The sequence below is a fragment of the Rhinolophus ferrumequinum genome, chromosome 6 (assembly GCF_004115265.2).
Source record: "Rhinolophus ferrumequinum isolate MPI-CBG mRhiFer1 chromosome 6, mRhiFer1_v1.p, whole genome shotgun sequence".
Lineage (NCBI taxonomy): Eukaryota > Metazoa > Chordata > Mammalia > Chiroptera > Rhinolophidae > Rhinolophus > Rhinolophus ferrumequinum.
In genome coordinates, this window is record NC_046289.1 from 74,027,217 (window position 1) to 74,271,009 (window position 243,793).

A 243,793-nucleotide genomic window follows, 5' to 3' on the forward strand; every position below is an offset into this window, starting at 1 on the left:
CTTTTGTTCAGTTGCATGAGAATGAGGCTTTCTGGAACAACTTCAAAGAAAACCATCAGCTGCAGAGGCAAGTGGCATTTGGTGCTTTGGTGGTCTGTGTACAGTTGTGGAAGGTCAGTTGAGTCTTACCCAAGATCAGACCCCTTTCTGTGTATCGGCCATTCCTTTTTCTGAATTCTGGGTTCCACACAGGCCCGGAGGGTGCAAGTCTCCACCCTGTCCCTCCCTGGAGCCCAGTCCCACCGGAGAGGCCTGTTAGCCCCAGCGCACAGAACCCGAATGTGAGATCACTGATGCTATGTTCTGTGCTCCTTCCATCCAGGATGGGGCAGCCTGAGGACTGTGCAGGCCTCGTGTCCTTCCTGTGCTCTCCAGATGCCAGCTACATCACCGGCGAGAATATCATGGTGGCTGGATTCTCTTCTCGGCTCTGACGGGGCTCGGGGGCTACAGAGCTGTGGGTCTGGGCCTCGGAGCCTGAGGGTGGGTATGCTAGGGGATCATTGCGGTCTGGGGACAGAATCCAAAGCTCTTCCAGTTTAGCAATGTGGAGGTTCGCTCATGCCAGGCTTGAGGAAGAACCTCCAATAGTCTCACCCTTGGGACCCTAAGTGTGACTTTACTAGTTTTGGCTGCTCTGATCCAACCAACATAGATGTTCTCGGTTTTGGGCTGTGGAGCTGAAGGAGATCATAGGACTGGAGCTTTGGAGGAACCATAAAGGGCAAGGCTAGAGGCTCAGGCCCCTGAAGGCTCCTTCTCTCTGTCCTCTGTGCTTTAAACGTTTTTTTTTTTATTATTTTTTTCTCTAAAATAAACTCCAATTTATTCTCAAGTCTGTGAAGTCCTGGTAAAGGTAGAGCCAAAGGCCACAAGGCTGAGGACAGGCCTCTGCCACCTCCTGCCTTCTGTGGCTGCCTGAGCCTGTCCAGACCCACGGTGGTGGAGTGAGTGTTCACAGCAGGCTCTGCTCTATTCTCTGAGATGGGGCTGGTGGAGGCTGAGCAAGGCTGGAGGGAGTGATGGTGGGGATTCTGGGGTTCCCCCTGGGTTCTCTGGATTAGTGGTTCTTAATGTTTTCTGGGCCGCACAGGCCTCTGAGCACTTGAAGAGTAAAGTCACACCAAGTCTCGTAATTCCAGGTTGAGAACATCTAATTTAGACGGAAACGAGTTGTCGGTACTGAAGTCCTCTTGGGGTTGGCTCCTCTTGGTGAAGGCCTTTCTATTGTCCTGAGTCATATTCAGAGGCACCACCGTTCTGTGTGGACATGTCTGAAGCTCAGCAGAGTGGTGGAGAAACAGTGGCATCCACGTCACCCAGGGCCCCGCGGACACCTCTCTCTTCTCCATGCCTTACCCTGAATCGGTCTCATGGGAGGGTCCGAGACAGGCTCCCAGCCTGATCAGGGCCTTCACCTCGCTGAGGCCGCTCGCCTGCACCCCGTCTCTAGACCTCCCAGCACGGGTCCTTGTCATGAGAATCATTCAATTACCAAAGCATTTGTTGCTCCCTATTGCAAACCATGTTTTCACTCGGGAGCCCTGGAGAACACAAATATAAATAAGACGTAACTTTCCTCAAGTTCCTTCATTGTGGTGGGAAAACAGCAGATAAAACAGTCAATAAAAGAGGCACAGTGTGTTCGTTCACTAAATTCATTGGTACCGGTCTGTGTGAGCCTCTAGGGCCTTAGGGTGTAATGGTGAACAGAACAAAGGTCACAGCCCCACAGAGCTTCCATTTCAGTGAGGGAGCCATGCGGCAAACAGTAAACACACCGAAAAAGTAAATCATACAGTGTGTCCTTCCTCTCATCCATCTGTCCACCCAACATCTGTTGTACCTGTGACGCCACAACATTGCTGTGAAGTTTCTCAGTCGATGCAATCGTAAAAGAGACTCCGAGTGTGTGACTATTTATCAATAAGTAAAGTCAGGGAAGAAAGGGTTCGGTGGCTGGTGGTGGTTTAAGCAGCGGCCAAAACTTTATTGACAGAGAGGCTTATTGGTTGCTTTTGGCTCTCTCTCCACTTATACTATAGATCAAAGCCATTGATACAGCAGTTGCAGCTTTTACAACCCTAAGGAGGCGGACAAAGGGGTATGGAACATGTCCTTTGGTCCAGCTTTCCACTAGCTTCAGGGTGAGGACCAAGTTCCTTTGTGTGGGGCGCAACCCCTGGGATCCGGACCTGTGACGCCTTTGTCATCCTCTCTTCTTCTTCTTCTTCTTCTTCTTCTTCTTCTTCTTCTTCTTCTTCTTCTTCTTCTTCTTCTTCTTCTTCTTCTTCTTCTTCTTCTTCTTCTTCTTCTTCTTCTTCTTCTTCTCCTCCTCCTCCTCCTCCTCCTCCTCCTCCTCCTCCTCCTCCTCCTCCTCCTCCTCCTCCTTCTTCTTCTTCTTCTTCTTCTTTTTATTGAGGGAGGGGAACAGGACTTTATTGGGGAACAGTGTGTACTTCCAGGACGTTTTTCCAAGTCAAGTTGTTGTCCTTTCAATCTTAGTTGTGGATGCCGTTCAGCTTCAAGTTGTCCTTTGAGTCTTAGTTGTGGAAGGCGCAGCTCAGCTCCAGGACTCCAGTTGCCTGTTGCTAGTCGCAGGGGGCGCTGCCCACCATCCCCTGTGGGAGTCGAGGAATTGAACTGGCAACCTTGTGGTTGAGAGCCCACTGGCCCATGTGGGAATCGAACCAGCAGCCTTCGGAGTTAGGAGCATGGAGCTCTAACCGCCTGAGCCACCTGCCGACCCAGCCTCTCTTCTTTTTTAACCCATCGCTTGCCCTCAGGAGCTTTGCTTCTGCTGGATGAAGGACTTGTAGCTCCGCACATGGCATGTGCTGTGCCTTCTCTTGCTGTGAGATCTTTGCACAAACTGCCGCCTTTGCCAGAACCCACCCTCCTGGGCAGCCACTATCATGGCACTCATCACAGTGCATGGGCATCGCTGTCGGATTTCTGCTTTCTCCTTTAGCTCAGGGAGAGTCTTTCATCTCAGAAGCCCCCTCCTCCGGCAGGGCCTTGGCACATAGAAACTTCTTGACGAAGGATGTTGAATGAATGAATGAATTGTGAATGAATAAATTCTTCCGAAGGGTCACTCTGGTGTGTTTAGTTCTTCCCGCTTCTGGGGAACCCCTACTTAGACCCTAAGTTCTAAATGGCAGTGACAAATACATAAGAAAATGGTTCTTTAAAAACAAAAAAGGAGAAGATTTGCCCCAGGGCCATCCGTAGCTACAGCCGTCTCTGTCTCACACTGCAGAAAGGTTTGTCTTTCCCAAGAAAATAAAGTAGAACTGCAGGCCAAGTTTTCTAGACCTGGAATTCAGGTTGATACCTTAGGATCCATCTCTTGCGTGACATCAGTCCCACCCAAACTGAGTCCTGCCAAAGAGATGGATGTGGGGTGCGGAATAGACTCTCAGGGCCTTTCAGTGCAGCAAAGGTGATCCCCGATGTCCCAACCAGAGGAAGGGACCAGCAGCAGCTTCCCTTGCAGAGCCTTTATTCCAGGTCAGGCACAGTGCTAAGTGCTTCTCAGAAATTCTCTCTTTTAAAGATCTTAACTGAGGCAGGGCAGTTCTTAGCCCCATTTTACCTGTGGAGAAGCTGAGATTCTAGAAAGTTTCAGTGACGGGCCTACGTGTGGCCACATCCCCTCAGCTCACCTCAGCTGTTGTCCGCAAGGCCGCTGGACAGCTCCCAGGGGGCTCAGACTCCTCAGACACACACCACAAAGTGTGTGCTTTTTGCCCTGTGGCTTGTTTGACTCTAGGAAGCCATTGTGGATTGTTTTGTCGCTCATGCCAGGTAGCCCCGGGTAAGACACAGGCTGCAGTAGAAACTGGCCTGCAGCATGGCCCCTCCCAGGAGGTCCTGGGGCTGGCATGCTCAGTGGCCAGCTTTTACCTGGCTGCCTCCAAGAATGATACACCCAAAGGGCAGACTGGGCAGGCACCAAAGCACTGCAAAGGAAATCATGCTCTGTAGGATCAGCTCCTGCACCACAACTACTCCACTGTAGTCACAACCAGTCCTCACAATCAATCAGCCCAAGGGCCAATCTCTTTTATTGACATGCAAACAGCAAGCAAGGCTCAACTACAATAGGAGGGCACACACAACACATACAAGGGACACACCTGGAGCACTAGCACAGGTGACCAGGGAGACTGTGCCACTGGGCCCCACAAAACACCTACTACATAAGGCTACTCTACTAAGACCAGGAGGCATAGCAGTGCTACCTGATACATAGAAACAAACACAGGGAGCTGGCCAAAATGGGGAGACAAAGAAACATGTCCCACATAAAAGAACAGAAGAAAGCTCCAGAAAATGAACTGAACAAAATGGACATAAGCAATCTTAACAGATGCAGAGTTTCAAACAATGGTTACAAGGATGCTCAGTGATGTCAGGGAGAACTTCAACAAAGAGATAGGAAGCATAAAAACATAGATAGAAAACATAAAAAAAGAACCAGTCAGAAATAAAGACTACAATAGCTGAAATGAAGAATGCATTAGAAGGCATCAACAGTAGATTAGATGAAACAGAGGACTGAAGAGCGATGTAGAACACAAGGTAGCAGAAAACACCCAATCAGAACAGTAAATAGAGAGACGAATCCAAAAAATGAGGACAATTTAAGGGGCCTCTGCTACAACATCAAGCGAACCAACATTCACATCATAGGGGTACCAGAAGGAGAAGAGAGAGAGCAAGGAGTTGAAAACCTATTTGAAGAAATAATGACTGAAAACTTTCCTGTCCTGGCAAAGGAAATAGACATACAAGCCCAGAAAGCTCAGAGACAAAGTTCACCTCCTAACTACTGTGCTAAATCGTCTCCCACACTGCTAGAGATGGACTTTAATCAGTGCTTGTCATTTTCTTTACAGACCAGTATATATCATTCATCCTCAGCAATCCCTTTCAAGTTGCTACACTCTCTATTCAGAAAAGGAAGCGTGATCTGAATTGACTCTCATTTTATGCATCATTCACATTTACTGCCCTGACCTCTACTAACACTGGGCTTGTTACTGTTAACTTGTTCCTGCAGGTCCTGGGGATGGTGTGGTTTCTAAAGGGGGTCATTCCCTGGGAGGTCACAGTTGAAGCCAAAAGAATAAATAAGCTTTCTATTATCAAACTCTCTGAGGCACTTTGTTTAAGGCATGTCTCTTCAAACAGCATTTAGCTGTATTTTTTTTTTAAAAGCTGATCTGAGACATCTCATGTTCAAATGGGTGAGTTTAGTTTGTTTGCAATTTTTTTTTTTTTTTTGCAATTACTGATGTATTTGGGCTTATTTTTTCTTTAGCCAGGTTTTCTCTCCCACTTCTTTTCTTCCTTTTCTCTTTTCGTGACTTTGTTGGATTAATGACATTTTCCTGGTTCTTCCATTGGTCAGGAGTAATACATTCTTTTTCTACATCTGTTTTTGTGGCTAAGTGAAACATTTAAAAAAATTAAAGTATAGGTGACATACAATATTATGTTAGTTTCAGATGTACAACATAGTGATTCTACACTTATATACCTTACAATGTGATCACCACAATATGTCTAATGATTCTTTGTCACTGTACAATGTTATTACAATATTATTGGCTTTATGCCCTGTGCTGTACATTACATCTCTGTGACTTATTTGTTTTATACCTGGAAGTTTGTTCCTCTTATTTCCCTGGTGAAACCTTTTTTTAAACATGCATACCTAACTATATTTTTCTATAAAAGTCAAAAGTTGATTAAAATGGTGAGCTTTCTCTCCACTAAAGACATAGAACGCCTTAATTTCCCTTTGCAGTATTCCCCCTAAATTCTACGTTATAGTTGTCTAGTGTTTTAATTCCCCTATGCTCTTAACCTCTCAATAGTTACGATTTACCATCAATCAAGGATTAGATCTGCCAACATGCTTTATCACTCTCTTGGCCCAATACTGCTTATTGCATCCCAGTCTTCCTTTCTGGTTCAGTTTCTCTTTTGGTGAAGTAATATTTTTGAAGTTCTTTCAAATTGTTTTCTTTGATGTTCTATAATTGCACTCTGATGTCTCCAGCCAAGGTGAGGATTTGTCTTTAATTATGTTGCTTTATATTTGGTGTATTCCTGAAATTGAAATATAGTTTCAATTCTGGAAACTCTCAGTCATTGTTTTGCAACAAGGCAATGTCACTGGGGTGGGGAAAAGATTACATAGGATGGTGAAAGACAGATCTCTAAGAAGGTGATGTGGGAGCTGAGATCTAAGTGATGAGAAAGAGCCAGCCCTGGTGAGAAGAGCATTCTAGGCCGAAGGAAGAGAAATTCAAGGGCTTGGTGGGATTCAGGAATTGAAGGTAGGCCCATGAGACTAGATTAGATCAGGGAGGGAGGCAGAAGCCAGCTTGTAAGGAAGGGTTCCTGGGCTCTTCAAAGAAGTTTCAGTTGAGAGACAAAGGAGTTCAGAAGATGAAGGAACTTGTGACAGAGATACCTAGCTAAATTCACTGATTATTTTGTAGGCTCCAAGCAATACCATCTGCCTTGCAATTAGATGTGGCCATGAGACTGAGTTCTAAACAATGGAATGAGAGCAGAACTGACGTGTCCTGTAGGACACCCCCACAAGTTCTCCTTCATGTTCTTTTTTTACCTCTGGTTGACTGAGATGGACATAACCATAACAATTGTGAAAGCCACATATCGAAGGTGGCAGAGTTGCTATCAGTTTGGGTACCAAAGTGACTTTAGGAAGCAGAACTCCCACACCCATCCTCAACTCCACTGTCTTGACCTGAAACTGCCCTGAGTGTTAAATGTGAAATCAATATCGTGTCTCCAAGCAATGGAATGTTTGTTACTGCAGCACAGCTTAACTGATGCCACCAAGAGAATCTTCGCAAGGAAACCCAAAGTCCTGAGGGTCACATAAGGACAGAATAGAATGTCCAGGGTAATATTAAATTATAGAGATTAATAATGTCAGAAATGGAATGGCTTGCTGAGGGACGATTGCTATTTCACAGATGAAGCAATCATGGCCCAGATAAATTAGCTGCTGTTCCCAAAGACATTCAATGGCAAAGACCAGGTTATAAACCAGAACTCCCAATTTCTAGTCCAGGGTTCTTTCCTTGGGACCGTAGGAAGGGAGGTGGGGACACTGGGAGGACAAGTCTCCACTTAGGTTTGTTGGCCACCTGCGGACTATGCTTTTCATTGGTATCTTTAGGGCACCTCAACAAGAATTTTAATTAGCTGCCCTTTAATGCTTTACACAAATTTGTTCTCCCTTCCTGTGGCTCAGTATACTTCAATCCTGGAAACAATGCTTTGGGCTTTGTATCAGTTTAGAGTCTCAGCAGGAAATGGGTAACAACTCATACTGGGTAATTGTAATAGTCCTTTTATTATACTCCCTTCAAATGTATGGTCGGTTTATGTAACCAACTAGGACGGTGCAGTGCCCTGGGGCCTGCAAATGGGAACAATTGTTACCTCTAAATCTGAAGGGGTCTATTAGTTTCCCATTGGTGCTGTAACAAAGAACCACAACTCTAGTGGCTTAAAACAACACAGATGTATTATCTTATGGTTCCAGGTGGTCAAAAGTCTGAAATGGATCTCACTGGACCTAAATCAAGGTGCCAGCAGTGCCACATTCTTTTCTGGAGGCTCTAGGAGAGAATAGTTCCTTTGCATTTTGCAGCCTCTAAAAGCGGCCTGCATTTTTGGCCCATGGCCCTCTTGCAGCTTCAAAGTCAGCAGTGGCTTGTCAACTCTTTACAATGATGCCATTTCTCCACTTCTGACTCTTCTGCTTCCCTCTTCCATACTTAAAGGACACTTGTGATTACATTGATGAGGTAACCTGGAAAATCCAGGATAGTCGTCTTATTTTAAAGTCAGATGATCAGTAACCCCAATCCCATCTGCAATCTTAATTCTCCCCTTGCCATATAACCAACCTAACATATGCCCAGGTTCTGGGAATGTGGACATGGGCATCCTTGAGAGCCATTATCCTGCCTACCACAAAAGGGCAAAGATATGGAACAGTTACTGGAACCCAGAGGAGGTACCGTGTTTCCCCGAAAATAAGACCTAACTGGAAAATAAACCCTCGCATGATTTTTCAGGATGACATTCCCTGAACATGAGCCCTAATGCGTCTTTTGGAGCACAGCTTAATATAAGACCCGGTCTTTATTTCAGCGAAACACGGTAGCTGTACAACATCATCTGACAGAGCTGTGAACTTTGGTAGAGAACTGAGTTCCTCAAATCGAGAGTGGTAGATATCATCTGGCCAGTTTTCAACTAGGCCACAGTGGATCAGAAAGCAAAGGAAGTACTTATTGTACTGACTGGATACAAACCTGACTAGCATGAGGATCTACGGTTACTTCTATTATGCGTAAGAGGGCAGTAAAGAGAATTTCCAGAACTCTCTTTAAGGTGTCTCTTAGTACTTTGAGGCGTCTCTTAGTACTTATAGGTCCTGTAATAACCGTGGGAATTACGGCAACCGCAGCCCACGAGGGGCAGGGAAATTGAGGCATCTGAAGTTCTGGGTTACTCTACCAGTAATCAAGCTGGACCAGCCTAAATGCAGTCAGGAGACAAGGGAAATTTAGAATGGTTCATGGAACAGAGAGAGGATGAATAATAGGTATGACTTGGGACCAGATGTAACAGAGAGGACTCTTGTTTCTGACCCTCATACCTGAATTCTTCCAGGAGGTTATAGTGGGCCACCATTTTAAAAGACTTTGGCTGATTAGACCTCCCTCTAGAGGAAGGAATAAGAGCATTTTGTACTCACAAAAAAATGGAATCCCTGGAATATAATTCGGGAGTCAAAATAATGGGAGATAACGTGAGGGTCGAAGATGTATGAGAAGTGTGCTATATTTCATTGAAATCTATGTTCATTCTCAGATTTCCTCAGCACTCCCAGCCTTCTGCACTCTGCTGACACTAGCAGGGGTAACCATCACTTTCTTTGGGAACAGTAGTTCCTTCACCTTGACTACCACCGTGCGGTTGGGCTGAACATCCATGAACCCAGAGTTTCTGACTCCTCCCAATGCTTCCAGACTCAAAGGAACAGCCACACGGATTCTAACTGCAGAAAGGGCCACATGACAACACCTGGATGTGTTGGGGAGTTAACTTCCTGTGGACTGAATCTTCACTAATGAAAAATAGGAGATGGCAGTGAGATTGGCTGATAAATTCCCCTTTCTCCTCCTTCCCGTGGCCTACTCCAAAGTACCATTTCTTATTTTTAAGAAGTGATATCATTGTATATCTAACAACTTAGAGATTGTACCCCCGAAAGAACACGAGCTAGGAGATAAACCAATACTACACACACACACACACACACACACACACAAATATATCAAAAAGTATAACAAAATTTGTATATTTTTAGTATCAGCAGTAGAAGAATTGTTTTTCTTGTGCCTATTCCATAATTGTTAAATTTGATTTATTGTTATATGGTCTGGTGGAGGATGAGGTTAGCCTATTTTCTCACGTGGCTTTATTTATTTATTTATTTATTTATTTATTTACTTATTTATTTATTTATTCCTTCATTCATTCAATGATCATTGACATTCAATATTATTTAATATTAGTTTCAGATGTACAGAATAGTGGTTAGACACTTGTATAATTTACAATACGATCCCCCTGATTAGTCTAGTACCCACATGACACTATTCTGTCATTTCTTTTTGAAGACTGTTTGGAGAAAAACCATATGCCAGTCAGACATGCTTGCTGAGTAACCTGCTGTGACCTTTGAGGCTTATCATGAAGTGTTAGCCAGAATGACAACATACAATTGCACATTTCCTTCTGCCTTCCTTTGCTTCACTTTTCCTTTTCTCATGCTTGATGCCCTCTGTTTATACTTCCCAAGTGTGATGGTTAATTTAATGTGTCAGCTTAGCTGGGTATGGTGCCCAGATATGTGATCAAACATTATTCTGGATGTTTCTGTGAGGCTAGTCTTTGGACTGAGATTAACACTGAAGTCAGTGGACATCAAAACAGTGGATTTGATCAGTAGACTATTCTCCATAATGTGGGCGAGCTTCATCCAACCAGTTGAAGGCCTGAACAGAGCAAATGGCCAATCCTCCAGCAAGAGAGAATTCTGCAGCAAATAGCCTTCAGATCTGAAATGCAGCATCAACTCTTCCTAGGACCTCCAGCCTGTTGGCCCACCCTACAGATTTTGGGCTTCTCAGCACCATAATTGCTGATCCATTTCCTTAAAATAAATCATTTTCTATATAAACACATATCCTATTGGTTGTGTTTCTCTGGAGAACTTTGACTAATACATCAAGTCAGTCATCAGTTCTGTCGTCCTTTCTTTAACCTCCATTTTAGAGGGAATTAATCTGATCAAAACTAGGTCCCTCCCTTTTACGGACCTGAGGTCTCATCTCCAACCCCACGTGGATATTAAAACCCCAGGTCCTAGACCCTAAGGGCTTATCTCCAGGTCTACATTCCACTGAGTGCCCTAGTTTCATCTTCCTTACAAGGCTGGCTTTGGGTTCCCTATTTTTTGTGTAATTTGAGAATTTCCTATTATTTATTATGTATCTATTATTTTATAATAAAACTTTATTTTATTAATTTCTTTTATTTCCTTATTCAACTATTTGTTTTTAATATTCTTATACATTTTTCAGTATTTCTATGTATTTGTAGCAGAAGGGTAACCGATCAATGTACAATATGTTGACTAGAATTCCTTATGTAATTTGTATGTTGTCCTTATACACATAATATTGTTTGCGTGTGAGGTCCATAATTTCCATTATATGGGTATTTCATTTTCCTAACCATTGATTCCACTAGTGTTGCATATTTAGATTGATTTTCATTTTCACTATTATAAATTATTTTATGGTGAATATATTTGTGGACAAATCTTCTTAAGTATTTAATATTATGTCCTTCCTAGGGATTTAGTATTATTTTCCCTAGTATAGATTCTAAAAAGTAGAATCAGCCCATCGGTAGATGATTGGATTAAGAAACTGTGGTACATTTATACAATGGAGTATTACGCAGCCATAAAGAAGAAAGAAATCTTACCATTTGCAACAACATGGATGGACCTAGAGAACATTATGTTAAGTGAAATAAGTCAGACAGAGAAAGATAAGTACCATATGATCTCACTTATATGTGGAATCTAAAGAAAAGAATAAGTGAATGAACTAATCAGAAATAGTTTTGGAGACAAAGAGGAAAAACTGAGGGATGCTAGATGGGCGGGGTGGGGTGGGGGTAAGGGGGAAGGTGAGGGGATTAGAAAACAATCAGTAACCACAAGATGGCCACGGAGTTTGAAAATTAATCTGGGGAACGTAATTTAATGGTTTCCAGAGGGTAAGGGGGTTGGGGGGTGGGAGATGAGGGTAAGGGGGATCAAATATATGGTGATGGAAGGAGAACTGACTCTGGGTGGTGAACACATAATGTAATTTATAGATGTTGTGATACAGAATTGCACACCTGAAATCTATGTAATTTTACTAACAATTGTCACCCCAATAAATAAATAAATAAATAAATAAATAAATAAATAAATAAATAAATAAAAATAATAAAATAAAATAAAAAGTAGAATCACTGCTTCAAACAATATAAACATCTTAAAATCTAAATCGTCCTCATCAATTATGTCTCCATGCGACTTCAGTTGAGACATGTTGATTGAAATTTGCCATCAATTTGTGTCTTACAACTTTGATCTGTTCCCTAAGGTGAGTTCTTTAGATAGATACTCTCATTCATTAAAGATTACTTTTTACTGGTTCAAGTCTCAGAGGGCAGGTGTCGGGGACGAAGAAATTTTCCTCTACCCCTATAGGTTCTTCTGGCTGGTCTAAAAATTAAATTGACAGGTCACAGATTAACAGAAGAAAATCCAATTTAATTTCATACATATGGGGAATCTATAAGAATATGGGGTCCCCAAGGACAAATTGGGCAGTTGAGGCTGATATGCTATCTGGAGCTAAGGAAAAGAGGGTAGTGTTTGGGACTTCAGAGGGGAGGAAGGCAGTTCACATTGAGATGGAGAAACACATGTTTGGTAAACCAATGTTTGCTGGCCATGCAGAGACAGTGCGGACTCTGTGTGACACAGAGTGGACTCTGATCTCTAGGCCCTGCCAGTCTCCCCCACCACTAACCCATATTCTTTGTAAATATCTCTGGTGATAGCTCTATTCTGGAACAGACCGTTTCTCTACACTCATTTGGGCAGTTAAGGAAGAGATAACAAGAAAAACTTTCTGAGTCTTCTGTTTCTTAAAAAGAATCAGTCTAAATTAATCCTTATGCCAAAGAGACACATTTTGGGGTGGCAAAGTTTGGTCCCCTACACAAGCATCTGAGAGTTTTATCGTTCAGGATATAAGGACACAATCATGTTAGTGAACAAATATCTCACAGACTCTGCACACAGCTATGGATTTGGATCACATCTAATGCCACGGTAAGTGTGTGAGGAGGTAACTTCAGTTTACTAGAAAACACACATTGCAGCAGTGGTTAAGAGTCTGAGTTCTAGGGTTGGACATAACTGGATACAAACCGTAGCTCTACTGATTACTAGCTTTATCACTTTGGCGAATTATTTACCCTCTCTGAGCTTTAGATTTTTCATCTGTCAAAGGGGAATACAAATAATACCTAATTCAAAAGGCTGCCATGAGAATTAAATGAGATAACATACCCCAAACCCTGGGTACACACAAAATAAGGCACACAATAAGTCCTCACAAGGGTAATTGTTTTTAATAAGCAGACTTCAGATTCCGACAGCCCTTCCCTGAGGCTCCTGTATCCTGTCAGCAGACAGTAGCCTTAAAGGGCGTGGCCCACCCCAGGCACAGTTTGTCAATCCCTCTTTTCTGCTTCTAAATCACTTTATAGATGAACTAAGAGTACCATAATTGCCTGTTTTATTCTGTTTTCATTCTACTCTTTTAAAATTTGTTTAATTAAAAAAAATAAAACATTTTAGGTGTCGGTAAGTATCTTTTTTCAATTTTTAATAACTGTGATATAATGCACATAACATAAAATTGACCATCGTAACCATTTGCAGCGTACAATTCAATGGCGATGAACACATTCATGTGCAACCATCAGCACCAAGCATCTCCATAGCTTTCTTCATCTTGTAAAACTGAAGGTCTATACGCTCCATTCAAAAACTCTCCGTTTCTCCCTCTCTTCAGCCCCTGACAATCTCAGTTCTACTTGCTGTCTCTATGAATCTGACTACTCTGGGTACCTCGTATAAGCAGAATCACACAGTATTTGTCTTTTTGTGACTGATTTATTTTACTTAGCATAATGTAATCCAGGTTCATCCATGTTGTAGCATGCGTCAGAATTTCCTTCTTTTTCAGGCTGAATAACATTCCATTATATGTATATACTGCATTTAGCTTCTCCATTTACACTAAAACCCCTTTGAAAACACTTCTATTCTCCATACCTTCTCCCTTGAGTTAACCATGCTCATGAATTATATACATAACATGGAAACACATACAGTGTTAAAACTTCCATGTTATGTATGTATTTCAGCTTTTATTTACCCATTTCCTTTGATCCCCAGAATTTGAGCTCAGTAAATTTTTTTTTTTAACTTTTATTTATTCAAGTGTGTTTTTCCAGGACCCATCAGCTCCAAGTCAAGTAGTTGATTTCAATCCAGTTATGGAGGGCGCAGCTCACAGTGACCCATGTGGGGATCGAAACGGCAACCTTGTTTTTAAGAGCACCGTGCTCTAGTCAACTGAGCTAACCGGCCGCCCCAAGCCCAATAACTTTGAAAGCGTTCTGATGCTTTCAAAACCATGAAAAATATTTTGTCTAATTCTTCTAGTTCTTAGAGGAACAGTTGGTCTTCGTTTGGTTTGCAGCTTTATTCTGTAAGCCAAATTCACAAGAATATGCACCATAGAATTTTTTCCAATACGAAGCCACAGAAATAAGTCAATAAATTTTCTGAGAGAGAAAGAGAAAATCAAATACATTCTCTGACTTTAATTAAGCACAATTAGATATAGAAATAAAAATAACTAACTTTATTAAGCACTTAATAAGTGCCTGGCATAAATCTAGATGCTTGAAACATATTAAGCCATTAAATTTCGCTTAATCAGCACAATAATCCTGAGATGTCAGAATACTATTAATACCTATACGAATGAGGAATCCGAGCTGAAATAATTTGCTCAAGTTCTCACAGGGTGTCATAGGTACCACAAGGATTCAAAACAGAACACGGAGTATCGGTCTGATTGCGTTGTACTTAATTACCGCATTATACTATTCTATTGGAGGCATAATTAGAAAAATGAATAAATACTTTCAAATTAAAAGTGCAAGACAGATAATTAAAAATATGTTTTTTTAAAAAAAGTGCAAGACAGAATAAGTGAATTGGAAGACAATACAGAAAATTCTGTAACAGAGAGGCAAAAAAAAAAAGAAAAGAAAAGAGAAGAAAAAAAGCAAAAAAGGATCGAAGGGCTCAAAATATGTCTACTGGAAAAATAACATTAAATTACTGAAGTGAGAGGTAAGATGTAGGAAGCAAGAAATAATGGTAATTGTTGAGTTTTATGAAATATTTGGTAAATGTTATTTTGAATTGACACTAAATTCGTTGTTAATACATTTTGTGTGTTGAAAATGAAATAAAATCTCCAAACAAGTGGTATCCAAAATGGAGTGCAGGTACCCCAGAGAGTTAGCAAATGATCTCTTCATGTTCAGAAAAAAAAATTACAATTTCATTCTTTGTTTATATATATATATTTTTGTTTATATATATATATATATTTTGTTTATATATATATATAATAGTTTGATAAGTGATGTGTATCTGTAATTAATAAATAAATGAATACACATATATTTTAGGTGGGTGCTCAAAGATTATTAATTGGGTATTTGAAATTTTTGGAGACCAACATTGTAGACAAAATAACACAAAAGACTGAGTTGGGAGTTATTCAATGGGAAATATAACAAAATTATGCTTTTTTTGTAAAAGAATGAAAATACTGAAAAAATAGATTTTATAAGAAAATTTTACCTGAAACTAAAAGAAAGAAAGAAATATTTAAAAATGGTTAAAAAAAAGAAAGTTTTATGGCTAAAAGTTATACATAGGTTAAAATTTAAGGGTGCCTGCTAAATTAATGTTTATCCATAGCTTCTGAAAAAGCAGAGGTTTTTGACTAATGTTCTGACATTAGTCAAGAAAGGAGAAAAAAAAGGGTAAGAATAAGGAAGCAGGATGGTGTGTAGTGGGTTGAATGATAGCCATCAAAACAATATGTCCACATACTAATCCCTGGAATCTGTGAACGTGACTTTATTTGGAGAAAAAAAGGTCTTTGCACATGTAAATAAATTATGAATCTCTAGGTGAGATCATCTTGGATTATCTGGGTGGGCCCTAAATCCAGTGACAAGTTTCAAGAGACACACAGTGAGAGCAGATGATGGTCATATGAAGACAGAGGCAGAAACTGGAGCAATGCAGCTACGGATCTAGAAATGCCAAACGCCACCAGAAGCTGGATGAGGCAAGGAACGGATTCTGCCATAGAGCTTCCAGAGGGAACCGACCCTACAAACACCTGATTTCAGACTTCTGGACTCCAGACTTTTAATCCTTTTAAATCTGTTGGGATTTGTTTTATGGCCCAGGAATAGTATGATCTATCACGATGACTATTCCGTGTGTGCTTGGGAAAAATTGTCTCTCCTGCTCTTGTTGAGTGCAGTATTCTATATCAGTTTGGTCACGTTGGTCAGCTCTTCCATATCCTCATTCATTTTGTTTACTTGCTCCATCAATTGCTGAGAGAGAAGTGTTGAAATCATAAACTTTAAGTGCATATTATTCTATTTCTCCTTTTAATTCCTTCAGTTTTACTTTATCTAGTTTGAAGCTTTGTTTTTAGATGCATGCACAGTTAGGATAGTTACATCTTCTTAATAATTTGATCCCTTTTTCATTCTGGAATGTTTCTCTTTATCCCTGGCATCTTCTTTGTTCTGAAGTCAACTTCTTGATACTAAAGTAGCTCTTGCAGTTTTCTTTTGATTAATGTTTGCATGATGTCTCTTTTTCCCATCTTTTTGCCTTGAAACTATTTATCTCTTTGTATTAAAGTGAGTTTCTTGTAGAAACATATTAATTGGGCCATGTTTTGTATCTGATCTGACAGTCTCTGCTTTTTAATTTGGGGTTCTCTCTGCCACCCATCTTTTTCATTAGCACTTGGTGGAGACCCATGAAAAAGAGCTTGTAAGTTCATATTTCCCTGGGTATGGCTTTCCATTGTTCTAAGGCAGTGGTCCTCAGTCAGGGCCAATTTGCTCCCCAAGGGACATTTGATAAAGTCCGGAGACATTTTTGGGTATCACAACTGGGTGCTACTGGCATCTAGTAGGGAGAAGCCAGGAATGCTGCTAAATATTCTACAATGCGTGGAACAGCCTTTCACAACAAATAGTTATCTTGTCCCAAATCTTAATAGACCAAAGATCTGTTCCAAACTTCATGCTATTTCATATTTGGCCTTAAAAAAATTCATTAAAATTTTAGCTGCTCCTTCCTACCCACTTTTATAGCAGCCACCTCTTTCTCCCCTGCTTTGACAAAAGTGAAACAGTTTGTGTGTCCCAGCTTTCTTCCAAAGGCCTTAAAGTCTTCAGAATTCAGTTCACATGGTTGCTTCAGCTCTCTGATGGAGTCAAGAAAACTTACGATTTAGTCGATTTTCTATATTTTCCATCACTACGTCTAAGTGGGAGTGATATTCCCTTGTGGTCTTACATATCCTAAGTGGAAGCTAAACCTCCATCTCGTTTTTGAGTAATCAATTGTAAACCAGGATTAGGACAATTATAGGCCAAGCTCAATGATGAACATAGATGCAATAATTACAAAGTTGTTGTAGTAGTATACGAGTATATACAAAATAAATAACGGTTGTGTAGAGTTTATCCCAAGGATACAAGGATAGTCACCAACAGAAAATGTGTCACTATAATCCAGTGATAAAATAGATCAAAGGAATAATCTATATAACCATCTCAATAGAAGCAACATTTTCTTCTAAGGAATTTAAAGTCTTAAAAACTCTTAGCAAACTAGAACTAGGAGGAAATTTTAATTCAATATAGAGTCCTATCCAACACCTATGATAAATAGCATTTAAGATGAATCTTAATTATATTCCCATTGAAGTCAGGAGTAAGACAAAGAACTAGTCAACTATTCAGCCTTATACCGGAGCTTCCAATCAATGTAATAAGATCAGAGAAGCCGGTAAGATATAAGAACTCATAAGGAGAGAAAAACTCAACATTTGCCGATGTATAGTTTATGCCAGGATACTAGAACTCACAATTCAGCAGTTTGCTTCCTACTACAAGATCAACATGTGAAAATTGAATGTTGCCATACAACATAGTAACCAGTTAAAAATGTTAGAGGAAATAAAATGGAGAGGATGAGATGAGTATAAATGACTTTTTTGAGGAGCTGTTCTGTAGAGGGTAGAAAGAACATGAGATAGTAGTTGAAGGGGGCTTGTATTAAGAGAGGTTTTTAAGGTGCGAGATAAACAGAGTGTACACTGAGAGAGGTGATCCAGCAGAGAACAATATCTTTGAGGAGATGAGAAGGAATGGGACCCAGAGCAAAAGTGGAAGCGTCGGCTTTGCCTGGGAGCACTAACAGGTTCACGCTTGAAACAGAAGGAAAGGCTGAGAGCTGGGAACATATACAGGGGTTGGTAATATTTTTCAGATTGCTTCTATATTCTCAGGACAAGCAGAAGGAAGGTCATCAGTGAAACGTGAGAAAATTGGAGCTGTTGGGAACTTGAGGAAAGGGGAGAAGTTATGAAATAATGATCTATAAGAATATGAGCGAGTGGATTAACTAGGGACGTGACGTGGGATTGTAGGATCACTAACCTGCTAAGGTTAGTAGCCATGAATTTAAAGAAAGACCCTTTACCATTGTTGGTCCATAAGAGACTATCACTCTCAAGTGTACCGTTATTCCTGACTTCAACTTTTTCTCTCACATCAATCATTTGCTGATGTGCTATTGGGAAGTGAATAGAGAGTTACAGTTATTCAGTGTCAACGTTTTTCCAGAAAAGTCCAAGAGAGGAGCAAGGGAATAATTATACATACAGAGAAGTGGCTGTAAGATAAAGTGTGGATTCTGAGCCAGATAAGGTAGGCAGTGAGAACCTGGAAGGCTAAGGGATATAAAAATTGGAAGGTCAATGGATAGCAGGTTCCATTAGGGCTGAAGAATGATTGAAGTCAGGCTATTGGAGGGAGTGTGCTTAAAGAGAAGCAACGAAAGAGTCGGGTGCCAGTCATCAAGATAATGGAGGAAATGTTATTATTTGTAATGCAAGGTCTCAGGCATGTCGCTGGGAGTGGGTGGGTTGGAGGAGGGGGAAGGAGCATCAGTGGGAGTGAGGGGATCAGGAACTAAGAAGACCACCCTTGTGGATATTGAAATCCCTAATAATTAAGACAGGGCTAATACTGAGAATAGAGGTAAAGAACCAGGTGCTAAAATCTTCAGAAATAAGGAGTGATGACCTAGCGGTCAGATGACTACCAATAGTGGAAGTAAAGCAAGTGGTCTACCAAAACGGATTAGCTTTTGGAAGATGCAAATAACCCCTAAAAGTCACTAAGAAACAGACAGACCACCCAATAGACACCAGGCAGAGCGTGAACAGGCAATTTACAGAAGAGGAACCCTGAATGGCCATCAAGCATGTAAAGAGAACCAACCTCACGGGCAATCAAGAAAATGCAGAATAAAACCAGATGCTTTTCACATGTATCAGAATGTCAAAAGCGGAAATGTCTGAGAGCACAAGCATTAGGAATGCTGTTAAAGGAACACGAGCTCTCATGCGAGTGTAAATTGGTACAAGAACTTTGGAAAACCAATGTGGCGATATATAGTATAGATCAAGATGGGTGTGCTCTTTGATCCAACCCCCCCTTCCACTACAAACTCTAGGGAAAAGCTCACACATATGTGGTGCAAAGAGATGTGCACGAGGGTATTTATGGCAGCATTATATGTAATAGATTAACAAACAACCTAAATGTCTATCAACAGGAAACAGACAAGTAAATTGTATATATTCATCCAATGCTCTGCTCTATGTGGTGAAAGTGAATGGACTAGAGATGCAGGGGTTGTGGTTCGACTTGAAAAACATAAAATTGATGAAAATGAGTAAGTTGCAGAATGATAGGTGCAGTGTGGTATTACCTTTTCTTCGTAAAGCTGAAAACCAAGCAAAACAATGTATTTTACTTATGAATGCATATATAGTAAAAATGTACAAACATGAATCAAAAGGATGCAGACAACTTTAGGACAATGGCCACCTTTGGGGAGGGTGGAGAGAAAGGAACAGGATCCTGGAGAAGCACAAAAGGGGGCTGCTTCTTTTTGATTTTTGATGTTTTCATTTTTTAAAACAAGTTGAAGCAAGCAGGAAGAATGTTAATCTTTGCGAAATATGGTGTTGGCTATATTACGCTATTCTTTCTTGTTTATTTGAAATATTTCACAATTGAAAAAGTCCATGGCATATATAAGATGACAGCACTTTCAGGGATCAGATAGACACATTTTTAAACTTCATGTAATTCCATTCCTCATGACCAGTCTGTCAATTTGTAAACATTTCCGGAACACCCCAAAACTGCATAACAATGCTCTCGGTGTCAGGACCCCTGTGTAGATTAAGCAGAATTTCCAAACAGATGTGACAAATATGAACATGCCACTCAAAGAAACATAATTCATTGTGACAAATCTTCATCAAAGTAGCCACAGATGGTACGGGTGGCTTGACCTAGAATGGGTGGAACTTAACAAAAACCTGCTGAAAAATTTCCCTATGGCCCATAGCTTTTCAGTACTTCAACCAGTGACTGCTTTTTCCCAGGCTCTCTCTAAGGAGGTACATGCCTGTCCCTTTTCTGTGTGATATATAAGCTGATGGATTCCTAAGTGTCAGGCAATGTGCACACACACAACCCATGTAGTGTGCCCTCCCCTCTCACTCTTACTGCTGTCATCACCCCCTCTGTCTGCATTGTCCCTGGGAATGTGAAGAGCCAAGATTGTTTGTTACCAGGACGTTGGGCACCTTTGGAGGCAGGATGCTGCTTTATGAGAGATAATTCAGGGACACTACAGGTGACTCTAAGGATGTCACATTTATCTTTGATGCATTCATGATTTAAAAAAAGGGCTTGGGAGTGTGGTGGGCAGGGAACAGGGTGGATTGAGGGGTGTGTCCCGAAAGACAAGAGGAAACAGGATGAAGCTCTTATATAGCAGAATACTCAGGCGATCAACTTCACAAGTGCTGCAGCCCTAGGCTTCTGTTCAAGGATCAGAGAAAAGCACTGAGTCCGTTGGTCCCAGGTAGGTGTCTATTTCCTTGAGGGGTCCCCTTGGGAACAGAGAGTACTAGAGACTGGAGGGGACAGAATCCTCTAGGAGACACATACTTCTCCTCAGCACAATCTCTACTCTTCAAGTCTTCACATTGGTTCTGGGGATGCCTAGTGGTCCGTGACCTACGCTGCTCACAGTATGCACACGGAGAGTTAAAATCGGGACTCCAGTCCTTATCGGGGGAAGTGCTAATTAACCTTCTTACTTTTGTGCTCAGAAGTATCAGGTGAAATCCCCTTTCCCTGCGGTGATAGCAAGTATTCACCACTCACCACAGGAAACATTGGGCCAACGGGTCCATCCTGAGAGACCCAGGCCAGGAGGGCTCCTGCAGGGCTAGGCACGGGAGGGAGGAGAGGGCTACATCTGAGCCCTCCTATGAATCCCGCTGCTGCAGAAATGTGTCCAGAAGTTTCCACAGTGAAATTGGAAATACTATTTTGGAAAATTTAGGAACAGCCCAATTTTCATACAAGTTAACTAACATCTCTAAATGTGCAGCTAATTTAAAGGTGTGAAAATTTTTAGAACAGATTTTACTATTCACAACTTGAATAATCATTGCCAAATTCTACCTTAAAATTTAAGAAACGGTCTCTCAAAATCCGCTAAGGTATGTAGGGTTAATTTAAAAACTAACTTTTGATTGAGGAATAAGTTTAGAGTTACTGAAAGGTGGCAACGATAGTACACAGGGTTCCTGTATCCCCTTCACACAGCTCCCGCTAATGTTAACGTCTTGTATGAAACGATGGCACATGCATCAAATCTAAGAAATTAACACTGGCACCATGTGACAACTAACCTACCTACTTTATTCATATCTCACCAATTTTTGTCCTCACTGACTTCCTTTCACTGTTCAGGATGCAATCTGGGATACCACACTGTATTTAATCCTCATGTCTCCTTAGTCTCCTCCTACCCGACATAGTTTCTGTCTTCTTTTCATGACCGTAACAGTTTCGAAGAGTATTGGTTTCGATGTTGTGGAATGAACCTTAATTTGGAATTGTCTGATGTTTTCCTTATATTTAGACCGAGATGATGAGTTTGGGAGAAGAAGAGCACAGAAGTGAGATGCCTTCTTATCATATCAGGGGGTACATGATAACGCCATGGCTTATGTGGGGATGTTAACATTCATCATGGTTAGGAAGTGTCTGCTGGGTTTCTCCACTGTGAATTCTCGTTGTTCCCTTTCTAAGCTCTTGATTCTTTGGAATCAAGACTCTGAGTCCAGCCCACACTCAAGGTGGGGCAGGAGGGATTCACCTCCTCCGCTTGAGAGGAAAAATATCTACACACGAGTCTGTTTCAGACTATGTCTTTGACAACTAAGATTTCAATCAGCTCTATGACAGGCATAGTCCAAGATGGGAATGTGAAAGGTCATATCACATGACTGTGTGTGGGTGAAGGCCAGCTGCTCCTTGTAGCATCATTCTTCCTGGGAGGGAGAGACACAACATATTGTGGACCAAAAATGGGAACACATATTTTGTTTTATGGTCTGTCTCTGAAGATCAGGGATGGAGTATGAAACCATACATATAGTTGTTTTTTTAACCTCCTCTTGCCATGAAACCGACTTTCTGATATCATTACCACACTGCACAAGCACAGTCTATTTCACTTGCATCATCAGAGGCTCCTTGAATATGAATCTGAGGCTCAGGATATCCTTTCTATTCTCTATTTCCTGGGACTCTTTCTGTTGGTCTGAAACCCTTAGCACACGTTTTCTGTTGAAAGGAAGGTTGAGGAAGATTAACAGGTAATAATGTAAACTGTTAAGAAATATCATTGAGGTTTCTTCTTGTATTCGTTTGCTAAAGCTGCCATAACAAAATACCACAGACTGGGTGGCTTAAACAACAGAAGTTTATTTCTCACCAATCTGGAACTCCAAGCTCAAGGTGTTGGCAGGTGTGGATTCTCTGAAGGTTTCTTTCCTTGGCTTGCTGATGTCCACCTTCCCACTGTGTCCTCACATGGCCTTATCTTTGTGTGCACTCATCACTGGCATCTGTCTACTTTGTGTGTCCCAATGTTCTCTTTATGAGAATGACAGTCAGATTGGACTAAGGCCTATTCCAACAGGCTTATTTGAATGTATTCATGTCCTTAAAGGTCCTATCTCCAATGAAAATCACTCTCTGAGGTGGTAGAGGTTAGGGCCTCAACATATGAATCCTTGCGCAGGCGGACACGATTCAGCCCATAACACTCCTTGAGATCAACAAGATTGAACTTGCTTTGAATCCCAAAGATTCAGGTGGTAAATCATGGTTGTTTTCAAGCTTTTATGTTGAGTGTAGATGTGAACCTGTCTATTTTCAGAGCCCTATGATTTTCTTCCCTGGGTAGCGTTACGTTAGCGTGTTTAGGGGCTCAATAGGGGTAGAAAGACTGGGGTAGACCACTCAGAAAGTGGAATAAGAATTAAGAGAAAAAAATGGGATCAAATATATGGTGATGGAAGGAGAACTGACTCCGGGTGGTAAACACACAATGGGATTTATAGATGATGTAATACAGAATTGTACACCTGAAATCTATGTAATTTTACTAACAATTGTCACCCCAATAAATTAAAAAAAAAATGAACACGAGAGCCCCAGTGATCAGGTATATTAGTCATTAGGGCCTAGAATGAAGTTTATGCCTCCCTGAGTGTGATCATCATGGATTTATGCAAAGTTTATCAACTTCTTAAAATCTCCACGAGCTTCTTTTTGTCCATAAGAGAAAGTCCAAAATCGAATGGACTTATGACACCGTCCCACCTTACCATGGTCCTCTGCTCTCTCTCTCTCTGCTGGTCACCTCCGTGTTCCACAGGATCAGTTCTCACCCAGTGATTGACAGGAGTAGGAAGTATGCCCTTATGAGGGTAACCAACTCTTCTGGTTTGCCTAGGACTGAGCACTTTCCTGGGATGTCGGTCTTTCAGTGCTAAAACTTGCAGTCCTGGAAAACAGGGATTGTTGGTCACTCTGAGTCCAGCGTCCTTGCCATTTGACAGGGATAACTCTGAATCTCAAACTATTGCTCACAGTTCCTCAGCAGGATTGACTTCAGTTTTCTGTAGAGATAACCCACTTGATAATTTACCTTGTATAAGTTATCTTCCCTTCTGTCCCACCCCTCCCACACCCCTAACATTGCTACCCGGGACCATCTCCAAAGAAAATACTTGCTTTTTGAGTGTGCTTGTGAAGTAGCCAACCTAAGACAGTTACTGTTCCTTGATCTTCCAATAAGAAGATGAGGGGCCTTGAGATAAAAGACATGGGTTGAGAGAAAGTTGTTGCATATAAGAGGTGCTGCTGATACAGTTACAATGACACAGCTGCCGTGGGATCGTTGCACAGGTGGGCCTGGACAATATGGCCTGGGGGGCAGAAGGGGTGAGGATAGAGGCCCTATGAAAGTTTTGGAACAAGCAGGTAGTGGCTGGACTTTTATCTACTGTTGGATGAGTCATTTGTGCTTAGGGGAAGCAACTTGCGTGTCAGAAATGCTGACAAGTTTAGTATCCCTGATGAAGGGGCAATGGCTGTTGCTTCAAGTGGGGAGCTTCAGAGGAGGGCACAGGGGGTTGCAGCAGATCAGGGAGATGACAAGAACTTGGGGCCAGGATGATTGCAACAGGCTGGGGAAAGTTGAGAAGAAAGTTCAATGCTGTTCCTCTGTGGAAGAATGGATGTGTGGAGGGAAGTACAAAGGTGACCCTCAGAATAATACAGTGATATTTCTTGTCTGGGATGGTGGAGGTGAGTCAGGCAAGTATCACTCGGTCATCTAGCAGGGCCCAGCAATGTGGCATCCACGTCTGCTGTGGTGGTGTGGTTCACGGTGACAGGGAAGCCCATAGGGACTAGGTCGTGCAAAGGATATGAGTAGCTCTATACTGTATACGTTTGAAGGTTAACGGGCATCTATCAGAGACTTCAGTGGAACCCTCCCATAAAGGATGCATGGAGACCCAGATCCTAACATGTTTCAAGATGTGATTGTCTTCCCAGGTTCTTCCCCAGCTTTGGGTCCAGGAGGAAAGAGACCAGACATGATTGCCACTCTCAGGGCTGCGTCGTGGGCATTTAGAGGTGTTCAGTGCTCGTCGGTCCCTCTCTCAGCAAGAATGAGCAGCCAAAGAGCATATGGGCGCTGTGCCCTGACTGAGAAAGTGGCTGTGATCACTGGGTCCACAAAAGGGTGAGTGAATGGGAGACCCTGCTGCCTCGTGACCAGGAGATGTTAGTGTCCCCATCCCAGAGCAGGGGAGGCCATTCTCACACATCCCTGCCTGACACCCCACCTCATTACACAGCTCTGGCATTTACAAAGAACTCCAAATTCTAGCATCTCTCTCTAACAAACCTGGTGTTTAAGTTCCAAGAATGATGTTGGAAAACCAGGTGCTTCTGAATTGGTCGGGTAGTGTTTGATCTAGTCTCTGCACTAACTGGCTGGGTAACCCCAAGCTATTTAACTTTATCACAAATTATTATTAAAATACAGCTAACATACAATAGTATATTAGTTTCAGGTTTATCCCATAGTTATTCAACATTAAGCTATTTAACTTGTTACCGTCATCAGGACAGCCCTCTTTCCCCATCCGTCATAGGCACTCGGCCATCAGTCTTTTAGGGTTCTGGTCCAATAGGGAGGAGAAGCCTGCGACCTATTTGTGCCTCAGACGCAGGGCTCTCGTTGACTGCACAGTGCCAATGGCACAAGGACGTGTCTCGAGACCAGCTCAGAGAGCTTTTATTGATGAACCTCTCCTGATCATATCTCTGCCTATGTCCCTTTAATTCCACTCACCCTCTAACTGCCACAATGGGTAAGGAGTGGTTACCGCAGGCTGGAGGAGGGGTGAATTCTGGGGTCCATTGCTTCAGGGGCTCTGTCTTCCTTTTGACATTTCATGATCTCTAACATCACCGATTTACACCCCTGTATTGTAGAACTGGTTAATCACTCCAGACTTCTGAGAGCCCCATGATGTTTGTTTGAAAACTTTGTGTGTATTCCCATATCCAGCCTTCACAGCAAATGAATACATTAAAAATTCCAAGTTGCCCAGATAGTTTATACAAGAGAGGGGAACTACGCCTTCTGTCCTTTATCACAGGGGCTCAACCTGCCCCAGTCAAGAGTGCCTCAGACCTGTTACACAAGGAGAGGGAGAGGGGGGCTGCACACGTTCTTTGGTATAACAGTTTTAAAGGGCCGAGCAGAAGAAAGCTGTTAGGCTTAGGGAAAGAGCAATGTACACCAGAGGCCTTTGGCTAGAACAACGGGAGAAAACGTTGGGCAGTGAACGAGTCTCCACAATTTAGGCTGTTTGCCCAGCGAGTTTACAAATGTTCTGACGGAACATTACTTTTTAAAAAATCCCTTTATCTAAATTGATATGAAAGTCTTCTTGTCTATAAAATATTATTCTTCTACCTGCAGTTGTGAGGATTCAATGGGGTAGTCTTGTGAAGGCCTGATGTATAGTAAGCGTTCAAGAGTTCCTCTTCCCCACTCCAAGGTTTTGGAGGCGGCTCTTGGGCCACACTCTGGAACTCACTTTGTGTCTCATGATCAAAGTCCTAGGAGGCGGGTGGGGATGGCAGAGCCATCACAGCCATCTCTGCCCACAGGATCGGCCTTGCCATCGCCAGGCGTCTGGCCCAGGACGGGGCCCACGTGGTGGTCAGCAGCCGATAGCAGCAGAATGTGGACCAGGCTGTGGCAGCACTGCAAGGGGAGGGGCTGAATGTGACAGGCACTGTGTGCCACGTGGAGAAAGCTGAGGACCGGGAGCGGCTGGTGGCCACGGTGAGGGGCCAAAGGGTGGAAGGACACAGGCAGGAGAACACACAGAACCTTTTCCTCACTGCTCAGCCCTGCAGGAGCAGGGACCGGGATGAGGGTCCAGAAGCCCTAGAACACATCCTGAGATCATGACTGCTCACCGTATCCCTGAGCAGACACTGGCTCTCTGGAAAGTGGCCAATTGATGAGAGGACCCTCACCCCTACACCCCCTCACCACACATCCTGAGAGAACTACGGTTGAGGAGGGGTCTAAAGGAATTTCCCCATCCCAAGTCCCCAGAGGGATTCCTGGAGAAGACCTTCCTCCCGTGAGGCCCTCAGCACAGAGAGCCTGCCCATGGCCTATCCAGGGCACTTACCTTCACTAAGAGTTTGGTTCTCACAGGAGCCTTGTGACTGACCATTCCTGGTGGAGACACTGATCAGCAAGCTCTGCCTCAGTGGCCCGTGCACCTGGGCTCTCTCCTCAGACCGTGTCCACGCTCACCTGGCCCTTCACGTCTCCCCTCCCCCAGGCCCTGGAGCACGCACAGTGGAGGTGTGGACTTCCTGGTGTGCAATGCTGCTGTCAACCCCCTGGTGGGGAGCATCATGGGGACCAGTGAGCAGGTGTGGGACAAGGTGAGGGGCTGCTGGGAGCTGGTGGGGGGCTGATGTGCTGGCTCTGCATGGGCTCCAGCAGGGCATGCCCCCGCCGAGCCTCTCCTCTCCCCTCCCCCATGTTATTGTAAACACGCGCACTGTGCCCTGATGCTCCTTTCTGGTTTGTGTGTTTTTAAGGCCAGTTCCTCACTTTTTCTGCGTTCTTTTCTCTTCCATTCCTTTCGCATTTATTCAGCAAATACTTATTGAGGGCTTGCTTTGTGCCAGGCACTGCTCCAGGCTGTAGAAACAGAACTGTGGGAGTAAGTCTCTGCTCTTGGCAGGACTCAAGAATCGTAAGGTCTCTGCTCTCTGTCAACAATTTATGTTCTTACCTCCATTTACGGGGTCATATGTTGTTGGTGGTGCTCGACTGTGGCGATCCGTACCTGCCGCTAAGACTCTCTGCCTTTCGTAGATGTGGGTTTCTCACTGTCCTCCGATGAACCTGCTGCCCCCATCAGGCCTGTACCCTCACATCAGCTCTCTGTGGGCTCGGAGGTTCCAACTCGTTATGAGTCCACTTAACCATCCTTCCAGCTGGTGTTCAAAGGTTCAGGGAGACTTTGTAAAATGCTTTGAGGTCCATCTCGGGCTTCATTACTCTCCTATGTCTCCTCTTCTGTTCACTCCTGTGTTTTGTTCCCTTGTCCTACTGATGGGCAAGGTGGATGGATGGAGTCACGTACTTCCTGTCATTGTTAGCACTTCCTTCTGCCCCAAGCACTGGGCTAGAGCATTTCGTTCTGCCCTGCCTAGTTCTCCTCGCTCTGCTCAGTGTCATCAGGGCTGCCGTTCTTGCTATGTACCCAGGCTGGCTGCCCTTCCAGCCCACCTGAGGGATGACCTGAAATCTGAGCTCGCTGCAGCTGCTGCCAGTAGACTCCAGATTCTCTACTTCCTTAATGCCTTTGAAGGATCATTAGCGATTAGGTAGCTGGGATTTCATTGCCGACAGTCTCCTAACCCTCCTGATTCATTTTCCCTGTTAGTGTCTCAGTTCATAGGATCCTGACTCTTTTTTGTCGGCGCTGTTTGAAATCTTCCCTCCTGAAGCTGGGCACACTTGCCAACAGCCAGCCTTACTTTCTCTGCTGCTCACCTATCCTCCAAGGACTTGCTATTCCATGTGCAGTTCTGCACCACTAGACAGAAATCATCCTCTAATTACATCTGCCACCACCTTGGAGGTGAAATACACGGTCAAGTCGAGTTCAGAATTTACTCGAAGCTCTGCTTTCACCTGAACCCAATGTTCGGTAGGTGTCCTGTGAGGGGAATTCTTCTCTCTCATCTTATCCTTGGGCCAGCCTGAGCACCTCTTCAGGGAGACCCCATTTTCCCCAGCAGGATGGGATCTCTCATCTACCGCCCCACCATGTCTCCTCCATCCCTTCTCCATGATTCCAGCACGCACCTGACTCAGGTTCACAGTCCCTATCCAGAACTTGTTGGCACTGAGCTGGTCTACCTTCTTTGCTAACATACGGCACATCTCCTGAACAAAGGACAGACTCTCTGTTTCTCCTTGGCTCACATTTGGCTCCTGAGTCTAGGAGGGGCCTTGTCACAGCCCATCGTCCGGGGAGCCAACACTCATGGAGCTTAGGGTAGGCATGTCATGGGCTAGCGGGCTCTGTCTGAGCAAAGAGTGATCAGGAAACCCTTAGCCTAACCTCAATTTCTTCTTCTTGGGGACCTCATGATGTTTCCCCCTTTAGAATCCGAGCCACTTCTAGCATTCCCAGGGGGCATCTCAACACTGGTTCCATGTCATCAGATGGGCCTCAGCAGAACTCATTGAAGCACTTCCCTGCCCACATCTAAGGGGATGAGTGGTGTGGGATGAGGACTGGGGAAAACAGTGGACAGTTACAGACATGTAACTTTAGCGACTCATTCTTTAGAGACGCAGAACATAGCTGACCTCACTAAGGACAGCACCCCTCACATCCCTGGTGTGACTTTAGTCCTGGCTGGCACTCGGTCCAATCCCTGGGCTCAGCGTCTGCATCTTTTATTGCCATTTCCTCCATACTTCTCCTCTGTCCCACACACCGGGCAGAGTCGCCGGACAGAGGGTCAGGGACCCTGATGTCAGAGCCCAGTTCCCGGTTTTAGTCACAGACAGGATCAGCCTGGGCACCTAGCACCCAGAATGGCAGTTCTCTGTTGTGCCTCCCTCTTCGTGTTGGCCCCAGGAAAGCTCAGAGCCAAGTTTGCAATAACCTGGCGCGTAGGTTGGCCCTGACAGCATGTGTTCTTGTGAACGCAGAATAGAATAATACTCAGTCCTTACCACGTGCTGTGAACCGTGGGCACCAATCTCACTCTAGCTTTTTCTGCACTTATTGTCCCTTGTCTCCATGCTTCACGCATAATGCCTTCTGATTTGCTTTATGCTCTTGCATTCTGAGTATGCCTTATATTCTATGGGGACAAAGCGAGAGCATCAACAATAAAAACAGAGAGACAAAGACAACTCTTCCGGAAATCTCCCCTGCTCTCAGCACCTAGTACTTTCCCTCCTTATGGTTCTTCAATATTTTACCAGTGTCTTCTGCTTATATAATTATTTCTATTGTCACGGCCAGTTTTTTCTAAACACGTCAACAAATCTTTCCTTCGCCCCAGTCCCGAACAGTTCACATATTCGGGGCTCTGCTCCCAGGCCTGTCCCTTAACCGAGCTGACTATTAAACCATGAGAAGTCAGAAACACCTCTTGCCCAGGTCAGAAGGGGGATTAGTCTGTCAGATCTGCACACATCTGGTTTTGCTGCACAAATTATAAGGACTTCAGGTGTCTTATGAAAACAAAGCTGGGCTGACGGTGTCTGTCTCCGCCCTCCACCTGCTCTGATTTCAGATCCTGAGCGTCAATGTGAAGTCCCCAGCCCTGCTGCTGAGCCAGCTGCTGCCCCACATGGAGAAGAGAGGGTAGGCTACAGGGCAGGGTGGGGACTGGTGGGAATGGGGAGACTGAGGAACAAGAATTGACTCTGGAGAGCTTGGGGCACACCCGGGAGTGGGCGTGGACAGCACAGTTCTTTCTGAAATCTCCACGTCCCTCCTCCCTCTGCCCTGCCTCACCCCGTGTGCAGCTATAGTTTCTCATTCTAGTGGCTGCGGGATGAGAGTGAGGTTCCAGGGGCCCAGGCACGTTCTCCTTGGCCTTGAAATCACCAGGCTTAGGAGGAGGTTGTGCTTTAGCTCCTTGACCTTGTGGTCTGTTCATCCACACCCTCACCTACTTTGGTTTTGTCAGAGCTGGACAATCCCTTTTCACCAACTTACAACCTATGACAGGGTTTGCCCCATTTCTGCCCACAGGGAGAAGCCACCCCAGGCCCTCCTCATTCGTTGCTTCTTAGTCTCTAGGGACTCTGCCTCTGTTCCAGATCCTGCATATCTGACCACCCTTTACACATGTTCCCAGCGGTCTCATGACAGGAACTTGGGCCACCACCTCCCTTGGGACCCATCTGCTCCTCTGACCCTTCACACAGGCATACCCTGTAGGAAGTAGCTGAGGACTGTCTGGAGAGAAGAGAAAGTTGCTATCATTTCTTGTCTCCTCCTGCCCCATCTGCTCTCAGAGGTGGCCCGTTGATAAGTATTCCCCTTCGGCCATGTTGCCTCTTCACCAAGCCCACTGTGCTTCTTTCCCCATCCCTGGGTTGGCTATTGTTCCCCCCTGGAGAAGCAGAAGAATACAGTGGTTCTGAGCATGGACATTGGGTCAGAGAGATAGGATTGGGATCCCAGCTCTGCCACTCATTGGCTGGGTTACTAAACCGCTCTGAGTCTCGGTGTCTTTAGCTGTGAAATGGGAATAAGAGTAGGACCGTGTGAGGATCGCATGCTTCACGACTGCATTATAGCCCTTCAATCAATGCTGACTTATGAGCTTTCTCTCTCCTTTTGTGTTTGTCTGTCTCCTCTCAGGAGGGGTGCTGTCATCCTGGTCTCTTCCATTTCAGCTTATATACCACATGTGCTGAGTGCTTGCTCCGTGTGTCCTGGTTGGGAAAGGGCGTGGTAGTTCCCCAAGCCTGGGGCAGACCCCCCTCTTAGTCCTGCTGCCCTGGGCAGAACTGGTGTCCATGTGGCTGCTGGGTCGCTCACACCGGCTTCTGTTCTCAGACCAGGCTGAGGAGTGTGTCTGAGCTCTGGCTGGGCCAGGTGTGATCCTCTGTAGGTGAGAAATCCAACTGACAGTTCCTTTCACCCCCATCACCTCCTAATCACTCTTAATCCCGTGCCAGGCGCTGGGTGCCTACAATGTCAGTAAGACAGCCCTGCTGGGCCTCACCCGGACGCTGGCGTTGGAGCTGGGCCCCAGGGGCATCCGGGTGAACTGCCTGGTTCCAGGAATAATCGAGACTGACTTCAGCATAGTGGTGAGCACTGGGTCATGTCCCCTGTTCCCTAGGCTGGCGCATGGAGACACTGCCCGAGGACTAAGCGGGAAAAGGGACACATCCTTATAGCTGAGGTCCTCACCATCCTCTGAACTCAGCCGTGGCCCAGTCCATCAACACTGAGAAGGGCAAAGCTGTCATGTGTGTTTTGTCACTACCTTGGGGGCCGTCCCTTTTCCTTGTTTAACAGCACTGACTCTTTCACCTCTTCCTTTTGCTCAGTTATATAAGAATGAACCTCTCTGGAACAAACTCAGGGAAAACCATCAGCTGCACAGGCAAGTGAGGTTTGGTCGCTGGTGGTCTGGGTACAATTGGGGAGGGTAGACTGAGTCTGACCCAAGAGCAGACCCCTTCCTGTGTATCGGCCATTCCTTTTTCTGAATTCTGGGTTCCACACAGGCCCAGAGGGTACAAGTAGTGCTGCTGTATCCACCCTGTCCCTCCCTGGAGCCCAGTCCCACCAGAGAGGCCTGATAGCCCCAGCGCACAGAACCCGAATGTGAGATTGCTGATGCTACGTTCTGTGTTCCTTCCATCCAGGATAGGGCAGCCTGAGGACTACGCAGGCCTCGTGTCCTTCCTGTGCTCTCCAGATGCCAGCTACATCACCAGCGAGAATATCGTGGTGGCTGGATTCTCTTCTCGGCTCTGACGGGGCTCGGGGGCTACAGAGCTGTGGGTCTGGGCCTTGGAGCCTGAGGGTGGGTGCGCTAGGGGATCATCGCGGTCTGGGGACAGAATCCAAAGCTCTTCCAGTCTAGCAATGTGGAGGTTCGCTCATGCCAGGCTTGAGGAAGAACCTCCAATAGTCTCATCCTTGGGACACTCTGCGTCTCCTCCATGTTGAACTATTAAATGTACAATCTTACTTTCTAGCCACAAATCCTGTTCTTCCATTTCTGTCTGTTCTGTTTCCTCTTATATGATAAACTCCTGTTCCCTGACCCTCCATTTTGTCCTAATATATCAATCCCCTCCTCTTTATTTCCTCCTATAAATAGTCTAGATTGCACAATATAGCACTTAAATCACTGTTTTATAAGTGCCTTTAGCTTTTTTCCTCACTGCTTTTCTGCTGTACCCCTTTGGGAGAACACTTGTGCTTAATCAATCCAAATGTCTTTTTTTTTTTAAACTATACTTCGGTTGTTGTGGAAAACTGGAGAAATTAAGGCGTCCAATGTAATTTTGGCTTTTAATATCACTTGGCAGTCTTTTCACATGGTCCTACTTGGGACCATCTACCTTTCCCCTAAACATGTATTTAAACGTTAACCAATTGTATTAGTGTGGTAACAAAGTACCACCGACTAAGTGGCTTAAACAACAGATACTTATTTCCTTACAGTTGTGGAGGTTAGACGTCCCAGAGCAAGGGGTCAGCAGGGTTGATTTCTCTTGAGGCCTCTTTCCTTGTCTTGAACATGGCTGCCTTTTTCCTCTGTCTTCACATGGTCTTTCCTCTGTGCACGTCTGTGTCTTAACCCCCCTTCTTATAAGGACACCAGACGTATTGGATTAGGCCCAACCCCAATGACATAATTTAACCTTAATCACCTCTTTAAAGACCCTATCTTAAAATACAATCACACTCTGAGGTACTAGGGGTTAGGAGTTCACCATATGAATTTGAGGGAGGGGACACAGTTCAGCCTGTAACATCGATCTTTTCAAGCCCACTTCCTCACCACCCCAACCTCCGTCTTCAAAGAGGGGCCAGGAACAATAATCTGATAACTCCAACTCCTTGCCTCTCCCACCACCTTATGAATCTGTGTGTGAGGGGTTCTCTTTTCCTGACTCTTTCACATCAGTGAAGGGAGTCCTTCCCCATCCCACCACAAGCCAAGGTGGTTCCCACCTCTGCTCTAACCGGACTTCTCAACTCTTTGGGTTCCTTGAGCTCAGTTATCCCTCATTTGTTTTTTCAATCCCTCCAGTGGCAAAGTGAAGCCAGAGTAATTGTTCTACCACATCTGGCCCCACAGATCTCAAACAGCCTGTGCAGCCAGGAGAGATCCCTTTTATGTTATTTTGTGTTTGGGATTCTGCTTTTGGATTTGGGCACCTTGCCTGGAGCAGGTGTTCCATGCAATTATTTCCTCCAGTGTCTGTGAGAGGAAGGAGGCTCACCTGATGGCTTCTCCCTCTTAGTGCCTATATTCCTCCATTCCCTTTGGAGATCGGAGCACGTAGGGAGGCCATGTGGGGCAGTTCTGTGCGTACTGTCTCAGTTTTGGTTTGGGAGGCTGTTGGCAGAATCACTTCTCTTCCTGAGTCAGGAAGAGGAGTTGGTGAGCTCTCGGGACTGTTTTCTGACTTTTTGGCACCCTGGTTTCCAGAGCCACGGGTACTCCCTGCTCCCTTACAAAATTGCTTTCACTTTATGTCAAAAAAAAAAAAAATCACTTGAAACTTGGAAGTAGGCAGAAGAGTTGGGAGAATATTTTCAGTGCATTGTTGCACTGTAGGGATTGACTTTCTATTATGTCTGAGCAAAGATTAATGTGTAGATTTTTATCTGTTAGAGATGCAAATAATTCTGTTAGAAGAGATTGTCCCAAAGATTATGGTTTATTGTCCTCTTGGACATTAACCAGTTTTGTGTCTCACCCTAAAATTTTATTCTAACATTTCTTATAAATACCTAGCTTCTTAAATGTTCATTGAATTGGTCATAACACCTGAGTGGTTCTCTCATTAATGAATAAGTTGAGTAAGATTTTGACACTTGTTCATTTTTTATTTGTACGACAGTCACAACATTATTTTTGAAAATTATATTTTAACACTGATTTATTGTGTGTAGGAGTAAACAGAAAGGAGAGGCTAATAGACTTTGTAGTAGAACCATTTTTATTAATTATGTTGCTGAACTTCTTTCTATTATTTATTTACCTTTCACGTAAAAATTATTTAAATTCTCTCATTTATAAAGAGAAAGCTCCCCAGTAATCCTTTATCATTCTGCAGCTGCCGTGTAATACTCTTTTTCTTTCACAAAATGTTTTTATAAGGTTGTCTAAAAAGTTGTCTCAGACCAAATGTCTAAGGCAATACATGAAAAATATCATTGAGTATGCAAAGTTAATGTTAAAAGGGTGTGAAAGTTTCATGCCTATTGGAGGTAATTACAAAGACAAGAAAGTTCTTTCTGCTTTCCTCCTGACTTCACTTTCCTCGAAGTTGTGACCTCTGCTGGGCACTTTCCAAATCTCCACTGACCCTTTACCTCAATCAGCTTTTCTAGCTCTCAAAGTGAAAGCTTCCAGTGCAACACCTCTACACAGACTTTCTCCTGCATCACCATAGAAACAAGAATCTCACTATGGAAAAAAATTCCATTATAGTGAGGAAGACCACTGTAAAATATAGACTAATGAGTTGAATAGCAAACAGAGTAGAACTTGTATTAGGAAGGGACTGAGTGACAGCAAGGGCAGTTGGAGGAAGGAGATAGGATATATTTCTGGCCTCAGATGGGAAGAGACAAAATGTAGAGTCTAATTCTTGTCCTATATGCCTGAGTTCTTACGTTCCACAGTGCCTGGCTGGAGGTTCCCACTGTGGTGAAGGAGCACCAATGATAACAAGCAGAGTACTCATGACCTTGAGTTTCTCCTACACATTATTTTGGGAGAAGCAGCAAAAATGACCTGTGAGATTTAATTAGTTTTATGGATTGAATGTTTGTGTTCCTCCAAAATTCATATTTTGAAATCTAAGCCCCAATGTGATCGTATTTGGAGGTGGGCCTTTGGGAGGTCATTAGGTCATGAGGGTGGAGCTCCCAAGATGGGATTAGTGCTGACTAAGAGAGACCTGAAAGCTCTCTTTCCACCCTGTGGGGACACAATGAGAAGTCAGTCTGCAACCCCCAAGAGGGTTTTCACCAGACCTTGCCCATGCTGTCACCCTGATCTCAGACTTTCAGCATCCAGAAATGTGAGAAATAAATTTCTGTTGTTTATTTATCAAACGACCAGTCTATGGTACTTTGTTAGAGCAGTCCAAACAAAGAGATTGTGCAAATTGATAAGAAAAATACTAATGCTTAAGTAGATAGATGGGCAAAGTTATGAAAAATAGTACATAACAAGGAAATCTAACTGGTTGATCACATATGAAAAAGTTCAACTTAATTAGTAACCAAGAAACTATAAATAAAAACAACAATGACTTACTGTTTTTGCCCATCAAAATGACAAAGATTTTAAAGGCACAATACTTACAATGGTGATGAGGGATGAGATGAGTGATGAGACAAGTAAAGAGTTAACAGGAGCAGGCTTGTGAGCTGGCAGGAGGGGACAGGCAAAGAGTTAACAGGAGCAAGTTTGTGAGTTAGCAGGAATGAGCTAAACCTCAACCGCTTGGCTCTGACTCCCCTGGCTAGCACTGCACCTGCAAGCTGACAAGCACCTACATCCATCATACGTGGGAAGAGAACAGTTCCCATTCGCAATGGCAACCCCCTGCACATCATAGGTGGGAACAGAATCGTTCCAGGAGAAGACAATTGTAACGGCAGCCCCCTGCAAGCTGATAAGTACTCTACATCCTGCATGGAAAAATATAAAACCCCAGCATTCTTTCTCACTGGTGCAGCTCACCCTATCAGGTTCTGCCCTGGCACAGCTCCGTTTGCCAGTATCTATCTTACCCCTCTGTCTAGTCAGCTGTTTCCATCAGACTCTGCCCTGGCAAACTTCTGCCAGTATCTCTCTCACCCCTCTGTCTTGGCAGCTGTCCAATCGGGCTCTGTCCTGGCAAAACTTCCCTTTGCCAGAACTCTCTCTCCCTCTCTCTCTCTCTCTCTCTCTCTCTCTCTCTCTCTCTGCCTGACTTTCAATAAAGCTTTCTTGCTCTCCCACTTTGTGAATTCTTTTCATGTATTGCGAACGACCAGGGGTTAATTCTATGCCAATACAACGAGTACATGCACACGTTTTTGGCGGAAATGGAAACTCTACAACTTTTCAGCAAATCAATTTGGCATTATGAATTAAGAACTTCATTTAACCCAAGATTTCCACTTATAAGGGTCTATATGAAAGAAACAATTTATGAAATTTTGAGTGACTGCAAAATTATTTATAAAATCAAAATATTAGAAATATAATAGCATGAATGCCCCCAAATAAGGAAATTGTTAATTTTGTGTATCCTACCAATCTCCTCTTGCTCACTTCACTTCAATCATACTGTCCTCTGCGCTGTGACCTGAGTGGGCCAGGCTTTCTTCTGCATTAGGATAATTGGACTTACGCTTTTCTCTCCTTGGAATACTCTCCCCCTAGATACCTGCATGGTTTGCAATCATACCTCATCCAAGTCTTTTTTCAAATGTCACCTTCTTAGTGACACCTTTTCAAAAATTGCACCCCTCTACAGTATTCCTTTTCCTGGCTACATTTTTCTTCCCAGCCCTGATCACTATTTAACGTTCTATGCAGGACCTCGACTACAAGTCAATCTATCTACAAAGTTCATCATTGTCTAGTTGCCTTGATAAAGGCTTTAAATTTTAAAGCCCAATTAAATTCTTCATTTCATTGCACTGCAAGTTATTGCGTGTTTCTAAAAATAAGACAGAAAGAAGGACTTTTAAGTCAAATCAAGATTTAAAACATTAGAGACTCCATGATGTGAAATTGGCTAAGTGAGAAGCCCTCTTTCCTTATTATGTGATAGTGACGTAGCTGGTTAAACTCTTCCTTCTGCAGCTTAGGTCTCTCAGACCAAATGTCTCTTGAAGCTGGAGCTTTAGGACATGTGGTAGAAAAATACCAGAATGTTGGAAGAAAAATATTGGAAGTTTCTTGAAGCTGTTGGTAAAGTCTTACAAAACAGAGACACCCTTCGATAAGCTGACCTGGCTGAAAGCAGAAAGGGGACAGTATACTGCATTTATAGGGGCCTTGAACACAATTCCATTCACCACGAGGACTAGGGATTGGCACTCCTACAGCCATGCAATGCACGACAGTGGCAGTGCTACAGGGGGAGGGGCCGAGTGTGACCGGCACTATGTGCCATGTGGAAGGACCTGGAGCGGCTGGTAGCTATGGTGAGGGGGCAGAGATGAGAACACACAGACCCAGGCCAGGGCAGGTGGGGCTCTAAGTCAGAATGCTCCTTTCCTTACCTATTTTTGGATATCGCCTATGTGCCAGACTTATGCTAATGTCCTCGCACATTACTAAGTGAGCCATTCAATGTTGTTATAACAACTTTATGGTGGGAAACAGACCTAGGGAGGTTAAGTGGCAGGGATGATTTTGAACTAAGGTCTGCCCAACTCCAAACCCATATTCTTAACCATTTAATTCTGGGCCTGTCAGGACCCTGCAGGAAACAGATGCCCCAAAGCTCGGCAAAGCTAGGACAATGCCCGTGGCAGGGGCAGCCCTATGGACTGGAGCAGGGGACATGCCAGGTTGGGGAGCTCATTATGGTCACTGTGGGAGTAAGCACTGTTCCAGGGGCTCTCTGGGAACAGGTCATTATTGGCAGGTTTGTTTGGGGTTTTTCTCTTTTTTTTCTTTTTTTAGGAGGGTGCAGCTCACAATGGCCCATCTGGGGATCAAAGAAGCAACCTTGGTGTTACTAGCACCACACTCTAACCAAGTGAGCTAACCAGCCGCCCCGGGAAACGGTCATTTTTGAAGAGAGTCTTGAAGGGGAGTGGGAATCTGCCAGATATGTTTTCCAGAGAAGAGACTCCCGGTGTACGGGCCTTAAGAGTGAAGACTCCCAGAAATGAGGGAGCACTAAGAAGGGGCTTCTGCCTGGAAGTTTCAGGGGAGAAAGAAGCAGCAAGCCCAGCAGGGCTGGAAGCTGTGAGTTGAGGTGAAGGGCAGGCTTGGCACAAGGCCGCTGTCCAGTTTTCTCCCAGTGTGTCTTAGGGTGAGAGAACCAAGCATGCGGCCCCAGTGAAGCCAGCAGGAAATGACACTCAGTGTTCCAGGACCCACATGGCAGGGATCTCTGATCAGCTAAGCACCCCCAGATGACTGTGAAGGGAGGGAGGATGTTTCTGGTCCACAGTTTCATCTCTTCCTCACTCTCTGTGCTGCCTCTATCTTCCCCCAGGCCCCGGGGCCTGGAGCATTGTAGGTACGTTCACTTCCTAATGAGCAACACTGTGGTCAACCCCCTGGCGGGAGCACCTTGGGGATCAATAGCAGGTGTAAGACAAGGTGAGGCCCCAGGAGTACGGAACTGTGGGGTTCTCTCAGTCCCCCGTCTCTACTCACACACCTGAGTGTGTTCCCAGCTGAGAGAAGGGAACTCCACCCAGGCTCACCATCCAGCTGGAATCCACCAGGCATTACAGGGGCTCCTGCGGCCACTGCTGTTCTGAGAGCCTCCCTGAGACAGGTCAGCACAATCCTGACCCTTCCCCTCTTCGCGGTGGGTCCTGTGATCAGTGTGAGCCATTCCTTCCTGATGGAGCTTTCTTCTGTTGACCATCCCCCAACCTCCTTCCCTCCTTGAAGACCCTGCCCCACTTTTGCTGTTCAGTTCTCACATTTCCTGGCCTTCCCAGCCCAGCGCTGCCAACTATGGCCCCTGCCCAGCCTCCAACTTTGATAGGACACTCAGATTTCAGCATCTGCCTCTGAACAGTGCCCCACGTAGCGCTGGTGTTTACAGTGCCATGCAAATTCTCACCTCTGCTCATTAACGCAGACACGAACACATCAGCTTTCCTAATGTCCTTTCCCGATACTATTTTCCCTGACCTGATTTTCTGGAGGGAAATGTGCCCTGCAGAGAGTCTGCGCGGCGAAGGACAGTAAGGGGCTTCTTAAGCCACGTGTTCCTGGCGGACAGGGTACATTCCTCAGACCTGTGTCCTCCACGACTCTGGGCCACACTCTGGGAGAAGAGCAGCGCAGACCCCCAGATTCTCCCCACAGCACTTCAGGCAAGCCAAGGACCTTGCAGCTCCCTTCCCCTCCTTGCTCTGATTTCAGATCCTGAACGTCAGTGTGAAGGTCCCAGCCCTGCTGCTGAGCCAGCTGCTGCCCCCCGTGGAGGAGAGGGTGGGTGAGGGCTGGGAGGGCTATGGATTTGGGGGTGACTCTGTTTTGTTCTCCTCTATGGCAATGGGACACTCAGGGAAGGGGCCTTGAAGTGGAATATCCCAAGGGGGTGCAGGTAGGAGTGTGCTCTGGACGCCAGGATCTCTCTCCTATTACTTCCTGAACCATATCTTCGGCCACTTGGTCCCCGGGGATGTAACCAACCCAGTGAAATGGAATTTGGAGGAAACGTGGCTAGCAGATTCCAAAACCACAGAGGAGCTTCGATCACCTCTGATGTGGTCTGTGCTCGAGAATGGCAAGGTAGCTACAAGGGATGAACCCATAGTAACCCAGAGTGCCTAACCCTCCAAAGAGGCCAGAGGATGCCCCCTAGGGGCCTCCCCTGCATGCCTCTGAAGTCTGGCATGACAAAGCTTCTCCCGCTTTGCTCTTATTCCTTCTGAGTCAGCAACCAGTTCCTGCTCCTGCTCTAGAGTTAGATTTGGAACTCTGGTGATTCTAAATGCATTTCCCTCCCAAGGGAATAGCCTTCCCTGGGGGCGGGTGACCTCTGCTTCACCTGCACACTGATTGCTCCACAGTCTGTTCTCCAGAGATCAAGCTGCTGGATTGGCCCTGCCTGTGTGACTGGTTCCAGGAGCTCCTGGGGTTTCCCAGCAGGGGAGGCTATATCAGCACCCTCCCAGAGGTCCAGCCTCCCCAAAGAATTCACTTCTCCCCAGAGACCCTGGCACCATCCCCACTTCCCCCTCCTTTCCTTATGGTTCAGTTCTGTCTCCTTGACAGAACTTGGAGAAGCCCATTTTCTGGAAGCACCTGGCTTCTGAGTTGTGCTCACTTTCCACCTCGTCGCACCTGTTGTCTCCTCACAGGTGAGACTCTGTCGTGCTGATTGCCACTGCTCAAACAGTGAGTGGGGAGCTTCAGAATGAGGCAGTGGAGTTGATGCCAGGGTGCAGGGAAGTGAATATTAATCCCATGTGATAATAAAATCCAAGTACACAACATTGTACACCTGGCCTGTCCACATTAATAATTACACTCGTTGCCATTGTCTCTCAGTCCCGACAACTCCAGGGCTGTTGCATACAGTTGTACAGGTTGTTCACTGAACCAGGTACCAAATCCAGGGACATTAGGAGCTGAAATCAGCCTATGCTCTGCTTGTCAAGTCATGCACCCTGGCGTGGTGCTAATACTCTCCTGAGAAAGGGGATGGCTCTAACATTTGCATTCGCCAAGCCGGACACCAGTGGGGCTGTATCAGCTCAGAGGGGAGTTCTTTTAAAAATTCACTCCAGGGGGCAGTACAGGCTATCAGCATCCCTACATGACATTCCTGTGACTATCCCCAGACAGAGCTTATAAAAACTCCATGTGGCAGATGAAGCAATCGAAACCTGGAGATCTTAACTGATTGGCCCAAGGTCAACTGGTTCACGGTACGGCAGGGATCTGGCCTTGAGTCTCGTCAGTCCAGTTCCCCAATCTTACACCTAAGCTCTTCTCTGTGAGTCAAACAGAGGGTAACATAACCTCTTCCTTCCTGACTTTTCTTTAAGCCCAGCTCCATCCTATTCCAACTCAACTCAGATGTTGTTCCTTGGTCATTCCCAGGGGTGGAGTGAGAGAAATGTCTGAAACGCTTAAGAGCAAGCATGTTCATCCTCCGCAGGCCTGGAGGTCTAGCCAGAGCCCCTCCTTTCACCTGCAGTGGACTTGTTCTCTTTCGTTTCCTTCTCCAATGCTGGGGGCCTCCACTACCAGCAAAACTGCCTGCTGGGACTTACCACGCCCTTGGCTGTGGAGCAGGCACTGAAGGACATCCGGGTGAACTGCCTGTGCCAGGACTCGTCAGGACTGACTTCAGGCAAGTGGTGAGGATTCAGCAGCTCCTGGCTGCTCCCATGCCAACCACCCTGTGCTTTCCGCAGCCCAACCAAGCCCCCCCTTAGACCTGCACGCTCAGGCCCCTCACTCTGAGGCCCAGGCCTGCAGCCTCTGACACCAGCAGCCTCTCATTTCTCTGCTGCAGAAGCAGGGCCCCGTCCTCTGGGGGGAGAGCCCAGTGGATCCCCAGCCCCGGCACTTAGCAGGGTCAACTTCCCACAAAGGCACACGTCTGCCAAGTGCAGCCTCTCTGCCTCTTCACAATCTTATCTAGCACTGACCTTCTGCATTTTTTCAGGTTGAAGATAATCTGGCTCTGCAAAATTTTCGTAAAATTTTCCATGGATGGCCGTGGTAGGTGGTGTTCCTGGTGGAGACAGGATTCTGACTGTATCCTCACTTATCAGCCCTTCCTCTCATCGAGTCTGGGTCGCATAGCTCAGGAGCTGGGATCTGGCGAGCAGGAGAAGCTCCATCACAACCCTTGAGGGACCTGGGAGGTAGCGTTCGGGGTGGAAGTGTGCTAGGCCCTCTGGCCAGGTCACCACGGCCAGAGGTCAGAGTTCACTAGTGCTGAGACCTCAGTTCTATCCTTGCCTCCATGCAGGGCAGGGAAGCCAGAGGACCGTGTGGGACTCAGGTCCTTTCTGTGCCCCCACATCCAGCTACCTCACGAGGACATCGTGGCAGCTGCTTTTCCTTGAAGCTCTGATGTCCGCCTCCAGGACTGGGGGCTGCCTCTGGGTGTAGATAGCACGTTTTACCCTGAGAACCAGATGGTGATGGGATAGGAGAACGAAGGCCAGGCCCTGCGGAGGTGTCACACGTTCCAGGCGCTAGTTGGCAGATAGAACTCTAAGACAGATCTAGTGCAGGGCATGACAGGCGATGGGACAGAGTTGTTGCTGAGCAGGTACTGAGCTGAAATTTGTGTCTGATCTGTTTTTACTGGCAATAAACTTTCTGTGAAACTCGTAACCGTGACTTCTTTGTGAAGAAGGCAAATACGAGTATGCGCTTTACATTATCAATGCACTTGCTGAGGTTTTATTTTTCTGCCTTTTGGGGTGTTTCAGAATTTAACATGCAGATCCCTGCTGCTCTCCACATACTCAAATACTCAGTTGCGTCTTCAAGAATTCTTTCCCAGTCACAGAGGTAAGCCTCTAAGCCAGGGGTGTCCAAACTTTTTTCAACGTTTTTCACCAAGGGCCATGTGCGGTAAAATACACAAACAGCCGGGCCACTCACTCCAGGTGAAGTACGTATCGCCTCACCTGGTTTATTTAAGTAAACTAAATATATTTTTGGAATTTGCTGCGGGCCAATTAACAATGGATTGTGGGCCGCAGTTTGGACACCCCTGCTCTAAGCCTATTCCAATCTTATTGTTTTATTTTTTTCTTTTTTGTCTTAGAAATTGGCCATTTCTGCACTACTTCTACAATGTGGCTGCCGTAATGGGCTTCATTACCTACCAGGCCTGCTCCAAGGACATTTTTTCTAGGTCCTTGGGGAGTAGGATGGGGGGTATCTGACATGGATTTTCTTTCAGTTTCTGGAAACAAGTTAGTGTCCACATGCCTTCCAAATGAGCTTCCAGGGCATATTCATAACCCTTCTCAAGAGAGTTTAAAGTGTCCTGCCCCCTTGGACACCTCACAAAGGAATTGGACAGGGTCTCACTGCCTGACAGTTTGGGACTTTGGTGGTCCATCCCAGGGCTCTAACCAGACAAAGAAGGTTCTCCCTCTTCCCTGGTTGGTATCTCTGTGAGGGTAAGGGGCAGAGATGCAAAACTGATGAAGCAGGAGAAGGAAACAGACTGCATGACCTAAGAAAGGCAGGGAACCACTAGAGGAATAAAATCAAATACATACAAGTTGGGAAAAGTTTCTGGGGGAAAGGAAGGGGAAAGAGAAAGAAAGAGAGTAACCGTAGGTTGTGTATATGTGAGAAAATACGGATATGTGGAACTTGAAGTTTACTGGGGACCAGAGAATGAGCAAATTTGCATAAGGAGCCCAAAAGCATTTTGAGAGGAGAAATAAGACCTACATCCCTTCTTGATGGACTTAAAAAATCAGGTTACTGGGGGTAACTTGACCAAGGACCAATAAAACTTCTAGCATATAATATAGGAGAATATATTCATGATCTCCTGTGGTAGAAAAAGATTTCTTTAACAAGATGCAAGAATACCGTCCATACAGAAAAGATTAATCCATTTGATTACATTAAAATTTAAAACGTCTTTTTATCAAAAGACACCAGTAAGAGGGTAAAAAAGTAAGCCACAATGTGGGAAAAAATACAACCAATGAACAAAAGAAAATAGGCAAGAAACTCCAACTGATACTTAATAAACTAGGATTTCCGAATGACCTTAACCATATAAAAAATGCTCAGCTACATTAGTAATCAGGGAAATTCAAATATAAAACACAATGAGGTACACAAGAAAATTAGAAGAAAAAAAACCTGACTATGTCAAATGTTGGTGAAGATGTGGAGCAACAGGAGTACAAATGCACTTCTAGAGAAGTTTAAATGGATGCCACCACTATGGATTGTCTATTAAAGTTGAACATTCATGGAACAGCAATTCTACTTCATGGAACAGCAATTCTTCATGGAACAGCAATTCTACTTCTAGATACATAAACAACAGAAATGGGTGGACTTGTGTTGCTTCATTTGTAATAAACTGACACAACCCAATGTCCATCAACGATAGACTGTATAAATAAATTGTGGTCTAGTTATATGATGGCATACTCTACAGATGTGAAAAGCAAAAAATGAACATGGACTGTTCCTGAACAAGGAATGAATGAACAGTAACACAGAATATATAATTTATATATATAATATTGAGTGAAATTAGCCAGTCACAAAAGAGTACTCATTTCATGATTCCATTTATGTGAATTTAAAAGAAAAGATGCAGAACTAAACCATAGTGTTTAGGGATACACTGAGTGCTTAGGTGGTAGAAATATAAAGAGAAGCAAGGCAGTGATTGCCATAACGGTCAGAATATTGAGGAAGAGGTAGTGGAGAGAAGGGGTGCATGGTGTTTGGGGAAGATGAAAGGTTTTGGGGGTGCTGGCAATGTCTGTTTGCTGGTCTGGTTGGAGTTTGTGTGGATATTTATCTTGAGATAATCCTTGTGTTTGTTGCACATTTTTGTTTGGGGCTCTCCTTTGTATGTGTGCTTACTTCACAATTTAAAAGTTAAAAAAACTACTTTAGTTTCATAGCAAAGAAGATACAGATGTTTGGAGTGGACCTGCTTGCAAAACTCTGGTAGTTGTAGTGTGTGTGTGTGTGTGTGTGTGTGTGTGTGTGTGTGTGTGTGTGTGTTGGTGGGACAAAGTGGTGGCACGTTGTATTGCAGTTGGAGACACTTTTTCCTCCTTTGTCTTTCTGTGGGGGTTCTTTAGCATCTGTTTGGCAGCTAATGCTGGGAAATTTGGCTATAAAAGACAATTTAAGGACCCGGTTATCCATCTAGGAAAAATCATCAAGTCTGATCAAGTTCAGAGTGTATATCAAGGATTCAGATTCTCTAGATGTGGCATTATAATCTGTAAATGCTGCTCCAAAGAGTCTGTAAAGAAATCAAAGCTGTCCTCGCAGAGCCCTAGAACAGCAGTGTGTAGACATGGAAGTTTTGGTGTTGCATCATGGCTGCAAATGTTGATTCAGTGGGTACAAATCATACCTGATTCAGCGCTCTGAGACAATTGACTTTGTAATCAAAATGACTAAAGATGAAGACAGTAAACCATTTTTAAAGATTGCATGTTTTAGGATTCTTGGAAGTAGGAGCTATCTTTCATGTTTGTCCTGCATAATGAATTTAAAAATTAGATATAAAAGAGAGTGAATTCATTGGGTATAATACTTACCATACATCATTAGGAACCACTGACCAAATGAAATTCCTTTATGTCTTTATTCTGGTCATGTCATGTTTATACACTGTTTCGGGGAAACTCCATAAGAGAGGACTGTGGTCAATTGTTTATACATTTTAACTAATGTCCTGGAATACTTCCTATATTTCAGTTTGCGAGAAAGTGATAAATAATAACTGTGAGTCCATGGGGGACAGATTAGACCAAGTAAGTTTATAAGCCATCATATTTTTGAGCTATTTTACAAAACCCTAAGATGTACTCATGGATTATTTAAAAACAAAATAGCCCACTTATACATAAGCAGTATATACAATTTTGTATGGTTCAATTTCTAACAGTTCTGTTGTGTTCTGTTAAAGACTTTACTATAAATGTTGAAGCAAGAGCAGGTTAGAAATAAGGTGTGATGTGGGTTGGCTGTCACCAGTGCTGTTATTGCTACCATAGACTTCTACTCATCTTGTTCCTTCGTCCTCGATCTCCCTCAGACCATCCTTTCCTATTAGAAAGAGGAAATGCCTCAAAATATGCCTCAAAAAAGCTGATGTAGTGTTAAAATAAATATTGTAACTGATCCATACATACCCAACTCACTACTTCTATCACTATCTGTTTTCACATCTATCTAGCTGTACATGTTTCTATTTGTTAGTTGTATCTATGTTTCTATCTATTTATCCATCTAGATAACTGGCAACTTCATATGGTCCAACTAAATATCTATCATTTCATCCACCTGCTGTCTGTTCGGGTAAGGACCTGTTCTTCTTATCACCTACCTGCTCCAAATGATCATCCTGAAAGGGATTGTGGAGGGTGGATGGTGAAGGCCCATCTGAGTTTAACTCCAGGGCTGCTCCACCCACCCAGCTTACATTTCTTAAGGTCTCCTCCTACCATTCTTGCTAAAAGTGAGGTCAAGGTTTCCCTTATGATTTTGGGTCAGAGGCAAAAGACTAGCCCAATTTGTGCCAAATTGGCCAAAATGCATAGCCCCTAATTCAAGGAAGGCATTTTATTCATCTTTACTAGTACAACTTTAATAATTGCAATCAAATCTTACATGTAATCAAATGGAGATATAGACTTAACAAATTTTTAGGTGCTGTAACATTTCTAATTTTTTTCATAAGGAATAAATTTTAAAAATGTTTTTAGGTCAGGTGTTTGGTTAAACATAAGGCTGCTTATCATGAACTTAACAGACTATTCAGGGTTGGAATTGGATATTTAACAACTATCTTATTTTCTTAAACAGAACAGAAACATATGGTCTGAAAAATGTATGCTATTTGTGGGGAAAATGGAACAAACATTTAAAGGGGAACTGTTTTGGAAAATCTGGGTCACATAGTTGTGTATTTCTTAAAGGATCCATTTGTCAACTGCAGAACCCAAACTGTTTAAGAATTGAGCTTTTCCACTTTGCTCTGTGGTGGGCAACTCAGAGTGCCGCTCCTCCTCTGGGCTGAGGTGCAACTGAGGATGGTTTGGCTGCAGAGGCAAAAGGAATGGTTGTTCTTTACCAGCTATTGGAAATGTAACTCTAATATAAATTATTATGCTATATATTATTTTCAGCTGGTAGTGTTTTTGAATGGAATATCTGTAAATGCTAAGACTAATACAACTCTTCAACATACATAATTGCCGCTGTACTCATTCGGCTTGGATTCTTATTAATTCACTGATTCATTCACCAGTTTCTATTGAGAACCAAATAAGGGCCAAGTACTGCCATAAGGTTTGGGGGTATGGAATACAGACTGGTCCCTGACATCAGGGTGCACCCAATCTAGTAGGTAACAGACATATTGACACGTCAGCATATGATAAGTGCTATAATTGTGTCCATATACAGGATAAGCACACAGGAGGAATACTGCCTCCTAGTCTAGGTGGGACAAGAAGAGTTGGAGGCTAAAATGACAGGGAAACAAGAAAGAGACTGGAATTCTTGACAGAGGAAATGGCATGTGTGAAATCACAATGTATTTAGGGAACTTGGTTTGGTATGCTTGGGGTTCAGACACAAAGAAGAAAGAGCAGTAGGTAATTAGGATGGAGATATGAGCAGAAGCCAGAACAAGAAATCCCTTGATGTCAAGCCAAAGATGTTGGACCCAGTCTTGAGGACAATGGGAAGCCAATGGAGGGAGTTTTTATTACCCTTGTGAGACAACCTTTTGTGGCTCCCAGCTTTATGCAAGCTTACATTGAGTTTCTGGTCAGGGTCAGGCCTGAGGCACGATCTACTGTTCCATACAGTTGTTAAAACTCCAGCCTCTTTGTTTCAAGGCTCTTCGTTCATTCATCATTAAGTCCCTACTCTACGCCCGGCATCATACTGGGTAATATTGATACAAGATTGAATAAGAAAAGAGAACTGATTCATGTAGTATTCTGCTGTAACTGATAAACTCCAAAATTGTAGTGGCTTAATACAGGGGTCAGCAAACTACCACTCATAGGCCGAATCCAGCCTGCTGTCTGTTTTTGTAAATAAAGTTTTATTGGAATACAGCTATGCATACTCATCTATGTATTATCTGTGGCTGCTTTCACATGACAATGGCAGAGTTGAGTAGTTGCAACAGAAACCATGTAGCCTGTAAAACCTGAATATTTACTATCTGGCCCTTTACAGAAAAAGTTTGCTGACCCTTGACTTAATATAGTAGAAGTTTATGTCTTTTTTGTGTAAAGTCCCATTGGGGGTGGACAGTAGTTCTGCTCCACAGAATCATTCAGAGATTCAGGTTAATGGAGGCTCTGCCACCTTCAACGTGTGGCTTCCAAGCTAAACCATGACACCAACACCTGGGAAGCCAAGAGGGGAGAGAGGGCACAGAGGATTACGTGTGAAGGTTTTATGGGTCAGGCTTGGAAGTGTCAATCAACAATTCTACTTACAGTCCATTGGCCAGAACTCAGTCACATGGTCCCATCCAGACACAAAGGACTCTAGGAAATGTTGACCTTGGCTAGGCAGCAGCCCTCTAAGCAATAACTCCACACTGTGTAAGGGGAATCTGAGTCTTTGGTGCAAAGCCTGTGCCTCCTCTAAGATGACCACAATCAGAGTATAATCTTTTCAGACGCTTAAATCATGACGACTTCATCAGTAGCCCAGTAACTACTGAGCTGGAGAGGATAATCATAATAAAATATGTAACTGTAGTGCAAAGACCAGGCATAGTCTCTCTTCTTATTACTGTCTAACAGAGGGGAAATATCAAATAGATACCTAATGAAAATAAATACAAATATCTATGAGCATCTGCCATATGCTGTTGTAGACCTTTTGAATACAAAATCTCTTCAAACACGTGTCATGGCCAGAGGAAGCCAACATCAGAGTCATTTGTGCTGGCTATGTGAGTGTTTTCCCACCTCTGCCTCTTGCTCCTGCTCACTTTAATTCTGGAGAAGCAGAGGCAGCCTAGAGGAGAAGCCCTAGTTGGGGGAGAGAGAGAAGAAGACAATTTCTCCTCTCCTGATAAGTACTTCTGGGGTGTAGCCGAATTAAACTGGAAAGGGAAGAAGCTTTCATATATTTTTTATTATTATATTGCAATGGACCAGTTAATTACCAAAGTGAGACTATTCTTGTGACTGAATGGCACTGGAGGGCTTTTATTGTCTAGGAAGAATTTCATCCAGCACAGCCCTCTGTCAGGAACCTAACCTGGAGACCACCAGAGCCTCCGAAAGTCAGTTGTCTCTGCAGCCACAGTAGCAGCAAAATGAAGAACATGGGCAGTATTTCATTTATTTCTGAATCAAAGTCTAGTATAAGGGTCCTCTGGCTGGTGCAGCCAATGTCTGTGTCCTGTGCAGAGGAAGAAGAGAAGTCGTTTTCTAGCTAGAGAGACTGGGGTGGGGGAGGGGACTCATTAGTCATAAATTCTCCAAACATTAAAAAAGTTCTCAAAAGATGCCAGACAGCTAGAAGACATTCAATGGTTCAAGTTTTAACATGGGTTTAAAAAATAAGTGTATATGTTGGAGGCAGTTGGTATAGCACAAAGATCAGTGGTTTACACTCAACAAGTAGTGACCTTGAGCTAGTTGTTGAACTTCTTTGTGCCTCCTTCTTTTACTCTATCAAATGAAAGACTAGGCTAAGTAATTTCTAAGGAAACAGTTACATTTGCACTTGTTAAAACTTTCAAGCCAGTTAGACACTGAAGACAGCTTATGCCCTTCCACAAATTTTGAGCATGGGCAGGTGACTTGGGGACAGATGCGGAAATGGGGACAACTTCATCAAAGAACAGTGTAATCTCAGATGATACCATAGAACACTGAATTATAAGGACTCACTGAATTCTGATTTGCATTTTGGGATGGCATTTCGTTTGCATTTGGGCATACTTTTGCTGTACTGTCTCTTCTATTCAATGCTGGTGAAGATGGCAGTCGCTGATACACTGAAAACAGAAGCAAATTGAGGCTTTCTGAGCTTGGTCTGCTCCTGTTTCATCCTCCGTCCCACTTCCCAGTTTCCCTTACCCTCACCCACTCCCCAGAAGACCTTCGTTACCTTGTTAATTTTAACTGTTGATTACTAGAAACTCACTTATATGACATAGTCACCTTCAAAGGTTATCTTAAAGTAGTACAGCAGAATTCCTCAGGAATAGGGGACAAGTGCTCCCATAAATGCCAGTGATATCTCAGGAAAAGCTAAAGTGTTGCTTTTGGTTTTGTTTTTAAAATTATCCTTCATCTTCCTGGTCCTAGGACAGTTCCTTTGGTCAACATAGGTGACACCTGATGATCTCTGAGTCTCTAGACAGAAAGGTCAAGCCTCGGACTGATGTGGTAAATGAGTTTCTAACGTGCAATCCCCATCTCTTGTGTCCTTTCAATTTCAAACTTTAACTATGAGTCTCGAGAAGAAAGTACAATGGGTATATAAGAGCAAGACCCAAATGACTAAGACCCACTTTTTGTGGTTAGAAGGAAATTAAATGTTCTAATTAAGGATAAGATGTCAAAATAATTTTCCCATCAAATCAGTTACCTAGCTGTTGTGGAAAGTAGAGGAAAAGTAATGACAGGATATATAAAAGCCTCTTAGGGAGTTGAAAGTCCATTTAAAAATAAGGGAATATGAATAACTTAGTGGCAAGTGAGGACCTCAGAATTAGAGAAGTACATGGAGAAAACTTAGCTAACTGTATTTCTTGATGAAAATACTTAAGTAACTTATGTTCAAAGTATTTTGAAGGGATAGAAATGTAGAAATACCACTTAAGAACATGTCCATAGGAAAAGTCGTAGGAACTAGAAATCCAGGCTCCATAATTAATTGAGTTCAAGTTATTTCACTTTTACTATGCTTCCAAGGAGAGGATCTTAAATAAGAAAGAGGAGATTAGTGGATTTGGGGTTTTGCGAAGAATGAACAGATTTATGTGTTGGGAGCATCAGTAAATGCAAGGTAAACAGGACCATAAAGGGCTGGTACATTCCCTGAAGGCATACTTTTCTTTGAAAGAATTTCTAATATGACTCTAACTAATGGAAAAGCATATATCATTGACAATGTCCTCAAGAAGATCCCTACAATAAATATAGTATCTGTTTTATAACCTCTAGTCTGCCAATTGATCATATAAGAAAAGCCAGATCTGAAGTCTAGACAAGGAAAAGACATATAATTACTAAAGACAATTGTCAAATAACTCTGATAGACAGACAAAATAGGGAAAAGGTATAATAGGCCCTTCCACACTCAGAAAAATGGTCACTGTTCTTCCAAAGTCTTCTCCAGCTCCTGGTGGCCAGGGCCACAGATTTCTTCTCTACAGTTTTTGTCCCACTTTTGTTTCTGTGTCAGTTTCCACTGAGGCAAGTGCTGCATTAATATCTCAGTCTCAATTCATCTTCCTAAGCCCAGCCTTGACCACTCCTATTTTATTTCCCACATCTTCGTCCTTACCAGTCCATGGGGGCACGTGGCCAGCCCTCCCATCACCCTTCCTCCCCTTCAGGTTGGCACAGCCCATCAGCCAGGGTCTCTGTTGGTTCCCAGGCCTAGGTTCTGAACGGATCACTGATCTAGGATGTAGATCTAGGGCTCACCCTGAATCCCAAATAGGTAGATGAAATTCTGCTGCATGTGGATAGAGAGCCTAGGTCACAATCATCTGCCCCAGGGAATCTCTGGTCTTGAAAATACCAATGAAGATAGTCTTCACGGATGAACCTCTCCCTCTCCCCAGATATGCCATTGCAAGCCATGGCCTGACTCACATCTTCATTTGCCATGTTTTTTATACACTTCACTTGCCACACTGAGCTGAACTTCCAGAGTCCTCTTTGGATGGTCTCCTTATATCAAGAACTTACCCACTGTTGTTTTCTAATTACATCTGACATACTCTGCAGGTTACATGAAGAATTCTTTGAAGACTCTAGAGAAGCGAGATCTGTAACAGATTCCGTCTCTTCTACGATTAGCTGTAGTTTCTCATCACCTTCACCAACAGGGAAACTGTATATCCTCTGCTGTGTTTGAAAATGGACAAAATGGTCCAGCTGCCCATGTAATTCCTGATTCAGCCAAACAGGTCTCAACTGGTAGTCTTTAAAATAAGGCCTCCTCGTTTGACAATTGTCATTCTGTGTGGTTTCTATATATTAAAAAAATCTGTCCACCCCCCCTTACTTCTTATTCATAATTACAATAAAATTAAAAAGGAATGTAAAAGGAAAATAATTCAAGATAAGTTGTTAAATTTGGAGATCTAATTTCCAAATAAAAAGGATTTCCAAAGGTGGAAAAACAGACAAAAGGATCAAAATCAATGCTCAATGAAAACAAGAGAAAATATACCATATGTGAAAAAAATTGCAAAAAGTATATACAAAGTCCCAGGCATATTCAATAATAAAAGCAACACCATGACATACTTTCATAAAACTGTAAAACTATAAGGGGGAAAAAAAAAGAATTCTGCTAGTTTCCAAGCAGAAAAAGTGGGTCATTTTCAAAGAAAAAATATCAGACTAGCTTTGGCTTTTTCTATTGCAATGAGCAATGCCAGATGACAATGTGATGACATCTTCTATGGAAGAGATAAGCTGCAACTCAGGAATAATGGACCATTTGTACAGGGAGGCAACAGAGGGACAGTCTCAGACATTCCCAATCTCAAAAACATACGGCAGCCTGGGGCCTCTTTTGAAAAGATTGCTCAAAGCTTATATATATATATAAGCTTATATATATATATATATATATATATATATATATATATATATATATATGAAATGAAATGCAAGGCTAAGATTAGAGAAAGAAATTTGAATGGGTAATGGCTACAAAATAAACCCATGACAATTATTGATACCAACTATTGTTAAAGAAGTAAGGATAACTGTGGAAGAGTTATTTCTGATACTAGTGTAATTATTTGAAGAAAAGTAAGGCACAGAAAGTATAAAAGAAACATGGAAGAGAAAAAAGTGAGAAATAGCAAATTGAATTATGAGTGCAGTATTACCATAGACAAAAAGAGTAGTATAATATCCTTTGTCTTCCTTAAAGGGGAGTAGAGCATATTTTTGATTAAGGAAAGAGGGAGTTAGAATGCTTACAGAGTGTTTTAAGATATTCACATGTGGCTTTAAAATAGTTTTGTTTTTTTTTTGTCTTCCAAAACATTTTAAAAGATAAAGGGGAAAATATAGCCCATATAACAAGAGAAAAAAATAAAGATGCCTACTATACATTGAAAGAATTAAGAACAAATATACCAAATACTAGATTTAATATCAATAATCTAAACCCACCATTAAAAAGCTGTTTCTGCCTAAAGTAATAAGCAAAATTTATTCCAAAAGGTTAAAGTTAGTAAGGTTAGTCTGAAATAGGTCATTTAAAACCTTAAAAAAATTAAGTTTATAAAAATTAATTTTGTTGGAAACAAAATTGATTAAGCATGATGTAAAGTTTCAATAATAAAACTACCAAAATTTGATTAAATGAAACAGTAAAATAGACATTAGAAATATAAGAAATTTTCCATTGCTATATTCTCTTTCATCTTACAGAGACCTAAACTAAGTACAAGATTATTTTTTATTCTCATTGATCTATCATAGACCTTTTTTGTGACTCTGTGGGCAGAAACTGATTATATAACAAGATGCACATTCTTAGCTATTCATATTTCTGCAAACTTGTATGTTTACTTAATACTACTGCAAGGGTCAGGAGGCAGACATATATAAAGCTTATAATTGGGTAACATTAATCAGAGATGGTTAATCTTGATATAAACTATTAAAATATCCTTGGATTATGCTCACCAGGCCTTTGGTGATCTTGATAAGTATTTCCATGAACTCTCGTTTAGTTTAGTGTAATAGTGAAGGTGAATATTAAGGCTGGAAATAGATCTTCCTTACGCATCCTTATTAGGTACTCATTTTCTCATTTGGATTAGTATTGATACTGGAAAAACAGTATCATTAATAATAATTTTTTTGACAGGAGACTAATATATCCTCATAGGAACAACCCCATTCCATTTATAACATTTATAGAACTTACCAGAGAATAGAGATTCTGCAAACGAACGTGACCTGGCTCCACAATAAGGTACTAGACTTATTGGGGTGATCGCTTCATAAGTTATATAAATGTCTAATCGCTATGTTGGACACCTAAAACTAATATAACATTATATGTCAACGGCAATTAAAAAATAGAAAAGATTTTTTAAAAGAGAAGCTTTAATTTGAAGGAGTAGTTGGCCCTGAAACTCATGCTGTATCAAGCCCTAAGGCATGTTCTGTAATAAGTGTGAACAAAGGAGTCATCCTGGGCTCTGCATGACAAAGGGCCAAGTCTGGGGGGTGGGAGGGCTGAGGTGCTGATGCTACAGTCAGGAAAACGTTTCTGCTTACGAATATTAATTTAGGCTCTAAAGTCTCTGAGATTCCATGTTTGTCTTTGGGAGGTGTGTGTGTATATGAGTGTGTGGTCAAAAGTTAGCCATCGAATGATTAGTATTAGTGAGAAGACATACAGTCCTCCAGGAGGCCCCAGGACTTGAATGCTCACCCAGACATTTCTACTAGACTTCCTGCTGAAGTCCTTGCGATTATTTAGGCGGTATAACCCATTCACTATGTCTCACTGATATGGGGAGAAAAGGAGGTAGACCTTAGAGCCAGCTTTCTAACTAAGATTCGAAATCTAGAGGTAGTAAAAGAAACCAATAAAACAAACCAGGGCTCCTAGGAGAAATGGTTGCTTCCAGGATTGGGATAGGGAAAGTATAAAATGTGCCTAGAATGTCTTTGGGGACAGTAAGTAGAAAGTACCCCATGTTAAGATATATTCTTCTTAAAATGCATAAGCTCAATCTAACCATGAGAAAGCATCAAACAAACCCAAATTGATAGGTATTCTACAAAATCACTGAAGTGCTCTTCAAAAATATCAGGGTGAAAGACCAAGAAAGACTGAGGAATTATTACAGATTGGATCTACAAAATGCAATGTGGGATCCTTGATTGGATCGTGGGTCAGAAAAATCAGGTGAAATTTGAATAAGCTATGCAATTTAGTTAATAGTATGGCATCAATATCTATGTCTTGGTCTTGATCATTATACTATGGCTCTGTAAGATGTTAACATCAGGGAAAGCTAGTGTAAACTCCGCACTATTTTTGCAATTTTTCTGAAAATTTAAAATAATTTTAAAACAAAAAGTTAAAAGAAAGCTAAAAAAATAAATTCTTCTTCTAATTGACTTCAAAAAACAACATTAAGGGGCGGCCGGGTGGCTCAGTTGGTTGGAGCGCGAGCTCTGAACATCAGGGTTGCCCTTTCGATTCCCACATGGGCCAATGAGCTATACTCTCCACTACTAGAATGAAGACAACCAGCTGCAGCTGAGCTTCCAGAGGGGTGGCCGGATGGCTCAGTTGGTTAGAGCGCGGGCTCTCAACAACAAGGTTGCGGGTTCAATCCCCCATGGGATGGTGGGCTGTGCCCCCTGCAACTAAAGACTGAAAACAGCGACTGGACTTGGAGCTGAGCTGTGCCCTCCACAACTAGATTGCAGGACAATGACTTGGAGCTGATGGTCCCTGTAGAAACACACCGTTCCCCAATATTCCCCAATAAAAGTTAAAAAAATATTTCTTAGAAAAAAAAAATTAGTGCCCTGGTTATAAGTCTTGGTTATTATGTTATAAGAAGTAAATGTCTTGTGAATAAATTTAAAGTTTTAATATTGGCTGTATAATAACACAAGAAAAGAGAGCATGTAATATTTATAATTACTAAGATGTCTCTTTAGACAAATACAAATTAAACTGACAACAATTTTAATTTAAAAGCAACTCTATAACCTCTCCCTGATTTCCACCATGTAAAAATATTTATATAACATTCCAGGTTATGAAAGTCTTGAGTATATTTTCTCATGAAATGCTTAATTAATTTGAATTTTCTAAATTTCTTCTACTGATTTTGTTGGTCAAATAAATTAATACCACTTTAAGTTTATAAAATGGTAAAATTAGGTGTTTAATTACATTAATTGATATGTAATGTCTTTATAAAAGATTAATTTTTATGATTCTATAAATGACATAATGTGTCGACTTAAGTTGTAGTTTCTAGATCCAGTTAGTTTTCATATCTTAGGCCAATATAAATTTGAGTTAACTAATAAATAATCTTTGAGCAACATAATTTTAATATCCCTATGCTCTTATTTAATTCTTTACACTATAGCATCAATTACCAGATTTAAAAGAGTGTACAAATATCCTTGCATTAAAAACAGATATTTATTTTTGTAATGGACATTTTATTCTCTCCAAGTTAGTTCTTGAGAGTAGACTTTCCCTACCTGGAATATAAAATAGTCTATGTAACTTGAGAATTTGATGTGTAAAAGCTGGGCTTTGGGAGGACACACGGGTATCTAAAATAGTATATGATGTCAGGAAGCCTGTACTAATTGATTGGAGATATTTGGGAACAAAATAAATTTTGTCCGTATTTTACTTCGTTAGAGTATCAAAGAAGAGAGAACGTAGGTGAACATCAAATGCCTCTCTTCCTGAGAGCAGGTACTGCACACCTTAGTGGTGAGGGAGGAGGTTGATATAGCCATTTAGGAGGAGACATTTGTCAACATTTATTCAAACTGGTTTATTGAATGTGCTGGTCTTAGTGGGGTGCGAGCTGCAGGGAAAGAACACAATATTTATTCATAGCACTACCATTCTTCCATGCTAAGCTGAACCTCCATTTTCTACACTCTGATGAAATCTTGGTTAGATCCAATAGCTTTCCTGGTCACTTCCAGTCATGAGTGAATAGTCTCATTTTCCAGGTATTAACAAGTTTAGTCCAGTTTCATATCAAAGTTTTAATCTCAATCAATTTAAACCTTCTCCCCAACCCATGGCTCAGTTGTGACTCAGGCTCAGAAACCTGAAGCCCAGAAAGGGGATTCTGGTTGGCTTTTCCCTATTTCCCCCTTGTTCTTTTCCTCTATCTCTCCCTTAGTCATTCTATGACCTGAGGCTCCCGGATGGCTGGCTCAGCAGGAGGTCAGGTGCAGAGTGGAAAAGTTCTTTGGGGACTGGGATAGTTGTAATCTGGCTTTGGTGCCTTCTGGGTGGGGCTGAGCTGGAAATACATTACACACAATGATTGAGAAACAAAACACCCAGGGCCACACCATCCCACTGTCACACTCAGGCTGCGCTGGGGTATTTAAGTGTGTCTGTTTCACAGTGTCCACAGCCCTTCTCTCCTACAGTGCACACACTCTGGGAAGGTGTCAGCTTCTGCTGAATCCCAGTGTCACCTGCTACTCTCTTCCCACACCCAGCCCTTGATCTGAGACACCAATACTGATCCTGGTTCTCTGAGCCAAACTCCGTCCCATACAGTGAGTTCTCTTCTGGGTTACTTGGTATCTGTCCCTGCAATCTGCCTCCTTCGAGGCTCCTCTAGTCATCAGATATTTCTCTACATGTCTGAATCAATACAGAACAGACAGAAGTGTCATTCATTCTCCCTCACCTGCAACATCAGAGCTCCAGGTGTTGCCAGGACAGGATTCTGTATGTATTCAGTATGACAATGCATTTTTCTAAGCCGAAGCCCTGCTTAAAACTTAGGAACTTCCAAAAGTATCATTCAAGACCCTCCACAGTCTGGCAAGGGTCTATCTTTACAACCTTTCATCCACTGCACACCCACCTGTTGTCCATCAACACCAAATCACATTCCCATCCCTAACGCGTCTCCCGCTCTCTTGTTGTGTCTTCAGTCATGGCCAGCATCGTTCTCCCATGTCTGTTCCTCCGAGTCTCAAACATGACAGCCATACATAGATTTAAAACTCAGCTATATATAGAATGAAAATTCTCTCATTCCATAGGCCTATAGCACTTTGCTTGAACTTTTGTGTAACTTTCTGTCATGCGGGGACTCATGCAGGGTCTCTTATCCTGCTCCCCACATAAGAACACAGGATATGGTGAGGCCAAAAAGGAACACCCATGGAGCCATAGGTAGGGGAGTCATACCACTATATTCTCGCTGGTGGCATGGAACGGCATGGGTGTTGTTTCGAACAAACTATCCCATCCAGGGTGGGTCCATACGTGGACTCAGGGACCCAAAACGGGGGTGGCACAGACCACCATCCTCGCCAAGTGGGGTGCTTACTTAGAGCAACATTGGAAGTGATGGAGGCCCAGATGGAGACGTGGCACCTGTTGGGTTCAGGCGGGCCTGGGCCCTGGGGCGGGGGTTGGTCTACTGCGGGCACCTCAGTGCGAAGAAGGCACAGGCGCGAACTGTCTCTGCTTTCCAGTTCAGATCATCCATTCTTAACACAGGATTATTTCCATAGCTCGTAGGTGGGGAAGGAGACAACTGGATGATTCTCCTCTTAGAGCCACTGGTCTTAGAAGGACTGGCTCTTGGCCGTGCTTCTGGGCGATTGGGCATGACATTTAATCACTACCTCCCTAACTCCCAAGGCAAAGACTTTCTCTTTTCCTGCCTCTCAGGATGCTCAAGTACTCGAGGCAAATGTGGAGGAAGGCTCTCCTGAAGACGGGGATAGTGGTAAGGGAATAGACCACGGATGGAGGGATGGTGTTTGTAGGCAAAGTGCATGCTCACATTTGCCTTCTTCACAAGGCAGCCAAGGTTATGAGTTTCACAGAAAGTTTATTGCCGGTAAAAACAGGTCAGACACAAATTTCAGCTCAGTACCTGCTCAGCAACAACTCTGTCCCATCGCCTGTCATGCCCTGCACTAGATCTGTCTTAGAGTTCTATCTGCCAACTAGCGCCTGGAACGTGTGACACCTCCGCAGGGCCTGGCCTTCGTTCTCCTATCCCATCACCTTCTGGTTCCCAGGGTAAAACGTGCTATCTACACCCAGAGGCAGCCCCCAGTCCTGGTGGCGGACATCAGAGCTTCGAGGAGAAGCAGCTGCCACGATGTCCTCGTGAGGTAGCTGGATGTGGGGGCACAGAAAGGACCTGAGTCCCACACGGTCCTCTGGCTTCCCTGCCCTGCACGGAGGCGAGGATAGAACTGAGGTCTCAGCACTAGTGAACTCTGACCTCTGGCCGTGGTGACCTGGCCAGAGGGCCTAGCACAGCTCCACCGCGAACGCTACCTCCCAGGCCCCTCAAGGGTTGTGATGGAGCTTCTCCTGCTCGCCAGATCCCAGCTCCTGAGCTATGCGACCCAGACTCGATGAGAGGAAGGGCTGATAAGTGAGGATACAGTCAGAATCCTGTCTCCCCCGGGAACACCACCTACCACTGCCATCCATGGAAAATTTTACGAGAATTTTGCAGGGCCAGATTATCTTCAACCTGAAAAAATGCAGAAGGTCAGTGCTAGATAAGATTGTGAAGAGGCAGAGAGGCTGCACTTGGCAGACGTGTGCCTTTGTGGGAAGTTGACCCTGCTAAGTGCCGGGGCTGGGGGATCCACTGGGCTCTCCCCCCAGAGGACGGGGCCCTGATTCTGCAGCAGAGAAATGAGAGGCTGCTGGTGTCAGAGGCTGCAGGCCTGGGCCTCAGAGTGAGGGGCCTGAGCGTGCAGGTCTAAGGGGGGGCTTGGTTGGGCTGCGGAAAGCACAGGGTGGTTGGCATGGGAGCAGCCAGGAGCTGCTGAATCCTCACCACTTGCCTGAAGTCAGTCCTGAAGGCACAGCCTGAAGGCACAGGCAGTTCACCTGGATGTCTATCAGTGCCTGCTCCACAGCCAAGGGCGTGGTAAGTCCCAGCAGGCAGTTTTGCTGGTAGTGGAGGCCCCCAGCATTGGAGAAGGAAACGAAAGAGAACAAGTCCACTGCAGGTGAAAGGAGGGGCTCTGGCTAGACCTCCAGGCCTGCGGAGGATGAACATGCTTGCTCTTAAGCGTTTCAGACATTTCTCTCACTCCACCCCTGGGAATGACCAAGGAACAACATCTGAGTTGGAATAGGATGGAGCCGGGCTTAAAGAAAAGCCAGGAAGGAAGAGGTTATGTTACCCTCTGTTTGACTCACAGAGAAGAGCTTAGGTGTAAGATTGGGGAACTGGACTGACGAGACTCAAGGCCAGATCCCTGCCGTACAGTGAACCAGTTGACCTTGGGCCAATCAGTTAAGATCTTCAGGTTTCGATTGCTTCATCTGCCACATGGAGTTTTTATAAGCTCTGTCTGGGGATAGTCACAGGAATGTCATGTAGGGATGCTGATAGCCTGTACTGCCCCCTGGAGTGAATTTTTAAAAGAACTCCCCTCTGAGCTGATACAGCCCCACTGGTGTCCGGCTTGGCGAATGCAAATGTTAGAGCCATCCCCTTTCTCAGGAGAGTATTAGCACCACGCCAGGGTGCATGACTTGACAAGCAGAGCATAGGCTGATTTCAGCTCCTAATGTCCCTGGACTTGGTACCTGGTTCAGTGAACAACCTGTACAACTGTATGCAACAGCCCTGGAGTTGTCGGGACTGAGAGACAATGGCAACGAGTGTAATTATTAATGTGGACACGCCAGGAGTACAATGCTGTGTACTTAGATTTTATTATCACATGGGATTAATATTCACTTCCCTGCACCCTGGCATCCACTCCACTGCCTCATTCTGAAGCTCCCCACTCACTGTTTGAGCAGTGGCAATCAGCACGACAGAGTCTCACCTGTGAGGAGACAACAGGTGCGACGAGGTGGAAAGTGAGCACAACCCAGAAGCCAGGTGCTTCCAGAAAATGGGCTTCTCCAAGTTCTGTCAAGGAGACAGAACTGAACCATAAGGAAAGGAGGGGGAAGTGGGGATGGTGCCAGGGTCTCTGGGGAGAAGTGAATTCTTTAGGGAGGCTGGACCTCTGGGAGGGTGCTGATATAGCCTCCCCTGCTGGGAAACCCCAGGAGCTCCTGGAACCAGTCACACGGGCAGGGCCAATCCAGCAGCTTGATCTCTGGAGAACAGACTGTGGAGCAATCAGTGTGCAGGTGAAGCAGCGGTCACCCGCCCCCAGGGAAGGCTATTCCCTTGGGAGGGAAATGCATTTAGAATCAATCACCAGAGTTCCAAATCTAACTCTAGAGCAGGAGCAGGAACTGGTTGCTGACTCAGAAGGAATAAGAGCAAAGCGGGAGAAGCTTTGTCATGCCAGACTTCAGAGGCATGCAGGGGAGGGCCCTAGGGGGCATCCTCTGGCCTCTTTGGAGGGTTAGGCACTCTGGGTTACAACACCATGGTTCATCCCTTGAGCACAGACCACATCAGAGGTGATCGAAGCTCCTCTGTGGTTTTGGAATCTGCTAGCCACGTTTCCTTCAAATTCCATTTCACTGGGTTGGTTACATCCCCGGGGACCAAGTGGCCGAAGATATGGTTCAGGAAGTAATAGGAGAGAGATCCTGGCGTCCAGAGCACACTCCTACCTGCACCCCCTTGGGATATTCCACTTCAAGGCCCCTTCCCTGAGTGTCCCATTGCCATAGAGGAGAACAAAGCAGAGTCACCCCCAAATCCATAGCCCTCCCAGCCCTCACCCACCCTCTCCTCCACGGGGGGCAGCAGCTGGCTCAGCAGCGGGGCTGGGGCCTTCACACTGACGTTCAGGATCTGAAATCAGAGCAAGGAGGGGAAGGGAGCTGCAAGGTCCTTGGCTTGCCTGAAGTGCTGTGGGGAGAATCTGGGGGTCTGCACTGCTCTTCTCCCAGAGTGTGGCCCAGAGTCGTGGAGGACACAGGTCTGAGGGATGTACCCTGTCCGCCAGGAACACGTGGCTTAAGAAGCCCCTTACTGTCCTTCGCCGCGCAGACTCTCTGCAGGGCACATTTCCCTCCAGAAAATCAGGTCAGGGAAAATAGTATCGGGAAAGGACATTAGGAAAGCTGATGTGTTCGTGTCTGCGTTAATGAGCAGAGGTGAGAATTTGCATGGCACTGTAAACACCAGCGCTACGTGGGGCACTGTTCAGAGGCAGATGCTGAAATCTGAGTGTCCTATCAAAGTTGGAGGCTGGGCAGGGGACCATAGTTGGCAGCGCTGGGCTGGGAAGGCCAGGAAATGTGAGAACTGAACAGCAAAAGTGGGGCAGGGTCTTCAAGGAGGGAAGGAGGTTGGGGGATGGTCAACAGAAGAAAGCTCCATCAGGAAGGAATGGCTCACACTGATCACAGGACCCACCGCGAAGAGGGGAAGGGTCAGGATTGTGCTGACCTGTCTCAGGGAGGCTCTCAGAACAGCAGTGGCCGCAGGAGCCCCTGTAATGCCTGGTGGATTCCAGCTGGATGGTGAGCCTGGGTGGAGTTCCCTTCTCTCAGCTGGGAACACACTCAGGTGTGTGAGTAGAGACGGGGGACTGAGAGAACCCCACAGTTCCGTACTCCTGGGGCCTCACCTTGTCTTACACCTGCTATTGATCCCCAAGGTGCTCCCGCCAGGGGGTTGACCACAGTGTTGCTCATTAGGAAGTGAACGTACCTACAATGCTCCAGGCCCCGGGGCCTGGGGGAAGATAGAGGCAGCACAGAGAGTGAGGAAGAGATGAAACTGTGGACCAGAAACATCCTCCCTCCCTTCACAGTCATCTGGGGGTGCTTAGCTGATCAGAGATCCCTGCCATGTGGGTCCTGGAACACTGAGTGTCATTTCCTGCTGGCTTCACTGGGGCCGCATGCTTGGTTCTCTCACCCTAAGACACACTGGGAGAAAACTGGACAGCGGCCTTGTGCCAAGCCTGCCCTTCACCTCAACTCACAGCTTCCAGCCCTGCTGGGCTTGCTGCTTCTTTCTCCCCTGAAACTTCCAGGCAGAAGCCCCTTCTTAGTGCTCCCTCATTTCTGGGAGTCTTCACTCTTAAGGCCCGTACACCGGGAGTCTCTTCTCTGGAAAACATATCTGGCAGATTCCCACTCCCCTTCAAGACTCTCTTCAAAAATGACCGTTTCCCGGGGCGGCTGGTTAGCTCAGTTGGTTAGAGTGTGGTGCTAGTAACACCAAGGTTGCTTGTTTGATCCCCACATGGGCCATTGTGAGCTGCACCCTCCTAAAAAAAGAAAAAAAAAGAGAAAAACCCCAAACAAACCTGCCAATAATGACCTGTTCCCAGAGAGCCCCTGGAACAGTGCTTACTCCCACAGTGACCATAATGAGGGGACTGGCTTACTCCCACAGTGACCATAATGAGGGGACTGGCATGTCCCCTGCTCCAGTCCATAGGGCTGCCCCTGCCACGGGCATTGTCCTAGCTTTGCCGAGCTTTGGGGCATCTGTTCCCTGCAGGGTCCTGACAGGCCCAGAATTAAATGGTTAAAAATATGGGTTTGGAGTTGGGCAGACCTTAGTTCAAAATCATCCCTGCCACTTAACCTCCCTAGGTCTGTTTCCCACCATAAAGTTGTTATAACAACATTGAATGGCTCACTTAGTAATGTGCGAGGACATTAGCATAAGTCTGGCACATAGACGATATCCAAAAATAGGTAAGGAAAGGAGCATTCTGACTTAGAGCCCCACCTGCCCTGGCCTGGGTCTGTGTGTTCTCATCTCTGCCCCCTCACCATAGCTACCAGCCGCTCCAGGTCCTTCCACATGGCACATAGTGCCGGTCACACTCGGCCCCTCCCCCTGAAGCACTGCCACTGTCGTGCATTGCATGGCTGTAGGAGTGCCAATCCCTAGTCCTCATGGTGAATGGAATTGTGTTCAAGGCCCCTATAAATGCAGTATACTGTCCCCTTTCTGCTTTCAGCCAGGTCAGCTTATCAAAGGGTGTCTCTGTTTTGTAAGACTTTACCAACAGCTTCAAGAAACAGCCAATATTTTTCTAACATTCTGGTATTTTTCTACCACATGTCGTAAAGCTCCAGCTTCAAGAGACATTTGGTCTGAGAGAGCTAAGCTGCAGAAGGAAGAGTTTAACCAGCTACGTCACTATCACATAATAAGGAAAGAGGGCTTCTCACTTAGCCAATTTCACATCATGGAGTCTCTAATGTTTTAAATCTTGATTTGACTTAAAAGTCCTTCTTTCTGTCTTATTTTTAGAAACACGCAATAACTTGCAGTGCAATGAAATGAAGAATTTAATTGGGCTTTAAAATTTAAAGCCTTTATCAAGGCAACTAGACAATGATGAACTTTGTAGATAGATTGACTTGTAGTCGAGGTCCTGCATAGAATGTTAGATGGTGATCAGGGCTAGGAAGAAAAATGTAGCTAGGAAAAGGAATACTGTAGAGGGGTGCAATTTTTGAAAAGGTGTCACTAAGAAGGTGACATTTGAAAAAAGGCTTGGATGAGGTATGATTGCAAACCATGCAGGTATCTAGGGGGAGAGTATTCCAAGGAGAGAAAAGCGTAAGTCCAATTATCCTAATGCAGAAGAAAGCCTGGCCCACTCAGGTCACAGCGCAGAGGACAGTATGATTGAAGTGAAGTGAGCAAGAGGAGATTGGTAGGATACACAAAATTAACAATTTCCTTATTTGGGGGCATTCATGCTATTATATTTCTAATATTTTGATTTTATAAATAATTTTGCAGTCACTCAAAATTTCATAAATTATTTCTTTCATATAGACCCTTATAAGTGGAAATCTTGGGTTAAATGAAGTTCTTAATTCATAATGCCAAATTGATTTCCTGAAAAGTTGTAGAGTTTCCATTTCCGCCAAAAACGTGTGCATGTACTCGTTGTATTGGCATAGAATTAACCCCTGGTCGTTCGCAATACATGAAAAGAATTCACAAAGTGGGAGAGCAAGAAAGCTTTATTGAAAGTCAGGCAGAGAGAGAGAGATTGAGAGAGAGAGAGAGAGAGAGAGAGAGAGAGAGAGAGAGAGAGAGAGAGCGAGAGAGAGGGAGAGAGAGTTCTGGCAAAGGGAAGTTTTGCCAGGACAGAGCCCGATTGGACAGCTGCCAAGACAGAGGGGTGAGAGAGATACTGGCAGAAGTTTGCCAGGGCAGAGTCTGATGGAAACAGCTGACTAGACAGAGGGGTAAGATAGATACTGGCAAACGGAGCTGTGCCAGGGCAGAACCTGATAGGGTGAGCTGCACCAGTGAGAAAGAATGCTGGGGTTTTATATTTTTCCATGCAGGATGTAGAGTACTTATCAGCTTGCAGGGGGCTGCCGTTACAATTGTCTTCTCCTGGAACGATTCTGTTCCCACCTATGATGTGCAGGGGGTTGCCATTGCGAATGGGAACTGTTCTCTTCCCACGTATGATGGATGTAAGGTGCTTGTCAGTTTGCAGGTGCAGTGCTAGCCAGGGGAGTCAGAGCCAAGCGGTTGAGGTTTAGCTCATTCCTGCTAACTCACAAACTTGCTCCTGTTAACTCTTTGCCTGTCCCCTCCTGCCAGCTCACAAGCCTGCTCCTGTTAACTCTTTACTTGTCTCATCACTCATCTCATCCCTCATCACCATTGTAAGTATTGTGCCTTTAAAATCTTTGTCATTTTGATGGGCAAAAACAGTAAGTCATTGTTGTTTTTATTTATAGTTTCTTGGTTACTAATTAAGTTGAACTTTTTCATATGTGATCAACCAGTTAGATTTCCTTGTTACGTACTATTTTTCATAACTTTGCCCATCTATCTACTTAAGCATTAGTATTTTTCTTATCAATTTGCACAATCTCTTTGTTTGGACTGCTCTAACAAAGTACCATAGACTGGTCGTTTGATAAATAAACAACAGAAATTTATTTCTCACATTTCTGGATGCTGAAAGTCTGAGATCAGGGTGACAGCATGGGCAAGGTCTGGTGAAAACCCTCTTGGGGGTTGCAGACTGACTTCTCATTGTGTCCCCACAGGGTGGAAAGAGAGCTTTCAGGTCTCTCTTAGCCAGCACTAATCCCATCTTGGGAGCTCCACCCTCATGACCTAATGACCTCCCAAAGGCCCACCTCCAAATACGATCACATTGGGGCTTAGATTTCAAAATATGAATTTTGGAGGAACACAAACATTCAATCCATAAAACTAATTAAATCTCACAGGTCATTTTTGCTGCTTCTCCCAAAATAATGTGTAGGAGAAACTCAAGGTCATGAGTACTCTGCTTGTTATCATTGGTGCTCCTTCACCACAGTGGGAACCTCCAGCCAGGCACTGTGGAACGTAAGAACTCAGGCATATAGGACAAGAATTAGACTCTACATTTTGTCTCTTCCCATCTGAGGCCAGAAATATATCCTATCTCCTTCCTCCAACTGCCCTTGCTGTCACTCAGTCCCTTCCTAATACAAGTTCTACTCTGTTTGCTATTCAACTCATTAGTCTATATTTTACAGTGGTCTTCCTCACTATAATGGAATTTTTTTCCATAGTGAGATTCTTGTTTCTATGGTGATGCAGGAGAAAGTCTGTGTAGAGGTGTTGCACTGGAAGCTTTCACTTTGAGAGCTAGAAAAGCTGATTGAGGTAAAGGGTCAGTGGAGATTTGGAAAGTGCCCAGCAGAGGTCACAACTTTGAGGAAAGTGAAGTCAGGAGGAAAGCAGAAAGAACTTTCTTGTCTTTGTAATTACCTCCAATAGGCATGAAACTTTCAAACCCTTTTAACATTAACTTTGCATACTCAATGATATTTTTCATGTATTGCCTTAGACATTTGGTCTGAGACAACTTTTTAGACAACCTTATAAAAACATTTGTGAAGGAAAAAGAGTATTACGTGGTAGTTGCAGAATGATAAAGGATTACTGGGGAGCTTTCTCTTTATAAATGAGAGAATTTAACTAACTTTTATGTGAAAGGTTAAAAAATAATACAAAGAAGTTCAGCAACATAATTAATAAAAATGGTTCTACTGCAAAGTCTAATAGCCTCTCCTTTCTGTTTACTCCTACACACAATAAATCAGTGTTAAAATATAATTTTCAAAAATAATGTTGTGACTGTCGTACAAATAAAAAATGAACAAGTGTCAAAATCTTACTCAACTCATTCATGAATGAGAGAACCACTCAGGTGTTATGACCAATTCAAAGAACAATTGAGAAGCTAGGTATTTATAAGAAATGTTAGAATAAAATTTTAGGGTGAGACACAAAACTGGTTAATGTCCAAGAGGACAATAAACCATAATCTTTGGGACAATTTCTTCTAACAGAATTATTTGCATCTCTAACAGATAAAAATCTACACATTAATCTTTGCTCAGACATAATAGAAAGTCAATCCCTACAGTGCAACAATGCACTGAAAATATTCTCCCAACTCTTCTGCCTACTTCCAAGTTTCAAGTGATTTTTTTTTTTTTTTGACATAAAGTGAAAGCAGTTTTGTAAGGGAGCAGGGAGTACCCGTGGCTCTGGAAACCAGGGTGCCAAAAAGTCAGAAAACAGTCCCGAGAGCTCACCAACTCCTCTTCCTGACTCAGGAAGAGAAGTGATTCTGCCAACAGCCTCCCAAACCAAAACTGAGACAGTACGCACAGAACTGCCCCACACGGCCTCCTTATGTGCTCCGATCTCCAAAGGGAATGGAGAAATATAGGCACTAAGAGGGAGAAGCCATCAGGTGAGCCTCCTTCCTCTCACAGACACTGGAGGAAATAATTGCATGGAACACCTGCTCCAGGCAAGGTGCCCAAATCCAAAAGCAGAATCCCAAACACAAAATAACATAAAAGGGATCTCTCCTGGCTGCACAGGCTGTTTGAGATCTGTGGGGCCAGATGTGGTAGAACAATTGCTCTGGCTTCACTTTGCCACTGGAGGGATTGAAAAAACAAATAAGGAATAACTGAGCTCAAGGACCCCAAAGAGTTGAGAAGTCCGGTTAGAGCAGAGGTGGGAACCACCTTGGCTTGTGGTGGGATGGGGAAGGACACCCTTCACTGATGTGAAAGAGTCAGGAAAAGAGAACCCCTCACACACAGATTCATAAGGTGGTGGGAGAGGCAAGGAGTTGGAGTTATCAGATTATTGTTCCTGGCCCCTCTTTGAAGACGGAGGTTGGGGTGGTGAGGAAGTGGGCTTGAAAAGATCGATGTTACAGGCTGAACTGTGTCCCCTCCCTCAAATTCATATGGTGAACTCCTAACCCCTAGTACCTCAGAGTGTGATTGTATTTTAAGATAGGGTCTTTAAAGAGGTGATTAAGGTTAAATTATGTCATTGGGGTTGGGCCTAATCCAATACGTCTGGTGTCCTTATAAGAAGGGGGGTTAAGACACAGACGTGCACAGAGGAAAGACCATGTGAAGACAGAGGAAAAGGCAGCCATCTTCAAGACAAGGAAAGAGGCCTCAGGAGAAATCAACCCTGCTGACCCCTTGCTCTGGGACGTCTAACCTCCACAACTGTAAGGAAATAAGTATCTGTTGTTTAAGCCACTTAGTCGGTGGTACTTTGTTACCACACTAATACAATTGGTTAACATTGAAATACATGTTTAGGGAAAGGTAGATGGTCCCAAGTAGGACCCTGTTAAAAGACTGCCAAGTGATATTAAAAGCCAAAATTTTACTGGAAGCCTTAATTTCTCCAGTTTTCCACAACAACCGAAGTATAGTTTAAAAAAAAAAAGACATTTGGATTGATTAAGCACAAGTGTTCTCCCAAAGGGGTACAGCAGAAAAGCAGTGAGGAAAAAAGCTAAAGGCACTTATAAAACAGTGATTTCAGTGCTATATTGTGCAATCTAGACTATTTATAGGAGGAAATAAAGAGGAGGGGATTGATATATTAGGACAAAATGGAGGGTCAGGGAACAGGAGTTTATCATATAAGAGGAAACAGAACAGACAGAAATGGAAGAACAGGATTTGTGGCTAGAAATTAAGATTGTACATTTAATAGTTCAACATGGAGGAGACGCAGAGGGTCCCAAGGATGAGACTATTGGAGGTTCTTCCTCAAGCCTGGCATGAGCGAACCTCCACATTGCTAGACTGGAAGAGCTTTGGATTCTGTCCCCAGACCGCGATGATCCCCTAGTGCACCCACCCTCAGGCTCCAAGGCCCAGACCCACAGCTCTGTAGCCCCCGAGCCCCGTCAGAGCCGAGAAGAGAATCCAGCCACCACGATATTCTCGCCGGTGATGTAGCTGGCATCTGGAGAGCACAGGAAGGACACGAGGCCTGCGCAGTCCTCAGGCTGCCCTATCCTGGATGGAAGGAACACAGAACATAGCATCAGCAATCTCACATTCGGGTTCTGTGCGCTGGGGCTATCAGGCCTCTCCGGTGGGACTGGGCTCCAGGGAGGGACAGGGTGGATACAGCAGCACTACTTGTACCCTCTGGGCCTGTGTGGAACCCAGAATTCAGAAAAAGGAATGGCCGATACACAGGAAGGGGTCTGCTCTTGGGTCAGACTCAGTCTACCCTCCCCAATTGTACCCAGATCACCAGCGACCAAACCTCACTTGCCTGTGCAGCTGATGGTTTTCCCTGAGTTTGTTCCAGAGAGGTTCATTCTTATATAACTGAGCAAAAGGAAGAGGTGAAAGAGTCAGTGCTGTTAAACAAGGAAAAGGGAGGGTCCCCAAGGTAGTGACAAAACACGCATGACAGCTTTGCCCTTCTCAGTGTTGATGGACTGGGCCACGGCTGAGTTCAGAGGATGGTGAGGACCTCAGCTATAAGGATGTGTCCCCTTTCCCCCTTAGTCTTCGGGCAGTGTCTCCATGCGCCAGCTTAGGGAACAGGGGACATGACCCAGTGCTCACCACTTTGCTGAAGTCAGTCTCGATTATTCCTGGAACCAGGCAGTTCACCCGGATGCCCCTGGGGGCCAGCTCCAACGCCAGAGTCCGGGTGAGGCCCAGCAGGGCTGTCTTACTGACATTGTAGGCACCCAGCGCCTGGCACGGGATTAAGAGTGATTAGGAGGTGATGGGGGTGAAAGGAACTGTCAGTTGGATTTCTCACCTACAGAGGATCACACCTGGCCCAGCCAGAGCTCAGACACACTCCTCAGCCTGGTCTGAGAACAGAAGCCGGTGTGAGCGACCCAGCAGCCACATGGGCACCAGTTCTGCCCAGGGCAGCAGGACTAAGAGGGGGGTCTGCCCCAGGCTTGGGGAACCACCACGCCCTTTCCCAACCAGGACACATGGAGCAAGCACTCACCACATGTGGTATATAAGCTGAAATGGAAGAGACCAGGATGACAGCACCCCTCCTGAGAGGAGACAGACAAACACAAAAGGAGAGAGAAAGCTCATAAGTCAGCATTGATTGAAGGGCTATAATGCAGTCGTGAAGCATGCGATCCTCACACGGTCCTACTCTTATTCCCATTTCACAGCTAAAGACACCGAGACTCAGAGCGGTTTAGTAACCCAGCCAATGAGTGGCAGAGCTGGGATCCCAACCCTATCTCTCTGACCCAATGTCCATGCTCAGAACCACTGTATTCTTCTGCTTCTCCAGGGGGGAACAATACCCAAGCCAGGTGTGGGGAAAGGAGCACAGTGGGCTTGGTGAAGAGGCAACATGGCCGAAGGGGAATGCTTATCAACGGGCCACCTCTGAGAGCAGATGGGGCAGGAGGAGACAAGAAATGATAGCAACTTTCTCTTCTCTCCAGACAGTCCTCAGCTACTTCCTACAGGGTATGCCTGTGTGAAGGGTCAGAGGAGCAGATGGGTCCCAAGGGAGGTGGTGGCCCAAGTTCCTGTCATGAGACCGCTGGGAACATGTGTAAAGGGTGGTCAGATATGCAGGATCTGGAACAGAGGCAGAGTCCCTAGAGACTAAGAAGCAACGAATGAGGAGGGCCTGGGGTGGCTTCTCCCTGTGGGCAGAAATGGGGCAAACCCTGTCATAGGTTGTAAGTTGGTGAAAAGGGATTGTCCAGCTCTGACAAAACCAAAGTAGGTGAGGGTGTGGATGAACAGACCACAAGGTCAAGGAGCTAAAGCACAACCTCCTCCTAAGCCTGGTGATTTCAAGGCCAAGGAGAACGTGCCTGGGCCCCTGGAACCTCACTCTCATCCCGCAGCCACTAGAATGAGAAACTATAGCTGCACACGGGGTGAGGCAGGGCAGAGGGAGGAGGGACGTGGAGATTTCAGAAAGAACTGTGCTGTCCACGCCCACTCCTGGGTGTGCCCCAAGCTCTCCAGAGTCAATTCTTGTTCCTCAGTCTCCCCACTCCCACCAGTCCCAACCCTGCCCTGTAGCCTACCCTCTCTTCTCCATGTGGGGCAGCAGCTGGCTCAGCAGCAGGGCTGGGGACTTCACGTTGACGCTCAGGATCTGAAATCAGAGCAGGTGGAGGGCGGAGACAGACACCGTCAGCCCAGCTTTGTTTTCATAAGACACCTGAAGTCCTTACAATTTGTGCAGCAAAACCAGATGTGTGCAGATCGGACAGACTAATCCCCCTTCTGACCTGGGCAAGAGGTGTTTCTGACTTCTCATGGTTTAATAGTCAGCTCGGTTAAGGGACAGGCCTGGGAGCAGAGCCCCGAATATGTGAACTGTTCGGGACTAGGGTGAAGGAATGATTTGTTGAGGTGTTTAGAAAAAACTGGCCGTGCCAATAGAAATAATTATATAAGCAGAAGACACTGGTAAAATATTGAAGAACCATAAGGAGGGAAAGTACTAGGTGCTGAGAGCAAGGGAGATTTCCGGAAGAGTTTTCTTTGTCTCTCTGTTTTTATTGTTGATGCTCTCGCTTTGTCCCCATAGAATATAAGGCATACTCAGAATGCAAGAGCATAAAGCAAATCAGAAGGCATTATGCGTGAAGCATGGAGACAAGGGACAATAAGTGCAGAAAAAGCTAGAGTGAGATTGGTGCCCACGGTTCACAGCACGTGGTAAGGACTGAGTATTATTCTATTCTGCGTTCACAAGAACACATGCTGTCAGGGCTAACCTACGCGCCAGGTTATTGCAAACTTGGCTCTGAGCTTTCCTGGGGCCAACACGAAGAGGGAGGCACAACAGAGAACTGCCATTCTGGGTGCTAGGTGCCCAGGCTGATCCTGTCTGTGACTAAAACCGGGAACTGGGCTCCGACATCAAAGTCCCTGACCCTCTGTCCGGCGACTCTGCCCGGTGTGTGGGACAGAGGAGAAGTATGGAGGAAATGGCAATAAAAGATGCAGACGCTGAGCCCAGGGATTGGACCGAGTGCCAGCCAGGACTAAAGTCACACCAGGGATGTGAGGGGTGCTGTCCTTAGTGAGGTCAGCTATGTTCTGCGTCTCTAAAGAATGAGTCGCTAAAGTTACATGTCTGTAACTGTCCACTGTTTTCCCCAGTCCTCATCCCACACCACTCATCCCCTTAGATGTGGGCAGGGAAGTGCTTCAATGAGTTCTGCTGAGGCCCATCTGATGACATGGAACCAGTGTTGAGATGCCCCCTGGGAATGCTAGAAGTGGCTCGGATTCTAAAGGGGGAAACATCATGAGGTCCCCAAGAAGAAGAAATTGAGGTTAGGCTAAGGGTTTCCTGATCACTCTTTGCTCAGACAGAGCCCGCTAGCCCATGACATGCCTACCCTAAGCTCCATGAGTGTTGGCTCCCCAGACGATGGGCTGTGACAAGGCCCCTCCTAGACTCAGGAGCCAAATGTGAGCCAAGGAGAAACAGAGAGTCTGTCCTTTGTTCAGGAGATGTGCCGTATGTTAGCAAAGAAGGTAGACCAGCTCAGTGCCAACAAGTTCTGGATAGGGACTGTGAACCTGAGTCAGGTGCGTGCTGGAATCATGGAGAAGGGATGGAGGAGACATGGTGGGGCGGTAGATGAGAGATCCCATCCTGCTGGGGAGAATGGGGTCTCCCTGAAGAGGTGCTCAGGCTGGCCCAAGGATAAGATGAGAGAAAAGAATTCCCCTCACAGGACACCTACCGAACATTGGGTTCAGGTGAAAGCAGAGCTTCGAGTAAATTCTGAACTCGACTTGACCGTGTATTTCACCTCCAAGGTGGTGGCAGATGTAATTAGAGGATGATTTCTGTCTAGTGGTGCAGAACTGCACATGGAATAGCAAGTCCTTGGAGGACAGGTGAGCAGCAGAGAAAGTAAGGCTGGCTGTTGGCAAGTGTGCCCAGCTTCAGGAGGGAAGATTTCAAACAGCGCCGACAAAAAAGAGTCAGGATCCTATGAATTGAGACACTAACAGGGAAAATGAATCAGGAGGGTTAAGAGACTGTCGGCAATGAAATCCCAGCTACCTAATCGCTAATGATCCTTCAAAGGCGTTAAGGAAGTAGAGAATCTGGAGTCTACTGGCAGCAGCTGCAGCGAGCTCAGATTTCAGGTCATCCCTCAGGTGGGCTGGAAGGGCAGCCAGCCTGGGTACATAGCAAGAACGGCAGCCCTGATGACACTGAGCAGAGCGAGGAGAACTAGGGAGGGCAGAAGGAAATGCTCTAGCCCAATGCTTGGGGCAGAAGGAAGTGCTAACAATGACAGGAAGTACGTGACTCCATCCATCCATCTTGCCCATCAGTAGGACAAGGGAACAAAACACAGGAGTGAACAGAAGAGGAGGCATAGGAGAGTAATGAAGCCCGAGATGGACCTCAAAGCATTTTACAAAGTCTCCCTGGACCTTTGAACACCAGCTGGAAGGATGGTTAAGTGGACTCATAACGAGTTGGAACCTCCGAGCCCACAGAGAGCTGATGTGTGGGTGCAGGCCTGATGGGGGCAGCAGGTTCATCGGAGGACAGTGAGAAACCCACATCTGCGAAAGGCAGAGGGTCTTAGCGGCAGGTACGGATCGCCACAATCGAGCACCACCACCAACATATGACCCCGTAAATGGAGGTAAGAACATAAATTGTTGACAGAGAGCAGAGACCTTACGATTCTTGAGTCCTGCCAAGAGCAGAGACTTACTCCCACAGTTCTGTTCCCACAGCCTGGAGCAGTGCCTGGCACAAAGCAAGCCTTCAATAAGTATTTGCTGAATAAATGCGAAAGGAATGGAAGAGAAAAGAACGCAGAAAGAGTGAGGAACTAGCCTTAAAAACACACAAACCAGAAAGGAGCATCAGGGCACAGTGCGCGTGTTTACAATAACATGGGGAGAAGAGAGGAGAGGCTCGGCGGGGGCATGCCCTGCTGGAGCCCGTGCAGAGCCAGCACATCAGCCCCCCACCAGCTCCCAGCAGCCCCTCACCTTGTCCCACACCTGCTCACTGGTCCCCATGATGCTCCCCACCAGGGGGTTGACAGCAGCATTGCACACCAGGAAGTCCACACCTCCACTGTGCTCCAGGGCCTGGGGGAGGGGAGACGTGAAGGGCCAGGTGAGCGTGGACACGGTCTGAGGAGAGAGCTCAGGTGCACGGGCCACTGATGCAGAGCTTGCTGATCAGTGTCTCCACCAGGAATGGTCAGTCGCAAGGCTCCTGTGAGAACCAAACTCTTAGTGAAGGTAAGTGCCCTGGATAGGCCATGGGCAGGCTCTCTGTGCTGAGGGCCTCACAGGAGGAAGGTCTTCTCCAGGAATCCCTCTGGGGACTCTGGATGGGGAAATTCCTTTAGACCCCTCCTCAACTGTAGTTCTCTCAGGATGTGTGGTGAGGGGGTGTAGGGGTGAGGGTCCTCTCATCAACTGGCCACTTTCCAGAGAGCCAGTGTCTGCTCAGGGATACGGTGAGCAGTCATGATCTCAGGATGTGTTCTAGGGCTTCTGGACCCCCATCCCGGTCCCTGCTCCTGGAGGGCTGAGCAGTGAGGAAAAGGTTCTGTGTGTTCTCCTGCCTGTGTCCTTCCACCCTTTGGCCCCTCACCGTGGCCACCAGCTGCTCCCGGTCCTCAGCTTTCTCCACGTGGCACACAGTGCCTGTCACACTCAGCCCCTCCCCCTGCAGTGCTGCCACAGCCTGGTCCACATTCTGCTGCTTCCGGCTGCTGACCACCACGTGGGCCCCGTCCTGGGCCAGACGCCTGGCGATGGCGAGGCCGATCCTGTGGGCAGACATGGCTGTGATGGCTCTGCCATCCCCAACCGCCTCCTAGGACCTTGATCATGCGACACAAAGTGAGTTCCAGAGTGTGGCCCAAGAGCCGCCTCCAAAACCTTGGAGTGGGGAAGAGGAACTCTTGAACGCTTACTATACATCAGGCCTTCACAAGACTACCCCATTGAATCCTCACAACTGCAGGTAGAAGAATAATATTTTATAGACAAGAAGACTTTCATATCAATTTAGATAAAGGGATTTTTTAAAAAGTAATGTTCCGTCAGAACATTTGTAAACTCGCTGGGCACACAGCCTAAATTGTGGAGACTCGTTCACTGCCCAACGTTTTCTCCCGTTGTTCTAGCCAAAGGCCTCTGGTGTACATTGCACTTTCCCTAAGCCTAACAGCTTTCTTCTGCTCGGCCCTTTAAAACTGTTATACCAAAGAACGTGTGCAGCCCCCCTGCATAAGGAGGTCTGAGGCACTCTTGACTGGGGCAGGTTGAGCCCCTGTGATAAAGGACAGAAGGCGTAGTTCCCCTCTCTTGTATAAACTATCTGGGCAACTTGGAATTTTTAATGTATTCATTTGCTATGAAGGCTGGATATGGGAATACACACAAAGTTTTCAAACAAACATCATGGGGCTCTCAGAAGTCTGGAGTGATTAACCAGTTCTACAATACAGGGGTGTAAATCGGTGATGTTAGAGATCATGAAACGTCAAAAGGAAGACAGAGCCCCTGAAGCAATGGACCCCAGAATTCACCTCTCCTCCAGCCTGCGGTAACCACTCCTTACCCATTGTGGCAGTTAGAGGGTGAGTGGAATTAAAGGGACATAGGCAGAGATATGATCAGGAGAGGTTCATCAATAAAAGCTCTCTGAGCTGGTCTCGAGACATGTCCTTGTGCCATTGGCACTCTGCAGTCAACGAGAGCCCTGAGTCTGAGACACAAATAGGTGTCTGGCTTCTCCTCCCTATTGGACCAGAACCCTAAAAGAGTGATGGCCTAGTGCCTATGACGGATGGGGAAAGAGAGCTGTCCTGATGACGGTAACAAGTCAAATAGCTTAACGTTGAATAACTATGGGATATACCTGAAACTAATATACTATTGTATGTTAGCTGTATTTTAATAATAATTTGTGATAAAGGTAAATAGCTTGGGGTTACCCAGCCAGTTAGTGCAGAGACTAGATCAAACACTACCCGACCAATTCAGAAGCACCTGGTTTTCCAACATCATTCTTGGAACTTAAACACCAGGTTGTTAGAGAGAGATGCTAGGAGTTGGAGTTCTTTGTAAATGCCAGAGCTGTGTAATGAGGTGGGGGTGTCAGGCAGGGATGTGTGAGAATGGCCTCCCCTGCTCTGGGATGGGGACACTAACATATCCTGGTCACAAGGCAGCAGGGTCTCCCATTCACTCACCCTTTTGTGGACCCAGTGATCACAGCCACTTTCTCAGCAAGGGCACAGCTTCCATGTGCTCTTTGGCTGCTCATTCTTGCTGAGAGAGGGACCGACGAGTAATGAAGACCTCTAAATGCCCACGACACAGCCCTGAGAGTGGCAGTCATGTCTGATCTCTTTCCTCCTGGACCCAAAGCTGGGGAAGAACCTGGGAAGACAATCACATCTTGAAACATGTTAGGACTGGGTCTCCATGCATCCTTTATGGGAGGGTTCCACTGAAGTCTCTGATGGATGCTCGCTAGCCTTCAAATGTATACAGTATAGAGCTACTCATATCCTTTGCATGACCTAGTCCCTATGGGCTTCCCCGTCACCGTGAACCACATCACCACAGCAGACGTGGATGCCACATTGCTGGGCCCTGCTAGATGCCCGAGTGATACTTGCCTGACTCACCTCCACATCCCAGACAAGAAATATCACTGTATTATTCTGAGGGTCACCTTTGAGTTTCCCTCCACACATCTATTCTCCCACAGAGGAACAGCATTGAACTTTCTTCTCAACTTTCCCCAGCCTGTTGCAATCACCCTGGCCCCAAGCTCTTGTCACCTCCCTGATCTGCTGCAACCTCCTGTGCCCTCCTCTGAAGCTCCCCACTTGAAGCAACAGCCATTGCTCCTTCATCAGAGATACTAAACTTGTCAGCATTTCTGACACGCAAGTTGCTTCCCCTAAGCACAAATGACTCATCCAACAGTAGATAAAAGTCCAGCCACTACCTGCTTGTTCCAAAACTTTCATAGGGCCTCTATCCTCACCCCTTCTGCCCCCCAGGCCATACTGTCCAGGCCCACCTGTGCAACGATCCCACGGCAGCTGTGTCATTGTAACTGTATCAGCAGCACCTCTTATATGCAACAACTTTCTCTCAACCCATGTCTTTTATCTCAAGGCCCCTCATCTTCTTATTGGAAGATCAAGGAACAGTAACTGTCTTAGGTTGGCTACTTCAGAAGCACACTCAAAAAGCAAGTAGTTTCTTTGGAGATGGTCCTGGGAAGCAACATTAGGGGTACGGGAAGGATGGGACAGAAGGGAAGATAACTTATACAAGGTAAATTATCAAGTGGGTTATCTCTACAGAAAACTGAAGTCAATCCTGCTGAGGAACTGTGAGCAATAGTTTGAGATTCAGAGTTATCCCTGTCAAATGGCAAGGACCCTGGACTCAGAGTGACCAAGAATCCCTGTTTCCCAGGACTGCAAGTTTTAGCACTGCAAGACCGACATCCCAGGAAAGTGCTCAGTCCTAGGCAAACCAGAAGAGTTGGTTACCCTCATAAGGGCATACCTCCTACTCCTGTCAATCACTGGGTGAGAACTGATCCTGTGGAACATGGAGGTGACCAGCAGAGAGAGAGAGAGCAGAGGACCTTGGTAAGGTGGGACGGTGTCGTAAGGCCATTCGATTTTGGACTTTCTCTTATGGACAAAAAGAAGCTCGTGGAGCTTTTAAGAAGTTGATAAACTTTGCATAAATCCATGATGATCACACTCAGGGAGGCATAAACTTCATTCTAGGCCCTAATGACTAATATACCTGATCACTGGGGCTCTCGTGTTCTTTTTTTCTCTTAATTCTTATTCCACTTTCTGAGTGGTCTACCCCAGTCTTTCTACCCCTATTGAGCCCCTGGACATGCTAACGTAATGCTTCCCAGGGAAGAAATCATAGGGCTCTGAAAATAGACAAGTTCACATCTGCACTCAACATAAAAGCTTGAAACAACCATATTTACCACCTGAATCTTTGGTATTCTAACAAGTTCAATCTTGTTGATCTCAAGGAGTGTTATGGACTGAATTGTGTCCGCCTGTGCACGGATTCATATGTTGAGGCCCTAACCTCTACCACCTCAGAGAGTGATTTTCATTGGAGATAGGACCTTTAAGGACATGAATACGTTCAAATAAGCCTGTTGGAATAGGCCTTAATCCAATCTGACTGTCATTCTCATAAAGAGAACATTGGGACACAAAGTAGACAGATGCCAGTGATGTGTGCACACAAAGAAAAGGCCATGTGAGGACACAGTGGGAAGGTGGACATCAGCAAGCAAAGGAGAGAGAACTTCAGAGAATCCACACCTGCCAACACCTTGAGCTTGGAGTTCCAGAGTGGTAAAAAATAAACTTCTGTTGTTTAAGCCACCCGGTCTGTGGTATTTTGTTATGGCAGCTTTAGCAAACGAATACAAGAAGAAACCTCAATAATATTTCTTAACAGTTTACATTATTACCTGTTAATCTTCCTCAACCTTCCTTTCAACAGAAAACGTGTGCTAAGGATTTCAGACCAACAGAAAGAATCCCAGGAAATAGAGAATAGAAAGGATATCCTGAGCCTCAGATTCACATTCAAGGAGCCTCTGGTGATGCAAGTGAAATAGACTGTGCTTCTGCAGTGTGGTAATGATATCAGAAAGTCGGTTTCATGGCAAGAGGAGGTTAAAAAAACAACTATATGTATGGTTTCATACTCCATCCCTGATCTTCAGAGACTGACCATAAAACAAAATATGTGCTCCCATTTTTGGTCCAGAATATGTTGTGTCTCTCCCTCCCAGGGAGAATGATGCTACAAGGAGCAGCTGGCCTTCACCCACACACAGTCATGTGATATGACGTTTCACATTCCCACTCTTGGACTATGCCTGTCATAGAGCTGATTGAAATCTTAGTTGTCAAAGACATAGTCCGAAACAGACTCGTGTATAGATATTTTTCCTCTCAAGCGGAGGAGGTGAATCCCTTCTGCCCCACCTTGAGTGTGGGCTGGACTCAGAGTCTTGATTCCAAAGAATCAAGAGCTTAGAAAGGGAACAACGAGAATTCACAGTGGAGAAACCCAGCAGACACTTCCTAACCATGATGAATGTTAACATCCCCACATAAGCCATGGCGTTATCATGTACCCCCTGATATGATAAGAAGGCATCTCACTTCTGTGCTCTTCTTCTCCCAAACTCATCATCTCGGTCTAAATATGAGGAAAACATCAGACAATTCCAAATTAAGGTTCATTCCACAACATCAAGACCAATACTCTTCGAAACTGTTACGGTCATGAAAACAAGACGGAAACTATGATGGGTAGGAGGAGACTAAGGAGACATGAGGATTAAATACAGTGTGGTATCCCGGATTGCATCCTGAACAGTGAAAGGACGTTAGTGAGGACAAAAATTGGTGAGATATGAATAAAGTAGGTAGGTTAGTTGTCACATGGTGCCAGTGTTAATTTCTTAGATTTGATGCATGTGCCATCGTTTTATACAAGACGTTAACATTAGCGGAAACTGTGTGAAGGGGATACAGGAACCCTGTGTACTATCGTTGCAACCTTTCAGTAACTCTAAAATTATTCCTCAATCAAAAGTTAAGTTTTTAAATTAATCCTACATACCTTAGCGGATTTTGAGAGACTGTTTCTTAAATTTTAAGGTAGAATTTGGCAATGATTATTCAAGTTGTGAATAGTAAAATCTGTTCTAAAAATTTTCACACCTTTAAATTAGCTGCACATTGAGAGATGTTAGTTAACTTGTATGAAAATTGGGCTGTTCCTAAATTTTCCAAAATAGTATCTCCAGTTTCACTGTGGAAACTTCTGGACACATTTCTGCAGCAGTGGGATTCATAGGAGATCTCAGATGGCGCCCTCTCCTCCCTCCCGTGCCTAGCCCTGCAGTAGCCCTCCTGGCCTGGGTCTCTCAGGATGGACCCGTTGGCCCAATGTTTCCTGTGGTGAGTGGTGAATACTTGCTATCACGGCAGGGAAAGGGGATTTCACCTGATACTTCTGGGCACAAAAGTAAGAAGAAGGTTAATTAGCACTTCCCCCGATAAAGACTGGAGTCCCGATTTTAACTCTCCGTGTGCATACTGTGAGCAGCGTAGGTCACGGAACACTAGGCATCCCCAGAACCAATGTGAAGACTTGAAGAGTAGAGATTGTGCTGAGGAGAAGTATGTGTCTCCTAGAGGATTCTGTCCCCTCCAGTCTCTAGTGCTCTCTGTTCCCAGGAGGACCCCTCAAGGAAATAGACACCTACCTGGGACCAACGGACTCAGTGCTTTTCTCTGATCCTTGAACAGAAGCCTAGGGCTGCAGCAGTTGTGAAGTTGATCCCCTGAGTATTCTGCTATATAAGAGCTTCATCCTGTTTCCTCTTGTCTTTCGGGACACACCCCTCAATCCACCCTGTTCCCTGCCCACCACACTCCCAAGCCCTTTTTTGAATCATGAAGGCATCAAAGATAAATGTGACATCCTTAGAGTCACCTGTAGTGTCCCTGAATTATCTCTCATAAAGCAGCATCCTGCCTCCAAAGGTGCCCAACGTCCTGGTAACAAACAATCTTGGCTCTTCACATTCCCAGGAACAATGCAGACAGAGGGGGTGATGACAGCAGTAAGAGTGAGAAGGGAGGGCACACTACATGGGTTGTGTGTATGCACATTGCCTGACACTTAGGAATCCATCAGCTTATATATCACACAGAAAAGGGACAGGCATGTACCTCCTTAGAGAGAGCCTGGGAAAAAGCAGTCACTGGTTGAAGTACTGTAGAGCTATGGGCCATAGGGAAATATTTCAGCAGGTTTTTGTTAAGTTCCACCCATTGTAGGTCAAGCCACCTGTACCATCTGTGGCACTTTGGTGAAGATTTGTCACGATGAATTATGTTTCTTTGAGTGGCATGTTCATATTTGTCATATCTGTTTGGAAATTCTGCTTAATCTCTACAGGTGTCCTGACACCGAGAGCATTGTTATGCAGTTTTGGGGTGTTCCGGAAATGTTTACAAATTGACAGACTGGTCATGAGGAATGGAATTGCATGAAGTTTAAAAATATGTCTATCTGATCCCTGAAAGTGCTGTCATCTTATATATGCCATGGACTTTTTCAATTGTGAAATATTTCAAATAAACAAGAAAGAATAGCGTAATATAGCCAACACCATATTTTGCAAAGATTAACATTTTTCCTGCTTGCTTCAACTTGTTTTAAAAAATGAAAACATCAAAAATCAAAAAGAAGCCCCCTTTTGTGCTTCTCCAGGATCCTGTTCCTTTCTCTCCACCCTCCCCAAAGGTGGCCATTGTCCTAAAGTTGTCTGCATCCTTTTGATTCATGTTTGTACATTTTTACTATATATGCATTCATAAGTAAAATACATTGTTTTGCTTGGTTTTCAGCTTTACGAAGAAAAGGTAATACTACACTGCACCTATCATTCTGCAACTTACTCATTTTCATCAACTTTATGTTTTTCAAGTTGAACCACAACCCCTGCATCTCTAGTCCATTCACTTTCACCACATAGAGCAGAGCATTGGATGAATATATACAATTTACTTGTCTGTTTCCTGTTGATAGACCTTTAGGTTGTTTGTTAATCTATTACATATAATGCTGCCATAAATACCCTCGTGCACATCTCTTTGCACCACATATGTGTGAGCTTTTCCCTAGAGTTTGTAGTGGAAGGGGGGGTTGGATCAAAGAACACACCCATCTTGATCTATACTATATATCGCCACATTGCTTTTCCAAAATTCTTGTACCAATTTATACTCGCATGAGAGCTCGTGTTCCTTTAACAGCATTCCTAATGCTTGTGCTCTCAGACATTTCCGCTTTTGACATTCTGATACATGTGAAAAGCATCTGGTTTTATTCTGCATTTTCTTGATTGCCCGTGAGGTTGGTTCTCTTTACATGCTTGATGGCCATTCAGGGTTCCTCTTCTGTAAATTGCCTGTTCACGCTCTGCCTGGTGTCTATTGGATGGTCTGTCTGTTTCTTACTGACTTTTAGGGGTTATTTGCATCTTCCAAAAACTAATCCGTTTTGGTAGACCACTTGCTTTACTTCCACTATTGGTAGTCATCTGACCTCTAGGTCATCACTCCTTATTTCTGAAGATTGTAGCACCTGGTTCTTTACCTCTATTCTCAGTATTAGCCCTGTCTTAATTATTAGGGATTTCAATATCCACAAGGGTGGTCTTCTTAGTTCCTGATCCCCTCACTCCCACTGATGCTCCTTCCCCCTCCTCCAACCCACCCACTCCCAGCGACATGCCTGAGACCTTGCATTACAAATAATAACATTTCCTCCATTATCTTGATGGCTGGCACCCCACTCTTTCGCTGCTTCTCTTTCAGCACACTCCCTCCAATAGCCTGACTTCAATCATTCTTCAGCCCTAATGGAACCTGCTATCTATTGACCTTCCAATTTTTATATCCCTTAGCCTTCCAGGTTCTCACTGCCTACCTTATCTGGCTCAGAATCCACACTTTATCTTACAGCCACTTCTCTGTATGTATAATTATTCCCTTGCTCCTCTCTTGGACTTTTCTGGAAAAACGTCGACACTGAATAACTGTAACTCTCTATTCACTTCCCAATAGCACATCAGCAAATGATTGATGTGAGAGAAAAAGTTGAAGTCAGGAATAACGGTACACTTGAGAGTGATAGTCTCTTATGGACCAACAATGGTAAAGGGTCTTTCTTTAAATTCATGGCTACTAACTCAGCAGGTTAGTGATCCTACAATCCCACTTCACGTCCCTAGTTAATCCACTCGCTCATATTCTTATACATCATTATTTCATAACTTCTCCCCTTTCCTCAAGTTCCCAACAGCTCCAACTTTCTCACGTTTCACTGATGACCTTCCTTCTGCTTGTCCTGAGAATATAGAAGCAATCTGAAAAATATTACCAACCCCTGTATATGTTCCCAGCTCTCAGCCTTTCCTTCTGTTTCAAGCGTGAACCTGTTAGTGCTCCCAGGCAAAGCCGACGCTTCCACTTTTGCTCTGGGTCCCATTCCTTCTCATCTCCTCAAAGATATTGTTCTCTGCTGGATCACCTCTCTCAGTGTACACTCTGTTTATCTCGCACCTTAAAAACCTCTCTTAATACATGCCCCCTTCAACTACTATCTCATGTTCTTTCTACCCTCTACAGGACAGCTCCTCAAAAAGGTCATTTATACTCATCTCATCCTCTCCATTTTATTTCCTCTAACATTTTTAACTGGTTACTATGTTGTATGGCAACATTCAATTTTCACATGTTGATCTTGTAGTAGGAAGCAAACTGCTGAATTGTGAGTTCTAGTATCCTGGCATAAACTACGATATAAAATATCGGCAAATGTTGAGTTTTTCTCTCCTTATGAGTTCTTACATCTTACCGGCTTCTCTGATCTTATTACATTGATTGGAAGCTCCGGTATAAGGCTGAATAGTTGACTAGTTCTTTGTCTTACTCCTGACTTCAATGGGAATATAATTAAGATTCATCTTAAATGCTATTTATCATAGGTGTTGGATAGGACTCTATATTGAATTAAAATTTCCTCCTAGTTCTAGTTTGCTAAGAGTTTTTAAGACTTCAAATTCCTTAGAAGAAAATGTTGCTTCTATTGAGATGATTATATAGATTATTCCTTTGATCTATTTTATCACTGGATTATAGTGACACATTTTCTGTTGGTGACTATCCTTGTATCCTTGGGATAAACTCTACACAACCGTTATTTATTTTGTATATACTCATATACTACTACAACAACTTTGTAATTATTGCATCTATATTCATCATTGAGCTTGGCCTATAATTGTCCTAATCCTGGTTTACAATTGATTACTCAAAAACGAGATGGAGGTTTAGCTTCCACTTAGGATATGTAAGACCACAAGGGAATATCACTCCCACTTAGACGTAGTGAGGGCAAATATAGAAAATCTACCAATCGTAAGTTTTCTTGACTCCATCAGAGAGCTGAAGCAACCATGTGAACTGAATTCTGAAGACTTTAAGGCCTTTGGAAGAAAGCTGGGACACACAAACTGTTTCACTTTTGTCAAAGCAGGGGAGAAAGAGGTGGCTGCTATAAAAGTGGGTAGGAAGGAGCAGCTAAAATTTTAATGAATATTTTTAAGGCCAAATATGAGATAGCATGAAGTTTGGAACAGATCTTTGGTCTATTAAGATTTGGGACAAGATAACTATTTGTTGTGAAAGGCTGTTCCACGCATTGTAGAATATTTAGCAGCATTCCTGGCTTCTCCCTACTAGATGCCAGTAGCACCCAGTTGTGATACCCAAAAATGTCTCCGGACATTATCAAATGTCCCTTGGGGAGCAAATTGGCCCTGACTGAGGACCACTGGCTTAGAACAATGGAAAGCCATACCCAGGGAAATATGAACTTACAAGCTCTTTTTCATGGGTCTCCACCAAGTGCTAATGAAAAAGATGGGTGGCAGAGAGAACCCCAAATTAAAAAGCAGAGACTGTCAGATCAGATACAAAACATGGCCCAATTAATATGTTTCTACAAGAAACTCACTTTAATACAAAGAGATAAATAGTTTCAAGGCAAAAAGATGGGAAAAAGAGACATCATGCAAACATTAATCAAAAGAAAACTGCAAGAGATATTTTAGTATCAAGAAGTTGACTTCAGAACAAAGAAGATGCCAGGGATAAAGAGAAACATTCCAGAATGAAAAAGGGATCAAATTATTAAGAAGATGTAACTATCCTAACTGTGCATGCATCTAAAAACAAAGCTTCAAACTAGATAAAGTAAAACTGAAGGAATTAAAAGGAGAAATAGAATAATCTGCACTTAAAGTTTATGATTTCAACACTTCTCTCTCAGCAATTGATCGAGCAAGTAAACAAAATGAATGAGGATATGGAAGAGCTGACCAACGTGACCAAACTGATATAGAATACTGCACTCAACAAGAGCAGGAGAGACACTTTTTCCCAAGCACACACGGAATATTCATCGTGATAGATCATACTATTCCTGGGCCATAAAACAAATCCCAACAGATTTAAAAGGATTAAAAGTCTGGAGTCCAGAAGTCTGAAATCAGGTGTTTGTAGGGTCGGTTCCCTCTGGAAGCTCTATGGCAGAATCCGTTCCTTGCCTCATCCAGCTTCTGGTGGCGTTTGGCATTTCTAGATCCGTAGCTGCATTGCTCCAGTTTCTGCCTCTGTCTTCATATGACCATCATCTGCTCTCACTGTGTGTCTCTTGAAACTTGTCACTGGATTTAGGGCCCACCCAGATAATCCAAGATGATCTCACCTAGAGATTCATAATTTAATTACATGTGCAAAGACCTTTTTTTTCTCTAAATAAAGTCACGTTCACAGATTCCAGGGATTAGTATGTGGACATATTGTTTTGATGCCTATCATTCAACCCACTACACACCATCCTGCTTCCTTATTCTTACCCTTTTTTTTTCTCCTTTCTTGACTAATGTCAGAACATTAGTCAAAAACCTCTGCTTTTTCAGAAGCTATGGATATACATTAATTTAGCAGGCACCCTTAAATTTTAACCTATGTATAACCTTTAGCCATAAAACTTTCTTTTTTAAAAAAACATTTTTAAACATTTCTTTCTTTATTTTAGTTTCAGGTAAAATTTTCTTATAAAATCTACTTTTTCAGTATTTTCATTCTTTTACAAAAAAAGCATAATTTTGTTATATTTCCCATTGAATAACTCCCAACTCAATCTTTTGTGTTATTTTGTCTACAATGTTGGTCTCCAAAAATTTCAAATACCCAATTAATAATCTTTGAGCACCCACCTAAAATATATGTGTATTCATTTATTTATTAATTACAGATACACATCACTTATCAAACTATTATATAAAATATATGTATATATATACATATATATACATATATATATATACATATATGTGTATATATATATACATATGTGTGTGTGTATATATATATATATATATATATATATATATAAACAAAGAATGAAATTGTAATTTTTTTTTTCTGAACATGAAGAGATCATTTGCTAACACTCTGGGGTACCTGCACTCCATTTTGGATACCACTTGTTTGGAGATTTTATTTCATTTTCAACACACAAAATGTATTAACAACGAATTTAGTGTCAATTCAAAATAACATTTACCAAATATTTCATAAAACTCAACAATTACCATTATTTCTTGCTTCCAACATCTTACCTCTCACTTCAGTAATTTAATCTTATTTTTCCAGTAGACATATTTTGAGCCCTTCGATCCTTTTTTGCTTTTTTTCTTCTCTTTTCTTTTCTTTTTCTTTTTTTTTTGCCTCTCTGTTACAGAATTTTCTGTATTGTTTTCCAATTCACTTATTCTGTCTTGCACTTTTTTAAAAAAACATATTTTTAATTATCTGTCTTGCACTTTTAATTTGAAAGTATTTATTCATTTTTCTAATTATGCCTCCAATAGAATAGTATAATGCGGTGATTAAGTACAACGCAATCAGACCGATACTCCGTGTTCTGTTTTGAATCCTTGTGGTACCTATGACACCCTGTGAGAACTTGAGCAACTTATGTCACCTCGGATTCCTCATTCGTATAGGTATTAATAGTATTCTGACATCTCAGGATTATTGTGCTGATTAAACAAAATTTAATGACTTAATATGTTTCAAGCATCTAGATTTATGCCAGGCACTTATTAAGTGCTTAATAAAGTTAGGTATTTTTATTTCTATATCTAATTGTGCTTAATTAAAGTCAGAGAATGTATTTGATTTTCTCTTTCTCTCTCAGAAAATTTATTGACTTATTTCTGTGGCTTCGTATTGGAAAACATTCTATGGTGCATATTCTTGTGAATTTGGCGTACAGAATAAAGCTGCAAACCAAACGAAGACCAACTGTTCCTCTAAGAACTAGAAGAATTAGACAAAATATTTTTCATGGTTTTGAAAGCATCAGAACGCTATCAAAGTTATTGGGCTTGGGGCGGCCGGTTAGCTCAGTTGATTAGAGCATGGTGCTCTTAAAAACAAGGTTGCCTGTTTTGATCCCCACATGGGCCACTGTGAGCTGTGCCCTCCATAACTGGATTGAAATCAACTACTTGACTTGGAGCTGATGGGTCCTGGAAAAACACATTTGAATAAATAAAAGTTAAAAAAAAAATTTACTGAGCTCAAATTCTGGGGATCAAAGAAAATGAGTAAATAAAACCTGAAATACATACATAACGTGGAAGTTTTAACACTGTATGTGTTTCCATGTTATGTATATAATTCATGAGCATGGTTAACTCAAGGGAGAAGGTATGGAGAATAGAAGTGTTTTCAAAGGGGTTTTAGTGTAAATGGAGAAGCTAAATGCAGTATATACATATAATGGAATGTTATTCAGCCTGAAAAAGAAGGAAATTCTGACGCATGCTACAACATGGATGAACCTGGATTACATTATGCTAAGTAAAATAAATCAGTCACAAAAAGACAAATACTGTGTGATTCTGCTTATACAAGGTACCCAGAGTAGTCAGATTCATAGAGACAGCAAGTAGAACTGAGATTGTCGGTGGCTGAAGAGAGGGAGAAATGGAGAGTTTTTGAATGGAGCGTATAGACCTTCAGTTTTACAAGATGAAGAAAGCTATGGAGATGGTTGGTGCTGATGGTTGCACATGAATGTGTTCATCGCCATTGAATTGTACGCTGCAAATGGTTACGATGGTCAATTTTATGTTATGTGCATTATATCACAGTTATTAAAAATTGAAAAAAGATACTTACCGACACCTAAAATGTTTTATTTTTTTTAATTAAACAAATTTTAAAAGAGTAGAATGAAAACAGAATAAAACAGGCAATTATGGTACTCTTAGTTCATCTATAAAGTGATTTAGAAGCAGAAAAGAGGGATTGACAAACTGTGCCTGGGGTGGGCCACGCCCTTTAAGGCTACTGTCTGCTGACAGGATACAGGAGCCTCAGGGAAGGGCTGTCGGAATCTGAAGTCTGCTTATTAAAAACAATTACCCTTGTGAGGACTTATTGTGTGCCTTATTTTGTGTGTACCCAGGGTTTGGGGTATGTTATCTCATTTAATTCTCACGGCACCCTTTTGAATCAGGTATTATTTGTATTCCCCTTTGACAGATGAAAAATCTAAAGCTCAGAGAGGGTAAATAATTCGCCAAAGTGATAAAGCTAGTAATCAGTAGAGCTACGGTTTGTATCCAGTTATGTCCAACCCTAGAATTCAGACTCTTAACCACTGCTGCAATGTGTGTTTTCTAGTAAACTGAAGTTACCTCCTCACACACTTACCGTGGCATTAGATGTGATCCAAATCCATAGCTGTGTGCAGAGTCTGTGAGATATTTGTTCACTAACATGATTGTGTCCTTATATCCTGAACGATAAAACTCTCAGATGCTTGTGTAGGGGACCAAACTTTGCCACCCCAAAATGTGTCTCTTTGGCATAAGGATTAATTTAGACTGATTCTTTTTAAGAAACAGAAGACTCAGAAAGTTTTTCTTGTTATCTCTTCCTTAACTGCCCAAATGAGTGTAGAGAAAGGGTCTGTTCCAGAATAGAGCTATCACCAGAGATATTTACAAAGAATATGGGTTAGTGGTGGGGGAGACTGGCAGGGCCTAGAGATCAGAGTCCACTCTGTGTCACACAGAGTCCACACTGTCTCTGCATGGCCAGCAAACATTGGTTTACCAAACATGTGTTTCTCCATCTCAATGTGAACTGCCTTCCTCCCCTCTGAAGTCCCAAACACTACCCTCTTTTCCTTAGCTCCAGATAACATATCAGCCTCAACTGCCCAATTTGTCCTTGGGGACCCCATATTCTTATAGATTCCCCATATGTATGAAATTAAATTGGATTTTCTTCTGTTAATCTGTGACCTGTCAATTTAATTTTTAGACCAGCCAGAAGAACCTATAGGGGTAGAGGAAAATTTCTTCGTCCCCGACACCTGCCCTCTGAGACTTGAACCAGTAAAAAGTAATCTTTAATGAATGAGAGTATCTATCTAAAGAACTCACCTTAGGGAACAGATCAAAGTTGTAAGACACAAATTGATGGCAAATTTCAATCAACATGTCTCAACTGAAGTCGCATGGAGACATAATTGATGAGGACGATTTAGATTTTAAGATGTTTATATTCTTTGATGCAGTGATTCTACTTTTTAGAATCTATACTAGGGAAAATAATACTAAATCCCTAGGAAGGACATAATATTAAATACTTAAGAAGATTTGTCCACAAATATATTCACCATAAAATAATTTATAATAGTGAAAATGAAAATCAATCTAAATATGCAACACTAGTGGAATCAATGGTTAGGAAAATGAAATACCCATATAATGGAAATTATGGACCTCACACGCAAACAATATTATGTGTATAAGGACAACATACAAATTACATAAGGAATTCTAGTCAACATATTGTACACTGATCGGTTACCCTTCTGCTACAAATACATAGAAATACTGGAAAATGTATAAGAATATTTAATGTATAAGAATATTAAAAATAAATAGTTGAGTAAGGAAATAAAAGAAATTAATAAAATAAAGTTTTATTATAAAATAATAGATATATAATAAATAATAGGAAATTCTCAAGTTCCACAAAAAAAATAGGGAACCCAAAGCCAGCCTTGTAAGGAAGATGAAACTAGGGTACACAGTAAATGTAGACCTGGAGATAAGCCCTTAGGGTCTAGGACCTGGGGTTTTAATATCCACGTGGGGTTGGAGATGAGACCTCAGGTCCGTAAAAGGGAGGGACCTAGTTTTGGTCAGATTAATTCCCTCTAAAATGGAGGTTAAAGAAAGGACGACAGAGCTGATGCCTGACTTGATGTATTAGTCAAAGTTCACCAGAGAAACACAACCAATAGGATATGTGTTTATATAGATAATGATTTATTTTAAGGAAATGGATCATGCAATTATGGTGCTGAGAATCCCAAAATCTGTAGGGTGGGCCAACAGGCTGGAGGTCCTAGGAAGAGTTGATGCTGCATTTCAGATCTGAAGGCTATTTGCTGCAGAATTCTCTCTTGCTGGAGGATTGGCCATTTGCTCTGTTCAGGCCTTCAACTGGTTGGATGAAGCTCGCCCACATTATGGAGAATAGTCTACTGATCAAATCCACTGTTTTGATGTCCACTGACTTCAGTGTTAATCTCAGTCCAAAGACTAGCCTCACAGAAACATCCAGAATAATGTTTGATCACATATCTGGGCACCATACCCAGCTTAGTTGATACATAATATTAATCATCACACTTGGGAAGTACAAACAGAGGGCATCAAGCATGAGAAAAGGAAAAGTGAAGCAAAGGAAGGCAGAAGGAAATGTGCAATTGTATGTTGTCATTCTGGCTGACACTTCATGACAAGCCTCAAAGATCACAGCAGGTTACTCAGCAAGCATGTCTGACTGGCATATGGTTTTTCTCCAGTCTTCAAAAAGAAATGACAGAATAGTGTCATATGGGTACTAGACTAATCAGGGGGATCATTTTGTAAATTATATAAATGTCTAACCACTATTCTGTACATCTGAAGCTAATATTAAATAATATTGAATGCCAATGATCATTGATGAATGAAGGAATAAATAAATAAATAAATAAATAAAGCCACGTGAGATAATAGGCTAACCTCATCCTCTACCAGACCATATAACAATAAATCGAATTTAACAATTATGGAATAGGCACAAGAAAAACAATTCTTCTACTGCTGATACTAAAAATATACAAATTTTGTTATACTTTTTGATATATTTGTGTGTGTGTGTGTGTGTGTGTGTGTGTGTGTGTGTGTAGTATTGGTTTATCTCTTAGTTCGTGTTCTTTCGGGGGTACAATCTCCAAGTTGTTAGATATACAATGATATCACTTCTAAAAAATAAAAAATGGTACTTTGGAGTAGGCCACGGGAAGGAGGAGAAAGGGGAATTTATCAGCCAATCTCACTGCCATCTCCTATTTTTCATTAGTGAAGATTCAGTCCACAGGAAGTTAACTCCCCAACACCTCCAGGTGTTGTCATGTGGCCCTTTCTGCAGTTAGAATCCGTGTGGCTGTTCCTTTGAGTCTGGAAGCATTGGGAGGAGTCAGAAACTCTGGGTTCATGGATGTTCAGTTCAACTGCACGGTGAGCTCAACTGCAAGGTGAAGGAACTACTGTTCCCAGAGAAAGTGATGGTTACCCCTGCTAGTGTCAGCAGAGTGCAGAAGGCTGGGAGTGCCGAGGAAATCTGAGAATGAACATAGATTTCAATGACATATAACACACTTCTCATACATCTTCGACCCTCACGTTATCTCCCATTATTTTGACTCCCGAATTATATTCCAGGGATTCCATTTTTTTGAGTACAAAATTCTCTTATTTCTTCCTCTAGAGGGAGGTCTAATCAACCAAAGTCTTTTAAAGTGGTGGCCCACTATAACCTCCTGGAAGAATTCAGGTATGAGGGTCAGAAACAAGAGTCCTCTCTGTTACATCTGGTCCCAAGTCATAACTATTATTCATCCTCTCTCTGTTCCATGAACCATTCTAAATTTCCCTTGTCTCCTGACTGCATTTAGGCTGGTCCAGCTTGATTACTGGTAGAGTAACCCAGAACTTCAGATGCCTCAATTTCCCTGCCCATCGTAGGCTGCGGTTGCAGTAATTCCCATGGTTATAACAGGACCTATAAGTACTAAGAGACGCCTCAAAGTACTAAGAGACGCCTACTAAGAGACACCTTAAAGAGAGTTCTGGAAATTCTCTTTACTGCCCTCTTACGCATAATAGAAGTAACCGTAGATCCTCATGCTAGTCAGGTTTGTGTCCAGTCAGTACAATAAGTACTTCCTTTGCTTTCTGATCCACTGTGGCCTAGTTGAAAAGTGGCCAGATGATATCTACCACTCCCGATTTGAGGAACTCAGTTCTCTACCAAAGTTCACAGCTCTGTCAGATGATGTTGTACAGCTACCGTGTTTCTCTGAAATAAAGACCGGGTCTTATATTAAGTTGTGCTCCAAAAGACACATTAGGGCTTATGTTCAGGGAATGTCATCCTGAAAAATCATGCGAGGGTTTATTTTCCAGTTAGGTCTTATTTTCGGGGAAACACGGTACCTCCTCTGGGTTCCAGTAACTGTTCCATGTCTTTGCCCTTTTGTGGTAGGCAGGATAATGGCTCTCAAGGATGCCCATGTCCGCATTCCCAGAACCTGGGCATATGTTAGGTTGGTTATATGGCAAGGGGAGAATTAAGATTGCAGATGGGATTGGGGTTACTGATCATCTGACTTTAAAATAAGACGACTATCCTGGATTTTCCAGGTTACCTCATCAATGTAATCACAAGTGTCCTTTAAGTATGGAAGAGGGAAGCAGAAGAGTCAGAAGTGGAGAAATGGCATCATTGTAAAGAGTTGACAAGCCACTGCTGACTTTGAAGCTGCAAGAGGGCCATGGGCCAAAAACGCAGGCCGCTTTTAGAGGCTGCAAAATGCAAAGGAACTATTCTCTCCTAGAGCCTCCAGAAAAGAATGTGGCACTGCTGGCACCTTGATTTAGGTCCAGTGAGATCCATTTCAGACTTTTGACCACCTGGAACCATAAGATAATACATCTGTGTTGTTTTAAGCCACTAGAGTTGTGGTTCTTTGTTACAGCACCAATGGGAAACTAATAGACCCCTTCAGATTTAGAGGTCACAATTGTTCCCATTTGCAGGCCCCAGGGCACTGCACCGTCCTAGTTGGTTACATAAACCGACCATACATTTGAAGGGAGTATAATAAAAGGACTATTACAATAACCCAGTATGAGTTGTTACCCATTTCCTGCTGAGACTCTAAACTGATACAAAGCCCAAAGCATTGTTTCCAGGATTGAAGTATACTCAGCCACAGGAAGGGAGAACAAATTTGTGTAAAGCATTAAAGGGGCAGCTAATTAAAAAATTCTTGTTGAGGTGTCCTAAAGATACCAATGAAAAGCATAGTCCTCAGTGGCCAACAAACCTAAGTGGAGACTTGTCCTCCCAGTGTCCCCACCTCCCTTCCTACAGTCCCAAGGAAAGAACCCTGGACTAGAAATTGGGAGTTCTGGTTTATAACCTGGTCTTTGCCATTGAATGTCTTTGGGAAGAGCAGCTAATTTATCTGGGCCATGATTGCTTCATCTGTGAAATAGCAATCGTCCCTCAGCAAGCCATTCCATTTCTGACATTATTAATCTCTATAATTTAATATTACCCTGGACATTCTATCCTGTTCTTATGTGACCCTCAGGACTTTGGGTTTCCTTGCGAAGATTCTCTTGGTGGCATCAGTTAAGCTGTGCTGCAGTAACAAACATTCCATTGCTTGGAGACATGATATTGATTTCACATTTAACACTCCAGGGCAGTTTCAGGCCAAGACAGCGGGGTTGAGGATGGGTGTGGGAGTTCTGCTTCCTAAAGTCACTTTGGTACCCAAACTGATAGCAACCCTGCCACCTTCGATATGTGACTTTCACAGTTGTTATGGTTATGTCCATCCCAGTCAACCAGAAGGGAAAAAAAGAACATGAAGGAGAACTTGTGGGGATGTCCTACAGGCCAGGACTAGAAACAGCACACATCACCTCTGCTCTCGTTCCATTGTTTAGAACTCAGTCTCATGCCCACATCTAATTGCAAGGCAGATGGTATTGCTTGGAGCCTACAAAATAATCGGTGAATTAGCTAGGTATCTCTGTCACAAGTTCCTTCATCTTCTGAACTCCTTTGTCTCTCAACTGAAACTTCTTTGAAGAGCCCAGGAACCCTTACAAGCTGGCTTCTGCCTCCCTCCCTGATCTAATCTAGTGTCATGGGCCTACCTTCAATTCCTGAATCCCACGAAGCCATTGAATTTCTCTTCCTTCTGCCTAGAATGCTCTTCTCACCAGGGCTGGCTCTTTCTCATCACTTAGATCTCAGCTCCCACATCACCTTCTTAGAGATCTGTTTTTCACCATCCTATGTAATCTTTTCCCCACCCCAGTGACATTGCCTTGTTGCAAAACAATGACTGAGAGTTTCCAGAATTGAAACTATATTTCAATTTCAGGAATACACCAAATATAAAGCAACATAATTAAAGACAAATCCTCACCTTGGCTGGAGACATCAAAGACAACAATTTGAAAGAACTTCAAAAATATTACTTCACCAAAAGAGAAACTAAACCAGAAAGGAAGACTGGGATGCAATAAGCAGTATTGGGCCAAGAGAGTGATAAAGCATGTTGGCAGATCTAATCCTTGATTGGTGGTAAATCGTAACTATTGAGAGGTTAAGAGCATAGGGGAATTAAAACACTAGACAACTATAACGTAGAAGTTAGGGGGAATACTGCAAAAGGAAATTAAGGCGTTCTATGTCTTTAGTGGAGAGAAAGCTCACCATTTTAATCAACTTTTGACTTTTATAGAAAAATATAGTTAGGTATGCATGTTAAAAAAGGTTTCACCAGGGAAATAAGAGGAACAAACTTCCAGGTATAAAACAAATCAGTCACACAGATGTAATGTACAGCATAGGAAATAAAGTCAATAATATTGTAATAACATTGTACAGTGACAAATAATCATTAGACATATTGTGGTGATCACATTGTAAGGTATATAAGTGTAGAATCACTATGTTGTACATCTGAAACTAACATAATATTGTATGTCACCTATACTTTAATTTTTTAAAATGTTTCACTTAGCCACAAAAACAGATGTAGAAAAAGAATGTATTACTCCTGACCAATGGAAGAACCAGGAAAACGTCATTAATCCAACAAAGTCACGAAAAGAGAAAAGGAAGAAAAGAAGTGGGAGAGAAAACCTGGCTAAAGAAAAAATAAGCCCAAATACATCAGTAATTGCAAAAAAAAAATTGCAAACAAACTAAACTCACGCATTTGAACATGAGGTTTCTCAGATGAGCTTTAAAAAAAGAAAAAATACAGCTAAATGCTGTTTGAAGAGACATGCCTTAAACAAAGTGCCTCATAGAGTTTGATAATAGAAAGCTTATTTGTTCTTTTGGCTTCAACTGTGACCTCCCAGGGAATGACCCCCTTTAGAAACCACACCATCCCCAGGACCTGCAGGAACAAGTTAACAGTAACAAGCCCAGTGTTAGTAGAGGTCAGGGCAGTAAATGTGAATGATGCATAAAATGAGAGTCAATTCAGATCACGCTTCCTTTTCTGAATAGAGAGTGTAGCAACTTGAAAGGGATTGCTGAGGAAGAATGATAATATAGTGGGCTGTAAAGAAAATGACAAGCACTGATTAAAGTCCATCTCTAGCAGTGTGGGAGACGATTTAGCACAGTAGTTAGGAGGTGAACTTTGTCTCTGAGCTTTCTGGGCTTGTATGTCTATTTCCTTTGCCAGGACAGGAAAGTTTTCAGTCATTATTTCTTCAAATAGGTTTTCAACTCCTTGTTCTCTCTCTTCTCCTTCTGGTACCCCTATGATGTGAATGTTGGTTCGCTTGATGTTGTAGCAGAGGCCCCTTAAATTGTCCTCATTTTTTGGATTCGTCTCTCTATTTACTGTTCTGATTGGGTGTTTTCTGCTACCTTGTGTTCTACATCGCTCTTCAGTCCTCTGTTTCATCTAATCTACTGTTGATGCCTTCTAATGCATTCTTCATTTCAGCGATTGTAGTCTTTATTTCTGACTGGTTCTTTTTTTATGTTTTCTATCTATGTTTTTATGCTTCCTATCTCTTTGTTGAAGTTCTCCCTGAGATCACTGAGCATCCTTGTAACCATTGTTTGAAACTCTGCATCTGTTAAGATTGTGTATGTCCATTTTGTTCAGTTCATTTTCTGGAGCTTTCTTCTGTTCTTTTATGTGGGACATGTTTTCTTGTCTCCCCATTTTGGCCAGCTCCCTGTGTTTGTTTCTATGTATCAGGTAGCACTGCTATGCCTCCTGGTCTTAGTAGAGTAGCCTTATGTAGTAGGTGTTTTGTGGGGCCCAGTGGCACAGTCTCCCTGGTCACCTGTGCTAGTGCTCCAGGTGTGTCCCTTGTATGTGCTGTGTGTGCCCTCCTATTGTAGTAGAGCATTGCTTGCTGTTTGCATGTCAATAAAAGAGATTGGCCCTTGGGCTGATTGACTGTGAGGACTGGTTGTGACTACAGTGGAGAAGTTGTTGTGCAGGAGCTGATCCTACAGAGCATGATTTCCTTTAGCAGTGCTTTGGTGCCTGCCCAGTCTGCCCTTTGGGTGTATCATCCTTGGAGGCAGCCAGGTAATACACTGGCTTGGTCCAAAGCTGGCCACTGAGCATGCCAGCCCCAGGACCTCCTGGGAGGGGCCATGCTGCAGGCCAGTTTCTGCTGCAGCCTGTGTCTTGCCTGGGGCTACCTGGCATGAGCCACAAAACAATCCACAATGGCTTCCACCTGAGCTGGGATTGGAGGTGCCTTGAGAGGCCCAGCAGTGAACAAAAGCCAGCTGTGGCCAGTGCGAATGTTAGGGCTACTCAGCAAGAGGCAGGGGACATGCCAAAGCCAGATGTTTCTTGTTTGGGTTTTGTGAACTTTTGAGAGCATTTAGGAAAGTCTGCAGCATGAGCTAAGACGGGCCATTTGTACAGAAAAGCCTGGAACTGGCTTGGGAGTGCACTAAAGTTGGGTGGGGCGAGGTCTCAGGGAATCACCAGGCCCGGGCAAGCAAAGGGTGTTAGCCAGGTTGATAGAGATTCAGATATGGCAGGTAAGAGGGCTTAACAAAGAAACAATGGCTCCTGCCAGTTCCTTTGTCCAGGGGTGGAAAATGCAGCCCCTCCAGCCAACTCCCTGAAACAAACAACTCAGTTCCTCCCTGTATGTCCTTTCAAGCTGTTGCCCCAGCACTAGAACTTGGAGTAAGCAAGTCCGTCACCAAGTAAGTCCATGTGTGAGCCCTTTAAGAGGTGCACCTGGGAGTGCAGCCAATCTTGTCTTACTCATTCACAATCTCCACTGGATTTTACAGCCAGAAGTCATGGGTACTTCTCTCCCTGGCACTGGAACCCGTGGCTGGGGTGTTTGGTCTGGGGTGGGGAACTTGCGCTCCTTAGGGGGACCTGACAGCTGACATATCCCTCCCAATTTTTTGTGGTTTCACACGGTGTGAGACCAGCCAGTTCTCTGTCTCTGCCCTTCCTACCAGTCTTGATGTGGCTTCTTCTATATGCACTACAGTTTGGGGAGACATTTCTGTGCCCTGTGGATGTCTTTCTCTTCTGCCTTTCATACCACAAATCTCGGCTTTTGCATAGTTCAAGCTCTCAGTACCACATGGAGGCCACTAGGGTTCTTTGAGACTCCCAGTCTCTTTCTTAGCCAACGTTTGCGCACCTGGAATCAGGGTGAGCTAGGTTGGGAGCCATGGCCTTTCTGTCTCTGCCTCCCAGGAAGGAAGAATTTCCCCACCTACCTCAGTTGTCCAGCAACCCCTTTTCTCCGCATCAGTACTTGCTTTCACAGAAGGATCAGAAACCCATTCACACCTGAATGTGAATAATAACAGAGCAAAAGCATTCTCTCAGGGAGCTCAGCAGTTACATCTTAAGGAAGGACTTCCTACTGGAGTTTCAGGACCAGTTCAAGGGGGAGTGGTAGGTGTGGTGTCACCATAGGAGACTGACCTTCACTGCCCAATGTCACTGCCTCTTCCTAGCAGCCCAAGAGCACAGCTTATGCTCACCACCACATCTAGTAAAGCCACCTGCAGTGAGCAACTGCACCCCAATCTGCCTCCTCCTTCTCACCTCTTAGTGACCCTGGGTTTCTCCTGGGAGTTCTCACTTCCCAAAAACAAATCAAAAAGCTCTTTATCAGACACACCTCAGTTCAAGTACCAGCTTCGCTGCTTATTTCATGAGTGAGTGTCTTGACTCCAGTTCCTCCAAAATCAGAGCCTAAGGCAGGTAAACCCTTTGCAATGTGATCTTGGAGCACAGGAGTGAAGGTGCAGGCAGAGAGATACAGAGCTCCCTGCTGTGGGCCACAGGGGTCAACCCCACGTGGCCCCACTGAGAAAGCACAGAATACCTTCCAGATTTCTCCTCCCTTTCAGTAGGGCTGAAGCTGCCACCCACCAGCTACTGTCCCTGAGTGCATTAACCCTGCATTGGGGACTCCCTGTGCTCACAGCCTGGGCGAGCCAGCCTTCCTAGAGTCAAACAAGCCACAGGGCAAAAAGCACACACTTTGTGGTGTGTGTCTGAGGAGTCTGAGCCCCCTGGGAGCTGTCCAGCGGACCTGTGGACAACAGCTGAGGTGAACTGAGGGGATGTGGCCACACGTAGGCCCGTCACTGAAACTTTCTAGAATCTCAGCTTCTCCACAGGTAAAATGGGGCTAAGAACTGCCCTGCCTCAGTTAAGATCTTTAAAAGAGAGAATTTCTGAGAAGCACTTAGCACTGTGCCTGACCTGGAATAAAGGCTCTGCAAGGGAAGCTGCTGCTGGTCCCTTTCTCTGGTTGGGACATCGGGGATCACCTTTGTTGCACTGAAAGGCCCTGAGAGTCTATTCCGCACCCCACATCCATCTCTTTGGCAGGACTCAGTTTGGGTGGGACTGATGTCACGCAAGAGATGGATCCTAAGGTAGTAACCTGAATTCCAGGTCTAGAAAACTTGGCCTGCAGTTCTACTTTATTTTCATGGGAAAGACAAACCTTTCTGCAGTGTGAGGCAGAGAGGGCTGTAGCTACGGATGGCCCTGGGGCAAATCCTCTCTTTTTTTGTTTTTAAAGAACCATTTTCTTATGTATTTGTCACTGCCATTTAGAACTTAGGGTCTAAGTAGGGGTTCCCCAGAAGCGGAAAGAACTAAACACACGAGAGTGACCCTTCGGAAGAATTTATTCATTCATAATTCATTCATTTATTCAACTTCCTTCGTCAAGAAGTTTCTATGTGCCAAGGCCCTGCCAGAGATGGGGGCTTCTGAGATGAAAGACTCTCCCTGAACTAAAGAAGAAAGCAGAAATCCGACAGCGATGCCCATGCACTGTGATGAGTGCCATGATAGTGGCTGCCCAGGAGGGTGGGTTCTGGCAAAGGCGGCAGCTTGTGCAAAGATCTCACACCAAGAGAAGGCACAGCACATGCCATGTGCCGAGCTACAAGTCCTTCATCCAGCAGAAGCAAAGCTCCTGAGAGCAAGCGATGGGTTAAAAAATAAGAGAGGCAGGGTCGGCAGGTGGCTCAGGCGGTTAGAGCTCCATGCTCCTAACTCTGAAGGCTGCTGGTTCGATTCCCACATGGGCCAATGGGCTCTCAACCACAAAGTTGCCAGTTCAATTCCTCGACTCCCACAAGGGATGGTGGGCAGCGCCCCCTGCGACTAGCAACAGGCAACTGGAGTCCTGGAGCTGAGCTGCGCCCTCCACAACTAAGACTGAAAGGACAACTTGAAGCTGAACGGCATCCACAACTAAGATTGAAAGGAGAACAACTTGACTTGGAAAAACGTCCTGGAAGTACACACTGTTCCCCAATAAAGTCCTGTTCCCCTCCCCCAATAAAAAGAAGAAGAAGAAGAAGAAGAAGGAGAAGAAGAGAGGCTGACAAAGGCGTCACAGGTCCGGATCCCAGGGGTTGTGCCCCACACAAAGGAACTTGGTCCTCACCCTGAAGCTAGTGGAAAGCTGGACCAAAGGACATGTTCCATACCCCTTTGTCCGCCTCCTTAGGGTTGTAAAAGCTGCAACTGCTGTATCAATGGCTTTGATCTATAGTATAAGTGGAGAGAGAGCCAAAAGCAACCAATAAGCCTCTCTGTCAATAAAGGTTTGGCCGCTGCTTAAACCACCACCAGCCACCGAACCCTTTGTTCCCTGACTTTACTTATTGATAAATAGTCACACACTGGGAGTCTCTTTTACAATTGCATCGACTGAGAAACTTCACAGCAATGTTGTGGAGTCACAGGTACAACAGATGTTGGGTGGACAGATGGATGAGAGGAAGGACACACTGTATGATTTACTTTTTCGGTGTGTTTACTGTTTGCTGCATGTCTGCCTCACTGAAATGGAAGCTCTGTGGGGCTGTGACCTTTGTTCTGTTCACCATTACACCCTAAGGTCCTAGAGTCTCACACAGACCGGTACCAATGAATTTAGTGAACGAACACACTGTGCCTCTTTTATTGACTGTTTTATCTGCTGTTTTCCCACCACAATGAAGGAACTTGAGGAAAGTTACGTCTTATTTATATTTGTGTTCTCCAGGGCTCCCGAGTGAAAACATGGTTTGCAATAGGGAGCAACAAATGCTTTGGTAATTGAATGATTCTCATGACAAGGACCCGTGCTGGGAGGTCTAGAGACGGGGTGCAGGCGAGCGGCCTCAGCGAGGTGAAGGCCCTGATCAGGCTGGGAGCCTGTCTCGGACCCTCCCATGAGACCGATTCAGGGTAAGGCATGGAGAAGAGAGAGGTGTCCGCGGGGCCCTGGGTGACGTGGATGCCACTGTTTCTCCACCACTCTGCTGAGCTTCAGACATGTCCACACAGAAGGGTGCTGCCTCTGAATATGACTCAGGACAATAGAAAGGCCTTCACCAAGAGGAGCCAACCCCAAGAGGACTTCAGTACCGACAACTCGTTTCCGTCTAAATTAGATGTTCTCAACCTGGAATTACGAGACTTGGTGTGACTTTACTCTTCAAGTGCTCAGAGGCCTGTGCGGCCCAGAAAACATTAAGAACCACTAATCCAGAGAACCCCAGGGGGAACCCCAGAATCCCCACCATCACTCCCTCCAGCCTTGCTCAGCCTCCACCAGCCCCATCTCAGAGAATAGAGCAGAGCCTGCTGTGAACACTCACTCCACCACCGTGGGTCTGGACAGGCTCAGGCAGCCACAAAAGGCAGGAGGTGGCAGAGGCCTGTCCTCAGCCTTGTGGCCTTTGGCTCTACCTTTACCAGGACTTCACAGACTTGAGAATAAATTGGAGTTTATTTTAGAGAAAAAAAAAACGTTTAAAGCACAGAGGACAGAGAGAAGGAGCCTTCAGGGGCCTGAGCCTCTAGCCTTGCCCTTTATGGTTCCTCCAAAGCTCCAGTCCTATGATCTCCTTCAGCTCCACAGCCCAAAACCGAGAACATCTATGTTGGTTGGATCAGAGCAGCCAAAACTAGTAAAGTCACACTTCGGGTCCCAAGGGTGAGACTATTGGAGGTTAAATAATAATATGTAGGAGAAACTCAAGGTCATGAGTACTCTGCTTGTTATCATTGGTGTTTCTTCACCACAGTGGGAACCTCCAGCCAGGTACTGTGGAACGTAAGAACTCAGGCATATAGGACAAGAATTAGACTCTACATTTTGTCTCTTCCCATCTGAGGCCAGAAATATATCCTGTCTCCTTCCTCCAACTGCCCTTGCTGTCACTCAGTCCCTTCCTAATACAAGTTCTACTCTGTTTGCTGTTCAACTCATTATAATGTCTATATTTTACAGTGGTCTTCCTCACTATAATGAAATTTTTTTCCACAGTGAGATTCTTGTTTCTATGGTGATGCAGGAGAAAGTCTGTGTAGAGGTGTTGCACTGGAAGCTTTCACTTTGAGAGCTAGAAAAGCTGATTGAGGTAAAGGGTCAGTGGAGATTTGGAAAGTGCCCAGCAGAGGTCACAACTTCGAGGAAAGTGAAGTCAGGAGGAAAGCATAAAGAACTTTCTTGTCTTTGTAATTACCTCCAATAGGCATGAAACTTTCACACTCTTTTAACATTAACTTTACATACTCAATGATATTTTTCATGTATTGCCTTAGACATTTGGTCTGAGACAACTTTTTAGACAACCTTATAAAAACATTTTGTGAAAGAAAAAGAGTATTACGTGGTAGCTGCAGAATGATAAAGGATTACTGGGGAGCTTTCTCTTTATAAATGTGAGAATTTAAATAACTTTTACGTGAAAGGTTAAAAAATATTACAAAGAAGTTCAGCAACATAATTAATAAAAATGGTTCTACTGCAAAGTCTAATAGCCTCTCCTTTCTATTTACTCCTACACACAATAAATCAGTGTTAAAATATAATTTTCAAAAATAATGTTGTGACTGTCGTACAAATAAAAAATGAACAAGTGTCAAAATCTTACTCAACTCATTCATTAATGAGAGAACCACTCAGGTGTTATGACCAATTCAAAGAACATTTGAGAAGCTAGGTATTTATAAGAAATGTTAGAATAAAATTTTAGGGTGAGACACAAAACTGGTTAATGTCCAAGAGGAAAATAAACCACAACCTTTGGGACAATCTCTTCTAACAGAATTATTTGCATCTCTAACAGATAAAAATCTACACATTAATCTTTGCTCAGACATAATAGAAAGTCAATCCCCACAGTGCAACAATGCACTGAAAATACTCTCCCAGCTCTTCTGCCTACTTCCAAGCTTCAAGTGATTTTTTTTTTTTTTTTGACATAAAGTGAAAGCAGTTTTGTAAGGGAGCAGGGAGTACCCGTGGCTCTGGAAACCAGGGTGCCAAAAAGTCAGAAAACAGTCCCGAGAGCTCACCAACTCCTCTTCCTGACTCAGGAAGAGAAGTGATTCTGCCAACAGCCTTCCAAACCAAAACTGAGACAGTACGCACAGAACTGCCCCACACGGCCTCCCTACGTGCTCCGATCTCCAAAGGGAATGGAGGAATATAGGCACTAAGAGGGAGAAGCCATCAGGTGAGCCTCCTTCCTCTCACAGACACTGGAGGAAATAATTGCATGGAACACCTGCTCCAGGCAAGGTGCCCAAATCCAAAAGCAGAATCCCAAACACAAAAGAACATAAAAGGGATCTCTCCTGGCTGCACAGGCTGTTTGAGATCTGTGGGGCCAGATGTGGTAGAACAATTGTTCTGGCTTCACTTTGCCACTAGAGGGATTGAAAAAACAAATAAGGAATAACTGAGCTCAAGGACCCCAAAGAGTTGAGAAGTCCGGTTAGAGCAGAGGTGGGAACCACCTTGGCTTGTGGTGGGATGGGGAAGGACACCCTTCACTGATGTGAAAGAGTCAGGAAAAGAGAACCCCTCACACACAGATTCATAAGATTCAGATTTAAATTCTCTCATTTATAAAGAGAAAGCTCCCCAGTAATCCTTTATCATTCTGCAGCTACCACGTAATACTCTTTTTCTTTCACAAAATGTTTTTATAAGGTTGTCTAAAAAGTTGTCTCAGACCAAATGTCTCAGATGGGAAGAGACAAAATGTAGAGTCTAATTCTTGTCCTATATGAATCTTTCACACTCTTTTAACATTAACTTTACATGGGAGAGGCAAGGAGTTGGAGTTATCAGATTATTGTTCCTGGCCCCTCTTTGAAGACGGAGGTTGGGGTGGTGAGGAAGTGGGCTTGAAAAGATCGATGTTACAGCCTGAACTGTGTCCCCTCCCTCAAATTCATATGGTGATCTCCTAACCTCTAGTACCTCAGAGTGTGATTGTATTTTAAGATAGGGTCTTTAAAGAGGTGATTAAGGTTAAATTATGTCATTGGGGTTGGGCCTAATCCAATACGTCTGGTGTCCTTATAAGAAGGGGGGTTAAGACACAGACGTGCACAGAGGAAAGACCATGTGAAGACAGAGGAAAAAGGCAGCCATGTTCAAGACAAGGAAAGAGGCCTCAAGAGAAATCAACCCTGCTGACCCCTTGCTCTGGGACGTCTAACCTCCACAACTGTAAGGAAATAAGTATCTGTTGTTTAAGCCACTTAGTCGGTGGTACTTTGTTACCACACTAATACAATTGGTAAACGTTTAAATACATGTTTAGGGGAAAGGTAGGTGGTCCCAACTAGGATCCTGTAAAAAGACTGCCGAGTGATATTAAAAGCCAAAATTTTATTGGAAGCCTTAATTTCTCCAGTTTTCCACAACAACCGAAGTATAGTTTTTTTTTAAAAAAAGACATTTGGATTGATTAAGCACAAGTGTTCTCCCAAAGGGGTACAGCAGAAAAGCAGTGAGGAAAAAAGCTAAAGGCACTTATAAAACAGTGATTTAAGTGCTATATTGTGCAATCTAGACTATTTAAAGGAGGAAATAAAGAGGGGGGGATTGATATATTAGGACAAAATGGAGGGTCAGGGAACAGGAGTTTATCATGTAAGAAGAAACAAACAGAAAGAAATGGAAGAACAGGATTTGTGGCTAGAAAGTAAGATTGTACTTGTAATATTTCAACATGGAACAGACTCAGAAGGTCCCAAGGATGAGACTATTGGAGGTTCTTCCTCAAGCCTGGCATGTGCGAACCTCCACATTGCTAGACTGGAAGAGCTTTGGATTCTGTCCCCAGACCGCAATGATCCCCTAGCACACCCACCCTCAGGCTCCAAGGCCCAGACCCACAGCTCTGTAGCCCCCGAGCCCCGTCAGAGCCGAGAAGAGAATCCAACCACCACGATATTCTCGCCGGTAATGTAGCTGGCATCTGGAGAGCACAGGAAAGACACGAGGTCTGCGCAGTCCTCTGGCTGCCCCAGCCTGGATGGAAGGAACACAGAACATAGCATCAGCGATCTCACATTCGGGTTCTGTGCGCTGCGGCTAACAGGCCTCTCCGGTGGGACTGGGCGCCAGGGAGGGACAGGGTGGATACAGCAGCACTACTTGTACCCTCTGGGCCTGTGTGGAACCCAGAATTCAGAAAAAGGAATGGCCGATACACAGGAAGGGGTCTGCTCTTGGGTCAGACTCAACTGACCTTCCACAACTTCCACAACTGTACACAGACCACCAAAGCACCAAATGCCACTTGCCTCTGCAGCTGATGGTTTTCTTTGAAGTTGTTCCAGAAAGCCACATTCTCATGCAACTGAACAAAAGACAGAGGTGAAAGAGTCAGTGCTGCTAAAAGAAGGAAATGGGAGGGCCCCCGAGTTAGTGACAAAACACGCATGACAGCTTTGCCCTTCTCAGTGTTGATGGACTGGGCCACGGCTGAGTTCAGAGGATGGTGAGGACCTCAGCTATAAGGATGAGTCCCCTTTCCCTCTTAGTCCTCGGGCAGTGTCTCCACACAGCCAGCCTAGGGAACAGGGGACATGCCCCAGTGCTCACCACTTTGCTGAAGTCAGTCTCGATTATTCCTGGAACCAGGCAGTTCACCCGGATGCCCCTGGGGGCCAGCTCCAACGCCAGCGTCCGGGTGAGGCCCAGCAGGGCTTTCTTACTGACATTGTAGGCACCCAGCGCCTGGCACGGGATTAAGAGTGATTAGGAGGTGATGGGGGTGAAAGGAACTGTCAGTTGGATTTCTCACCTACAGAGGATCACACCTGGCCCAGCCAGAGCTCAGACACACTCCTCAGCCTGGTCTGAGAAGAGAAGCCGGTGTGAGCGAGCCAGCAGCCACATGGGCACCAGTTCTGCCCAGGGCAGCAGGACTAAGAGGAGGGTCTGCCCCAGGCTTGGGGAACCACCACGCCCTTTCCCAACCAGGACACACGGAGCAAGCACTCACCACATGTGGTATATAAGCTGAAATGGAAGAGACCAGGATGACGACACCCCTCCTGAGACGAGACAGACAAACACAAAAGGAGAGAGAAAGCTCATAAGTCAGCATTGATTGAAGGGCTATAATGCAGTCGTGAAGCATGCGATCCTCACACGGTCCTACTCTTATTCCCATTTCACAGCTAAAGACACCGAGACTCAGAGCGGTTTAGTAACCCAGCCAATGAGTGGCAGAGCTGGGATCCCAACCCTATCTCTCTGACCCAATGTCCATGCTCAGAACCACTGTATTCTTCTGCTTCTCCAGGGGGGAACAATACCCAAGCCAGTTGTGGGGAAAGGAGCACAGTGGGCTTGGTGAAGAGGCAACATGGCCGAAGGGGAATGCTTATCAACGGGCCACCTCTGAGAGCAGATGGGGCAGGAGGAGACAAGAAATGATAGCAACTTTCTCTTCTCTCCAGACAGTCCTCAGCTACTTCCTACAGGGTATGCCTGTGTGAAGGGTCAGAGGAGCCGATGGGTCCCAAAGGAGGTGGTGGCCCAAGTTCCTGTCATGAAACCCCTGGGAACATGTGTAAAGGGTGGTCAGATATGCAGGATCTGGAACAGAGGCAGAGTCCCTAGAGACTAAGAAGCAACGAATGAGGAGGGCCTGGGGTGGCTTCTCCCTGTGGGCAGAAATGGGGCAAACCCTGTCATAGGTTGTAAGTTGGTGAAAAGGGATTGTCCAGCTCTGACAAAACCAAAGTAGGTGAGGGTGTGGATGAACAGCCCACAAGGTCAAGGAGCCAAAGCACAGCCTCCTCCTAAGCCTGGTGATTTCAAGGCCAAGGAGAACGTGCCTGGGCCCCTGGAACCTCACCCTCATCCCACAGCCACTAGAATCAGAAACTATAGCTGAATGTGGGGTGAGGCGGGGCAGAGGGAGGAGGGACATGGAGATTTCAGAAAGACCTGTGCTGTCCACGTCCACTCCCGGGTGTGCCCCAAGCTCTCCAGAGTCAATTCTTGTGCCTCAGTTTCCCCAACTCCCACCATTCCCCACCCTGCCCTGTAGCCTACCCTCTCTTCTCCATGTGGGGCAGCAGCTGGCTCAGCAGCAGGGCTGGGGCCTTCACGTTGACGCTCAGGATCTGAAATCAGAGCAGGTGGAGGGCGGAGACAGACACCGTCAGCCCAGCTTTGTTTTCATAAGACACCTGAAGTCCTTACAATTTTTGAAGCAAAACCAGATGTGTGCAGATCTGACAGACTAATCCCCCTTCTGACCTGGGCAAGAGGTGTTTCTGACTTCTCATGGTTTAACAGGCAGCTCGGTTAAGGGACAGTCCTGGGAGCAAAGCCCTGAATATGTGAACTGTTCGGGACTGGGGCGAAGGAAAGATTTGTTCAGGTGTTTAAAAAAACTGGCCGTGCCAATAGATATAATTATATAAGCAGAAGACACTAGAAAAATATTGAAGAACCATAAGGAGGGAAAGTACTAGGTGCTGAGAGCAAGGGAGATTTCTGGAAGAGTTGTCTTTGTCTGTCTGCTTTATACGTCTCCTGTTTGGTAGGTAGATGAGAGATCCCATCCTGCTGGGGAGAATGGGGTCTCCCTGAAGAGGTGCTCAGGCTGGCCCAAGGATAAGATGAGAGAGAAGAATTCCCCTCACAGGACACCTCATGAACATTGGGTTCAGGTGAAAGCAGAGCTTCGAGTAAATTCTGAACTTGATTTGTGCCCTCGTATTTCACCTCCAAGATGGTGGCAGATGTAATTAGAGGATGATTCCTGTCTAGTGGTGCAGAACTGCATGTGGAATAGCAAGTCCTTGGAGGACAGGTGAGCAGCAGAGAAAGTAAGGCTGGCTGTCGGCAAGTGTGCCCAGCTTCAGGAGGGAAGATTGCAAACAGCGCCCACAAAAAAGATAGAGTCAGGATCCTATGAACTGAGACACTAACAGGGAAAATGAATGAGGAGGGTTAGGAGACTGTCAGCAATGAAATTCTAGCTACCTAATCGCTAATGATCCTTCAGAGGCTTTAAGGAAGTAGAGAATCTGGAGTCTACTGGCAGCAGCTGCAGCGAGCTCTGATTTCAGGTCATCCCTCAGGTGGGCTGGAAGGGCACCCAGCCTGGGTACATAGCAAGAACGGCAGCCCTGAGGACACTGAGCAGAGCGAGGAGAACTAGGGAGGGCAGAAGGAAATGCTCTGGCCCAGTGCTTGGGGCAGAAGGAAGTGCTAACAATGACAGGAAGTACGTGACTCCATCCATCCATCTTGCCCATCAGTAGGACAAGGGAACAATACAGAAGAATGAACAGAAGAGGAGACATAGGAGAGTAATGAAGCCCGAAATGGACCTCAAAGCATTTTACAAAGTCTCCCTGGACCTTTGAACACCAGCTGGAAGGATGGTTAAGTGGACTCATAATGAGTTGGAACCTCCGAGCCCACAGAGAGCTGATGTGTGGGTGCAGGCCTGATGGGGGCAGCAGGTTCATCGGAGGACAGTGAGAAACCCACATCTACAAAAGGCACAGAGTCGTAGCGGCAGGTACGGATCGCCACAGTCGAGCACCACCACCAACATATGACCCCGTAAATGGAGGTAAGAACATAAATTGTTGACAGAGAGCAGAGACCTTACGATTCTTGAGTCCTGCCAAGAGCAGAGACTTACTCCCACAGTTCTGTTCCCACAGCCTGGAGCAGTGCCTGGCACAAAGCAAGCCCTCAATAAGTATTTGCTGAATAAATGCGAAAGGAATGGAAGAGAAAAGAACGCAGAAAAAGTGAGGAACTGGCCTTAAAAACACACAAACCAGAAAGGAGCATCAGGGCACAGTGCGCGTGTTTACAATAACATGGAGGAGGGGAGAGGAGAGGCTCGGCGGGGGCATGCCCTGCTGGAGCCCATGCAGAGCCAGCACATCAGCCCCCCACCAGCTCCCAGCAGCCCCTCACCTTGTCCCACACCTGCTCACTGGTCCCCATGATGCTCCCCACCAGGGGGTTGACAGCAGCATTGCACACCAGGAAGTCCACACCTCCACTGTGCTCCAGGGCCTGGGGGAGGGGAGACGTGAAGGGCCAGGTGAGCGTGGAGACGGTCTGAGGAGAGAGCCCAGGTGCACGGGCCACTGAGGCAGAGCTTGCTGATCAGTGTCTCCACCAGGAATGGTCAGTCACAAGGCTCCTGTGAGAACCAAACTCTTGGTGAAGGTAAGTGCCCTGGATAGGCCATGGGCAGGCTCTCTGTGCTGAGGGCCTCACGGGAGGAAGGTCTTCTCCAGGAATCCCTCTGGGGACTTGGGATGGGGAAATTCCTTTAGACCCCTCTTCAACCATAGTTCTTTCAGGATGTGTGGTGAGGGGGTGTAGGGGTGAGGGTCCTCTCATCAACTGGCCACTTTCCAGAGAGCCAGTGTCTGCTCAGGGATACGGTGAGCAGTCATGATCTCAGGATGTGTTCTAGGGCTTCTGGACCCCCATCCCGGTCCCTGCTCCTGAAGGGCTGAGCAGTGAGGAAAAGGTTCTGTGTGTTCTCCTGCCTGTGTCCTTCTACCCTTTGGCCCCTCACCGTGGCCAACAGCCGCTCCCGGTCCTCAGCTTTCTCCACGTGGCACACAGTGCCTGTCACACTCAGTCCCTCCCCCTGCAGTGCTGCCACAGCCTGGTCCACATTCTGCTGCTTCCGGCTGCTGACCACCACGTGGGCCCCGTCCTGGGCCAGACGCCTGGCGATGGCGAGGCCGATCCTGTGGGCAGACATGGCTGTGATGGCTCTGCCATCCCCAACCGCCTCCTAGGACCTTGATCATGCGACACAAAGTGAGTTCCAGAGTGTGGCCCAAGAGCCGCCTCCAAAACCTTGGAGTGGGGAAGAGGAACTCTTGAACGCTTACTATACATCAGGCCTTCACAAGACTACCCCATTGAATCCTCACAACTGCAGGTAGAAGAATAATATTTTATAGACAAGAAGACTTTCATATCAATTTAGATAAAGGGAGTTTTTAAAAAGTAATGTTCCATCAAAACATTTGTAAACTCGCTGGGCACACAGCCTAAATTGTGGAGACTCGTTCACTGCCCAACGATTTCTCCCGTTGTTCTAGCCAAAGGCCTCTGGTGTACATTGCACTTTCCCTAAGCCTAACAGCTTTCTTCTGCTCGGCCCTTTAAAACTGTTATACCAAAGAACGTGTGCAGCCCCCCTGCATAAGGAGGTCTGAGGCACTCTTGACTGGGGCAGGTTGAGCCCCTGTGATAAAGGACAGAAGGCGTAGTTCCCCTCTCTTGTATAAACTATCTGGGCAACTTGGAATTTTTAATGTATTCATTTGCTGTGAAGGCTGGATAAGGGAATACACACAAAGTTTTCAAACAAACATCATGGGGCTCTCAGAAGTCTGGAGTGATTAACCAGTTCTACAATACAGGGGTGTAAATCGGTGATGTTAGAGATCATGAAACGTCAAAAGGAAGACAGAGCCCCTGAAGCAATGGACCCCAGAATTCACCCCTCCTCCAGCCTGCGGTAACCACTCCTTACCGATCGTGGCCCATTGTGGCAGTTAGAGGATGAGTGGAATTAAAGGGACATAGGCAGAGATATGATCAGGAGAGGTTCATCAATAAAAGCTCTCTGAGCTGGTCTCGAGACATGTCCTTGTGCCATTGGCACTCTGCAGTCAACGAGAGCCCTGAGTCTGAGACACAAATAGGTCTCAGGCTTCTCCTCCCTATTGGACCAGAACCCTAAAAGACTGATGGCCGAGTGCCTATGACGGATGGAGAAAGAAGGCTGTCCTGATGACGGTAACAAGTTAAATAGCTTAATGTTGAATAACTATGGCATATACCTGAAACTAATATACTATTGTATGTTAGCTGTATTTTAATAATAATTTGTGATAAAGTTAAATAGCTTGGGGTTACCCAGCCAGTTAGTGCAGAGACTAGATCAAACACTACCCGACCAATTCAGAAGCACCAGGTTTTCCAACATCATTCTTGGAACTTAAACACCAGGTTGTTAGAGAGAGATGCTAGGAGTTGGAGTTCTTTGTAAATGCCAGAGCTGTGTAATGAGGTGGGGTGTCAGGCAGGGATGTGTGAGAATGGCCTCCCCTGCTCTGGGATGGGGACACTAATATCTCCTGGTCACGAGGCAGCAGGGATTCCCATTCACTCACCCTTTTGTGGACCCAGTGATCACAGCCACTTTCTCAGCAAGGGCACAGCTTCCATGTGCTCTTTGGCTGCTCATTCTTGCTGAGAGAGGGACCGACGAGCAATGAAGACCTCTAAATGCCCACGATGCAGCCCTGAGAGTGGCAGTCATGTCTGATCTCTTTCCTCCTGGACCCAAAGCTGGGGAAGAACTGGGAAGACAATCACATCTTGAAACATGTTAGGATCTGGGTCTCCATGCATCCTTTATGGGAAGGTTCCACTAAAGTCTCTGATAGATGCCCGCTAGCCTTCAAACGTATACAGTATAGAGCTACTCATACCCTTTGCACGACCTAGTCCCTATGGGCTTCCCCGTCACCGTGAAACACATCACCACAGCAGACGTGGATACCACATTGCTGGGCCCTGCTAGATGCCCGAGTGATACTTGCCTGACTCACCTCCACATCCCAGACAAGAAATATCACTGTATTATTCTGAGGGTCACCTTTGTACTTCCCTCCACACATCCATTCTTCCACAAAGGAACAGCATTGAACTTTCTTCTCAACTTTCCCCAGCCTGTTGCAATCACCCTGGCCCCAAGCTCTTGTCACCTCCCTGATCTGCTGCAACCCCCTGTGCCCTCCTCTGAAGCTCCCCACTTGAAGCAACAGCCATTGCCCCATCATCAGAGATACTAAACTTGTCAGCATTTCTGACACGCAAGTTGCTTCCCCTAAGCACAAATGACTCATCCAACAGTAGATAAAAGTCCAGCCACTACCTGCTTGTTCCAAAACTTTCATAGGGCCTCTATCCTCACCCCTTCTGCCCCCCAGGCCATACTGTCCAGGCCCACCTGTGCAACAATCCCACGGCAGCTGTGTCATTGTAACTGTATCAGCAGAACCTTTTATATGCAACAACTTTCTCTCAACCCATGTCTTCTATCTCAAGGCCCCTTGTCTTCTTATTGAAAGATCAAGGAACAGTAACTGTCTTAGGTTGGCTACTTCAGAAGCACACTCAAAAAGCAAGTAGTTTCTTTGGAGATGGTCCTGGGAAGCAACATTAGGGGTACGGGAAGGATGGGACAGAAGGGAAGATAACTTATACAAGGTAAATTATCAAGTGGGTTATCTCTACAGAAAACTGAAGTCAATCCTGCTGAGGAACTGTGAGCAATAGTTTGAGATTCAGAGTTATCCCTGTCAAATGGCAAGGACCCTGGACTCAGAGTGACCAAGAATCCCTGTTTCCCAGGACTGCAAGTTTTAGCACTGAAAGACTGACATTCCAGGAAAGTGCTCAGTCCTAGGCAAACCAGAAGAGTTGGTTACCCTCATAAGGGCATACCTCCTACTCCTGTCAATCACTGGGTGAGGACTGATCCTGTGGAACACGGAGGTGACCAGCAGAGAGAGAGAGAGCAGAGGACCTTGGTAAGGTGGGACAGTGTCGTAAGGCCATTTGATTTTGGACTTTCTCTTATGGACAAAAAGAAGCTCGTGGAGCTTTTAAGAAGTTGATAAACTTTGCATAAATCCATGATGATCACACTCAGGGAGGCATAAACTTCATTCTAGGCCCTAATGACTAATATACCTGATCACTGGGGCTCTCGTGTTCATTTTTTCTCTTAATTCTTATTCCACTTTCTCAGTGGTCTACCCCAGTCTTTCTACCCCTATTGAGCCCCTACACACGCTAACGTAATGCTTCCCAGGGAAGAAATCATAGGGCTCTGAAAATAGACAAGTTCACATCTACACTCAACATAGAAGCTTGAAACAACCATGATTTACCACCTGAGTCTTTGGGATTCAAAGCAACTTCAATCTTGTTGATCTCAAGGAGTGTTATGGACTGAATCGTGTCCACCTGTGCACGGATTCATATGTTGAGGCCCTAACCTCTACCACCTCAGAGAGTGATTGTCATTGGAGATAGGACCTTTAGGAACATGAGTAAGTTTAAATAAGCCTGTTGGAATAGGCCTTAATCCAATCTGACTGTCATTCTCATAAAGAGAACGTTGGGACACAGAGTAGACAGATGCCAGTGATGCAGTGATGAGTGCACACAAAGAAAAGGCCATGTGAGGACACAGTGGGAAGGTGGACATCTGCAAGCCAAGGAGAGAGAACTTCAGAGAATCCACATCTGCCAACACCTTGAGCTTGGAGTTCCAGATTGGTGAGAAATAAACTTCTGTTGTTTAAGCCACCCGGTCTGTGGTATTTTGTTATGGCAGCTTTAGCAAACGAATACAAGAAGAAACCTCAATAATATTTCTTAACAGTTTACATTATTACCTGTTAATCTTCCTCAACCTTCCTTTCAACAGAAAACGTGTGCTAAGGATTTCAGACCAACAGAAAGAATCCCAGGAAATAGAGAATAGAAAGGATATCCTGAGCCTCAGAATCACATTCAAGGAGCCTCTGGTGATGCAAGTGAAATAGACTGTGCTTCTGCAGTGTGGTAATGATATCAGAAAGTCGGTTTCATGGCAAGAGGAGGTTAAAAAAACAACTATATGTATGGTTTCATACTCCATCCCTGATCTTCAGAGACTGACCATAAAAGAAAATATGTGCTCCCATTTTTGGTCCAGAATATGTTGTGTCTCTCCCTCCCAGGGAGAATGATGCTACAAGGAGCAGCTGGCCTTCACCCACACACAGTCATGTGATATGACCTTTCACATTCCCACTCTTGGACTATGCCTGTCATAGAGCTGATTGAAATCTTAGTTGTCAAAGACATAGTCCGAAACAGACTCGTGTGTAGATATTTTTCCTCTCAAGCGGAGGAGGTGAATCCCTCCTGCCCCACCTTGAGTGTGGGCTGGACTCAGAGTCTTGATTCCAAAGTATCAAGAGCTTAGAAAGGGAACAACGAGAATTCACAGTGGAGAAACCCAGCAGACACTTCCTAACCATGATGAATGTTAACATCCCCACATAAGCCATGGCGTTATCATGTACCCCCTGATATGATAAGAAGGCATCTCACTTCTGTGCTCTTCTTCTCCCAAACTCATCATCTCGGTCTAAATATGAGGAAAACATCAGACAATTCCAAATTAAGGTTCATTCCACAACATCAAGACCAATACTCTTCGAAACTGTTACGGTCATGAAAACAAGACGGAAACTATGATGGGTAGGAGGAGACTAAGGAGACATGAGGATTAAATACAGTGTGGTATCCCGGATTGCATCCTGAACAGTGAAAGGCCGTTAGTGAGGACAAAAATTGGTGAGATATGAATAAAGTAGGTAGGTTAGTTGTCACATGGTGCCAGTGTTAATTTCTTAGATTTGATGCATGTGCCATCGTTTCATACAAGACGTTAACATTAGCGGGAGTTGTGTGAAGGGGATACAGGAACCCTGTGTACTATCGTTGCCACCTTTCAGTAACTCTAAAATTATTCCTCAATCAAAAGTTAGTTTTCAAATTAACCCTACATACCGTAGCGGATTTTGAGAGACTGTTTCTTTAATTTTAAGGTAGAATTTGGCAATGATTATTAAAGTTGTGAATAGTAAAATCTGTTCTAAAAATTTTCACACCTTTAAATTAGCTGCACATTTAGAGATGTTAGTTAACTTGTATGAAAATTGGGCTGTTCCTAAATTTTCCAAAATAGTATTTCCAATTTCACTGTGGAAATTTCTGGACACATTTCTGCAGCAGCGGGATTCATAGGAGGGCTCAGATGTAGCCCTCTCCTCCCTCCCGTGCCTAGCCCTGCAGGAGCCCTCCTGGCCTGGGTCTCTCAGGATGGACCCGTTGGCCCAATGCTTCCTGTGGTGAGTGGTGAATACTTGCTATCACGGCAGGGAAAGGGGATTTCACCTGATACCTCTGGGCACAAAAGTAAGAAGAAGGTTAATTAGCACTTCCCCCGTTAAGGACTGGAGTCCCGATTTTAACTCTCCGTGTGCATACTGTGAGCAGCGTAGGTCACGGACCACTAGGCATCCCCAGAACCAATGTGAAGACTTGAAGAGTAGAGATTGTGCTGAGAAGAAGTATGTGTCTCCTAGAGGATTCTGTCCCCTCCAGTCTCTAGAGCCCTCTGTTCCCAAGGGGACCCCTCAAGGAAATAGACACCTACCTGGGACCAACGGACTCAGTGCTTTTCTCTGATCCTTGAACAGAAGCCTAGGGTTGCAGCAATTGTGAAGTTGATCGCCTGAATATTCTGCTATAAAAGACACCCTCGTTTATTTTTGCCACAAATATTCATTGAATAAAATTATTAAAAGGCAATACAGCATAGTGCCAAAGAACACTGGAGTAACATTGCCTGGGTCCACAGACTGGATTTGCCACTTACTGGTTGTATAAACTCTGACAAGTTCATCTCTCTGTGCCTCAGGTTCCTGGTATGTAAAAATGAGGGTAACAAAACACTTCCTTGTTAGGATTATTATGAGAATTAATTCCATTCATTTATGCAAAGCACTTAAAATAGTGTTCTCACAAGTACGGGCTCAATGAGCTTTAGTTATCTTTATATATTTTATGCTTAAAATATAGCACAGCACCCACTACATTAAGTTGCTTCCTGGTCACTTTCTCCAGGTCAACATATAGGGCAAATACAAAGCCTAACATCTGCCTCTGATCACACTGAGCTTGACAGGCTTTCTTGAAGAATGCTTTGACACCTGCATTTTTAACAATTTTTATCCAGCAGAGAATTGTCCCAGAATACATGAGCTGAACACTATTTTGTCCTGATTGCATCAACTTTTCTTGGCTTCAATTCTCACTGAATGGTAATTGTTTAGAACTTATTACACACCAGGGCTCTGCTTAGGACTAGACAGGCCATTATGAGCAAAACATATGTGATCCTGTCCTCAATACATCTTAAGGGAGACAAGTATGAAATACATTTAAAAATAAATGCATAGATAAATAACAAAATTGGTACATGCTTGAAGAAACCGGATAGAAAGGAAGCAAAATAAGAAACACCTAAGTTACATTGGGAGGTTAGCGAAGATCCATTTAAAGAAGTGATGTTTAATCGCAGACCTGAAATTTCAGCAGGAATAGCTATGTGAAGAGTGAAAGGAAGAATTCAGGTGTGTGCAAAGGTCAGAAGGAAGGGAAGAGCTTGTTGAGATCAAGGAAATGGACCTCAGCCCAGGGAGTGAGATGAGACCCAAAAGGGAGCCAGGTCACAAGGGGACTCATAGTTTACACCAGGGATCTGCAATTTTATTCCAAGAGTATTGGAAAGCCACTGAAGGTTTTATGCAATGGAGTGAGAAACAGTGGGATGTATATCTTTAAAAGATTGTTCTGGCTCCCGTGTGAAGTATGGATTGGAAAGCATGGAAAACAGACGGATTTCAGCTCCCTGCAACATCGGAGATGACTCCCAAAACATATTGCTAAGCAAAAAAAAGCAAATCACAGGAGAACATGTTCAGATTTATTCCATTACATAGAAGTTAAAAACCAGGCAACACAAAGCAAAACATTAAGGATCTGTCTGTATCTGTTGCAAACATAAAGAAACACAAGAAAACAGTTATCTCAAAATTCAGGATAGCCGTTACTTCTGGGGGACACAGCAGAGTTTCTGGTGTGGAAGAAGCATATGGGAGGCTTTAGGGGCATTTGGAAATATTCTATTGCTTAAGCTGAGTGGTGGATACATGAGTATTCTTTAAACTATCCATTTACATTATGTATACTCTTCCCTATGTGTGATTTATTTCATAACAATCATTTAAGTTACCTAACTGAAAAAGTTTATGAAATGTTAAAATGCGAAAAAGATGAGTGATGAATACATGTTTTTTCTATTTACCTGAAATATTCCAATTATAATCATAAATAACAAATGGAAATAATATAATAACGAATAACAATGGGAGAGTAATAATGGAAAATAGAAAATAGATCCCAGGAGGGAGAAAGGAGGGAGAGCAGCCTTTGGGCGGCATTGAACAACAAGCACTCCTTATTGTAATGTATTGTGTAGGTAGAGGTGTCCTGGGTGGTGGTGGGGGTTGGCGTGGGGCGGGTACTTACATAGGCTACAATGTAAATTGCTTCCTGGAATCCTGGAGCTCTACAGGCCCTGCAAGGTAAGGCAGAAGTCTCAGCTGTAGATAACAGTGACATGGGCTAGGATAGTGGCAGTGGGAATAGAGAAAAATAGACATATTCAAGTTACATCTAGGAGGTAGACGAGAGGAGTTGATAATGGATTGGATGTCTCCGTGTATCACAGAGATGAGAGACATGCCTGCTTCGTGTTATTTGGCTTTTCACAAAACGCTGTTCCAAGAGCTGGGAGTCTGCTGCTTCCCAGATGCTAATAATGCCTCACTCGAAGATTTTGAAACTTTGATACAACTCTCTCAAAGTGTAGTTTTCCCATAATCACCTCAAAGACATTTGAATTCTGTTTTCATGCCAGATTTCCCTACAACTGTCAAACACTTAAAGCTGCAAGTCTCGACAAAATAGTCCAGATCCAATGTTTTCTAATGAGCCCCCAAATGTCTTTTTGTAGCTGTTTTCTTTCTTTTCCTTTCAATTCAGGATCCAGTCGACTTTCACATATTGCAATTGATTGCTGCATATCATCCGTCTTCTAAAATCTTGAAAAAATCCATCAGTTTTCCATTGTTTGAAAAATACAGGACAATTGTTTGGCAGAATGTGCTTTAGAATTCTTTGATAGTTTACTCATGATGACATTCAGGTTAAACAGTTTGGCAAGAACAACACAACATTGTTGGACAACACAACATAACACACAGGATGCACACGTGTCAGATGGTGCTCTGTTGTTTTGTATTTCTACTTTTAAAAAAACCTTTTTATTTTAGAATAGATTTAGATTTACATATAGGTTGCAAAGGTAGCGTGGGAAGGTTTCATGTGCCCTCCACCCAGTTTCCTCTATTATTATTTTTCCTTTTTTATCAAGTTTTTAATGTATGAAATCTGAATTCTGTCAGTGATATATACATAACCTCGATCAATTTCTTATGACAAAGTTGTGGCTAAATTCACTTTTAAATTCAGTGTTCCAAGCAGCTGACGGTCTTTCCTCCCAATGAGATGAGTCCCCACTATAACAATCTGTACTGATTCATTCCATCATAATATTCATCACATGGTATTTTAATGACCAGTGTATCAGTTTCACACCCCAGAGACTGTCATGTTTACTTTACCTTGAAGTAGGTACTAAATTATTTGCTCAATGAGTAATGAACAATATTTCTATTCAAATGGTATGTATTTATCCATAATTATTGAGCATTAATCTCCAAATATTCTATAATCTGATTTAAAATCCTCAAATTTAAACAAGAAACTTATACCAAGGCTTTTAGTTTGTGATAAATCATTTTTAAAATTTGTAGCTTTGAGGCATTTTATTATAAAAAGCTGGTACTCATATAAATAAACTAGTAAGAACTTAAAATTCATCATACATTTACTTCATTTTTTTAGCTTGGCCTTCTAGTAAATCTTTAGCGTCATTGATTTTGACTACTATATAAGGAGATCCTTCCTTGTCTGGGTGATTTAAAAGCATAATTAGTCAATGAGCAGCTCTTATTTTTCCTTTATTAGCAGTCGGGCTTAAACCGAGCATTAATGCTGCTTCTCATTTTTTCATTTTGGGTTCAAACCCACCTCTGTAATAGCCACCACTGCAGACAGATTTTGGTAGGCTTTGAAAAATTTGTTTTAGTTGAGGCTCCTCATGCTTCATGGCTTACAAAACGTAACAGCCTGCAAATCCTGCAGCAGCAATGGTCAGTCCAACTGCTACCACTGCACTGGTCATGGCTCTGGCTCAGCTCTCCTGCCTCCACCGAGAGCACGGTTCCCCCTAGCCAAAAGCCAGCTTCCCCTGTTGTTAACAGCTTACATTCATATGGTTCCTTTGTCACAATTAATCAGCCAATAAGAAATTATTATTAAATAAAGTCCATACTTTGCTTAATCAGATTTCCTTAGTTTTTATTTAATGTTTTTCTCTGTTCCGGTATTCCATCCAGGATACCACATTACATGTAGTCGTCATGTCTCCTCAGACTCTTCTTAGCTGTGACAGTTTCTCAGATTTTCTTTGTCTTGGTATTTTTTGTGAGTACTTGTCAGGTATTTTGTAGAATGTCTTCTGGTGGGATTTGTCTGATGTATTTTCATGATTAGACTGGTTTGGGAGAAAGACCACAAAGAGGTAAAGTGCCATTCTCATTGCATCATATCAAGGGTATATATTATCAAATTTCTCCATTAGGAAGTCACTCATTTTCCCTCTTTTCCATGCTATGCTCTTTTGCACTATGGGATTCACTATGCACAACTCGCACAGAAGAAGTGAAGAATTATGTTACATTTCCTTGAGAGTGGAGTATTTACATAAATTACTTAAAATACTTCTACATGGGAAGTTTGTCTATTTTTCCCATTTATTTATTTATTCAATCATGTATTTATATCAGTATGGACTCATGGATATTTATTTCATAATTTAGGTTATAATCTAGTACTACTTTATTTATTTCATTGCTCAAATTGTTCCAGCTTTGACCAGTGGGCTTATTTTTTGTGGAAATTGACAAACGTTTTCTAAATACTGCATAGATTTGCAAATGTCAAGAGAAAGCATTTCAAGAGAAAAGCGTAGTTCAGTGATTTACAGAAATCAAGACATTTTACAAAGCTACAATAATTAAACCAATGTGGTATTGGTGCAACTATAGAAAAATATCAGTGGGATAGAAGAGTCCCGAAAGAGATCCACACACGTATTGTCACCCAATTTATGACAAAGGGTCCACAGCAACACAATGGAGGAAGAATGGTCCTTTCAATAAGTGATGCTGGATTAATTGTATATTCAAATGGATACAAATGAACCTTTGCACCTATTTCAAACTATATGCAAAATTCAATTCCAAATTAATTATACATTAAATGTGAAAGGTGAAACAAATAAAGCTTATTAAAGATAACATAGGTCTATAGCCAGAACCTTCTCTCTGTGTCCTCACATTGTGGAAGGGATGAAGAATCTCTCTGGGGTCTCTTTTATAAAGACACTAATCCCGTTCATGAGGGTTCTGCCCCTATGACTTATAGATCTCCCAAAGGGCCCACCTTCTAATGCCATCACATTGACATTAGGATTTCAACATATGAATCTGGGAGTGGATACAAACATTCAGACCATAGCACATATTAATGCGCATGAAGTCTTTGGGAACTTAGTATTTCCCTGTGTTATGATTGGGTTTAATGTTCATTCTTTTATTTATTGAGTATTTATTGAGGACCCACTATCAGCCAGATACTGTATGAGGCACTAGATGATGAGCAAAACAGACTAACCCCCTGACCTCAAGGAGCTTACAATCTGGTTGTGAAGTAAGAGTCAGATGTTAATCAAATAATCACATTCATTTATTAATTACAAACCCTGATGATTATGGTTTATGTGACTTGAGGAGATGAAACTAAGAGTTTGGGGTGACCAAGGCAGCTAGAATTTGCAGGACAAAGGACTGGAGAGGAGCGAGCTTCAGAGAGAGAACTTCACAGATCTATAGAAGGTGCTTCTTGAGTATTTAGAGTAATACTGATCAGCACATGCATGTGAGGAAACTAATGAAGGCCAGAGAAAGAACCACTAGAAAGGTTCCTAGGTGCTTTCACAAGGCCAAGAATAGTGCCTGTTTCCATCAGCCAGACTGCAAATCTCTCAATTCATGAGCTATTGGGTAGAATGCTCAGAGGGGTCTTGCTTCAGTAGTGGAGAATAATTATTCCTACACTGAACACTGTTCTGATCTCATTTAACAAACCTTAAAAATAAGATCCAAGAGAATCAAATTGTTCCCAAGTTACTTAACTGCATCCCAGAATAAAACTCAAGAGTATTAATGGGAATACAAAAATATCCAGCACCTAAGAAGATAAAATTCATAATGTATGGCTTCCAATCAAAATTACAAGGCATGCAAAGAAGCAGGAAAATTCAATCATAATAAGAAAAAAAAATCAATCAATCTCAACTGACACATAAATGACACAGATGTTAGTTAGCAGACAAAGATATTAAAACAGGTATTATAGCTATATTCCATATGTTCACAACATTATGAAGAGAGAAGGAAGATTTTTTTTTTTTAAGATCCAAATTGAACTTCTAGAAATGAACACTATAATGTATGAGATGAAAAATATACTGGATGGGGTAACAACAACCTAAACATCACAGAAGAAAAAATTAGTGAAGTTAAAGACAGCAATAAAAGCTATCCAAATGAAGCACAGAAAAAAGATTTTTTTAAAAAATGAACAAATCAGTGAGCTATGGGACAACTTTAAGTGACATAGCTACATATTACTGGAGTCCCCAAGGAAGAGGAGGGAGGGGGAGAAATAGGAAAAAAATATTCAAAAAAATAATGGCTGAAAGATTTCAAAATTTGATGAAAACTATAAACCCACATATACAAGAAGCTTAATGAACCCTAAACACACACACACACACACACACACACACACACACACACACACACACACGAAGAAAACTATACTAGGGCATATTATAGTAAAAATGTTCAAAACCAGCGATAAAAAGAACATCCAGAACCTTCATGAATGCAGGAATCATTTCATTGGCTCTGATACTTTGGTTACATTCTCTAGTGTAACCAAATGATTCCCTGAATAAGTGTGAGAGGAACTTTCTGCTTCCAACATTCAGAAGCCTGAAGGGGAGTCCTGGAGAAAGCTGTTTAGGAGGAGGAAGGATCCCAGACTCTCTGTATTCTCCTGTTTCTCATAGATCTCCCTAGAGCTCCCGTCGCAGGCAGTAGCCCTTCTACCCCCACCTCTCCCTAGTGATTAAGATGTCATAGATTCCAGATCTACCTCCATGAGAGACCTTGTTTGTCAAAGAGGTGAGGAAGAAAAACACTACGTTTTTATTTTTATTTTTTTGCCTGAGCAAGATCATAAGACAGTTCAACTTCTAGCCTTCCTGGCTGACAGTGAGTTAGTATGCTGATGATCTGGGCAGAAGCCCATTTGACCTAAATCAAATCAATGACATACTTTCCAGCACCTTCACCATCACACTTTTACAAGGAGAACCTGCCATTTCTATGCACTTCACTATTTTGATGCGATAGTGAGGAATTTGTGACTCAGACTGTAAGGGACCATCATAGGACATCAGAAATGTTTACCTTTGCCCCATCCTGATTCCACAATGAGGCTTTGAGAGCTGAGCTGTGGTTTGGTGACGTCTACTGCATACATTACTTGGAAATTTAAAACAAAGCCCTTTGAGGAGCAGATTGGATGGAAGGTTTGCAAATAGGGCTTTCAGGAAAATAGTACTTGCTTAAATTAAAGAAAAAAATGAGATGAAGCACCTCCTTCCTCTTCCAAAGGTTCAGTTTGGGGTGGACATTAGCAACAAGGGACCATCTCCTTCCAAAGAAATCTCTTCACCAATTTCTTCAGAAATGGAGTATGTACCTCTCTATACTCTCATTCCTTTTTTATGTCCTTAAACTGGAAGAGAGGTCTGAAAAGTCATGTAACAGGTTTTTCAACATTTTCTTTGAATATTTGCATATGGTGACTTGGCTTTGGAATTTTTTATCTATTGTATCCCTGCATTGTTAAAATTGAATATAAATGAAGACCAGCCTTGGCAATTCCCTAAGCAGACAAACCCAGTTTTGTCATACAAATAAAGCATAATTTACCTTATTTTGCAAAACCAAGTCGACTTTAGTCATTTCTTGTTTATGCCATTGAAAGTCATAAGCAAAACTTACACTGATTCTCAAGATTGATATGAGGTAACCACTGACCAATTCCCTACCATTTAGGAAAATTCTAATATTATAACCAATCAATATGATGAATGAACAGCCACTGCCCTCTGAGCCTCATTCCATGTTTTGGTTTGAATGCTCCCAGTTTGCAAACTGTGTTTTTGGTGTGTGAACAATATATTTTTACTAATTACTATTTCAGTGATTCATTGGTTTTACTGTGGCTATTTATGAACCTTTGACAGTGCCTTGATCAAAATTTCAATTTTAGCATCGTGTTATACATATGTAAATAAAAAATGGACAGAATTACAAGGAACCCATAAACATAAGAGATCTTACCACATTTTTTTTGGAAACTGACATCAAATGGACAACATCAATAAATACATATAAGATATTTAGAAATACACAACGAAATATGCATAAAATCCTTCTAGAAAAAAATTTATTGAAAGATATACGAAAGGTAAATGTAAATAGATATTTATGTTTCTGGGTGAGAAAACTTAACATTGTAAAGATGTCAATTATCCCCAAAATTATTCTATAAATTCAAAGCAGTCTCAATTGAAACCCTAGCAACTTGATTAAACTGTTCTATAATGGCAGTGGAAAAATAAAGGCACACTAATAGTTTAGACAATTTTTAAAGAGAACACAGGTATGTGCATGTGCCCTTTTGTCTGCATGACTCCATAACCTGATAACTGTTCTATTGGCTTGCATCTTTTTCTAATCTTGTTTGGTCTAAGACCTGGACCATACCTCTTAAATTTAGAAGCTAAAAATGTGGTACTTTATTCACTGAAACTTCCCAAGCTTTTACTTCCTCACAACGTGTGGTGTTTTTAAAATATATTCACAATTTCATTGACACACCTCCCATCAAATGGTAGAGCCAAATTCCTATCCCTTTGAGTGTGGGCTTGACTTAGTAACTTGCTCCTAATGAAGAGAATAAAGTGGAAGTGAAAGTGTACAACTTGGGAGAGTAAGTCATAAAAGGTACTGCAACTTCCTGCTTCCTCTCCATTGGATCATTCACTCTGGGACAAGCCAGCTGCCTTACTGCGAGGTCCTTCAAGCAGCCCACGGCAAGGTTAATGTAGAGAAGAACTGAGGCCTCCTGTCATCAGCCATGTGAGTGAGCCATTTTGGAAGCAGATACTTCAACTCTTTTCAGCCTCAGCTGACATTTTGATTGCAACAGTTCAAGAGACTGTGAGCCAAACCTACCCAGATAAATTGGCTCACAGAAACAGTAAGCTAATAAATACTTGTTGTTTTAAGGCACTAAGTTTTAGAATAATTTGTTACATAGCCAAAGTAACTAATATACTGAGGGAAGTGGGAACATCTTGTCTCATGGCCAAAATGGAGGTAACCAAAGAAAGAAGAAAGAACATCCAGATTCATATTTTTATGGGCTGAATTGTGTCCCTTCAAATTCATATGTTGAAGTCCTAACACCCAGTACCTCAGAATGTGACTGTATTTGGAGATAGGGTCTTTAAAGAGTTAATTGAGATAAAATGAAGTCATTGGGGTGGGTCCTAATCTAGTATAGCTTGTGTCCTTATAAGAAGAGGAGATTAGGACACAGACATGCGTGAGGAGAGACCGTGTGAAGACAAAAGGAGAAGCTGGCCATCTCTAAGTCAAGGAGAGAGACCTGATAATGAAACCAAACCCGCTGACAGTTTGATCTTGGACTTCTAGCTTCCAGAACTGTGAGAAAATAAAATTCTCTTGTTTAAGCCACACAGTCAGTGGTATTTTATTATGGTAGCCATAGAAAACTAACACGATATTTCATGTTGTTATTGCATCATGTTCTTCTGTTGGTAAAGATTTACCTCCCAAAGCAAAGAACATACAGAGCATTTCTCTCATCTGGAAGTCTCAAACTTCCTTCCAAACAGATATAAATTAAGTCTCTGTCTAAAACTGCACAGTTCAATGCATTTGCCACTAAGCCTATGCAACTATGGAGAACTTGAAATGTGGCCAATGTGACTGAGAAGCTAAACTTTTTATTTTAATTTTAACTTAAAATTGATGCTCAGTTCAATTATTGGAAAAGTCTTAGGTGTGTTTGGAACAGCTTGGGTAAGCGAATCTACTTTTTCAACCATAAATTTTATTAAATCTAAATACACACCAAGCATTTCTGATGAAATCTTGCATCTGAACTGAGATTACAGCAAGTATAAAATATATACTGGATTTCAAAAAAATAAGATAAAAAATGAATGTAAAATATCTCACTAATAATTTTAATATTGATTAAATGTTGAAATAATTTTGGGATAAATTGGGTTAAATAAAATGTATTATTTAAATTAATTTTATGTTTCTTTTTAATTTTTTGAATATGACTACTAGAAAATTTAAAATTACATATGTAACTCACATTCTATTTCTATTTCTCTCATTATAAAACACTCACTGGATAGACTCAATAGCAGAATGGTGATGACAGAGAAAAGAATCAGGGAACTTGAAGATAGTCCTAGGAGAGGAGAAAGCCTGCAGTGCTGAAAAAAAAAATTTTAAGAAATAATGGCTAAAATTTCCTGAATTTGACCAAAGACATCAATGTACAGATTCAGGAAGGTGAAAGAATCCTCAAATAGGAAAACCACCAAACGACAAACAAACAAGGATATCTACACCCAGGCACATCATAATTCAACTGCTGTAAACTAAAGACAAAGAAAAAAAATCCTGAAGGCAGCCAGAGAAAAACAGCACATTACCTAGAGGGGACAATAATTCAAATAACTGTAGATTTCTCATAAGAAACTGTGGAACCAGAAGGAAATGACAGAGCTTTTTTAAAATGCTGAAAGAACATAACTGTCAACCCAGAATTCTATTTTCAGTGGAAATATCCTTCAGGAATAAAGGTGAAATAAAGACATTCTCAGATGAAGAAAAACTAAGAGAATTCACGGCCAGCACGTCTGCTAAGAGAACTGCTCAAGGAAGTTCTTCAAACAAGAGAAATGATACAAAAAAGAAACTTGGAACATCAGGAATGAAGTAAGAGCAACAGGAATGATAAACACTGAGTAAATATAATAGACTATTCGTCTCTTAAGTTTTTCAAAATATGTTTGATGGTTGAAAACATAAATTATAACATTGTCCAATGGGATTTTTCAATATATGTACAAGTGATATATAAGACAACTATAACATAAAGTAGGGAGGGTAAGGGATCCTATAAGGTGGTAATTTTCTACATTCCAATTAACATGGTAAAATAATGATTCTAAGTAGACAGTAAAAAGTTACGTATTTTGTAGTCCTTAGATCAACCAGTAAAAAAAAAGAATCTATTCAAAGGGATATAATCAAAATCACAATAAATAAATTAAAAGAGAATATTTAAAAGGTATTCAAGTAACTCAAAAGAAAGCAGATGTAAGAAAACTAATTTTCTCTACACACAGAACATTCTGACACTAAATATGTGGGTTTTCAATACCAAGCCATTCTCTAATTCTCTGCCGACACCAACTGGGTGTCCTACAATTTAATTCAATTCTGACACTAACTACCCAAGAGCTGACGCAGACCCAACAGGCTAAAGGCTCAGTCCCATAAACTAGCCCTCACTTCAGATACCAGTCACAAGTCTGGGCCTCCCATACTTCTGACCAACTGACTATAAATCAGGTGTTCCCACAAACCCCCTTTTAATTTCAATAATTTGTTATAACAGCTCACAGAACTCAGGGAAACACTTTACTTACCATTACCAGCTTATTATAAAAGATATAACTCAAGAACAGCCAATTGGAAGAGATGCAGAGGGCAAGGCATGTGGGAAGAGGTGTGGGGCTTCCATGCCCTTTCAGGTTGCTTCACTCTCCCAGCACCTCCATGTGCTCACCAACCCCGAAGCGCTCTGAACTCCTCCTTTTAGAGTTTTTATAGAAGTTTCATGATGTAGGCGTGGTTGATTAAGTCATTGGCCATTTATGAGTAAGTCAATCTCCAGCCCCTCACCTCATCCCGGGAGGTAGGGGAGGTACCTCAGGTAGGTGGGTTGGGGTGTGGGGCTGAAAGTTCCAACCCTCTAGTCACATGGTTTTTCCCCTGGCAATCCACTTCCAGCCTCCAAGACTCACTTCATTAGTATACAAAAAGACACTATTACAGAGATTCTAAGAGTTTTAGGAACTCTGTGCCAAGAACTGCGAATGATGGCCAACTGTGTATTTCCTATTATGTCACATCAAAGCAAGAAAGGGGAAACAGGAGCCAAACCCAGAGGGAACAAGCAAAACAAAGTTATAAACCAGTACACCTTAATCCAAACACATTAATTGCAATGGAAAGGCCTAGAAGTATATTCAAATTGAAAATAGTTCTTTAAGGGCTGGCCCGGTGGCTCAGGCAGTTAGAGCTCCATGCTCCTAACTCTGAAGGCTGCCGGTTTGATTCTCACATGGGCCAGTGGGTTCTCAACCACAAGGTTGCCAGTTCAATTCCTCGAGTCCCGCAAGGGATGGTGGGCAGCCCTGCAACTAAGATTGAACATGGCACCTTGAGCTGGGCTGCCGCTGAGCTCCTGGATGGCTCAGTTGGTTGGAGCGTGTCCTCTCAACCACAAGGTTGCCGGTTCAACTCCCGCAAGGGATGGTGGGCTGCGCCCCCTGCAACTAGCAACGGCAACTGGACCTGGAACTGAGCGGCGCCCTCCACAACTAAGACTGAAAGGACAACAACTTGAAGCTGAATGGCACCCTCCACACTAAGATTGAAAGGACAACAACTTGACTTGGAAAAACAGGCCTGGAAGTGTATACACACTGTTCCTCAATAAAGTCCTGTTCCCCTTCCCCAATAAAATCTTTAAAAAAAAAAAAAGAAAAAAGAAAGAAAATAGTTCTTTAAGTCACTGGGACTGGAAAGGAGATACAGTGTCAAGAGAAACTTTTTTCTGTATGATTTTAATTTTTGACAAAAATGTATTTATGCATTACTTTGTCATTAAAAATAGATGAAATTGAATTAATTTTAAAAGAACATATTGTTTCACAGTGTGCCGATGATACCATCTGGGAATTAGACATTTTTAGGTCTCCTGACTCAGGAGTGTACCCAACTGTTTTCAGCAGAATTTGTCAAATGAAGTTATTAGTATTTCAATCTATTTGCTATCACTGTCATTTATCTTGTACTCCCATTTTTCTACCTTTTCCCAAATTTAATTCCTCAGGTCTGATGCCCTATAATCCTATGGATTATGTACCTGTTCTCTCTTCATTCACCCATCCCAACATCATACAATTTTTCTAGAATTTAATATTTTCAAAATTTTAAATAATCCCAGGTATGGCTTTTATATTCAATATATCAAGCAGTTTTTCCATTGCCATTTGCTAATGTAGCTTTAGAGTAGTATTTTTCAAATTATAGGTCTCAGTCAGTAGTGGGTCATAAAGCTAATGTAGTGGGTCTCAATTCACTTTTTTTTTTTTAAGAAATGAAATAGAATAGAAAATATCAGAGTACACTGAAACTATAGTGAGGGTGAAAATTGTTTTGTGAAATTTTTGTTTTTTTCGTGTGTGTGTGTGTGTGTGTGTGTGTGTGTGTGTGTGGTGGGTTGCAATGGAAAATATACTTCTGTGGGTTGAGGTGAAGGAAGAAGAAGGTGGAGAAGGACGAGAAAGATTAAAAAAACACTGTTTTAGTGAATATATTTAAAAGAAAATTGATGCAATTTACCTTCTTTCTTTCTAATACTTACACAACGCTTGTTTAGTGAGTAGCCAACAGATTCTTAGTTATGGAGGCCAAGAACTGTTAAGTAACTGGAATTTTTACAAATGATGCCATTTAGTCATTCATTCAATCGATATTTATTTAACATCTATTATGTGCTAGGCCTCAGTGAAAGACTCTTCGGAAATTTCAGGGGAAACCCACCCCCAGTCTCTTGAATGGAATAATGAACAAAAATGAAAAAGGTGTGTGCACAGGGATTTGAGCTGGCTTTATAATATGATATAAAGAGGCAGTCCCCATGAAGGGAATAGAGAACAATCGAGTATGCATACCAAGACTCACTGTCTTTGCCCAGGGCCGGTGGGTGCCTGGCAAGGATTACAGGAACAGAATAGGCCACCACAGTGGTACCACAGTTTCATCTCAGCATAGAATCCCCTAGGTAGGGATGAGAACTTTCTGGGGCCTAATAATGATCTCTTCATTTAGGCAGGCTTAGCACTAGCTCCTATTGCAATAGTCTTGAACAAAGTCTTCTTTACCTGTTTAACTTTGTCCTGGGAAACTTTTGCTTTGAGATAGCCATGGTCCAGCCAGGAAAAAAACAAACAAACAGCCATCAAACAAAAAACTTGGACTGGGAGTTGGGAAGTTGGATGAAGGTCCCTCCTCTGTTTCTAAATTACAGGGACTTTGGGCAAAGGACTTCACCTCACTGAGCTCTGGGATCTTCCAAATTTAGAGGCTGAAAAAAATGATCTTCAGGATGTCTTCTAGCACCCAGGTCTTTTGATGGCCAGAGGTGTTTGATTGACACTAGGGAAAAGTATAAATGCCCAGAGAAACACACAGTAATTTAAATCCATGGGTGGGTTGTCATGAGAGCTGAACAACTGTAAACATTAAGGACTAACTGGACCACACACTGTTACACTGCTCTTCCCTGGTCCTTAGAAGACTGAGAAGCTCTTCAGGAAACATGAATGTGGCCCAAGGTGGAAAACCCTTGTGTGTCTAAAGCAGTGGTGTATGCTTATGTCTTAGACTCCTCAGACTCCTCAGAGACACTTGTTTCCAGGAGGCCACTTTTTGAGGTTATGTTTAGCTATTTTTTCTCTACAGACTCTTTTTATCACTGCTCTGTCCTACTGTGGGTCAGACTTTAAGACAACTGGTGGGAATTTGGAACAAGAAGGGTCAGAGCAGAAATAGGGACCCAGATAATCAGTTAAGGGATTGTGATGACCACTTCATGCTGTTTAACTCACTGTGCAGTTTCACTGACTACAGTGCAGTCACAGGTACATGTCTGAAGCTGCTGTCCGCGGGAATGGGGACACTGAGGGAAAAGTGACAGGGCATTGGCAGTGTCTGTTTCAATGGTCCTCATCATATAATAATGCTGACTTGCACTGAAACATCTCACCCATACGTTGTCGTAGTTTCCTTTGGCCCTAACAGCCAAGTTCCCCAAGGGGTCATTAGCTCAGATGTGTTAAAAACAAAGGAAATGTGGGTCTATGATACTGAACAAGAGTTCTTGTGTGACACACACACTCACATCTGTTTTCTTGTGCAAACAGTCTCCATACAGCTTGAGACTAGGAGTGGACAACTGTTCCTTTCATACAATATCACTCACTGCAATAATCTTAGACTACAGCCAGACACACCTTAGCCAATCAGCTCATCTTAAGTGAAGCGCCTGGATCACACTGTGCTCCAGCAAACGGAAGTAGGTCGTGAGACGAGAGGCAATAAGAACTGATCCTATTTGTCTTGCTCCATCAGGAGTGACTGTTATTGTACAGCAAGGACCTTGGGTCACAGAGTTGGAGGAATTATCCAGAAGCTGCCTGGCCTACTATAGTAGTAAATCTGTGAGGAGTGAAAGTTACCCCCAACCACCACTGTGACAACCATCATGAGAGGAGAAGGGGGCAATGCAGCAGTGTGCTATCAGTGAGGGCTCTCGTGGTAAAGGAGAAGCACTTCTGTATTCCAAGGAGAAAGGAATTAGAAGCTTACACAATGATTGGAAGGGTTGAGGAAGCAATATGGAAACTGCTGCTGGTTCATGAAATCAGACCTTTAATTGGCACACTCTAACCCAGAGCCATACAGGAAAATGATACAAGGAAATGGAGCTCCAGACTTCCCTGCAATGCAGAGGAGAATGGAGAAAGAGGTGGATGATACTGAATTGTCAAAGACAATTTGGTACAAGCAAATGAAGCCAAATACCTGTATTAAGGGTGAAAGTCACAAGGGTGCCATCAAAGCTCTTGACTCCTCATGTGCTAGTAAAGAACCTCATGGATGCCATGAGCAGAATCCCTAGGACAAATAAGGCCACATGGATGTGGTAGCTTAATAATTCAGCTAGCTTCTGTTTCCCTCTCAAATGTCAAACTGCCTGAAAGTCTCAGAAATGGATCTGATGCACATATAATTCCCATGTAGTACAAGCTACCTTTCCCTCAACCTGGTTGTGCCCTCAAGCATAATTTGGCTCTTCGAAGCGCAGGCCCAAGAGAGCAAGGCCCAGAAAGATAAAGGGGTGTCCTTCTGCTTTGCCTAAGTCCTCCCTGGGGCACCCCTTTGTAGGATCCAGAGCCTCCCTGATAATTGATACGAATATCCAAGGCCGTCTACTTTCAGTGATACCAGAGGGGGTTATGGCCTAAAACTATGGCCCCATAGGACAGCCACATTATTGCGCAAAAAAATGACAATTCACCATATAAGACATAAGCATACACAGTAGCAGAGTGTTCATTTTGTTATCCTCTCAGATGTCTAGCGGGCAAGGTGGTGGTACAATAAGTGCAGGAGAGAAAGGAGATTTAGAGGAGGAAGGTGAATTCATTTGGACACAGTGAGTTTAAGCTGTCTTCAGAAATGCAGGGTAGAAACAGCCAATAGGGCTCTGGAGCCAGGATTCTGTGTGTTCTTGTTGAGAATACACAAAAAAATCACCACACTGCAAGCTCCCTAGCCCTTCCCAGATTCACTCTTGCCCTCCACGCGTTTCATGCCCTGAGAGCCATACTGCTACGGTCATTTCCCCAGGAGCCCTGCAGATCTGTCTCTCTCTCCACCCATCTCTTCCCTCATTTCCCCTGCCATAACTGTTTACCAATGGACTGTGCACGTTCTAGACCAAGGTCCTGAGTGTGATGACATGGTTATCACAGAACAATCACTTGATAAACATTTGTTTAATTGAATTGAACTGAGCTTATAGGAAAGACTAAAATTGTTTACAGTTTTACGCTTTAAGCTGTTTCCAAATCAGATTTAAGGAGAAGCTGGTCAGGGCCAGGCTGAACCAAAAGCAAGAAGGGACCATTTATGCCCCTTTCTGTTGTCACTTCCAAATCTACCAGCTAACTAATTCTAATTCACCAGCTAACTGCTGTGTTGCAGAGAGAATAATCCAGGTGACAGGAAGACACTGTGATCAACTCTAGAGGCATGGAGTTCTGGCTTAAAAGGAAACAACTTACTCTGTCCCTCTCCCAGCCTTACACTGGCCTGGCCGTGCTTTCCCCGTGTCTGAGACCAAATGTGGTTTAGTTATCTTTGCTCCCTGCTTCCCTTTTAACTTGGGTAGAAGGCTATCCCCATGCTGCTGGCCTCGGTGCTGAAGCATTGACCTCTAGTATTTGCCTTTTCTGGAGATCTGAAAATCACAGGACAGAACGAAATAGGACAGAACCTGAGGACTATAAACTGCACTTTGTCATTATGTTGCGAATCCAACCCCAATCCAACACTAGTCATAGTGCTGTGTCTTGAGTTCTATAGAAATTTGATTGCCAGACAAAGCTTACATGCTAACACTTTACCAATGGGCAAGACAGCAAAACGGAAGAACAGAGGGCAGAGAGTGGGGGAGGGGAGGCGAGCAAATTCAAAGGGGCATGTTACAGAGCTGTCCACAGCCTCACAAGAAACACTGCCAGTTGCTCAGTTATGCATGATGTCTGGGAGAGGCTGAGAGCGCAGGACAGTCTGTATGGGACAGAAAGGACAAGGACTTTATCTGTCAGCTCCTTCCCATCTCCTGTCTCTCACTGGTCTTCCTTCACCCTATAGGCTGTGAATTCTCCTATATTTTTTGGTTTATTAACAGCGGCTGGGGAAGCCAGAGCCTCCGTAGGTCTAATGAAGTCAGATCACTTTTCTAGAATCCTCTGGTCATATAATACGGAAGAAAGAGCACTGTATTTTACCTCCTTCTGCCCTCATCATATTTTTTTTAAATGAGGATGATCCAGAGGAGATAGTTTGGCCTCATTTGGGGGCTGTAGTTGTGATGAGTAAGCGTCTCTGCCAGTGGCCCCTATGTCTAAAGTCTCTAGGTTATTTCTCAAGTACTTGAAACCAGTTTTAAGAAACAGGTATCTAGTACTCTTTAATACATTCAGATATTTTCAAATAATAGGCGTTTGATTTTTTTATTTAAAAAAAATAGAAAGAAGATAACCACAAAGGCCAGTGAATTAAACTCAAGCTCTCAGCAACCCTTTTCTTCCTCCCCTTGCTGCAGCAATAAGCTTGATCAGGTATAAACTGACACCACCTTCCTCAGCCTCCCCATGTCTCTCTTGCTCTTCTCGGTGCGAACCTAATGCTGTGACGTGGGATTCAGGGCCAGTCTGAAACAGCACGGGAGTTACCAAGCCCTGGGACATGCCTTGGCCAATGGTGGAGGGAGCGGGTGGAGAAATGTCCCCACCCACCCAACCTTTGAGTAGAGATGCCCAGGTGCATTCTCTACGGCTTCTCAGAGGATTCCAGAAGGCTTGAGCCCCATTTCTCATTAACCAACTGGAGAATGTACCTTTGCATCGGTTTTCCCTTCCCGTCAGACATTTTAATCAACACTCTCAAGACTAAAAATCTAATCTTTCAAACCAGAAAAGATTGGTCAATTTTACTGTGAAAAAACTTCTGGTTGGTAAATGACCAAAAAAATTGATAAAGAATATTCACAACACATCTAATCAAAGGACTGATTTCTTTAATGTGTGAAAGTGAGGCAAATGAAAAGTGTTAAAAACCTAGTAGAAAAATGTATAAGCCATATGAACTGAAGTACCTTACTGTGGAGATCCTTACTTGGTGGCCGTTTTACATGCCACCAAGAAATGGCAAATCTAAGTGCAATGCAAATTTTTATACACAAACTTGAAAAGCAGTAAGAAGAAATGAAGTTTTGTTGAAAGATATGATTGATAGTGAAAAATGCAAAAGATTCTCAAGCAACCTGCAAGGAAAAAGACAATGGAAACACTTGGTCCCCTTGAAAAACATCTCTGTTGAAATGGATGATGAATTGGCTATCAATTTGAACAAAATGCCTCCTAAAATAGTCCAGTTCCATTTACTGAATCCATAGTTCTCAGGCAAATCTCCGATAAGAGTTAAATTCTCATTCAGATTACTCTCCTGGGGGAAAAAAGCTCTGATTGACTGACATGACATCATCCACTGTTTACTTGGCAAATTTATGGAAGTAAAATATCCTGCCACCAATCTATCTTATAAGTTCACAAGCCTGAAGCATTTTCCAATGGTCTGGTCATTCATAAATAAGATGACAGTGAGGACCTGGGCCTCCAGAGCGAAGAGAAGACTTTAAAATGGTGGTTACCCTATGGAGATGAGCTGTTCCAGGAATCCCATCTCCGAGAAGCCAGTGACAGGTGTTTATGACTTCTCCCTTGGGAATACCTTAGTTCATTCTGTTGTTCCTGTGAAGTTAAAAAGGGCCTGGTGGGCACACCCGCCCTTGAATCCCAGGACCCTGCTGTCCACACCACCTCTGTTAAGGCTGCTGAAGTCTCAGGCCAAGTCCTTGGTGAGTTGGAGTTCCAACCCCAAGTTGGGACTGAAGATGGGAAGCAGAATTCACAAGGAAGCAGTTTTCTAGCCAGTGACCTGAACCACAGATTTGAGCATGGGGAGGAAGAAACAGGAAACACGGAGGTCTCTGCCTCAGTAGAAGCCAGGACAGGATGCACCTCCTGGAAGGGCTGACAGATGAGTGAGTAGAATCCCACCCCATCGTAACGCCAACCCACAGTCATCACTGCCACCCATCCCCACAGCCAAGATGCCCTCCATTCGACTGCTGCCTGATTAGTACCTGACAGGGAGAGGGGTGAAAGAAGGCGAGTGCAGGTTTTGAGGGTGGGTGAAGGATGGAGAGGCAATTGATGGCCAGGGACGTTGATGCCAACATTCTTGCACTGAGAGTAGCTCTAGGACACTTGGCAACAATAAAGAATTATTATTTCATAAATATCCAAATATTTGAAAGTACAGAATGCTAAGAACATAATTCATGCCATCGACTCCAAACGTCCTTGCAGTAGAAGACAAATATTTACACCATTTACACATAAGATTGAGCACTAGAGGACACAGGAAGACCCCTCAACCCCATCTGTTTACAAGCTGTGCACATGAACAGAGACTCTCTCATTTCCTCTAAAGTTAAGTCTCTGTGTCTTCCTCCAATGCACTTTGCTAGTGCACCAGCACCTCCCCACTCCCCTTCCTTTTTCCTTCCTCAAATATGGACCCCCAAACTGGCAGTATGTCAGCGAGATATGTTTTGTAGACCCAACATATCATCTTGAATTAGTTGTCAACATTTTAGAAATCACATAAATCCACATAAACATCTAAATTTCCATTCCATTTTATTATTTAGATCACCTGTCTGAATGCTCTAAAATATTAGAGTTTGAAATCTGTCCTGGAGTCTCCCTGGTGCCACGCTTGCCTCACTGAGACACAGAGGCTGCCTTGAGTTTGCCCCACTTACAGTCAGCACCATAGACTGTTGGGATGGTACAAGACTTAAAAATATTTGTCATCACTCTTCACTTCAGTTTACAGATGAACAAATTGATGGATAGGAGTTCATAGAACGTAGTCAAGGTTATAGACTGATTGATAGCAAAACCAGGAGAGAGTTTAGATCTTTGTTTTCTGAGTCCATAGGCTTTTCCTCCATGTACCCATCATGTTTTAGATGTGGGGAGGTAAGGAAACCTTTCTCATTTTTCCCTTCACCAGTTGTATTGACTTGACAACTGCTGCATACCACCTAAGCTCCCTCTCCTTCTAAATTCATGTATCTATAATTGACCAGTGTATGGCCCACTACAAGCGATTATTTTTTAATGTAACCCAGATATTCCTGCCGTCTCTAGCTACCAGGGATCACTCTTCTCTTGGTATGAGTCTCCCTAAATCCCCATCCTGCTTACTCATAGAAAATGCCGTCTTTTACTAAGATTCCCTTCCTGCATATTTCTGATTATCCCTAAGGAATGCCTAAAGTTTCCACAAATCCAGCTATCCATATCGTCCCTCCCCCACGCCTGGGTATGGACCACAGGTATCTCTACCTGGGTATCTCTACCACAGGTGACTCTTTTCACCTCATCACTAGTTTCTCCACGCAGAGAATTTTCCCCTCAAATCACTTTCTTCCAAGTCTCCATGTAGATACACCCCCAGATTCCTTCTGGGCAGCACTTCACAACATTTGCTTTGGCCTTATACAACCACAGGACCAAGCTTCACCACAGAAAAGACAATGTGTAACCCGTAACTCATTGCATCTGTTTCTAGGTTCCCCAGGTTATGACCACCCACAAGAAATTGTCCATTAACCAGTGCCCTCCTTTGCCCTCCCTCTTGCAGCAAAGTTGCAGGGACCAAACATGGGCCTTTGACTATTTTTCTACTTAGTAACTCAGGCAATCAGGCTATTCTGAGCCAAAAGAGGAAAATCTAAGTTTAAGACCAGCTTTCTATCAAACATAATCATTTACAGCTATGACAAACCTCCCACTGAAGGAAAACTGCTGCTTTATTTTTTTTATTTTTTATTTTGCATAGCAGTCTCTTTGCTGCCCTGTGCCTCTCTACTCCAAAATGGTATTTTGGCTTGACTTTGCATAACCAAAAAGCCCACTGAAATATTTTCACAATGTCAAAAAAGCAAGACCTCTGTTCCCCAAAGATAAATTTTAACCTTCACCTTTAACAAAACAGAAAAATTGCTGGCATTTAAAAATGTTTTTCTTCCTACTTCTAGCCACTCAGTGTTTTGTGTGTTGTTTTTTTTTTTTAAATTACATATATAGGTTTAACTTCAACTAGAAAAGCCAAGAAAAAACATTTTATGGAGTTTCCTGGGAGGTAAAAGATTATATTTTCAATATGTCCAAGTTGACATGGTTTGTGGGGAATGAGTGAATAATGAGGTTAAGTGTGGTGAAAGACTAAAGAAAAAGGAGGGGTGTCTCTGAGATTGAAAGGAAAAAGGTCTGCACAGGAAGAGTAGACCACCAAATTTTAAAAGCTCATCAAACACTTTGCCCTCCTCTTTACTAAATAATTTAGAAAACTACTGCCCTGAGAAGTAAGTGATCTAGCCAAAAGGAGACATCTAATTAGTGGCAGGGACAAGTGAATAAATCAGACCTCTTGACTCATTTTCCATTTTTCTTGCTACCACATCAGGCTGCCTTCAGCAGACGACAGGTAGACCAGGGAATACAGAGAGCTTCTGAAACAGAAGTTCAACCACCTACTTCAGAAGACAGTGAAGTCTGTTTCACCTTGTAACTGTGAACCCTTTGAGGGAGCACCTTAGTGTGTTAACGGTCGGGGTGAAGATAGATGGATCTGGGGGACAGGACTCCTGCACATCTACACATTGACTGAACGTTAGCAAGTTGTCGGTCATTAGTTCCCTTATGGGAAATTTATTTCTATTTAATGTGTGGTAAATGTTTTATTGTATGAGAAGATTCTGACACTTTACAAAAACGCTTTTGTAAAAGAAAACAAGATGTAGGGGGAAGAGAGGAGAGAGGGGAGTGACTATTAAACGGGCACAGAGTTTCAGCCGGGGAAGATGAGAAAGTTCTGGAGGTGGATGGGGTGATGATTGCACAACAATGTGAATGTGTTGTACTTAACGCAACAGAACTCGGCACTTAAAAACGTTTCCCAGTACATTTCATGTTATGTATATTTTACAAAACAACAAAACAAAACAAACACTTTTTTTTTTTTAAAGAAAGAAGATGTCAGCATTGGGAAGGACTTGATCCCCAGATGCCACAGCAGAAGTGACTTGCCAAGGCAGTGCCTACTTCAGTCACAATCAGGCAACTGAGGGATCAGAAGCTGCTGTCACAGCCATTGGCTCCAGAAGAAGACGCCTGAGCCAAAATCCATCCTTAGCTACCCGTATGAAGCTGGGGACCAGATATTCATGTATTTTTAAAACCAGTAATGACGGGTATCACATTTCTATGGTATGTAGGCTCTATCGCTTACATTTAAAAGAGTGATATAACTTTTTTTCAAGATATGAATATTTTACGTATGCCAGAAATTACTTCCTTTACAGTGATTTAAATGTAGATGTTAATGCAAGAATGTGTGAGTGTTGAACTAACTTTTCAGAATTCTTCCAGGGGTTCGTGAGCAAACAGTGTGCGACCACTGCTTGCTCTGGTACTGTGATTATTTTTGCATGTGTGACAGAGACGTAGACAAGAGAACACGGGACTTCACACCAACCAGGTACGAGTCCCAGCGCTCACAAGGCTGCCTCCCACCCGGATGGAGACCCGCATCATCTGGGTCTCCACTCCAAAGTCACCTCCTCCAAAAGCCTTCTCTGACCCCCTTGTAAAGCAGCATGCCATTGCCTTTCCACCCTAAACCTGCCTAACTTTTCCACCCAGCACTTATCTGACTGCAACATGCTGAGTATTTCTTTGTTCCCTGCCTGTCTCCCCACTGAGAAGGCAGGGCCTGGGTCTTACCTGTTCATTGTGTCATCTCCCTAGTCTAGGCCTGCGCCCGGCACAGTGAGGTAGATTGGTGCATCAGCAACATTCCAGCTCCCCAGGCTGCCCGACCTTATAGCTTGGGTTCTACGGGATATGGTGCCACATCGGATCAGACACTAGGCAAGGAGATTAGCAGGCAGAAGCCAGGAGCGGTCAAGGCTGCAAATAACAAGCAACTGCACCTCCAGGCTTCAGTGAGGAAACAGAAGCAGCGTGGCCGCAGCCCCACCTCACTTCTGCTTTCCTAGCTCTTAAAAAGTCTTCATAGGGTGCCGGCCTGGTGGCTCAGGTGGTTAGAGCTCCGTGTTCCTAACTCCGAAGGCTGCCGGTTCCATTACACATGGGCCAGGGCTCTCAACCACAAGGTTGCCAGTTCAATTCCTCAAGTCCTGCAAGGGATGGTGGGCTCCGCCCCCTGCAACTAAGATTGAACACGGCACCTTGAGCTGAGCTGCCTCTGAGCTCCCAGATGGCTCAGTTGGTTGGAGCACGTCCTCTCAACCACAAGGTTGTCAGTTGGACTCCCACAAGGGATGGTGGGCAGCGCCCCCTGCAACGGCAACTGGACCTGGAGCTGAGCTGTGCCCTCCACAACTAAGACTGAAAGGACAACTTGAAGCTGAATGGCACCCTGCACAACTAAGATTGCAAGTCCAACTTGACTTGGAAAAAAAAAAAAAGAAAAGTCCTGGATGTACACACTGTTCCCCAATAAAGTCCTGTTCTCCCTCCCCAATAAAATCTTAAAAAAAAAAAAGGTCTTCGTAGACCAAACACAGTTTTGAAACTAGGAAATAGACAATGTTTTAAGAACTGTATTGAAGCACAAGAAATATGTATCTGCATTTTAAAGTAAGCAAACAATGTTTAGTTACTTAGAAAACACGGCTGCATGCCAGTTGCGTTCCAATCTCAGAGCCAGGAGCTGAGGGTAGGGGCGGAGCCTTGAAGGGCAGGGCGGAGCGTCCTGATAGAGGGAGGCTGGGAGGAGGCGGCAGGGCAGAAGGCGGTAGTGAACTCAGCTAGCAGAGAGGGCGAGCCGCGGTGTTAAATGGGGAGCTCCACCTGGCATCTGTCATAACCTGCAAAGCAGACCTCCTCGGGCTAAGTCCGCCTAGAGGGAGACCGGACAGACACCAGCATGTTTAAGTCAGTGGCCCAGGCCAGGAGGGGCTCCCTGACACTTGCAGCCTCACTCTTGCTGAGGAGCATCAGCAGCAGAGCCAACGACAAGGGGAAATTGGCCAATAAGGTCGCAGTGATCCCTGGGTCCACAAACGGGTGAGTGCTCTACGTTGGGGGTCCACAGGGTGACAAGTGATCCTGGGGCTGTTCACCCATGCTCTGACTCACCGCATTACTTCCTGTCCTCCCACCGTCATAGGAAGAGAAAGGGTTCATCAGCCCCTGGGCTGTGGAGAGAATCCAAATACAAGGGGTGGGGACAGGGATTCAGAGACAGGAAAACAGCCCCAAAAGAGGGGCTCAGCCCAAGGTTCAGTTCTCACGTCCTGTGCATCTCTGACCCCAGGATCGGCTTCGCCATCGCCAGGCGTCTGGCCCAGGACGGGGCCCACGTGGTGGTCAGTAGCCGGAAGCAGCAGAACGTGGACCGGGCTGTGGCAGCGCTGCAGGGGGAGGGGCTGAGTGTGATGGGCACCCAGTGCCACGTGGGGAAAGCTGAGGACCGGGAGCGGCTGGTGACCACGGTGAGGGGAGAGATGAGGGGGATGTGTGTGTAGAAGGAGGAAGAGTGGTTATTTTTAAAAACATAACCCGATCAAGTGCAAAAGCACAGGAATGAAAGACTGACCATGTGTTTGGCATTGGTCTCACTCAAGAGGCCCACCACACATCTGAGCAGGTTCACAAATCAAGGCAGAGAGAGATGTTTTGAATCCGATGAGGAGAGATGGCTCTCTGCCCTCACTTGGTGTGGTCCCCTCCTGGATTTGACCAGGCATAATCCCAGGGACAGTAAATAGAAATCACCTCCCACTGCAGCAGGAAACTTCTTTTGCTCCCTGACCCTCATCTTCATTGTCTCCTTCTCCCCAAAGGCCTTGGAACACTATGGGGGTGTCGACATCATGGTGTGTGTGGCAGCGGTCAATCCCTTGGTGGGAAGTACCTTGGGAAGCAGTGAGCAAGTCTGGGACAAGGTGAGGACTGGGGAAGCCAGGTGGGGAGGGCTGGATGTCATCCACATCCTCTGTGTGATTCTCTCTCCCTCTTGGCTCCCCCAAATCCACTCTCCTCTCACAGACTCACCGGCACAGAGCAAGGCCAGGTACCTGAACCCTGACCCTCAATTCCCCATTTCTGAGATGGAGGTACGAGTGTCTGAACTGTAGTTCTGATCCCCACTGTCCATGAGCTCCCAGTCTGCAAGGAGGGTCCAACAAAGAACCAAATAATCACAATAAATGTGGGGCACAGAGAAGGGAATGACTCCCTTCCTTGCCCAAGAAGGCTTCATGCCCAAGGCTAGAAACTTGAAATCCAGCTGTATTAATTTCTTAGGGCTACTGTAACAAAGCCACCACAAACCAAGTGGCTTAAACCACAGAAATTTATTGTCTCACAGTCTGGAGGTCAGAAATCCAAGACTAAGGCATTGGCAGGGTTGGTTCCTTCTGAGGACTGTGAGAGAATTTGTTCCATACTTCTCCCCTAGCTACTGGTGGTTTGCTGGCCATCCTTGGTATTACTTGGCTTATAGAAGTATCACTCCAATCGCTGCCTTCATCTTCACATGGCGTTTTCTGTGTGTGTGTGTGTGTGTGTGTGTGTGCATGTGTGCGTGTATGCACGCGCATGCACACGCACTCAAACTTCCCCTTTTTAGGACATTATTCATTTTGAATTAGGGCCCATCCTATGATCTCATCTTAAGTACATTTGCAATGAACCTATTTCCAAATAAGGTCACATTCTGAGGTACTAGGTGTTAGGGCTTTAACATAGAAATTTGAGGGGTACACAATTCAGATTATAACACCAGTATTCCCCAGACTCAGCTAGTTGATGCCTCTTCAGACCTGGATGGAACATCCTTTCCCAACTTGTGCCCTTAGAGGAATAGGATGACATCTTGCAGACTCTGGGGTCTTCTGCCTATAGAGTCAACCTGATCCCCATATTCCTGCATCTTCAGTATGCCTCCTTGCCATGTATGTCAAAGAAAGGCAGCACTCTCCCCACTTTCCATTGTCAGAAGCCATCATGCCCACGTTCTAATTTGGTATGAGAACATGCACTGGACTGAATGTCTCCCCTTCCCCACCCTCATTTGCTCTGATTTCAGATCCTGTCTGTCAATGTGAAGGCCCCAGCCCTGCTGCTGAGCCAGGTGCTGCCCCATATGGAGAAGAGGAGGTGAGGGCAGGGAAGGAGGTAGGGAGGAAAACATTTGGTGTCAAATGTGGAGCAGAGGAGCTAGAGTGAGAGGGTCCAGATGTTGACTTAGACCTTCCCTCTGGGCAACGGGCTCGATTGAGCCAGTAACGTAAGAGAAGTGAGAGTTTGACTTTCAGAATCTGGGTCAGCTAAACAAACAAAAGAATTCTACCCATTAATGTTATTCTTTCAAATCTAGAGTGCCCAGGGAGTCGGGGAAGGACTCCACTGGAAGAAGGATGGGGATCCACAGATAGAAAGGCCCAGAGGCCCCACAGCTGTCCTGAAATCAGAGAAATGCAAGTGGTCCCTCTAGAATAGTGAAAGTTTCACTTCATATTTCTAGGTCACCAAAGAGAAAAACAAATCTGTCTTCTTCCATTATTCCCCAGTTTCTAGAGAGCCCATAAATCAGGCAAGGACTCTCATGGAAGAGAGAAGTGGGATCTTAGTGACACGAAGGCCCGGAGTTCCCACAACTGTCCTGGAATTGGGGAACTAGAAGTAGCCTCTCTCAGGCTGCAGCAAGTCAGGGCACAAAAGTCCAGATTGATGGCTCTGAGGCCCCCTGCAGCCTTCCCATAATAAGAGTAGTAGAGTTTCCCAATCCCACTCAACTCTTATCTCTCAGCACTTCTTAAGTCTTGGACCAGCCATGTCCTCCATCATCTTCCTCCATAGTTCCTTCTCTGTGTGTGTTGCACGTAACAACCTATAGAATCATGCGTGATTGAAGGGAAGAGACAAGGCTGGAAAGCAGGATGTTGCTAAATTATGGACAGCCTTGAATATTGTGATAGGAATTTTGTCCATGTTCAGGAAGCAAGGGTGAAAATCATATGATTGTTTGTTATAATTATTTTAGGCATAGTTTATCTTCTTTCTAAATTAAAAGAGCATGAAAACACCTGAGGGACAAAAAAACATCGTGATTCACAGGCCTAGACAGAAGAGGCACTGAGGGAAAGGGACTGAGTAGGCAGAGGAAAAAAGAGAGGCAGGAGTACAGATTTCTCAAGAGAACCAAATAGGTTCCAGAAAGGAAATTTTAGTCTACAGTATTTGATGTGACAGAAAACCAGAGTGTAGAGAGGTGAGGCCTGAACAAGGGTCATTAGACTTGGTAAGTGATGAAGCACTGAGAATCCTTGAGGAAAACTTCCAGAGGATTTGGGGACAGGGATGTGGGGGAACGTGGGGCTTCTGGGATTGAGATTCCAAAGGATCCACTGGGAAATACTTTTAATATTACTCCTAAGCATGCCTGGTATAAAACACCCTCAAAGCCAGAAAAGAGACAATAGCCTATAATAAAGGAAAGTGTTGGCTGTATTTCATAAAAGTGTCCATACTAGTACTTCTTAATGGACATTGAGCGCCCAAGTGTGGCATGAAAACGAAGTTGGTTCTGGCCCTCAGGTTGCTCTAAGACAGAGGAGATAGACTAGAGGAAGGCGGAAGAGGGCTCTAATCTGGACTTAAACTCTTTTTGCCCACTTTCATGGTCCAAGATCTCCACTTCTGTCTGTGCCCCACTGGTTTGTATTTGCTCCATTTGTATGTGCTTCATCTGTATTTACCTTTTTACCCCCACCTTTTTCTTCCTAGGGGAGGCTCTGTGGTTCTGGTTTCCTCAGTTGGAGCATACATACCAGAAGTTGTAAGTATGAACTTCTATGGCTATAGATTACAAGAAAAGACGTAGCCCCATTTGCTGAGAAAAGCAGAGAGGTCCAGGAAGATCCCATGACAGGCCATTGCTACGTGGGGCACACCTGTATGCACATTTGTCAATGGGTATCTCCGATCTTCCTCTCCAGAAAGGACACCCATGGCAGCCTTTTACCCTTTCTTTATGACATTATCACTAATCTCTGCACTTGCTACTGAAGAGATGTATTTCTAGGTAGAGGCTTAGAAATCCAATTGAAACTTTCCTCCCCAGTTACTATATATGCCTTCTACTTCCCTTTCTCTTCACAGAAACTAGGGGCCTACAATGTCAGTAAAACAGCCATTCTGGGACTCACCAGGACCCTGTCAGTGGAGTTGGCACCAAAAAACATCCGGGTTAACTGCCTGGTGCCAGGATTCATTGAGACAAACTTCAGCCAAGTGGTGAGGATGAAGGTCGATTCTTGCAAAGGTCAACTCTTGCTCCTGCCTCACTGAGCACTAGGGTACCTTCCCCTACCAGGCCATGTCCCACAGAGACCTGGACCCTCGTTCCTGGACCTGAGAACTCTTGACATTCTGCTCCACAGCCTTTGCATCAGCAGCAGTATCAGTCCTCTGTGTAGGACCAGCCCAGATTGTCCCCCAGAACCCCGCCCACAAAGGTCTGCATGATGTGGAGCCCAACATGACTCCACTGGTAGGAGCAGCCCTAATCTTTTGATTCTTCTTTTAGCTACATGATGATCCAAGCCTTTGGAACAGTATGAAGAGACTCTATGGCACACAGAGGTAAGTTGTGGGTGAGGCAGTGTCCTTTGTAGATCAGGACTGTAATCTCACAACCTTCATGATGGATAAAAGATCACCTGTCATCCCTCTGCAGGCTATTACCCATTCCTCTTCCTGAGATCTGAGCCCTGGGATGAGGAAAACTCCCTGCAGAACCCATGTATCTCCACTTGCAGCCCTTTGCGCATCCCCATAGGGGTCTTGACTTCACAACATACCACAGGAGACGAGGGCTCATGGGGAGGTGTCATCACTCTTGGCTCCACCTTCTCTTTCCATCCAGGCTGGGGCAGCCTGTGGACTGTGCAGGCCTCGTGTCCTTCCTGTGCTCTCCAGATGCCAGCTACATCACCGGCGAGAATATCATGGTGGCTGGATTCTCCCCTGTCCTCTGAAGAACATGAGCTCAGAATTCAGGCTTGCCTCTCAGTGTGGAAGCCTCCTGTGGCTCTGAGGCCACCCTGTTGGAACACCTCTATAAATTATGAGCCTCTGCTCCAAATATACACTTTGAGTTCAATATTGTCAGAGTGTGAAATAATAAAGAACATCAGAAAAGAAAGTTTACAGCATGAAACTGTCATTAAATGTTTTCATTTTTCTTACTTTGGTAATTAGGAACCATAGCCTAAAAAAGAGCATGGTTACTAGGAGATCAGAGCCCTCAGGGATGAAGGCTTGGGCCACCCTGGTAGGTGAGCAACCTAGAGCAGAGGACATGCTGACCAAGGTAAAGGGAATTTAGAAAGGGTGTACTCTGAGTTCGTTTACAGCTATGAGCAGTTCCTGGTACGCTGACAGTTTCTCAAGCACCTGTACCTCCCCAGTACCATGGGAGACTGTTTGGTTGTACACAGAAACAACCCAGAAGTACAAGGGAGTTAACACGAGGAGAGGCAGCCCTAAGCAACAGAAGATGGGAGTTAATGGATCAATGCCAGGCTCCCCACTTGGTTTTTTAGGCAAGAATGAGACCCTGTTACTCACAGTGATTACCGGCACATTAATGTTGACCCTTCTCTTCCTTGTCTCACTTTTCCTACTTGTTTCTTGGCCTGGGTCATCATTATATAGGCATTGGCTTCATAATACTTAATTAAACTCCACATTTACATTTTATATATTTTTTCTCTATATATATTACATTTCTCAATTAAATATTAAAAATACAATAGGTATGAGTAGGACTTTGCTTTGACTCATTGTAACATAAATAAAAGATTTCATAATTTGAAAAATAATAAATAGAATGACATATAAGTTGAAAGGGAGGAGAGTATTTTAGGTCTTTATATGGTCTATGTATCAGTCAGGATCCTAGTGAGAAACCAACAAACTTTTAAACTGAATAATTTTGTTGTTTTTAATTTTTATTGGGGGACAATATGTTTTTCCAGGACCCATCAGCTCCAAGTCAAGTCGTTTTTCAATCTAGGTGTGGAGGGCACAGCTCAACTCCAAGTCAAGTCATTGTTTTCGGTCTAGTTGTAGAGGGCACAGCTCACTGGCCCATGTGGGAATCGAACCAAGAACGTTGGTGTTATGAGCACTGCGCTCTAACCAACTGAGCCACCCGGCAGCCCCTAAACTGAGTAATTTGAGAAGGGTTTAATGAAAGTACCATTTACAGTATTGTGGTCAGCGTTTAAGAAAACCAACAGTGGGGCGGCCGGTTGGCTCAGTTTGTTAAATCGCAGTGCTCATAACACCAAGGTCTCTGGTTCGATTCCCACATGAGCCAGTGAGCTGCACCCTCCACAACTAGATTGAAAACAACAACTTGACCTGGAGCTGGAAAAACACACTCTTCCCCAATAAAATTAAAATATATGTGTATGCATATGTGTGTGTGTGTGTGTGTGTGTGTGTATGAAGAAAACCAACAGTGGGAACCCAGCACCATCTCTGAGCCCAAAGGAAAGGAAAAGGGAGCTTGGTGGGAACCAAAAAGGGTAGCTATAAGGAGTAGGCCAACTGACAGGAGACTTGGACTTAGATAGACAGTCCCAGCCTACACACTGTGACCTAGCAGACAGGGAATGGAGGGAATAAATACTTAACCGGAGGGAAAGGGAGCCAGTTGATCAATCTATATAGGTCAGTCTCCTAAAGCACAGAACAGAGAAAGAAAGGGAGGAAAGCGGCTATAGAAGGGCAAACAGAAGTTATCCAGCTAGACTAGGAGGTTGGTAAAGTTATTCATTTTAGATTTAAAAGTTAAGCTAATGCATTGTAATTTCTAGAGTAACCACTAAATGAAACCAGAGATATATACCAACTAACAAACAGAGAAAATGAAAATGACTTAAAAAAAATCAATCCAAAATAAAGTTAATAACCCTTTTGCCATGACGGTCAGATATATCTGAATGAATACTTCCATCTGCTGACTGTGGCATTCTAGTTTACCCCAAGAGCTCAAAAAAAACCTTTTCCCTCTACTGCAGAGTTCAAGTATATTCTCAGGTACTTGAATCTAGGGCCAGAAGTCTGTGAGTGCTGCGTGTTGGGATGGGGTTGATACGTAAGCCAAGAGTAATTCTTTCAGGATACCGACTAATTGACTCAAACTCCTAGTTTTAACACTGTTTTTGTTTTTATTTATTTTTAAAATTTTTATTGGGTAACTGTGTTTCTCCAGGGCCTATCAGCTCCAAGTCAAGTCGTTGTCCTTCAATCTAGTTGTGGAGTGCGAAGCTCAGCTCCAAGTCCAGTTGCCGTTTTCAATCTAGTTGCGGGGGGCGGGGGGTGAATGCAGCTCACTGGCCCATGTAGGAATAGAACCAGCAACCTTGTTGTTAAGAGCTCGTGCTCTAACCAACTGAGCTAACTGGCCTCCCCAACACTCTTTTTAAAAGGGATGAATATCAATTAAAGGTCCTTCCTTCATTTTTCCAATGATGCTGAATCTTGAAAGACTAATTGGTTTGCAAAAATCAAACCCATAATAGATTTAGTGAAGGATACATATATTTCCACCTATATTAGCAATAATGAATTGTGTGTGGATGAGTCCATGTGGAAATTCAAGGGCGTCTAGTTTTCAAGCAATGTCTTCCCAGTAAACCAAGTAGAAAGTGGGACATAAAGATTTGGTCACTCTGTGATTCATGAACAGGATTTCTGTTGTGGTTTGATGTATATACAGGCAAAGATTCATCTCAAGATAGGAAGGTTGGATTGGGAGCAAGGGTGATGTCCAGTTTGCTGAATGGATTTGAAGGCAAGGAACATGTAATTTGTACAATTTTTATTCGAGTGTAGAACTTTCTGAGAATCTAAGATTTAAAAACATTGGAGCATGTGGTACAATGAGTGCCAATAGGACAGGACTACCTTCAGATATGACGATAGGCAAGCTCAAGAGTGGTGACGTCCCAGTAATGCAGGGAAATCATGATCAATCAGTGCTTGCTTGCACTTGGCAGCATACAAGGAGAGTTAATATATCTCCACTGTTGGGAATGATAGTGTCAGTGAAATGCATGTAAGATCAAATCAGGAAATGAGAACTGTGTTGAAACCAGATACTCAAATTCTGTACAGTACATTTATGGGTAGAGTTGATTGTTTTGATCAACTCTGTGCCACTTATCCTTTTGATATGAAGTCTGAGAAGTGGTATCAAACCGTATATGGCATTTTCTCATTGAAGTGGCTCTAGTAAATGGCTATCTATGTTACAACATTCAACACCCAAACAATAAATTGAGCCAGCGGAAATTCAGGGGAAAAGTTATAGAGGGCTTATTAGATGGATTATCAAGAAAACATGGGGAAAAAAAGGGTTGCAGGATGTCTGCACCAAAAGAAATTAGGCTGACAGAGCGCCATTTTCCTAGGCAATTTGAGGATAAGAAAAATCAGCCTAATTGCTCCGTTGGTGCAGCATTATGCCCTCACAATGTGCAAAAAAAGGGAAAGGTATTTGCAAATGAAAACAAACCACGTGCCCTGTTTCCTCGAAAATAAGACCTAGCTGGATAATCAGCTCTAATGCGTCTTTTGGAGCAAAAATTAATATACGACCCGGTATTATATTATATTGTATTATGTTACATTAAGACCCGGTCTTATAATATAGTGAAATAAGACCGGGTCTTATAGTAATTTTTGCTCCAAAAGACGCATTAGAGCTGATTGTCCGGCTAGGTCTTATTTTCGGGGAAACACGGTATTATTATGCTATGTGTCCTGGAAATCCAGAAATGTGTGTTGTTCCTTGTTTTGAGAATTAACACTCAAAAGTAAAATATAAAAAATCCTGTCTGTGTTCCAGAAAGGAAGTTTAGGGAAGCAGATGTACATTTTTCTATATTTTTGTATATTTCAAGAATGAATAACAATAGGAAATTTTTATACATAAAAATAATGTCATTTATATATAAAGCAGCTCAAATTGTTATTATTAAATGCATAAAATAGTCAAAATATCAACTTTTTGGTTTTTTGTGGATTTCTGACACATTTTGAAAAGAACTTGAAATCAATTAATACAGCGAAAGAGTTAAGAAAGAAAAGAAAATAGCAAACACTTAAGATAAGTGGAAAATACAAAATAGGAGGATGGATATAAACCCAAGTATACACATTAGTGTAAATGGACTGAATGCTCTACTTAAAAGAAAAAAATTATCAAACTGGAGAAGGAAGAAAGTAAAGGAAGGAGGGAAGGAAGGAAGGAAAGGAGGAAGAAAGGAAAGAAGGAAGGAAGGAAAGGAGGAAGGAAGGAAAGAAGGAAGGAAGGAGTCTAACCATAGTCTGTCAACAATAAACACATATGAAACTTTAAAAATAAAATCTCAAGTATATAAGAAGGTTAAAAGTAAAAGCATGGAAAAGGGTATATCATATTGTGTTCAGGATCCCCAAGATTACCCTCAAGTTCAATAATTTACTTATCTGAGACCCACAGGACTCAGAAAAGCTGTTATTCTCATAATTTATTACAGAGAAAGGATACAGATTAAAATCAGCAAAGGGAAAAGGCAAATGGGATAAAGCTCCAAAGCAACCAGGTACAAGCTTCCAGGTGTCTCGTCATAATGAAATCATATGGGGACATGCTCAATTCTCCTAGCAACAATATTGACAATATATGTCAAGTGTTGCCAACCAAGGAAGCTCACTCAAGACTTGGTGTCTGGCCAGAGTTTGCACTGTGGGGCAGTCATGAAGCACTTACGTGACTGATTTTATTTTATTTATTTGTCTTTATTTTTCAATTACAGTTGACATACAGTATTATATTAGCTTCACTTTGTAAGTGATTAGACACTTATTTAACTTACAAAGTGATCATCCCATAAGTCTAGTACCCATCTGATACCATACATAGTTATTACAATATTATTGACTATATTCCCAACGCTGTACTTTACATCCCTGTGACTGTTTCCATAAGTGGCAATTTGTGCTTCTTAATCCCTTCCATTTTTTCACCCACCCCCTCAATTCCCCTCCCATCTAGCAACCATCCAAATACTTTCTGTATCTATGAGTTTATTTCTATTTTGTTTGTTCATTTATCTTGTTTTTTAGACTCCACATATAAGTGAAATCATTTGGTATTTGTCTTTCTCTATCTGACTTATTTCACTTAGCATAATTTCCTCTAGGTCTATCCATGTTGTTGCAAATGGCAAGATTTCATTCTCTTTATGGCCGAGTAATATTCCATTGTATATATGTACCACATCTTCTTTATCCATTCGTCTATCGATGGACACTTAGGTTGCTTCCATATCTTAAGTATTGTAAATAATGCTACAATGAACCTAGGGGTGCTTATCACAAGACTGATTTTAGCTACTCAGTCTCCAACACTCTAGAGGTCAAACTAATACAGTGTGTCCCAAGGCTTCAGGCACAGAAAACACTCTTATCAGGCAAAATATTCCAAGGTTATCCTTCAGGAAGCAGTCATAGACCACTCTTGAAAACAGGACTTTTTTTTTTTTTTTTTTTGGAATGTGTAGTTTCACCACCCAGGCCTGCTGAGTTAACTCTTTTTTGCACACATGTAAATACTAAACAAAAAAAGACTTTATAGCAAAAAATATATGTTAGGTATAAAGAAGCTAACTTTACTCAAAAAGATTTAACTCAACAAGAAGATACACAAATTTTTAACTTACATAGACCTAAAACATAACCCCCAAAGCATAAAACAAAACGTTTGACAGAAATACAAGGAGAATCAGCAATCATGTAGAAAATATCTATATACTTCTCTTGGTAACTGATAGAACAAGCAGATCAAAAAGTCACTGTGAATATAGAAGATTTAAATAATGTGAGTAACAAAATTGATTTAATGGTCATATATGAGATCATACCCAGCACACACAACACACATTAAAAATTGACCATGTTCTAGACCAAAAAGTAAGTTGCAAAATTTTTTCAAATTATTGAAATTGTATCAAGTGTGTTCTTTTATTATAGTGCAACTCAGCTGGAAATCAATAATAAAAAGAGAATTATGGAGTGACGTCATAGGAATGGCGGCAGCAGGGCGCACTTTCTGAGTTCTCCTCCGGATCTTGTTGCAAACGGGAACTATAACCCATCCAGGAAATTTTCACTCACCACACAATATAGTGGAGAGATTCGTGGATTGCTTGAAGCTAAGAAATTCTTGGGGGTAAGCTAACTGGACGGAGCAAGGAGAGGAGGAGGAGAAGCGGCGTGGGAGCGCCCGGCCGGCAGCGGCGGGAGAGCCCAGCCCCCAGCGGAGCCTCAGCTGGCGGGGGCGAAAACCGAAAACCACGCAGAGACCGGGGGTAGGCCCTTTCCCTGCGTTCCGCGGCTGATTTCTCCCGCCAGGAAGGCGGCGCGCCCTGCGGCGGTCGGGGGGCGCAGTCTCCATACCTGGGCCCCTCCCCCCGCCCTGCCCTCCTAATCCTACCCCGCCCTTCCAGAGACTGGGACTGGAAACCGCGGTGCAGCCCCGCTGTGCCGGGCGCGCACAGGTGCCCAGGCGGAGCGGAGAGCGCAGAGACTGGGAGGCGGCTCTTTCCCTGCGTTCCGCGGCTGATTTCTCCAGCCGGGAAGGCGGCGCGCCCTGCGGCGGTCGGGGGGCGCAGTCTCCATACCTGGCCCCTCCCCCCGCCCTGCTCTCCTAATCCTACCCCGCCCTTCCAGAGACTGGGACTGGAAACCCCGGTGCAGCCCTGCTGTGCCGGGCGCGCACAGGTGCCCAGGCGGAGCGGAGAGCGCAGAGACCGGGAGGCGGCTCTTTCCCTGCGTTCCGCGGCTGATTTCTCCAGCCGGGAAGGCGGCGCGCCCTGCGGCGGTCGGGGGCGCAGTCTCCATACCTAGGCCCCTCCCCCGCCCCGCTCTCCCAATCCTACCCCGCCCTTCCAGAGACTTAAACCGGCCCCTGAACCGAGAAGTGGTATCAAAAGCTCACGCTTTGGGAAGCCTGACGGGCAGCCCTGACCCAGGCAGACTGGGCAGTGTGCGTGATTTTGGCTGCGCTAGGAGAGAAGAGACGCCTCCACCCCCAGCCACCACCTCTTCTGGCCTGCGGGAAGAGGGCGACACACGGCTGGGCTGGGAGAGTGAAGACCCCTCCATCTCCAGCCCCCACCCTTCCTGGCTTGCCTAGGGTGGGGTGGGTGCAGCGGCCGAGACACACCCGGAGATCAGCAGTGAGGCAGGCACAGCTCTGGGCTTTCAGCAGATCAGAAATCTCCTGCCCGCACTCACACACACACACTGAAGAGGTGCCTTAAGACTCAAGAGTTTTGGTCACGTATCTGGTGGTGCCACTCTCAGTGTGCATTTGTGCAGGCAAGGGCAGAAACTGCACTGATATTGTAAAAACTATCATCCAGACCCCTCAGGCCCACGCTTTTAAGTCTGCAGCCCCAAAGTCTCTCTGGGCACCAGGTGACCGGCTCTGCCTGCGCAATAAGCAGGGGGCTCCTTGGTACAGCAGAGAACAACCTGGACATTGCTTGGTGGGCTTAGGCCGAGACTGTCGCTGCTTTTTGTATTGTTTTGTTTTGTCTTGTTTTGCTTTGTCTTTATATCTTTGATATCTTTGCCTCTGTCGAGTGGGGTTATCAGGTGGTTTTGCATGTGAACGTATTTGATATTTTTCTTTGTTGTTGTTGTTGTTGTTGTGCTTGGTGATTTGCTTTGTTCTGAAACTGCCCTGCCGGGGCCCAGCTTGTGAGGCACGGTCAGCAGATCAGAAATCTCCCGCCCGCACCCATACACACACACTGAAGGAGTGCCCTAGGACTCACGAGCTCTGGACAAAGGACTGGTGGTGCTCCTCTTGGTGTTCATACGTGCGGACAAGGGCAGAAGCTGCACTGACTTTGTGGAGACTATCATCCAGACCCCTCAGGCCCACGCTTTTAAGTCTGCAGTCCCAAAGTCTCTCTGAGCACCAGGTGACCGGCTCTGCCTGCGCAATAAGCAGGGGGCTCTTTGGTACAGCAGAGGACAACCTGGTCATTGCTTGATGGGCTCAGGCCGAGACGGTCGCTGCTTTTTGTTTTGCTTTGTTTTGCTTTGCTTGGTTTTGTTTTGCTTTGTCTTGTATCTTTGATATCTTTGCCTGTGTCGAGCGGGGGTTATCGGCTGTTTTTTTTTTTTTTTTTTTTTTTTTTTCCTCTTTGCTGTTGTCGTTGCTGCTGTGCTTGGTGATTTGCCTTGTTCTGGGACTTCCCTGCCGGGGCCCAGCTTGGGTGGCACGGGACTCGGCATATTTGGGGGCCAACTCCAGACCAAATCGGAGTGCAGCCGGGTTTGACCTGCAGGTCACACACCTAGAGGGGGTTCTCGGCAGGCTCTGGAGCCCATAGAGGCCAAATCACATTGGGGTGGTTAACCCTCACGCAGCTGAGTGCCCTGCGGGGGGCAGAGCCAAGTCTCACGGCAGATCAGCCCAGGAGTTGACCCCACCTGCTCATTAGCGGGAAGCAATTAAAGATCTTCTTGAACGGGACAGTGTACACAACACAAGACTCACCTTTGGAGCACACGCAGAGGAGGACGACGTGGTGCGAGTCAAATATAAAGGACACATACTACATAAGATAACCTAGCAAGAACTAAGAACTCTAGGGGATCTACCTAATATATCAAAATAAACACAGTCAGCCAGAATGGGGAAACAAAGATACACGTCCCAAATAAAAGAACAGAAGAAGCTTCCACAACTGGAACCAAATGAAGCAGACGTAACCAACCTCTCAGAGACAGAGTTCAGAACACTGGTGATAAGAATGTTTAAGGAGCTTAGAGAAGACATAAAGAAGGATGTAGAAATCATAACAAACGAGCTTAGAGAAAACATAAAGAAGGATGTAGAAATCATAACGAAAAACCAGTTGGAACTAAAGAACACAATTACCGAAATTAAGAACTCACTTGAAGGAATTACCAGCAGGCTAGATGAAGCAGAGGATCGAATCAGCGACTTAGAAGACAAGGTAGCAGAGATCACCCAAACGGAACAACAAAAAGAAAAAAGAATAAAAAACAATGAAGATGGCCTAAGAGACCTCTGGGATAACATCAAGCGCAACAACATGCGCATCATAGGAATACCAGAAGGTGAAGAGAGCAAGCAAGGGATTGAGAACATATTTGAAGTAATAATGTCTGAAAACTTCCCCAACCTGATGAAGGAAACCAACATACAAGTCCAGGAAGTGCAGAGAGTTCCAACCAGGATTAACCCAAACAGGTCCACACCAAGACACATTATAGTTAAAATGGCAAAGCTTAAAGACAAAGAGAGAATCCTAAAAGCAGCAAGAGAAAGACGGAGGGTTACATACAAGGGAACTCCCATAAGACTATCAAATGATTTTTCTACAGAAACATTGAAGGCCAGGAGGGAGTGGCAGGAGATACTTAAAGTGATGGAAAACAAAGGCCTACAACCTAGATTGCTTTATCCAGCAAGGCTATCATTTAAAGTTGATGGAGAGATAAAGAGCTTTCCAGAAAAAAATAAGCTAAAGGAATTTATTACCACCAAGCCAGCATTGCAAGAAATACTAAAAGGTCTTCTGTAAATAGAAGAAAGATCAAAACAACCTAACTACAAATTTAAAAATGGCAATATCTATGTACCTATCAATAATCACTTTAAATGTAAATGGATTAAATGCTCCAATCAAAAGACATAGGGTGGCTGACTGGATAAGACAGCAAGACCCTTGTATATGCTGTATACAAGAGACTCACCTCAGAACAAAAGACACACACAGGCTGAAAGTGAAGGGTTGGAGTAAGATATTTCATGCAAATGGAAATGAGAAAAAAGCTGGAGTTGCAATACTTATTTCTGACAAAATAGACTTTAAAATGAAGAACATACTAAAAGATAAAGATGGGCACTATATAATAATAAAGGGATCGATCCAACATGAGGACATAACCCTAGTAAACATCTATGCACCCAACATAGGAGCACCTAAATATATAAAACAGGTACTGACTGACATAAAGACAGAGATCAACAGTAACACTATTATAGTCGGGGACTTCAACACACCTCTGACCACAAGGGACAGGTCTTCCAGACAGAAAATCAATATGGAAACAACAGCCTTAAATGATACATTGGACCACTTGGATTTAATCGATATTTTCAGAACATTTCACTCCAATGCTGCAAAATACACCTTCTTCTCAAGCGCACATGGAACATTTTCCAAGATAGATCATATGTTAGGCCACAAAACAAGTCTTGATAAATTTAAGAAAATTGAAATCATACCAATTGTCTTCTCTGATCACAATGCTATGAAATTAGAAATGAACTACAGGAAAAAAACGGGAAGACACACCAATTCATGGAGGCTGAATAACTTATTACTAAATAATGAATGGGTCAAGCAGGAGATCAAGGAAGAAATCAAAAGATATTTCGAGATAAATGAAAATGAAAACACGACGACCCAAAATCTATGGGATGCCGCGAAAGCAGTCCTAAGAGGGAAATTCATAGCTTTGCAGGCCTACCTAAAGAAACAAGAAACATCACTAATCAACAGTTTATCTTCACATTTAAGGGATCTGGAAAAAGAACAGCAAAATAAGCCCAAAGGGAACACAAGGAAGGAGATAATAAAGATCAGAGCAGAAATAAATGAAATAGAAACCAGAAAAACAATACAAAAGATCAATGAATCCAAGAGTTGGTTCTTAGAGAAGATAAACAAAATCGACAAACCATTAGCCAGACTCATTAAAAAAAAGAGAGAGAGGACCCAAATTAATAAAATCAGAAACGAAAGAGGAGAAGTGACAACGGACACTGCAGAAATACAAAGAGTTTTAAGAAGTTACTATGAGCAACTATATGCCAACAAATTTGACAATTTGGAAGAAATGGACAATTTTCTAGAGGCGTACAACCTTCCAAGGCTAACTCAAGAAGAAACAGAAAACCTGAATAGACTGATTACCACCACGGAAATTGAATCAGTAATCAACAGTCTCCCAACAAACAAAAGCCCTGGACCAGATGGCTTTACAGGTGAATTTTACAAAGCGTTCAAAAAAGAATTATCACCAATTCTCCTCAAGCTCTTCCAAAAAATCCAGAAGGAGGGAAGACTCCCAAACACTTTTTACGAAGCCACTATCACCCTGATCCCAAAATTAGACAAAGACACCACAAAAAAAGAAAACTACAGGCCGATATCTTTAATGAACATAGATGCAAAAATCCTCAACAAAATATTAGCAAACAGAATTCAGCAATACATTAAAAAGATCATTCACCACGATCAAGTGGGATTCATCCCTGGTATGCAGGGGTGGTTCAACATCCGCAAATCTATTAATGTGATACACCACATTAACAAAATGAAAAATAAAAATCACATGATCATATCAATAGATGCAGAAAAAGCATTTGATAAAATCCAACAGCCATTTATGATAAAAACCCTTAAGAAAGTGGGAATAGAGGGATCTTATCTCAGCATAATAAAGGCCATATATGACAAACCCACAGCTAACATCATACTCAATGGGGAAAAGCTAAAACCATTCCCCCTAAGATCAGGAACAAGGCAAGGATGCCCATTATCTCCGCTTCTATTCAACATAGTTCTGGAAGTTCTTGCCACAGCAATCAGACAAGAAAAAGAAATAAAAGGCATCCAGATTGGTAAGGAGGAAGTAAAGTTATCATTGTATGCAGATGATATGATACTATATATAGAGAACCCTAAAGACTCCACCAAGAAGCTATTAGAGCTGATAGATGAATTTAGTAAAGTGGCAGGATACAAAATTAATATTCAGAAATCAGTTGCATTTGTATATACCAATAATAAAACATCAGAAGGAGAAATTAAAAAAACAATCCCATTTACAATCGCTCCAAAGACTATAAAATACCTGGGAATAAATTTAACCAAAGAAGTAAAAGATCTATACTCAGAAAATTATAAGACACTGATGAAAGGAATGAAGGAAGATATAAATAGATGGAAACACATATCATGTTCATGGATAGGAAGAATTAATATAGTTAAAATGTCCATACTGCCTAAGGCAATATACATATTCAATGCAATTCCTTTCAAACTGCCAACGTCGTTTTTCACAGAAATAGAACATATAATCCTAAAATTTATATGGGAGCATAAAAGACCCCGAATAGCAAAGGCAATCTTGAGAAATAAGAACAAAGTGGGAGGTATAACAATACCTGACTTCAAATTATACTACAAGGCTACAGTAATCAAAACAGCATGGTACTGGCATAAAAACAGACACATAGATCAATGGAACAGAATAGAGAGTCCAGAAATAAATCCACGCCTATATGGCCATTTAATCTACGACAATGGAAGCAAGAATGTACGATGGAGTAATGACAGTCTATTCAATAAATGGTGCTGGGAAACCTGGACAGACACATGCAAAAAAATGAAGTTGGACCACCTCCTTACACCATATACAAAAATAAATTCAAAATGGCTTAAAGACTTAAATGTAAGGTCTGAAACCATAAAATACCTAGAAGAAAATATAGGAAGAAACTTCTCAGACATTACCCGGAGTAAGATTTTTACTGATATACACCCTCGCGCGAGGGAACTAAGAGAAAGAATAAACATGTGGGATTATATCAAACTAAAAAGTTTTTTCACAGCAAAGGAAACCATCAATAAAACAAGAAGGGATCCTACTGAATGGGAAAAGATATTTGCCAGTGATATATCTGATAAGGGATTAATATCACAAATCTATGGAAAACTTACTCAACCCAACTCCAAAAAAACAAACGATCCAATTAAAAAATGGGCAGAGGACTTGAAGAGACATTTTTCTGAAAAGGACATACAGATGGCAAACAGACATATGAAGAAATGCTCAACCTCGCTAACCATCAGAGAAATGCAAATAAAAACCACAATGAGATACCACCTCACCCCAGTCAGAATGGCTATCATCAATAAATCAACAAACAACAAGTGCTGGCGCGGATGTGGAGAAAAGGGAACGCTTGTGCACTGTTGGTGGGATTGCAGACTGGTGCAGCCGCTATGGAAAACAGTATGGAGGTATCTCAAAATTCTGAAAATGGAACTACCTTATGATCCAGTAATTCCACTCCTAGGTATCTATCCGGAGAAATCCAGAACTTCAATTCAAAAATCTCTATGCACTCCTATGTTTATTGCAGCACTATACACAATAGCTAAGACATGGAAACAACCAAAATGCCCATCGGTAGATGACTGGATTAAGAAACTGTGGTACATTTATACAATGGAGTATTATGCAGCCATAAGGAAGAAAGAAATCTTACCATTTGCAACAACATGGATGGATCTAGAGAACATTATGTTAAGTGAAATAAGTCAGACAGAGAAAGATAAGTTCCATATGATCTCACTTATTTGCGGATTCTAAAGAAAAGAATAAGTGAATGAACTAATCAGAAACTGTTTGGGAGACAATGAGGAAAAACTGAGGGTTGCTAGATGGGCGGGGGGAGTGGGGGGTGGGGGGGAGGGTGAGGGGATTGGAGGGCAGTCGGTGACCACAGGATGGCCACGGGGTTTGAAAATTAATCTGGGGAACGTAATTTGGTGGTTACCAGAGCGTAAGGGGGTTGGGGGGTGGGGGATGAGGGTGAGGGGGATCAGGTGTACGGTGATGGAAGGGGAGCTGACTCTGGGTGGTGAACACACAGTGTGATTAATGGATGATGTGATACAGAATTGCACAACTGAAATCTATGTAATTCTACTAACAATTGTCACCCCAATAAATTAAAAAAATAAATTAAAAAAAAAAAAAAAAAAAAAAAAAGAGAATTATACTATTCCTATGTGCTGGGAAATTAAGAATATATTTCTAAATGACCTTAGTTAGAAGAAGAAATTATAAAGGAAATTAGAAAATATTTAGTAAAGTAAAAGTAAATAATAAGTAAAAATGTCACTTATTTAAACTTGCCAAAAGAAGTTAAAACAGTACGTACAGGGAAAGTTATACCTACATTGTTCATGGAAAAGCCAAAAATTAATGAAATAAGCATCCACCACAAGAAGCCAGAAAAAATACATAAAATAAATCCAAATAAAGTATAAACAGGAGTATAATGAAAATGTTAGTGGACATTAACAAAATAGAAAACATGTCATAGAAGGATAAAGAAAACCAAGAGTTCTTTGAAAAGACTCAGTAAAATTGACAAAATCTGGAGTGATTAAGAAAAAAGGAAATCATGGGAAATAGTTGATATCAGGAATAAAAAAAGGGGAGTAATAGAGAAGTCAGACGTTAAAAATATTATGAGATATTATGTTAATAAATATGAAAATTTAAGTGAAGTGGACAAATTCCTAGAAAAAAGTAAGTTTTCAAAGATGACTCAAGAAGAAAAACTAACCCATCCTATAATGATTAAAGATATTGAATTAGTAATCAAAATTTTCCCACATAGAAAAACCTCAAGCCTAGATGGTTTCACTGATGAGTCTACCAAAACAATGTGGGAAAAAAGGTAATTCTGATGTTACTAAATTTACTAGAAAGAGAAAGTGTCACATGGTAATGTTTTTAAATATATATATTATCTTATATTTTCCTCTAGTACTTTTATAGTTTCATTTTTATATCAAACAACTTGATTTATGTGTAATTTATATAGCTCTAAAAAATGAAGTAACCATCCAGCTTTTTAGTTTTTCCTAATCTCTAGCCTCTGGAAGAACTGAAAATAGAAGGGGACTAGAGATTTTACCTTTCATTTGATATTTTTCTGGACTATTTCATTTTTTAAATTAGGCATATATATGTCTTTTATAATTTTTAAAAAATAATTTTAAAAATGGTTCCCATGTTTTTCATAGTCTTTACCTAAATATGGCTAACCTTGGATTTTATGCTCTCCTGGATAGTTTTGTTTTGTTTTGTTTTGTTTTTTAAGTTTTTCCATACCTCCTCCTACATTATGGATCTATTAGTTCTCCTGAGTACTCTCATTACCCCTCCTATTAACTTCAACATTGATGAGACTTAGAGGGGACAGGCCCATGACTGAAGGACTCAAGTAGAGGAGAATGAGCACCAGAGCAAGAGTGTGGGCAGTGCCCTAAATCAGGGGTAAGAGCTATACGCTATTTCCATGGACATGAAACAAAGATAGAGCTAAGACCTTTGGCCAGATCTTTTATGGAGTGAGCCCAGAGGTCAACTTCAGGAGGCTGACTTGTTCAGAGGTTGTGCTAACTATAGAAGAAAGATGGGTCCAAGAGAACTGAGAAGGTTCTCCATATGACACACAAACTCTCCTCTTCTTGATAAAAACAAGTAGCCCCATCCCATAAGAGTCATGACTGAGAGTCATGGGAATGGCCACCGGGACTGCGCTCAGTGACATTCACTCGAGCAAAACAGCAGAAAACACCAGATCCAAGTTAGAAGAGTGGTTTAGAACACGTGAAGCACTTCAATCAGCCTGAGCTGCAGCACAGACAAGAGGACTGTTTGTGACAAGAGAAAGACAGCATTTAGCCCTATTGTCTTGTTCGTGTCAGAAGTTTGTGTTGGTGCAACCTGGTCTCAGGTCACAGAGCTGAGGAAATAAATCAAGAAACTCCCCAGGTCATGGTGGCACCAGGCATGGCCGCCACATACAGAACGACACTGGCGAGGTCGTGGACCTGTACTTGCAAAGGCTCCACCAGCAAACGCCTCATTGGCTCCAAGGAACACATGTCCATCCAGAGGAACATGGCTGAGGATAACGAGGTGACAGGCAGGTTCAATGGCTACTTTAAAACCGATGCTATCTGTGGGGCCATGTGCAGGATGAGTGAGTCAGATGACTCCACTCTCCCACTGGCCAAGGCCCTCAGCATAATCTCAAGTCGCTTCTGACTGGAGAGAATCACGGATGCGGAATACGTGTCATAAATAAATAGTGAAAACCCAAAAAAGGAAAAAGAAAGAAAAGAAACTGCCCATTCCACCACCCTTTCAAATGTGCCAGGAAGAATACCTTACCATAGACTATAGCCATCAGCAGCAGAGGGGAGGGCGTGGGTACAAAAATACATAGAGCCAAACCCCACACCAAGGAGAGGTAAACAGGACACCGTTAAGTCCCAAGTCTTTCCATTTATTGGTAAAGCTCTTTATTGCTAGTAGTAGTAATATCCTAGCATAGACAAGAAACAGGCAGATCAGATTTTTTGATAATTCAGGCAGCTACTGAAAGGTTTGTTATTCAGCACATGTGGGAGCTCAGCCTGGCCAAAGATCTTCTGTACTGGTCAATCCAGGGGAGGAAACCCAGGCCAACACACACAGGGACAAACCAAATAAAAAGGGATGCTGAGGACTAACATAACGAACCCTGGGTTTGCTCAAACATAACGGGGGTCATAATCAGGCTTGTGTGTAAGGCTGGGGAGGGGGAAAAGTCATTGCCTTTAAGCCAGAACTCCATGTTCTGTGGTTGACCACAGTTCCTAGTGTTCTCTGAACTCTCTGTGCCACACGGGATTCCAGAATTTCAGGAGGCATTTCTGGGTGCAGGCACAACTGGTGATCTCTTCTTGCCTTTGATTCAGCCTGAGCCCTAAGTCTGGCTTTTCTTCAAATCTGATTTGAAGATAGCTCATCCAAACATCCTTAGTCTTCTTCATTAATTCAACTAAATAAACATTATGGAACAACAAATATGAGATGGCCGTGTTATCACACAGTGGATTAGGTCTCAAATATTTATGTGCCATTGGTGAACATGTATTGAGACAGATTAGTTAGTCTGAAATCAGACAGTTAGAGACTCCTTAGTAGACTGAGCAAAAACAGAACAAACACAGGACACAGGGCAAGCTGTACCAGGACAAAACTGTCATCAATCATACTCTGGGACAAATGGGTTTGTTTCAATGGTCTCCCCCAAACTGAGCAGTAGAGCGAGTCTGGGAAACATTGAATCCATAGGCACCCACATCCCAACATCCCCCTCCCAGGTAGAAATAAAGGTATATAAACACAAGCTTTTGCCTTGGCTCTTGGGCATCCCAGCTTCGGGTACCCCCTCCTGCTCGGAAGCTGTAACTCTTTGCTTGCTATGATAAACTGTCTTCCTGTGTAACTTTTTGTCTCTCCCTGGTCCGTGTATCCATTCTTCGGCTCCATGAGACGAACTCCGGCATTCACTAAGGAACATCCTACATCAGTATCATTAAGGGTTTTTTAAAAAATCAAGAAAGCTGGTACACTGTGACGGGGAGGGAGATAGATCTGCAAGGGGACCTGAAAACACTACGTACTTGTAATAACCACGGGAACTGTAGCCTCTGCATGAATAACAGAGACTAGCTCGGTGCTCACCAATCCCCTTTCCTCTCCTGTACATATAGGAATCCTCCCTGACAATTAAGTTGAGGCAATATAATAATTTCTGCCTTTCCCTGGCCCCCAAATTTCCCACAAGAACTTTGACTCCCCTATTTGCATGGTTGGATGTGAAGGATTCTGAAATGATGGAAGCAGCCAGAATTCCTGACTTTCTACTTGATGAAAAGCTGCCCATGAGTGCCACAAAGCCTCCGCTGGACTGTGACACAAACAATAAATTTTTATTGGTCTAAGTCACTGAGATTTGGGGATTGTTTATTAGCCAGTATAGCTTAGCCTGCCCCATTGCCATGAGCGAATGTGGAGCAAGGAGGGTCAGGCAGCCACATCCCCACACCCCCGCAAATGGTAGTGACCTCAGTATAAATAGGCTCCTTGAAGCCCAGAAAAAAAAAATGAAGGAATTGGACTCCCTAGGCAGGTCTCAGTCAAGAGACAGGAAACTCTTCATGGCTAAAGCCTCCCTGGTGATTGTCACTGGGATAGCTATGGCTTCTCCTTCCAGCAAAATCCCTCCTACTCACAGGGGTATTGCCTCCCCAGTTGACCTAATACGTAGATGGTGGCACTATCTGCTACCAATTTCAGGAAGAACAGCTTTAGGGGAGAAGTGCAGAGACTCAGATGTCATAATATGACAAAGGACAGCTATGTGCCAGGGCATGGTACTAAGAGCCTACTTCCAGAAGTCATCCCAGATATGAATTTTGTAGATTTCTTTATGCCTCCTGTTTAGGGCTTATTCTTCTCCACCCCTGGACACCTGCCTTGTTGTTTCACTGAGGTGGTGTTGTTTACCCATGGCATATATACTTTCTAAGCCTAAGACAATGTGGGATCATTTGGCTATCACAGAGTGGCCACTTGATAAACTTCTGTTGCATTAACAGAGATGACTGAGAGGGCTTGGATTAGAGGCCTTAGCATCTCCAAATCAGATTTGAAGAGAAGCCAGTGGCCATACTAATCCCAAAGCAGAAAGAGAACAGCCCAGTCCCGTAGTAGAACCAGAGATACCATGGTCAACTGCAGAGTCATGAAGTTCTGGCTTAGAAGGAAGAACTCTTTCCTTTCCCAGCCCCATACACTGTCCAGGTGTGTTTCCTATGTCTGAGCCAAAATGCTGGAGATGCAGAATCATTATGTTTCTTCCAGTGCCCAGAGGAATTGGCACTTCCTGGGAAAATATGTCATTCCAGAGAGAAAAAGAGATACAGAACCTGAGGACACTGACCAAACCTGGTCATTTTGTGGAGAACCCAAACCTGGTGACTAGGAATGTAACAAGATTTAACAATGGAGCAATTCATCCATTTGTAAATTATTTGCATAGCCATAAAAAGATATTAAAGTGAATGAGGGCCTGGGTTCAGACTCTGTAGGCAAATGGCGTCACTTCAGCCCTCCCCTGAATATGATATATGGTTCTTGAAGGCTATTAGGCATCCAAACAAACCCAAATATATTTCTCCTTGCTCCCTTACATTTACACAGAAGCAGAACTCCTGTGAGGAAGGAACCTGAGAACTTTTGACAGCCAAAGTTACTATGGTTTGCCTAAGGAGCTGGAGCTTCCCTGACTGAGACCAGCTGGCAGGACCATTGATGCAGCCTGAGAGGGAGAGAAGCAGGAAGTGATGGTGGAAGGAGATCTCAGCTGATGCCAGAACCTGCCCTGACGCTGCCAGCCCAAAATCAGGTTTATGCCTCAAAAGGGCTCAGGCAGCGCTGAGTGGTAATATTGAAAGACTATGTCAATTGGTATGTGGTATCCCTTATTATCCCTCTACACCACTCAACACACACACACACCCCTTTTATAGCTACACGTAACCCAGTAAGAATGGTTCCCCTGACTGTGAAGGCTGAGGTAGTGGGGGCGATGCAGGACTTGTGGGTAATGACACACACAAATGGATTCTTCACTAGGCTGTTTTGTGTGAAGTCTTAGAATTTCATTCACAAATGATTTGAAGCCCAAAATGGGGGAGCAAGATATTAACCTGCTCCCCATTTCTTTTTCTGATTTCTGGATATTCTTATATAGCATTCAGTCATTTTTTAAACAAAAATGTTAAAGAATACAATGTAAATGGCTCATAATGCTGCTTCCCAGACATTTGCTATTAACTATTTACAAATGAAAGCAATATGATACATGGATATAGTTAGATAAGTCAACTATTACAGAAAGGTATAAAAAATGTTTTTAAAAACCTGCCAATTTCACTCCCTAAAGGCAACCACTACTTTAAAAATATTTTTATGTACCACTCAGAAATACATCGTGTGTGTATATATCAGCATGCATATTTGTGTCTTTTTTAGTCCTATCAAGGGATTTCTGTAGGCTATTCTGCACATTACTTTTTGCACTTACTAATACATTTTGGAGATAAGAATTATAGAACTACTTCATTCTGTTAATAGATGTATAGCATTCCATAATAGGGGTACATATACCATAATCTACTTAACCAACTCCCTGTTAATAAATATTAGGTAGTTTCCAAATAGGTTATTTTGTTGTGTTTTGAGTTTTGTAATATAAATAATTCCAATATAAATGTTCTTGTACATGTATGTTGGCACATTTTTGCAAGTACATCCACGAAGTACATTTCTATATCAAATAGGAAGAGATTTGTATTCGAAGAGATTTCTCATATTGCTTTCTCAATGTGATTCTCTCTGGCCCCACTGTGTAATAGCAGTTCTATCTTGCTTAATGATCTGGGTCAGTTAGTCCTGTCAGGATGATGAATCCTGTATTTCCTTACTGTCCTTTGTCACAAGGAGGCCAAAGTAGCCAGATGGCAGCCAAAGCTTATAGTTCAATAGAATTCTTGCTTTTTCCCAAGTGAAAGCGTCTCCTCTTTGGGAATGCTTTATACTCACAGAGCCCAGAGATGTAGGGTGGGGAAAATTTTCTCCCAAGTTGGTCTCTGGGAGTGATGGTAAACAGGGCCACTTCTGCTTCCACCCCTTGGTTCCCAGAGGAAAGTGAGGATTCAAGATCCTGCGTGTGGGGACAGAGCCCCAGAGAGCAGTTTCCAGGCTCTCGGCCTCACGTGGAAAGGTGCTGACTCGGGTAGTAGATGGCCGTCAGCTGTGGCTAGTTGGCCGTCAGCTGTAACCCTTGAGCCATTGGCCACTAATATAACAGCCAGGGCTGCGTTGGGGAGGGGAGTCGAGGAGAGTTGTCGGTCGGTTTGCAGAAAAGCGGACAGCAGGTCGCACGTCGTGTGAATCCAGTCTCCAGTGAGACTATAATGGTATGACTCCCCTACCTATGGCTCCATGGGTGTTCCTTTTTGGCCTCACCATATCCTGTGTTCTTGTGTGGGGAGCGGGAGCTGAGACCCCGCATGACACCCTGCGTGACACCGGGGTATGAACTCTGACGGCCCATCTCATCTGTAGGGTCTCATTCTTTTCCGTCCAGGGTCCTGTCCTTGGCATTGCAGCCCTGCCTTAGTTGGAAGTTGAATGTTCTATGGAGCTCCTCTGCTTTCATGGTTAAGCCCTGAACCTGATTCTCAGCTTTCTCTGTCCTCTGGTGGCAGGAGATAGGAGCCTCTTTATATGCCCCCCAGGAGGTCCTCCAGCTTTGACATAGCTTTTAATAACTGAGTAATTACTCTCAGCTTTCTCTTATCCTTCTCCAGAGCATGAATAGAGTTGCTATTTCTCCCATTTTTCAAGACTTGCAACAGTTGATGCATTCCCTTCCACCATACACCAGTTCATAACTGATGAAAAATTGCACTGCCACCTTCCATCGCTGCTCCACCTACCACCGGTGATGCCAGCTGGATGGCCAGTAATCCAGCTCTAATAACCCATCTCATCATCTGCTTTCTTAGAATACTCCCGACACCCACTGTCCCTACTTAGATTTCTCAGGAATCAGACTCTGAGATGGTAACCAACATGCAGGAGGTTTATTAAAAAGTGCTTTTGGTATCAACACCTGTGAAAGGGAAGAGGGAAACAGGGTTAGGCAGAGGATGAAGTCTACGTAGCTGTGATATAGTCTCAATGGAACACCTCAGTCACCTCTGCAGGGAGATCTGAAGATGGGATGACCCTTCATAGCTCTCCTGAGTTGGGGTGAGAGGGCTGAGCTCAGTCCCACTCATTAATCAATCATTGGGTGTGGGCTGCCGGGAAAGGGGCATAACCTTGGGCATGGCCGCTCTCTTCAGCTAAAGAAACCCCTGAGGGGGTTGATTGTTGAGGGCTTTCTGCCAGCAGCACCCCCAGCAGCCGGGGTGATAAATCCTCTAACCCTAAGGGGTGACCCGGGCAGCAAATATCAGCAATCACCACATAACTAGCCCTACCTGTTACATAAACCCTTGGGTACTCTTTGCAAATAGAAAAATGTGCCTAAGGATTATGTGCTCTGTCCTCTGCTCATTTCCAGAAACAGGAACACTGAGGAGCAGGGTGCCCCTGAGAGCCCTCACAGGTTTGCCAAATGTATTACAATAATTTCTTTGGCTCAATCACATGGCTGTTGGCTGGAGGTCTCAGTTTCCCACCACCTGGGCCTCCCTGTAGATCTGCTTGAGTATCCTGACATCATAGCAGCTGGCTTCCCCCAGAGTAGGTGGTCCACGAGAGTGAGCAAGAGAGACTCAATACCTTTCAAGTCCTAATCTCAGACATCACAAACTATCCCTTCCGCCATATTCTATGCTTTAAAAACAAGTCACTGGGAGACCACCTCAGGGAAGATGTAGATGCCTGATCACTGCACTGTATACCTGAAGCTGAAGCTGAACAATAATGAATGTCAACTACAAGTTCATATATATATATATATATATATATATATATACTTACAAGAAGCAGAGTACAGTGTTAGGAATAGAGACAGTGGAAATGTATTGGCTGTGTGTGATGTCAGAGGGATAGTGGATGGGGGAGGGGGGTTGACACAGTGTGAGGGATATAAATGATAAACGTCTATTACTTTGTTTTGTGCACCTAAAACTAATAAAAAAATTTTTTAAAGAACCACGCAAAAAAAAAGCAAGTCACTAAGTATATCGTACACTTAATGTGAGAAGAATTAGGCTCTACCTTTTGAAAGAAGTAGTATCAAATAATCGTGGACATATATTTTCAAACCACTACATATAGAGAAAAGGGTGGTTCCCAAATCAACAATGATAGATACTTCTGAGGAAGGGAGTAGACTAGAGGAGTCAAGTAAAAAGAGCTTTCTGTTTTTCCTCTGCTTTTTGATAAGAGTGTCATCTTGTCATACTTTTGTAATTAAAAAATAGAAATATTATTCTAACATCTATGTATGGTGCCAGCTGGGTACTAAACTTATCAGGGTGATCACTTTGTAAGTTATATAAATGTCTAACTACTATGCTGTACACCTGAAACCAATACAATATTGAGCATCAACTATAATTGAATTTTTTTTTCAATTTAAAAAATAGAAGTATTTTTGACTATTGAAAATGTGGCAACCAGTGAAACTGGGTCAGAAGCCAGGTACCCATCTAAAAGGCAGACTGTGACTTACTGGCTGTCTCTGTCATGGTTTCTCCTGCCTGTTCCCACCCAACTAGACGCAATGGAATGAGGAACAAAATGATCATATCTGAGAGCTTCTCAGAAGAGTCATCATTTTCCTAACACATAACAAGGAGTCAGATGACGCACTTTATTGAGAAGTGAAAAAACATTAGAATCATTAGTTTGTTTCCTGCATCCCCATTCTTCATCCACAATTTCATTTAATACGGAAATCATTACATTTGATGGCTTGATTACAAGCTTTGGGGCAGACATCCCAGGGAAAGTGTCCAAGAGGGCATAATTGGGAGATTCTACACACTCCTGGCTCCCCTAAATTGAGGCTTTGGGATCACTCCTTTTCCTGTGCCCCAGATAGACTCCCATTCTCCAACATCCAGGACCCTCCCCAGTATCTCCATAAAAGTTGGGAAACCCTGTGGGAAGATCTGTGAAGGTCCAAGCAGGGAAATCACATAGCAGCTAGGTAGGGGCTATCCCTGGGGCCTAATGGCCTATCATGAATTTTTTTCTCTCCACCCTTCCTGGGCCTTTGCTGACCCTTTCAGGCGAGGGAAGGAACTTCAGCTGTGTCGACAAGAGCATAACACTCCATCTCCGCAGGCTCCTGCCTCTCCCTTACCTGACCCTTTGCGTAGGAGAAACTGCCAGAGTCCCCAGGCTCCATGCTACATGGAGGAAACCCATCTGTCAAGACAACAAGCAGGAACACAAAGGATCTTCTCCCTGCATAGAAGAGAGTACTTTTAGATGTGGCCTATCCCCTCATTGTCCAGACTAAGAATCATTTTATGGGCCCCAAAGGCATTGCTAGAAGACCCAAGCTTCAACAATTGTCCCTAGTCTAGATTCAAGTCTTGTATTTGTCATTTGTTTGTGATTTTTTTCCCTTTGAAGGAAATCATACACTAGAGAACTCCCAGTTTGGAGACATTTGGGAGTTGGGTAGGGCTGCTTCCCCAAATTGGGACTCCTGAAGATGTGGCACATCAGGGAGCCCCCAGACGCTGTGGGCAGCAAAATCATAGCTCTGATTCCATCTGCTGCCCCTGGGAGCTACTTAAGAGGCAAAGTCTCTCTCTGACCCCATTTCCATCCCAATATACCCTATCTCCAGTTTCCCTGCGCCTCTGAGAAGGCTCTCCAAGGTAAAGGTTGCAGGTCAGCAAAGCCCAATGGTCATCTTCTTTTAAGAATGAGACCATCTCAGCAGCTTCCCTAGAAGTATTTCTAAATATGGGCCCTGATGTTTGCTTCCTACACAGTAATCAGGTGGGGGGTTTTCCCAGCACCTCCCTGGTCAGACTGTCAAAGACAGTGTTTTAATGGGGGGATGTGATTAGAGGTAAATTAACAAAGGGCAGATTCAAGCCTATAAAATAGGGATTAACTTTGGGCAAAGTGGCATTTACCTAAAGAGTTAGCCTCCCTAGCCCACATGAGAATGAACTTGAAATGTTTAGGCTACTACATTAGGGATGCCTTATATTAGGTTGGTGCAAAAGACATTGTAGTTTAAAAGGTTAAAAAATGCAAAAAGCGCAATTACTTTGGCACCAATCTCATAATTCTGCACAAGAAGTAACATAGTCAATGATTTCTGCACAGTGAACTTTTTCAGGACAACCTGGAAGTTGTCCTCCTCTCTTCAAGAGCCAGGGCTAGTTATAAATAGCTCAGTGCAAAGCAGAAAGAGGTAAACCATTTACAGACACTAAGCAACACGCATTTCTGCAGACTTACCCCTGCAGGTAAGGGCGACTGCTGTAGCTAATTCCCTTTACTGCTCAGGACATACCTTCTGAGGCAGACCCAGGGGTGGCCCCCTGAGGATATCTACATCTTAATCCCCAGAATTTGTAAATGTTTCCTTCTGTGGCAAAAACATAAAATAAAATATAATAAAAAGCACATTGCAGATGTGATTACCGTAAGGACCTTGAGATTAGGAGATTATCCTGGGTTATCTGGATGGGTTCTAAATGTCATTACAAGGGTCCTTATAAGAGGGAAGCACAGGCAGATCTTGGAAGTGGAGGTTGGAGTGATGCCCTTTGAAGGTAGAGCAAGGGGCCATAAACCAAGGGATACAGGTGGCCACTAGAAGCTGAAAAATATAAGGAAATGGATCTCCTCTGAGAACCTCCAAAAGAAACCAGCTCTACCAACACCTTGACTTTAGCCCAATGGGACTGATTTGGACGTCTGACCTCCAAAACTATAAGATAATACATTTATATTGTTTTAAACCACTAAATTTAAGGTATTTTGTTACAGCAGCAAGAAATTAATATACTCTCTCTAAGTCTATCATTGTGTGTTATTTTTAACAGTTTTATTGAGATATAACTGACACACAATAATGGTACATATTTAACGTGCACAATTTGATAAGTTTTGATATATGTATACACCCATGAAATCATCATCACAATCAAGATAGTGAATATATTCATTACCTCCAAAAGTTAACTCATGTACCTCTGTAATCCCTCACTCCCAGCCCTCCCTGAGCCACCTTTTCTCCCTTTCAGGAAACCACTAGTTCTCTATCACTAGAGATGAGTTGGTTTTATATAGATGGAATCCTGCGGTATGCACTCTTTTTTGTCTGGCTTCTTTCACTCAACCTAGATGTTTTGGGATTCATCAATTTTATGTGCATATCAATAGAGTAGTCCTCCCTCACCGTATCCACAATTTCGCTTTCTGTGGTTTCGGTTACTCATGGTCAACCGCAATCCACAAATATTAAGTGGAAAATTCCGGAAATAAACAATTCATAAGTTTTCAATTTTGCACCATTCTGAGTAATGTGATGCAATCTACTCCTTTCCACCCTGGAATGTGAATCATCCTTTTGTCAAGAATAACGACACCCATTCCATAGTCATTTAGTAGCCTTCTGGGTTATCAGATCAACTATGGGGTATTGCGGTGCTTGTGTTCAAGTAACACTTATGTTGCTTAATAATCGCCCAATGTGTAATGGCAGCGATACTGGCAGTTTGGATATGCCAAAGAGAAGCGAAAAAGTGTTTCCTTTAAGTGAAAAGATAAAAGTTCCTGACTTCATAAGAAAAGAAAAAAAATTGTATGCTGAGGTTGCTAAGACCTATGGCAAGAATGAATCTTCCATCTGTAAAATTGTGAAGAAAGAAAAAGAAACTCATGCTAGTTTTGCTGTCACACCTGAAAATGCAAACACATCTCATCACGTAGGCATTTTCTCCTCTCACATCACAAAAAGAAGAAGGGTGAGTACAGTACAATAAGATATTTTGAGAGACAACACATTTGTATAAATTTTATTACAGTATGTTTTTACAATTATTCTACTTTATTATTAGTTATTCTTAATCTCTTACCGTGCCTAATTTTAAATTAAACTTTATCATGGGTATGTATGTGTAGAAAACTATATATATAAAGTCTGGTACTCTTCATGGTTTCAGGCATCCACTGGGGGTCTTGGAACATACCTCCTGCTGATAAGGGGGGACTGCTGTAGTTAATTCCCCTTCACTGCTAGGTGGTATTCCATTGCATAGATATACTACAATTTGTTTATACACTCACTTGTTAGTAAACATCTGAGTTGTTTCCATTTTAGCTGTTATAGAAAAAGCTGCTATGAACATTCATGCAAAAGTCTTTGTATGCTTTCAGTTTTCTTGGGTAAATATCTACAAGTGGAATGGCGAGATCATATAATAGGTGTCTGTTTAACTTTTCAAGAAACTGCCAAACTGCTTTCCAAAGTGGTTGTACAATTTTACACTCCCAGCAGTGATAATAGCTTGCTTTTACCTTTTTCAATCTATTTAAGCGTTTAATTAAGTGGAGCTCATCTCCACCCATAAATATGGTTTATAAAAAATGCAATGTTGGGGCTGGCCCGGTAGCTCAGGCGGTTAGAGCTCCGTGCTCCTAACTCCGAAGGCTGCCGGTTCGATTCTGACATGGGCCAGTGGGCTCTCAACCACAAAGTGGCCAGTTGAATTCCTCAACTCCCGCAAAAGTCCTGTTCCCCTTCCCCAATAAAATCTTTTTTAAAAAGGCAATGTTACAGTAATGAAAAGCATGAATATAAACAACAGAGAAAAAGAGACAATGAAAATTAGACAGAGGAAACAGAGATAAAAAGAAAAAATAGCAGTCAAAGGGCAGAAATTGGAGAAGAGGAAAGGGATAGAGGAAAATAAGAAAGAATGAAAAGAGAGGGAGAAACACAAGAAAGTGGTATCAGACCCAGCTAGAAACACATGGCTCGTGCAAACCAGGCTAGTTAAGATTTTAATAAAGGGACTATTTTCAAAGGGCTTATGAAAGCAACAAGGGATACTGCAGTGCCTTGGTTACCACCTTTAGGCCTAAAGGGTCTCAGGAAAGGAAGATTCTGGGCACTCTCAGGGAATAGCCACAAGAAGAGGGCTACCTTTGCAAGTGGGATGCAGCCAACCCTCTTAAACTGGAAGGGCGCAAGCCGCTGCAATAAACATCTCCACTTCTGTCTGTACCATCCCCCATCCCGTCTCCATCTCCTGCTGATGGTTTCCGTGAGCTGAACCCAGCCAGAAGGCATCAGAGTATATTGAGGTTGTCCACGTAGGCCAGCTTTCCTGGCTAGGAGTGGATGGGTGCAAAGTGGGTCTGAGGGGCAATAAAAAGAAGACACCAAGTAGAGAACCCAACAGAGGAAAGGGACAAAGAATTAAGCTGCTTTTTCATCTGCCTCTATTAATGACATGAAAAGACTGAGAAAGCAATGTACACTGATTTAGGAACAAGCCAAGGGAAGGCGGTGCCTTGTGACGTGCAGGGCTGTGCACCAGAATTTGGATTATAATTGGTCCACTCAGTTTTGAGACCTATTTTGAAGGAGTTATTAACTTGGGCTTTAAAAACAAACAAAACGATTAATTCTAAAACTGTTGCTGTTGCAGATCTCATCCTGTTTGTATCCCTACTAAAAAGGGGAAAACTCTTCTAAATCGTGCTACGTGTCCACAGATTTGAGTGAATGTGGGCTATAAAAGCAGGTATCTTAATGTGATTACTTTTTGGAGATGCAGATTTTAAGCATTCTATTTTTATTTTTGTTTTTTTATTAGTTTCAGGCGCACAAAACAATATAATAGTTAGACATTTATCACTTATATCCCTCACACAGTGACAATTCCCCTCCTCCTATCCACTACCCCTCTGACGTCGCACACAAGACGTTATTTTTTTCTAGTAAGTTTTTTGTTTGTTTTTTTTAAACATACTGTTTAAAAAATAGTGCTTTGCCAAGCACTATTGTAGGCCAGAATTTACGATAGGGATCATTTTAGCAGAGTTTTCAAATTTTAACTCTGGTGTTTTGTTTCACGCATATACCTTGACATGCATTTAAAAACTCTTAAACAAAAACTAGATTTAGGGAGCCTATATTAATGAAAAAAGTTAACAGCCATGAGTAAATATTGGAAAACATTTATTGTCAGTAACTTTTCTGTAAATTATTTCTACTGCAATTTTCTTGTCTATTTAATAAAATACAAAAGTTAAATGGAAAAAAAAAAGCAGGTATCTACAGCAGGAGGAAAGTTGAGTCTAAGGACTGGTGACACTTCATGGAAAGACACAAAATGTCTTTGATCCTTAGAGTTGATGCAAAAGTACTAGTAGGACAGGTCTTCTTGGCTGATGGTTATTCTTCCCGTTTGTCAGATGACCTACATATTTTGGTGTTAATCATCTCCATTTTACTCATTTCAACCTGAGGACTGCTGGCAAGAGAACAAGATAACCAAGGGAGGAACTCAAGCACCCGTAGGATCTACCGGATCTACCGGGAGAGCTGGAAATTTTCTCTGCAACCTTTTTTCTTTTCTTTGTTTTTTTTGTTTGTTTGTTTGTTTTTTTGTTTGTTCGTTTGTTTCCAGAGCCATTTATTCATTAAAATATATTCAAAATGCCATCAACAATTCTCCTGTGTGTATTGTGCTGATAAATAGACACTGAAAGGATTTAACAAGTTCATCATTTAATAAGTCGGAATTCACTTTCACCACATGGTATTGTACACGGTCATCTGTTGAAACAGATTTCTTTTTAACATCTTAATTTAAAAAAGTCAGATACTGTGAGTTCTGTATATCTTTTCTTTTTTTAAATCTCATAAAATCCTAAATTTCATCTTGTTTAAATTATATCTATATTCCATCTTTTAGGGAATCTTTAGGGTGTCCATAAACAAGCCATTCATAATAAAATATTTTTAGAACACTTTATTACCTCAGGTGGGAAAACTGAGATCTTTTTTCTCATGGAAGGTATGAACTACTAGTGCCTGATAGGGATGAATTCATCAGCCGCTTTTTACAAAGTGAACACTGAAGGGAAACCTTCAGACGATTGGTAGGAATTTTAACATCTAGAGAGCAGTCAAGTTTTCTTTAATTGAAGCTTCCTGGTGATGTTTTGTCTGTTCTCTTTGCTCAGAACCTCTAAAGGGGAAAGTTAAGAAAAGTCGAGCTTATTGCTATTAATTTCTTCTTCCAGGGCCCGCAGTCCATGAATCTAATGAGGTTATACTAACAGGACAGGTAGTCTGCTATCTTCCCACAAAGTCTGATAGGTGGAAAGATAGTCAACAAAATTTTCTATTTATCTACTCACAAATGTGAGCCAACTTAGGGGTAGAGTGGAAAGAACAGTTAAATATGAGGTCAGCAGTGTGGTATTCTAATTCCACTTATTTTACCAACTAGCTGTATATGCTCAGGTAAAATTTTTCTGTGTCTGTTTCCTATAGCTTTTCAACAGAATGATTACATGTAACAAGACTAACCCACCAGTTAAGACCATTCAACAGAAACTGCTGTGGGGTAGTATAGCCCAGGACAGATTTAATGATGTAAACAGGAAATGTCACAAAATGCAAGTAAGGAACAGCCTAGGACAGAAAAGGCCAGAAGAATACAGCACAAAGAAGCAGAGTGCAGAAGTTTCACCACAGAATGGAGGTATAGGCCAAATCACCACACCACACAGAGCCAGAAGCCATCCCCACGTTAGTAAGTTAGCACCAGGCATTTTGTAGGACATCTTAGAGTCTCCTCAGGAATACAATTGACAGACTCTAAAAAAGCAAACTTTGAGCAAGTGCATAAGCAAAGGCCCTGTGTTCATCAGCTAGGACTGCCAGAACAAAACACCACAGACTCGGGGGCTTAAACGACAGAAATGTATTTCCCACAGTTCTAGACCCTGGAAGTCTGAGATCAGGGTGTTGGTAGGTCTGGTTTCTCCTGAGCCCTCACTCCTTGGCTTGCAGAGGGCCGTCTTCTCGCTGTGTCCCCATATGGTCCTTCCTCTACGCATGCACAGAGGTGTCTCCTCCTCTTCTTACAAGGACATCAGTCTTATTGGATTAGGGCCCACCTTTCTGACCTCATTTAATCTTCATTACCTCTTTAAAGGCCCTATCTCCAAATATAGTAGCATTGGGGGTTAGGGCTTCTAGATAGGAATTTGGCAGGGACACAATTCAGTCCATAACAGGCTGTAATATCAGGGAGACCTCTGTGCAGACTGACACGGGACAAGAATAAAGAGACACAAAGAATATGGAAAACACAACAGGGAAATCCAGGCAGAGCAAAACTGTGTTCTCTTAGCCATACATGGATAAAAGTCTTTGCCCATTTCCTGAGGATGAATTGGGAAACAATTTATAATTCATTCCACACATATATATTGAGTATCCTCTGTGTACCAGGGACTGTGATAGGTGTTGGGGGTATTAAATTAACTAAGCAAGGAGGCCATTAGACTCAGGTGGATCTAATGCCATGGCAGCCTACGTAAGCAAACCAAAATCTAAGCCTGCAAGTGCCTCAAGATTACAAAATTGAAACCTAAGGACAGCCAGGCACAAACAGCCAACTGGGCTTGAGGCCAGTCAACAATTTCTTTGCTTCCACCATTTCTCTATAAAAGTCTCTCCTGACACTCCGGCAGGTGGAGTATTCCTAACCACTTCCAGTTTGGTGCTGCCCAATTCAAATCGATTTTTGCTCAAACTTAAAATTGTTAATATGCCCAGTTTTTCTTTTAACAGGGGACAGGGATGTAACTTCAAGCACAAACAACTCACCTTCAAGCTTACAGCTAATAGGGAAGACAGATAGAGTGGGGTGACGGATAGGATAGTCAATGCTATAACCGTACGTAGACTGAGAGGTTGAGGAAGGGACTGATTCAAGCAGAGAGACCAGCAGAGCAGAAGCCAAAACAGCAAGCACATTTGAGAAACTGACAGGCCGGCTCCAGAGAGCAATGGGAGAAGGGTGTGGCAGATGAGTCTGGGCATGACCTGATAGAACTGGGAGGCCAGGTTAGGATTTTACTCTTTATCCTGAGATCAGTAGGAGGCCCCTGATGGATTTCAAACAGGAGCTGACATGACTAGCTGTCGGTTTTGAAAAGATTACTCTGGCTCCATTTTGGAAAACAACTCAGAACCCCCCACCCCATATGTCATTTAAAGTTCATTATATAAAAGCATGTCCTCATTACCTGTATTCCCATGCTATGGTATAATAAAGAATTTGTTTGGTCTTTGTCCTGGCTGGGTTCCTGGTACAGAGCTTCTAAAACTCTTGGGATTTCCCAAGAAATAGAAGTGTATTTGTTATTCATGAGCTCCTGGAATCACACCTGAGTTTATGCTAATAAGATGATTAAGTGGGAGCTACCTAGAAGTCACCAGAAAGACCAACCACTTGATTAGAAAGTCAGCCCTGCCCCACCTCCAGTGTTAGGGAGGAAGGCTGGAGATTGCATTCAGTCCTTGTTCCGTGATTTAATCAAGCATACCTAAGTATCAGGTTGGTGCAAAAGTAATTGTGGTTTTTGCAATTATTTTTAAGCTTTTAAACCACAATTACTTTTGCACCGATCTAATAATAAAACCTCATAAAAACTGGACACCAAAGCTCAGAGAAGCATCCTGGTTGGTAAACACGTTAGATGTGTTGGGAAGATGACAGATCCTGATTCCTATGGAGAGGTCAGGGAAACTGCATGTGGGACACTCCGGGACCTTGCACCACCTGTCTCTTCATTGGGCTGGTCTTCTTCTATATCCTTTATAATAAAATTATAATTATAAATATAGTGCTTTCCTGAGTTCTGTGAATCATTCTAGCAAATTATCAAACCTGAGGGGGTTGTGGGAACCTCCCAAATTTGCAGCCAGTTGGTCAAAAATGTACGTGGCTTGGGGACCCCCAAAGTTTGTCTGGCATCTGAGGTGGAGGCAGTGCTGTGGAGCACTGAGCCCTCAACTTGTGGGGTCTGCAGTAATTCTAAGTACCAGAATTGGATTGCAATACACCAGATGGTATCAGACGAATGGACTGAAACAGAATCCAGGCCATATTTTGTCCTGGTCATTCTTAATTTCAAATCAAAGAATCTTTTGTCAAAGGGAGTAAAAAGACTTGTCCCAAAACTAAGAAATGGGCAGATTTGTCAGCACTGGAGAAAAAAACCACTGGCTTTGGGCAGCTTCAAATTCAGATCTGGTTACCTGGCAGCAAGCCCCCTGGCTCAACACCGTGCCTGCTTTCTTGTTGTTGGCCAGAACATAATTCGGAGGTTCAATCTTGTTATTGCCATTCCTGGACACACTGCTGCTGCTTGTCATTTGCTCCTGAGAAGTGTTGCTATCACTGGCTTGCGAGTCTGCACGCCTGTCACCTCAGGCCACCTTACCATGAACTTCCTTCCCAACAACCGACATACACTTGATGTTTTGGTGATCTGTGAAATGAAACTGCATGCAGCGGTTCATACTCCTTAAAAATGAGCTGCCACATAAGCATCATTTGCCAACTCTAAAACCTCTCCCTTCGTACCCTTTCTAGACCATCAAACTCTTTAGTTTCCTTGTTAACAAATTAATAAACGTTGAATTGTGCTTGAGATCAATTTATCTAAGAAAATTTTAAAAATATCTTCTAGGAGTGACAATACTAAGACTTCATGTTAGTAATGGTCAGCAGGAAAAAACATCTCTTCCAGAATGCTGTCTTAATGAGGACCATTTCAGTCCAGATAGATCACAGGTTACGTATTTCACATGCCCAAGCAAGGCACGTGAATTAGAAACATACTGGTACTTAAAATTAATACATAATTTAACAAATTCTGCCATTAAAGTTTTTAGGCCTTTTTAATCATTTGTATTATAAATTCGGTTATCAAATTTTTCATAACTAGAAGTAAAATCCCATTACAAATGATTCTCAATAATAATTCTCTTTCAAGTCATCCACAGCAGCAATGCTTCTGATTTTAGCAGTGGTCTTTGTAATAACAAATGTCCAGTAGGAAAATCCCCAATTGCCCATTCTCTTTGTCATAGATAAAGCTGAAAGAACTCAACCAGCCAAGAAGCAATTCTATTTTTTCCCCATCCCTTTGTAGCAAATGTCTTTCTACCACTTACTTCTCCCCTTCACCATCATTCCTCACAGCAAAACATATAAAAATATTGTTTTTTAATTACAGAGGGTGCCAAAAAAATGTATACTCATTTTAAGAAAGGAAAATTGTATTAAAATCATAATACTCAATATATACCAATAACAGAAGATGAATACATGTGACATTCACGTTTGACTTCTGCAATTATAAGAGGTGCTCAGAGTGGTTACCATCAGCGTCTAGACACTTCTGATTATGGTGAACACCAAAGTGTCCACTTCTATACATGTTTTTGGCACCCCCAGTATTTAGAAGTTGGACTAAGAAAAGAAATGGGTTGGCTAGTATTTTTCTCCTTGTTCTACTGGGTGCAGAGCTCATTCACTTCAGAGTCTCTAGAATGTGTTCTAATTCATTTCCAGGTTCTACATCCCTCGTCACTGCGGTCATCTGCCTACGGCTGGTTTTGCAAGGACCAAATAGAACCACAGAGTAGAGAAAGAGTGAGTGGACCCTGCCCCAGCTTCTTATGCTGCCTCCTTTATTTTGTGCCACCAGGACTAAGCTTAACTACAGTTTCCCATTCTTGGTCCAGCTTATCAAGATTTCTAGGGGATCACTAGAAATATGTCATTACTAATTGTGTTCTTGAGTATACAAGAAAATAATATTCTCTATTTCAGAGCAGAAGGAAGAGAGTATATGGTGTATGTAATTTGTTTATACATTCACACACACACACACCCACACACACACACACATACACACACACAGACAGATACACATCCTGTTTCTATATTTTGGCTCTGTTTTGTTTCTATGTGATCTGGGATTATGCACCTTCTCACATAACCTTCCACTTTTTTCAAAACATTTTCCCTTATAGACAATATTCAGAGATATTTTTAGGTACCAGTTACCAGAAAAAAGAAAGTCAAAGTGCTTTAATAAGCATTTATAGTTTTCATCAAAATTAATGCGTTTTTTAAATACAATTGGTCCTTATAATTATATAAATGTAGTCACATTAAACCTGATAATGTCATTGATGAGATTTTTTTTTTTGATTCCCAATAATTGGACCAACTACAAAGCCAACTAGGATTTTTAAGTGTTATTTTCATTCCCAAAGGAAATACAGCGAAGTAAAAAAAGATAAAATCTTCTTGGTCACAGCAAGAATGCAGAGGACTATTACATCTGTCTCTTTACAAATTTTACCTCAAACACATACATACAAAAATCTACTTCAAACAAACCACTGCCATTAACTCAAACCTGATCAATAAAGTCAGCAGAAGAGGTTACATATTTCTCCATGCCAGTACAGAGAAAAATATAATACACCACCATTATTTGGGACACCTGGGGACAAAAAGATCTAAAAATTTTCCCCTTGAAAATAGTAGAAAAAATAAATAGCAGTCTTTTAGATTCTGTGAATGGGGGCAATATGGCTGGAATTGATTATACGGGGTATTCATAAAATCCTTGTGCTACTTTACATTTAACTTTAGAGCTTTGTTAAATCTGGTGGTAAAAATAATTAAAACATATTTGTTATGAGATAAAAGAGTACATTATCCTCTACTAGCTGAAATGAACTTCAGTGCGGCTGGTCATAGCACAGACTTTTCCTTCTCTGCTACAGAAATCATTTGTAATTTCTTCAGGATCCAGAATAAGCAGCACAGTTGTTCTGTAAAGGGTTTAGCATGGACACTAACCAGCGTCACCTGGTGCAGCTGGAACTCATGGGAGCAGGGTCAGTAGGGTGTGGGGACAGAGTCCCAGAGAGCAGTTTCCAGGCTCTCGGCCTCACGTGGAAAGGTGCTGGCTTGGTTATTAGATGGCCATAAGCTGTAATCAGATGGCCATCCGCTGTGGCTGGTTGGCCATCAGCTGCTACCGGTTGGCCATTAGCCACTAATATAACTGCCGTGGCTAAGCTAGGGGGTTGGTTGGCAGAGAAGCCGACAGCGGATTGTGGCTAGCAAGTGGGGTGGGTTGGTTGGCAGAGTAAACATACGGTGGATTACGCATCGTGTAGAGCCTGCTTCCTGTGTCTCCAACCCAACCGCCAGCAAGACTGTAAGGGTATGAACCCCCATCCGTGGATCCGTGGGTGTTCCTTTTTGGCCTCACCATATCCTGCGTTCTGGTGCGAGGAGCGGGAGCTGAGTCCCTGCATGAAACAGGGTCATATGGGAATCCAAATCGTGCCACAAAAGGGTTACTTGTGAGCATGTTACCACAACTCTGATGTTTGATAGGGTCAGAGTAGCCTAATGCAACCCTTTTCACAGAAACACTACACCTGTCCCCAGCAGCCTCACCTGAGCGCTGCATAGACCAGTATAGACACCTGCCACTCCTCCTTCAAGGGTCTGTGTTTCCTCAGCTCTTGTTCTGATGAAAAGTTAATATCTTCATTCAGGCTTCAATAGATCTGAAGTGGCCTGACAGTCATTCTGCCTCCTTAAAGTGACATGGCACTTCTCAGCTTTGATTTGTTTTATGTTAATTTTATAGTTTACAGCTCAGAAAGCATTTAACCCCCCCTTTTTCCAAGTTCTTGCAGGTGACCTCACTGTTGCCTCCTCATTCTGCCGTCAGGTAATATTATCCATATTTGAGGATAACAGAACAGAGATTAAGGTCAGAGAGCTGGTCCCCAAAACGGGACTTGACTTCTGACTGCTAATCCTGTTCTTTCTATCTTACCAACTATTGAAGAGAAGAAACTGGAACGATACCCAGCTACCCCAGCACCACTGGCCCCAGATCCTTGAGCCCAGCCTGGTGTGTCTGCTTCCTCCCCAGCTCTCTCACACTGGCCTCGGCAACATACCACAGCAGGTTACCTGTTCCAAGCCTCCCTGGTGTCCCAACTATACACACCCAGAGGGTCTGGCTACGCCCTACACCTCAGTTTCCATCTGCACTACAGAGCGATTGGTTCTGGCCTTGCTTTGCTGCTCCAGCCATGCCACCCACGACACACACACTTTCCCTCGGTGGTCTTTGCCACCATCTCTGTTCATCTTTTGCATTGCAGCTTTCTTCTCCCTTGACCCTCAACCCCAAGATTCAACCTGGTCTCCACCACATCCACTGGACTCCCAGGAGGGCCCACTCCCACTCGTTACCCTCTTTCTAGCCTTGGCATGATCTCTACTCCCCACCTTTGCAATATTTGGCACACTGACTAAATGTCCTAGATTTTCCAAGACTACATTGATTTCAACTATGTTGTCCCATCATCAGACCATTTGGCCCAATTTTTGGATCAGAAATATAGTCAATGTAGATTTATTGCACCTAGATATTATTTTTGTAATTGGTGCCACATGCACAGGATACAAAATTCAAAAGGCATTGAAGAGTATGGAGTAAATATTAAGTCTCTTCTTAGTCCTGTTCTACAGGCTCACAGGCCTCCAGTTCCCCACTTCAGACACGGCAACTGTGAATAGTTTCTTATCCTTCCAGATACATGCCATGAATCCCTGACCTGGTGGTATTGGCCATGTTTCAGCAACAGCATTGACAATCTCTTAACAATTTATAAATTTAAAATTAGTTCAAAGAAAGAAATAAAAATAAGTTCGGCATCAGTCCTACCCACCTAGATGAACTCATGTCATTTCTCTAAATTGCATTCCAATTTTTAACTACATGCACATATTTTTCATCGCTTAATTGTGGTGTTATAAAAGCTCAGTTCTACTTCCATTGCTAGTTTCATACACATTTAATTTTCATTATTTTAATAGCTACATAATAGGGGTTTGGAGGTTTTATTTTAAGTTTTCACAATTATAAATAATACCAGTATAACCACCTATAACTTTTTCTTCTTTGAATTATTGCCTTAGGATAAGTTCTTAGAGTGGTAGTAGTCAGTCTAGGGAATGGTTCATGTTACATTTAGCCAAATAATTCTCTTAGAAAGGTGACAGCACTTCGCAATGCCTCATACAGGTATGAGCATACATCTTTACTTTTATTCCATCAAATACAATAATTATACTTATCAACAACAAAAAAACACTCCCTCATGCTGTTCTCATTTATATATTTCTGTAATAGATAACTCAGATCAGTGCCATCTATTTAGGTTTCTGTGTTGAATGCAGACTTCTGTTAGAAGCAGTCCTCAGAGCAAAATAGAGTAAGGTGAGTGACTGGTTGGATTTTCTAGGACCTTGAAGAGCTTATGGGTTTTTGTCATATCCCACATGTAAAGGGCAGTTTGGCAAGGTCAAGAATGAATGGACATATAGAGGAAAAACTGAGGGTTGCTAGATGGGAGGGGGTAGGGATGAAGGAGAAGGTGAGGGGATTAGAAAGCACAATCGATAAATTAATTAATTAATTAATCAATTAATTAAAATTTAAAAAAGCATAATCGGTAACCACAAGAGTGCCACAGGGATACGAAAGACAGTTTGGGGAATGTAATCAATATGTTGTAAAGACTTTATAGGGTATGTGATGGTCACTTGTCTTATTATGGAGACCACTTCATGGATGGTGTAGGTACCTGACTACTGCACTGTACGCCTGAAGCTGAAGCTGAATAATAGTGAATGTCAACTATAATTATATATATATATATATTTAGTCACAGGATGTGGAGTACAGCATAGGGAATAGAGTCAGTGGAACTGTAACAGCTATATACGATGTCAGAGGGGTAGTAGAGTGTGGGGGGGTGGTTATCACTTTGTGAGGGGTGTAAATGGCTAACTGTTTTGTACACCTGAAACTAATAATAAGAAGAAGAATGAATGCACCCTTTCTCATTCTCTCTCTCTCAATCTCTCTCTCTCTCTCTCTCTCTCTCTCTCTCTCTCTCTCTCTCTCTCTCTCTCTCTCTCTCTTTCCGTCTCTCTCTCCTCTGCCTTTCTCCCAACCTTAGTGATTTTGATCCATATCCACCAAGCCATTTTTATGTTACTAGAAAAGGCAATAGTCTTTCCAATTTACATTCCTTAAAAGTTATCTCTTTTCACTTGTTATTGCAGATGTATTCTCCTTATTGTTTAAAATGTATGTAAGATCCTCCCACCTTGGAAAGCAAGACCTGGACTTAAACTTGGGCTCTTCACTTACCAGCTATATCCCTTGGGGAAATCACTTAGCTTCTTGGAGGTTAATGTCTATCAGTAATGTGGGAAAATAAAAGCATATGTCTACCTCACATAGTTGTGGTGAAGATGAAGTGAAAAGATGTATGAGTGTGAGAACTGTGTTGTAAATAGCAAGTCTCTCCTCAAATGTTCGTAAGTATTCTATTAGACCATATGACTCTTCTCTGTTTCAAGTCTAATCTCTGTTGCTTCTAGAAAAATGTATTATTGCATCTTTAATTATTAATTTACTGCCTTTTATTTTGGCTGCTTATTCAGAAGTCTAATCATTTAAAATCGCAATGCTGAACTCTATTCTCCAGATCTGCCTCCTGAAATGTTTCATTTCTTGATTTTGTTTCTTAAAATTCTTGATATATCACTCAAGGTCTTTTTTGTTTGTTTGTTTTGGTTTTTTACTGATTTAAGTGCCACTTCTGCTTTGTGCAGATTAAACATTTTCAGTTTGTTTTTTGCAATGATCATTACCTTCATTCTTTTTTATTCTGACCTTCTCTCACTTAAAAGGATATAGTGTCCACTTCATTTCTTTGAAAAGAGGCTCTAACCATTTTCTGAATTCTGTGTGGTTCCCTGCAGTTGCTCTTTTTCAAGATTAATTAAAATAAAGTTTTCTGTACATTCTTTGGTCTTTTTTGAGTGGTGCTTTGTCAGGGAGCCCACACTAATTTTTTGAGTTGAATGCGTTTCACCTTAGTTACCTTAGTGACTTATCTCTGCTATTCTGCTGAAAATTCTTTAGTAGACTTTCTGATTGATTTTAATAACATTTGTGATTAGGAGTTTGAGTTTCTACTCACTCCACCATCTTCCTGGATAATTTTCCTACTATGTCAGATTTTTCTATCATCTAGTTCAATAGATTCTAGAAAGAATCCAAAGACCAATGATGAGATTCAAACTAGAGAGCCAACATTTTCATTAGTAAACTAAAAAAATGCCTTTTTGTGCTTTGTTGTTGCTATTAAGGTTCAGGCTGGGCCTAGGGAAGGAGAAACAAGGATGGAATACTGAAATAAAATCTTGCCACAAACCCCTTAATAACTCTACTTATTAACTGCATTTCTAACATTTCTGAACCTTCTAGGCATTTTGCAAGCAGCAAAGGCTACATTGGTTTCCTTATCTATAAATAAGGGGGATGCTAAATTATTTCCAAGGTCTTTTTCAAGTTCTGAATTTCTACATTAAATAATATTTAAGCTGCAGGTTAGGAATGAATTGATATGACCAGAATTCTCCCCAATTCCTGCCACCCCGCCTTCAAAATGCACACATATGTGTTTGTGCATACACGTGCACACACACACTTGATTTTGTTTCTTAAAATTCTTGATATCCCCATTTGTAAATTTTTCAAATCAATTGTTACAAAATATAAAATGAACCAGTGAGGGGGGAAATGAGAGAATTGAATAGGCAATTCTTCCCTCTGGAATCAGGGCAGCCTCTGCTCGCCTAGATCTGCTCCAGCACGCAAGATACCTAGGAGAAGACCCCACACGCAGTCAAGGCCAAGTCTCAGCCCAGTCTGGACTCTGTTGGACTCTCGCACGCGCGCATCTCTCTCTCTCTCTCTCTCTCTCTCTCTCTCTCTCTCTCTCTCTCTCTCTCTCTCTCTCTCTCTCTCTCTGTGTGTGTGTGTGTGTGTGTGTGTGTGTGTGTGTCCCTCTGGTGGACACACTGTAGAATTGCAGCTTTCTCTGCATCAGAAAAGGCACCTGAACCCACCTGGGATGGTAGCCTCAGATGGCTCCACCAGTAACCTGAAACCCCAACCAAGGTGCTGCCTGTGAGGGACAAGCTAGGTCTTTACCTTGTGTCATTTTGAGGCACGCTATCCCTGCAGTTTTTGTTAGATTTGAGGCCCAAAATAACTACTATGTGGGATGTGATACTGGGCAATGTTAAATGGCCTACATCTTTACCAGTATTTTGGGTACTCCCAGCAGAAAAAAAAAGTTTGTAATTCAAATGTTTCAGAACAAAGTTCATCAGAATGAAGTTGCTAGCCCCCAGGCTCTTGTCTCTCCTTTGAACTTGAATTACAGTTAATGTACATTGTCCAAACTCGTGTCTCAAGAAGACATCTGTGGTAACTAGTGGCAGAGAAGTGAGGGATGGAATTGTTTTGACAAGCTGTGAATGGTAGGGCTACTTTAAATAATTGATCAGCCAATATTTAATGCATGTCTATACACCCATTCATTCATGGAAGCAACAAATATTTATTAGTTCCTGTTGTATCGGTCACTGCCTGTTTGCTATCAGATCCTTTCACCACCCTTCTCCTGAGAACTGTGCTTCCTGTTTATCTTTGCCAACTATATTTCAGCTGGATGGCCAAGGGGAGGCACTAGCAAGAGACAGAAGGTTGAGAAGTAAGGAGAAGCCAGATTAGTTTTTCCATCCCCCTCTCTGTTTTGAGCATCATTTTCTGCAATGGTTCCAGCTCCCCATCAGGCAGCCCCTCCATCCAGAGTCCTTGGAAGTCCCAACCATAGTACAGCCTCAGCCTCTGATTCTGATAACACCATCCCTTCCCTGTGTCCTTCGTACCCTTGTGGTGGTAGCAGCTTCCTGCTGTCTCTAATACTGGTTGTTTCATCAGCCCATTCAGCTTTTCACCTCTGTCCAATTCCTGTGTAACGAATTTCCTGTTTTGAATTCCCTCTTGGAAAGGCCCAGTATGGTTGCATTGTACATGGTGATAGATATGGCAGGGGGCAAGACAGGCTCAATCCCTGATCCCACAGAACTCACAATCTATCTGGGAAATCACATACTAAATAAACAATCTTTAGTATGATAAATATTTCAAAAGAGAAGTGCACAAGAACATAAAGCAGGGCGATCTAACCTAGAATAAGAATGAATTTTTTTGTTCCATGGGTGACATTAGAAACTTAATGAAGGGGGTCTTTATACAGAGACACAGCTTCATAAACTACGGTTGCAGTATGGCAAGTTTGCATGCCCCCTCTCATCCTCTCTGGATCCAGCAGGAAAGAAAGGAAGGGACACTAGAGAAAGGGGGAAGTTAAGGGTTTCAAATAGGGTTCAGTACACGGTAATGGCAAAGAACGTAGTATGGAGTTTTTCTGGCAGCCTGAGAGGACCCAAGAAAACTAGGCTCTGCCTGTTCCAATCAGGGCAGAAGCCAGGATCTTGGAGGAGTGTATTATCCTCCTGGCAACCTCCAAAATACACGAGTCAGGCAATGTCCAGGCCCAGCCTGACTCAGAGAAAATGCTTTCCTAAACATTTACGCTCCAACATTACATTAGCTCCCAGACCTCCTCTCAGCCCAGCACTGCATGGGAAGTGAGGACAGGAGAGGCCCCAGGCGGCTATGCTCCTTTGTCCCAACAGGTTTCCGTTCTTGTCTTGAGGAGCTCAAGGCACCTTATCTTCTCTATCCTCCCCTCAATACTGTGAAGTTCCAGGTTTACTCAACACCTTGACTCCTCTTGCCAAATCATAAAATCTCTAAATTGATGTATCCAATGGAACATGCATATTTTCTTCACCTTTGCCATTTTAATCACTGTTTACAAGACCTAAGGCATGTTTTTTGAACTGAGTTTTTTCAATTCCATACTACAGAGGAAAGTCATTACCCCAATGAATGGTCATTCCAAGCGTCCCTGCTTTACTGACTTCCCTGATATGAAATGGAAGAGAGAGCAAATTTGAGAGTCTTCTCCTCCCTCCAAGTCTAGGTTAATATTAGATCTTAGTGTGTCTAATAACATTACAAGTCAACATACTACCACCCACAAGGCTCTGGTCTCTTTTGAACTCCAAATGACTCAACACTATCAAAACTCATGATTCAAGAAGTCATTATGGGTCAGTTGTGGCAACTGAGGCAGGCCAGGGAAAGGAGGGTACTCAGGTCTTATCATACTTGAGACCTTTGGAGTAGGGTCTGAAGCAGCCCTTCTCAGTCTGGATTCCATGAGAGAACTAAGCCCTAACGCCCCAGGGCATCTATTATAGGTAACAAATTAACTTGTATCTGTTATGCTTCTAGAATGGTACACAAGCATTAGCACAAGATGGTGTGAAATGTTTATTTCACGAATATGGGTATAAAGGCATAGTGAGGAACACGGAAAAGCAAGCAGAGGATCCCCAAGAAAGCCACACCCCGGTCTCCTGATGGTCTTTTTCTTCTGCATATTTGGGACCTAGCAGGTGCTTATCAATTTGAGAAGGTACATTTGACCCATTCAACTCACCAAACCCATGCAATTTTAACAGAAGATGATCGGAGAAATCAAACTTATTTTTATCTGCGCATGGTTACCTTTGCAGGATCCACTTTCTAGAGAAATCTCCACATGAACCCCTACTCCCAGCCACTCACATTGAGCCCTGTGGGAAGGCAGTACAGAGAGGAGGGAATAAGTCCCATAGAATAAGAGTGGGCGGGGCACAGGAGGGAAGACTTGTTTACCTACCAAGTGCCTCCATCCTGCCAACTGAGGTAGGGTTGAGCCTCCCTGTGGAGAGATGCAATAGAAGGGTGGGAAGGACGTGGGAGGTGGATAAATAACACTTAGTTTAGCACTGTTTGTAGCAGTTGTTTTCTAGATGTGTCACTGACATGTCCTATCAGCTCTATTGTAAATTCTTTGAGTGTAAAGACTAAATTTATTCTGTAAATCTTTAATCTCCTACAACGTTTAGCACAGTGTTTCTCTTACAGATGCTTAATCAGCATACCGTTGATTAATTAGAATCTACTTTAGGAAAAAACGGTGTATCCTTGCAACAATTACAATAGAAAATTTATGTGAAAGTGCTGTATGAATATAATAAAGTTTAAAGTATTTAATACTTGTGCATTATGAGCCAAGGATCTCACCCACCTCCCAACCCACTAAGCTTCATAGGAGCCACTCCACCTCACCCTGTTGGACAGAGATAGAATCTAGATCTAGGGATCTTCTCGTCGCCACCACTGGAATTGAGCAGAATTTTCTCTGGAGACAGAGCCCAAAGGCTTCTTTCTCACCTAACTTTCCAGCAACAATGGGCAAAACAGAAACTGGGGACAAAACTGACGCCCCCGTCTCCCTTCCATCGCTGCTCTGCTCCCTAGCGTCAAAGGTTTCTCTCACTCCACCCCGATATGCACACAACCTTTATTGCTGAACTCTACAGTCTCACCAACAGTCAGTCAGGAATCAGCTTGTACTGCCTACCCCCAGGGTTTCAGCTCAGCCTCAGGATCTTCTCTGGCAGGCTCCTGGTGCTCCTCTATGGTCTTGGAACCTGGGATCTGACTGTCCATTTCAGGTGAGGCCTCACAGGGTCCTGACCCCGGGAGTGGCTCTCGGACTGGTCAGCCAAGGACATGGAGAGCCAACCCCCGGGGGAACTCACATGAAATGGATTAAGTCTCAAATGCCAACGGATTAAGTTTCAGTGGGGAACATGCCCTTCCAGTCAGGAAAAAGGTGTTGTCCATGATCCACTCCCCCTACCTGGAGAACAATCAGGAAGCAGCGGAGTGGCTCTGGAATCAGAGGAGAGGGAGTTTGCTGGTGCTGAAGGATCCTTCACCCAGACCTTGATGGTGCTAATAAGCACCCACCCCCACACTGCAGTACACCTCCAGGGTGACCAGAATGTCCACGTCTAGCAGAAAGCATGGCTCTTTCCTGGGACAATATTAGAGACCTTATACATTCTTAACCCACAGCCCTCTTCATCCGTCCTTTTGTTCCAAACCATTCCATTGGATTTCCAACATATTTTTGTTCTTTTCTAAATGTGCAGCCCGTCTTACATCATGTCCTGACAAATAAAGATCTTCTGACACCTTGATGGCAGGACTCCCATGGTCTCCCTGGGAAGATAGGTATCTTGCTCTCCCTCTCCTTTGCGCTGCCCTCCAATTTCATCTCCATCGTACTTTGGGAATTGGTGCTCTGTGCCTCCACTCAGGGTCCCCCATAGGTTCTGATAGGCAGGCCTGCCCCGGGATCCCCACAGATCTGACCGACAGAGACTTTGCCTGACCTTTACTGGGTCTCACTTGTTGTTAGTGATTATGTGGTATATTATGTTTCCCTTCCTTAACTGCACTATCTTTGGGGGTTAATGCAGAGCAATTCTGAATACCCTACCTCTCTCCATCTTAGCCAAGCCTAGGGTCAGAGCTCTGGGATGACGGCCCTGCCTCGTGGGCAGGCACATCCTCTGGCTCTGCTGCAAAGCGAGCTTGGGCTTCCTATTCCTGCTAGTCTGCAAAAAATTAACAGTCAACCATTGTGACCTTTGTACCACATTTATCAACCTTAGCAAAAGGGAATCTGGACTTTGAGAGCTATTTGGCAGGCTAATAAGTTATATAAATGTCTGACCACTACGCTATATACCTGGAACTAATATAATATTGAACATCAACTATAATTGAAAAATAAAAAATAATTTAAAAAAATAGTAAAATGTCTTCTTCGTGCCCCTCTGAGTTATGAAAAAAAAAGAAAGAAAGAAAGAAAGAAAGAAAGAAAGAAAGAAAGAAAGAAAGAAAGAAAGAAAGAAAGAAAGAAAGAAAGCTATTTCACAGGCTTGACTGCCCAAAGAAGTTCAAAAAACAGCCTAGCCAATTGTGTCAAACTTGATGGTGTTCTCTAGACCCATGACTAATACATTTTTACTGAATATATTTTAAATCGTTGTATTCAAATAGGCAATCTGATCTGCTGTTCTGATTCTGGGACATCCAGGAAACTTTCCAGCTCACTGAACTACACACAAATAACGAGACCATTTAATGTGGTATAGGACAGTGGCTTTCAAACTTTTTGGCTCCACAGTAAGAAATTCATATTAAATAGCAACCCAATGCACAAACACACAGACAGGCACACACACATAGACACATACGCTAAAACATAGCTAAAACACATTTCTTGAAACAATACTGGCTTAGAGGACGATGCATGTGAAAGTGATTTCTTAGGAAATATTTCCAGGGAAAAGAGTTAGAGGAGTGAGGAAGTTGGACCAAGAAGTGACTGAATAAGGGTACGACATCCAGCTAAATTGTATAGAGGGTCATTTTGACTCATTCCCACAGAGGGCCTGGGGACACTGTGCACACCTCAAAGTCACCCCCATGAGAGGACAAAAGAGCTGAAGTGTGTCTATCACTGTCCCCATTAGTCATTGGTTAAGGGCTGTGGAGGGAGGGAAGGGACCCAAATTCCTAGGCCCCTCTGGCTCTCCTGTACCTTCCAACAACATGCTGGCTTTTGGGGAATGAACTCGGACTGGAATTCAGCTGGTGTGCACAGAGAGGGTAAAGAGATCCCAGGTGACACGAACAGAGCAGGGACAGCACCTGCTCCAAACCTCTAACGAGTGCTAGACTGTGATGTTTCCTATTCTGGTGTTGTGTTTTGATTTATTTTTATTTTTTTTAATTTGCTGGTCATGAATTTTAATCTCAGTGCAGCCACTTACAAGCTGTTATTTAGCCTGCTTGAGGCTTTTCTTCATTCCTAAAATAGGAATAATAGTATCAGCTTTGCTCCTTGTGTTGAAAATCAGAATTGACATAGATATCGCTAGCAAATCGGAGGTGCTCAATTTATAACTATTGTGACAAATAAATGTATCCTCAAAATGCCTCAAAAGAGTAATACAAAAATTTCTGTGTGCTCTTGACTATATTCAAGATGTCCATGCATAAAAACACAAGTGGTTGGGTATGGATTTCTTTGCAGAGATACAATGGGCACCTACACAAATATTCACTACCTCCTGCCTCCATGCCTTTGCTCTTTATTCCCTTTGACTAATGTTGCCTTTCATTCAAGCTTTGTCTTAAATGTCCCTCTTTCATAAAGCTTTTCCAGACCACCCAAATTAAAAATACTCTCTCCCACTTCTGAATTGCCATGCTATTTTATTTTAAATTATTTTATGGTACTTTGTCCCCCCCCCCCCTTTTTTTTTCCTTTTTGCAGTATCTATTTAAATTCTGACTTGGAAACAGACAGAAATCAGTGGAATGAAATAAAATCCAGCAATAGGCTCAGATATGTATAGAAATAATAAAGACATCAAGGCAAGGGGGTAACTCAAACCGTGCTGACTGGATAACCATTTGGTAAAAAAAAATAAACTTGGGAGCATTTTCTCAGTGTGTTGAGATTTTGCTTCCCAGCAATTATCGTCAGTTTGGCTTAAATAAACTCATAAGTTTCTCTTTAAAAATAAAATAAAATAATAAATAAATAAGTAAAATAAAATAAAATAAACTTGGATCTCTATCTCACTTCCTCTACCAGAACAAATATCAGATGTTTAAACACACACACACACTAGCAACATTAAATAACTACATGAAAACATGAATTTTTTTACACTCTTGGAGTAAGAAAGGCCTTTCTAAGCGTGACATAAAACTCAGAAGCCATAAAAGGAAAGAAAAATAAAACTGATTCCATAAAAATTTAAAACATCTACATGACATTAAAAAGATATAAATTCAAAAGTCATACTGAGAAAAATATTTGCAACACATAACAGTCAAATGGGTAGTTTCCTCTCATAAAGAATGTATAAGAATAAGTAAGAAAAATGTAAACAACCCAATAAAAATGGACAAAAGACAGGAACAAGCAGTTTATGAAACAAGAAATACGATTACCTGTAAACATTTGAAAAAACACTCAATGATCTTAATAAATTCAAATAAAAAAATTTTTTCACCCTGATTGGCAAAAATTAAAATGGTTGGTGAAACTGAGTGCCATGAAGGTGTGATGAAATGGATACCATCACCTGAATTGCCCTTCAGGAAGGTTCCCTGAGACTGGAAAAGGGCACAGCTGTTCTGGAGGTCAATTGGCAATTTGTATCAAAATGTCAAAGGCACATACCTTTGCCCCATGTTTTCAACTATTTACCTGGGCTTGGTACAAGTTCTCCTACCTATGTGTACAAAAATGCTATTGCAACATCCTATGTAGTAGAGAAAAGCCAGAAACAACTAAAGTGGACTTCAACAGGGGACTGATAAGTGATAGTCCATCCAGATAGTGAAAGAAGGAATAAGAAAAAAGTAGATCTGTATGGCCTGCTAGTCAAAGATCTCCAAGGTATACCAATAAGTTAAGGACACACACACACACACACACACACACACACACACACACACAAATACATTCACATAAAAAATAATGAACACTGAATAGGGTCTTTAGTCCAGTTTAACAGCATTGCACCAACGTCAATGTCCTGGTCTTAGCATTGTACTACAGATGTCACCACTGTAAGATGTCACCATTGGGGAAAGTTGGGGGGAGGGGACACTTGGACTCTATGTGCTACTTTTGAGTCTACAATAACTGTAAGTCTATAATTCCTTCAAAATAAAGGTTTTTTAAAAATACAAAGTGCAGAAAGTGTATGTTGTATGATTCCTTGGTTATTAATGAAATATCAAAACGTAAGAACAAACCCTCTGTCATTAATTCAAAATGAGTGAGCAGAGCATTTGTAACCAGGACTAACCCACCCATTCCCTTCATTCCTGAGGGTTTGCTTGAGGCATAAGGATGATAAATTCTTAAACTGCCCCACTTCCTTTACAGAGATTAAAAGGAGTACTCAAGAATTTGATCTACCCCAACAAAGAAAGAGCCCTCAGAAGTAGACTGCTCTGTCTGTCCTTTGGCAAGGCTTATGATAGGCCTTATTCATTTCATACCATCAGTCTCTTACACTGTTCTAAAAGCAGGACTGGAGAACTGAAACTGCTTTGCATAACAGTGTCAAATGTTATCTCCAGAGAGAGCTGGCTGGCACCTCTAGGGAAACAGTTTTCTTTCTTAATGTGGATTTAGACTGTATTGTCCCTAAGAATTGCAGTTGCTTCTTGGAAGGGTGTGTGTGTGTGTGTGTGTGTGTGTGTGTGTGTGTGCAGCACATGTGCTCAGTTGATCTAGAAATTCCTCACAGGAAAATGGAATACCTCGGGAGGGGTGAGGGTACATTTCTTCACCTTATCTTAGCAGAGAAATCGCAAAGAAAAACACGGAGCTCCAGAACTGATCTTGCGCTGTTGTGCTGGCCTTAGACTGCCAAAGCCCACCATTCAATTTTCTATGAAAGCCCCCCCATTGAATAACCCAATCTGGCAGGAACTGTAGTGACTGGATTCTTGCTTCAGAAAGCCCTGATGCTCTGATTTGTGGGAAAGGGCAAATCCTTGGGGAGAACATCCCCTGTGTGCTAATAGTCTTACATGGAAAAGATTCTGAAGAAAGGAGACTGTCAGTGAGTCCTCAGCAAAGCAGATGCCTGGTTGGAGTTAGGAGTCCAAAGCTTTAGTCAGAGTAACACCTGTGAAAGGAAAGGGGAGGAAGCAGGATTGAAAAGGAGGAACTGTTAGACCACATGACACAGATCTGACAAACACCAGCCCAACAGGAAGCTCCAAAGCAAAGACGACTATTAGAGGAGACCCGTGTCAGGCAAAAATGATGAGATCCATGTATCACCATCCTGCTTAGTCACTGGCTGGACCCATCCTGAGAAGGAGTTTACTGTCAGCTGGAGGCTGACAGCTAATCAGACTCACAGCAGCCAGTGAGAATCCTTTCTAGAAGGAGGATCTAAGCTGTTATCTGCATCTCCACTTCTGCCACAGGGGCTGTCTCTAAGGAAGGAAAGAGGGAAAATCACCATTTTGAAAACAGGGTTAGGAATTTGATTGAGCCCGTAAAGAACCCAATGGGAGGTCTTATTAGGTGTCCTATAAGGAGATTTGTTCCCTTACATTGTAATTCACTCCGCCCCCAAATCTTCAGTGAATTTCTTGGTGCAATGGCATTATGAGGAATAAAGGATAGGCAGTTGGGGACATGATCTTGTCCCTGCATCTCAGTCTCTATCTGCAAACCACACCAGGACTGTAATCCTGGGGTTCCCAGAAGTAACCAGCAGCAGAGAGCGCTGAGAACCAAGATGGAGCCAACTGCTACTTGAAAATAGACTGGGGGACAGCCCACCATCACCACCACCACCACCACCCCTTTCCAAACACAGCAAAGGAAAGCAATCCTGGGACTGAGGGAAAAGAGTAGCCTGTCTTTAAGAACCTTTTGCCTGCTGTTGTACAGAGTTCCTGAAAAAGATCTGTACAAACACTAAATTTCTAAACGGTGTTCACAAAAACTATCTAAATACAGGGTCATCGGGGAAAAAAATTTAAAAACCAGAAATTGAATAAGCTATAAAATAGAATTATGAGATTCTAGATAGAGCAATATATCACAAAATTAATAATTCATTATATTTAAATAGGCGGAGATTGTGTCAGACTCTGGCACCTACAGAATCCATGCACAGTTTTGGTTTGTTGCTTTTTGGTGTGGGTTTTTTTTTTAAGTAAATTAGTTATCAACAGTTTAAAATCAAATATTTCATAGTAAAATCCAGATTTCTACCTTCTGTTTAAAAATGTTAAGATCTGACAATGCTAAGCTGGCATTCTCAATGACAAACGTGGGTAGAACTGAGAATGCCTCAGTTCTGCAAGCTAAACGTCAGTGGGACCCACTACTCCCTATGGACCCTCAGTCACTGAGGTATGTTGACACTTATCACTAAGCTTCAGTTTAAACCAGTCTACATCCTATGTATCAGAGTGTAAGGCAGCAGGTAAATGCGCTGTAGAAAAACAATTCCAACAAAACAATTCCAAAAACAAATTCCAAAAAAATCTTTTCTAAGGTAATTCAACCATAGCCATCGATTTAAAACATTTGACCCAGGTTACAAACAGATTTGCACCAAATACAAAATATATATACATCCAAGGTTGTTCACTGTAATATTGTTTGAAAATAGCAAAACACTGGAAGCTACTTAAATGTTCATCAGTAGAAGACTGGCTAAATAAATGATGGAATACTCCCACAATGGGATATTGTGCCGTTATTTTTAAAGGGAGAGGGAATAGAGTAGATCTATTGTGTACCACTTAGAATAGTCTTCAGAATTGTATTTTAAGAAACAAAAGAAGGGGGGAAGGAAAAAAGAAAAGAAACAGTAATTTGAAGGACAGTATGTATAGTGTCATTCCATTCATGGGAAATATTTTTAAGTGAAAAATGCATAGGAAATTTCTGGAAGGATACACAAGACCAAGAGCTATATGGGAAGTAGGTAAAAGAAGCACTTTTACTTTTCACCTTTACTTTTCACTTTATAACCTGTCTCTTTTTAAAATCATGAACCTGTGTTATTTTTATAATTTAAAGAATAGATTTTTAATAATTAAAACAAAAACACATTGGTGCTAAAAGTAAAATTCCAATTCAGAGTAAATTAATTTCTAAGAAAACTGTCATTCTCCAACAATGTCAGAAAAATTAAGTACAGCTATTCAACGTTGATAGGGGGTCAGGTTGTCATGACTCACTGTGATTTCACATATGGAAATAAAAATGGATTGGAAATATTCAATAAAGTCATAGAAAGCACCCAACACTTGCTAGCACTTAGTAAGTGTTCAATAAAAGTTGCTATCCCCAGCCCTCCCACACTGCCCTTTCCTGACTTATGTCAAATGATGATGCATGAATCAGTGATCAATCTGGGATGGCTATTGCAAAACCCAAGATTTAAATTCCACCCCAGAGGAATTTCCTTCTGGACCACAGTCACCCTTGAAGAAGATGGGAGTGTAGTCCTCAATCACAAAAGCATTTCTTCAAGACCTGCAGATGGTACCACCTCCATACAAGAGCAATCCTGTTGCATATTAAAGTTCCCATTTCAAAGGGACAACGACATGATAAATTATTTTCCCCGAAGATTTCCTACCCCCATCTCCAGCAAACCAGCTTGATATGGAGTAGGAGCTAGAGACTCCCACACTTCTTGCCTCCCCTCTACCCTTTTTTGTTCACAGATACCCTCCCAAATGTCCCCTCTGCTCTCCTAAGAGAAATTATGCTAGAGGCCAATATCTACCCTGCCCAGATGAGGAGGGGCCAATGATCACAGAGCTCCCAGGACAGAATTCTCTTTTCCCAGAATCCTTTGCTCTTTGAGGTATAGTCTCGCTCACCCTCCCCCACCCTCAGCTCCTGAATCTGGTTGCTCACCTCTGAGCGGGAGATTCAGAGAGATCAAATTCGCTGTGCAAGCCTGTCCCTTTGAACCAAAAGCCCTGAGAACCCCTGCTTCAGTCCTCCTACACACCCTCCCCCCAGCCCCACATAGAGGTGGAGAGTGCTGGGAAGGGTTCCCACAGTACATTAGCTCTGAACCGGGGAGAAGGAAGAGTAGTGTCATGCTATCCAGCCTCTGTTGTCAATAATTCATGAGGTTCAGACTGAGGGGCACCAGTCAGAGAGTCAGTTTTCCCCAGATATAGGGAAAATTAGACATAAGCTCTCTTATCTTATCGGGATGTGCTGAGTACCACAGCTCAGTACCACAGCTGTAACTTCTTGGCTGAGGAATGTACCATAAATCCAATGCACAGTGCTATATCACTTGCTACCCATGCACCCCCCTTTTGAATGCTGAAATCCATTTGTAGCTGATCAGCTGACCAACACATACACTTACATGACTCTTCAGTAAATATGAATTTTATTAAACACAATCTCCCAAACTGAATTTCACCGACGAGTATCCTCTCTCCTCTAATTGTAGGGACTGACAGAGGGTTGCCAAACGGTGGATTTCACCAACGAACAACACTTTTCTCAAGCTATCCATCTGCTTTTACCATCTTTTTTTAACGCAAAGACTAACACCAAGAAGAAGAAAAAAAAGAAATGGGTCCGTTGGGCGAAGGCTGAAGCCACTGCCTCTTTGCCCAGGTAGTTACAGCCATTCGGCACTGCCATGCCTGTGGGGTTGTCCATTGTGACATCAAGGATGAGAACATCCGGACCGACCTCCGCCGGGATTGCATAAACTCATTGATTTTGGTTCTGGTGCCCTGCTTCATGATAACCCTGCACTGATTTTGAGGGGACAACGGCTTACAGCCCTCCGGAGTGGCAGTACCATGCACTCCCAGCCATGTCCTTCTCTATGACATGGTGTGTGGGGACATTCCCTTCAAAGGGGACCAGGAGATTCTGCAGGCTGAGCTTCACTTCCCTGTCCCTGTATCCCCAGACTGTTGTGCCCTAATCTGCTGGTGCCGGGCCCCCAAACCCTCTGCCCGACCCTCACTGGAGGAGATCCGGCTGGACCCCTGGATGCAGACACCAGCTGAGGATGCACCCCCTAGCACCCCTAAAGGGGGTCTCACCCCTTTGGCCTGGTCCCTGCTGCCCTAGTTGGGGTGGCCATCCCATGACCATGCCAAAGGGACAGAAGGACATCTGTTGACCTGGTTTTTTTACAGGCCATGAAAAATCCAGTGTTACTAGGGTCAGAGATTGGGTATCAGGGGTCAGAAGACATGAACGAAGTCTGTCCCCATCCCAATTCTGCTAAGGAGCCCTCCCAGAATTTACGGTTTCTTATCTGGAGGGAGGACTTCCTTGCTTCTCATTTTGCTAAGGATGCTTACTTGGTTGAAGTTACTTACCTTATGAGTCCCAAGACCCTTATTCTGATTTGTTGCAACTCTTACACGGGCACTTCCTGCTACCACCACACAAACTTAGTTCAAATGCTCTAACTTGGGCAAGGGTGCTTTCCTTCAATACCCCAGCAGCTTTTATTTTAGGAAAGGGACCCTTTCCTCTAGTCTAGGGTCCCACATTCAGTCAAGCTGCTTGCCTACCTCAGCCCGAGTTTGTTTGCTCTGCGGGAGGTAATGCCCTATTGTAATCCCAGGGCTTAAAAAATTATTTATTTTTTTAATTAATTAATTAGTTTATTTTTTTTGGTGAGGGGACCCTACTGTGTTATTCTAAGTGCTCTTATTCTGGTGAGAACCCTACTTCCATAATTTGGGAAGGAATGGGAGATGGATACCACTTAAGTCCACTAAGGTGAAGGGGTGTGTTTTTTGGGGACATGGGATTGGGGAAATAAATCTTGTTTGTTCTTCTGGGGCCTCCCCCATCTTTTTTAGATTCGTGCTTCCTCCTTCTGAGACAGGATTGTCCAGTTGCTGAAATGTAAATACTTATGTATAGGGGGAAGGGAGCTCCAAATGTGTCATCCTCTCCCTTCTCCCCCTGCCTACATTATTTAAAATTCCATGTGTGGAAACCCACTATTTAATAAATGTAATAGAATAAAAAAATTTAAAAAAAGAGTCTAGCCTGTGGCAGCAATAATAATTACTTTATGCTGGCAATAATTTCTATGTGTTTAGTAGTTTACAGTTTATAAAGTGCTTTTACATTCAACAAATATTCATTGAACTGGAATGGAGGCTAAGACCCCGGGACGTGATGATTGTGAAGTGAGTGTTCCTGAGTTCTGGGTATTTCCACCATTGGTTGGGGGACCCTCCGGCCTCCTTGCTACCACTTAGACGCTGTAGAGTGGGGAAGTCCTCTTAGGGTGGAGGGTATAAGGGGACCTGTCAGGTCCTGCCAGGTTTTTTATCCCCGCACACTGGTTACCACAATGATCAGAGTCTGCCATCCAGGCCTGTCAGTCAGGATGGAGAAGACCTTGAGCCAGAACGAAAGGCAGTGGCAGGCCTAGTCCAGCTGCTCCCCATCAGGTCTCTATCCCAGGCTCCTCCACCCTCACCCGGGACGGTCATACGGTGACTCCGCGGAGACCACACCTTCATTGGCAATCTCAAAACATTTGTCCTTCTATGGGCTGTCATATACGTAGACCCAGACTTTGTTGGAGAAGGGGGTCCATCTTGAGGTTCTGGGAAGCAAAAGCAACTGACTCAAAGCTCCCTCTACCTCCCAGAAAAATGACGTGGGCAAGGAAATGTGGAAGGAGGGGTGCGGGGAAATCTGCGGGTACCTGCAGGGGTGCGGGACACACAGGAAACTTGGACAGACAGCCGTGTCCCACACCCGCCGGGGCAGAGCAGAGGACTGCGGGGCGGGGCGGCCAGGCGCCGGCAGGGGGCGCCCGCAGCCACAGCCTGCCCCGGTGCGAGGGTTCGGCGATCAGCGGGAGGAGCGGTCCAGCCCAAGGGCGGGCCCTGAGTAGGACGCGGGGCGGGAGTCGGCCCTACGGTCACCTCCCCCGGGGTGCCAAGGAACCCTGCGCGATTGGAAGGCGCCATGCAGAAGGTGGGACTGCTGCTGGGAGGCTGTGTACGGTTGTGGAAGTCGGTGCGAATGGCCAGCTCCGGGGTGGCGCGCCGGGACCCGCTCGCGAATAAGGTGGCCCTAGTAACGGCTTCCACCGATGGGTGAGTACCCCGGCGGGAGTCGTTGAGGCCTCCGCTCTCCGGAAACTGGTATTCACAACTCGTCCTTTGCCTTCCGGACCGTGTCCTCAGGCCTCACACGCTGCCAGTCTGGCCCCGGAAGAAAGGAACCACGTGATTGGTCTGCAGCCCCTCTGAATCCCCTAGCCAGTGTCATGTCACTGCTCCCTCTGGCTCAACTGCGCCACCTCAGTGCTGCCCCCATCAATCCGGTCTCCCGAGTGCTCTAGGTTGCCCCAGTCAACCTACCCCACTTGGCGTCTAGGAAGATCAGCAGACCGGAAATCTAAGGCAGTCCAGATTTCAAAAATGCTATCCTACTGCCTCCATCGAGTATGGAAATGTTCCAGACTCCCCATTTGGGCACCCTGACAAGTCTCCCAGAACCACCCCTTACCTAGAGGGGACACAAAGGCCCACGTAATCCAGATTTTTGTTTAGTTCAGTACACTTTGGCCTTCCTTACCCAGCCTGTTTCTCACCCACCACTCTTGTCTATACTGCTTCTCATTCCCACAGGACTTAGCTAGACACCACCTCTCCACAAATCTAAAATGTACTCAAAATGCTAATAGCTAACAATTGCAAAATGTGTAACCGTTACTTCCAGGGAAGTAATGTATGTAAAAAATTTACATTTTTAACCAGAGACCCACCCTTTCATATTCACCCCAAAACATAACTAAAGACAGAATTTTGAAATGATATAGACTAGTAACAAAGACATTTGGAGGCAGGGGCTCTTTTGAGTGAGACCTTTCAATCGGAGAAGTGGCTGCTGCTCTACCCATAGCACATTTCTCTCCCCTCAGTCCCTACAGGGTATGGGGCCTGTCACCCATCGTGAGACTTGTGCAAGGGGATATCACTTCCTGGGGTCCTAGTCTGAGGACCAAAACCATAAAAATAAGTAAATGGGTGCCCAGAACATGCTAAGCATGTCCATCTGTATGGTAATGGCTGTGCCATTAACCCTATTTGACACATAATACAGACACATGAATGTCATATGGAAGGAGAGCTAGAATTCAAACCCAGGCAGTCTGACTCTCAGCCCATGCTCTCAACCTCTTCCCTGTACTGGCCTGACAGTACTTATCTCTCTCTGCCTACAGGATCGGCCTCGCCATCGCCAGGCGTCTGGCCCAGGACGGGGCCCACGTGGTGGTCAGCAGCCGGAAGCAGCAGAACGTGGACCGGGCTGTGGCAGCGCTGCAGGGGGAGGGGCTGAGTGTGACGGGCATTGTGTGCCACGTGGGCAAGGCAGAGCACCGGGAGCGGCTGGTAGCCACGGTGAGCAGCAAGGACATGGGCACAGAGCCAGGAGGTAGCAGAAGGGAACCAGCCTGAGCCTCCTTCCCTGGACAACATTGGTGCGATCCAAGCCAGCACTATTAACTAAAACATAACAGTGCATTCTGCATACCCACACCAGTCTGCCAGCACATTTTTACTGTGTACCCTTTCTGTTATGTCTCCAAGAATCATCCCATCCCAGTCAGAGAATCAAAAATTACTCTAATGCTTCAACCCTGCATCAGCTCTTGGGGGCACCCCCCAAAAAAACGGCTGGTCCTGGTTCTCCAGTCGTTTCCAATCTAATTGGGCAGATGAGAAGGGTAAATACAATCACAAAATAGATGTTCCCACCAGTGAGCTAATAAGTAATCAATCGCCTGTTCTTTAGTATATAGAGCCAAGTCCCTAGAAACCTGCAGGAGGCAGCCACATGTTTCAGCCACCTACTGTGTGCCATTCACTTTGTTCAGAGGCTTATACTGATTATCTCTAAACCTGACAACAACCCAAACAAGGCAAGGACTATTCTCCCTGTTTACACTCTGCTCAGAAATGTGTAGTAATATCTCGAGGTCCCACAGACAGTAACAAAAGAGCTGCGAGTCAACCCAGACCTTCCAAACTGCCTGCAGACTACCCGGCATTTCCCCATTAGTGTCGGGTCAGGCATTGGGTGCCCACTTGGACAGTGTCTAAGCCAGCGTCAGAGTTGGTGCTTGGCTCAAGCCTCCCAGCTGCACAAGGAAATATGAACATCTGGCAAAGGAGGCTCCCCTTCCCTTAGTCTCAGGGCACACACTTTATTCCCTGGAGTGGAAGGGAGAATCTACTCAGGAATGGAAAGTATGGGATTGTACTAACCACTTGAAAGGCTGGTAGAAATAATGTTGGTAATATAATTTTGATAATCTTAGAAGAGGGGGACGATAAATGATGACAGAAGGTGGTATGGTAAACGACTTCAGGTTATTCCTTTTTTTTTTTACACTTTATTTATTTTGACATTCAATATTATTTTATATTAATATCAGGTGTACAGCATAGTGGTTAGAGGGAAGGTGGCTTCGTTATGTCCTTAGTTGTGGGGCTTCGGTTCAGCTAGACTTCAGGTGATTCTCAATAATGGTTGTTCTGTGGATTAGTTGTAATTGATGTGGTCCTGAGAGGAGGAGGCAAGCACAGTGTTTACCTACTTTGCCATCTTGACCAGAAATCAAGGTTATTCCATTTTTAAGGAACCATTTGGGAATGCTCAAATGCGCATTAGAGAGAACCAATTGTAAGTCCAAGAAAGTCACCTTGCCTGGCATAGGCTGCTGGACAGAGCCTGAGATTGGTTCCCTGATCCTGAGACTGAAGGGAGACATCTGGGATCCTGGACCGATGAGTGACTAACCCTATGAAATGTACATAGCAACCTAATACCAAAATCCTGCCAAGAAAACCACCTCTCACCCCCACCAGGTCCATTTAACCTAGCCCTGGCCTAGCAGTGGGGCTTGAGCTAGACCTTGAGAAGTGGGTGGGATGGACAGATGGAGAATGGGGTTCCAGATGACCCTACAAAATGAGCAGAGAGCTAAGGAGGGACTGAAGGGGAGAGGGGAGCACTGTCAGCCCACAGCAGAGAGCACAGGCTCGGGAGTGCTGGTGTAATGGGATGATGGGAAAGAGAGGGCACGGAGGCCTCCATAGGCTCCCAAAGGAGTTTAGACATCATTGTAGGAAAGAAGAGGCCATGTGAGGTTTTGAGCAAGATGAAAATGGTCATTAAAGAAAGAGAATCTGGCACTGGGAGGAAAGATATATTGGCATAGAGAAAACTCTGAGCCAGGGGCATCGGTGGGGGAGCTGCTGCTGTCATTCAGGTCTAGAGCCGTGGTGGTGGAACCAGAATGGATATGCCCAACGGACATTTAGTGGGAACCAACCAAGATTTTTTTCTAACCCAGTGTTAAGAAATGGGAAATACTGTGTTTCCCTGAAAATAAGACCTAGCTGGACAATCAGCTCTAATGCATCTTTTGGAGCAAAAATTAATATAAGACCTGGTATTATATTATATTATATTATATTATATTATATTATATTATACCCAGTCTTATGGCAAAATAAGACCGGGTCTTATATTAATTTTTGCTCCAAAAGACGCATTAGAGCTGATTCTCCGGCTAGGTCTTATTTTCCAGGAAACACAGTAAGATGAGTCAAAAATGACCCTCAGGGCAATGTCAGGATGGAGAATGATAGGTTACTTGTTAGCAATTTGAAATGTGTTGTGCCTATTGCCAGCCGTCACCCTGACATGAGGAAAGCTGCTGCCCTGAGGATGGTTACTACCCCGTGGCCTCCTCATCTCCTCGAAGCTTCTCAAAGGTGTGATGAGCGGAAACCATATTAGCCACTTCTCCACTTTATTGTACTTTTTCTAAAATATACACCTATCAAACAACTCTTAACCACTGTCATATAGTGATCATACAATTTAGAGCGAGACTTAGAAGACACCAGCTGGGTTGTCCAAGGACCTTTCTCATTAATCTTCTCCCCTCTGCGCGCTGATAGGCCTGGAAGGAGAGGGGGACAGGATACACAGCAGAAATGAAAAAGTGCTCCAGGTGATTCTGGCGCAATCCACCATCTTCCCACCCCGAAACACACATTCATCACATTCTAACATATTCTGCACTTTCCTAGTCACAAGTCTATAGACCAGACTTACACAGAGCCCAGGCAGGTGACTGAGGCCAGGACACCAAAATGTATAGAGCGCGAGAAGGTATTGATACTGGTTTTAAAAGACCACGTGATTTCACGTTTTGTTAAATTTACATGTTGACAGCTCGGGCTTCAGCAGTGTGACAGTTCCTTCAGCAGTGTAGAAACAAGTGAGCTTAGCACCTAGTTAGCAAGAATAATTAGTTAAAACGGGAGCAAGCAGATGGTCCATATTGTTAATAACACCCCTCTGGGCACCAAATCTCGAAGCACAAAGTCGACTGAGGGCCTATTTGCTGCTGCTTGCCCCAGGCATCAAAATTGCCAGTTCTGGGCAAATGCAAATCAGATTTCAGGGCAGCAATATCAGCTTTTCAGGGCGGCATATTGTGGGCAGATTCTGTTTAGCCACCCCTTTCTGCAGCGCATGCTGGTCACAACCAAGTGAGTATGGAACTGCTTTAAGTCCAGGCTGGTGTCTTCTTCGCCAGACCTGGTTCAGTTCTGCCACCACTAACTAGCTTCGTGCCCTGAGCAAATCACTTTACCTCTCCCAAAGACCAAAATAACAGGCCTCTTGTTCTTAGCCTGGCCCTAATATGCCATTACAGAGCTAGAGGTCTCTGAGAAATCACCTTCCCTGGACCTGTGTCTTCACCTTCACCAAGGACATGGAGCAAGAGAACTTAAAAGCCCTTCCCCGTGGTAACTTTCTAGGGGTCTATTTAAACCGCTTTCTCTATTCAAGTAGGTGTGAACAGGTTGAGTTTGAGATAATAGTAACTCATTCTAAGAGAACTGGACAGTACTCACTTGAAGCAATTGGGCTGGGCCTCAGTGTGAAAGGAGGAAGAGTCTGGAAATCGATTTTGAGGTGAGAGCTGAAGCCATGAGATAAAGGAGCTCCCCAAAGAGAAAGTATAAAGAGCAAAGGGTCAGTGACAGCCTTGGAAGAAGTGGAGGTCAGGAAGAAAAGATGCCAAAGAACTTAGACGCCCTTAAATGTTTAGCAGCAGAACTTAGGGTACCTTTTGAGAAAAATGTTTCAAGAAACAAAGATGTCACTTTGACATCACTTTGTTCCTAAGAAGTAATTCTGTATTAACATGGATAATGCACCTCCCCAACTGACCTGCAGCTTGACTCAGACTTTACTCCTCTCTCTAGGCTGTGAAGCTTCATGGGGGCATTGACATCCTGGTATCCAATGCTGCTGTCAACCCTTTCTTTGGAAACCTAATGGATGTTACGGAGGAGGTGTGGGACAAGGTGAGAAGGGATTAAAGCAGCAGGGGGTGGGCCTCAGAAAACAGCACAAACTCAGTCTGCTTTTAGAATGCATTTGTCAAGTGCAGTGTAAATGTGGGGAATGAGGAATCCTTGCGATTTGCCACACACCTGGAGTGCACCTGGTAAAGGGCAAGTGGGGGCTGGCTTCCTCTCTCCCTGCCCCCTCTTTCATTGCTGCTTCTCCCGTTTTGTCTTCTTCCATTTGCTCCTTACTAGCCGCCTTCTGTCATACCCCCCAACCCCCACCCAGCCCTACTAATCCAGGCTCTGCCTGGTTTATTTCCAGCACACATGGCAGCTAATCTGCCAATAACTAATACACTTAAATTTACACACCACCCATCCCTTTTCAGCTGACAAAAAAGAGTATTTCTCATTAGCTGGAAAACTCTAATAGCTGTTAGTTAAGTGAAATACCAATTCTAGTGAAATGACCTAAGTTGCCGCTTCATAGCATACAGCCTTTGAAAAAGACCTGTGCTCTTTTCTTCTTAACTGCAATGTTGAGAAAATCAGAGATCCAGATGTCTAAATCAAGTGTGGAATATTGGTTTTTATGTGAGTGTTTATAATTACATTATATGCACAATATATTTCACACACCTACATTCTTTAATTATAAAGCCTTAATTAAATATTTGTCTTTGTTTACTGAGGTTAATATTCCCACATCATTTGGAAATGCTAAATTTTTTATGATTGCCCATGATTTTGCTTTTTATTCTGATGACATCAATAATGTCTCAACACTGAAGTTTAAGAATACTAAAATATTATACTTTGTTTATCAGTGTTTCACAGACAGAGACCAAAGTGCCAAATGCTCTCCAGTGAATCAGTTCCCGATTGATATTCTTTAAAGTAGAGAAACATCTTTCATGAGCAGTCTGAATAGAGACCACAGGAAAATAATTTCAAACCAAGTAATTTTCCTTTTAGTTTGTGTTTTTGTTTTGTTTTTTAATATCACAGTATATCAAATCTAAATGCCAGGGTTGATCCTTGATTGAACCTTGGATTTTTAAAATAAGGACATTTGGGGGACAATTGGAAAAACTTTATTATGGGTAGCACATTAGGTAAAAATCATTAGTATCAATGTTGAATTTCTTGGGTGTGATCATGGATTGTGGTGTGTAAAAGAACATCCAGAAGTACTTAGGGTTAGAGCATTATGACCTATGCAACTTTCAGTGGTTGAGGAAAAAAATGTATAAATACATAAATAAGGCAAATGGGGCAAAATGTGAACAATTGGTGGATCTAGATAGAGGATATTCATTGTACTTCCATTTTAACTTTTCTGTAAGTTGAAATTTTTCAAAATAAGAAGTCTGTCTGGGGATGTGTGGGAGGAGAGTATTCCCAGCAGCGCCTAGAACAGTGTGAACAAGGGTCATAAATTTGTTTTACATTATGCATGTGGGGTTTTGATTGCAGCCTATGCCCCCAGCTTCCCCAAAAAGTGCCTCAGGATCCTACTTTCCAACAAATGTCCAGCAAGACACTCCTTCCTGGAGGGCCAAGGGCATCTCACTCCCTAAGTTCAGGAGCCAGAGGAGTGCTGGAACACCCAAGGACCCCAAGATCAGGCCACATTTTCCTTGGGAAGCAAGGTCCACTCTGCGGCAGGTCAAGGAAGCCGACAAAATTCCCGGCTCTCTCTATTTGGAAGAAACACAGAAAATCCAGCTCAAATCCAAAATAGTCCTGAGGATTTAAGTCCATTCTGGGCCAAATCCAATGTGGCTGGTTAGGAAACAAGCTGAACCAGGCTCCATTCTTTCCCACCCGAACCTAATGTTTTGTTCTCTTGCTCAATAAGCCAGTGAAAGCTACTTCTCCCTAGGGCTCAGTTTCTTTACTTGTAATGTCCCAGGAAATTATCTCCAAGATCTCCTCCAGCCCTAACAAGCAGATCTTAGGAGCCCTCTCATGACTCCTTATCGTTCTGCCTTCTCCAGCTGTCTCCCCTCATGCTGTTTCTTTTTCTCCTCTCGGTTTCAGATTCTGGACATCAACGTGAAGGCTACAGCCCTGCTGACAAAGGCGGTGGTGCCAGAGATGGAGAAACGAGGGTACAGAGAACAAGGGAGCCTGGGTGAGATGGGCCCATGCAGGCTGAGGGCAGGAGTCTCTTCTGGGAAGAGGGTCATTCTCTTCTTTTTCCAGAGGCGGATCAGTGGTGATTGTGGCCTCCATAGCAGCCTACACCCCATTTCCAGTAAGAACCCCTTTCTCTGCTCCTTCCATCCCTTCCTCCATCCTGCAGCTTTCCAGACCTCTAGTCACTCGAAGAAGTTTGTGTCCCCTTTTGGAATACCACCAAGTCCCTTCCCACAAAATAGGCGCCTTGCTTCCATGAACCACAACCTGGGGAAATTTAGCCACAAGACAGTTTCCTAATTGGGACCTTTCTTTATAGGAGATGCCCTATTATCTGCTACCCTGTATGTCTTCCAGTAAGAACCAAGAACGAACTAGAAACAAAGAGACTAACCCATTCTCTCCCTTCCCCAGGGCCTGGGCCCTTACAATGTTAGTAAAACAGCCTTGCTGGGCCTCACCAAGAACCTGGCCATAGAGCTGGCCCAAAGGAACATTAGGGTGAACTGCCTAGCACCTGGACTCATCAAGACTAACTTCAGCCAAGTGGTAAGGAGGGGGAGTCCTGCCTCCTGCTGAGACCCCTAAAGGGTATCTTCCTGGATGGGGAAGCCCAGGGTCTGGGTCCTGAGCACCGAATCACTCCTGCTCCCCTCCCCGGGTTTTTCTATAGTCCCTCTCCCTCCCAGCCACCTGTCCAGACCAGACCCGCTCCTTTTTTGAGGTGTGTGTTAGCAACTGAGGAATTCAGACTCCACTCATGCTGTTTCATATCTCCTTAAATGAACGGGAATTGGGGAGACCCAGCAAAATGCCTCTCTAGAACCTAAAAAGAATGAAACAGAAGAGGGCAGTGGGGAGAGACTGGGGGCTAGGAAGTGCTGGGAAGGGAGAGAGCGTCTCTCCACCCTTTCTCTCAAGTGTTGTGAGGGCTGCAGTTTCTCCTCTCTCTCTGCCCCTTCCTTGCCTCCTCTTTCACATAAAGACATCCCCCTTTTCCCTGCAGTTGTGGGAGGACAAAGCAAGCGAGGAGAGCATAAAACAAGCCCTGCGGATAAGAAGGTAAGGGTCACAGCGAGGGTTAGGAAGGATTAACACGGAAAGGTCTGGTCCCCCACATGGCCCACAGCTCAAGTCTCTCGGTCCCACAGGCAACACAGCATGCTCCCTTCGGCCTCAAACATACACACTTCACAAGTTCGTGACTATTGCATCACTACCGTGATGTGCAAGGAGTCTGCTTCCATTGTAAAAACCAAACACAGAGATGCCCAGGTTTCAGCAGAGCACAGCTCTGGAAGAAGCCCTGACTCCACTCTCCAGTTGGCTGTTTGCCTCCACCTCGGGCATCCCTAGCCACCAGGGGCCAAAACCAAAACCACAACATGCCTTTCTAGTTCCCCTTAAACAAACAGTCATGTTTCTAAAGCTCAAGTTGATGATCCTACAATCCAAATAAAAGGAATGAAGAGCTTTACTAAATGAAGAGCGAAACTCCTCTTGCCTAAGGAAACTAGTCTCTTCCCCCAGGGGCTGGCTGAACTGTTCAGGCACCTTTCTCTGGCTCTCTTTCCTCTAAGTTCCCTGCCTCTCTCCAGCTTCTGGCCTCTAGGAACTCTCTTGTCTTTAGCTTCTCCATCTTGTTCTTCAAGGACACATGCAAGTAAGGCCTACTTAAGGAGGGAGACCCACTCAAGTGCTCCCAAAGCCATTCCGATGTCAGGCGTGAACTGCAGGCCTAGTTCACAATTCACTAATACCGTGTTTCCCCGAAAATAAGACCTAGCCGGACCATCAGCTCTAATGCGTCTTTTGGAGCAAAAATTAATATAAGTCCCGGTCTTACATTATATTACATAAGACTGGGTGGCTAGGTCTTATTTTCGGGGAAACGGTAAGTCAGTGTATTGTCATCCTAGAGCCCCCATGATTGAGCTAGCCCCATGCGTCTTAGTCTTGCCCATTAGAATCCGCTGGGGTGTTTGTGAAACTCCAGATGCTCAGGCCCCACTCCTAGAGATTCTTTTTCAATTGGTTCAAGGGAGAACCTGGGCATGTTTTGTGTAGGTGTGGCAGGGGGTGGAAGAGGGCATAAATCTTCCCAATGATTAGTGTGCAGCTAGGAGGGAGAACCACTAATCCAGATCTTCTAGGTTTGAAGTATCCAGTCTGCCCCACCTCTAGAGCATTCTATGGCAGTTATGTTAACATGTTCCCTAACTATGCAATCACTGATACAAACACTGAGAATTAGCACATTCTCACAAAATGAACTTGACTCTAAGGGACAAAAATAGATCCCTGAAAAAACTGTCTGTGAATTGAAGCTACGCAAATGGAGTCATTTAAAACAAACCATTTACTGTCTCACAGACTCCCTGATGCTTGACTCATATGTACACATGTGAAACAAATTCTTTGAAGTGTGAAATAGCTGCTCCCCAGTTTATGTAACTTTGGATTCTGTTGTCCTGGGTTCTCTAAAAAAACAAAGTGTCTCTATATTATTTGAATATAATGTATAGTGGGTTTTTTGCAGAGTACAGTATTTATGCTTATACTGAATTATAACAGCTTGTCTTCATGATAACCCTATTGATGGACAGTAAGCTTGTACACCGGTCCTGAAAAATCACCTGATACTTTATGATTAAGCAAATTTTATTCCCTGTGGGCCAGGTCAGGGGGCATAGCCTGCTTAATTTTTGCTCCCTTCCTTGTTTTCTCTATTCCCCAGGATAGGCAAGCCAGAGGAATGTGCGGGCATCGTGTCTTTCCTGTGCTCTGAAGATGCCAGCTACATCACTGGGGAGACAGTGACAGTGGGTGGAGGGGCCCCATCCCGCCTCTGAGTACCTGGAGAGAGCCCACCACGCAGAAATTGGGCTCCAACTCCTGGTCTGGTCCCAGCATTCGTGTCAAATGGCCTTTCCAACCTCTGCCTATTCATACTGCTTACCTTATACCTCACCCCGCCAAAATCAGTGTTCTGCCCTGTGAAAAGATCCAGCTTTCCCTGAGGTCAAGGTGAGGTCTTAGGAGGATTCCTGCTGTTGCTCTAGCCTTGGATAAAGACTTCCCCTGAGGACATAGGGCAGGCCTGCTGAGAAGGCTGAGTCTACCTTGGCAAAGACCAACTAATCTTTTTTTTGGGGGGTGGGGGGAACATCTGGGGAATTTGAGGGAGATGGGAAAGAAGGAACCTGGAGCTGAAGGACCTGGGTTGGAAATTAACAATTTGCAAATAAGGTGCAAATAAAATACAGATGATCTTGTTGCTTTGAATCAACGTGTTCATTTTTCAGTGTGGGGTGCATAGGTGTGGTAGCCAAGCAGAGAGCATAAGTGTGAACGGACTGGATCTCTGAATTGATTCCCCCTAACCCTCCTCCCTGTCTCCAGGACCTGAGCGTAATGCTCTAGGGTGGAGGTGTCTGCAGAGCTGCCAGCTGGGAGGTGGCACGGGGACTCCCAGGTGCTACATCTGCGAGGATGGTGCCAAGGACGCCCCAGGGATCCCCAATGCTAGGCGAGCAGGAAAGGAAGGACGAACTTCCCCAGATACGGCCAAGTCCTCTCCCGGCATCACCCTGGGCCCCGAGGGTCAGCGAGGACGAGCTGAACCCACCCGGACAAACAGGAAAATGGGAGGAGCCTTGCAAGGATGACCCGGGGTACCCAAGCCCACAAACGAAATAAATGGGTTCTGCTCACAATGCGCGAAGAGTGTTGCACGGAAAGCAGGGTCACTGCCCCCTGCCCAGGAGATGGCCCCGGCTTCAAGCGACACGCACGCGGGAGCCGGCGGGAGGGGTGGGCGCGAACGCGCGCGGGGTCTCACGCGGCCGAAAGGCGCGGCGCGCATGCTCAGTCCGGCACCTCTCCGGGCGGGGCGGGAGACCTAGCGCTCGGAGGAGGGGGGAGGAGCGCTCGCGCAGCCGCCCCTGACAGGAGCGGGCTCCGCGGCTGCTGCAGCGCTCAGCGCCCGGGCCCTGCCGGAGCCGGGTCTAGCATGTGCCGCGGCTCCCCGGCGGCGGCGGCGGCTCCTCTGCGGCAGCGGCAGCAGCAGCGGCCGCCATGGCCAAGCCCAGCGCGGAGCTCACCCGCGAGCTGCAAGGTACGAGGCTGCGGTGGTCTCCGGGACGCCCCGTCTGGTAGCATCCCAGACCCAGTGCGTTCCTCCCCGCGGCACACCCCAGCCCAGGTGCCTCCCGCCCCCGTCCCCATGCGTACCGGCTGCAAGGCAGCCCCCTGCATCCCAGCTCGGAGCATCTCTGTCCCCGGAGCATCCTCCGCTGCCCTCCTTGCCTCACCCTGTCAGGACCTTCCTGTCCCGGAGCCGCCCGTCCCGATCTTCCGTGACAGGTGCAGTCCCCTTGCGCTCCCTGAGGCTGACTCTCAGCGAACCTGACCCACCCCTCAGCGAGGCGTCCAGTTTCCCCTACGGAGAGTCCCGGTTTCCCCACCGGGCGGAGCCAGGCCCGCCCCGCCGCACGATGGGAGCTGCCCCTGGTCCCGACCGCCTCTTGGCTCCACACCCTCCCTCCTCCCGGCCCCGCCCCGGAACTGGCCCTGGAGAGCCCCCCTAGCCGCCCTGCAGCGCCCAGACCAGTGGAGCAAAGTAGGGAGTCAAGGAAGAAGGCCTGGATTCTTGCTAAATGCAAGAGCAGGGTCTCTGCAGCTTGCCTCCTACAGCGCGCGTCCCAGCCTGCCGCCTTCTCACTACCCCACACCCACACCTATTTTGCATGGTCTTCAGACTCGGCCCCAACCAAGGCCCAAGCCCCCAGCACTGCCACAACCCTGACCCCCAGAGGCGGGAGCACAGGCTAGCCCACAGAGACCAGGACAGGACGCTCAAGGATACTCAGAGGCAGGCTGCACCGTGGCGATTTCCCACACCTACACACACACACACACACACGCACGCACAATCATGAAATGTGTGTACACACATCTTTATAGCACTGCACCCCCACACCGCTCTCTCTCTCTCTACCCCTCGGATATCTGGATGGTTCTGCCAGCAGATGGGTACAGGCTCATTTAAACACTAACTCCTTCCCACCCCCACCCACACCAGAACTTCTGGCTCTGTGCCCCTTCCACAACTGCAAGCACAGCATACTCATTCACACTTACCCATCCCCACCAATGCCACACACGGGCTCCCTGGCATCTTCAGAAGGCGTGCACACATGTATAGTAAAAGGCAGATATGAACCCCCATACCACTAGAATATAGTCAAAGGGACACCCCCACACCCTTACATGCTGACTCACTGTGTATGGGTCCACGGCTGCTGGAGTGAATGGGTTGGAAAAATCCTTCACACCCTCAGAAGTGTAAGACACACCCTCCCACAGACAGTGTCACTCAATGACTGTCCCTTGACTCAAGAACATCAGGAGCCAGAGTTTACTACACACACACACACACACACACACACACATACACCCTGCCCCCGCTGCTCCCCCCATAGAAGAGAAAAGTCACCCATAAAGGAAAGGTCAGTGTCCCTGTCCTTTGTCTCTGTTTCTCTCTCCTCCCATCTGACCCTGCCCCTGGAGAGCCCTGGAGAGGTTGGGGTGCCCAGGTGAAGGGAACTCTGAGCAGGCCCCTACCCACTTGCAGACAGCATCCGGAGGTGCCTGAGCCAAGGGGCTGTTCTCCAGCAACATCGTGTGAAGCTGGAGACAAAGCCAAAGAAATTTGAAGACCGAGTGCTGGTGAGGGCACTGGGCTCGGGAGCAAGAGGAGGTCTCAAGGGTAGTTAGAGTGCTGAGAGCAGAGACCCCGGAGGGCAGACGAGACAAATCGGGGAAAGCTGAGGAGACATCACCTGGAAGAGGAACAGGCTGGACTGGGTAGATGCCCAGGAGACTAGGGGAAGGCATGAGAGAGAGGGAGGACCAGGGCAGAGGGCCGCTGCGCTCAGGGGTTGAGCACAGGCTGAGGGGGCAAAAGGAGGGCAGGGGGGTGAAGGTACAGAAATCTGCCATTTGCAGCTGACTTTCTTTTCTTCTCTCTGAAGGCCCTGACCTCCTGGCGCCTCCACCTATTCCCCCTTAAAATCCCAGCCAAGGTGAGTTGGGCTGAGGAGCAGGAGATTACCTAGCATGCTCCCTCCCGAGCCTGGCTGCCAAATTCTTACCCTGAGCTGAGGAGCATCCCCATTCCCCCAGGTGGAGAGCTCCTTCAATGTCCTGGAGATCCGGGCCTTTAATACGCTCAGTCAGAACCAGGTGAGCACCGAAGCCTGGGGCCCCACTATTGGGCCAGCAGGAGGATGGAGTCAGTATCTGAGGTCCTGCTGCTCCCTCTCCCCCAGATCCTAGTGGAAACAGAGCGTGGCATGGTGAGCATGCGGCTGCCATCAGCCGAGAGTGTGGACCAGGTGACGCGACATGTGAGCTCTGCCCTCTCCAAGGTCTGCCCTGGCCCTGGGTGAGTGGCACAGGAGGAATCTCTCAAGGGGTTGGACAGAAGCCTTAGATATCCCTCCCTCCTTCCCCTGGACCTGAGCTCCTGGGACTGAGGAGAAGAGCACTCCTGTCCCGGCTCCTGTTCTGTCCTGGGGATCCAGAAGCTATAACGGGAAGAATTGAGAGCCTCTTTTCACCCCTCTCTGGGATGGATTTGTTCATCGTCCAGGTGTCTAATCCGGCGTGGAAATGCAGACACCCCAGAAGGGCCCCGAGACACGTCCCCCAACTCTGAGACTTCCACGTCTACTACTCACAGTGTCTGTGGTGAGCAGGGGCAGACGAGGAAAGTGGGACCTAAACCTCCCTGCCCCTGGTCCAGAGTCCTTTGTGTATGGGGCTTCACCTGCCCTGAGGACTCCACAGCTCCCGGACCTCAGAGGTTCGTGGTGGAGCAGGAACCCAGGACACTAGTGCATAAAATGACCTTGACCTTTCCTTGGCCCCCAAGCCTGTTCCCCACCCCCTTGCCCCTCTTGGAGCCAGCTCATCTCCTGCCCCACAGGTGGCTTCTCCGAGACCTACGCTGCCCTGTGTGACTACAATGGTCTGCACTGCCGTGAGGAGGTGCAATGGGTGCGTTGGGTAGGAACCCAGTAGGCCGGCAGGTGGGACCCAGAGGGAGAAAGGGTAGAGGAGGAGGAGGGGAGCAGGTGTGAGCCAGTTTCACCTCTCCAAGGATGTGGACACCATCTATCACGCCGAGGATAACCGGGAGTTCAATCTTTTGGATTTCAGCCACTTGGAGAGCCGGTAAGCCGATGGGATAGAGACTCAACACCACCACCACCACCCCCGAATTCCAGCCTCAGCCCAACCCTGGCTCTTCTAGGCTCTCCCTTCTGGTCCCACCCACAGCCCCAGCTCTATCTCCTCAACCCCAGCCTCCACTGCCTTCTCTCCACCCGGGCTTTCCCCAGCCCAGCCACTCTATCCCTAGTCTCCTCTTTCCTGCCCCAGCTACCTGCTCACCGCTTTCCTGGCCCCTTCAATCTCCCCACAGAGACTTGGCTCTAATGGTGGCAGCTCTAGCCTACAACCAGTGGTTCACCAAACTCTACTGCAAGGACCTGCGGCTGGTAGGGACGAGGAGGGGTGGGGGAAGGGAGAGACAGTAGCACCCTGTCTGGCTCCTGATCGCAGCACCCGCTCTGTCCTCAGGGCTCTGAAGTGCTAGAACAGGTGCTACACACCCTGAGCAAGTCAGGGAGCCTCGAAGAGCTGGTGCTGGACAACGCCGGACTTAAGACGTGAGGCCAGCCTCCTCCTCGGGCAGTGGTGCCCCCTTGACGTAGTCTTAGGGCCCCAGAGCCTCAGAGCACGATACAGGCCTCTGAGCTATCTCATCTAGCTCCTCACTTTACAGAAGAGGAGACTGAGGCCCAAAGAGGGCAGAAAGCAAGTCAGTGGTCAAGCTGGGACTCAGAGCTAAGCCTCCCGACCCCCAGCTCCACGACCCCTCTTCCATCAACTACCGAGCAGGGTGGGCTGCTTTAGTCTCGAGGACCTGAAGCTGGGCTTTGCCTCAGCACAACTTCCCAGGTACTCCAGAGTGGTGACAAGTTCCGTGACAGGCCCCGAGCAGCTCCCCACCCAGAGGGGCCTCTGACCTTTACAGCCCCAGCCAGGCAGGCAGGTGGAGGAGGAGGGGAAGCCCAGGGGCTGGGACAAATCAATCCTTCCTCCCCTTGCCTGAAGGGACTTTGTCCAGAAGCTGGCCGGGGTGTTTGGGGAGAACGGGAGCTGTGTGCTGCATGCCCTCACTCTGTCCCACAACCCCATCGAGGACAAGGGTGAGCCCCAGCCCAGAATCCTACCCCCGCCACAATGCAGACCCCTGTCCTAGCCCAGAGCCCAACCTGGGTCTGAATCAAGGCTCTCAAACCTGATCCAGCCTCTGCCCCAACACCGGCATTCTTGACCCCGGGCCTGTCCCCCACTGGAGCCCCTACTCTAACTCTGCACCACCTGCTTCCCCTGCTCAGCCTCTCACTGCGCCCATGTCTCTCCCCACTCCCAGGTTTCCTCAGTCTGAGCCAGCAGCTCCTCTGCTTCCCCACTGGCCTCACCAAACTGTGCCTGGCCAAGACTGCCATTTCCCCTCGAGGTATTTGCATCGATACCCCTGTCCTTTGACCTCTGACTCTTACCAGCCCTGCCTGGGCTGGCTGTTGAGCCCCAGAGGTGTACCCACACACTCACACAGCATCCCCGGGATCAAGGAAAGGAAAGGAGCCCCATTTCGGGAGCGGGGAAGCGTTGTGTACCAGGGGAGGAGGTGGGGTTGGAGACCAACCCAGCCCAGTGCCCTCTGTGCTCAGGGCTCCAGGCGCTGGGCCAGACCTTCGGGGCCAACCCAGCCTTTGCCAGCTCCCTTCGATACCTGGACCTGAGCAAGAACGCTGGGCTGCTCGCCACAGACGAGTCCAACGTGAGTCCACAGACTGTAGCCTCAAGCCCCTACAGAAGCACAGTCAGGCTTCAGCGTCTGGGGTCTGTGCTGTGGAGCCTGGGGGTAGAGGGGCTCTATCACGCCTTGCCCTGTCCTTCCTTGCCAGGCCCTGTACAGTTTCCTGGCCCAGCCCAATGCGCTCGTGCACCTGGACCTGGCGGGGACTGACTGTTCCATTGACTTGGTGAGGGCTGGGTGATGAGGTACCACCCTGCGGTGATTTGGGGAGGCCTCAGCCTCCTCCTCGAGTACGGAGGTGGCCAGAGCTGGCAGTGTGACTCCAGGTTCGGCTGCATTATAAGGCAATGCCCATAGCTGACACCTGTGTGGCACTTGGTCCCAGTCGCCACCCAAGTTGTGCTGGCTGTGCCTGAAAGCCAGCCCTCACTCCATCCCCAGCCAGGTGCCCTGGTTTAGGACTGAGTCCGCCAGGAAGAAAAGACGCTTTCCTTAACGTGAACAAGGCACCTTAGGAGCCTGTGGTGACCCTGGCTTTATACATCCACTGTCTGTGAGCCTCTCCAACACCCCTGGGGGCCAGGCAGGGACTAGACCCACTTTCCACGGAGGGGAAACTGAGGCATGAAGCGGCAAAGTGGGTATCCACAGTGGGGCTCACAGACTGACTGCAGAGGGTAAAGAGCCAGGATCTTAATGGCGAGGGAGGAGGAGTCCTCACCCACCCCTCCCAGAACCTCTCCCAACCCCTGTGACACCCACCATGTCTCTCCCCCCAGCTTCTGGGTGCCCTGCTCCATGGCTGCTGCTCCCACCTAACCTACCTCAACCTGGCGCGCAACAGCTGCTCCCACAGGTGGGAGCATGAGGGGTGCAGGAAAGGATGGGGCAAGTAGTGGGTGTCCCCCTCCCTTGCTGAACCCGGAGGTCTCCGCAGGAAGGGCCGGGAGGCCCCACCGGCCTTCAAGCAGTTCTTCAGCAGCGCCTACACACTCAGCCACGTCAACCTGTCATCCACAAAGCTGCCCCTGGAGGCCCTCAGGTCGGGTGGGTGCAGGGTTGGGGGAGTGTCCAACGGGCGACCATAAGAGAAGGGATAAGGGGTAAAAGTGGGCCTGCTGACCTTCCTCCCACAGGGCTCTGCTCCAGGGCCTCTCCCTCAACAGTCACCTCAGTGACCTGCACGTGGACCTCAGCAGCTGTGAGGTGAGCCCTCAGTCTCCACCCCTGTTGCTTGTCCCCCACCCATTCCTCTGACCTAAGTCAAGCCCCTGGGAACATCTTGCCTCTGCACTACTCCTCTGAGACACCCTCCCCCAACTTGACCATACCTCCACTTTCCCCTCTCAGTTTGTGATCTGCGTCCCTCTTTCCAGAGGTCGTTATCAGTCTCCAGTATCTCTCCCCTTAAAGCTTTGAGTTGGGAGATATCAGGCTTTCCCACCAGAGGGCAGGAGAGAGCTGACTCCAGAGCAGTGGCCTGGAGACTTCTGACTCAGGAAGGGGAAAGAGCCCTAGGGAAGGATCTGGTGTGGATAAGGGGTCTCCTGATTTCACACCCCAGACCTGGTATGACCTTGAGTGCTGGTGTGATTACTCTGGTCTCTGAGCACTAAAGGTGCCCTACCCCTACCCCATCCTGCCTCCACCTGGTCCCTACAGCTCCGCTCGGCAGGAGCCCAGGCTTTGCAGGAACAGCTGGGAGCTGTCACCTGTGTGGGCAGCCTGGATCTGTCTGACAATGGTGAGTGGGAGTGCTTTTCTTCTTGGGTACTAGGTGGGGACGGGGTACTAGGTGTGGGGAGAAGCCTTCAGGAGACGCCTGTGAGCCTCAGGCCTCCAGGCCAGACCTCTCCCATCTGCTGGCCAGGGTTTGACTCGGACCTCCTGACACTGGTGCCGGCACTTGGCAAGAATAAGTCCCTCAAGCACCTGTTCCTGGGCAAGAACTTCAACGTCAAGGCCAAGTGAGGCCCCCTCCCCATACCACAGACCCTTCCTCCGTCCGCCACCTATCCTTCTGGCTCACTGTGTTACCTCTGGCCCGCTCCCTGCGCCTCCAATACATGACCGCAGCCCCCGCCCCTCCTGCCCTGAGCCCTGACTCCCCGCAGGACCATGGAGGAGATCCTGCACAAGCTGGTGCAGCTGATCCAGGAAGAGGATTGTGTGAGTGGCCGGGCCTGGGAGGGGCCCCAGGGGCAGGGGCCGTGGGGACGGGGCCCAACTCCCCCTCGCCCACAGTCCTTGCAGTCCCTCTCCGTGGCGGACTCCCGGCTAAAGCTCCGCACCAGCATCCTCATCAATGCCCTCGGCAGCAACACCTGCCTGGCTAAGGTGGATCTGAGTGGCAATGGCATGGAGGACATCGGGGCCAAGATGCTGTCTAAGGCCCTGCAGATAAACTCCTCTCTCAGGTGAGCCCCCACTGGCACCCTGTGCCCTGGAGCCCCAGCCCCTCATATACACGTCCTCCCTGCTTGCCTCGCTCAGTACCCTAGCTTCCAGGAGACACTCAGTCCAGAGCCATGTCTGGGGCAGCCTCATTACACGGGAAGGGAAGGAGGCCTCCGGGGGGTAGGCACCCAGAGGGAGGAGTAACAAGCTATGCTGCCCTTCTCCCCAGGACTATCCTGTGGGATCGGAACAATACATCTGCCCTGGGCTTTCTGGACGTTGCAAGGGCCCTGGAGAGGTGAGTGGACCAGGGCCCTGCCCTGACCTAAGCCCCTAGCTTTCTTGTGCCTGGACAAGGCCTGAACTACTCCAGCCCCACACCAACCCGCTTGACTTATTTGCACAGAAATGTTAGAAAGAGCCATGGACAAAAGAAGTGGTCAGCAAGGGGTGGGTTTTGGGGAGCAGGGGCCTGTCTTCCTCAGCTTCTTCCCCACTAGCTGTGCTTCTATGTCCCACAGCAACCACACGCTGCGCTTCATGTCCTTCCCCGTGAGTGACATCTCCCAAGCCTACCGCAGTGCCCCCGAGCGTACTGAGGACGTCTGGCAGAAGGTGGTGGCCTACGCAGGGTGGCACAGCAAAGGGCAGGGGCCAGCTCCCATCTGCAGGCCCTGACCCCACCTGCCCCATCATCTCTAGATCCAGTGGTGCTTGGTGAGGAACAACCACTCCCAGACGTGTCCCCAGGAGCAGGCCTTCAGGCTGCAGCAAGGCCTGGTGACCAGCAGCGCCGAGCAAGTAAACGTTTCCCTCTGGGACACATGGGGCATGCATGGGGCATGGTGACACAGGTGTGATGTGACAGAGTGTACAGGTGCAGGGATGGGTCATGAAAGAGGCATCTTGTGGTACCCATAACGGGACTCAGCATGTGAGAGAGCCAGAAGGCAGGACATTCAGAGTAGGGGCCCCAACCATGAGAGAACATGTAGGGAAAGGGGTGCACCAGGGGCCCGCCAGCAAGGGGTGCACAGGACTGCGGGAGCTGCACTGGGCATCCAAGAAGGGCTTCCCCAGAAAAAGGGAGAACAAGTCATCCAGAGACATCACCACCACCCCTGTCAGTGCCGGTGCCAATAGCACTGCCCAAGGAGATCCAGAAATGGGGTTCCTGGGGTCCCACTTGGGAAGATGGGGTGTGGGGTCCCCCCTGACACTCCTGCTGGCTGTACTCCAGATGCTGCAGCGACTGTGCGGACGGGTGCAGGAGGAGGTGCGGGCCCTGAGGCTGTGCCCCCTAGAGCCTGTGCAGGATGAGCTGCTCTACGCTCGGGACCTCATCAAGGATGCCAAGAATTCCCGGGCGGTGAGCCCCCGGCAGCCCCACGCTTTCCTGACAGTCCAGAAGCCAGGAGGGCCGGCCATACCAACCCAGCAGTGTCCACGCCCTGCCCTATGTGTCTGCCCTCCTAGCACAGGGCACCCGGGCACTAGGAAGGCCTGGTTCTGGCCTTCTGATCGTAACGCCTTCCTTCTGCAGCTGTTCCCCAGCCTCTATGAGCTGGGCCACGTGCTAGCCAACGACGGGCCTGTGCGGCAGAGGCTGGAGTCAGTAGCCAGTGAGGTGTCCAAGGCTGTGGATAAGGAGCTGCAGGTAAGTCCTGAGGAGGGAACCCAGTGTTGACTCAATCCCTAATCTGAGGGCTAAGGTCAGCGCAGAGAGATGACCAGAGGCAAGAAGGAAATGCAGAGTTGAGACCACCCACATTCCCGCTATACCAAGATATAGCTAGACAACCGGGCTTGGATTTTTTTCTGCTAGCTTCAATCTGGGCCTCTGATTGCTGACCTCTCCCCTCTGGACTCTGATCCTTGGTCAGACTCTCCCTGTCCATAGGGTAGGGTGAAAGCCTGAGTGTCCGAGGCCCTGCTGCTAACCGGCCCTGTGACTGCCCTGTGACTTTGGCGGGCCTCTCAGTCTCACCGTGAGGGGCTGGAATAGAAAGGCTAGAGTCTCCTGGGTTTGGTGCCAGCCCTGACCCTGCCACCCATGGGGCTTTGGCCTCCCTTCTCCCACACTAGGTGATCCTGGAGTCCATGGTGAGCCTAACGCAGGAGTTATGCCCCGTGGCCATGCGTGTGGCTGAGGGCCACAACAAGATGCTGAGCAATGTGGCCGAGCGCGTCACTGTGCCCCGGAACTTCATCCGCGGGGCGCTGCTGGAGCAGGCGGGGCAGGACATTCAGAACAAACTAGAGTGAGAGGCTGACCGGGCTGGGGAGGGGCTGGATTTGGCCCAGAACACTTAGGGACTTGGGGCCCAGCTCTCAGCAATGAATAATGAATGACACAATCTCCATTACAGGGGATAAATCTTTTAACTAACTGCAACCTTGCTATTTAGGGTTGGACTGATCTTTGCCCTAGAATTCTGAGTGCTGAGCCGGGGGTTAGGAGCCGGGCAGTGAGTGTGTACACACACTTAGCCACCTACACCCGGAGTCCTCTTCTCCTGGAAACAAAGCACAGTCTCCTCGGAGGCCAAAAAATGTCGATGTGATTGGAGTATGTGGAGGACTACACTCTCTCCACCCCACCCCCCAGCCCCTCCAGTTTGCAACCCTAGACCTCTTTCATTCTGGGTCTACATGCCACTGCGCACCAAAGCAAAGAAAAATTACAAGAACTGCTTTCTGATCTTACAACAGAAACCAGCAGAGCTCACTGAGCACCCCAATTTCCCCAGCTCTGTTCCGCTGGAGCTCCATGCTCCAACTCCTGCAATCCTCTCTGCCCACCCTCCCAATCCACAAATGCCTAGGCTGGGGGGCCCATGGCTGGGACTGGGTATACCTTTATGGAAACAGGAATGGTGGACCGAATCTGCCTCCTACAGCATCTCAGGGCCTCCTTGGACAGCCAGGCTAGCTGGCCCTCTCCCTCAGGCACCCAGGGAAGGGCAAGGCTGAGGCTCAGGGCTAGGGAGGGGTGGCTGAGCAGCCCCACCTGTGCCCACAGTGAAGTGAAGCTCTCAGTCGTCACCTACTTGACTAACTCCATAGTGGACGAGATCCTGCAGGAGCTACACCACTCCCACAAGAGCCTGGTAAGCCTTCTGAATCCTAGCCGGGCTATGGCAAGCCTGGCACCTCGGTTCATCCTGTCTCTCTCAAGGCACTGGGAGGTGGGCAGCTTCCTTGGGATCCTGTTCACACCTGTCCTTCCCCAGGCCCGGCACCTGGCCCAGCTAAGGACACTATCAGATCCACCAGGGGGGCCAAGCCAAGGGCAGGATCTGTCCTCCCGGGGCCGAGGCCGTAACCAGGACCACGAGGAGACCACAGATGATGAACTTGGGACCAACATCGTGAGCACCCTCACCCCTAATTCCCCCCCTAACCGAGGTCCTGCCCTGAACCGGCAAAACCCTGTCCCCTTCCACTTCCCTGAACTCCACTCTCCCCGCACTGAGCCTCATGTCATCCCCCAGCGCTATCCAGTCCATCCTCTTCCCTTGTCCCAATGCCCCAGCCACCTGAGGAGAGGGAGGCAGGAGGGATTCGAAAGAGAAAGCTTTATGAGGAATGGTGGCTCCGGGTGAGACTCCTTGGACTTGCAACAACCGATCCCCACCATGCATGTCCATTTTTGCAGGACACCATGGCCATCAAAAAGCAGAAACGCTGCCGCAAGATCCGGCCGGTGTCTGCCTTCATTAGTGAGTCCCCAGCTTCCATTCTAATGGCCCTGTTTCCCTTTCTGTTTTCTTCCTGTTCCTTCTGCTAGTCCCTCTAACGCTGCTGTTCCCACAGGTGGGAGCCCTCAGGACATGGAAAGCCAGCTGGGGAGCCTGGGAATCCCCCCTGGCTGGTTCTCAGGACTCGGGAACAGCCAGCCCACAACTAGTGGCTCCTGGGAAGGTCTAGCTGAGCTTCCCACTCATGGCTATAAACTAAAGCACCAAACACAAGGCAGGCCCCGGCCCCCCAGGACCACCCCTCCAGGACCTGGTCGGCGCAGCGTAAGTCCCTAAGGCCTTGAAGGAGGACCAACTTCACTTAGCAAAGCCAAAGCCAGGGGTTGTAGCTTTAGGACCCAAATGTCAGAGGCACTGGCAGGGACCCAGGGGATCTGGCAGGGACCCAGTCCAGCCACAAAAAGAGGGACGATCCAGTTTGGATGGGAGCTAGACCTTGTCACAGATAGGAAATCTGTGTGCCAGACATTGGTGAGGGATAGAGCCAAGAACCAAGTTTAGGAAATGCCCAGGTAGACTGAAGTCTAAATTTCCATGGGGCCAAGAAAGGCCAGTCCAAGTCCAAAGGGGAAAGCCCTGAATGGATGCGAGGGGAGCTCCCTGACCCCGATGAGAGTTCCTACAAGACTTTCCTCCTAGCAGGTGCCAGTACCTGGGATGCGTCAGGAGAATGGGATGGCCACCCGCCTGGATGAGGGGTTGGAGGACTTCTTTAGCCGAAGAGTTATGGATGAAAGTTCCAGGTGTGGCACCTAGACACACTCCCATTTTCAGCAGGCCCCGAGGCCCTGGGTGGGGGGGGCCCTGTGTCTGCCCAGCTCCCATGGAGGCCTCTCCAATGACAGTGCCCAAAGCCAGTCTCTGGGACATTTCCCCCACGTTCTCGTCCCTCCCCACCCAGCCCTATCTCCCATGCTTTCTTAATCTCTTCAGGTGAGCTGTCTAACAAGGATGAGGCCACCACAGTGGGATGGTGGGGACAGAGACAGGAGGGAGGTGGCAGGAGGCCCTGGGTTGGGATGACAGTTAGGTAAGAGGCCTGGAGGGCATGTTCTCAGTCACTGTCCTACACACAAGGAACTGGGTCACTTGGAGACGCTGGAAGAAGGAGAGGATGGGAGGGGTGCCTGAGAGGAAAGAGTTGATCTGCTGGAGGATTATGACAGGGAAGAGGAGGACGCCATCTCCCCTGAGAACTGAATGGAAAGGGTTACAGAACGGCAGGAGAGACTAGATGAGAGGAAAGTGGGAGGTTTGTGAGACCCAAGACTAAACTAACACCAGCACCACCCTGGGCCCTGAGCAACCGCTGCATCTGGCATTTACATCTCCCCATGGCTTTGTCACTAACTCACCCGACTAACTCACCCTGACCCTGCCCAGTTACCCCCGGACTCTGCGGACCCTGCGGCCAGGCCTCTCAGAGCCGCCGCTGCCTCCACTCCAGAAGAAGAGGCGCAGAGGCTTGTTTCACTTTCGCCGGCCCCGGAGCTTCAAGGGGGACAAGGGGCCAGGGTCCCCCACCACTGGGCTCCTCCTCCCTCCACCCCCACCCCCACCCCCAACTCAGGAGAGCCCCCCCAGCCCAGACCCCCCCAGCCTCGGCAACAACTCTTCCCCCTGCTGGAGCCCAGAGGAGGAGAGTGGCCTCCTCCCTGGATTTGGGGGGGGCCGGGGGCCTTCCTTCCGCAGGAAGATGGTAAGTGAGGCAGGGGGTACTGTGTCCTCCCTGTTTCCTGTCCCACACATAGCCCACCTGCCCATTCTACCCCAGGCAGTTAATGGGAGAATGCCAGGACTTGGGGCTCTGGGGAACTTTGGTCATCCCAACTCCCTGCTCCTGGGGAGTAAGCTAGGCCTGGTGACCCAGAGCATGCTGGGAGCGCTGCATGCATAGGAGGGCAGAAGAAGGACTCCTCAGAGGGTCCAGGCAGGACTCTCCCCACACACGCGCACCCCACCCCCGACCCCCACAGCTGGGGACTCGGAGGGGCAGGGGTCCTCCCCCACTCCCTTGCTGCCTGTAGAGCCGCTTCTCCCTCAGGAACCTCCTGTAAACCCGAGACCTTGTTCCAGGGCACCGAGGGGTCAGAACCAGGGGATGAGGGCCAGGCCCCTGGGACGGCACAGCAGCCAAGGCTCCATGGTGTTGCCCTTCCTGGGTTGGGAAGAACCAAGGGTTGGAGCTTCGATGGGAAACAAGAGGTGAGGGGAGCGCAAGGTGATGAATCAAGGGTCCTGTGGGTCCCTGTCTAGTGCCCTCCCTTCCCGCACCCTGTCCTCGGTGAGTCAGTGGAGAGAGCTGAGCTTTGGTGTTAGCTGCAGCTCTGCCCGTACTGGACACTGGCCATGGAATCCTGGACAGGTCACTAAACTCCTGGAGCCTCTACTTCCTTATAAAATGAGCAGTCGTAAAAATACTCACCTCCAAAGCTGTTTCCAAAACGTCGGTGACTTGATTACCACCTTTAGGACTGATTTTTACTTCTCCACATACCACCTGTGTTATCATTTACATAATATTATAATTTAAATCAACTCACTTTTTGTAACTTAGCTTGGGCCTGTGCATTATCATCTTTAAAACCAGAGTCATGTTTTCTTCTATCACAACATAAAATAAACACGTCACTATTAAAGTTAACAGGATTTTCACTCATGTAAGCCATTTCTTATGCCCCTGGGGTGGTATGGGTATCCCTGTGAAAGAAATGACACAAGTGTCTAGAGACTAATGACATAGGATGCTAGAGCAGGAGCCCTTGCTAACTGTAGTCCCCATCTGGAGGGGACTTTTCCGATGACCTGACTGAGCTGTCCTTTCAGGGCACAGGCCCAGACCTGGAGGGCAGCGTCCAGGCTTGGCAGAAACGGCGCTCTTCAGATGATGCAGGTGAGAATGGTCACCCTCCCTTTCTGCCTTTGACCCCTCTCTCAGGAGCCTCTCCTAATTTGCCTCTCCCCCTTTCCCATCCCCTCCCTCCACACCAGGGCCCGGAGCCTGGAAGCCCCCACCGCCACCCCAAAGCACCAAGCCATGCTTCAGCGCCATGCGCCGTGCAGAGGCCACATGGCACATAGGTACGGAACGCCTCTTCTGGGGCGGCAGCACTGAAGGCCCAGGGTGTGTCTAAAGACGCCATGGTCCCTGCATTGGGGAATTTACGACTCAGGTGGGGCAGTGAGAAGTGAAAATGTTTAAGGCTATGTACAAAGCTACATTCAAAAGAGACAAACAACCGAATCCAAAGAGAGGTCCTACAGAACAAAAGTGGCTTTGCCAGGATTGGCAGACAAGAACACTTTCTGGGCGATTGTGGGGGAATTCTCTAGGGCAGGGGTCACCTCTGGCCACTGTCAGAGGAGTGGCACCCTCTATAGAGAAAGCTTCTCCCTGCACCTCAGCTGGGAAGAGAGTGGGCAAGGACTAGCCATGCCAGGCCCACCTCAAATATTCCACGCCCCTCCAAAAACAGCTCACCAAGCCATCCTCAGCTCACACAGAAAGATGCCACAAGAAAGAGGCAAGAGTCCTTCCTGCCTCGGAGGTCAGAACCCTGAGTTAGTCCAGGTTCAGCCACCACCAGTGAGGACATACAAGCCACTTACCTTCTGGCCGTGCAACTCGGAAGGAGTAAAGGGGAGAGGGTCATGGTATGACACTTCCCTTCTGCGGGGTTCAGGGTACCTTTCACTTAGGTACTTAAGGAGCCTCTAAGAAAAAGCTGGTCAGCTCCGTGTCCACATAAGTTCTCACAGCCTTGGAATATGACCCTCCCACAATACTGACGTGGACAAATCTCTCCGTACATGGACACTCCATCACCCTGCTCCTCTCCCTCCCCAAGGCTAGGGCACGGGCTAGGGTGCAGAGCCCTTGATTTGGAAATACCTGTCTCCTACACATCCTCCAAGGCCGAGCCAGCACTGGGGGCATCTTTGCTGGTCATCCCATCCCCCACACAAAGCAGTGAAGCACCCAAAGCTGGGCTCCATCCTTCATTTAGGAGACCTCAAGAGTCGGACGCTCTACTGCGCACACACCCTCCGCCAGCACCCTTCAGCTCTCTCTCACTCATACCTCACAGATACACCCGCAGACAACACCTTCCAGGTGGTATATCCCCTCAGGCTCAGGTTGCATAAAGCCATAGAGGCAGGGGCGGGGGAGTGGTGAGGGCGCCAGGGCACCTCTCCTTGAGACTCTCATCATATAAATCAGACTGGCAGACACAGTCCTGGGAATGCCAGGCTGCAGACTTGGCAGGGCCCTGGAGCACTGCAGCCCTGGATGGGCAGCCGTGTGTGTGGACCCAGACGGCCCAGGCTCTGGCTCTGCCCCAGCAGGAAAGGGCTCAGGCCCTGCTCTTCAAGAGAGACAGACCACCCCAGCTCCCCTAGAGGTGACAGGCTCAGGATGATCCTGGAGACCAAGGGCTAAGGACATGAGAGAGCAGAAGGGGACACTTAAGGCACAAGCACAGGAGCAAATGGGCTTGGGGGGGAAGTCCTGGCCTCCAGGACTTCATAGGCGCAGGGGACAGGGGGGGCTATGCAACAATGCCTTTCCTGCAGTTTCTCCTCTCTTCCTATCCCCCAGCTGAGGAGAGCGCCCCCAGCCACAGCTGTCAGAGCCCCAGCCCAGCCTCCCAAGATGGGGAGGAGGAGAAGGAGGGAGCCCTATTCCCTGAGAGGACGGTTCCTGCTAGGAATGCCAAGGTGAGGGCTGGCAAGGTGGGTGGGGAGGCACCTTGATGACACAAAAGGACTAACTGACCCAGCATCTTCCTTCTTCTGCCAGCTGCAGGACCCCCCTGTAGCTCCACGGCCCCCCAAGCCAGTGGCTGTGCCCAGAGGCCGCCGTCCCATCCAGGAGCCAGGGGGCAAGGAGGACGCTGAGGCTGGGGGTGCAGCCCCAGGAATGAATAAACCCCGGCTGACGCTGGGCTCACAGCAGGACCAAGAGGAGCCTGAGGTCCAAGGTCTGCCACCTGGCTGGCGCGGGGCTCAGGACGCCTCTGGGACCCTGCTGCCCACACCGGCTCCCCATCCCAGGCCCAGAATGAATCACAGCCTGGAGGAGCACGTAGCCTGTGAGCCCCACTCCCGTGCCAGGCCTGCCTTGACTGTCATTTCAGGGCCCCTGGATCCAGGCCGCCGAACTGCCCCCCTGAAGCCCAAGAGGACACGGCGGGCGCAGTCCTGTGACAAGCTGGAGCCTGATAGACGACGGCCCCCGGACCCCACAGGTGCCATTGGGGTGGTTGGAGGGCAGGCCCCCTTCCCACCCATCTGTCCAACATGGCGAGCCCCACACCGGGTGGCTGGCTCCCTCTGCCCAGGAAACAAGGCTCCCTGGATTTGTCCCCGCAGGAACCAGTGAGCCAGGAACAGACTGACAGCACCGCAGTACCCGCTCCAGCCCTCCTCTCAACATGTGCCTCACAAGGACTGACCCCCACCCACCCCCGCACCTCAGGCCCCTCGCCAGCCCATCCTACAGGGGCAGGATGGCAGGATGAGGCACAGGGGGGCAGGAGGTGGGGGCAGGGCGGGAGGGAGCAACCTGGAGAGAGGGAGGCTCTTGATGCCTCGCTCCCTCAGCAGAGAGCTTCAGGGTGGTGGTCACTCCCTCACAGGAGGGCTGAAGTAGCCTTCTGTCCCCAGGGGCTCTCTCCCCACTTGTATAGAATAAAAAGAAAAAAAAATCACTGCCTGCCTGGAGTCTCTGCTGTCTTCCCCATTCACTGCCCCCACCCCTCTCCCTCTGCGCCCCTTCAGTGCTTGGTCTCAGTGGGCAAAACCGAGGAACACCTGGCAGGGATGGGACTGGGGCTCTGAGCGGAGAGAGAAGACCAGAGAACTGATGGGCAGGCAGGAGGGCCTGAGAAGTCCCCAAGCCAGGGTGGGTTTCACATGCTGAGCTGGCTGGAGAAGGAACCAAAATGACAGAAGCCAACACCAGTGTGTGTCCAGCTTTCAGGGTGCGGTGAGATTAGAAGACCCCAGTGTACCAGGAGGAGATTGGGGAGCAGTATCTGTGTGTGTGTGTGTGTGTATGTGTGTGTGTACACACAGCAGGCTCACTAACGGTGGAATTAAATGGTGGTATGGCATCCTGGGGGCCCCTCCCATAGAAATCTCAACAGCAGAGTGGCCTGAAGGGGAACAGAAGTGTCTATGGTGTGAGAAGATCAACGATTAAATTCATTGTTTCCCATTGGTGTGCTACCAAATACTAGCTCGGTATTCCAGACTCCCACTCAAGAGCCTCCTCCTCTGTGAAGCCCTTCCTGATGCCTTCCCCCAACTCATCCTGATTGAAGCCTCCCTCTTTGTGGCCCACTGCATCCTGAACAGGTCCGTACCTTTGCACCTGTCACACTTAATTGCACTTGTGTATATTGACTTATCTCCCTGTCTGTGGGCTTGTCTGTTCTATATACACGTGCCTCCCCCAGGGACAGGAGCTGTGTTTTAATCACCTGTGTAGCCTCAGCACAGTGCCTGGCACCCAAGAGATGCTCAATAAATAGCTGCTACTTTAATATATGAGCAGCTGAGGGAACGCAGAGTGAAGATGTTCTGGTGACCCCTATTGCGTATGCATCCCAGATCACCATGTACCAAATATCATCCCAGATCACCATGTACCAAATATCTTCACGTGTGGCATACAGCTCCCAGGCAATTGCTCACTTCCCCTGGTCTCACTAGGGAATGACTAACATCTCGTTTCCGCAAGATCTGTGCAGACATGGCCCCTCCCACAAGGATATGGCCATATAGGTTCAATCTCAGGGCGGGGGGTAAGTTGTGGGCAGTAGGAAGATGTCTCACGAATCAATCCTTCAGTACATCTCCCCACTGGGCAGCCCCGTCTTCAGATGGCTGTGTGACCAGGATGTAAGACTGTGCCCTTTAGCAATTGTGCCCATTTCCTTGTGTCTCCCTGTTAAAAGGTGTCTAGGACACTGGATCGCATTCTCAGAGCTATGAGATTCAGCGTGGCATGGGATGATTTTCAAGGAGCACGTGAAGATCTCCATTCCGTTGAATTTGGGTTCGTGTGAGTGAGAGGGTGTGTGTGTGACAGGTCTAGTCCAGTGTTCTTTTATATGTGACTACAAATATCCTTAACAAGTATGATTGGAGAGTGTTGTGAGACTGGTTGTGTTTCCCTATGTGTATCTGTAGGGCTGTAACTGTCATGGTGTCACAGTGAGTTGATGTGCTGGCACCTGTGTGTGTCAAAATATGTGTGAGCCTGGGAGTCGTGGGTGCGTGTCTCCATCATTTTCTGGTGTGAATGTGTGTGTGGCACGCACCACCACAATGTGTGTATCTCTGTGATGCTGAGTGTGGGTGTGGGTGTGGCATGAAGGGGAAGATATGTGTCACTGTGTCTGTGGGGGTCCTGCCTCTGAGCCACCCCCAGCCCACCCCCCTCCCCCGGTTCTGTGGCTCCCTCCCAGGCAGTGGCCCTGCCCCTCCCTTCTTCTCCCTCCCTACCGGTCTGTGCCCAGGGAGCTGGTGCTGCCGCCCCCCCCCTCCCCATCCAGGCCCCATAAATAGCAGCAGAGCCAGAGCCGGAGCTGGCACCAGCGGCTGAAGCAGCGAGGGAGTCGGGGCCAGGGCCAGAGCCGGAGAGAGGAGCCCCCTGACTGAAGCCCAGGTGAGCCTCCCCTTCCTCCCTAGCCCAGCCCTGCCCAGCCCAGCCTGGCCCAGTCTCCATAACATCTCCCCCAACCCCCAGAAAGGTCTCTGCTCCTGCCTGATCCCCTTACCACCACATGCTCCTGCCCATCTCAGGGGACCTGCAGGAATTGTGTGACTCCTGGCCAAAAGGTAGAGAACCCCCAACCCAGACCCTCCCTCACAGATCCAGAAAGGCATCCGCTGTAGGGAGGGGATACCCAGCCAAAGAAGGGTCCCAGTTCTGAGGGAGCTACGTACAGGAACTGTCACACCCTCCTGGAGACAGACACACGACTAGAGGACAGACACACAGGGTGGAGGCATTCAGTCACACCAATGCACACTCACGGGGAGAAGCACAACATGAGATCAGACAGCCTCACCCTGAGACGTGGACAGATACAGATAGATGATTCACTGACCGGCCATGAGCTCGGGCCAGCGTACCCCTGCCTGCTGCTGCCCGAGGCTTGATACCACTGCTGGGGGAGGGTAGCGTGCGTGCATCCCACGGGCAGCATGGAGGGGGCCATGGCTCCCCAAAAATCTCGTCGCTAAGAGACAGTGCCAGTGCTGCCAAGAAGTGTGAGAACAGGAGAGGTGGGGAGGGCCGTGAGAGCTGTCATAGTGGGAGCCCCTGCCAAGAACCTGGAGGAGCATTCGGCAGGGGTAGGGCTCTGCCTCTAACTCCCCAAGCCCCCCACCTCTCCTTTCCCATCGGTCAGCCAGAAGGTGAATAGGGGCAGGTAGATAGGGACAGCCCCGCAGGGCACCTTCCACCTGCCTCCTCCTGCCAAGTGCAAACTCCATTCCTGAGGTCCATCCTCTTCAGACTTCCTGGGACCCTCCCACCCCCTTCCTCACGGCCCTTGCCCCAGTTCAGCTCCCTCGTGCCAAGACTGAGTGCAGCACTGGCTCAAGCATCAGTTAGGAAATAGCAGAAGGTGCTGAGGCAGCAGAAAGTATAAATCAATCGATGGCCTAAGAGCCAAGACTGCCAGGAACACCCCCGCCCCCAGCCCTCCAGCCCTATCCAGCCCTGTCCATGCATACTAGGCCAGCAGGGATGACAAAAGCATAGGGCCATGAAGGAGTGGGAGGCTTAGATCCACGGCCTTCCCCTGCTCAAGCGCACTGGGGAAGCTGAGCCAAGGGAGGGCAAGGCAAAGAGTTGGTCTATGAGGTCCCAGGGCCTCAGGAAGCAAGGCAAGGGGAAGCGGGACCCAGGCTCCCAGAAGACAGACGCCCTTCCCTGGCAGGTGTTCCCTTTCCAGTGTCAGGCCATCTGCTCTGTCCCCACAGTAACATGTCGGTCCCTGAGATGGCATGGGTGCCTGAGCCCCCAGCCATGACACTGGGGGCCTCACGGGTGGAACTGCGGGTGTCCTGCCATGGCCTCTTGGACCGAGACACACTCACCAAGCCCCATCCCTGTGTGCTGCTCAAGCTCTACTCTGATGAGCAGTGGGTGGAGGTGAGAGCTCGGGTCTTTCCTTCACTGACCTCCTGGCCTGGGAGGGAGGGAAGCTGGGTGGGAACACCGGAAGCCTCACAGGGGAGTGTTAAGACCCTGAGGGGCCTCTTCTAGGCTGTGTGGGTAACCTTGGTGATGGGTGTGCCATGATTACTAGCACAAGCCGTTTTTACAGCTTCTAAAGCACAGAGTTCCAGAGGGTTCTGAGATGGCCCCAGAGGCAGTGGCACAGCTCCCAAAAGCCTACGAGAGCCCCAGAGGACTGATAGTCTAGTGGGACCCTGGGGGTGTACAAACCCAAGGAAAACTGGCATGATGGGTAATCCGGGGCTGGGCAAACAAACTGGGTTCTCAGAGGGCCCTCATCCCTCCTGCCGCACAGATAGAGCGCACGGAGGTGCTGCGCTCCTGTTCCAGCCCCGTCTTTTCCCGGGTGCTGGCCCTTGAGTACTTTTTTGAGGAGAAGCAGCCCCTGCAGTTCCATGTGTTTGATGCTGAAGATGGCGCCACCAGCCCCAGCAATGACACCTTCCTTGGCTCTACAGAGTGCACCTTGGGCCAGGTCTGCAATCCCACCCTATCCCACTCCCATCAGCTCCTGCCTCTGAAATGCAAAATAACAGAGAGCATGCTCCCCGGCAAGTTCAATCTGGGCTGGACCCCATGTTCTCCATTCACTGGCTGTGCAGCCCTGGGCAAGACACTTAACCTTTCTCGTCTCAGTTTCCTCATCTAAATAAGAAGGGGTCGCAGTGTCTAACTTAAAACTGCTGTGGAAATTCAGTCCAACCCTAGTCCAAGTGGCACTTATTACCCCTGTCCCTTGTACCCTGGCCAAGGCAGGTGGGGGCATCACAGCTGGGTCTCCCTCTACCTCCACCCCCAGATTGTGTCACAAACCAAGGTCACTAAGCCATTGCTGCTGAAGAATGGAAAGACTGCGGGCAAGTCCACCATCACGGTAGGCAAGGTCACCTGTACTCCCCCTTGGGCAGGCCGTTCAATGCCTCTGCATGGACATCCATGGTGACATCATGCCCAGGATGGGCCCCCACCTAAGGGAAAGGGCAGAGGGTGGCCCTTGTGGTGGTGGCGGGGGGTGGGGGGAGTTCTGCCACTCGTGTTCCCCTTGCAGATTGTGGCCGAGGAGGTCTCTGGCACCAATGACTATGTGCAACTCACCTTCAGAGCCCACAAGCTGGACAACAAGGTTGGAACCCGAGTCCAGGTTTCCCACTCAAGACAAACCCCAGAGCCCTAGCCCTGCCCCCTTCTCAGTGTGAGCCGCCTCGCGCTGCAGACCCCACCAGGCTAATGTGCCCCTTCCCCTCTGCCCCCAGGATCTGTTCAGCAAGTCTGACCCTTTCATGGAGATCTATAAGACCAATGAGGACGAGAGCGACCAGCTGGTCTGGAGGACCGAGGTTGGTGCCTGGGGCTAGCGGAAGGAGGGAGGAAGAGCAGAGTAGAGAAACCTACATAGCAGGTGACCATCTCTCTGGTGCCTCCCCAAGGTGGTAAAGAACAACCTGAACCCCTGCTGGGAGCCATTCCGCTTGTCCCTGCACTCCCTATGCAGCTGTGACATCCACCGGCCTCTCAAGGTGAAGCCCCACAAGCAAGGGCAGCCTGCTTGAGCATCAGGCTGCTTTCTGAGACCTTCCCCCCTGAGGGCGGCAACCCCTTTCCTCTCCCCCATGAGATAAGGTCTTCTCACTGTGGGGCAGAGAACCGGTCACAGCTCAATGTTCCTACATGGGTGCCTTTTATCAGAAGTCAGTCTTTGCCAGGTTGAGCCAAAGAATGAACTTTAGCAGATGGCCTCTCTGGGCAGGTCAAAGTCATCTGTTTGGGCCTAGAGACTGTTAGTCCCCTACCTCCCTGAGTCCCTGCCCCTGCCCCCAGGCACCACTGAAAAGCATCCCTGACCCTCACCCCCACCCCCCCGCCCCTTCTCAGTTCCTGGTGTATGACTATGACTCGAGTGGGAAGCATGACTTCATTGGCGAGTTCACCAGCACCTTCCAGGAGATGCAGGAAGGAACGGCAAACCCTGGACAGGAGGTGCCACAAAGACCTCACCCCCCCCCACCCCAGAAACCTACTCCCAAGATCCCTGGGAGAACCTGAAGGTGATGCTGAAGAGCCCACCATACATGATAGGAGGTGGAGAGAGTGCAAAGTCCCCAGGCTCAGCCCAAGGACTGAGCCACAGGGGACTTGCTCTGGGAGGCTCTGCTGGAAGGAAGGTGAGGGGTCACCTTATGGAATTGTGACCCTGCGTTTTGGGGGTATGTGGGGTCTAGGTGCAGTGGGACTGCATCAACCCCAAGTACCGGGACAAGAAGAAGAACTACAGGAGCTCGGGGACCGTAGTGCTGGCCCAATGCACGGTACATCCCAGTGCCGGCCTCAAGCCCGCCCCAGCTCCGAGCCCTCCCGCAACCTCACATTCAGCTCTGCCCTTCTTTCAAAGACCAGTTTCCCTGTCTGGAAACCGAGAACCCTTGCCCTATCCCACTGCCAACTTCAACCTCAAAAATTCTGGTCCCTCCACTTCCCCCACAGCACCCCCCCTACCTTCCTCCTCGAAGGACCATCCCTCCACCTTACCTTCTCTGCTCTCACCAGGTGGAGAAGGTACACACCTTCCTGGATTACATCATGGGCGGCTGCCAGATCAGCTTCACGGTAAAGGCCGAGGGGATGGGGACACAGGCAAGGGGGGAGGGGCTAAGCCATAGTGAACAAAAGGAACCCAGAATCCCCTCTGCTCTACTTAGGCTTCTAATGAGCCTCGCACTGTCGCCTTGTACCCCTCACCCGACCCATGGTGAGGCTACCTATGTCCTCCCTACAAGCCCTAGCTCTGGCCTAGCCTCTCTGTTGGCTGTCATAGATGCGCATGTCCCTATCCCCACCTCCACCAGGTGGCCATCGACTTCACTGCCTCCAATGGGGACCCAAGGAGTAGCCAGTCCCTACACTGCCTCAGCTCCCGCCAGCCCAACCACTACCTGCAGGCCCTGCGTGCAGTGGGAGGCATCTGCCAAGACTACGACAGGTAGGAAGAAGCGGGGAGCAGGGGTGGGGAGACAGGCAGGGAGGCCTCGCCCGATGGGCCCCACAGCTTTTTCTTCTCCCCAGTGATAAGCGGTTCCCAGCCTTTGGCTTTGGGGCTCGAATCCCTCCCAACTTCGAGGTAGGCTGGGTTCAAGGGAAAGGGAGGAGATGGTGGGAGAGTCAGACAGGAAGGAAGGAGTCCCTTGCTGCTCTCCCTCTACCTTCGCAGGTATCTCATGACTTTGCTATCAACTTTGACCCGGAAAATCCTGAATGTGAAGGTAAGAGAGGAGATGCCCAGCAGCTCTCCTTGCCCCCATGCAGTTTGCTGCACTCTCCTGTATAGCCCATGCCAGAACACAGACTCCATTCCCATGGGCCCAGCTCCCTGCCCCTTTACCCATCCAGTACCTGTCTTCATTTGGTAAGACTTCCAGACTCTGGCCCAGCATCTATGCACCAACTACCCCCGTCTGGACCATCCAACTCTCCTACTTACTGAGGAAGGAGGTGGGGGACACATCCTTGATTTAAGGGGTGTCAAGAAGAGCTCCCTGCTAATCTCTGCCAGCCTCACCTCTGCCCACAGAGATCTCGGGGGTCATCACCTCCTACCGCCGTTGCCTGCCCCAGATCCAGCTGTATGGCCCCACCAACGTGGCCCCCATTATCAACCGCGTGGCAGAGCCAGCCCAGCGGGAGCAGAGTACTGGCCAAGCCACGGTGAGGAGAGGAAGGAGGAAGCAGGCAACCAGGTTCTACCCAGGTGTCCTCGGGTGGGGCCAGAGCCAGGACCGGGGCTTGGGGCAGATGCCAAGGCCCTTGCACACAGAGCCTACCTTTTCTCCCCTCCGCCTGCCCTCAGAAGTACTCCGTGCTGCTGGTGCTCACGGATGGCGTAGTGAGCGACATGGCCGAGACCCGCACCGCCATTGTGCGCGCCTCCCGCCTGCCAATGTCCATCATCATAGTGGGCGTGGGCAATGCTGACTTCTCTGACATGCGCCTGCTGGACGGCGACGAAGGTCCCCTGCGCTGCCCCCGAGGGGTGCCCGCGGCCCGCGACATCGTCCAATTCGTGCCCTTCCGGGACTTCAAGGATGTGAGTGCCTGATGCCCTCTGCCAGCAGAAGGACTCCTCAGCTCCTCATACCCCCAAATCTGACCTGGCTCTGCACCTAGCTGATGTCCTACTCGGGACGCTAGAGCCCACTCAGAAGCCTTGCCTCTCACCTGAGCCGGTTCCCACGCTCCCACTCTAACCACATTTCCGCCCCCACCCGCAGGCCGCACCCTCTGCACTCGCTAAGTGCGTCCTGGCTGAGGTGCCGCGGCAGGTGGTGGAGTACTATGCCAGCCAGGGCATCAGCCCCGGGGTGCCCAGGCCCTGCACGCCGGCCACCACCCCCAGCCCTAGCCCTTGACTGCCTCCCACCGGACCGACTTCCCTTCAGCCTTTCAGTGAGTCTTGAGGACCCAAAGGGGCGGACAGTAGGGGGTGCAAAGTGGGGCTTGGCCAACTGTGGTGTAGAGGAGGGTGCTGATGACTGTCCCACCCTCTCCCAGGTGCCTGTCCTGACCCTTGTGACTCGAGTGACCAGTGCCTGTCCCTCTTGGACCAGCTGTACTCCCTGGGTCCTGGAAGTGAGTGGCAAGCCCTGCCCCCTCTCCCCAGGCCCCATACGCCTCAACCTTATGGCCCCTCAGTGACTATCTTCAGTGATCCTGACTATCTCGCTGTTAATAAAAGGAACCATTCCTGGCACTTCAGCCTCTACCCATCATGTCTCAGATGCCCACTGGGCAGCCCGTAGCAGCCCCACACACACCATTAAGAAATGAGGACCACACCTTTTGACATATGGGCCAGAGCTCACCAGGCAGCCAAATGTCTCTGCAGTTTCACCCCAACTATATGACAGTGAGATCTGAGGAGCCCCTACCCTCACCTCCCAACCCCAGGGGGCCCAGACTCCCTCGGGGTTAACTACCAGAGATGGGGGAGGTAATAAGGGGCTGTCAAGGGGGCAGGCTGATGCCCTTTTACAGCTGTCTCCAGAGAAGCCCAGCTGAGTCCCCAGGGGCTGAACCCCAGCCCCCATACAGCTGTGGGGTGGGGCCCAGAAGGGGTGTGTGAGGATTCAAGGAGGGTAGCAAGTCTGCTAGTGAATTATGGATACAGAGGGGTCATCTAAGGTCTATGCAGCCTGGTTCTCCTGGTTGTGTGAATGTGTTTGTGTGTGTGTGTGTGTGTGTGTGTGTGTGTGTATTCATGCACTGCACATCCCTGGCTCTGCATAAGTACGGCCTTAATGGTTCAGGAAGTTCAGCTGTGTACATTAAAACCGTGTCTTCCCAAAAATAACACCAGGTCTTATAGTGTATTTCCCCGAAAATAAGACTGGTCTTATGTTAATTTTTGCTCCAAAAGATGCATTAGGGCGTATTTTCAGGGGATGTCTTATTTGTTCATGTACAGCAATCTACATTTATTCCAATACAGTCATGTCATCTTCTGGAACATCATCATACCGTACTAAATGTGTCCGTCTGACTGACGATCTTAACTGGGGCTTATTTTCGGGTTGGTCTTATTTTCGGAGAAACACAGAAATAGCAGCATACACTATTGTTTAGCCAAAGAAGAACTGGTAGGCCTGGAACTTGAGCCCAGACACATCTGACTAAAGTGCCCACACTCTTAGTCACTAGTGAGCACCTTCTGTGTGGAGTGTATCATCTGGGTGACCCTCCTCTTGTGACCCAGGTGTATGTATATACGTCTGATTGTGTGTACAGGTATAGGTGCCTGTGGATGGGCATCTCTGCCCATGTGTGTGCCATGCAGGGCGTCAGCCAGTTAAGGAAGGTATGCAAGAGCAGTAGTGCATCTGGACTGCAGCTCCAGAGAGCAGGCTAGAACACAGGTGAGATATAGAATGAGGGAAGAAGAGCTGGACTCCTGGAGGAACACTCCCTGCCCCAGCCTCTCCCTTCAGTGATGCATGTGAAAGAGGATGAAGGAAGAGAGGCTAACGGCGCTGCGAGCCAGCCACAGCCAGAGAGGGTAGCCAATAGCCAATAGCCAGCGGTGGGAAGGAGAGAGAGAAAATAAAGAAATTCTGGGGGAGATTGTAGGCTCCTGCGTGGAGGAGGGACAAGCTGGGCTAGAGGAGGGGGAGGAGGGAACAAGAACGGGGATGAGAAGAGACAGCTGGGAAGGGGGCAGATAGAGGGGGCAGAAAGGAAGAGAGACATATGGGCACCTCTTCCCCCACACCTGACTGCTTCTCCCCATTTATTATATCCCTTAGAGGACCCATGACAGTGACGGGTGAGGTTGCTGCTCCCAGTTCAATGGCTCTGCTCTGCCCAGATACCCCACCCACTCTCACCATAGGCTGCTGGATCAGAGAGCTGGATTACCATGGCAACTGTGAGACCTCAGGATAGATAGCTACAGACAGGCCTGGCCTGGTCACTGCTCACTGCTGTCTCTCTCTCTCTCTCTCTCTCTCTCTCTCTCTCTCTCTCTCTCTCTCTCTCCCCCATACACACACACACACACACACACACACACACACGGAACAAGGATAAAGAATGAACACTTCTTAAATTGCAAGAACATTTAGCCAATAGCGTAAAGTTCTGCCTGGACTTCAAGTTTAATTCAGAAAAGCTGCATTCTGTCAGCTATTTTTCATGCTGGGGAAAGTCTTACCTCAGCCCTCAGAGAGGCAGGAGGTAGGGGTACCCTATGCAGGTCTGTAGCTCAAGGCAGCCCAGAGGGAGAAGCAGCAGATTACCAGTGCACGGGGGTTCCTCCACGGCCTAGGCTGTAGCCAGGAAGCTGGAGCAGGACAGGAAGTCCCTTTGGTGAGATTGTCTTGGGGAGACCACTGGACTCCCACATTAAGGAAATGCCATAACTGGTAAGGTGTCAGAAGTCATCCAATCCAAACGAGAATTAGATGAGGTAACCGAGATCCAGGGAGCAGGTAATTTGTTCAAGGTGACACAAGTATCCTGCGGCAGAGTGGGACTAGCATCCAGTTCTCCAGACTCCTGCCCAGGATCCTCTCACACCAGCCCACACCAACCACCCCCAGAGCTCCTCAGACCTTGGCTTCTCTGGGCACTGGAGGCCACTGGATTAGGTAGGAAGAAAGCCTATGGGATAGATTTCCTAGTCTGTCTTGCTACTGGGAATTGAAATATTGAAACTGCAATAGTCCTGAATGGGGATGTTACCAGCCTCAAAAAACAACAACAACAAAAAAAACCCCCAGCAATTATTGCTAATTACCACCCAATGCACTATAGGTTGAAAACCTTGAATTAAAATCTAAACTGAAGGGGAGCTGCGTCACTCCCTCACCTCCCATTTACTGTGTCATGGACAGCCATCATCCACGCCCTCCACCCCCCACTCCCACACACGCACAGTGCCTGGCACTGGCTCCTGTAGATCTCAGCATCCTGGTCATGTGGGGTCGGGCAGAAAGTGGAGGGTTTCTGAGCACCGCCTGCCATGAGGGCAGGGGGACCCCTCTCTCAGAAAATGACCAGCATCTAACCTCAGAGTATGCCTTAAGGGTCCAGGAAGTTTGCGAATATTGGTGTGGTCATACAACGGAGTGTCTGGCACCAGAAGGCGCTCAGTAACCATCTGGTGAATGGTACAGCCGCCTTCTGAGTGGTGCCCCCCACCCACCTACTCCACCACTCCGCGGCCCCCAGCGTCTCAGAGGAAGAAGTGGGCGTGGTCCCCGGACCCGGGGCCGCTGGAGACCAGCCGGTCACAGCGAGCCTTGTAGAGGTCGCGCTCCCTGGCCAGGCGGGCCACCTCCGCCCTCAGCGCGTCCAGCTGGGCTGCCAGGCGGGCGCGTTCGGCCTCCAGCCCACGCCGTTGCTGCAGCCGCTTGGAGCGACAGGCCTGCGCGTATCCGCGGTTCTTCAGCGTGCGGCGCCTCTGCTTCAGCCGCAGAGCCTCTTCGCGCCCGCAGCCCCGCAGCTGTCGGTTGAGCTCCCGCACAGACATCGACACCAGCGCCGCGTCAGAAAACCGCACCGCTAGCTGCAGAGGGAACCGGCAGAGACGGAGTCAGAGCGGGTTTTCGCTGGGCTCCGCTCTCAGGTCGGGAAGTCAGACCCCGCCCCCGTAAGGCCCCGCCCCCTGCTCCTGCCTTTACCTGAATTCCCGCCCTCCCACTGAATCTATCTCAAAATCCTGACCTAATCGCAGGTCCCAATGCTCCTGGGCCCCATGGGCCCTTGCCAGGGAACTGGTGCCCTTTTGGGCCTGTCCGGCGCTGCAGGCCCCGCCTCCCACTGTCAGGCAAGCCAATCGCGCACCTGAACCCCGCTCCGCCCCTGAGTGGTCCTTAGCACCTGGTTCCAGGCTCACGTGTGTCCAGTGGACTTGCCCCCAGATTCACCCCGCCCCTCCAACGCACCTAGCTCCAGCACCCCGTGCTGAAGGCCGCAACCCTGTGACCCTCAAAGGATTTGGATTTTATCCTAATGCCCTCGACACCCCCATCTGTGTCTATAATTAATAGGATGAGTCCCAATCCTTTCTGAGAAGGTTGGGGGCTAGGGAAGCACGAAGTCTTGAAAAGGCCAACCTCAATCTGGTTCCCATAGTCTTAACTCCGCTCCATTCCATGCACAACCCTTTCCCTGCTTCCCACGCACGGTGTATATCTAGCTTCCCGTAATCTCCTGCTCTGCAATGCCCTTTAATTTTCAGCTCTCCCCTTTCTGTCCTCTTCTAACCTTATCTTCTCCCTCTTCCTCCTGGTTCAGCCTATTCATTTTTCTTCGTTTTGTAAAAGAAGGGAGAGAACAGAACATAGTTTCCTTGATCTGATTTCTTTCAAGGGCCTTTCTTCCCTTCTCAGGTCCTCTGTCTCTTTCCCAGTGTGGGAACTCTTCCTCCTCCCTCACACAGCCTCCCCTCGGACCAGCTCACTGATCACTCACCTGGGCATGCTGGCCTCCTGTGTCCTCTGGGCTCCCTGGGTAGTAGCTATGGGGCCCCTCAACAGAGACTGGGCCCTGACCCTGTAGCAGTTCCACAGCCTCCTCAGGACTCAGCCCCAGCGTCTCCCCAGCCCCCAGCTGCTGCTGCAGGGTGGCCAGCCAGTACAACTCTTCCAGGCCTGATCGGGGGCCCTCAGTGGCCCCCGCCATGCCTGGCTCACTGAAGGTGGGTGAAGGAGGCACTGAGCTGTAGGGTGTGGAGCCCAGTGAGGCTGTGGAGGGGCCAGATCGCCCCTCCGAAGGTTCCCGCTTTACCTCAAACTTCATCAAGTCAAAATCATTGACATATTCCATGGCCAGGGGGGTAGGAGGCAGTGCCATTCTGGGGTTGAATTAGGAGGGGAACACCTGCAAAAAAGAGGAGAGGTTTGGAGCACCTAGAGGCTGCCTTCACCAAAACCTGGTCCCCCAAAGGCCAAGAAGCCTGAATTCTGGAAAGCTGGGGTGATGGTGCAGCCCTGTTCCCTGCATAGTCACCTCTGGGCTAGGGGCCAACTTTTCAGATGGTGGGGGCTCCTGATCAAGGGCAAGCAGCTTAAAGGCCTGACTGAGGAAGAGGCTAGCACACGAGGTGCCTTTGAGATCTATGACAAACAAGAGGAACATGGCAGTGCTCCAACTCTAGTGCTGGGACATGCTGAGCCGCTGTGTCATCTCAAGAGGCATCATTCCATTTCCAAGCAATTAAAACATTTTGCTTAATTAACCATGACAAAGTATATTTTAGGACAATGGGAAGGCACGTATGCTGTGAATTTTAATATATAAGGATAACGTGCTAGTATTATACCTCTCTCTCAGAGCACCCAAGCCAATGCCTTGTACACAGAAGACCCTTCGTACACATCTGTTCTATGGATTTATCAATCAACTAATCCCTTTTATATGAGTGAGACTTTCCAAGGTAAAAAGAAAGGTCCAAGAATTAGTTCTATAAAGATCAAGACTGAGTAATGACCATCTTTCCTCAAGGCCAATCTCTCCAAGGGGAACCCACCAAGATTGGTTTCCCTCCTTCTATTCAGAACCCCCTTGAGCAGATCACCTTCCCCTTTCAGACCTCAGTTTGCCCTTCTTTTCAAAGAAGGTAGTTATACTTTAATGTTTTCCGAAGAGTGTTCTATGAAACACTAAGTCTGAGAAATACCCAAGAAGAGGGCTGTGCTCAGATAACTTTGAGAAATGCTGCCTCCCATCCCCACCTTTTGCACATTCACAAAACACAGCAGCATATTAATCTGAGAAATCTTTCAGCAAACCATCTGTTCAACTTCAGCACAGAGTATCCCAAACTTATGTCACCAAGGAACTCTACTCCCTGTTATCACCCATGGAGCATGTGCTCACCTGAGGAACCGCTGACTAGATGACCTTGGGGAGTTTTCCAGCCAGGAAGCCCCAAGCCCTAGCTCAGCTCCCTGTTCCAGTAGCAGTCCCGCCAACCCCAGAAGTGGCAAAATATGAGGTGCTCATCCCAAGGCTTAGAGTTTGGCTCCATCTTGATGCCCCAAGCCTAAGGAGCCCTCTTTCCAACCACATCTCAGACCTCCAGGCTCTGCCCAGAGAGGTGGGAGGAAGGACAAGGGCTTTCTCTCTTTCTGTCCCAGGGAAGGGTTGTTGCCTTATCTATTGAGCCCTTCACCGTTGAGAGGACAGAGGGGATGGGAACAGAGACACAGATTGAAGAAGCTGGTCCTTGGCAGGGAGGAGATGGTGAGACACTGAGAGAGGTGTCCAGAGAGAATTGGATGAAGAGATAAGTGAGGAGGCTTGTTTATCTTTCTGATGTGATAGCAGTGAGGGACATAAAGCCAGTGAGAGTGGGAGTGGGGCAGAGGACAGCAGTGTGAAGATTCCTGGAAAATAGACAACAGAGAATAGACGGCAGGTGGTGTCGGAGGAGGGGGCTCTAGGTTAGAGACCCGGAACCCAGGTAGGCCCGGGGCATACTCACTTAAGGGATGACAGAGGTGGTGTGGTCAGTGTCAGAGCCAGGCAAGCACAGCTTCCCCCAAGACTGGAGGCCCCATTGAACAGGGCTTGGTGCCCCTGTGCTCAGAACAAGGGGCTGTGGGCACAGAGCCCACAGGGCACTCTTAAATGGCCAGCTCTCTGAGGTCATCTGTGGTCCTTAGGCCTCCAGCCAATGAGGTAAGGGGATCATTTGCCTATCTCATTGGCCTGGGAGGTGGGAGTAAACAAGAAGAAAGGACAAGTATGCCTGTTTTCAAAGAAGGAAAAGGGGCATCTTCCCTAACAAAGCCCCTCACTGATGGTCTGACTCACATGTGCTCAACTTCCCCGTATAGACCACTACCCTCGTATGAACACAACCCTCAGCCCTCGGTGACTGAAAGTATGGGACTAGAAAAGAGAGCCAAACAAGCTCCCGGCGCCCTCACTCTCTAAGTCCCTGCAGCCCCGTGTTTTGGGGGAGTACAAGCTCTCCCAAACACCCTCTCACCTGGCCTGTTGAGAGTCTCCTACTTTCAGAAATCCTCACATTTCTGCCCCTGCCTCACTCCTATTGTATCTAGCCTCAGGACCCTCATAACTATCACAATAGAGAGAAGCCACCCTCCCCATGGTGAATCTCCCGGACTTGACCATCCAATCCGCAGCCCCTCCCACTCTTGTTGACCCAGTCCCAGGGCAGACACAGCCCAGCTTAGGAGGAGTTGGAGAAGGGAGAAGGGGAAATTCTGCTTCTTCCTTCCGGGCCACTGTGGGACACTGAAATCTAATCACCATCAATCCATCTGCGACTTTTGTAAGTGCCCTCACGTGCCCTCTACTTCCTCTCATCTTTTCCCTGGGTGTTTCTCTGTCCCTCTCTCTTCCTCTCTCACTCATCCTGGTTCCCAGATGGCTGAGGGGTGACCTACATTTTCAGCCTAATCCCCTAACCCCTCTTAGAGCTATCATCCCCGAGTAGAAGTTGGAACAGGGATACTAGGGATTAGCCAAGGAAATGTTTAAACCTGTCTGAGGCTGTTTAAATAGGGTCTGTGCCAGAATAGAACTCCCAAGAGTTAAAGACTCTTCTCTACCTACGGAGGACACCCAAAGTCTCCCATGGGGTTAACAGGTCCTCTTTCCCAACCCAGAGAGAGACCTGGGTGTCCATCAGCCCCAAGGATCATCAGTTATAAAAATTAACCTGGTCCCAGCCTTAGGTGTTGGGTGGAAAAAGTGGGAGAGTCATAGAATCTAAGACAGTGGTTCTCAAACTGTGGACCAGCAGCATCACCTGGGAACTTGTTAGAAATGCAAATTCTCTGGCCTCACTTCAAATCTACTGGATCAGAAACTCTGCGGATGGGATGGGGTGGAAATCTGTGTTTTCATAAACCCTGGGCTACAGAATGCC

General features: G+C 45.3%; 9 protein-coding genes and 3 pseudogenes across 17 annotated transcripts in view; 8 read left to right on the top strand and 4 right to left on the bottom strand.

Moving 5' to 3' along the window:
• The window catches only part of LOC117023778 (dehydrogenase/reductase SDR family member 2, mitochondrial-like), a 6,210-nt gene extending 5,720 nt beyond the window's left edge, over positions 1 to 490 (top strand). The window contains exon 5 of the mRNA XM_033108939.1: positions 273 to 490. Coding sequence (XP_032964830.1) covers positions 273 to 434 — 162 coding nt within the window. The 3' untranslated portion in view covers positions 435 to 490. The remainder of the gene's footprint in view (positions 1 to 272) is intronic.
• Positions 491 to 24,749: 24,259 nt separating this feature from the next.
• On the top strand, positions 24,750 to 32,162 carry LOC117023190 (dehydrogenase/reductase SDR family member 2, mitochondrial-like). The gene is given in 9 exon segments (XM_033107647.1): positions 24,750 to 24,823; positions 26,266 to 26,443; positions 26,869 to 26,885; positions 26,976 to 27,063; positions 29,953 to 30,023; positions 31,035 to 31,080; positions 31,352 to 31,486; positions 31,730 to 31,785; positions 32,051 to 32,162. Coding segments are annotated over 9 exon segments (777 nt in total).
• A 36,756-nt stretch (positions 32,163 to 68,918) lies between these two features.
• On the bottom strand, positions 68,919 to 76,334 carry LOC117023738 (dehydrogenase/reductase SDR family member 2, mitochondrial-like). The gene is made up of 8 exons (XM_033108854.1): positions 76,242 to 76,334; positions 74,633 to 74,810; positions 74,017 to 74,118; positions 71,058 to 71,128; positions 69,998 to 70,046; positions 69,595 to 69,729; positions 69,296 to 69,351; positions 68,919 to 69,030 (listed from the first exon to the last, which is right to left on the bottom strand). Exons 1-8 carry the CDS (start codon positions 76,313 to 76,315, stop codon positions 68,919 to 68,921), a joined length of 777 nt encoding a protein of 258 aa, XP_032964745.1. The 5' UTR covers positions 76,316 to 76,334.
• Positions 76,335 to 104,144: 27,810 nt separating this feature from the next.
• On the bottom strand, positions 104,145 to 211,516 carry LOC117023027 (dehydrogenase/reductase SDR family member 2, mitochondrial). The gene is made up of 9 exons (XM_033107441.1): positions 211,403 to 211,516; positions 110,878 to 111,066; positions 109,260 to 109,437; positions 108,644 to 108,745; positions 106,751 to 106,821; positions 105,690 to 105,741; positions 105,287 to 105,421; positions 104,986 to 105,041; positions 104,145 to 104,710 (listed from the first exon to the last, which is right to left on the bottom strand). Exons 2-9 carry the CDS (start codon positions 111,024 to 111,026, stop codon positions 104,599 to 104,601), a joined length of 855 nt encoding a protein of 284 aa, XP_032963332.1. The 5' UTR covers positions 111,027 to 111,066; positions 211,403 to 211,516; the 3' UTR covers positions 104,145 to 104,598.
• LOC117024059 (mitochondrial import inner membrane translocase subunit TIM14-like) lies at positions 118,350 to 118,706 on the bottom strand (annotated as a pseudogene).
• Positions 139,361 to 144,799, top strand: LOC117023029 (dehydrogenase/reductase SDR family member 2, mitochondrial). The gene is made up of 8 exons (XM_033107444.1): positions 139,361 to 139,652; positions 139,903 to 140,080; positions 140,432 to 140,533; positions 141,679 to 141,749; positions 143,379 to 143,430; positions 143,754 to 143,888; positions 144,181 to 144,236; positions 144,520 to 144,799. The coding sequence occupies exons 1-8, from the start codon at positions 139,513 to 139,515 to the stop codon at positions 144,629 to 144,631; spliced, it is 846 nt and encodes a 281-aa protein (XP_032963335.1). The 5' UTR covers positions 139,361 to 139,512; the 3' UTR covers positions 144,632 to 144,799.
• On the top strand, positions 147,581 to 161,526 carry LOC117024064 (40S ribosomal protein S21-like; annotated as a pseudogene).
• LOC117023191 (serine/threonine-protein kinase pim-2-like) lies at positions 197,140 to 197,652 on the top strand (annotated as a pseudogene).
• Positions 199,421 to 210,374, top strand: LOC117023028 (dehydrogenase/reductase SDR family member 4). 2 transcript variants are annotated; one of them, XM_033107442.1, is made up of 8 exons: positions 199,432 to 199,658; positions 200,792 to 200,969; positions 204,861 to 204,962; positions 206,991 to 207,061; positions 207,156 to 207,207; positions 207,504 to 207,638; positions 208,096 to 208,151; positions 209,827 to 210,374. In XM_033107442.1, the coding sequence occupies exons 1-8, from the start codon at positions 199,528 to 199,530 to the stop codon at positions 209,939 to 209,941; spliced, it is 840 nt and encodes a 279-aa protein (XP_032963333.1). In that variant the 5' UTR covers positions 199,432 to 199,527; the 3' UTR covers positions 209,942 to 210,374. The 2 variants fall into 2 exon arrangements, with proteins under 2 accessions (XP_032963334.1, XP_032963333.1); XM_033107443.1 differs by lacking the exons at positions 206,991 to 207,061; positions 207,504 to 207,638 and having other exon boundaries at positions 199,421 to 199,658.
• CARMIL3 (capping protein regulator and myosin 1 linker 3) lies at positions 210,516 to 227,784 on the top strand. 8 transcript variants are annotated; one of them, XM_033107435.1, is made up of 40 exons: positions 210,516 to 211,206; positions 212,725 to 212,819; positions 213,125 to 213,175; positions 213,276 to 213,335; positions 213,422 to 213,537; positions 213,745 to 213,842; positions 214,081 to 214,151; positions 214,255 to 214,328; positions 214,579 to 214,654; positions 214,737 to 214,825; positions 215,274 to 215,368; positions 215,596 to 215,682; positions 215,897 to 216,006; positions 216,134 to 216,211; positions 216,765 to 216,841; positions 216,923 to 217,027; positions 217,122 to 217,191; positions 217,648 to 217,729; positions 217,856 to 217,952; positions 218,100 to 218,154; positions 218,230 to 218,402; positions 218,612 to 218,680; positions 218,904 to 218,997; positions 219,085 to 219,183; positions 219,623 to 219,751; positions 219,926 to 220,039; positions 220,468 to 220,643; positions 221,405 to 221,492; positions 221,616 to 221,753; positions 222,041 to 222,104; positions 222,199 to 222,407; positions 222,783 to 222,886; positions 223,527 to 223,842; positions 224,220 to 224,348; positions 224,970 to 225,036; positions 225,135 to 225,224; positions 226,744 to 226,862; positions 226,945 to 227,125; positions 227,282 to 227,392; positions 227,517 to 227,783. In XM_033107435.1, exons 1-40 carry the CDS (start codon positions 211,167 to 211,169, stop codon positions 227,540 to 227,542), a joined length of 4,122 nt encoding a protein of 1,373 aa, XP_032963326.1. In that variant the 5' UTR covers positions 210,516 to 211,166; the 3' UTR covers positions 227,543 to 227,783. The 8 variants fall into 8 exon arrangements, with proteins under 8 accessions (XP_032963326.1, XP_032963328.1, XP_032963327.1 ...); XM_033107437.1 differs by having other exon boundaries at positions 222,786 to 222,886; positions 226,951 to 227,125; XM_033107436.1 differs by having other exon boundaries at positions 222,786 to 222,886; positions 227,517 to 227,782.
• A 1,898-nt stretch (positions 227,785 to 229,682) lies between these two features.
• CPNE6 (copine 6) lies at positions 229,683 to 236,139 on the top strand. Its single transcript, XM_033107440.1, has 17 exons — positions 229,683 to 229,818; positions 231,144 to 231,315; positions 231,698 to 231,877; positions 232,202 to 232,276; positions 232,451 to 232,525; positions 232,656 to 232,739; positions 232,830 to 232,919; positions 233,275 to 233,379; positions 233,622 to 233,708; positions 233,947 to 234,006; positions 234,246 to 234,379; positions 234,463 to 234,517; positions 234,608 to 234,659; positions 234,968 to 235,101; positions 235,244 to 235,480; positions 235,665 to 235,839; positions 235,945 to 236,139. The coding sequence occupies exons 2-16, from the start codon at positions 231,148 to 231,150 to the stop codon at positions 235,800 to 235,802; spliced, it is 1,674 nt and encodes a 557-aa protein (XP_032963331.1). The 5' UTR covers positions 229,683 to 229,818; positions 231,144 to 231,147; the 3' UTR covers positions 235,803 to 235,839; positions 235,945 to 236,139.
• Positions 236,140 to 238,024: 1,885 nt separating this feature from the next.
• NRL (neural retina leucine zipper) lies at positions 238,025 to 240,744 on the bottom strand. The gene is made up of 2 exons (XM_033108914.1): positions 240,364 to 240,744; positions 238,025 to 239,455 (listed from the first exon to the last, which is right to left on the bottom strand). The coding sequence occupies exons 1-2, from the start codon at positions 240,742 to 240,744 to the stop codon at positions 239,123 to 239,125; spliced, it is 714 nt and encodes a 237-aa protein (XP_032964805.1). The 3' UTR covers positions 238,025 to 239,122.
• Positions 240,745 to 243,793: the final 3,049 nt, after the last annotated feature.

Excerpts from the sequence above, each read along its gene's own strand:
- LOC117023738 (XM_033108854.1), bottom strand. The coding sequence starts at position 76,315 with ATGAGCAGCCAAAGAGCACATGGAAGCTGTGCCCTTGCTGAGAAAGTG. Across the intron at positions 74,119-74,632 it reads GGGAGCAGCTGGTGGCCACG|GCCCTGGAGCACAGTGGAGG; the intron begins GTGAGGGGCCAA and ends CCCCTCCCCCAG. Across the intron at positions 69,352-69,594 it reads AGACTGACTTCAGCAAAGTG|TTATATAAGAATGAACCTCT; the intron begins GTGAGCACTGGG and ends CCTTTTGCTCAG.
- LOC117023027 (XM_033107441.1), bottom strand. The coding sequence starts at position 111,026 with ATGACTGCCACTCTCAGGGCTGCATCGTGGGCATTTAGAGGTCTTCAT. Across the intron at positions 106,822-108,643 it reads GTGAGCAGGTGTGGGACAAG|ATCCTGAGCGTCAACGTGAA; the intron begins GTGAGGGGCTGC and ends CTCTGATTTCAG. Across the intron at positions 105,042-105,286 it reads AGACTGACTTCAGCAAAGTG|TTGCATGAGAATGTGGCTTT; the intron begins GTGAGCACTGGG and ends TCTTTTGTTCAG.
- LOC117023029 (XM_033107444.1), top strand. The coding sequence starts at position 139,513 with ATGTTTAAGTCAGTGGCCCAGGCCAGGAGGGGCTCCCTGACACTTGCA. Across the intron at positions 139,653-139,902 it reads ATCCCTGGGTCCACAAACGG|GATCGGCTTCGCCATCGCCA; the intron begins GTGAGTGCTCTA and ends CTCTGACCCCAG. Across the intron at positions 141,750-143,378 it reads CCCCATATGGAGAAGAGGAG|GGGAGGCTCTGTGGTTCTGG; the intron begins GTGAGGGCAGGG and ends TTTTCTTCCTAG.
- LOC117023028 (XM_033107442.1), top strand. The coding sequence starts at position 199,528 with ATGCAGAAGGTGGGACTGCTGCTGGGAGGCTGTGTACGGTTGTGGAAG. Across the intron at positions 199,659-200,791 it reads GTAACGGCTTCCACCGATGG|GATCGGCCTCGCCATCGCCA; the intron begins GTGAGTACCCCG and ends CTCTGCCTACAG. Across the intron at positions 207,062-207,155 it reads CCAGAGATGGAGAAACGAGG|AGGCGGATCAGTGGTGATTG; the intron begins GTACAGAGAACA and ends TTCTTTTTCCAG.
- CARMIL3 (XM_033107432.1), top strand. The coding sequence starts at position 211,167 with ATGGCCAAGCCCAGCGCGGAGCTCACCCGCGAGCTGCAAG. Across the intron at positions 215,369-215,595 it reads CAACCCCATCGAGGACAAGG|GTTTCCTCAGTCTGAGCCAG; the intron begins GTGAGCCCCAGC and ends CCCCACTCCCAG. Across the intron at positions 222,105-222,198 it reads GCCGGTGTCTGCCTTCATTA|GTGGGAGCCCTCAGGACATG; the intron begins GTGAGTCCCCAG and ends CTGTTCCCACAG.
- CPNE6 (XM_033107440.1), top strand. The coding sequence starts at position 231,148 with ATGTCGGTCCCTGAGATGGCATGGGTGCCTGAGCCCCCAGCCATGACA. Across the intron at positions 233,380-233,621 it reads CGGCAAACCCTGGACAGGAG|GTGCAGTGGGACTGCATCAA; the intron begins GTGCCACAAAGA and ends TGTGGGGTCTAG. Across the intron at positions 234,007-234,245 it reads GCTGCCAGATCAGCTTCACG|GTGGCCATCGACTTCACTGC; the intron begins GTAAAGGCCGAG and ends CACCTCCACCAG.
- NRL (XM_033108914.1), bottom strand. The coding sequence starts at position 240,744 with ATGGCACTGCCTCCTACCCCCCTGGCCATGGAATATGTCAATGATTTT. Across the intron at positions 239,456-240,363 it reads CAGGAGGCCAGCATGCCCAG|CTAGCGGTGCGGTTTTCTGA; the intron begins GTGAGTGATCAG and ends TTCCCTCTGCAG.